This window comes from Panthera tigris, chromosome D4 (assembly GCF_018350195.1).
Source record: "Panthera tigris isolate Pti1 chromosome D4, P.tigris_Pti1_mat1.1, whole genome shotgun sequence".
Classification (NCBI taxonomy): Eukaryota; Metazoa; Chordata; class Mammalia; order Carnivora; family Felidae; genus Panthera; species Panthera tigris.
The window spans coordinates 16,291,237-16,559,279 of NC_056672.1; the positions used below are offsets into that span (position 1 = coordinate 16,291,237).

The 268,043-nt window shown below is 39.6% G+C and overlaps 1 protein-coding gene and 1 pseudogene across 1 annotated transcript; one reads left to right on the forward strand and one right to left on the reverse strand.

Annotated features, from left to right (window-relative positions):
- Positions 1–51,245: 51,245 nt before the first annotated feature.
- RORB (RAR related orphan receptor B) lies at positions 51,246–243,354 on the forward strand. Its single transcript, XM_042963461.1, has 10 exons — positions 51,246–51,488; positions 186,240–186,325; positions 191,610–191,751; positions 200,135–200,536; positions 219,888–220,009; positions 221,408–221,540; positions 225,104–225,211; positions 226,720–226,830; positions 229,733–229,845; positions 242,126–243,354. The coding sequence occupies exons 1-10, from the start codon at positions 51,482–51,484 to the stop codon at positions 242,279–242,281; spliced, it is 1,380 nt and encodes a 459-aa protein (XP_042819395.1). The 5' UTR covers positions 51,246–51,481; the 3' UTR covers positions 242,282–243,354.
- On the reverse strand, positions 173,779–174,603 carry LOC122232943 (annotated as a pseudogene).
- Positions 243,355–268,043: the final 24,689 nt, after the last annotated feature.

Consider the following 268,043-nt stretch of genomic DNA (forward strand, 5'->3'; position numbering starts at 1 on the left):
GAGAGTGTGGGTGAGCACAGGGGCAGGGCAGAGAGAGTCGGAGAGAGAGAATCCCAAGCAGGCTGTCCGTGCAGAGCCTGACATGGGGCTTGAGCCAAGATCAAGAGTCAAGACACTTTAACCAACTGAGCCACCAGGTGCTTTAGACTGAAGAAACAATATTTAGCTTAAAGATCTACTTTCTTATTTTTTCCAAGGCTTCAGTGCCTTTGTTTTATTGATTAAGCCTGGAATGTTTGTAGAACTTTCCATCTTCAGTACAAAAACTCACCAGAATGTTAAATCATAATGATAGCACTGTTATAAACCTCTGAGAATAAGTTGTGCTCATATAGCCTATTTAGAGTATTCTTGGACCTTTATTTGTTTTCTTTTTGGGAGGCTTGTCTTAGAATGACTTGAGGGAATTACTAAATCATGGAGAATAACTTACCAGTTTAGTTTCCTTCCATATTTTCTGATGGCGTTATATATTTCAGTGTTGATGCATTCCCAAAAATGAAATCAATTGCTCTGACAACATGGACTCAAGACACATTTCATAAAGCATGATGGAATGTTTAATATAATAGAAAGATAGTACACTTAAGTTTTTCATAAAAGTCACATCATCTTTATAAAAGATTATTTTAAGCAAAACTCTTTCAAAGGAATTTGAAGGAGCAAACTTTATTATTATTATTAGTATTATTATTACAGTAAGGTTTCTTCATATAGGCATTTTTTTCTGTATAGTGAGCTGTCACCACAAAAGGGAGTATCAGTGGAGGGGAATCCAGCTCCCCCATCTACACAATTTAAGATAACCTTACAAATAATAAGGCATGTTGACAAGGTCCTGTATATACACTATTTCTTCTTAAGTTGCTAGTAGATGTTGCCTGGTATGATAGACCTTAACATGTCTTTTTGACTTTGTTTTTCTTCACAAAACCATATGACTCTGACAAAATGAATCCTCCTAAGAACAGGTTTTGAAAATTTAAATAATATGCCAAGAAAGGTACATCACCTAAGAGAAAAATAATATTTTATTTCTAAAAATTCTCCTTAGAGAATACAGAGAGAAAAATCTGGTGCTGAAAGCGAGCTCTGCAAAAATCCATGTTCAAAGAGCTTTGATTTATAAAGGGGTAAGAACAAGATTGCTTCAGAGCCATTCAGACCTGTAGTAAATGAAAGTGTGTGTGTGTGTGTGTGTGTGTGTGTGTGTGTATATATTTCTATTTAACAATTCTATTTCACTTCTTTTTATCACCTTTATGGAAATATTTTTACAGACAGTTAATAGAGAACTTCAAAGAAGAAAAAGTGGTCAGTTTCAGAAGTTATGATTAACTAGAACTAAGTGTAATGAAACAAAATAATATAATATTATACTGTCATCTATAACCTGTAGTTCTTTGTGGCTAAAATAGAATGGAAGTAATACGAAGTTCTGTTCATTTAATTTCAGTTTCGTTTTATAGGTATGCAGACCTAGAAGTCTCATGTAAATATTATAAAAGTTATTAGATTAATTCTCCCTGGACACTTGACATGAATATTATAGATGATAAGAGACAAAATGAATGAATTTGGACATTTGTTTGTGAAGAATTAAAATAAATGTTCATCTTTACATAGATACGAATATTAAGATCTTGTCATGCATAGACACTTTCTGAAAGAATCAATAAAGGATGTTCATCAGCAGAAAGAAAACTGAACAGAAAGGAGTTAAATAAAACACAATGTATAACCACAAAACCCGTTAAAAATGTGTTGGTAAATGTAATCAAACATTTGCTGTAGGGAACAAACATGTTTATACCTAAAAAATGTGGAAAAGGTCTAAAGAATATGAACTGGGGTGTTGTTTAGTGGGTAGTTGAAACATGAGACATATATTAGTTAGAAGGATGCAAATACTGAATAATTTTGGACTTTGTTAGAAAACTTAGTAGCTGTGGGCACCTGGGTGGCCCTAGTCACTTAAGCGTCCAACTCTTTCTTGATTTTGGCTCAGGTCATGATCTCACAGTTTGTGAGATCGAGCCCTGCATCAGGCTCTGTGCTGACAACATGGAGTCTGCTTGGGATCCTTCCTCTCTCTCTCTCTTTCTCTCTCTCTCTCTCTGTCTCTCCCCACCTCAAAATAAATAAATAAACTTTAAAAACCCAAAAATTTAATAACTAATAGTATATGTTAAAAAATTAGAGTAAACATTAAAATATAAATTAAATATCTTATTTCCAAAGTAGGAAAAGATTGAAAAGGAAAAAAATTATCAAGCCAATTTAACTGTGAAAAAAGAAAAGAATTATCATAAACATAATATATGTTATTATATATTATATTATAATAGTAATATTTTATATTATTATTGTATTATTAATTGATATAGTTATATTTTATAATAATATTATTCTTTAAAATATTAAATTATAGAAATAAATTCAAATATGCATCAGTATTCTCAATGTACTTAAAATAGAATAAACTCACTAACTTAAAAAAAATGGGATAAAGATTGTGAGATTCATTTTTTTAATCTGGTTAAATTTTTTATAAGAATTTTTCATAAAATAACAATACTAAAGTTAATAAAAAGATGGGATAAGTTATAGAAGATAAATATCAACCAAAAGGAAATTTATGTAATGGTAAGAACTTCAGACAAAGTAGAATTTAAGAAAAAAAGCCGTAAGGATAAAATATGACAGTACCTAATTTAAAGAGAATAGTCTACCAGAAAGATGTAACTGTTGTGAGTTTGTGTAAACCTAACGAATTGGTTTGAAATGTAATTTCATAACGTTAAGGAAAAATAGATAAATTTGCAGTAATATGCCTCTTCCAAAAATTGATAGACAAAGCAAAAAAACAAATAAGGTATAGTTCACAACAACCCAATTAATATATTTCATCTAATGGATGTGTATGGCACATTGTAGCCTACAAATAAAAAATATATTTGTTGTTTTCAAACACATACAAACAATTGAAAAACAGGAAGATAAAGCAAGTCTTATGTCCGCAGAATCACTATCATATAGATCACATCCTCTTAATTTCAGGATCAAAACAATGGAAATAGTGGGGTTGCCACATAAAATACGTGACCCTCAGCGCAACCTGACTTTAGCAAGAACTAACTTTTAGTATCAGCAAATTCCATACAATATTTAAGATATGCTTATTTAAAGAATGTTTTGCTGTATGTGTGAAATTCAGATTTCACTGAGCATCCTGTATTTTTATTTTCTAAGTCTGGCAATCCTGATTTCTGTATTTAAAAAATACAGAAAATCAAAGCAAAGTGAAAAGGAGATTAATTTTGTCAATAAGAAGATTACTCCAAATTAGTACATAGGGCCAAACGAAGATTACAAGGAAAAGCATTAAATATCTGGAGGAAAAGGACATAGGAAAAAAGAAAGAAGGGAAGATTCACCCTACGAGACATGCGCACCATTGTAAGGCTATGTTTTTGTTTGTTTGGGTTTGTTTGTTTTAAACATGGTGGTGTTGTTTTAGAAACAGACACATAGGGAAGTGGAACAGAGTTGACAGAGTTGTACTGTTTTGTGGAAGTTTGACATTTGACAAACGTGGTGTCACAAGTCAGAAGGCAACAGATGAGTTAGTCAGTAAAACTTATTATAACATTGTACTCTCCAAATGGAAAATAAAGTTAGATTATTTCCCAAGGCTACATGAATTTTCTTTTTAGAAGTATCGAAAACAAAAAAAAAATAAAATTTTGGAAGAATGTATAGAATGTCTGTTTGAACTCAGGTTGGAGAACAATTGTCTTGTACAAAGCACAAAAAGTATTTTAAAAAGAAATATTGATAACATCGTCTACATCTACATGAAAAAAAGTCTAGAAAAACAGATCAGTCACAGAGAAAATGATCAGCAAGGGAATGATCTAGAGAGATAAAGAACTACAAATAAGCAAGAGAAAAAACAAAAAATTCAATGAAAAACTGGGCATATCAAAAAACGATTTAGAGGAAGGGAACTTCAATTGTCAGTAACTATAAAAATATTTTTCGTGGCATCTGGATTGCTCAATCAGTTAAGTGTCCGACTTCGGCTCAGGTCATGATCTGACAGTTTGTGAGTTCAAGGCCTGCGTTGAGCTCTGTGCTAACAGCTTGGGGCCTGGAGCCTGCTTCAGATTCTGTGTCTCCCTGTCTCTCTTACCGTCCCCTGCTTGTGCTGTGTCTCTCTCTCTCAAAAAATAAACATTGAAAAGATCTTTTTCAATCTTGCTAATAATTAAGCAAATGCAAGATAACAACTATGAGATAGGGAAAAAAAATTAATAAAATTTTACAAGTAACACATCTTGTCTCATTTCAGATCAATCCTAACTCTACCACTTAGTAGTTGTCTGATTATAGCAAATCACTTAACCTTTCTATTTTTGTTTTCTCGTCAAATGGGAACATTGCCTGTGTCAGAGAATTGTTATGATAATTAAATAAATGAGTTAATACTTTCAAGGCTCTTAGAACGGAGCCTGCCTACTACTAGCATTATATAACTTTTTATTAAAATAACTTTTTTAATGCTTATTATTTATTTTTGAGAGAGACAGAGCATGAGCGGGGGAGGAGCAGAGAGAGGGAGACACAGGATCCCAAGCAGGCTCCAGGCTCTGAGCTGTCAGCACAGAGCCTGACGCTGGGCTTGAACTCACAAACCGGGAGATCATGACCTGAGTTGAAGTTGGACGCTTAACCAACTGAGCCACCCAAGTGCCCCAGCTTCTTATTAAATTAGAGAAATATTGGCAAGGATATGGAAAAACAGGAATTCTTCTTGTTTTGTTGGTTTTTTGTTTTGTTTTGTTTTGTTTTGTTTTTTCAAGTTCTTATTTTAATTCCAGTTAGTTTACATACAGTGTTATATTCATTTCAGTAATTTAATACTTCTGGATGTCACCCTATGCTCATAATGACAAGCACTCTCCTTAATCCCCATCACCTATTTAATCCATCCTCCTCCCTCTGCTCCCTTCTGGTAACCTGCAGATTCTTCTCTATAATTGAGTCTCTTTGTTCGATTTGTTTCTTAAATTCCACATAGGAGTGAAATCATATGGCATTTGTTTTTCTCGCTTATTTTTGACTTATTTCTCTTAGAATTAATACTCTCCAGCTCCATGCATATCATTGCAAATGCAAGATTTCATTATTTTTTATGGCTGAATAATGTTCTGAGTGTGTGTGTGTGTGTGTGTGTGTGTGTGTCACATCTTCTTTAACCATTCATCAGTAGATGGACACTTGAGCTGCTTCTGTATCTTGACTATCGTAAATAATGCTGCTATAAACATCAGGGCACATGTAGTCCTTTGAATTAGAGTTCTTGTATTCTTTGGGTAAATACCCATTAGTGTGATGTAGGATCTTAAGGTAGTTCTAATTTTAACTCTTTGAGGAAACTCCGTACTGTTTTCCAGAGTGGCTACACCAGTTTGCATTCCAACCAACAGTACATGAGTGTTCCTTTCTCTCCACATCCTTGCCAACCCCTGTTGTTTCTGTTGTTGATTTTAGCCCTGCTGACAGGTGTGAGGTAGTATCTCATTGTAGTTTTGATTTGCGTTTCCCTGATGATAAGTGATGATGAGCATCTCTTCATGTGTCTGTTGGCCATCTAGATGTCTGCTTTAGAGAAATGGCTCTTTGTGTCTTCTGCCCATTTTTAACAGGATTATTTGTTTTTTAGGTGTTTAGTTATATAAGTTCTTTATATATCTTGGATACTAGCCCTTTATCAGGTACGTCATTTGAAAACATCTTCTCCCATTCGGTAGGTTGGCTTTTAGTTTTGTTGGTTGGGAAAGCAGGAATTCTTGATTCCTGTGTAAGCAGAAGGGTATATTGGAGCCCCTACATCGGAAAACAACTTGGCAATGTTTAGTAAAGGTTGAAATGTATATAATTCAAACTTTAAACAAGCAGAATGCAATCGTAAAATAACTATGTTTTTCTTCTTGTGACAAGTTCCATTACTCAGCCACACATTCCTGGTGAATCTCAAGTCCTCTACTTACTTTAAGACACAACTGCGTTTCAGTATTCAATACTTGAATACTGCATACTTTCTACAAATTGTAGTTAAAAGTTGTTTCTCTCTGTTCCCCAGCGCCAGCCTATGGGAGGGGAGGAGTCAGCAATGGAAAAGGAAGAACATGATCCTTAGCTTTTTTTTTTTTCTTTGTTATACCTCCACCCCCAACATTCTAATGGCAGTGTTTGATTTCTGGGAAATAGTTTTGTGGTGTTGAGGCTGGGAGGAAGAAGGTGTGTCAGTTTGGGTCCTATGGGAAACAGACCCCAAGTGTAGAAGATTTATTAGGGATAACACCTGTGAAAGATAAAGAGAGAAAGAAGGGGTAGGCAGAGAGAGAGTTCAGACTTTGCTCAGAATTATAAAAGGAGATGGGGCAGAAAAGAAGATCGCAAAGGAAGAGACTCAGACTGTGGTGTAAATCTGAAAACATCTTGGCACGCCCAGTGGAATGTTCTGGCAAAAACACTGGCCATTGATGAGTTCCTCATTGGGCAGAAATGGCCAGGCCAAAGCAACTCTCTGGCTCAAATGCCGTGGGAAATCCTGAGGATGGAGCCGCTCAAGGCTGCCCTCTCACTGCACTTCTCACGGCAAGTCCTCTCTGCAAAAGAGATTCGAGCACAGTTCCACTGGGGCCCCGCACAAGGGTCGGACTGGTCTTACTTGGCTAGTACTATCACGAGTTTCCATCAGTGCTGTCTAGTCGGGACAGGCAAGGAAAGCCAATTCTGCCTTTCACGGGTGCTATCGTGAGCTCATCCAAGCCTCTCATGACAGTATTGCTCATCAGCAAATCTGTCGTCTTGGGACTTCTGCCTACAGTGAGATAGTAAAAGTTCCATTTTAGCATCCTGTTACATCTGTTTCTTACACCTGGCGACTCAACTTCTAGAGAAAATGTATGCCCAAGAGTGTTCATTCATGCATTGCTTGTAATATCGAAAAAACGGAAATAATCGAAGTATCTATGAATATAAGAGTGAATAAATAAATGTATACGATAGAACAGTATGTAGCAGTGGTTCTCAAACTTTAGCATCAGAACCACCGGGAGGGCTTATCAGAACATGAATGGCTGGGACCTGCCCCCTAGAGTGCCTGATTCAATGGGAATGGAATGGGGCCTGAGAATCTGCATTTCTAACAAGTTCCCAGTGACACCCGCTGGTTCGGCGTCCACATTTTGAGAGCCACTGTTACATGGCAGTAGAAATGACAAAATTAAATCTGTCTATAACATTCTGAATAAATATTCAAACAACGTAGCAAAGTTGCAGAATCATGCACATGATCTCATACCAGTTATATAAAGTTTAAAAACAAAATAGTACAGAACAGTCCTATGTGCACACAAATTGCAGTAAAATATAAAACACAATCAGGAAGGACACGTGCCAACTTCATGGGACTGGTTATCTGAAGGAAAAAGGGGTATTGGATTGGAGACAAGTTGAAAAATATCTGAAGCTGATATGGGAAAGGTGAACATTTGCTAATACTGGGTTGTTATAGTCCTTCTCTGTGGTTTTCTCCACATTTGAAATGTATCATTAAAAATAACTGAAAATACCTTTCTGAAAGAGAACAGATTTTATCATAATTTATTATTTATTAATGTTCAAAAGGAATTTAAGGGAGCTGATACATAACAGAAATTTACATTTGATCTGTAAACAGCAAAGACTATTATATTTTGTAAAATAAATCATTATAGATGATATGGAATCTTGTCCAAATTGAAGGTAAAATGAATAAAATCGCCCTAATTGACAGTTTCTTTCTTCTAAAATATATTTACCACCATATTTAAGAAATTGAAAGTAATGATGGTATGACCATTATCGTTAATAGTTATGGCTAGTTATGACTAGTTATTCTTTGGGGGCAGTTCCATGGAGATAGTGGAGGAAGGCAGCAAGTATCACAGGTAGATTGAAGATTTCATTATTCATAGAGAGATAAGCTTAAAGAGTCTTTTAAAATATGGAATTGTTTGTGGGTGCCTTACATCTTTTATCTTAATGGCCCAATTGACTGAATGAAAACTCTAGACAGCAAATAAGTCAAACTTGAAATCCCGTGTTCTGTTCAGCTGCATGCTGTCCATACTAGGTGTGTAGAGAGCAGATAGGGTTTCTTGTTTTAAAACTTCATTAGATCCTTTCCTTAATGTTGTAAATGGAAAAAAAAGTGTTTTAAGGGGATCAAACCTCTGAAGCAATGAGTGAATCTGCCAGTTTTACTAATGATACTGAAGATTTTAATATTTCTTTAAAAGGGGTTGGACATGCAAACTCAGACCACGTACACTGTATCTTAGGAAACTAATCTAAATCAATACAGTAATTATTGGCTGACACTCGTAACACTACATGCATATTCCATTATTCATAGTCATTTTAAAAGATAAGTAAGAACTTATTAATTTTCTCAGTTACAACTGTATCTATTGCATTGTGCCAATCTAGTTTGAGAATACGGTTTAGTGAACTTGTTCTAAGCTGGTAGCATCAGTGGTTTACCACAATGTGCTTAGTCATTTCTATCAAACAATTTTTGTTTACTGGCATCCTCGAGTCCTGGTTGATCAGAGATTTTGCAGTGTTAGGGATCTACTCTTCCCACAGAAAAGAGAAAAAAAATCTCATTAGACATGGCATTTTAATTAAAAGCTATTAAGCACCAATTCCTTCTAACTGAAGTAATAATTTTCAGAAAAAAAAATCTTTATTAAAGGATGGGTTCTTAGCTTGAAATGGAGCCAAGTTCAGCTACTCGTGATAAAAATCACGATTAACCTCATTAAAGACCGCTTACCTCCATGTTGTATTCTAAATCAATGCTACACGTTGATTTTATTTTGTTTTAAACATCTGTGATACTGCTGGCAACATTCAGCAACCGAATTTTTTCAGGGTTTTTTCCTATTAATCATCATCCCCTCTTTTTTTTTTTTCCATCCAGAAACTAGTGGGATATTTCTATTGCTTTTCTTGTCATCCCAGCGTTCAAACTCAGCAGAAAGCAAGGCATGTCCACCATGGAGTATTTAACTCAAACTGGGAATGAAGTGTGGGGCGGGGGAGAGGAGTTTGGGTTGAAAGTAAAAACGTGGAACTCCTTCAGTTGTTTGCATGTTCAACATCTCCATTAATTAAAATCATCCTGTTTCTGATGAATTCATTTCTTTGTTGCAAGTGGCAGAGATATTACCAGACAGAAACTGGTGTAAATCCCATGCAAATGATTTTTATTGAACATGTCCTGCGCACATTTTAGGGACTGTATTCTACCTAAATAATGCAGGAGCATGTGATGGCTGCCAAACCCCACACAATGTTGAAACCCCAGTCAGTGTTTTATCTTTAAAGAGAGAATTCTTCGTCCTTCTGGCAGCTGATGAGTTCAGATAGAAAACATGCCAGCAGTGTGGACGGATGCATTATCACACGCACACCCCTGCCTCATCATATGCCATAACATTGGCACGCAGAGCCCAGAGCTCTTTAAGAACAAGAAGAGGCTCATAAATAATGGTTGAATCACACAAGGGATAATTAAATGAGACAACTGAATGCCAATAGACTCCCCAGCAGAAAATACTCTTCAGTGAAGATCATTCCTGCCTCGTCTTTCTTTCTATCTTTCTATCTTTCTTTCTTTCTAATCTTTCTCAGTTTTAGTTCTGACTAACAATTCATTACCATAGATACTTCTCAAATGGGAGGGTTTTAAAAAATTGTCAAACTCTGCAAAACATTTTGAGACACTTTCCTATTTGAGAACGTTTCTTCAATGTATATAAACATATAGATATATTCTTAGTTTTAAATATTTTAGCTTTAATCTCACCATTATAATGGCATATACCCGTTTGACAAACCAACCACAGAAAACACTCCTGAAAAGCAAAAGGAGAAAATTCCATACTGTGCAAAATCTCACCTCGCCGAGTTGTGCATCCCACAATGTGAGTGGAATTCATTCATTCTTTTCATTTAGGATAAATACACATCAATGTTATAGCTGCCTACTCATTCTTAAAAAATGAGATTCACAATGAATTTCAATGTTTCTCCACCAACCTCCTCCGAATTCTTTTTCAGAAATGCTTAATGTTTCTGGCTTGACAGCTTTGTGCTCAAGGTTGACAGGATATTTTTAGTATCCCAAGTATTTTAAAGGCTCGAAAAAATCTAGTTCTGGTTTGCTTGTTTATGAAATACATTTAGCAGACAATTACAGTTGGTTTAATATGCATTCATTGCTGTCTGAGGGGAGGGGGGGAAATGCCTTCAGCTTTTTTAGAAAAGTGAAGAGAAGTATGTATTGTCTCACACTGAAGCCACTTTGAATGGGGCACGTTCACTCATCACTGAGGATGGTGCATTCTGGCAACAGTAAAAGACAGAAGCTCTAGAAGGAGGCAAAAGTAGCCTAGCTTTACTTCGTGGTCAATACAGGGACCTTGGGGTTTCCATCCTGACCTATTTTAATTGCGTAGTCACAAGGCAACCCCACACAATGGTGCAAAGTTCCTCACTTCCAGGCAGGGCTCTGAAAAGTTAGGTGAAAATCTACTTTCTGATGCCAGTCGATACTTACTTAGTACCTGTAATGTGCCAGGCCCTGTGGTTGGTTCTGGAGCTAAAATAGTAAATAAAATGAAGTTGGTCCCTTCCCTCTTGGTGATTACTCTCCAGCAAAGAGAACAGACGTAAGGAAATAATTAAAAGATCAATGAGATCCCTGACATGACACAGCGTCACTGAGGCTTCACTCTAGCCTGAAATACAGAACATAAATCTAACTACGAGGAAACATCAGACAAAAACCAAAAGGGCATCAGTTCTGTTCAAAAGAGAAGACATGACTCTATTCTTTAAAAATGTATCGATTTATTAATAGACAAAAGACGAGTTGTGGAAGTTTTCTGAATTAAAGAAGACTAAAGAAGTGAGGAGACGAATCTGAGCTACATCCTGTCCCCGTGGGTGGATTAACAAAAATGGCACATAGACAGTAATTAGATAAAAGGAATGCATCAATGATAAGATTGCTGAAGCTCACAATTCTGTCTATTGTGCTTATGAAAGAGAATATCCCCATTCTTAGGAAATATATTCTAAAGTATTTAGGGATAAAAAGCTATGATGTATGTAACTTACACTCAGATGGTTCAGAAAAATAATATTATGTGTGAGTGTGAGGGACCTGCAAATGACAAAGATAATGGAACAAAATATTGACAGTAGGTGAATCTGGGTAAAGAATGTTCTACTTACTCTTCTCGCAACTTCTCTGAGTTTAAAATTATATACTTTTACTGCAAAAGTGTCTTTTAAAGATGTTTGCTGCAAAGGAGTTGTACAGGATGCTATGGGGCCTGTGCAGGGGAATATAGCCTTGTCTCTAAGGGGGCTTGCATCAGAAAGTAGCATTTAGGATGATTCCTGAAAAGCACTAAGATGATTCCTGAGAGAAAAAAAGGAGCTCAGGTGAAATACAGAGTGTGAGGTGTTAGGAAATCCTTCAGGACGCAAACACTTACGAAGGCCTTGAGGTAGTTAAGTGGTCAAAACCTGTGAAATCCGACATAGCTAGAGTACAGAGGAGGCAGGGAGGTGGCTGAGAGGAGAATGGAAGAGGTGAGGTGGTAGGGACCTGGTTATATAGGGTTTCATAAACCAAGTCATAAGAACTGGTAAGTCCAGAAATGGCACGATATATAGTGTAATGTAGGGGTGCCTGGGTGGCTCAGTCCAATAAGTGTTGGACTCTTGATTTCAGCTCAAGTCATGATCTCACGGTTCATGAGTTCGAGCCCCACATCAGGCTCCCCACTATCAGTCCTGGGCCTGCTTGGGATTCTGTCTCTCCCTCTCTCTGTCCCTCCCATGCTCACGAGCATGTGCGCATTCTCTCTCTCTCTCTCTCTCTCTCTCTCTCTCAAAATAAAGAAATAAAACTTAAAAAAATAACGTAATGTATTTCAAGGCTAAGGAGAGAAACCAAACAATCCTTCTAGCATAATAAAGAATAGGAAAGGTAATGATCTTCATAGGGTAAAGATTTGTTTTAGTGGCCCACTATGAGACCCCAAATGGTGAGAGCCCATGCACACTCCCTTTCTTTCTCAAGAGCCAAAGGACTTAACTCTATTCCCACCCATCTTTCAGTGAAATCTACAGTAAGAAGAGTCCCCACGCCCAAGGATGGTTGGAAGGGTCATGGGAAGAAGGGATGCTAACCAGTGGTTGTTGAAAGCAACTGACAAAGGAGAAAGAGAGGGGGACAGGAAGAAGCGATCGGAAAGATGTTCTCAGCAAACCTCCACAGGATGTCCTCAGAGAAAAAAGAGGTTTAAGGTCACAAGCCTAGGCATCTGTCTTAGAGAAAAGTCACAGAGAATAATGAAACCCTCTCTTAAATTTCTGTGACTCTATTTAAATTTGACGGTATCACTTGAATTTCAAGTGAGGGGCTGGCTGAAGCCTTCTGTAGTGTTCCTGTTTGTTTCACCACCTAGAAGACCTCTTTAGGTATCACCTCTTCATCCTTGATAACAGGCTACATGTATTTTGCAAAGATATCTTGATCGTAGTGAGGAAAATGATTGTGGTGTGGACTAGGGGGATAAAGAGGAAGAATGGCTTTAGAAGGTTGCTGAATTATCCAGATAACAATTATCCACGAATACCAAAGTTACACCCATGGAGGTGATGTCATTCCACTGTGAGTATTTGGTAAGCCTTACACATTGAAAAACTTTGGTGAAAAAATTGTTTTCACATTTTGAACTTGCACAAAATCAGGTATGCTTGTTGATTAACAATCTAGCCTTTTGGAATTTAAGCTGCTAAGTTTACCTAGGTACAATGTTATACAGGTAAACTAGATCCCAAGAGCATTCTGCTAACTAAGATTCCACTTCTATCTAAAGCAAATTGGACAGCCTGAACTATCCAAGCAACTTTCCTATCAATCACAGAGCCTCCTAGAACCTATGTTGTACACATGTTCCTTGTCCTTAAGCATACAGAAGGGACCTCAAGACGGAGAAGCTGACACAAAACATCTAAGAGCTGAGATGACCCTGACATCTTTTAAATTTGCTTTGTATTCCTCCAGGTACTGGCTCTCAATGAAGCTCATGAAACTCAAAATGTATGCTAGATTTGCAGTCCCTTTCTTTGATTTTTAGTAGACTTAATAAGGTGTCATGTTTACTTATTTGTCAGCAATAAAAATAAATTCTTTTTAAAATGGTAAGTTTTGGTTTATAAAACCAAAGAAACTATACCTCTTTGTGAAGTCAAAATAATGCTTAAGTCATAAGTAAATGCACGTTCTCTGTATTCTCAGAAGCTGAATCTAGGAATTTTATTAGTGTTTGTACAGTTATTCTCATTAAAAGTATGCAATATTAGCATAATTGGGAGAAAATTCATTTCATATGTGATTCCCTAAGACTCATTCGCTTATTTTTAATTAGCATGGGGAGCTTAAACAAACACATAAATTATCAGTGAATCTTTACATTATGTCTGAAATTCATCCAGTTGCTTTTCCTAAAAAAACACCACAGATGCATTAAATAAGAAAAAGGCAGGTCAGAACCTAGAGGTCAAGGATTTCCTCTAAAATAATTGAAACGCCTACAAATTGTTCGTTTCATCCTCCCATGTTGCCATTGAGATAGAGATAAGTGTGATAACTTTGATTGTAACGATAGAAGCCACAATGTGATAGAGAAATGGGGAGCAGGATAACAGAACCATCACTGAAGAAAGGGCAAAGCCCAATTCTACACATTTTCTTCTGCAATTTCTATCCACTGAACTCTGATAACACTCATCAGTCTTATAACTGATTTCTGCTTTGTCTCCAAGGAAGACAACACCCATTACATGAGGGTTAATCAACTCCCCACACCCCACCCCCAGTGGTCACCAGACTAGTTCTTCCTTTCCCTTGGGAACTCAAGCTATGCCATCTGACTCCTCCTGAGAGCCTGCCTCTACCTTGTGTGACCTAGATAATCTGAAGCTGGTCAGCAACTCTAGGTTAGGCAGGAAGGGGCTAGACTGCTGAGGCTATACTACCTGTAGCTGTGGGAATCTGCATTTTGAGAAAAAACAAAATAGCTTAAGTTGGTTTTAGCAATTAAGACAATTTACTGCTTCACTTAGCTCAATGTTTTTTGCAGGGAGTTTGGCTTCTGTTAATGTAGATTTGAGAACTGCTTGTCTGTATCTTCTGCTCTGCGTTCTGTGACTATGAGTCCACTCTCAGATTCCATAGAGTATTTCCATAGCTCAGGGATCTTGCCATATTTCACATAAAGATGGCTGTATTAATGTGCTGGGGCTGCCATAACATAGTACCAAAGACTGGGTGAGTTAAACAACAGAAATGTATTTCCTCACAGTTCTGGACACTGGAAGTCTGAGATCAAAGGGTCAGCTGGGGGTTGGTTTCTCCTGAGGCCTCTCTCCTTTGCTTATAGATGGCCATCTTTTCCTTTTGTCTTCGCATGGCCTTTTCTCTGTGTGTCTGTGTCTTAATCGTCTCCTTTATAGGATACCAGCCCCAATGGATCAGCGCCTACATATATGACCTCATTTCACCTTAATCACCTCTTTAAAGGTGTTATCTCCAAATACAGCCACATTCTGAGTTATCACTACTAGGGGTTAAGACTTAAATGTATAAATTGGAGGGAAGAAGGGAGGGACACAATTCAACTCATAACAACAGTACTTGCTGGGTAGTCAGCTGGTGAACTTACCAGGCACATAGTATGAAGTTCCTGAGAGACAGTCATGGTTTTCTGTGATACTTCCTGTGAAAGAGAAAGTTTTACTTTTGCAAAAGCCTCAGTACAAATACAGTCACTGATCTCTTTGATGGCTTGGGATGACAGGCCTTCTCGAAGCACTCATCCCGGTCAGAGGTGAGATTAGGCTGGCACCCAGGCACACCCTCAGAGCTGAGGAGGCGCTCCACATCTCATGGAGGAGAATAGGAAAGTGGAAATCTGAATTCAAATTTGAATTTGAGAAGGGAAATTGGGGATATGGTTAGGAAGGAGCAAAGATATTAGAAAACTCTAAACAAAACACATGCACCACATTAATTCAATATAAAAAAGTGGCAAAATCCCTCAAGCAATAGAAACAGAAAATCACTGTATTGCATCCACCAAGATAATCATTGAGCCAGTCAAGAAAACCAATGGGTGTAGAAATGTTAGGAACAAGATATTCACCATGTCAAAGTATCACTTACAGAGTACATTTTAATTACAGTGGAAGAGTCTGGTAGATCCCACCTTAACCAAAATAATCAAATACAGCAATCTGAGCCACAGAAATCACAATGTCATTTATATAGTATTTCTGTCAAAAAATATTTAACTTGTATTTAATCATGAGGAAAGAATCCAAAACAAGGGCATTTTTCAACACAATTATAGCTGGATGTTTTCAAAAATGCCAATATCATGAAAGACGCAAGAAGGCTGGGAAACCACACCAGATTAAGGAGACTAAAGAGACATAACAAATGAAATATTAACACACGATTCTTGGTTGGATCTTGAATCAAATAAAACAACAAAAAGTTATAAAAGATACCATTGGGACAATTGGAGGAATTTGCATACGAACTCTGTGGAAGATAATAGAATTGTCAATGCTAAATTTACACAGTGTAATAACTATATTTTGTTTATGGAGGAGACTGTCCTTGTTCCTAGACAATACGTGCTGAAATATATTGGTGTGTATTTAAATGCTAAAAATCTCTCGTGTCCTAGTATTGGCTTACTCTTAGGAAGTGAGATAGATGCTATTCCATCAAAAATAATAAAGGCTTTGATGTTTATTTTCTTGAAAGTTTCAGTCTTTTAAGATGTCAAATAACTATTGATATTCCTTTGGTTCCTTGAATTTTTCTCCTTCTTTAAAATGAAGACTGTATAAAGTATGAAAGGTCTGTCACTGTTAAAAAGTGCACTGCTTTCACACCATAGAGAAAATGAATATTGGAAGAATCTGTTTGTAGCCTCCTCAACAAAAATCATATTTCTTTATGCAAAAGGCAGTCTGGCAGTGAAGAAAAATGAGGCATACCATAAAAATGTATTTTTTAAATGCTGAGTACCTAGCTTTTTCCCCCCTGGCTGCATCCTTTTTTAATATTTTGATTCTTTCCCTTTCCCTAAAAATTAAAAATTCTGTTTTTTTTTAAATCACTTGCTTCTTTAAGCAATAATTACTGAGCATCTTCCTTGTGATTTATAAGATATGTTTTCTATTTCCATGAGAAAATAAGCAAGAGGAAAAGGACTAAAATAGATGGAGAGGTTTAGACCATGTTGAAAGAACTAGCTGTCAGATTCACTGCAAAATTTAAGAAATCTCACTTACTCCTTGAAGATAAATATAATGACCATCTCCTAGAGATAGTCTGGGCATGTACTTATGAAATGTAGAGCACAGCATTTTAACCAAGCAGTTTCTTGCTTTGCTTTGTAAATCTATAAATATAGTACAATTGATAGGTATTAAGATACTGACATGTTTCTTAAAGATCTAGACGTGTTTTGTTTTTGAGAAATTTAATAAACATAAGGACTCAAATCTATAGCTTAACTTCATAAAACACAATGTCCACTCATGCTAGCTTTTAATTTTATATTACGTTGCAAATACAAAACCTAATTCACTATTAATACTTACCTTCTAATAGGAAATAACAAGGTGTTTGTTACAAGTCCATATTTATATTATGACCCCATATCCAGAGAAATGCATAATTGCATTAAAGAGCTCAAGATGTTTTCAAGGATTTCCAGGGTTTTTTTTTTTTTCTTTGCCACAATCCAGCTAATTTCCATCCACTGTTTCTTTAATTAATTTATATTTGACTTTTTTCTTCTTCATGTAATGAAAAATTGACAGAAATTTATCCAGATAATCACCATTACATCTCATCACTATTAAAAAAAATTTATAAGGGAAGGTTGTATATTTATTAATTCACTCAATTCCCTTTTTAAAATTTTTTTTCAATTTCTTTTTTTTTTTAACTGAAGCATGGTTGGCATGCAATGCTACATTCATTGCAGGTATACAACATAGTGATTCAGAAAGTCTATATATTATTTTATGCTCACCATAAGTGTGGCTACAATCAGTCACCATACAACATTATTACAATACTATTGACTATATTCCCTCTGCTGTACCTTTCATCCCCATGACTTGTTCATTCCAGAACTGGAAGCCTGTACCCCCACAACCCTTACTTTGCTCATCCTCCCTTTTCCTCTGACAACCATCAGTTTATTCTCTATATTTATGAGTCTGTTTCTGCTTTATGTTTGTTCATTTGTTTTCTTTTTTAGATTCCACATATAAGTGAAATCATGTGGTATTTGTCTTCCCCTGTCTGACTTATTTCACTTAGCACAATACCTTCTAGGTCCATCCATGTTGTCATAAATGGCAAGATCTCATTCTTTTACGGCTGAGTAATATATATGTGTGTGTGTGTATATATATATATATATATATATATATATATATATATATCACATCCTTTTTATTCATTCATCTATTGATGGACACCAGTTGCTTCCATATTTTAGCTATTGTAAATAATGCTTCAATAGACATAGGAATGCACGTATCTTTTCAAAATAGTGTTTTTGTTTTCCTTGGGCCCTTCCCAGTAGTGGAATTACTGGGTCATATGGTATTTCTGTTTTTTTTTTTTTATTTTTTAAGGAACCTCCATACTGTTTTCCACGGTGGCTGCACCAATTACAATCCCACCAACAGTGCACAAATTTGCTCAATTCTTTCATGTTGGTTTGTTTTGAGTTTTGTTTTTTAAGTTTTAATGTAAATTCCAGTAGGTCAACATACAGTGTGATAGGAACAATGTCAACCTCCTCACTGACCTTTGTTACTCTTTTAGGACAACAGCACTTAATACTCACACTTTCAAGGTTAGGCTCTGGTAGCCAGTCCACAGGAAATACTGTCATTTCCTCACCGTGGTGTGATAAGGCTCAGTTGGCCATCACTCACTTCTTGATGCCAGCTGCCGGTTGGTAAACCTTTATGGCTTAAATCAAAAGCAACCTTTTATTATCTCTCCCAATTCTGCAATGTGAGCTGAGCTAAGTTGGATGGTTCTTCTGTCCTACATGGTGTCCGCTGGGGATGTAGTCGTTATGCTCAACTGGGCCATGCTGACGATGGCCCATTCGCACAACTGACAAAGAAGTGCTGGTGATAGGCTGGAAGATCACATGCAGCTTCTGACTGAAGTGCACGTGTTCTTCTCACTTAGCCTCTCTATGCAGCTTGGACTCAAGCGGAAATGAGCAAGTTTCTTAAATCTAGCCTTGGATGTTATACATGTCATACTACTGCATTCTGTTAGTCAAATCAAGTCATAGGGTTAGCCCAGATTAAAGGGAATTATAGGAACAAAAAGCATAGTATTTATGTATTATAAATATATATATAATATATGTATATTAATACTAAATATATATGTACTGTTGTGTATTATACTCTATGTATATATACACACACCCATATAATACACAACAATAGCATATAAAGTCAGGAAGGAGATAAATATATAGAGATATAGATATATATTAGTAAATTCGGTGCTTTTTGTTTCTGTAATTCCTCTATGAATATATATATACGCATCTCACATATATGTGATAAATATACATGCACAACAATATATTTACATATTATACACAACAATAGCATATATAAAATCAGGAGGGAGGTAAATGTAGTTAAAATGCCTTAATGATCCTTTCATTGTGCCCTAGCTTAAGAAGAAAGGCTTAAAATCAATGACTTAAGCATCCATCTCAAGAAGTTTTTAAAAATCAGTAAATATATCCAAAGTAAGTAGAAGGAAAGGAAAAATGAAGAGCAGATAGTAAAGAAAAATAAAGAAAACATAAGATAAAGATGATCAACAAAATTAAAGTTGGCTCATTGAAAAGAATATAAATTTCTGAAGAGACATATTGAGAAAAAAGAGAGGAGGCACAAATAACCAAGATGAAAAATGAATAAAGTTCAAAGCTATAGCTCTTAAAGGCATTACAAAGATGATAGGATGATATTGTAATATCCCTGTCAATATATTTGAAAATTTAAATAGTAAAGTCAAATTTCTAGAAAAACACAACATACTAAAACTGATCCTCCCAAAACAGAAACTCTGAATAATCCTATGTCTGTTAAAGTTCTATTTATTTTATTTAATCCCCAAGTTGATGAACTGGTTCCTATTCTCACCATTTTTTAGGTGAAGACACTGAAGTTTGAGGAATACAAGCCACTTATCCAAAGTTACACAGTGAGTTACAAAGCTGAGCCTTGTCCCCAAGCTTCTCTGACTGCAGATCTCCTGTATTCTTACTACATTTCAATACTATTCTAGAAAATCAGACTTTACACTCTAGGCAACATATTGAAGTGTGGGTTGAACAGTGGGCATCCACTGGCATTGAAACAGGAAACCTAAAATTAGGTTATCTTCATGGCTTAGAAAATTAGATCAATGATTTGAGTTTTAATTTTCTTATGTATAGAAAGTTTGATGATATATACATCCTAAAGCTGAAGGATTGAATGAGAAAATGGATAAATGTCTAGCACACAATTTTCCATAATATGTGATTTCTTCTCAAAACCTAACTTAAAAAAATACTAACAAAAACATTAGCATACTGATTAACATATATACTGCACATGATTCAATGTGTTAATACTGAACATAGGTGTGGAGTGTGTGTGTGTGTGTGTGTGTGTGTGTGTGTGTCATAATTCAGAGAAAGCAAGTTTAGTTTATTCCAGGAATGCAAAAATCTAAGGTTGGCTTGATATTAGAAAACTAATCAGTGTATTTCACTACATTAACAGAAAAAAGGGAAAAAACATATTTTCACCATATTAACAGAATAAACAGAAAAGTATGCTCAAAGATTTTATAAATATTAATAAAACTTCATGGTAAAATTTTTAAAAAACTTAGAAAACTAGGAAAGGAAAGAGATTTGCTTAATCTGGTAGAGTCTTAAAAAAAAAAGTGCAGCAAACACTTAATGGTGAAATGGTAAAAGCTTTCTCTCCAAGACTGGGCATAATACAGAGATGACCACCATCACCGCTTGTATTTAACATAGTTCTGAGCATCCTGCCAGTGACATAAGGCAAATACGTACATACATACATACAAGGTAAAGAGATGGGAAATGAAGATTTGTGATATTTGCAAATGGTTTGAGGTCTTATGTAGAATATTATAAGAAATACAATATTTCTTATAATATAGAATATATTATAGATATATATAACAGATATAGACATAGATATAGATATGGATATAGAATATTACAGAAAAAAAATATTAGAATTACTGCAAGAGTTTCTCAAGGCTCCAGGATGCAAGGTTGATACTAAAAATCAGTTGCGTTCCTATATTTCAACCAAAACATTTGAAAATTAAATGTTATGATTATAGTATTTACAAAAGCACCAAAAACATTCAGAATAAATCTAGCAAACATGTTAACATCTCTAGCAAAACTATAAAACCTTGTTTAAAAAGATTAAAAAAGAACAGAACAAATGGAAAAAATATGTTCACGGATTGCACAACAACATTGTAAAGGTGTCAGTTCTCACCAAATTGATCTATAAGTTCAAATCAGTCACAATCAAAATCCCAGCAGGGATGGTGTGTGTGTGTGTGTGTGTGTGTGTGTGTAGAAATTCACAAGTGAATCCTAAAATTTGTATGTAAATGCAAAAGGCCAAGAATAGAGAAGTCAAATTGAAAAAGAAAAAGGAGGTAAGCGTTGCTTCACCAGACATTAAGACTTACTTTTTAAAGCTACATTAAGACTGTGGGATTTGTGCAAGGATAGCTACATCAGTAAAGGAATAGAAAATGGAATTCAGAAACTGACCACACCTACCGGGACACTTGAATTATGACAAGATGGCACTGGAGAACAATAGAGAAGGACAACTGTCTTCACAATTCTGGGTCAATAAGATCTACATATGGGGGAAATAACTTCACACCATACATAAAATAAATTTCAGACAAATTACAGAGTTAAAAGTAAAAGGTAAGCAATAAAGCATATAAAGTATATTAAGATAGCTTAATGATCTTGGGGTAAGCAATGATTCTTCTAAAGTGACACAAAAATTACTATATCTAAAATAATGTTGAAAATTGGACCATGTTAAGATTTTGAACTGATTACCATAAGTCACAAAATAGTAACTAGGCAAGCCACAGAATGGGAGAAGTTATTTCCAGCACATATAATCAAGAAAATGCTGGTATCTACAATACATAAAGAAGTACAAATCCTTCAGTAAAAGACAATGAGAAAGAAAAAAATAAGCAAAAGACTTGAAGAGGCACTTCATAAAAGAAGATATAAACATGTCCTATAAACATTTGCAAGAGTGCTTAACTTTTGTAGTCATTATGGAAATACAAATTAAAGTCACAAAAAGATGATAGTACACACCCACCAGAATATTCGCTACAAATAAGAAGCCTGACAATGCCAACTGTTGTTGAGAAAGAGAAGCTCTAGGAACTGTCATAAAAGGCTGGTAGAGAGTAAATTGGCAAAACCACTTGGAAAATTGTTTGGCATTGTATGCTAAGGTTAGACGTAACCATATCTAATGACCCAGCCATTCCATGCCTAAATATATGTCCATATAAATGTATGTATATTTCAGCAGCATATATGTACAAGAGTTTCACAGCTGCATAATTTGTGATAGTCCCAAATGGGAAGCAAACCTAATGCCCATCAGCAATAGAAATTCCATATAAATTGCAGAATATTCACTCACTGTACAAGTAAATCTTGGTTACATTTCTTTACACCTTTAGTGAAATGTCCCTCTTTGATGCTCAGTCCTGTGTCATTACTTTGCATCTATCTGATGCCTCTTCTAATCTACAGACCTTAAACAGAGGTGGTCTCAGAACAGGACAAGGAACCCTGTGAACACTGACTATGGGGCAGCTGTGAAGTAGAACCTATAGTCCAAGGCCACTCAAAGGGCATTTTCCTGGGAACTACAGACTTATGAGTAAAAGAATGATTGATCCCGTTGACAGCCAAAAGGGTACAGGGCAGGGGTCCAGAGAGAAGGTTGAGTGTGGCACATATCATGTCCATATGACATGTTTTCTATCCCAGAGTATTAGAAGAAGCACAGAAAAACTTTTGGAAATATACAGACAGCTGAGAAAGGAGACACACACACACACAAAAGGTTCATACATAGGGTTGTTTCAACAGCTATCTTTCAATGTGACTCAGACTGCAAATGACAACTCTAAATGTTTTTTAATCCGCATCTGGGGAAGTAAGATTTGGCACAAATAACTCAAATACTGCTCAACTTGAAAAAAATTAAAGGGGCGCTTGGGTGGCTCAGTTGGTTGAGCATCCAACTTTGGCTCAGGTCACGATCTCCAGGTTCTTGAGTTCAAGCCCCGCCTCAGGCTCTGTGCTGACAGCTCAGAGACTGGAACCTGCTTCAGATTCTGTGTCTCCCTCTCTCTCTGCCCCTCCCCCACTCATGCTCTGTCTCTGTGTCTGTCTCTCTCTCTCTCTCAAAAATGAATAAACATTTTAAAAAATTAGTAAAAAATAAAAATAATTAATAATTGAGCATTTACTAGTTAAGGCTAATATGCCTTGGAGTCAGTTACATATGTTCCAATTTCACCATTTTGTCAGTGGAGCATTTTTCAAGCTGTGATGTAGTTAGGTTAACTAATCTTTTTTAGGTCAAGTCTTGACAAAACTCTAAAACTGTTATAATAATACCTACCAAAAAGGACTATTATAAAAATTAAAAGGGATAATACATGTAAAGTATGTATCATAGTGTTTGATAAAAATAATAATTACTGAATAATGGCAGTTATTATCCAAAAGAGAAACATATTCATACACACCTACAAACACACCTAGCCCAAAGTCTCAGGAAAGACGGTAGCACTTAGTCATAAGAGAAATATAAGGAGAGGTTTAGATTTGTCATCTAACCACGGCTACAAGCTGGTCATCAAAAAAATATTTTTGGGATGCCTGGCAGCTCTTGATTTTGGCTCAGGTCATGATCAAGCCCCACATTGGGCTCCATGCTGAGCATGGAGTCTACTTAACATTCTCTCTCTCTCTCTCTCTCTCTCTCTCTCTCTGTTTCTCTCTCTCTCAGCACCTGGCTGGCTCAAATGGTTAAGTTTCTAATATCAGCTCAGGTCGTGGTCTCACGGTTCATGAGTCCGAGCCCCACATGGGGCTCTGTGCTGACAGCCCAGAGCCTGGAGCCTGCTTCAGATTCTGTGTCTCCCTTTCTCTCTCTGCCCCTCCCCTGCTCTCTCTCTCTTTCTCTCTCTCTCTCTCTCTCTCTCTCTCTCTCTCTCTCTCTCAGCACCTGGCTGGCTCAAATGGTTACGTTTCTAACATCAACTCAGGTCATGATCTCACAGTTCATGAGTTCAAGCCCCACACGGGGCTCTGTGCTGACAGCTCAGAGTCTGGAGCCTGCTTCAGATTCTGTGTCTCCCTTTCTCTCTCTGCCCCTTCCCTTCTCTCTCTCTCTCTCTCTCTCTCTCTCTCAAAAATAAATAAACATTAAAAAAAAGAAACAAAAAAACTATTTCCCTCTTCCTCTGCCCCTCTGCCACTCACTCACATGCACTCTCTCTCTCTCTCTCTCTAAATTAAAAAAAAAAATTAATTAAAAAAAAAGAAATTGTTGCATTGAAAAGAATGGGTAGGCTGTCATTATGCCGTATGCTAGATGGCAGTGCATGCTGTATGATATCACAGTGCTTTCCAAATGGGTCATGCCGATCCACAATGCCACCAGCAATGCATAAGTTATACATATTTCACAAAAAACACACTTACATAAATTATTAACCTTTTTTGTTTTGTCTTGGCTAATTGTTGGTCTTTTAGGAGATATTTGATTAATTGTCATAATTTTTAGGAGATACTAACAATAGCCATTATAGAGCTGTTGGTCTGAACCAATTGGTTCCATCATTGTCATAAATTGATGAGGCTCATTAAACAGAGGGCATGCGATAGCATAAGAAAGATATTTTTGTTTTCTAAAATAGTATATACTTAATCCAGAAGCTCATGCGGTTCTGAAGTTCTTTCACAAAGCACATGCAATTATCCACAAAATGTGCTTCCCAAGAGATTTTGAAAACTCAAAATTGGGGGTTATTGTCACACTTCCCAGTGTCTTCAGGCTTTCACTGGTTTTTAAATTAATGGAAAAAGTGTGACAAAACAAACAGAATTTTTCCTTATGAGAACCTGTTTGAAAGTCTATTGTGCTTTTTGACAGTAAACACCAGGTAGGAAATTCAAGGGCTTTTTTGAAGTCGGCACACAATTTCTTATTTACTCTTAAAGAGTAATTTGTTAAGAAGTTTCTTTACTTGTACTAATGAAATATGTCTAATCATCTCAAAAACAGAATAATCACTACGAGTGACAATTATCTGACAAAAAGGATTAAGCCTTGAGAGAGAAAAAAGCTGAGTTTAAATAGCTGGTCGTAGACTATTTTGTCAAATAACAGCAAATATATATTGAAATAGACGTGTGTGTGCGTCCGTGCACATGTGTGTGAGCACACGCATGTGCGTGTACTACCGCTGTCTGCCATCATTGCTAACCACAATATCCGTGATTATGGTTTTGGTATCATAGACATGTATAATCATACTGTGGAAGTATTTGTCATTGCTTCCCTTGCATAGAAGGGCTATAACAGGGACCCCCTATGTAGCTGATAACTTCAGGTATCTTAAAAAAACCCATCACAACACTGAATTGCTCTCTTCTTTTCTGTTTAAAAAGAGAGGAGAAGGAGGAAAGAGTCCATGAAGTATATCCTCATGCCCTCTACAATTCACTGAAACAGCTCAGTACAGTTGTCACCTGAATAATGTATGACCCGGTCTACCACTCTTGAAATAAGTCCATTTCATGTATGGTTATTTCTGTTTTGTGGTAACTTACCTATCATTCTTGAGAAAGTAACACTGAGGATAAATTTGGTTTTTAAGGAAACTCACATCCCTTGGACGTTAAGTATGGTGTTGAGGATGTAATTTACTACAGCAAACATAATCCTCCTGAGAGTTAAGCTTCTCCTTCTTGGTAACTTACTTCTTTTCCATCTCTTGAAATTGGTTATACTCTAAATAAATGATCTTTTTGTCTTGGCTAACTACCAAATGTGTGGTTCACCTCTGACAATCTATACTAAACCATACTTCACATTAATGTGAACCAATCTTACATATGAACTCACTTCATTTTTCCTTTCTTTACTTCCCTTAAAAATTTTTTTTTGATTAAAAAGAATTTAAGCTCTCTTAAATCCTTCTTGACAATGCAGGATCTGAATAAATGTGGTAGAACTACTGAAACATTAATGTATTTCATTTGTGCATTCATACTGATTGAGCATCTGCCCTTCCCAAAAGAACTTTGAGAAATGCCCAAATGAATTAAATATAACTTATGCCACAGTTCTGCGAAAGGCATATTTACAGCAATGTATAACAAAAATTAGTGTATAATAAGAATATAAGAACAGTAATATCTTGTTATGAAAGTAAACAAGATAATGTACTTAGCATAGAATATAGCATAAATGCTTAGTATATTTTAACTGAATTTAATAGAGATTATATTAGAAATAGAATTTTATGGATCATAATAATAATATGGATATTTTGACATGGAAAGAAAAAATACCCAGCACTACAATAAATACAGGGGAAAAAAAAGAACCAGGGCAGGAAGGAAATCAGTGTACACACCCAGGGAAGGATGTGTAGTAGCAGAGTTTGACTAAATCTTTTTGGCACCCAAAGAAGTTCAATTGGAAATAGGCTTGGAATGGTATGTCTCAATGAAGAGGTTTAAATGACCGATAATATGTTTGGGTTTTACTCAAAAACAGTGGGAAACACTTTGAGGTTTAAAAAAAGGAGATCAAGGTCGAGATCTAGATCGAGATCGAGGTCGAGATCTCAATCTAGATATATACATATGTATGTAGTAATCAAATTAATGGGAGGATAAAATTGAGGTAAGGGGGCCTGACTGGCTCAGTCGTTAAGTGTCCAACTTCAGCTGAGGTTATGATTTCACAGTTCATGGGTCGAGCCCTGCATAGGGCTCTCTGCTGATAGCTCAGACTCTGGAGCCTCCTTTGGATTCTGTGTCTCCCTCTGTCTCTTCCCCTCCCCTGCTCACTCTCTCTCTCTCTCTCTCAAAAATACAAAAAATTAATAAACATTTAAAAAAATGAGCCAAGTAAAAATGGTGACAAGTGAGATGGCTAATACAATGGTCTAGGTAAGATGTAATGATACCTAAACTAGGGTAGTTGTGGAAGGAATAGAAGGGAAGGAACAGCTGCAAGTAGTCATAGACCATAGATATTTCAGAACTTGGAAACCTTTCGGTTTGGGTATACAAAAAAAAGGAAGAAGTCCAAGTCTGTGGCTTTGAAGGTAGTTGATAATCAGTATTCAATGTCATCAAAAGATAAGTTAAAGAAAAAGGATGGATGGTGTGCCTGGGTGACTCAAATGGTTAAGTGTCAGACTTCAGCTCAGATCATGATCTCAGGATTTGTGAGTTTGAGCCCCACATCGGGCTGTGTTCTGACAGCTCGGAGCCTGGATCCTGCTTCGGATTCTGTGTCTCCCTCTCCTCTGCCCCTCCCCTGCTCTCTCTCTCTCTCTCTCTCTCTCTCTCTCTCTCCTTCTCTCAAGAACAAATAAACAAGAAAGAAAGAAAGAAAAAGAAAGAAAGAAAGAAAGAAAGAAAGAAAGAAAGAAAGAAAGAAAGAAAGAAAAAGAAAGAAAGAGGAAAAAGATGAGTTAAGTAATTCAGATTGGATAGTGTTTGAGACACTGTAGGATAGAGAACCGAACTGAGGTGTCAATGAAATTGGAAATGGAAGCACACAGAGAAGGGATAAAAGTGAAGGTAAAGAATAAGATTTCACTTATGTGTGGAATCTTAAAAACAAAACAAATGAACAAACAAAAAACAGAGTATTAAATACAGAAAACAAAGTGGTGGTTGCTAGAGTAGAGGTGGGTGGAAGGAGGGTGAAATAGATAAAGACGATTAAGAGATACAAACTTGTAATTATAAAATAAATAAGGTACAGAAATGAAAACTACAGCACAGGGAATATAGTCAATAGTATTATAATAATGTTGCATGGTGACAGATGGTGATTACATTTATCATGGTGAGCAACGAGTGATGTATAGAACTGTTGAATCAATATGTCGTACACCTGGAGCTAACATAACATTGTATGTTAATTGTACTTCAATAAAAAGAAAGGAAGGAAGGAAGGAAGGAAGGAAGGAAGGAAGGAAGGAAGGAAGGAGTCATTTGCATTGTTACACCATTAGAAGGAATAGAAAAAGTATATCATGGAGAAAATAATGAGAGAAAAGAAGAGAGGTAAGGATCGACCCTTGAAGAGCATTTATATTTATGACTGACGGGCAGTAAAGCACCAAAAAGTAGTAGTTAATTGAAGTAGGAGGAAAACCAAAAGAATTTGGTGCCATCCAAAAAATGAGAAAGCTCCATTCGAATGATGTAGTTTTCCTTCCTCTTTGGCTATTTTTATTTTAATTAGAACTTGATGTAATTGGGGTAAACTTTTTTCAGATCGAATGTCTTTGGAATTTTTCCTAAATATAATAATTATTATGTTCTTTTTAAAAAAATGCTTATTTATTTTGAGAGAGCACAAGTAGGAAGGGGCAGAGAGAAAAGGAGAATCTCAAGCAGGCTCCACTCTCATCACAGAGCCAAAGCGGGGCTTGATCTCACAATTGATGGCGAGATCATGACCTCGGCCGCAATCAAAAGTCAGACGCATAACCAACTGAACCACCCAGGCACCCAAATAATGATTATGTTCTGAAATAGTTTGTTTTTCAGCATTGAAAATTCAACAGAAAATGTTTGACTCCATAAGGTATATTGAGTTTCAGTAGTCATAAATAGTACTGCAATGATGAACTAAAAATTTTCAAGAGAAACTAAATTAAATCATGACATACGTAGTGTAAGTTTTGAAAAACAACACAACACTCGCAGATAATATATTACTCTCCCTTCACTAATCCGTTCTCTATATCATTTATGACAAATAAGTACACTTTTTACTTTTTCTCTATTTTTACTTCTGTCTGTACATTTTGACTTCAGATTTTCTTCACTATTAAAAGTCTATTGTTACCATTTGGCATTAGGCAATTCACTCTTTATTAACATCTTTCCTCTAACAGCTTATTTTTTTTTTAACTTCCAACATGCAGTCAAAAGAAAATTAGGGGCACCGGGTGGCTCAGTTGGCTAAGCATCCGATTGTTGGTTTCGGCTCAGGTCATGATCTCATGGTTTGTGAGTTCGAGCCCCACATCAAAGAGCGTGCTTCAGATCCTCTGCCTTCCTCTCTCTCTGCCCCTCCCCTGCTCACATGCTCGCTCTCTCTCTCTCAAAAATAAATAAGCATTAAAAAAAAGAAAATTAAAAGGAGCATTGGTAGTAAATTATTGGTTATTACAGTGACCTAAAACCTTCAGAAGACACCAGCCAATGGAAAGCAATGAATTCATATAAATATTAAATCTCTGGTTCCACTATTTATCCACCTCTCCCTGCCTAGTCCCCTACAGTTATTTTTGTCACTCTTTGTGGTACATCTGGCTCACAGAGTCCTCTCAAGTTTCCCCCCAACTCTCCTCCATCACCTGTAACTCCACTTTAAGATCCCACCTTTCTGTTGCCACTCTGTGGATGCCCTCCATTAAGTCAGAGCCTCCCAGCACATGAACCTCAAGTTGTCAAAACAGGCATATTCCTTTCCAGCATCAATGCACCAAATCAAAATGACATTCCACAGAAATGAGGAGAATGCCCATAGGGCTCATATATGGCCCATGATCTGGGCTTGAAAAGAAACAATTTTTTTTTGTCTCTCTTTTGCTCCTTCCAAAATGCCCTCGTTAGAGCCTCTCTTCCTTCTAATGCAAATTAAGCCATCCAAAAGTATCTTTATGATAAGCTCCAGCTGAGCTGCTTACTAGATTTATTAGACTGAATTCTAATTTAGACTGAGCTTGCCCTCCTGATGTAGATGGAGATACAAATATATTTAGATTCAGATGATATATGTACATATTATAAACATAGATATAGATGATATAGATATAGATACCTATTCAATGAAGATAGAAATAAGTGAAACAAAATGCCCATACTTACTTTGCAATCTATTTCCTATATCCTAACAGAGGTCCTATTAGGAGTGAATAGAATGAAATTATAAATTTCACTTCAATATTGTATCAGTAATCTTTTTCCACTTAAAAAAAAATCCCAGAACTTAATGGCCTAAAGCAACCATTTATTTAGCTCACAATTCGGCAAGTTGGCAAGTTGGGCTGAGCTCAGTTTGGTGGTTCAGCTGGTCTCAGCTGAAATGGCTCATCTCTACTCTAGCAGGCCAGTCCAGACTGGCTCCCACAGTGATCACAGGGATCTAAGGAAGAAAGCTGAAGCCTGCCAGACCCCGAATGACCTAAGCTCAATACCAGCACATCGTCACTTTGCCACGTGTTTTAGCCGAAGCAAGTGAAAAGGCCAGTCTAGATGCGAAGGGTGGGGAAAGAGACCCCACATTCTGATGGGAGGAACTGCAAAGTCACATTGTAAAGGTTTGGGGTGTGGGATTAGTGAGGACTCTGGCCATGTTTTTAAAACGTTATAAAACATTCTTTAAGATGATAAATGAAAACTGTATTAAGTCAAACAATAGAACAGACAAGCCCACATGACAGTCCTCTCCCCAGGATGTCTGTGCTACCTAATGAGAGGTGAGGATTTCTAGAAGACATTGAAGGATTGAATGCAGTAACTGGCAAAAGGAAGGGATTAAAAACTATTTGCTGAATGAATAAATGATTCGGAAGAATGAACTTTCATGGTAACTAAGCAATGGTCAATAAATAGCATAGTCTAAAAAAATTGTTATATATCTTCCAGATGCCTAGCATTGATTTGAACAAAGAGAAATAAATTATATGAGGTTACAAGAGTTCAGGAATATATAAAATTTTTCAAAAGGCAAGTAATACACTAAAACAGGTAATGCATCTTGCATTTGCTAGCGAGGAATGGACTTACAGTAGCCTCAGATCCTCTTGAATATATTCCTATCAAAAGATAAATCAGAGGTAATTCTTGGAAGATGGTGGTCTGAATGCAATCCCTTTGCTTCCTTTCTCAGCGAGCTTATAGATAAAATAACTCAATCAGTGATAGATGTGTAGGGAAGTGGGAAGGAGGTGGGAGAACCGTGGCCTTCTTCTAAAGCCTAAAGGAGACCCTACAAACATCTGAGGATCTGGTTTCAACCGCACCCAGAAAAGACTTGTAGGAGGTTCTTGCATTCCAGAAGACATGAAGAACCAGACTAAGAGGAAGTCAGCCTCCATAGTAAAGCATGGGGCAGAGAACTTTAATGCTGAAACTTTTTAAAAGTTACAACAGATTGGTAAAAGAGCCCACTCAGTTCATTAAAAAAAGTATCCTCAGTCCTAGAAAAAGACTATTGAAAATATGTAGTACTACCTTTGTCTCCCCTGCTGGCCAATACAGCACTGCCCAAGAGGTTCTCACCCCCAACTTGCATAATTGACAAAGAAAAACAAAACACAAATTATTTAATGGGTTTTAGTTATTTCAAGGAGGAAGACCAAGCTAGCAACCAGAACAGAAGATCCTATTCAGGAAGATTGAGTGGAATCTAAAGAAACTATCTTAATAGGAAAGGGAAGGGAAGGGAAGGGAAGGGAAGGGAAGGGAAGGGAAGGGAAGGGAAGGGAAGAGGAGGGGAAGGAGAGGGGAGGAGAGGAGAGTCAATAAAACAAACAAAATTTTGGAAATAAAATAGACATGATTTCCATTTTTAAACCCTCTGTAGAGGAATCAAATAATAAAACAAACCACCAATTAAATGATACCAAACACCAGATGAAGGAGCTGTTGTACATGTAAACACACATATGCCTACACATGCATTCCATTACATATTTGATTATGTATTTGATTACTTATATATATGTGTATATATACATATATATACATATATACATACATATATATATACAGTGAAAATCATGAATGAAAATAAAAATTAATGGAAGATAAATCTAGATATAAAACATATAATAGAAGTTCCAGAAAGAGGAGGGAAAAAAGCAAGAATCACAGAGCTATTGGAAGAAACTAAGCTAAATACTTAAGATTCATGTATCAAAAGTCATATTAAACCTAGCCCTCTTGATGAAAACTTTAACTCCAAGGATAAAGGAAAATATTACATGCTTCTTTTAGAGAGAGAGAAAGAATTCGTTATGTAGAAAGTAAAGAAAAGCAGGCAGTCTTCAATTTCTCATTTACTGTGGAAAAATAAGACAATGGAGTGACATTTTAAACATTTTATAATTCACATAAACAAGATAAAAAGAGACACTTTTAGACACCCAGGGACTCAGAAAGCACAAGATCTAGAAGTCCCTCCTGACAAAGATACTTATGAACCTAGTAAAAAAAAAAAAATTTTTTTTTAAATCAGACCAAATATCAATATGCGTCCAAATTGGAATAATTGACATCACATACATTCTACTCTCTTGGGTAATTTTCCTGTCACCCAGGAGTTCCCAGTGGGGGACATGAACTAAGCTTAAGCCAGTTGTGTATCACATTTGTCTTGTTACAATGATTGGTTCAGAGATGGGAACTTGTCCAAGTCAAAATTATTGAGACACGGTGAGACTCCCACATTGTCCCTCTGGGCTTGACTCTTAACAGTAACAACACGTGGAGTACCGCAGCCAATTAATAATCAGAAAGGCAAGATATGAAGAAAATGATAACATTTACTGAGGCACAGAAAAGAAGACTTACATTTTTGGAGCAATATACCATATTCCCATCTTCCCAGGAAAACTCAGTATCATAAAGATATCAATTCTCACTAAAGTAATTTACAAATGTAATGCAATCTTAAACCAAATTTGTCTGGAACTTAAGATCTTCGATTGAACTCAACAAGACGTTTCTTATGGAACTTGATAATTTCCATAAGAAAACTCATCTGTACAAAAAACACGTTCAAGACTGTCATTTAAAAAAAAAAAAGAACAATAATGAGAGGTATATGCTCTCCAGATAGGAAATATGTCTTAAAATTATAGTAATTAAAACAGAGGGAATTGACAGAAAGTTCAATTAAACAGAATAGAGTCAAGAAACAGGGATGCCTGGGTGGCTCAGTTGTTAAGCATCTAACTCTTGATTTCAGCTCAGGTCATGATCTCATCATTCATGAGAACAAGCCCCACATTCTCTCTCCCTCTCTCTCTCTGTCCCTCTCCCACTCATGCTCTCTCTCTCTCTCTTTCAAATAAATGTTAAAAAAAGAAAATTTAAATTTAAAAATTAAAAAAAAAGACCCATTTATGTAATAGAAATTATAGTAAATATTGTGTATCAGTCCACTAGAGAAAGGACTGGATTTGTTTTGTTGCTATTTCTGTTTCAGGTTTTGGGTTTTTTGGGAGGATGGAGCAGGGCTAATATATATGAAGAAGGGCTAATACTATTCCGAGAAGTATTTTAAGTATTTTTCATCTGAAGAATTCATTTCATCCATCCTATAATCCTATGAGGTAGGTAAAAGTGTTATCCACATTGTGTGATGCTAAAAGTGAGGCCCAAAGAGTCAAGTAATACAGAAGTACAAGCAAATAGCAGAGCTGGAAAATGGACTCAAGCATTCTGACTCTATTACACCAAGTAGGTAAAGATAAGTTAGGTTCCTACCTACAGCATACCAAAAAATAGAGTTCCTGTTTTGCAATCAACCTACAGCCAAACTATAAAATATTTAAATAAAACGGGAGAATATTCTTATAATCGTTTGGGAGAGGGTAAGGAAAAACTTTATTAAAAAACACAAAACCCAGAAGCTGAAAGGAAAATATTTTTTAAGTCATTACATAAAAATAAAATCTCTTAGAAGAAAAAAGACACCATAAAACATCAGAAGAGAAGCTCCAGACAGAAGTGTTCGTAACTTAACACGTTTACAACAAAGGACTGATATCCATGCCGTATAAAACGGCCTCTGTAGATCAGCAAGAAAATGATAAAAATAATACACAGAACAATTCCTAAGGGCCCATCAACATGTGGAAAGGTCTTCAACATCAGCATTGATCAGAAAATTAAAACAACAGTGGGTACAAAGTGCTAAATGGGAAAATGGGCTCTCAGTTGGTGAGGATAAGGGAAAATGAATGTTCAGTACACCATTGTACAATCAAAATTGGAAAGGGACATTTTGGAGTTTGACCATACCCACCAAAATGTCAAAATTTTAAATCTTATACCTAGCAATTCTTTTGACATGGGAATAAAGAGCAATTTGTAGAATATTTTACATGTATATATACATATATAATATGTGTGTATACATAATATGTGTGCATATACCTGTGTATGTATATATGTATATGTGCATATACACACAGAGGGACACATGTATGTATATGTATATGCAAAAGAAAAACTAAAAACGTGGGTATGAACATAAGGTGAGGTGTTTTCTAATAAATGCACTCGTATTCTAGCAGCAGCCCCCGCTAGTGAAAAGAGAGGATTGTGGAGGAGGGGAGAAGGGATTGTCATTTTTACACCATACACTTTGTATTATTTGAATTTTTCATAATGCATATGTGTTTATGTATCACTTTGTGTTATTTCATGTTTTAAAGAATCAATCTTGGTTATTTAAGAAAATGTCAAAACTAGGTTCTCCTATTTGCAAATATAACTGTATTTCACAGTTTTGCCACTTGCTCTCTCAGTTTGTTTTCTCTGAAACTATTTACATAATCCAGACAGAGAGGGAATGTAATGTTTTGGCCATATTTGCAGTGGTCCACTCGGGCAGAATACTGTGGAGTAAGGTCACATCGAGCCCAAGTTGTGAATAGTCAGAGGTTTTTTTCACATCTTTTCTCTGCAACCCTTTGTATTATTCTGGTATCTCTAGTGCTGTCCCTCCAGTTTCCAAGGCGTAGCTGTGGGTGCCAAGCCAGCTCCTAGCAACACCAAGTCCGGGTAGATAGTGCCAGGCCAGTTCTTGCTGCCAAGGGCCACTTCCCTCTCTCCCAGGGAAGACCATTAGCTGGCGTGCTGCACCTTTTACCCTCTGCCTCCCCCTTGTTCTTGACGTAACGCTGGTGGGGGAGAAAATATCTGGAGGTCTTCAGGGAAAAAGCAAGAGGACAAGGCCTTATTCTGTAAGTGTCTGAGGAACCAATAGGAGACAGCTGTGTCCCTGATGGAATCATGAAGGCATCGTACCAGCCTACTTACATATGGCTTCTTATAGTGTAAAACAGAAACAGCAGCAAAACTCTCCATTTAATTCATCTAAATTAAACTGGTCTTTCTGTGATTCCCAGACTCCATCCTTACTTATATAAAGCTCCAAGTGGAAATTCAGGGAGATGTCCTTCAAGAAAGGGAAAGGATAAATAAACTGTGGTACATCTAGACAATGAAATATTATTCACTGCCTAAAAAAAAGGTACCAAGCCATGAAAAGAAATGGAGGAAACTTAAATGCATATCACTAAAGGAAAGAAGCCAATCAGAAAAAGGCTACGTACTGTTAGGATTTCAATTCTATGACATGCTGGAAAAGACAAAACTATGGAGACAGTAAAAGGATCAGTGGTTTCCAGGGTTAGGGGTGGGAAGAGGGAGGGAAAGATGGATAGGTGGCTTGCAGGGGACTTTGAGAGTAGTGAAATCACAACTCTGTATGCCACATGTATATACGTGTCAGTATACACGTGTCAGAACCCCCAGAGTATACATCACAAAGAGTGAACCCCAATGTAAAGTACGGATTTTATTTAATAATAATGTATTAATATTGCTTCGTTAGTTGTAAAACAAAACAAAACTACCACCCTAATGCAAGATGCTATTAAAAGGAAAAACTCTTCTGGCAGTGGAGTGTAGGGGCATATGGACACCCTTCTTTCTGCTCAATTTTCCTGTAAGCCTCAAACTGCTATAAAAAAATAAAGCATTAAAAATGAAATTTGGAGGCATCTGGGTGGCGCATTCAGTTGACTATCCTACTCTTGATTTCAGCTCTGGTCGTGATCCCAGGGTCATGGGATTGAGCCTGAGTCGGGCTCCACTCTTAACGTGGAGTCTGCTTGAGATTCTCTCTCTCTCTCTCTCTCTCTCTCTCTCTCTCTTTCTCTCTCTCTGCTCCTCTCCCCTCCTCGAACTCTCTGTCAAATAAAAAATAAAATAAAATAATAATAAAATTTTGACATGATTCACAAAATGTGATTCACAAAAAATTTATTGATAAATTCTAGCTTTGTTTTTTATTGCGTTTGCTAAACTTTTTGGTTATAGAGTATTACAAATTTTCCACGTAAATTTTAAAGCAAAATTTCCAGGCTTATGTCTATCTTAGAATATTTTATAGAAGCATTCCTATTTAAGTAAATATTGGATTTTTAACCATTTCTATTGTCTTTGTAACACAATGTACTCAAGGTTTGAGCTCTGTTGAAATGTACTGGTGACTGAAATGTCAGATTTTACTTAATCTGTATTCAATGAATTTTTAAATGAATGAAAAACCTACCTGTAAACATAGTAGTAGCTTCACAATGTCTGCTTTTTATTTTTTTCAATTTTTTGAATGTTTATTTTTGGGAGAGAGAGAGTGTGGGGGAGGGGCAGAGAGAGAGGGAGACACAGAATCTGAAGCAGGCTCCAGGCTCCAAGCTGTCAGCACAGATCCCAACGTGGGGCTCGAAGCCATGAACCGTGAGATCATGACCTGAGCCGAAGTCAGACACAACCAACAGAGCCACCCAGGCGCCCCCACAACGTCTGCTTTTTTAAAAATAATTCCTTTTTTCCTTGAGTTTCATCTCAGTCATTTATAACTATATCATCCAGATTTTCCTACCACATCCCTGTCCTTGCAGGCACTGTGCTTGCTTACCCATCACTGTCCACAGGATCAAAACCTGCTTGCCTTTTCCTTAGACTTTCTGATGCTTCCATAGAGCTGATGTAAGGACCTACTATTGCCCAGAAGAGGTGGTCTCACAAGATGAAGAGGTTGATGAGGTTGATGGAGATGATGAGGTTGGTCTCACACGTGCGGCCAACTTGCTAAAGACCTAGTATCTCAACATTTAAATGGAATAAACCTAGAATAAGCCAGAAAAAAAACACACACACACACACAATAATTGACTCAACAGACAGGTATATAAGACATACTCTTGTTGATTGAAGGCAACTATGAAAAATTAATAGCTTAGAGCTTCTCATTGATACTTAAAAAAAAATCACAAGTATTAAGGCAGGTGAATATGGTTGGTTTTGTATACTTAATTTTGAGCTCAGGGGGCTTGAAGGTCAAATATTGATTTGACTTCCTAACTATGGGAAGATGCTGGGCCTTTTTATTATCACCACTTCTGGGTCTTCGAGTTCTCCTGTTCCTTTCAGCCAGTAGGTGGTTGTTGAACCATTCCTGACTCCAGCACTGCGACCTCTGCTGGACACTAATATTCTCCCTTCTCCAAATCTGTTAGGACAGGAAAGGAATGCGGTTTGCCCCATGGAGTGGGGCAGAAACCACAGGCTTGTCTGTTGCTTTGAATGCCTCCACTTACCTATTTCATTTAAATTCCACCACTGTCTCCAGAAGCAAGAATAGCAAATACGGGATCTAAGCAACACTCTACAATCATTTATCAGCTTAACTTGAGTTTAAATACATGACATACACCAGCCTTCTCTGGGGACATGCTTACACATGTATTTCAAATATGACATGACTAATTATTTTCATACTTTTCTGCTTTGATTACATAACTCTTTGAGACTTTTGACCAGCAAAAATTCATTTTTTTCAAAGCCCTGTTCCCCTTTTTCCTGTACTGTAAGTGTAACAATCCTATACAGTGGGGAAAAAATGATTCACTTGGATGTATTATACCTTTTTTCAACTTCCTGGCATTTGGAAGGAACTTTTTCTCCCTCTTTAAAGATAATAGCTGTCTCATAGCACTAATTTCATTAAACTTAAGTAATTTCCAAATTAACAATATTAACTTTACCAATTTTTTTTTTATCATAAAACATCTTAGTTAATGGCTATGGATGTACTTTGCAGGAAAGAGAAACAAAGTCCCTTCTGAAACGTTTATCTGGAGAGTGTAAATTTTGCCCTGTATTACTGGTTTCATATTTGGATGTTGTAGATTAGCCTGAGCCGAAATGTGCATCACTCTTTTTTCCCCCATAGAGCATAGTGGTTAAAGATAGGGACAGATAGTTTAGGGGTACCATGGTGACAACACCCTTGGGACTGAATTGCCAAAAAATACAAACAAATAAACAAACCCTCAGGCACTATTCAGGAAACAAGACAACCAATTCCAGTCCTAAGTAATCAACTGCCCTTACCAGAAGCCAGTAAGTGGGTCCAAACGAAGAAAGCTTCCACTGTCTACACCTCTTTTTTCCTTACCCCTTCTTCCTTTTCTGCTCTCCATCATATGTCCCAGCCCAGTGTTTGTCTTCATTCATCACAGAATGACTAATCTGAAACATGTGCCACTAAATATATAATACACTTGAGTTATCACTGTATTCAAGACATGATGTGCCTTCCCCATTCCTCTCAAGGCTTTTGAAACCCCTGAATTCACATCCTTCTCTCATATTTTATTCCCTTCTCCCACCTTTATTCCCATGTTTCTCTCTCTCTGTCTTCTATGTCCTGGCTGTTAGGTTGAGGAGAATTTACATTCAAATAAAACATAAAATTTCTTTCTCCAGATTTTCATACCAGCTGACTGGGATTGTAAGTGCCCCACTGGAGAGGCCTGATATACTTACTTAGAGTTTTTAAAAAGCATGCTGATTTCATACCTTTCCTCCCAGTGTCCTCCAGAGAGGAGGACGGACTATTCGGAATTGGTTTGGATTGATAAAGTACTTTGCCCTTATTTAAAGAGCTCATCTTGCATCAACCTCTCTTTTCATTCACTAAACATATTCTGCAGCCCTCCTCATCTGAGAGAATTGGGCCTCCCTTGTCTGCTTTGATCCAGAAAATCATGCTTTCATTAACACAAACATCTCCCGATCTCTGCCAGTGCATTTTAGATTTTCAAATTATGTATGTGCATCATTTATCAAAATGCCGTCAGTCTCCAGGTCTGCCAGGCATTCAAACTGGGCAATCCCATGGCATGTATGTATGTGAATTCATTCTAAGGGAAGTTGCATGGTGATTATAATCTCGGTCCCTAAAGTAGCTGCAGTTAGCTGTATATTCTTCATTTTAAGGAAAGAAATGTGGTGTTAAGTACCAAGGATGAAATCTCAGAACATCTTAAGCAAAATGCAGATTCCCATCTATTTTCTGTTTTCCCAATAGAAAAGATGAAAGCATTCTGTATTGAGAAACGGTCTGACTTCGGTGAATGAGTTGAAAAGAGAGTAGTGTTTTTAGTGATATTATAGACATGCAGCAGTCTGCCAGTAACAGTTTTGATATTTGAGAACTGGAAACATACAGGAAGTTCTTTAATCTTAATGGAGAATCCCTGGGTCATTTGGTCCACATGCCTGCCTGTCAACGTTTTTTGGGTTTTGTTTTGTTTTGTTTTAATTCAAATCTTCAAAATTGCCTTCACTTCTGTTTTCTTTATCCATTTCAACCTTCACTGAAACACAGAAAGATACAGACCACCATAAAAATTAGCATTTAGACCACCATTTAGACATTAGCCTATGTAACTATAGACTGTGTCTATAACTTCAATAAAAAATTCTGGTAAATACATAAAAACTAACAGATGACCATGATATTGAAATTGTCCCTATGGATTAAAATACTAATGTATTCATATGTTCAAGGAAATAAGTGAACTAGGTGAAGGGGATTAAGAGCACACTTATCATGAGCACTGAGTAATGTATAGAACTCTTGAGTCACTGTATCATACACCTGAAACCAGCGTAACACTGTGTGTTAACTATACTGGAATTAAAATCTAAAACAATAGATGACAAGATGGAGGATTTTACCAGATAATAGGAACCTATAAAAAATAATCAAATAGAAATTCTAGGACTGAAAAATGGAATAATTGAAACAAAGACCGAATAGACTTAACAACAAACTGAAAGATACAGCTAAGGAAAGCATCGGTGAGCTACAAGTTAGGTGAATATAAAATAACCTGATGGAAGCCTGGAGAACAAAAGGATAGAAACGACACAGTGAGGGGGAAAGTGATATATGGGGCAAAATGAAAGCATACATATACATACACGCATACACGCCATACATAATGCACACATATAATGCCATCTCCCTCCAGAAGAAGACAGAGGAAATGGGGCCAGGGCAACATTGAAGAGAAAATGTCAAGAACTTTCCAATTGATAAAAGATACCAAGCCGTAAGTTCAAAAAGTGTTTTCAACTCCAGACAGGGCAACTGAAAAGAAAACCACATCTACGCACATCACAGTAAAACAACTAACGACCAAAGAGAAAGAGAAAATCCCAAAATTGAGACCAAAAAGGAAGATACATCATTTTCAAAGGAGCAACCATAATGCTGAGAAGTGACTCTTCAACAGAAAAGATGTAAGACGGGAGACAATGGAATGATATGAGCAGAGTGGGGAAAAAAGAAAGAAATCCAGCAACCAGTAAAAAACCCATCTTTCAGAAGTGAAGCAGCATAAACATTTCCAGATAACCAAAAACCAAGTATGTTCAGCAGCAGCAGCAGCGGACATGAAAGGGAATGCTAAAAGTAGTTCTTCAAGCAGAAGGAAAATGATCCACAAGAGAAACACAAAAATGCAGAAAAAAAATTACATGACTCAATTTGGGGCCAATCCGAAGGAATACTGATGATGCAAAATAATAATCACAATATTAATAATATTTTATGGGGTTTAAAATATATGTAGAACTAAGATACATGACAACAATAACACTAACGGCACTAATGGGATACGGAAGGTTAGCAGAGTTCAACGTGTTAAAGTCTTAGCATTGACCGCAGTGTGGTAAAAGTACTCATTTATATTTGTTCTAATAATCCAAGGACACATGTTTAATCTCTAGGAGGATTACCAAAAGAATAGTAACGATGTGGAACCAGCAAACCAATGGGAGAAAAATAAATGGAATACTCCAAAATTGATCAATTCAGACTAAGAAAGGAGAAAAAAAAAAAGCAGGGTCACAAAGCATTTGGGGAAAAGGAAATGGAAAACAACTGATAAAATTATAAACTAGTTTATATTTGTGCTTTTGTTGATTGTTTACAAGTAACTGGGAACTGTGATAGACAGGCAACGTCTAATTGACCTGAATTGAAAACTTTGCTGTCGCTAACTCATTAAACAGATTTTCCACAAGCAAGTCATAAAATTATAAATAGTTGATGATTTTTGCATGATCATGATGTGCTAAGCACTATGTTAGCATATCTCCTTTTATCCTTTTGAGTTCATTAGTCCTGTTTAAATATTTTTAAGCGCATTTTAAGCATGTTAACTACCAGCTCACATTGAAAATAGCAGATCTGGAATGGAAAACAATTTATGTTTTTTTTTTTTTTTTGAGGGGGGGGTTGTTGTTTTGTTTCATTTTACTCCAGAACTGATATACTTAATCATCACGATATATATCGTCTTAAAAAGAAAAACTTAATATCGCATGTATTTTTAAATGTGCCCATAATGAGACATGAAGACATCTTAGCAAATGTATAGACCAAGTTTTCAAAAAGAAAACAAAAAGCATTACTTACATCACTTAAGTTTTATTTTTTTAATGTTTATTTGTCTTGAGAAAGAGAGAGAGAGGGCGCATGAGCTGTCTCTATATTCCTGCCTCATCAATTCAAGCTATGTCCATTGCCTACCTACATGAAGATCAGGTTCTCAGAATTTGTCTTTCTACCTCCATTTTTGTCCCTTAACCTATATATTTTCCAATTGGCAGCTAGAGAGAACTTTAATCAACAGAAAACTTTAAAAAACACAGAGCCCAACGTGGGGTTGGACTCACCAACCATGAGATCATGATCTGAACCCAAATCAAGAGTCCGACACTAAACTGACTGAGCCACCCAGGTGCCCCTACATTGCTTAAATTTTGACAATCAGTCCAAATTATTGATTATTGAACAAACTTCTATTAAGCATGGGCTAGGTGTTAGCCATCATACTAGGTCTTGATGATACAATACAAAATAACAGAGATGCGGTCCTTGCCTCGTAGGGCAAATAATAATATTAATTATAAATTAATTCATTCCCTTCATTAGATAATAACAAGACAAAAGTAAATAATCATAAATTATGATCTGATCACAAAAAAGATGCTCTGAAAAAGCATTATGAATGAGTGCTCTCTTAGATAGTATGATGAGGGACGATTTTCTCTGAAAACATAACCTTTAAGCCAGCAGACGCTTACAATTAGGGCAACTATATTACGTATTGCTCAGACTGGAATACTTTTGAGAATGAAACGGGGCACTGCTAATAATTATTCAGGGCGTCAGTGCAAACCAGAATGTCTTCACCCTCTTTGTAAGCCCTGATAAGGTTATTTTTAAAAAGTGCAATAGAAAGAGACTCTAATGTTTTTTGCAAGGGGTTATCTACTATATGACTTACATTTTTTAATGTTCTGTCTAGCTGCCAGTTGGAAAATATATAGATTAAGGGGCAAAAATGGAGGTAGAGAGACAAATTCTGAGAACCTGGTACCCATCTAGGTAGGTGAGGGACAGTAGCTTGAATTGATGGGGCAGGAATATAGAGAAAAATAGCCAATTCAAGATAAATTTTGCAGTGTATCAGCAGCTAAGATGAAGCCATTCGAAACCTTCCATTTGCATCTAGTTCATAACAAACAAGAAAGTATCTTAAAGTTTGTCAGATGATCTTGGAAAGGGACTTTTCAGTAGCATTAACAAATACAAACACAAAGGAGAAATGTTCATCTATAGCAAAAACAATCAGGAAAAAAATCTAAATTAAGCAGCTCCCCTTTCTTCTCTACCAACCCCCGTTATGAGATTTTTTTATCCAATTCTTATAATGTATAAGTGTGTATGCATTTTTATAAAAACAACTACTTGTTTCTACAGCAGTATTTTTCCAGTCTGCTGTGTGTATTTTCACTTTCTTTGGGGGGCCTTTTGCCATTCAAAATATTCACCTTTTTACTTTGTACATAGGGACATACACCTAACTTTTTATTTTCATAGGGACTGGGTTTACTACTTTGGAAAAGTTTGCCCCTATCCACATTATATAAATATACACAAAAATATAATTTTATTATTTTGGGCTTTTACTTATATATTTCATTAAATTCTCTAATCATCTGAAATGTACTCTTGTATGTGATATGATATAGAAATCTGGCATTGCCCATGATATTAAAATGCATATTTTCTAACCTGAACCTAAAAACCATTTTGATTTTTATATAAAGTTCTCACAGTCTTAAATCATTTATGTATGCTCTGATACTTACCTACTTTTGTGATAATATATATATTTTTTAATTTTTTTAATGTTTATTCACTTTTGAGAGACAGAGAGAGACAGAGTGAAAGTGGGGGAAGGGCAGAGAGAGAGGGAGACACAGAATCTGAAACAGGCTCCAGGCTCTGAGCTGTCAGCAGAGAGCCCCACGTGGGGCTTAAACTCATGAACTGCGAGATCATGACCTGAGCCGGACGCTTAACCGCCTGAGCCACCTCGGTGCCCCAACAATATATTTTATTTTTATTGGAATGATTTTCAAGTAAGTTTTGGTAAGGGAAGTCCCCTGTACTAATCTCCTTTTTTTTCTACTTTGGTTGTCTTGAAAAAATCTTTTTTTATCACACACACACACACACGCACACGCACGCACACACATTTACCTCTTGTAAATAAACAGTACAAAATATATGGCACAAAAAATGTTATAGTCTTCACTCTCCCTCTAATTCTTCAGGTTACTCTCTATTAAAATGTTAGTGTAGGGGCTCCTGGGTGGCTCAGTTGGTTAAGCATCCGACTTAGACTCAGGTCATGATCTCACGGTTTGTCAGTTCGAGCCCAACATCGGGCTCTGTGCTGACAGCTCAGAGCCTGGAGCCTGCTTTGGATTCTGTGTCTCCCTCTGTCTCTGCCCTTCCCTTGCTCATTCTCTAGCTCTCAAAAATAAACAAATGTTAAAAAAAATTTTTTTAATGTTAGTGTATTTTCTGGTTTTTTGGCTAAGCATTATTATACATTTAAATTCATTCTGAACCAGCCTTATTTTTTGAAGTAATTTCATTAGCTATTCACAGGCATTTATTCTTCTAAAGAAACATTAAAATATTTTAATCTAATTTTATAAAATAAAGCATAACTCATCTTTTGCTATGTAGTGTCTGGAACATACTGGCAGCCAGTAGTTAGTTTGTGCCTTTGATGTTTTTTCAATCAGCCTGTTTGGGTAGAGCTTGTATGTTTGCAACAAAAGGAGATCCACTCAATCTAGCTTATGTAAATGGAGATTTGTTATATTTAAGTCTTCAAGGGTCATGATAAAAAATTGGGAGTTTACCAAAATATAACAGGACAAGCACTAAACTGAGACAAAAGTTTCACTAATGATCCAACTGTCAAGTTGAACTAAATCATTTAACAAGCAGTTTCTAGAACACCAGGTGCTGGATACCAAAATGAAAATGACAGAGTTACTGTCCTTAAGATGCTCACTGCACTTGTTGTGATGAGCACTGGGTGATGTATGGAACTGTTGAATCACTGTATTGTATACGTGAAACTAATATTACACTGTATATTAACTAACTGGAATTTAATAAAAACTTTAGTTTTTTAAATTTTTTTTAAATTTTTTTTTAACATTTATTTATTTTTGAGACAGAGACAGAGCATGAACGGGGGAGGGTCAGAGAGAGAGGGAGACACAGAATCTGAAACAGGCTCCAGGCTCCGAGCGGTCAGCACAGAGCCCGACGCGGGGCTTGAACTCACGGACCGCGAGATCATGACCTGGGCCGAAGTCAGCCGCTCAACCGACTGAACCACCCAGGCGCCCCTAAATTTTTTAATGTTTATTTATTTTTGAGAGAGAGAGAGAGGGAGAGACAGAGTGAGAGCGGTAGAGGGGCAGAGAGAGAGACGCACAGAATCAAATGCAGGCTCTAAGCTCTAAGCTGTCAGTACAGAGCCCAACGCGGGGCTCAAACTCATGAACCCGAGATCATGACCTGAGCCAAAGTTGGAGGCTTAACCAAATGAGCCACCTTGGTACTCCTTAAATAAAAACTTTAAAAAAAAGATACTCACTGTATAATGGGGAAACTGGGATGCAGAAATAATGTGACTTGCATGGGATTGCACAGGTAAATTAATTGCTGGCACCTAGACTTTAATATTTTCCCTCTACCCATGCTTTCAAATCCCATTAACTCTACAATGTTGCTTGGTCTTTATCTATCCATTCTGTTTCTTGACTTTGGTCTCAGAAGAAAAGGTGCTGTTACCAAAGCTAACCTATGACCACTGATCTCATTTGTTCAGACTCTCTTTTTATATTTAAAATTACCATTTTGTTCAGTCCCAGATTTATATAGAAGGAAAGGTGTGTGTGTGTGTGTGTGTGTGTGTGTGTGTGTGTGTGTGTGTGTGTGGAGAGAGAGAGAGAGAGAGAGAGAGAGAGAGAGAGAAAACTTGATCTACCCTCTTTTCAGCTAATGGTCCACCCTTCTCCCATCCCCCAAACAACTAGAAAGGATAATCCAAACTTTTCCCTGCATTCATCCATGACTTAATAGCTCTTTAGTCCTCTGTCCTGAAGGTTTCCTGGGAATCACTAATAACTTCCTAATCAGAAAACCCAATGGCCCTTGAGTTCTCTGCATATTTGACATTGTTGATCATTCCTTCTTTCTTGAAACTCTTCCCTACTTTGGCTTCTCTGATACAATACCAACATACTCCACCGTCACCCATCCATCCTCTTATTCATTGGCTTATCCTCCACCTACTACCCCTTAAAAAGAGACATTTTGTTTCTTCTCATGTTATTTTGCTTCTGCTTAATGGTTTTGAGGATCTTAAAAATATTTTCACCTCTTAACAATTTCCAAAACTTCAGTTCTACCTACCCAACCATCTGTTAGATATTGTCATCAATATACACAAAAACTGAAAATTAATCTCAACATTTTCCTCTATTCAGTCAAGAACCTACTCTTCCTTCCTTCCTTATTTCTATTGATGGCATATTCATTCTACCAGCTTCCTAATTATGAAGCTGTGGTTTGACTTCTTTCTCATCTTAACCAACGCACTGCCCACAAGCACCACCATATCATCATGAACTAGACTTTATAGCTTTTGCCTTTCAAAACATGTCCAACCTTTCCCCTCATCCTTTTTTTTCATTTTTACTGGTGCCATTTTAATTTTTGTTATGTCTTTGTTTATTTTTAAGAGAGGGGGACAGAGGGCAAGTGGAGGAGGGGCAGAGCGAGAGGGAGACACAGACTCCAAAGCAGGCTCCAGGCTCTGAGCTATAAGCACAGAGCCCCACATGGGCTGTAAGATCATGACCTGAACCGAAGTCGGACACTTAACCAACTGAGCCACCCAGGAGCCCCTTACTGCTACCATTTTAATTCAGCCCCATACTATGTATGACCTGAAATATTTACTACAAAAGTATTTCCTAGACTCCGTGATGGACCTGAATCAGGCATAATAATTTTTTCACAGTATTCTTTGATCTCTAAAGTCACTGTTGTTTATTTAATGGCATTTAGCAAATAACTAGCTTCAGTCATGGAGTGTGTAGATAGCTGTACTGTGCAATGGACAAGAGTCCAAATGTCCACAAGTGCATTTGGAGCATGTACTATTTGCCAGGAAAAATGCTAGATTCTGGGAATTTAACACTGAAAACAATAAAATGGAACTTACATTTTAGAGACTGTATCTGGGTTTGAATCGTGGATCCAACATTTTTAGATTTGTGATCTTAGACAAGTTACTTGACTTTTCTAAGCCTTTCTTAAAAAAAAAAAAGGCAGGGGTTAGGGGAGTGAGATATAATACACACCATGTAGATTCTTTAAGGAAATAAAAATTAGAGAGGCTGATAGACTCTGTGGTTCATCCAATAAATGTTAGCTCTTTTTTTTCCCTAATCTAATTTGCCATTTTCCTAAAGCTTACCGTACCTCCTATCCCACCTATTGGGGTTCATTTTGTTTTGGCCCATGCACTCTTTCCAATGTATTACATAAAGCACAAGATACACATTTTAAACATATTTTCTCTTATTGCATTCTGAAAAGTTATTGAATTTGCATTCATACTTAAAAACAAAGCAGAACTTGGAGTGCCTGGGCGGTTCAGTCGGTGAAGCATCTGACTCTTGACTTCAGCTCAGATCATGAGTTCAAGCCCCTCATCAGGCTCTGTGCCAACAGCGAGGAGCCTGCTTGGGATTCTCTCTCTCCTTCTCTCTGCCTCCCACCCCTGCTCACACACGTGCTCACACTCTCTCTCTCTCAAAAGTAAATAAACATTTTTTTAAATGAAGCAGAACTTTAAAAGTTATGAAAACCCTCCATCTGAGAATAAAACAGAATGGAAACAAATATGAAAATAACTAGATTTTGCTTTCTTTCATAATTACGTAACCAAACCCAAACATCAGTGTTTCTTTTTTTTTTCTTCCACAAATTAGGAGAGTTTAAAATGAAAAAAGAAAACTCTCATTTCTCTCTCTCTCTTTCCTCCCCTTCTCCTCCCCACTAGAAACTAAGAAAGAAGAGCTCTTATTTAGGTGTTTGCTATATTTCTGGTTCACATCCAGGGGACAAAAGAGTAGAAAGCCTTCATTCAGCCAATAATTATCAAGCACCTATAAAGTACCCAGAACTCTTCCAAAGTCTTGGGAAATCCTGGCTCCTGTTCTCATGTTAGGAAGCACAGGTCTGCTGCAGCTGCTGGGGCAGTAGTAAGTGTCTCCACGTGAATACATTTAGAGTTGTGGAAGATATTAGAGCTAATCTAGACAGTTCTCAGCCCACTACAGAAATCTGTAAACCAGAGCATCTTTACCAAAGTTTTTCATTCAATCTTTGTTGGTTGCCTCCAGCAACAGTAAGCTCAGTACTTCACCTTTTCTATTTTTAATAGAAACATATAACATATAAAGTTATCTTTTTTTCCTCGTTTTCCCAGTATTTAAGGTAGCTTTGTATATCTGTCGTGACTTTCATAGCCACATAGCCCCCTAAACACCCAGTCTTTTAGTCATTCTAAATGTAATGCCATTATCAATATTGCCAATGTTCCTCCAAGATGCAGAGATATTTTAAGTAGAATCTATAGACTGGCCAGCTCAGAATGTGGTGAAGCATTACTTCCTATTTTGGTTGAAGCATTTGAGGATCGAAATAATCCTACATGCCGTGTTCACCCTAACTGGTTGGCTCATGACAAACCTTTGCCTCTGTCAGGATATTTCTTGTCGTTATTACTCTGTGGCCTTAGAGCTGAACCTGAGGGATGGTTGGTATGTTCAGAACACAGTTAGCAGGAACGTAAGTAAAATTGTATCTGTTCTTGAGATTAAGCACAGCGCTACATGACCTACTGATTTTCATTTAAAATTATCACAATTTAGATAGCAGCTTCGAACATCTTTCAGGCCCAGAGCCAAAAGCAGAGCTTCAAGACTATAGGAAACCAAACAGTTCTACAATCATTCAAGTAATGACCGACGTTGCACTTCATCTGAGCAAGGACATTATATTAATGTATTATTATGCCAATCAAAATATGGATAGTTGCTGGCAGATAGGTTACAAAAACATCAGATTATATGTAACTATTTTATGACTTCTTGGAAAATGCTGATTTAAGTCCTGAATATTTATTTTACACAACTAGGTTCCATTCAGTTGACATAATTTGCAATTTATTAGAAATGCTCAAGAACTCAGTTTTTGAATTTTTAGGAAGATCCAAAATATCCCAGATCACCACAGTATAGCCAGTGATCAACATTTATTCCACTTTAAAAGAGAAATACTTTTGTAGCACCATATATAATATAATATAATATAATATAATATAATATAATATAATATAATATGTATAAATACATACACATGTATACATATATACATATATAATATGTATATATATACAGTTTTGAAAATGATATAACTTAAGTATTTCTAATTGACAATTTTTTTCAGAAGTATTCAGAAGGGATTAAAAACTATGTGATAGAGTTGTAAGCAAAATTATGCGTTGTTGTACCGACAAGACAAAAGTCACATAAAAATGTGTAGGAGGGGGACAGGCACTTGTCATATATGTGTTGACTTTTTTTTAAGAATTACAGATATTGCAGCAGCAAAAGAAATTTAAGAATTCAATAAATGTTCAGAAATTTGAGACGAAGAAAGAGTTAAAATTCTTGAATTCTGAAATTTCTCTTTAATCAGAAATAGAAATCTAAAATAATGACAACAATAATAACTATAGTGTTTACAAAGACTTGGGAACTTTCACCATTCCTGTGTCTCTGCTAGAAGCACATAAAATTAAAATGATATAGTCACAATTTGTTTCTTGACTATTTTACATTCAGTAATTTTTAATGAAGCAACTAAATTAGGCATAACTTAGTGCAGCTTTAATGTAGTTATGATGAATATATTTTACTTGATTAAAAATGATAAAAACCAGGGAGCCTTAAATATTATCTTAAAAGATTAACTACTGTGTCAATTACAAATCTAGGGGAAAGGTATTTATAAGGGAATAACTATTCTGAACAGTCACTTCCTTTTGTTCATTTCATTTAATTAAAGACTCAATCAACTTTCAGTCTTAATACTAAAAATTTTCTAGATTACACATTGGCTTGCAAATTGAAGGGCATATAGCAGGGCTAAGTCAGTTCAGCGCTAGGGAAGATTCAGCAAGTAATCTATTTTTTATATAAATGGGGGGGGGCGAGTACAAACTACTTCGCAGTATAGGGTGGAGTAATTAACTACATAATTGCCAATTGTGCACCGCACTTTGTGTTACATGACGAAATCTGAATAAATACCAGTAAAGATCAAATTATTTGGGCACATGAATGATGATGAGGCCCGCTCTGCCAACAGGTGGACTAATGAATTGGAGCCTCAATGCCTAAGACCAAGTGGAAGAAGCCAATTTTTTCACCTCTGCCTTTGAGGGGACCAGTTAACCTACTGCAGCGGGAGGGAGTAGATGTGATCACCATATGTTTACTTTGTCCACTCAGGGGAAACTTGCAAAGGAACAGTTTTGAAATACGCACTGGATTTTTATCAAAATACAAATAAATGGCAGTTTTCACCTAAAGAATACAAAATACTTACGTTTAATTGCCAGTCTCCAATAAATAGATAAGTGTCTTCTGGTAGCAAGTGGACTTAAAAGTCTTCCCTCCTAAATAGCCCTGCACCTCAATCAAATAAACAGCACCAGACAATCATACCTCTGGCCTCAGCCATTTCCCTTGCATCACTGAGGTGGCCACACTGTCCACTGAGGCTGTTATCCTTGAATAGGGTAGCCCAATGCCAGGAGGTCCTCCAAGTGCTAATAAAAATGTCCTTGACAGAAAGAAGATATTAAAATGTTTTTGAAACAATTTTTTTTAACAGACGAAATCTTAGTGTCTCGTGGGTTTTGCTTTTAGGATTCGGGACGGGAAGCATCTGAAAGACGATTTCAAAGGAAGCAGATGACACTTGCACGGGACTGCATTTTGGTCTATGCTCAAAGTGATGAAGTTGATTTGCATCATTCTGCCACTAACGCTGAAGCGTCCTGCTCCTGGAAACCCCCGCCAGAGATGCGGAGTTTACCGAGAGAGGACTCCGCGGAGCGCTGCCATAAATTCAAAACTAACTATCGGGGCAGACAATCGCTTCGAGAGAGGGACGGAACGTGGGACCCGGGGAGCCCCGCGCCCCTCGCCTGGAAAGGACTGGTCAAGCGCCTTCTTCCTCCTCCCCGAGTCGGAAGTGAATGTCACCTGCAGGTCTGCCCCACTCTCTGGGCGCTTCCCCCTCCTCTGCCCAGTTCGGACAGTCTCTAGTGACCGGTTTCAGCTCCGGCCGTCTTCGGGCTCCAGGCTGCAACCCCCCCGCCCCGCTCCGGGAATCGCGTCCCCTCCCCCGTGGTCCCCGCCCCCTCCAAGCTCTGCCGGGCGCTGATTGGCGGCGGCGCTGACAGGAGGCGGGGCCTGGAAGTCCCGGCCAAGCCCGCCCTCGCGTATAAGCGCCTTCTCGGCTCTCTCTCTCTCCATCTCTCTCCTCTCTTTCTCTCTCGCTCCCTTCCTCCCTGTAACTGAACAGTGAAAATTCACTGGATCCGCTAACAGGCACAGATGTCATGTGAAAACGCACATGCTCTGCCATCCACACCGCCTTTCTTCCTTTTCTGTTTCCTTTTCTTCCCCCCCTTGCTCCTTCTCCTTCTTTGTAACTAACAAAACCACCACCAACTCCTCCTCCTGCCGCTGCTGCCCTTCCTCCTCCTCCTCAGTCCAAGTGATCACAAAAGAAATCTTCTGAGCCGGAGGCGGTGGCATTTTTAAAAAGCAAGCACATTAGAGAGAAAGGAAAAAAAAAAAAGGAAAAAAAAAAAAAAAAACAAAAGCAAAACAAAACCCAGGCACCAGCCAGACAGCCCTTTTTTTTTTTCCACCCTTCCTGAAAACAAACAACCAAACAACCATCAAAACAGTCATCACCACCATCATCAAAACTGTTAACATAGCAGCGGCGGCGGCGGCAAACGTCACCCTCTGGCCACGGCGTCCGCCTAAAGGGATGGTTTTCTCGGCGGAGCAGCTCTTTGCCGACCACCTTCTTCACTCGTGCTGAGCAGGATTTTTGGGCTCTCCGGGGTTCGGGCTGGGAGCAGCTTCATGACTACGCGGAGCGGGAGAGCGGCCACACCATGCGAGGTAAGCGAGCCCGCGGACCCCGAGGCTCCCCGGGTCCGGCCAACTCCAGCCAGACGGGGAGATGGGGGAGGGGAGCGCACGCTGCCCAGGGGGAGGCGGGGGGAGAGGTTCGCGGAGCGCAGTGCTCGAGTTCGCGTTCGCAGGTGGGCTACGAGCGGCCTGGGCGTAGAAAGTTGTGGGAAGGTGTTGATGCCTCTCGGGAGTTCTGGAGGGACGCAGGAGGGCGCTTTTTGGAGAGGGGAGCGACGCTAGTTGCGGTCTCCCCGTCCGCGAGTTGCACCGAGCCGTGTTTGCTTGTCACTCCCGGGTACGGAAGCGGACCCTGGGTGGAAGGAGAGCGGGAGCGGGCTGCCTCCCGGCAGAAGCGGCTAGAAGCGCCGGGCGCGCAGCGGTGGCCTGCCGGGGTGGGGCGCGCCGGGCGCACGGGCAGGCGGCGAGCCGGGAGCGCGCGGGCACGCAGACTCCGGCTTGCTAGGCCCACCGGCGTCCCGGCCCGCGAACGCGTCCCTTCGTGGGAGTGGTGGGCAGAGGGGCGGTGTCCCGGGACTGGACGCGGATTCCGGGATCGTCCCCTGTGCGGGTTCTCTTGCGCCGGCGCTACGCCCAGGCCAGGTCCTCGCGCGGAGCCCGTGCGGTCCAGGGACGAGCGCCACCCCGAAAAAAGTTGTGCGGAGAAAGTTCCAGAGGATAGGAGAGCCCGCGCTCCCCGCGTCAGAGAAGGTTCTTTTGTCGAAGGGCCGCTGCGGGAGGCGGTGCCGGGTGAGCCCTCGAGCCAAGACCCCCAGCGGCGACGGCGGTGGCAGGTCTCTGAGGGTGAGCTGGCAGCTGTGGGGCAGCGCGCGGGGGACAGGGGAGAGCCGCTTCCTCTGGCCACCCTTTGGGCTGCCCCAGCAGATGGCCTGGCCGGCTCTAGGGAGTCACTCTGTCCGTCTCTCCCCGCGCAGTGCTGGGACCCTCAGGTTTCTTGCGCGCACTCCCTCACTTTCTGCTCGGCCACAACTTCACTCTTTTCTTGGACAGCGGGCCCGGTGCCAGAGTGCCATGGGGATACGTGCAAGCCTCTGGGCACCTGCCTCACCTCCCTCCCCCCCCCCCCACCCCCGTTTTTCTTCCTGGCCACTCTTCGGTTTTGTGGGGCACTCCTCTACCCTCCGCGTGCCTTCCGGGTCCTGGTAACAGAAAGTTGGAAACGGCCAGCCCCTGGCCTCCCTACATCCCTGACCCGGCGACAGGTGGACCGACAGGAAGAACTGCAAACACTCGTCACCTTCCACCGGGCAGTGCACATCTCCCACTCACTCCCCCAGCACCTCTCTAGGAGGGCCCCTAGGGAGCAGGCGGCATGCTCCCCATGCTGGGCATAGTGAGTCCCCATAGCTTGACACTAGGGGCAGGGACTGGGTTAGCTGGCTGGGCACTGGGGACGTGGCAGGAAAAGGGAAGGAGGAGAAGGAACAGAGAGGTTGTCCAAGGAAGTGGGTGTGAGGGAAGTAGCTGAAGATCAGGGACAGGGACGGTCTGGTGGGATGGTTGATTGACCCGTGCACTGGGAGTGGGGGCATCTGCGCTGGCGAGCTGGTTCCAGTTGAGGGGCCCAGTTGGGGATTTGGTCACATGCTCCACTGTCTAAATTCTTTCAGAAAACTATACTGGGCAATTGGCGAGTATAGAACCTTTAAGTGAAAGATGCCCCGGGTCTTTGTTTTCCTTTTTCTGTCCCATCTCACCACCATCCGCTCTCCTTTCAATTTCCTCTCCTCTGGTCTGGGGCTGCCAGGTCGCCCGGAATTCCCTTGTTTCGACCCTTCCAACATTCCTCCCGTGGCGGTGTTCTTATGTTCTGAAGGTCCGAAACCACGAGTCACCTACGCTGCGACCCGGCACTAGCACCTGCGGCGTAAAAGCCGCTCACTCGCCCCTTAAATTGAAGAAAACCCGAGGAGTATGAGGCAGGAGTGGGTTGTAGCTTGATCGCGCTGCTCCTGAAGGAGCTGTATGTCCAGGCAGCCCGGGTTCGCCACCGCGCTCGCTTCAGGGACTCCAGCAGCTTGAAGGGTTGAAAGCCAGGCGCCTCGCCTAGGGCTCACCTTTAGAAACCAGTCGAAGCCCACACCCACTTTCCAGAAGGCGTCACGCCAGCCAGGCCGCCCAGAAGAGCTTACAAGTTCTAACTCACAAGGGCGACCCGGGGATTCGCACTGGAGAAAAAGCAAGCTTACAAGGTGGCAGATTCCTTTCCTCTACCTCCCAGCCTCTCCTCTGTTGACCCTTCACTGTCTCTCCTCAGCCTTCCCTGTGCATTTCCTACAGACTGCCCTTTCCCGCGAAGGCAGGAGTTGTTCTTTAAGGATAGGTTGAGAAGAGATCCAGGCTACTCAGAGGTCTTGTGGAAGTCGGGGTTGAACTTGAGTGTGAACTTGAGAAGTGAGAGCCGAATCGAATCAGCTTTCTCTTGTGCCTGGGATACTAATCAGCCTACCACAAGGGGAGGGGACGGTTTTTGAACTCGGCTTTACTGTGTACCCACTCCGTTTCTGGGCCCCTGTACTGTGCACGCCCCTCCCCCAACACTCTCACTCTCTCTCTCTCTCTCTCTCTCTCTCTCTCTCTCTCTCCCCATCTCCAAGGGGTCCCTGTCAGTGCCTTGGCCTCGGCTTCAGTGTTTGCAGTTGGTAACTATCCTGAGTCAGGATGCTTTGTGCGACATAAACTTGGTCCAGGATTAAGTGGTCTCCCTCGGGACCAATCCAGCAAACCCACCCACCCTCCACCTCCTTCGGACCTCGGGCAGATCTGTGGTAGTTAAAAGAGACTTTATCTCAACGGAAGCTCGAGGGGTAAGAAAGGGGTTAAAAGGCTCTGATCCTGGAGGTCATTATCGTGCCCACTGCTGAACTGATTTGTCCCTAGCTCGGTGGCTTACTCTGGGCTGGCCTGGGGCGAAGGAGGTTGTATTTGTTGGCACACAAAGCACGTCACCCTTTGTCTGCTAGAGGGTACCACTTAAGTTCTAGAGATGCTACTTTGCAGATTGCATTCGAAAAGAATAGCTTCTAATAGCTTCTAAAGGCGAAAGAGAAGACTTTTAATTGGACCCTGTCCATAGGTGAGAAACGGGTGAGCACAGGTGTGGGTTTCAAGACTCCTTCCTGAGAAACCTGTCAGCTGTTTAGTACACAGGCACACAGAAATGGTCAGATTTTTCAGCCCTGCCTCCGCAGAAAGCCCTACCTCCCAAAACAGAGGCACAGATGTCCTCGCAATCAATAGGTGATTGTGGCCTCTATGGATTAGAAATCTGGTTTTATGCTTGCTGTAAACAAGGATGGGGCTTGGCTTTTTGAAAGCCCAGTTTTCATCTATTATTTTCAGGTAGTTAATTTTTATTAACTGCTAACTTGAGAAAAACAGTAGCTTGCTCTGAGAGGCATGGTAGCCCTTTGGAAGTCTGGAGCTCTGAACGTCCTGCTGGCCAGGCCTTTCGATTTTCTAAACGAGTTCTCTATCTTAATTTCTTCCACAAATGCCGATTAAATATTTCTAACCGAGATTCCTATCTTAATTTCTTCCACAAATTCCAATTAAATATTTCTAACCAAGATTCCACCTTTCCCAATTAAAAAAAAAAAAAACATTGCTGGAAGGACATGTCTGTGACTAGTCCATTAATGTTCATTAAATAATCATCAGTAAGCTGTCCTTATTCCTAGAAAAGTGAACACTTAAACAGTTTAAAGAAAAATTCTGAAGCTGTATTTCAAGTATTGTTGGGAAAAAAAATATGTAGCCAGAAACTTAAAATATGTTCCTAGGTGGTTACCACTTGGGACTCTCTCCTCCCCCCATCTCCAACACCCTGAGTGAATTTACAGCAAGTTTTATGACACAGAAGTGCCGGACATCCTCAGCTTTTGGGATATGTCTTAGAAACAGCAAGGGTTGTCTTTACTTGTCTAGATGTTCAGATAATCAGGAACTGGGAAACCAGGATGGAAATATAAAGGGGGAACTTTTGAACAGCAGGCCTCATAAACATGAGGGATACAAGATTAAAACGCCTTTGTTAGAATTCATTTAAAACTTAGAAGTCCTGGATTTTACATCAAGAATCGTATAGCTTTTGCTATACTGTTTAGAAAACCCTTACAAGATGATTTCTTGTATCATTATTAAAGTAGTTTATGTGAAGCTTTACTTTAACATAAACAGCATGTTTATTTTAGACTCTTAAATATGAATGCTAGCCTTTACTTATTTTGGTGACAATTTGTTAAATACTAAACTATTAATAGCCTTAAAAACAATTATTCTGGTGTGAACGTGATGAGGATACACTGTATTTCAAATTTAAATGTTACAGAATCATGAAACCTAATTTTACAGCAACAAGGATTTTATAGCACCAAGGATTTTACAGCACCAAGAAAATGTTAAGTTTTAGGGCTGGTCTTCATGAAAATGCCACTCGAACTATGTAATAATACCTACTTTTTCCCTAAAAGTAGCATATATAGAATTGGCACTAGGATTTTAACATGACTCAAGTTTTTGTAGATAAAAAGAGAAAGACAAGCAAAACTTTTTTTTTCAGCCATTATATCACATTTTATAAACTTGTGTCCACCTTTCAGAAACCTAATGTGGCCATTGTAGTTTTTATACTTTTTACTACAATAGTTCTAAAAAATAAAAGTGTGAATCACAACACTTACAGATTTTTTCATTGCAATGAATGTATATACCTCTAATTTAAAGTGCATATTATAGCATTCAATTAATACAGAGTTTAAAAGTATTCTAGTAAATTATCAAGTTAAAAACACTCTACATAGGTAGATATGCTGGTGTTTGGCAAATTTGTAAATCAAGTAAGGTTTTAAATTGTGAACAATAACATCATTGTTACTGTACATTCTTGAAATCTAAGCCTTACAGATAATTATATGAGGAAGCAGGAGAAGTAATTTCCAGGTTAAAACCATCAAATTCTGGCCAGATTAAAACAAATCAAAAGTTATGAGCACTTTATGTTATTAGTGCAAAAGTTATTAGTGATTGAGGTGGCTTAGTATATACGTATATTTTTCTTATTCTGTCGTTAAGAAAAGAATTTCTTTTCTTTGTGTTTGTTGTATAAAGGCAACAAAACATAAAGGCTTTAAATTATAGTGCTGTTCATTTAATGTAAAGGACATTAATGAAACATTTTATTGTGATGTTAAAATATACAGAAAAGTAAACATTAGGAGTGGACGTTGTGCTTACTAATTAATATGTATTCCCGGTGTGGTTTTACCATTCCACCCATTCTTACCTAAAGGATAGAAATTAAGTAGACAAATGAAATAAGTCTTTTGCAATGTAATGAATAATGACCTTTGATAAAATGAGCGCTCTACACATAAAGTATTATTCCTGTAATTTTGTAATCATCTTCCAATTACAGCTTCTTGCAAATATTTATCTTACTTTGAATAGAATTTCTGACTTAACAGAATCCCTAGCAGATAATAGCAGTCTTTGGAGGCGTCTGTTGATACACACTGATACACAATATGTATATGTATGTGCCTATAACCGCCCACTCAGACAAGAAGAATGAATATTTGAGAGAGAAAATCATTCTTATCTTTGCTTTCACAATCCAGACTTCCAAATTCAAACATATTTAGAGAAACAGAAGCAACTTTCCAGAGCATTCAAAAGAAAGAAATGAATACATGTGGTACTTGAGTCGCATAAAAAGAAACTGTTAATGGCATCTATTTATAAATAATCTACACAAAACTCCATTATACTACCTAATGATAATTAGAGAGAAAAGGAATCAAAGAACTCAGGACTGCCAGATAAATAAAATATTCCCTCTCAAATTAAGCTACAAATTCATAGATAACAAGGCTGATGCCATGAATTGAAGGATGTCTCCTTTGTAGCACAAGACAAAGGGAGCATAGAGGAATAAATATTGATTGAACTAATCATCTGATGAATAGAAATGAGATTTACCAGTGCACCAATATAATAGGCTATGTTAACTAGTTCTTTCATAGTGCATATGCTGCCCTTTCAACCCCTGACCCCATCCATTCAGTTCTTAATGAGGGAAACCACAGGTGTTATAACGGCATTTATAGTGAATCAAGCTAACTATAATAACCATGTGGTTAACTAATGGCATTGAGGGGGGTTGGTTCTTATGAAAAAACAGTGTGATCTTAGTGTCACAAAATTATTATGCATTGCAAGCCACTTGGAATTTCGGTCTGCTCTGTTCCCCTCTAAGATATATCATTGTTGCACTATATGCTAAGTAATTTGGATGTAAATTTAAAAACCTAAAAAATAAAATAAAATAAAAAGATATATCATGTGCCCATCAATATTTCAAGCCCCAGATTTGTTTTCTCCTCAATAAGTGCAATTTTAGTTGTGCGTATCCGAGGAGTTCAAAACGTTATTCAATATATATGTTTTTACCTACGTTGTTTAATACCTTGCATAGTAAGCATTTAAAACATTTAAAAATAACACTTAGAAGGTATACTGTTTTATTCTTAATATAACACGTATTTTTCTTGGTTAGTGCTTATTTTATGAATATTTGGAATGGAATATAACTTTGTAATAATTATTGTACTTTTATGATAAATTTCACCTTAGAATTAAATTAGGATGTTCTTGGCTCAGGCAAGGTCTTACAAAAGACACAATGAACATATCACCTTTTTCCAAAACACGAAGCTAAAAACTGGTTGGAAAACATGCTCTTATAAAAGAGCAAAAGTAATTTGTTCTGACTTAGGCATGCTCACCTCTGCCTCATGAATATTTTATTAACTGGCTGGGTAGGCTGACTTTGTAACTCACTTTGCCAAAGTATTTTGCTTCAAGTATCTCTTGATGTCATTTTTGTGTGTGATTATTCATCATATCATGTGGTCCTGGGTTCTGTTTCTCTAATTCAGAGGAATTACAGAAAGCAAAGAATGGGAAAATTAATCTGATTGTGTACTGAATTATTTTTCTGTTACCAGCTCTCACTTTGTACTCACGTGAGCCCAGTATCCTGGTACCGTGGGGCATATGAAAGATTTGGGTTGCTTAAGGAAAACTGTTGCATAGATTTTTATCTCATAGGAAAGCTTTTTTAACAATGAATATTACAAGTTAATCTGAATTACATTCTTAAACTTTTTCATATGACTATTCAGTAAAGCATCCTTCTTCAAAGACTGTTACATTCTTTACATTAGAATTATGTTGTGAACATGTGACAACAGCAGATATATAATATTTTAAATTAAATCTGAAGTACAAAAGGTATTCTATGAATTTGGACAGAAAATCATCCTTAAAAAGGAAACTGCAAAAGCTTATTTTTAAAAGGCCTTGGCATTTACGGTCATTTCTTGGCATGGAATAAATGAGTATTACCGGCCACACACAAAAAAAATATAAAATATTTTATTTTAATCTTCTGACTTTTTTTAATACCACTTCCAAATACATCTTTCTTTCCTTATTTGGAACCAGCCAATTTTGATTCTCCTCTGTTCTGAAAACTTTGTCCAACTCATTGAGCCACTCATTTCTCAGAGTCCAAAGTAAGATGGACTCTCAAATACAAGAATAAGATCATCTTCCCAAATGTTTCCATTTCCAGTTTCCATTTTCAAAAGTAGAGGCCTAAGATTTCATCTTTCGCAGACATACCTATACACAAGTAGGAATGTGTGCGACTCACATTTATTTATTCAGGATTTATTGAGCATCTACTCAAAGCAAGGCACAGAACTGAGCCTTAAGAATGCCCACGTTGGTAAAGAATACACAACTCGTGAGTTAAAGCCACGGTCAAAGCAAGAGCAGAAGAGAATGCTGTGGAGACACAATCAGAACCGCTCTTGCAGGGCAAGTGATATTTGCGATGTGCCTGTAAGGATGGATAGAAGTCCAGGTTTAGTTCGTTAATTGGCTCATCATGAATGAAATGTATTAAGATTTTCTTTGTTGTATTCCCCAGTTGTCCTTTCAGTTGGTACTATGTGAAATTTAGTTTCTCAGAACTATTCCAAAAAGAGCATTCCTGATGTATAACAAGTAGTAGTATTGTTCTCATACAAAACTTTTACTAGGAAAATGATTTTCAAGTGACAATTAAAAGAAGCCTCTAAGGTAATCTTAAATGACAAAAAGAAAATGTACTGAAGGAGAGAAATAATTTTGTAAGACTAGAGCGCGTAAGAAACAAATAGCACCAGGGAGGGAAAAAAGGAGGGACACCTTACGGTGTCCTTATATACTTGTTTTTATCAGAGAAATTCTTAATTTTGCAAAATAAGGAAATGGCTGATACACATTGAGAGTCATTTTCTTTAACATTTAAGGTAATGCCTGAAAGTAATGATATCTGCTCTAGAAGGTATCTTAGATTACTGGACACCGGAGAGAATAAAATCTACTGAAGTGATAGGGTATGTCAGCAGTGTCTAAGGGCCATAGGGATATTCTTCAAATTCTTCCATTCTAAGAAATTGGATATAAGATTGAGCTCTGGAAATTAAACTATAAAGTCAACACATAATGGTCTTGGCGACTTTTGAGTTATTCTTTCTTTTAAGCATATTTAAAGAAGGAAGATTCCTGGCCTGCTAGATCCTGATAAAAATGTGAGTGTATAAAGGAACTATTGGCCGTGCCCTTCCCAACACTATCTGTAGGTAAATCACTGATCAGACTGAAAAAAGTATCCACTGCAGTTCATAATTAGGTTCTTCATTTTGAAGTGATAATTTGGCATTCTGGTCTCATACAATCGCTCTTGTGAGCTTTGTTACCTTGAATTCTCATACAGAGATCTCATCCCCTCTGAATCACTGGTGAGATCAAGTTTCTGAGCCTACAAAGCTCACAACCAGACCCGGGGCTGGAGAGAATTCACCAAAGTCAGTTTCACCATTTGAGACTTCCAGGCAGCCAAATTGCCTCTCTCGGTCATAACCGTCTGCATTAGCATGAACTGCATCTTCAAACTTCTACATGGCTAGCAAGGCAGAGTCGTAAGTTTTCAGTCTTGAAAAACAGATATGTTTATTAAAATGCTGATTATTAATTGGACTTTATTAGACTGAGGAAGGGTGCTCTTCTCTTGTAACACACCCTGATGATGTAACAGCTATTGTACTTGATCTGTTTATTTCTTGGCCCTCGAAGAATTCCAGAGGCGGCTTAATGACCCCATTTCTTCTTGGAGCTTTTCTTAAAAGGGGAGAGGTTGGAAGAGAGGGGACACGGAGACCCCTGTAGCTTCTAGAAGCTTTGATTGAAGAGTTATTTAAGAAGGCAACTGTTTTTCTAGACACCTCCTCCGTCGTCTCTTTTTGCCCTGGTGCTGGTGTGTTACACAACAGTGAACACATAGATCCACGATATTCCTGTGCCAGTGTGCTTTTCTAGGTGGCAAATGTAGACTGAATCTTTGTGGAGAACAGTGGTTTTACTTGGAAGTGATGTATGTAATATGAGTCTAGATTTTCACTCTGGCTCTCATGGAAATATGCCTAGTAGTTAGTAAACATTAACCCCCATTTTGATCCTTCTATTAAAAAGACTATTTGAAGACAGTCCCGTTAAATGGGATCAGAATGTGTTGTTGCCTGTAATTAATTCTGAGAATAGGAAATTCAGACAGTGGTACTATTTTTATTTGCCTAAATAGTGTAATGAAAATCATTGTAACTAGTTCTTTTTCGAGCTACATTTAAAATATGTTTCATCTCACTTGCCCAAGGCGTGGGTCACAAAAGTACTTCAGATGTGTTTCATAACACCGCATTAGCATGAATTAGACCCCTATCCTAAATTCCCAAGTAAAAATTGCAGTGTATCGCTTGAGCTGGAATGAACGTGCAAGTCATATTTTACCATCCAGCAGCTGTTAGCTTCTAGATCCCAGAATCAAACAATTAACACACAAGTTGAAACGACTTCGACATCTTGAGTTTCTAATGAATAGTTGGCCACCAGTATTATTGTCAGGTCAAATAATAAAATTATTACACAGAAAATTTCCTATTAACTTGTACATAAGTTGTTCCTGGCACATAGCAAAGGAATTAAACACTTTTTCATAAAAAAAAAAAAAGAAGAAACCTTGTTCCAAATTTCCACAGTTATTGAATATGAGCAAATGCCACACAGTCTGCTTAAATAGAGGAACATTTGTTCAGGAAAAACACATCGTATCATTAAGGTGCAGTGCTTCTTGGCAATAATATGTTTTTTTTTTTTTTTACAAACAGATAAATTCATTTTGAAATTTTTAGGATCTTAATCTACTCATCAGTTTGCTCAAAACTTAAGTTTAAAACAGTCTAATATTCTTCTTTTTTTTTTTAATGCTGACTATCTTTCAAAAGGTTTAATTCTAGGCACTTCCACCCTTGTACATATATTTTCATTCTTGTGATTAAAATAAAAAAGTGAAGTACCAAAGGAACAAAGGAAAGGATTATCTTTCCAAAGACAGCTCAGAAATACCAATAATAAGAATGCCAGGAAGGTAGCATTAGCACCCTTCCAGTTATGTTTTTGTTTTATTTTGTTTTGTTTACTAATATTTCTAACGGGCAGTTCTGGCTGCCATCCATGTCAGAGTTAGTTAGAATTTATTTTATTTGTTGTGGAAAGTGTTCTTTTTTAATGAAATAAATTGATACTGAATTCCTCTCCACCGCAATTTCGTTAATGATTTTTGAAAGGTTATCTAACACAGTTGGCGATGAGTGTTGATTTAGAGTCAAACAAAGACTTTTTTTTTTTAATCATACTACAGTGACCAAAAGAAGTAAAAGAAAACACATGACAGATAGGGAGCTGACCTCCCAGCAGTGGATGGTGCTTCAATATGATTCCATAAATCTTGATTACTGAGTACTTACAGTATGTAATAGGTGCCCTCTAAGTCTCAAGAAAAGTGGTTTTCCTATAAAATTCCTTCAGAATTCCTTAGATACTTTTTGTTTCATTTGAATTTCTCAGATCTCCAGTGTTGACTACATCCTTTTCTCGTAAAGGAGAAAAATAGATGACGTGTCCGTAATTATTTGTTAAAAAGGGTTGAGATCAGAATTTGACTTCAATCGAGGGCTTCTGACTCTGACTCCAGTTCTATTTTCGTTACTCTGTGTTTTCTTTCTCAGGCTGTATGACTTTTTTTTGCCACCGCTGCACCCACAGCGGACATCAGTTACATAGCAGCCTAATAAATTACGGCGTTCAGACTTGCTAAGTGCAGATGCACCTTCCACCACCGTGTGACCAGCATTGGCCCTGGAGATAAAACTTTTTACCAAAGCTCTCATGAGTGTTTCGGCCATATAAAGAATACCTAATCGTGAAGTAAAATTGTTTTCTACTCAATCACAAGATCCCCTTGGGCAAACAATACCTCTCCACCGTTTTTACTCCTAAAATAATGGGAATGACATTTACTGATCCCAAGAAGCATTAAAATAAGTATCATGGACATACCTACAGATTCTCGATAGAAACTACCCACTAAAAATAATGACAAATTCCAAATATAGACAGAGTAAAATTTTCTCAAAGATTCTAAAATTGGTTTTATAAACTAAATGCCATCTTTTACAGAGATGTCAAATTCTGAGTCAAACTGTATTTACAGATTTTTCCTCCACTAAGATCCCAACGTTATCTGCATCTACTTTAAGGAAGGAAACAACTTTACGGGAAGGTAGCCATAAAGACTGTTGATGTTTAAATATGAAGTTCCTCTTCATTCAGTAACCGACATGCACTTGCCTCATAATTTATAATGTTAACCTGCTCATTTGTCCCTCAGCTTGTCAATTTTCTCTTACGAGTTTTATGTTTGTCTAGAGGAGGGATATCTATCTTTGGCCATAAGCACTTCAAGCAAAGCAAGGGGTTGAATAGCCAAGTATACCACCGATGACCCACCTGAGTTTAATCAATTTTGTGATTGACTGGGATTGAAAGTCCCGTCAGCACATCATTTGCATCAAAAGCGTCATCCTGTCCAATAATTTGTTTTGTACAAGCATAAAATATTTTCTTAAGGAAAAATCTCAACAACCTAAGGGGGAGCCATGTCTAATTGTGCCCTGCCACATAAAGAAAAAAAAAATTAAATTTGACATGAATTCTAAATAAATACAGAGTTCTGCTCTGCCTTAACAATACTGCAGTGTAATGTGTTTTGCATTTTGGCTGAAACCATAGTGTTCCTTACAGCAAGCTGCCACTTATATGGTTAATTTTTATGCTTTCAAGTGAAGTCCATTCATATTTCTTTAAAAGCACAATCATTAGTGCACTATTATTGATTTTTCAGGCCCCTTCGGTAAGCTGTACCATACACAGAGCTCGAAACACTGTCCCTACCCTGTTGTTCGTTCTCCAGGTCTCGAATTGATCCTATTTTATAATGGTCCCGACTCCCACACTAGACTAAATTTGACTACAGCTACTATTAGAAAGAAAATGGACTGCACCAGAATCTGCATTTGCGTTGTCTTCATCTTATATTTAGTACCTGGTGTGTTTAATAATATCATAGTGGGGGAAATTGTAGGCTTATCTCAGGTGATTCTGTGTTTTACCTCATGTAAAATACCTGCTTTGCTTACTCTGTCTTTCGGAAATGGGGATATGGTGTTTTTCGTGCTCATTAATTCTGTCAGTCTTTGTACCGTGGCTGCTCTTAAGGAAAATTCTGAAAACATTTTAAAAAGGGACTGTGTAGACCTGAGAGGAGCTGACACACGCGGCGTCACATCTTTACAAATGTAACAGCAGGGAGAAGGAAAATAATCTCCTACCTGTGTGGGGTGCTCTGTAGTTTCCAGCCAGCTTCTGTGGATGCCACCTAGACGATCCCCGCAGCAATCGTGGGAGACACGCAGGACGGGCGAGATAGGAGCGTGCCTGGGGCAGCTGGGCCAAAGCAAACCCCCAAATATAAACAAAGTGCTTTTTAGCGGTTTAAGAGTATGGTTTCAGTGCCTTAAAAAAATAGTCCTCGGCCAAAAAACATAAACAACTGTTTTCCAAAAGGAGGAAATGTGATTGGCTGATAAACATTTGGTGAGGAAGAGCTCAGCCTCACTTACTAAAGAATTAGAACAATATGAATGGCATCTTCACCTGTCAAACTATAGCAAGGTGTGATGAAATGGACACGCTCATATTCTATAGCAGGTGTTTATATTGGTACAGTCATTGTGCCTAAAGGCTTAATAATGATCATACTTGGGGTGCCTGGGGGGCTCAGTCGGTTAAGTGTCCAACTTCATTCAGCTCAGGTCGTGATCTCACAGTTCGTGGGTTGGAGACCTACGTCGGGGTCTGTGCTGAAAGCTCAGAGCCTGGAATCTGCTTCAGATTCTGTGTCTCCATCTCTCTCTCTGCCCCTCCCCCACTCGCACTCTGTCTCTCTCTCTCTCTCCTCTCTCTCTCTTTCAAAAATAAACATTAAAAAAAATAATGATCATACTCTTTGGCCTAGTAATTCACTTTCTGGGAATCTTTCCAAAGGAAATAAAGTATCAACAAGGCCTATATACCTAAAGACTTGTGCCTGAAGACTTACTGTACTGTCATCATGATATTTTCAATAATATAGGGAAACTTTTTTTATGGCACACTTTCATTCAGTATATAGTCGCTGTTACACTAATATGTATTTACCGCGTGTTCAGTATACTTCCCTAGTATTAGGTGATGATTATACATACCTGACAATGTGTTTTAGGTTCTAGGGATAAAATGATGCGCAAGAACAATATCATTCCTCACCTCACTAAACCTAAAGTGTCATAATAAAAAAAGCTGGAATGAAATATGGTATATATTATGTGATCTAAGTTATATAAAATGCATACAAAACATATGGTATCTGTCTTTCTCTGTGTGACTTATTTCACTTAGCCTAACACTCTCCAGTCCCATCCACGTTGCTACAAAAGGCCATATTTCATTCTTGCTCATTGCCACGTAGTATTCCATTGTGTATATAAACCACAATTTCTTTATCCATTCCTCAGTTGATGGACATTTAGGCTCTTTCCATAATTTGGCTATTGTTGAAAGTGCTGCTATAAACATTGGGGTACAAGTGCCCCTATGCATCAGTGCTCCTGTATTCCTTGGGTAAATTCCTAGCAGTGCTACAGAGAAAGACAGATACCATATGTTTTCACTCTTATGTGGATCCTGAGAAACTTAACAGAAGAACGTGGGGGAGGGGAAGGGAGAAAAAAAAAGTTAGAGAGGGAGGGAGCCAAACCGTAAGAGACTCTTAAAAACTGAGAACAAACTGAGGATCCATGGGGGGAGGGGGAGGAGGGAGGAGAAAGAGGGTGATGGGCATTGAGGAGGGCACCTGTTGGGAGGAGGACTGCGTGTTCTATGGAAACCAATTTGACAATAAATTTCATATTAAAAAAATTAAAAATAAAATGCATACAAAAGAAATTGACAAAAACATACAAAAAATGTTAAAAGTCACTTCTAGATATTAAGATACCAGATAATTATTTTCTTTGTCATTGTCTTTTTTTTGTGCATTCTAAATTTCCCATATATTCTTTGTAGATTAGTCCTTAGTATCAAAGTGAATGCTCAATTTCTTTGGCATAGTAAGGCTGTACTTTATTTATGACTCATTGTATTTTAGCTCATCCATTTGCCTGAGTTCAGCTAGGATGATGATAGGGGTAAGGTGAAAGTTTAATGACACATTAAGACAATTAACTTATTTGATATTTGCACAACTATTCACTTGTTCATAACCAAATATTTATCAGGCACTATCCTAAGTGTTGAAGATACAGGGGTGATAGGATTCATTCTCATTCTCTGAAGATCTTAGACTCTAGTCTTGAAAGCCATAAGCTATAATTCATAAAAAGTACTGCAAATAGCAATAATGTAAATAATAATAATATGCAGTTAAGAAAAAGCTTTCTCCATCACTGAGAAATGAAGGGTTCTCCCTAAGATCTTATTAAGAATGGATTAATACTGCCTTTTTTGTCTCTAAAGGCTCATATTCATTTGAGAAATATATTATTTCAAATATTGGAGCAAAGATCAGGATACTCATATAGAAAAATTAATCAACTTGCGTTTTTTTACCTCCACTAAACTAGCCCGTATGTATTTCCTGGCAATGCTGTGGAGTTTTACAATCCCTGGAGACATTAAAAGAACCCAATCACAGACATACTGAAGTCTCAAAATGTAAGCAGCTAGAGTATTAATTGATTCCTATTGGTAAGGCTGTGGGAAATTTATAAATATTCCTATGCTCTGAGGTAGATAAGAAATCCCAGTTTGCCCTTGAGTCTGCTGAAAACGCATTGGTACCCTGCAGGGCAGAATTCAAGTGTGATGTTCACTGCTAAGGTAGTCTTCCTTCATGGGTACTCATACTCCTAGGGCCACGGTTCAAAACAGGCGGTGGTTTTGCCTCCCAAGAGATATTCGGCAATGTCTAGGAGCAGTTTTGGTTGCCACGGTTGGGGGGATGCTACTGGCATCCGATTGGTAAAGGTCGGGAACACCTTATTCTGGTCCCAGAAAGAATTATTCTGTCACAAATACCCGCAGCGCTGAGATGGAGAAGCATGAAGCCTTTCTAGGCAGCATCACTTTACAGGTCCTCGGTTTTTACGGGTGTTCTCTGAAAAAGCTGGCTCCTTTTCCCCACCTCCCCTCACACAACAACCCCACTTCCACTCCACAAAAGGCCAAACTCCCATTCATTGCAAATCTTATTATGGGCTATACACGGTTCCCAAGATGGAAAAGTTGCCATTGCCCTAAAACAGAGACAACTTGAAATACTGATTTGATGCTGAGAAAGTGAATGATTCTAATGAAGGAGCAAAACATCCTTTTGCAAGTCAGGTAGTTTCCGTTTTTTTAATTTCAACAAAATTGGAGGAAGATCTAACCAAATTATCAGTTACTTTAGATCATTAAAAATAGTTTTTGATGATAGAGCGCTATGTGATTTGAGGTGTATGCTTCAGAAGGAGTTTAAAGAGTGAGTTAACTTGCCATGGCAAAATTAGTTTCGCTTCTGTCTATATGTTTATGTGAATACATCTTTCAGCGCTTAACATTGCTAAACACAAAAATAGGAAGGAAAGTGAGGCTAAGTTGTAGCATATTCTAGGAGTAAATAATAGACAAGTATAGGTACCAGAATTAAGCGAAAGAAAAAAAGAGCCCCATCTGGCTCATTAAGAGACTAATTTCCTTTAAATTTATTTTTATGTCTAATAAGCATAAAATTTGTTATATATTTGCGCGATTTGTATCAGTTGTGTGGTAGTGATAACAATAGCAATAAATCAATCCAGAAGAAATGTTACCGTAACTCAGAACCCATGTCTAGGGTGGGAGGGGAATGCTAAATTTGAATATATAAACATACTTTTCTTGGTGAGAAGTAAACCCGGTGATTTAAAAAGTCTTTTAAACATGAAAATGTTGGCATCCAAATAAAATTCTGGAAGGAGCAGGGGGAGTGAAATGGAAGTATGAATTTAAAGAGGAAAGTGTATGTTATAAAATTCCTGTTACAGAAGACCTTATTTATGCATTTTCTTTTCAAATGTATGATATGGATATCAAAAGATTTTGAGATTTAGATTTCATTAGCATATTTAAGGAGAAATTCGTAACTTTTATTTAAAAATATGAACTCTAAAAGGTCTCAGAAATTGCACCCTTTGCAATTTCTTTGCAAGTTTTTTCAGGTCCATATTAACCTGATATCCTAATAGCTTAGGAACTACATTAGATTGAGTACCTAGGCAATAACTGTTTCAAACTCTAAGAACCAAGAATGATATCCTGTTCTCTTTTGACTTTTCATAGATAACCAGGCACATTTCTGAGATACTTTGGACAATAACCAACTGTTCATTTCACTCAGGTTTCTAAATTCTTATTTTTTAAATATTTATTTACTTTGCGGAGAGTGCAAACAGGGGAGGGACAGAGAGGGGGACAGAGAAAGGGGGACAGAGGATCTGAGGCAGGCTCCGCGCTGACAGACTGACACCAGCAAGCCCAACGTGGGGCTCGAACTCACGATCCACGAGATCATGACCTTGAGCCAAAATCAGACACTCACCCGACTGAGCCCCCACTGAGCTCATGTTTCTAAATGCCAGTTCTTTGTAGAAGTTCTGGATGACCACCAACCTCAGAACCAGCAATGCTGAGATAGAAATAATATCCTTCTCAAAAAAGAGGCATTTCAGTACATTCCAGACCAGGGGCCAGCAAAATTTTTCTATAAAGCCCCAGTAGTTAATATTTTGGACTTTATGGCCCATGTGTTCTGTGTGCAACCACTCAACTCTGACACTGTAGCAGAAAAGCAACCATGGTCCATATGTAAATGAATGATCATGGTTGTGTTCCAATAAAACTGTATTCATAAAAGCAAGTGTTAGGCTAGATTTGGGTGGGCAATAGTTTGCTGGCCCCAGTGCTGGACTTTCCAGTGCCTGAAGAAAGGATCCACATCTTTTATCGAACTTTGTATTCCCATCACAAAACCAGGCACCCAATAAATGGTGAGTAAATGGACGTATTTAAGCATTAAAAGAGAGATAATGTATTAAAAGCATGCTGTACAATGCACTATGGAAGAGAATAGGAAAAGAATTGTAAACCTCATTGAGTTTAGATGTTAGACAAGGAGACCTATTTCTAAGAAACGCCAGGCAGCTTGGCCGCAACGAATAAAACGAGTCTGCAATCCATTATTTATACACATTCCCATATTGAGTGATTAATTAATATTCAAGCATAACTTCTTACATGTTTATCCTCTCTACATTTTGAATCCCTGGAGGTCAGACAACTTGGAACTTCCAACTCCGAATTCTATACCTTACCCATGCATAATAGGTATTTGAAACTTCAAATTAATGAAGCATGAGAAAAAGTAACTCAAAAATGGCCACTGAGCTAGCTGATGAACAAATATTTGGTGTATCTGGTATGTTCTAAGCATTATGTAATCGTCAGAAAATATCCAATGAACAAAATTTATTTGTTAAAAAAAAATAAGTAACTTTTAGCTCGTATAATTGGCATGTTCAGGTCTAATTCCTAACAAATACTAACTCTGTTAATCCTCACCACAACCTTATGATAAAACAGTGCTTATTATCAGGTCCATTTGAGAGGTAAAAGAACAGAGATACCGAAAGGTTAAGTAACTTGTCCAATGTCACACATCTAGTAAATGGCAATACTGGGATTCAGGCCCGGGCAGGCTACTGCTTTCTGTGTCCTTGACCAATGCAAAATGCTGTCACTTTTCTTGAGAAGTGAACCCCTGGGGTCTCAAAGGGACATTTGTGAATTGTTAACTAAGAGCAGCACACGTTGCCAAAGGATTCCTGTAACAGGTAAAGGCTAGGTGAGTTCGGAAGTGAGAAGGTCAAGGTTACAGTGATTAGGATGAATTTTGTGGGCAGCCACTTGAACTAATAAACCTTCCAATTGTGTAGAATTTTATTAGCAAGGAATTGCAGAGGAACTTTTCCGTGGGAGGGGGGAGGACAGAATGGGCAAAAGTTTGGGGACAGAAGTATAAGGCAGAAATTATATGTGTGTACCACCTCAAATGAATCAAAATGTAGGAAAGGAAACTAACATTTATGCAACCCTTACCGTGTGTCAGCTATTCTATTAGGTTCTTGACCTCTTAGGGAGCTCGTTACAATCTCAGGCATTAAAAGTGAGACACTCAAGTTCCAGTCCAGCCTGCAGTGTGTACTGTGTGGCCTAGGGCAAATTACTTAACCTCTCTGGGCCTCACTTTCTTTTCTAAAATGAAGATAAACAACACTTGCCCCATGGGGTCATTGCCAGGGTTAAATTACATGAGATAGCATTATAAAGTACTTAGCATAGTGCGTTGGCATTTAGTCCTCATTGAATTTTTGTCACAAAAAAATGTGAAGTGCTGTTATCTCTATATAGCAAATGAGAAAGCTGAGGCTCAGAGAGCCTCAGACCAACGCCTATACATATGCATAATTTTCCCAAAGAGTTCTCTGAGAAGTAGAAATTTGGTTAGACCAAGGAAGGAACTGAGAGATGCTGAACTTCCAAATGAAGAGTTTTGTTGTCGCAAGATGAATTGAGGTTGGGGACCTAGTGTTTGAACTTTTGAAAAACTGAAATATATGACTGCTTCTGCATTGAAAATTCACCTCCTAACAATTTAGGGGTCACTAGATAAAAAGAGGAGATCTGGAGGCTTGGTGGGGCCTACCCCGGTGTCACCAGGCTTAGCTGACATCTCAGCTCCCCAAACTTCTCTTAGTAAGTGTCCTCACTGTCACCTACCAGGTCCTACCATACCTAGTGAATTTGATTTCAAAACACTGACTGAGCATAGTATTGCATCCAATTACAGAGAAGAAATTCAAGATTGTTATGATAGTTTGGTGCTTTTTTTCCTTATATTTATGTACATTCGTTTAGCGCGATCAGCTGAAAAAGCTTATAGACACAACATTTACCAGATATAAATTGCAATGTTTTCCCACATACCGTCTCGCTAAATATTATTATACCCATCTTGTTTTGTTTTGTTTTTTCCCCCCGTAGCTACGGAGCGTTGATCTGTTCTTTTGGAGGGCTGAAGGAACTTACCACTTTTTATGTAGGAGCTACTCACTATTTTGTTTTACCATACCTTACCACACAAACCTAGAAAGATCCCACAAAGGATCGAAAATAGTCGACTTTTTCCTCTTTTTTCCCACTAAAAAATATGCTTTCTATTAGGAAAAACTCAAAAATTTCATATGAATCTACTTTCAAATACACACCTGCAAGATGCATGTGCAATTTAAAAAAAAAAAACCAAAAAACTCAAACGAGTTTTTTAAAAAACAAATGAACGCTTGTGTTCATCATTTCATTTTTAAGATTCCCATCAGGAGGGTGATAATTTCAGCGGAGTTTTCTGCTGTAACGGAAGGTACTGACATTGGGAGATCTAAATGGTGAGACTTATATAACATGCACTATACTCAGCCTGGCATCTTACGGTCTAATTAGATACAAACCGACTCAGTTGGCAGAAAAGAACAGTGTTGTGGTGCAGATGTTAGCACCTTGTTAGCAGTCCAAAACCTGCTTTCTCAGGCAGAACCTATTTCTGAATGCAAAGTTTTATATAGACAAAAGCCGTAATGTTTGAAAGGCATTTGATGAACTCTATTCGAATCCAGAAAAAAAAGTGTATATTTTCTTACCAGACATTACTAATTAAAACAAAGCAAAACAAAACAAAAACAAAAACCAGTATTCTTACAAGCAGTGGACATTTTTGAAAACAATTATTTCACTACTTAGGGCTGAATTTCCAGAAAAGGTAAAAGTACTTATTTTTAAAATGCCACTACAATTAATTGATCATGTGAAATAATATGTTCTATACATATAAATGTGTTATAAGGCCCATGTTCCCCTGGCATGAGTCTATACTTCTGCATCATCATAGCTAATTCTAACTGATCACTTACTATATTCTAGGCACTGTTGTGAGCACTTTATATTAATTACTTCAGTTAATCATCAGAATAGGTCCTTGAAATTAGTAGAAAAAAAATTTTTTTTTATCCAAGTTACACAGATGAGGAAAATGGAGCACAGATAGGTTAAGTAACTTGTCCAAGGTTACCCAGAGAGCACCGGGAGGAGTTGGAATTTGAATCTAGGGTTTTAGGAGCTGTGTTTTCCCCTCTCCCCATTGCTCACTTATGGCCACCGGATGCCGCGAGCTGATGTCCTACTGTTTGTCTCCTCTGTCCCAATGGCTTTTGCTGAAGTGCCTGACCTTCAGATGCCTCCTGGGTGCTGGCCAGGGCAAAGCTAGGTGAGTGGCCTGGGGAGAAAAGTTCTAGTTCACCTTTCTGTTTATGTCACACACAATATATTAAAATGACCCTTTTTGGCGCCATCAACTGAGCATCTGGGATGAGAAGATGATCATTCGAAGTTACTTGAACGCCGGTCTTCCTATTATAAACATTCATCTTTAAAAATTGCCGCCAGTGACCATACACTGCACCTGTCTCACACACAGCCCGTCTTAATTCGAGAATGCGTGGCTCGCACCCAAATGCAAGCGGTATCCAACAAGGTGATGATTTGCCGTCTTACAAAATCCAGACTGTCTTCTGGGGATTTAGTGGGAAGAGTTCTAAAATGTAAACCAAGAAGAATTTTGTTACCCGTAACTGTGTGTCCCAGACAAGTCAGCTCTTGGGTTGGCCTCCTTGTCTCTAAATAAGATTGTCCCCGGGGTGCCTCCAGCTTTCAAAGTCCATGGATTCATGCCTTGAAGGATAATAATACTATGTTACCCGTATTGGTTCTCTGTTGTTCTGGTTATTGAGGGATCAGAGATTTTTATAGATTAGGTGGTCTGTTCGGAACTAAACGGGTATAAGGTACGCGCACTGGGATTCTGCATCAGGACCAGGAGATTCCAAAATCCTGACCTGGAATGTCCTTGGTGATTCTAAAATTGAATAGGTCTGTCCTGCACAATGTGCCTGGTCTCCAACTTTATTAGAATTAGAGTGTATTTCTACATAGCCCCACATCTTACATCTTACAATGCACCAGTAACACAATAATTCATTAGAACTATAGTAAGGGTCACAGATCTCAAAATAAGAGTCTGATTGCTCCTGAATTCCATTATAAGGTACATACCACTGAGAAATTTAGTCTCAATATCATTTATACTGTGGTAAATGAGTTTACCAAATCCTTTCCCAAGAACGCGCTTTCATAGGGGATACAAAGAGACCTCAAGGGCCTGTAAACTTGAAAGCTCCTTCCAGCCTCTCTAGACAGAGTTGAGATGGGGAGAGCACAGAAAGGTTGTGCTGATTTAAGATAAATATCCTGCCTATTGCACTGTTTTGCTGAGGGCCAGTTGGAGTGCGTGTGCGCGTGCGCACTCGCGGGAAGTATTTAGAGAAGTCAGGGTGGGTAGCTTGTGTGGGAGATAAGGGAATTCAATGAAGGGAGATACTTTAGCCTTTCCTTCAAGTACATCTCCCTCCTGAGTACATTTACTTCCATCACAATGGACTAGAAGAGATCCTTGCTTAGTGGTGCAGAACCCTTGAGACCTAATTTAGCTTTTATAGGAAATTCAAAAAGAGAGAGACGGCACAAGAGCAAGAGAACAGAACAAAGATATGAGTTTGTACAGGGAATATTGATACTTCTGGACTGCCTCTGTAACTCTTTTAAAAGAAATTTTCTAAGTAAATGCTGACTTAGACTTTTTTGTTAGCGGAAGGCCTGAGCTCCTCCCGCCGGAACAATGCACTGCCGGAGTCATCTTTACAATTCCCGACAGTCTGTCGTCTTGGAATCTCAGGTTCATTGCTTTTTGTGCTGTGAAGGTCAGCAAACATTTTGGAAAAATAAATTTCCCCTTTTAATTTCTTAAATGTGTCCTCACACGGATGCCCAGAAATAGGAAAGTTACATAAATGCAAATTAAAAACATGCCTGACAAGCTGTGCCTGTCGGTCCCGTTGATCATTTTTTATTCACATTTCACAGCAATTTCCAGGAGCATCACCACATCTTTTGTTAACTACGTATCAATTAAAATACCTCTGAGAGGCAGGTACAATAGTGTGCTATTTGTTAACCTTCTTCAACGGTGAAAGGCCCACTTTTTTACTAACTGCTACAGGTAGGTAACACATAAAGAATTAAAAAGAGAGAGAGGAAAGAAAGAAAGAAAAAGAAGAGCCTGCCCTTAAGGATTTCATAGAAGATGAAGAAAGACGTTTTTTCCAATGCTGCAAGAAAAAAAAGTCAGCAGCTTAACCAAGCAATCAGGGGGACGATAAGACTAGAGCCTAGACATTCTTATTCCTTCTCATCTATTGCAGCCACAAAGTCTAATAGATTGTCATTCACAAGCAATTTTTGCCACACAAATAAAAAGTTGTTAGTGCAAACAGCCCAAATTACTTCTGTGGATGGCTATAGGAGGATAGTAGTGGAAGGCAGACTGATGTAAAAAAGAAAAGGAAAAAAAAAATTGAAAACGGTGAGCTTCGAAATTAAGAGTCGTTCTGCCTGCCCTGCTTACTTTCTGAGTCCCTCCCCTCTGAGTCTCTGTTTCCTCCCCTAATGAGAGGCTGAGACCTCCTTCGTTGGAGAGGTACGAGAATTAAATGAGGCAGTAAACACCAAATATAGCAGGAACTTCACTCGCAGTAAGATTATTATCTGATAGATAGCAATCAAGTATAATGTGTGCGCTTTAAAAAGTTAGCCTCATGTACCTGCAGTGCATTTCATATGTTGCTCATATTTCTGGGGCTGGCTTGCTCCGCCGCGTACTGGGAACCTGCCTGTGGTGTGTTGATGTTGCATTTCGTCTGAGAACAGCTAAAGCCTTACCACCAACCTTAGAGTCTTTCACCTCCTTTAGTTTTTTTTGCTCTCTGTAGCGCCACACCACTTGGGCCTGTTGGGTATGAATACAAAGTAAATGGTCAGCTTCTGTGGTTTAGCAGATGGATTAATCAGGTCAAAATGCACTGAGGCAACGATCTTCATGTGACTGACCTGTATGCAGTTTATTGGTTAGCCGGATGCTAGCTGGCATTCTCTAGCAGCTAGAAAAATACATCTGCAAAACAACTTCCCAGCTTCTAAATCCTGCCGTGAACTAAAACTTGATTGTACCACCGCATTCATCACCAAGCTTAAGCCGAAACTCTTGTTTTTATTCTGGGAAGATGATTTATTCAAAATAATGTTTCACTTAGGGGTCTAATCATAAGCCCAAGATGATTCAGATGGTGAAGTCCAGCTGTAACAACAACAGTATCCTCCAGAAAAATAACCACATGTATATTGAATCCCTTGAAAGTTTTCCATCACAGATCTAGGGATGATAAATCATGCAAACTCATTCTATAATTAACTAAAGTGTTCCTTTTCTTTCACCATAATCCAAAAGGATTAGCCCAGGGCCTTTCATTGGATAAAACGGGGGGCCATCATTTACTCTGCAGTGCAAAACTAAACTCAGATTTTAAAATCTGATCAAAATAAATTCTAAACTCTTGCACAAGTGAGCCTTTTCAGAAACTTTACAAGAAATCTTCACAGCAAATAAAAGTCTCACAGTGGATGATGTCTCTATACTAAATAGCAGAGCTCTCAATAATCTATTGTAGAACACTTCCATAGGAATCTCCTGAAACTTCATGGTGATGTCATTCAGTTACTGAGTAACACGGGTAAGCCAAAAGAATCAGGTTTCTACAGTTTATCCCTAATCTTGGATTGTCACAAGACTGATTTTTCACCATTTTATCCCCATTGAAAAATACCGTACCCGACACAGATGTTGAATGAATGCATCCAGGAAATGGAACCACACCTCATTTTTCTGTCTGTGATGGTACGGAAGTACATTTACCCACCTTTGGATGGTTTACTATGATAACACAAGGACTGGTAAAGGAACATTGCTGGAATATTCCAATCTTTCATAAATATGCTGTTCTGTATTACCTCCTCTGTCTCCTGCTGCTGCTGCCAACAGGCCTTGGTTCTGCTCCTGTCTGGCTTTTGTTTTCTGTTGTCACACCACAGATACGTTCAGTAAAAATTTATTCAGCAGTCACTTAAGACCCCTTTTGCAACCAAGCGGAGATGGATGGATAGATGGATGGATGGATGGAGGGATGGATGGAGGGATGGATGGAGGGATGGATGGAGGGATAGACAGATGGACTAATAGCTTTCTTTTCAAAGAACATTTGTAGTTGCTGAATATAGCTGCACACCTTCAATTTCAATTTTACATTTTCAGCTCTCTGAGAAATTGATCATCTTTGGAGAACTGCACTGTGCTGAACTTATTGATTTCCACCGAGCGTGTTGAAAATGGCCATTACTTGATACATCATTAATATAATAATTGAGATCAAGCATTTTTAGATCCAAAGTGCCTGACATCAAAATTTCACAAGCATTAGAAAAATAGATGATAGATATCACCTTCTCTTCAGGAAATAGTGACCAAAATTATTCTCTCCAGGTTATGGATTCTTGTGGGGGGGGGGGGGTTGGAATTATTTTCTAAGTTATCTGTATTTAGGTCAAATAAAGGCCCAGAAATTGAGTTCACATTATTAACCTGAGCACCGATCACAAATTGGTTGTTTTCCTCAGTAAGGAGAGAGCCTAATTCTTTGATTTTGCTAAGATAGATCATTTAATGCAGCGTATTGTGTGTGACTTGTTTCCCTGGAGGATGGTGTTGATATTCAGTTCTTTATACTGGTTACCAAAAAGAGAAACAGCATAAATCAGAATCTGTACAGGTTATTCTTCACAGGGAACAACCTATAAGCTGAAGTCATTGTTTGGTTTTCTACTGTACCCGGATAATAAACTAAAGAATGGAAGGAAATGTTTTGATGAATAGGGGCGTCACTGCAAATCACTATTAACCTAAAAAAAAAAAAGAAGGAAGGAAAATGTAAAATGCCTGTGAATACCTTTTTTCTGGCTTCCAGCTCTGTCTCTAATCCTTATTAACCTAGCTCATCACACTGATTTATAGCTCAGGGATGGTGCTGTTTGAGTTTAGGTACTTAACAAGCAGGAAGCATTTGGTAGTATTTCTTGATGTTTGACTCAGGTTGTTAGCTTTGATTTTCCCAAATTTTCTTCTCTATAGTAGGATTAATTTATATATAAATTAATTTATATATAAACTATAGAGTCTATAAAGCCTATTTAAGCTATAGTCTAATGTTTTGAACTTATATTCTCCTACATGAGAATATATCCTTTTTTCTCCCTGTCATTTTTTAAAATTTATATGTAAATTTATTATAAACTTATATGATGTATAATAAAATATAGTCTATAAATCCTATCTAAGCTATAGTCTTATGTTTTCAATTTATATTCTCCTACATGAGAATATATCCTTTTTGCCTGTAATTTTTTTTTTTTATCATCTCTCCCCCTTGGGATTGATTCCTTTTCCCTCTTCTTTTGTTGTTTTTTCCATCTTTTCTTCTTTTTTCTGTATTCCATTCACTTTATCTCAGTTCTTGTAACTTTTCCCCTTATTTCGTGTGAAAGAGTTTGCTTGACCCAGATCTTCCTCTGCATTTCCTTAATCTGCCCATTTTCATCCTTTTCTTTAAACACCTCTACCTTTGGCAGAAGTTTATTAGAATTGCCATGGGATTAAAGAAGAGATCTCTAGATCTCCACCTTGTACTTTTGAACACTGGATTGGATACAAAACACAAATCCATATTTACCGGCCACGGATCTGATTTAAAAGTATATTTGTCCCTGCATCTTTGTTGTTTTACATCTATGAACATTTCACAGCTAGAACACTCCAGCCAAGCACTTTCAAAATAAAATCTTTGACCTTATTGTTAGTGCCCATTAATCAAATGTTGAAAGAAAAAAAAAAAAAGCCACTTGTTACGTTTTCTAGCTTTCCAGCTGGACTCTTTTTCTAGGAAACTATTAAAGTGTTAAGTGTTTGCACTTCTTAAATTTAATTCTTTTAATAACAATAAACAATCTTTTGTTTCCTGTTAAATCTTTTTTCTACCATCAGTAATAAGTGTGGCCAGACAATTTTGATGAATTGATTATGTAGCTGAATGTTTATACTCCGTCTTTAATTCCTGAATTATGAAAAACTCTTGAGAAGAACTCATGGTACTACACACCAGAATTTTAAATTTGAACCATGGAAATTATTGCCAAGGCGTCATTCACTGGGTTAGCCACAGTTTTTTAAGCAAATATTATGTGCCAAGGCCTGTGCTCCATTCTGAGAGAAGAAAGAGAAATAAGTAAAGATCATATCATATATAGAGAGCCAGAGATAAGACCAACTAGTAGTTATAACACATAATGGTTTGCCAGGGTGGAATTTTACCTATAGGGCTATAAGGTCATAGGAGGGGGGACTTAATCTGCCTTGCACGTGAAAAGGCCCGAAGAAAGGTGAGATGCCTTCAGCGAAAGGAACGGTGAAGATCAACCCAAGCAAGAGCAATGCCCAAAAAGAAATTTAATTTTACTAGATGTGATGGAGAATGAAATTGGGGGGAAACTTGCTATAAATAATTGATACCACAACTATATCATTATCATCTCTTAGATACAGAGTCTTAGGAGATCTTGAAAGAAATCCAAAGGTCTTGACTTCTGCTGAGAAGCTAATTAACTTTATTTTCTGCTGACCTTTTCATTTCCTTCCCATAAGATGAGCTGGTGATTTAAATACATGCATGGAAAGGTTTAACTAATTTATAGAAGATGATGTTTAAATATTTATTCTATTGTTCACTCAAGCTACTCCTGTGGTCTCTTCTCTATTTGCATAATGTAAATACTTTTTTTTTCAACCACTATTGATTCTTCCCTTGTCTGGTAATCAAAGCCTAGATCAACCATCATAGCGCAAATACGAAAAGCCAAATTCAAAAAATTATATTATTTGTCTTCATTTTATATTCAAACAATGAAAAGGGAAAAAATAGAATTATATAACTGCAAAGATAACATCTGGAAACCTACTGATCTTTCCTATTTTTTTATTTTTATTTCTTGGAAAATATATCTTAGATCCTAATTATACATAGTAAGACTTTTAGAAAGGGAAATTACTACTTTTCACCTTGGATTTGCTTTAGCACAAAGCTCAGGGCATTACATAGTATTTAAAAATTACTCACTAAGTTATATTTAATTTAATTTAAAGCTGAGTCCGCGCAGTGATCTGCGTCCCCAGTGCTGGTAAATAAACATAAATGATTAACCCAAACTATATCATCTTTAGATCAAGAATGATGGTGTTAACTCCAATTTTCAGAAAACAAGCAATACCTCATTTTGTCAACTGAATGGAGAAAGAAAAGAGTACTACGTGCCATAATTCCTACTGTGACTGATTAAATCCTTTGTAAGTAAAATATAGAAGTTATAAAGAATTGGAGCTTATATTGATTTTTCATCACTGGCTAAAGGCTTGCATGCCATGTAAAAAGGATTTCTAACATCAAGGCAGGGAGAAGTCATTTCTGAGATCCTTTTTTAGAACTCAGCTGGAGCCCAAACCATTGTAGAGACTAGTTAATCGTCAGGTAGTAGAGCGATGGAACTTTATTTTTATTCTTTCTTAGAGAAAGCTAGAGATTTATCTTTGTAACTGGTCAAATAATCTTCCGTTTCCAATCTTGCATTTCACAAATTATTAAACCAGCCAGATGTTGATTCCTAAGTCCCTCTTAAAAAAGAAGATACCACACCACATGTTAGAACGTTACCTCTATCAATACAGCAAGCGAACAGGTATGTGGGAAACCTGCTTTTTAGTTCAGATGTACTTAGAGGAAGCGGAGTAGATTAAAGAAGACCTGTTTTCAATTTTTAGAATCAATGTAGAACTCTACTGTTTTTGTTTTCCATGCCCATTCTAGCAGCAACCTGATGAGTGTTTACTTTTGCTTACTGAAATCTGCAACTAAATTAGAATCTCTTACCAGAAGTATCTCAGGTGACTCCAGCACAGAAGCTGAGACTGAGAGACATTGAGAAAATAGAAAAGAAGGAGAAGGAGAAGGAGAAGGAGAAGGAGAAGGAGAAGGAGAAGGAGAAGAAGAAGAAGAAGAAGCAGAAGCTAATCAGCTTCTCAGCAAAAGTCAAGACCTTTGGATTTCTAGTTAGAAAATACAAGATGTGATGCAGTAATTTTAAGAAAAAGTAACGTCTGCTCCTATCTAATTTGCAGCTTTTTCACACGTACTTATTTTCACAGTCAGAAAACCAAAATGGACTCTCAGACTTGCCTAATTTGGAACCACTCAAGATGTGGTCAGCTCCTGGCTTGCTGAGAACTACTGGGGAATTTATTTAAAATGCACACATTACTGGATCAGAATCTCTCACTAAGGGGCCCAGTAAGTTAACAAACATCCCCTTTAGCAAAGACTTCCAAATGATTCTCCATTGCAGCTTGAAATTCATTACTCTAGTTTACCAACACACTTTTCCGTGAGAAAAAGCCTGAAGATTTACTGAGACTCAGCTGGGTAGTCCGTCACGGTCCTCCAGTTTCTTCTTCCTTGTGCACTCACTGTCCTTTCTCACTTCTGTAGACCAAGGCTGCCACAGTTCTGCGGGTACATTTTCTTCAAACGCTTGTTTCTCACAATTCCAGACTACTGGGGATGCTTGTGTGAGACATCCAATAGAAGCTTCCTGTCAACTTCCAAAAATTAAAGATTGTGCCAGAAATTTGGGAAAGGTATATTTTCTTAGATGCACAGTACCGTGTCTGTCACCCATGACTTCTGGTCTTGCTGCCATGATTTCTGGCTTTTTTAATTATGTGATTATAATTAATTTCAAAATATACTTCTATAACAATATAAGAAGAAATACCTAAGGCAGAGATGGGTGCTCATGGCTGATCAGAAGAAAAAGCAGGTGATTATCCTCTCCAGCAATGAATGCTTTAAAACCCTAAAAACAGGGTTTTTAGCCTGGGTGGCTCAGTCAGTTAAGCGTCTGACTTCAGCTCAGGTCATGATCTCAGGATTCATGAGCTCAAGCCCCACGTTGGGCTCTGTGCTGACAGCTTAGAGCCTGGAGCCTGCTTCGAAATCTGTGTCTCCGTCTCTCTTGGCCCTTCCCCGGCTCACACTCTGTCTCTTAAAAATAAATGAATGTTAAAAAAAAAAATTTTAAACCCTAAAAACAGGGGTGCCTCGGTGGGTCAGCTGGTTGAGCATCGGACTCCTGATTTCGGCTCAGGTCATGATCTCACAGTTCGTGGGATCGAGCCCTGCACTGGGCTCCGTGCTGACAGCGTGGAGCCTGCTTGGAATTCTCTCTCTGCCCCTCCCCTTCTCACACTCACATGCTCTCTCTCTCTTGCAGAATAAATAAACTTAAAAAAATAAATAAAACACGGAAAACAAACAAGACAACGAACAACAATAATAAATATCAACCTACCAATTCCCACCCCCAAATAAAAAAACAAAGACAATAAAGATTAAATGTTAGAGAGGGAAACATTCTATGACACTGGTAGAGCCAAGCCTTATGAGTTGAAGCTACTAGAAAGCAGATTTCCATCCATAATGAGGAATAATTGCCTAAGAAAGCTGTGTTGGGCTCAATCTTTGACATGTTCAGCACAGCTTGGTATGGTTGACTTTCAGGGCTGTTTATAAACATAAACCTCACTGAGTGGAATATTGGGCTTAAAGATCTAAATTCTATTCCATAATATTCTGTGTTGATATATTTACAGCTATTCACAAAACACAGTTTGGGAAAAACATCCTAATTAATTAAAGCTAGCCATAACACCCATGAGAATTTGGACCTAGAAACTATTAGCCTGAGCAGTCGACCATTATCTGTTATTAGTAATACAACTTTCAGCGTGAAAGGACTTTGATTATTATTCAAATTTTAAATCGGAAATTTATTCTCAAGGAGTTTTAGATAGAATGCAAGGGGATGCTTTAATTACAGTACTCTACTACAGAAAACAGGATGCTAAATTATGAATAGTTATAGGACTCATTCATTCTGTAAGGATTTACTAAGCACCTATCATGTGCCAGTCACTGTTCCAAGATCTGGGAATACAGCAGCAAACAGAAAAGACCAGAAATCCCTACCCTAATGAAACCTACACTCCAGGAGGGAGAGACAGACAACAATAATAATGATTTTGATAAAGTAAAATCTATAGTGTTGTGATGGTAATCATATCTACAAAGAAAAATAAAGCAAGAGGGATAGAGGTGATAACATGATAAGAAGTTTCAGGGAATTACTATTTTCATCTGTCTACACAATAAAAGGATAGCCATGCTTATTATTGCCAAGAATGATTTTAGAATTCATAAACTCAGTGTCATTTGGTTCAACCCCTGGTTTTACAGAACAGAGAACCGAGCCCACAGTAGTTCATGTTTTGTCTAAGATTCCCAGGGCCTGAGTTCGAGCTCTACTCACACAAATGCACAACGTACCATGTGCATTTCTTAAGAGTTTAGAGAATTTCCTTCAAATCCATTTGTCACTGCAAATGAGGCCAGACTTTGACTAAGAATATTTTCATTCTTCCAAAATATTTCTCTGTGTGTATATCTCTCCAGCAGCATGTTTATAGGTTAGCCAGTCGACTTCATGCACTTGAAGATAGATGGCTGTTAACACCATGTTGTGAGTGATGACGTAATTGCACACGATTTCCAAATGGAGTTTCAGAGCAAATCTTCCAAGACTGAGATCTATGTAGACTATCAACAGATGACCATAAATATAGTTTGCCACAATTTATTTTTAAACTATCTGCTTTTAAAAGACACTCCAAATCTGTCACTTCCTTTTCCCTAAACTTCAGTGACACAAAACAAGAGATCATTTTTCAGTGGGGGCAAGGAGCAGAGAAACCTTGAGGGAAGAGGTGGGCAGGAAATGACCCTACTTCAGTAAAACTGTAAGCTACGTAAAAGGAGTGGCGGATTCTTGTAGTCCAAGTGTTGAAAACACTTTTAAAGTGCAGTTATTACTAGAAGTAACTGTGAAAATACTATTCTAGTACAGCTGCTCCCTTCGTATTTGCTTTACTGAAAAAAAGAAAACTGTTTATTATGGTTAGTAATGCAAGCCTCAGGCATCAATGTCTCAAGTGTCTCCTAATCTCTCCTCGCACAGACGTGTGTCTGGCAGTGGGAAAGGCAGCAGCCCTAGATGTTTCAATCCAGGATTTAGTGTTCCAGGCCAATGTCTTCTTACCCTTTCCACCTGTAACGTGCAATCAAATGAAAGAAAGATAGAGACCGATAAAGCAGCCTGTGCACTATTAGCTGTGACTACAATTGGGTTTTCAATTCAATTCAGTTCAATTCAATTCAATTCAGGGCCAAACTGAAAATTATTTCTTATGAATGTAATGTGTCCTTTTTTGTAGCATTACTGATATGATTTTCCTCTTTGCTGGCCATGTTGCAATTAGCATTTACTGAAGAGGTAGGAGGCGCCAGTTCTGTGGGCTTGGTTTTAGGTCTTATTGCACTGGTAAGAAGAGGAACTGACATTTCTTGTGTGCCTACTGTGTTCCAGGCACTGTGCCAAGGGATTGGCATGCGTGACTTTATCCCATCTTCACAACAAACCCATGAAGTGGATACTGTGATTACTGTCATGTTTTAAACGAGGATATGAAGTTACGAGAGATTAAATTACATCCCCAGAGTCATCTACCTAGTGAATGTTGGAGCTAGGATTTCAGACCAGCAGGATTCAAACTCATGAAGCTTCTTTCATCAAAATGTTGACTGAATTCTCTTTGTTTTACCATTTTTTCAAAGGGGAGTCCCATATGTTCTATCCATGAAGATGGTTAAGGAATGAAGAGAGTATTTTTGCAAGTAGCAAAAGTTTAATAATTTTAAAAATAATTCCTCATGCCATCAGAGAATTTGGAAGCACAAACTTTTAGACAATAATGTGGTGTTTGTTTTTTTTTTTCATAAAAGGAAGAGGTATTGAAACCCCAGGCCTTCTGAAGATTGATTTGTTACTGGAAAAAAGAAGGAAGGGAAGAAGGGTAGTTTGTAGTGGCAAGAAGATCGAACAGAAGAACAAAGGTGATACATAAGGACCCCATAAGCTGAGAATGGTTAATGGAATGCTAGGAAAAATATAACATTAAGATCAGATTTAATGATTTAGTTGTTAATCATTAAAAAAAACCTCTCCACAGCCTCCGCTCCCTGTAGAATTTTCTTTGATATTTATGTCTTTGAAAGTTGAGGCTTTCTTTGCCTCCATGTCTTATCATCAGAATGGGCATAGTAATAGTACCTGGCTGAGTGCCCTGTTCTGACAATCAAAATAATAAATTCATTTAAAAGAGCTAATACAAAGTGTTTTAAAAGTGTTTTTAATAGTGCCTAATAACACAGTAAACAATAAATGTTGGAGACTGAGTTTTATTATTACATGTCTGTGTGTAAAAGACCATGATACCTAGGAGAAGAAAAACTAGTGTCTATCCTAAATATGAGGATTTGTCATTAAATGGGTATATTAACTAATTTAGAACACTCCAGAGCAGTATCACATGGCAGTATATCAGACTGATGTCATGCCTTGGCAAAAGGTGCAGTGCAAATATTCTCTCACCCCAAACATGGAAGCATTCATGTTTTCCTCCGAAGACTCATCTTCCTTTTCTGTTTCTACAGATCTCAGATAAATCCCAAGCCCAGCCCAAGTATTATGAAAGAGCATTTACACATATCCAAAATACTTTCCAAAGAGAAGTAAAATTTTACTCCCTATTAGATTTCAGTGGTTAAGGAAGGAAACATGGCTGTATGCACTCCTTTCGAGAGTCAACTGCAAATTCTCTTTTCTTTGGGCTTAGCAAAATCAAAACTATCATACTTGACATACCCTGAATTTGAAACCAAATAAAGTCCCAACAGCTAAAGTGATGCCCATATCTTTAAAGAGGACACCGGCCAAGTTGTGGATGCTGCTGTGAAATCTTTGCAAAGCTTTCTGCAAGTGAAATTGGCCAGATGGCCGCCTGGAGAGGAAATTTGGTCTTTCTCGTCAGCTGGATCCGGGGACGTTGGACGAAGTAGAGGAGAAATTGTCAAGTCTTGCCATTTTTGCTGGTAATCAAAAGGCACTCGTCTACCAATCAGGCAGAAACACGGATGGCTTATGGCCTGAAATTACTCATTTTTCTTTATTTCATTTTTTAGGTGCAAATTAAAGACAGCAGCTCTTCTATCTTTCATTCCTAATGTGGGCTAATTGTTTATTTCCCAATGAGCACTTGAGATATTTTTTAAATGACATCTTCTTTCTTAATCATTTCCATTTTTTTTTTAACGTTTATTCATTGTTGAGAGACAGAGACAGAGCGTGAGCGGGGGAGGGGCAGAGAGAGAGGGAGACACAGAATCTGAAGCAGGCTCCAGGCTCTGAGCTGTCAGCACAGAGCCCGACGTGGGGCTTGAACTCATGGTCCAAGAGATCGTGACCTGAGCTGAAGTCAGACGCCCAACTGACTGAGCCACCCAGGCACCCCAATCATTTCCATGTATTAAGTGAGATTTTTATCCCAGAAATCTATTGATTTATAACCTTCATTTCTCTTTTGTTGTTTCATGAGGCACTAGACTATCAAGTCCTTCGTCTCAACGTTTCTTCTGCAACATACCCCCCCCCCCCGCAAAGACACTATCTCATAAAGAGACTCTGGGTACATGGGAACACTTTGCTGGGGAGGCAGTTTGCTTTGAGAGTTGTCAGTCAGCATGAGTGGGCTCACATCTGGTTGAAGATGTAAACTGACAACCTAAGCACTGGGATTTCACTGATTATTGTATCAAAGTGACAATGACTGATCAAGGTAAAATGTAGTTTCAAGCTTTCTGCTTTTTAAGACGCAGCCATAACCCCAAAGCTGTCCAGTTCCAACGTGTGCAGCACTCTGCCAAATCAAAAGTGTCTCCAAAGCTCCCGTCATCTACATATTATGTCCAGGCATAGAGTGAAGATCTCGAAGTAATGAGGAAGCTGAATTTCCCTCCCTGATTAAATGACATTCCCTTTTCACAAATATCAAACTCATGGTTTTATGCCACTTTATCCTCCTATAAAATGCAATTCTATTACGAGATCAGTTTGTAAGGTTCAGACATATTAGGTTCAGACATCTGAGCCTCAGATATGTATAGCCACTGTGTAATTGCCTTCTTTAAATAGGATGACAATCAAATTTTAATATTATTTGGCTTCTTTAATATACAAAAAAAAGTAAGCTCTACATTTTTATGATATCTTCTTTTGAAAGAAAAATAAATATAATGGGGAGCTTGGCTCAGTCGGTTAAGCGTCTGACTGTTGATCTCGGCTCAGGTCATGATCTCGCGGTTTGTGGGTTCAAGCCCCACGCTGGGCTCCGCACTGTTAGCAGGATTTTGTCTCTCCTCTCTCTGCTCCTCCCCTGTGCTCTCACTCAAAGTAAATAAATAAACGTTTAAAAAAGAAGAAGAAAAATAAATATAAGTCAACTCAGAATGGCTTTTCTCTCTCCATGCTTCCCCAGTAAAATTTGAGTCTAACCATGCTAAATCTTGGATGATAATCTGTTATAAAGACTAAGTCTTCTTGCAGATGGGGTGCCGTTTACATGGAGGGGGTGATGAATTCCTAGCCTTGAAATTCACAGTGTCAAAATTATTGCTATTTAATGTCACATCTGGAAATTTTTCATCGGAATTAATGCTATGTGATGTTTGAAGCCCATGAAAAACTTTCAGTGTTTCTTTTCATCTAAGCTGACACACTGTCACTGTGCATAAAAATAAAAGAACATATAATGCCGTGGAATTGTTTGCAATCAGAAATTTTCTTTCAAGCTTACCTATCCTTGATCAGCTATCCATGACCTCTGCAGTCAATATTGAGTTTCTAAGAATCAAAACCTGAATATTTCTATAACTCTTTCCTCTGCTGTGCTACACATCATGGAAATGACCAACTGTGATTGCAGTCTTATTTCCACAGCAGTCACACTGCCTAGAAATGTATGTCTGTGAAGACCATTCAAAATGTAAACAGATCCTCTGCCCTACCCAGCTTCTTCCCTTTTTCTCAGTAACTGGGTCTGGTATTTACCCTCAACTACCGCTCCCAGATTAGAATTTATTTTCTCTCTCCAGTTTCATTCACTCCTTCTGGTCTTTATCTCTCAAAAAAATCTGATCTGTTCTTACTATTAAGAATAAGTAAAAGGAAGTAAATACTTACCAGGTAAATACTAAGTAAAAGGAAGAATGCAATGCTGTAGCACACTGCACTTTTGCAATACTGTTGGAGAATTGCTTTCTTTACTTGGGTCAGTTCTCCAAATATACATAATAATACTCTTTGAGATGACAATCCTTGTCTTCAGCGTATACAGTCTTCTTCATATATTCAGAAGACTCAATAATCGCGGATAATGTGATAACATGCTCCGTAAATTGCAAATGGCAGCTGGTATGATGAATCCCAATGGCGTTTTTTGTTTTGTTTTGTCTGGCTGCTTTTTGGTTGGTTAGTTTAAGGGTTGGGCTCGTTTTGAAATAAGTTGCCCTCATTTTAAAAGCAGGAAACTTCGCCAAAATCCAAATTTCCAGTTTCTCTTTGTAAAACATCAGGAGCTTTGGGTCTCCATTCTTACAGGGCAACAACTGCCACCAAGAAGCAGCTTCCCTCTTTAGCTGGGCACACGCTGTCTGTCCCCTGAGCCCACTGGACTTGTTTCACTCATTACACTACCTGCCTAGCCCTTTGAATTTGCTACCTCTGCTCTGCACAAACATCGTTCAAAGACTTTCTAATCCATTTTATGGAATTATCTCACAAATGCAATTTCCCCTTGAAGCAAAATGATAGATACTGTCTTCTGATAGGATCCAGTCAGTGTCAAAATGTTGTTCCTGTGGCTTTTCTCATATTTATGCAAAATTTTGCAAGACTTTTCTTTATACTTCTACAGGAGCCCTTATTCGGCTGCTCCCACCCTGGGAATATGATGAGATCTGCATTTGTGAAGCATTCTGTAAAGTGTCCTGAAAAATTACTAACAGTGGCAGAACCAGCAATATTCTTACCCAAAATAATGCTATTGACAGTAAGACGGAAGCAGGATCTCTTCCACATCTTTTTTTTTTTTTTTCAGGTTCATTTATTTTGAGAAAGAAAGTGAGAGACAGAGAGAGAAACAAAACACAAGTGGGGGAGGGGCAGAGAGAGAGAGGGAGAGAAAGAGAATCTCAAGCAGGCTCCACGGAGCCTGATGCAGGGCTCGAACCACAAGATCATGACCTGAGCCCAAGTCAGACGCTTAACCCAGTGAGCCACCCAGGCACCCCCACATCTTTGTTTTTAATCACAATGCAGTTCTCCAAGGGTTAACAAGCTCTGCCGCTTATTATTTTTTTTTAATCTACCCCCTAACTTTAAAAATTCATTTAATGTGGATGGGCCTGTCAAGCTTATTTAAATTGACTGCATGACTGAATGTCAGTCCAAGGAGATAATGGCGCCAGTTCTTACACAAGTTTGGCTTTGTTATTATATCCATGAGCTACAGTAGTTATGATTCCTTAATTAGAAGGGACCTAGAGAAATGTTTTTAATTCTTTTTTAATGTATGCACTGCTGCTGAAATTGCAGACATTGAAGAATATTGATTTTGTTCTCTTACTAAGAATTATGAGTTGGTGACGTTCTTGAAAAAAAAAATTGCAGGATGGATTTGGTAGAGGGCCCTTTAAAGGTGGACATTTTACCATTGACTCATTAATTTAGCCATGTCGTGATGGGGAAAACAATCCATCCGAATAGCGGATGGCCACTGCGGCATCCGGATAACTGATCTGTTGACAAAAGTATTCATTTCTCCAGAGAATTCTCCAACAGACTTGAGTCCAAATGTGACTTTTTTGATGAAGTTTCTCCTGCTAGTTCATATGTATCTCTTCCCCGTGTTCCCTGTTTTCCTGCTATTATTAAAATGGCCAGGTTCATTAAGGGATGAAGGATAAACAGAATGCCTTTCAGCATGCCCTTTGGGAGCAAAGAGCATTCTGAGGAAGAAGTTCCTCTCAGATAGGGAATGCTGAATGGAGGTTGATTGTCAAAGGGCACCAGTTAAATATGATTGATAATGTCTTGATATTATTTCTTTGATCTTATTTCTTTTTTTCTCTCTTTAATCCACATGAATAGTAATGAACACAGCTGAGTGAATGAGCACAAAAGCAGATAAGCTACTGTGCACATTTTATACCCTCCAATCTAATGAGCACATTGTCTTCAGCATCATTAATGAGTTTTGCAAAATCTGTAATATTTTTATAGAACACTACTGCAGCTTGTTTAAGGGTCATTTGGCCATATTTTGCCCCTGGCACCAGAGTGATGGCTTAATTTTTAATTACAAATGCTAATTCTAATTAGCACGCCTAGAAAAGTCAGACGGAGTTCTGTGTGACCCTGTCTGCCCCCCTGCACCCCAGATGCCAACTTGAACCCCAAAGCCAAACATATGAACTCTCTGCATTTGCCTGAGAAAGGATGCTGAAGCAGCTGTTATATCCACCATGGTAGATGTGGAATCAGGGAGTATCCTGATACAATTATCACAATAATATTTTCACTCTGCAGCTACTGCACCCCAAAGTGGCTATGTCAGGACATCATTTCTTCTTTTCCTGTTTTCTCCACCACAAGCCCAGACTAACAATTGGATTTGGCAGCTGCCGAGCTACCCTAATATAGCAGCAGACGAATCCAGGCAAAGAACAGATCTATCACTGTATCTGACTGATCTTTCTGCTTATGCACAGTGACAAATTCTCACCTCTCCATATAGATCAGCGGGCACTGTAACCAGTCAGTCACGCATAAGTTGTGACAGCGCATCACAAGATTGGCATTTTGGAGCCCCAGAGAACAAGGTGAAACACGCAGTTATTTTACATGAAAACTGCAGTCTTTCCCAAAGCAACATAGAAGTGTGTGAGTGTGTGTGTGTGTGTGTGTGTGTGTGCGCGCGCCTTTTACAAAAAGAGACATACTGTTCAGTTCACTTTAGTAAAATACGTAGAGAAAGGAGATAAAAAATAAATCATTGTGCCACAGGAGAGGGATTGACACTGTTCGTTGGATAAAGGCTACCCAGTTTTCTTTTCCCAATTGCTTCTAAGTTACTCAGAGTGGCTAAATCAAGGGAGCCTCTGCCTAATGGGAATATGCGTCCATGTCTCTGGGATTCCAGAAGTATGCTTAGGATGACAGATGAAAAAAATCTTGGGATAAATTTTCCCATGTTTCTCCTCCTACTTCCAGTGAAATACACTCTCAGAAGGCTTCTCTTTACCCTCATGAAATCAAAAACTCCCACTTTTATCTCTCAACTTAAGAATGTTGAGGGGTGCCTGGGTGGCTCAGTCGGTTGAGCATCTGACTTCAGCTCGGGTCATGATCTCGCAGTTTATGGGATCGAGTCCCGCATCTGGCTTTGTGCTGACAGCTCAGAGCCTGGAGCCTGCTTCAGATTCTGTGTCTTCCTCTCTCTTTGCCCCTCCCCTGCTCACATTCTGTCTCTCTCTGTCTCAAAAATAAATAAACATTAAAAAAAAAAAAGAATGTTGAGGGTACCTGGATGGCCCAGTGGGTTAAGCGTTTGACTTCAGCTCAGGTCATGATCTCATGGGTTCATGATTTCGAGTCCCACATCGGGCTCTGTGCTGACAGCTCAGAGCCTAGAGCCTGCTTTGGATTCTGTGTCTCCCTCTCTCTCTCTACCCCTCCCCTGCTCTCTCTCTCTCTCTCTCTCAAAAATAAATAAACATTAAAAAAATTTTTAAAAAGAATGTTGAGAAATGATTTCAGTATTTGTACAGATTTTAGACTCCCTTTGTTGTTTCATGGTAAACATATTCACACACACACACACACACACACACACACACAACGCCTGGCTGCTTCAGAAGTGTTTCAAGGTATATCATGAAAATCATACCCAAAAGCTATCCATATTTGGAGGAAGGCAGTAACTTGCTAATAAAAGAGACCTATTAATAATGTGTGTTGGAATGTATAGTTTAGAGGTGTACAAATTAAGCGTATTTAATATTTTTCAAATATAAGGAACTTAATCTAAAAACCAATGACTCAATAATAAAGTATGGTAGAGTTTTAGGATTGTTGTTGTTGATTATCTGTAAGTTACAGATGTAAGAAATAATAAATTGTGTCTGAAGACAATCTCAGGTCATTGGCTCAAAAGATAACCCCCAAATGGAAACAACATAATCATATATAAAAATAAATCTATTGCAAAGTCTCATCACATATAAAAAATTGCCCTGCTTGTATAAAGTATTAAATTTTTCCATTAAATTTGCTTCTAACTAAGAAAAGACAAGACTTTATTCAGTCAATGGTTTAGATATTTAAATGCAGGCTTAGTTCAAATTTAGGTTTAAATAGTTAATATAACATCTATTTTTAGGTTTGGTTTGAAAAAAGGGAGGAATCAGCTGTTATACTTTCTGCGCTTAAAAGGAGCTAAGGCACTGCATTAAAATTGAGTAGGAATTCAGTGTTTAATGATGATGATGATGATGATGACGATAAGGAGGAGGAGAAATGTAAGAGGTGGTAGAAAAGGAAGAGGAGATTAAAGAAATTATATTAACTCTGACATAATCTTGTAGGATGATGTAAAGAAAGGACACTGTGTTAGCAAACTAGTTTTTTGAGTTTATGTAAGTCTTTGGAAATACACATTAACTGAAACTCTTCACCTCTTTTGGGAACATTAAAGCACCATTAAGTAATTAAAGATTATAAACAATTCACAATCCCCCTTTCTCTTACTTTCTTTAGCAAACCCACTGGCTATATTATTTCAAATCAGTTGCCCACTCTGACTGTCTTGCAGTAATAAGACCAAGTCAGTAACTTCAAGGTTCCAAAAATGGATTGTGTAGCTGGAGTCATTTATTAAATTGTTCCCATTGCAGAAAAAGGGTGGGGCGGCGGGGGGGGGGGGACCTGACATCCTGAAGATGTAAAAACTACAAAGAGGAAATGTCAGCTGACTAGCCCAAGGTCACCTGGTGAGACAGTGATAAAGACAGAAGTTTAATATTTGCCATTCAAAACCCTTTTAACTTGCATAGAAAAGGAAGCATTTTTAAGCTTTCCTCAAATGTGTGAACATGCTCATGACCCACATAAGGAAGAATTCTCTCTCTTCTATTGATATTGAACTTTTCTTCTTTGCACGTGCAGTTCACTTATTTGAACTGATTCCCACAATATTTGAGGAGATATATTAGGCAGATATAAAACCCATTTTACAAATAAGGAAACTGAGCCCCAGGAGCTTAAATGACTCACTTCAGGTTATAGAACCAGCTAGGAACAGAATTGGAAGTGGAACGGAAACCTTTATTCTCCTAATCTAATATTTTTAAGAACATCACAATGCTTCCTTCATCATTACCTCCTCCACATGCTCTCTGGCACAAAAATCTGGCTTCTGCTTAGGGGATTTGAAGAATAAAGACTGTACATTTTCTTACTTATGTAGTAAACAGAGGTGAGTGGGACATGAATATTTTAAGCATCTGAAAGCAAAGGCACTGTTGTACGCACGGCTTTCTAGTTCTTAAAGGGTTTATTTTTTTCCTCTTACTTTTGTCTACTCAAAAGCAAGTCCCCTCCTGAAACTTGAAAAGCCTAATTTGTTTCCTCCACATGAAACCCTCAACCCTGGTTAAATGTAAGAAATCTTCAAGCAGGTGTTTGTTTTCCTAAAAATAAGAATGACATTTTAACTTTCTTCATTCTGCTACAAAAGTAAGCATTTTATTCATTAGTTTAAAATGAAACATTTTCAAAGAGCTTCATTGCTGACTAGATTCATGCCATTTGAAGTTTTAAATGTCATTTGATGAGTTTCAGCAGTACATAGAAATAATAAAAAGATTTTTCGTTAACTGATAAAACACACAGTATTCTTATTCTCAAGAACACTTGGGTAATTTTAAAAGTGGAATGAAATGTTATCACTGGAGAAATTTATCTGCATTTGCCCACTATTCACAATAAAAAAAAACCTAAAGATAAATAAAAGAAAACAAAACTAGGATTTGAAAAGCAGGGAAAACATTTCCAAGAGGCCACCTCTTTAGCACAATTTACTGTGAAAGTACTTTCTCTTGTAGTGTTTTGCTTCAGCAATAGCAATATAAATACTGTGTACTTCAATTATTACTTCAATTATGTATTAGTAATTATATAAAAAATGTTTTTTCAATGTTTATTTTTGAGAGGCAGAGAGAGACACGGGGCGAGATGGGGGGGGCGGGCAGAGAGAGAGAGACACACACACACACACACAGAATCCGAAACAGGGTCCAGGCTCTGAGCTGTCAGCACAGAGACCCATGCGGGGCTTGAACCCACGAACCAAGAGATCATGTCCTGAGCCAAAGTCTGACACTTAACCGAGTGAGCCACCCGGCGCCCCTTGTATTAGTAATTATTAATTTCAGTTCATATACAAAGAAAATGAGAACTGTGGGAGGCATTTGTATACATATGTATTTATTATGCATGATCTACTTCATAAAATAATTTTGAGTTGCTTGCAATAAAAGACAAAGATGCAAACAATAAATAAATAAACAGGGTTAAAAAGAAAAGCTAAATAGTAAAAGGGAAGTAGTCCAGTTGTGATGAAGAGCATGGACCTTGGAGTCAGATAAAATTGGGTTTGAATCCAAGCTGGGCTGTGTGACCTTGGACAATTTCCCCAACCTCCCTAATCTTCAGCTCCGTAATCTAAAAAACGGAGATAATAATGACCCCCTCCATGAAGAAAACAGTGGCTGTTTTCGTCTTTATTCCTGAAATGTCTTTACTGATGGACTCTTGCAATTAGACACAAAAACAAAATTCTGAGTGTCTTCCTTTGCCACTACTCATGAGAACATCGATAGAAAAACAAATGCTGAAAAAGTTCATTTTTTTATGAGGTTAGAGAGATCAAATTAAATTGTAAAACAAATTCTGTAGAAGGGCATTCATGAATGTGTTTCATATGTTGAGCAATGCCTGTGAAAATAAGTAATCAGTGAAGAACCACAGCGGAAATCCATAGCAAACATCAGAGAGAAGCACGTACCTTTATTCTTAAAGCTCGAGGTATGTTTTGCATTAGATTTCATCGAGAAGTTGCTGGTTGCTCTTTGTAACACCCCTTGAAATGCAATGTCTTAGAGAAACTAATTCCAGAAGACCATGAAAATGAATGCATGGCATTCCAAGATTGGTCACTGTTCGGATGAGAACAAATGAAAGAAGCAGAAAATTATGTACAAAACCACTCACTTCGAATGTATATACTTATGTAGAGAGATTAAGCTGGCACGTTCTATTAGTAACTTCAATAAATATTTATTGAAAGGGGACCATTATTTCTTAGTGTCTGGGCTATAGTATCAATAGACTAGATAAGGTTCTGGCCCTCAGAAAACATTTTATTCATTATTTCAGTAAGAGAGACGAATCATGAACAAAGAAACATGACAACAAAAATCATACAAATGACCGTTATTGGTAAATATCATGAGCTAATATAAAGCAGGTAAAGTAATAAAGGGGGATAGGAAACCAGAGGCCACCTTTTATTATGATTGTCATGTGTGGGTAAAAGTACACATGATTTTCAAGCACAATTCCAGAAAAACCTGAAGTTTGATAATTACATAGACCAGATCAACCTACCCACCCAGCCCCTCAGCACCAAAAGCAACTAAAAATTATATAAAACATAAAATATATATAAACAGGGTATACATGGGGCTCTCTTGTTCCAACCCCACTCGCCCCATCTACTCCACTGTAGTTCATCATTTTTATTAGTTTCTTGTGTATCCTTCTATTCCCAGCTATGTGACCTGGGAGATATTACGTAACCTGTGTTTCAGTTTCTTCACCTGCAAAAGCAGAGATAATATCATCTACCTAAAGGGTCTTAAATGAGGATGGATTGGGTTGACAGTCATAAAAAAATACATAGAAGAGTTCCTGAAGTGTTAGTACATACTTAAGTAAATCAATACGTTAAGCAAATATACTAGTAACTTCCTCCTTTATTGTCCAAAGGAAGAATGTAACGTATTCTGTTTTATACTTTATGCTTTTTCTATTTAATATATTTTTTAAAACATGCCATTATTAGTACATGGAACTTTCTCCTTTTTCCTAGATGCAAACTATTCCATTGGTCAGATGTCCTATATTTGGGTTAACCATCTCTCCATTGCTGATCATTTGGAATGTTTTCTTTCACAAACAGTGCTTCAGTGAACAACTTCACAAGTACACCATTTTATAGGCATGCAGGTAAATCTGTAGGACAGATTTCCAGAAGCGATATCGCTGGGTCAAGAAGTAAGTGCAATTGTTATTTTACTAAATATTCCCAACCATCTCTCTGTAGTGGTTGTACCATGTTGTACCCCCACCAGCAATCAATGAGAATGAGAAATAAGAGTACATTGCCAGAGTCAAAAAAGCAGACTTCTGAGAGGCATAAAAAAAAGGGGGGGGGGAACAAAACTGAGAAGAAGTGGAGGCTATTATTATACTATTATATTTAAAAGATAGTTTAAGAACTAAAAGTGGTGTCCACAGTAAAGGACAATCCCCTCTGTAAACAACCATCTTATCCTCTAAATCACCTTCCATTTTCTTTTCTTTTCTTTTATTTATTTGAGAGAGAGAGAGAGAGAGAGAGAGAGAGAGCATGAGCAGGAAGCAGACAGAGAGAGGGAGAGAGAGAATCCAAAGCAGGCTCCGTGCTCTCAGCACAAAGCTGGATTCAAGGTTTGAACCCATGAACCATGAGGTCACGACCTGAGCTGAAACCAAGAGTCTGATGGTTAACCGACTGAGCCACCCCAGTGCCCCTCACCTTCCATTTTCTTAAACGGAATCTATTCAACTTGTGATTTATTGTTTTCCTAAGCTACATTTTTGTGTTTTGGCAATGATGCCGTTCAAAAAAAAACAAAAACAAAAAAGGAGTGTTTATCATTTTGACATGTGTTTAAAGTGTAAATGATTTTCAGAGTTTAAATATAAAGTTCTGCATAGAAAAAAAATGCTTTGCCTTCAATAAACTTATAAACATACCTAATCCAGAATGAGAGAGAGAAGAACAGGTGCATTTAAGCCATTTTTCAGCCCAAGGAATCTGCCAGCCCCTAAGACCTTCCATTTTGATGACCACGGGGGGTGGGGGAGAGAGTTGAAGAGACAGAATAATGATCTTAGGACCTTCCCCAAATGGAGATTCTAGTGAGAGACCCCCCACATAAAACTGGGAAAGGCCATTAATCCCTTGGCATTAGAGGAAAAAAGTCTTTCTTTTGGAAATTCATAACCACAAAATAGTTCTTTTGTGGATTTGCATCCCACGTTTATAGGACCTATGTGTGTGGGGGGAGAACACTATCCAATTTAAAAATTTACTATTTTATTTTATTTTATTTTATTTTATTTTATTTTATTAAGAGAGGGAGAGAGAACGTGAACGGGGCGGGGGGGGGGGGGGGGGGGCAGAGGGAGAGAGAAAGAGATAGAATCCCAAGCAGGCTCCATGCTCAGTGCCGAGGCAGGGCTGGATCGCGCAACCCTGAGATCATGACCTGAGCCGAAATCAAGAGTCGGAAGCTTAACCAGCTGAGCCACCCAGGCACCCCTCAAAAATGTATTTTAAATAATTGCCGGTACCCTCAGATCCCTAACAGAAGCAAATGCAATCTGCTCTAGAAAATTGAAACTTCAATCCAAATCTCAAAGAATTCAGAAAAAAGTTCTAAGAAACATAAGTTAGCAATCAAAAATGACCCAAATGCTAAAGGAAACAAGGCATTCCGACAGAAACACTAGACAGCAAAGCTAGATTCAGAAAGACTTCAGGTATTGGGATTATAAAATTCAAAACAGGGATATGTTAACTATGTTTCAGAAAACAAAAAGTGATACATAATATGTGACTAATAAATAAGAGACGACAAGACTGAGCATATTTGGGGAAAAAAGCAAAACCTTATATAAAGAAAAACAGATTATTTTAGAAGCCCAAGGAAGTTGGAGTGAAAAAGAAAGACCTTAGCTTTGATGGAAGACTTTGAACTGTCGAAATGATGCATATGTGTTCCAATAAAAACAAATTGAGTCAGTAGATACTGTCTCCCTAATCGCTGGTATCGAAAGCTAATATAATCCTTTATCAATGATCTTTAAAAGAGAGTTGGGAAATGTTTTCCTTTGTGGTAATGCGAAGGAAATTAATATCACTTCATCTGAGCACGAAAAGAAATTACTGGGAGACACAGTCTCAGCTAAATGCATATAATAGGAAGCCTAGTTTCGTCTCTCTGTGTAAACGAGGATGTGATGTGGGCTTGCAATTAAATAGAACACCTTGAAGCTAGACTCAAGTGCTAGAGGATTTTGTTTCCAATCCCTTGACCTAGGGCTTAAATTGGATGGAATCTTTCAGAATAGTGTGCCAGTGACTCGCTTTGGTGGGGAAGAGCCGGTGAAATGTACTGTCAGCAGGCACAATGCCTTTTCGCTTTCTTATTCTGTCTTCATTACTCGCCCTCAGCCCCCACCTCCTCCACACACTCCCTTTGCCTCGGTGCCCCTGTTTGCTCCATTCTCTATCATTATCCTTCTGATTTGAGGACACAGCTATTGATGTTGATTGCTATCTGGTCACGTGAGGGAGGCTGAAAAGGCCCACACCGGTACAGCAAGCCCTCTTTTCTTCACTCGCACACGCGTAAAGACCGTTCCTTAGTTTCCAGCAACCGCAGGATGTCTGTGCACAATTGCACAGTTCTGTACTGGAAATTGTTAAAAGCAAAGATGGGGGAAGGGAAGGGATGTGCTCCGCTGATTGCTTCGTAATTTTCTAATTTGCACACAGTGGGTCAAAATAAATAAATACACACGTTCACTGAGGGGAGTGCTCCCGGCTTAGAGGGCTAGTTCTGTGCTATCGGCTGCCTTCAGAGCCTGAATCTCTTCTCCCTCCTCCCTCCATGTTTACCCTGCCCTGCCTCATCAGACTCATCCTATCCCTGCCTCATCAGGCTCATGTGCAATACTGTACATGTACATGTACAAAGCCTGGAGGCTTTGATTCTGGGTCCCCATCACCACAAGCTCTCCTCTGGATTTTTTACCGTGCACATCCTGCAGAAACGCTACAGACAGTCCTCTCCCCTCGATGTGCACCCCGATCCTCTGGGAGGAAGACTTCCCCACCCCTAGCCAGCTCCATCAGCTGAGTCAACTCCAGCCTGCAGAAGGATGACAAAGGTCATAGCCAGATCCTCATCATCTACAGGGATAAACAGATCTCTGAAAGCAGATCTTTAGAATTGGCGTTCAGGGACACCTGGGTCGCTCAGTCAGTTAAGCGTCCGACTTTGGCTCAGGTCATGATCTCACAGTTTGTGAGTTCGAGCCCCGCGTCAGGCTCTGTGCTGACAGCTCAGAGCCCGGAGCCTGCTTCAGATTCTGTGACTCCCTCTCTCTCTGCCCCTCCCCTGCTCGTGCTTACTCTCTCTCTCTCTCTCTCAAAAAAAAAAAAAAAATGAACATTAAAAAATGGAAAGAATTTGCATTCAGCATGGCCACTAACTGGTTGTGTACCATGGGGAAGGTGGGGACATTGAACTCTTCAGAAGCTTGTTTACCTCATCTTAAAATTGGGATTCGTTACACAGGATATTGTGGCACTTTAACGTGGAAAGGTTTTGGAACTGATTTTGGAAATCCTAATGTACTTATGCCAGAAATGTGAATTCTTCTTCTTCTCTTCTACTTCCATTGCCACAAGGATTTCTTGCAGCATTCATTTCAGGGATCCTTCCTTTTGCTTTTCAAAGGGATAGCTAGCTCGTGTTAGGTTGGCTGGAGCCCATGGTTTAATTAAAGCTAATCCCTACCAATTTTGTGCTTCAAATGGGGCCTTTTGGATGCCCTGTTATAACCCAAAACGTTGTTTAAATAATGGTGATTTCCGTCACACTGGTCGATCTACTAGAGGTAATATTGTAGTGACTCTTTTTATCTATCAAATCTCTCCATTATCTTATGCAAAAAAAAAAAAAAAAAAGAAACAAGAAAGAAAACTAGCCCAGTGGACTCTTTGACATGACCCAAGTCTATGTTTATAGTAACTATATCTTACATTATCATGGCTACGTCATTCTCTGTTCCAGCAGGTGGATGAATCCGATTCTCCAATTAGGAGAAGTTTCTTAACATAGGTAATGTCTGAGAAAGGCCTTTGAGAATCACAGAAAGAGGTACTCCCCTCAAGAAGAGGAACAAACCAGGGTAAAGGCAGAGAGGTGAGGTTGGAGAGAAGTTGTAGAGAAATCATCTGGTTAAGTTAGGACAGTTCCTCTGAAAGGAAAAAAATTCCGGGGTCAATTAAGTTTGGAAACAGTTCATGAATCCTTGTTGGAGATTTATAATGAGCATGAGAATAATAATCTGTAATATGGAAATTAGTTTAGTGACTCTTATTTTACCTGAAAATCATTTTTTTCCCCAGGGGGCATGATGTGTCTGTTATCATCAGTGAGAACCAATTATAAATAAATCATCTCGTGGTCCATGAGGGCTGTGACTTCGAGCCCCGCGTCGGGCTCTGTGCTGGCAGCTCAGAGCCTGGAGCCTGTTTCAGATTCTGTGTCTCCCTCTCTCTGACCCTCCCCTGTTCATGCTCTGTCTCTCTCTGTCTCAAAAATAAATAAATGTTAAAAAAAAAAATTAAAAAAAAATTAAATAAATAAATAAATAAATCAGTGGTAGAGCTTTTAAATCAGAGTCAAAGTCGACATTTTGTTTCAGGCATATTCATCTAATAATATGCAAACACATACAAATAAAAAGATAAAAATTATCAATGGAAAGATATTTACAGGCTGTTTATTAATCCAGGAGAGTGGTAGTAGTGAGAATTTTCTGTTATGCAAAAAAAAAGGACAGACACAAAGACTTGGCAGAAAGGGAAAATGTGGGCTTTTGCTTCTGTTTGATTATTGGGGATAATCTAGAGAAAATAATCTAAAAAGGACTTGGGGGTTTCAAACTGGGGTTACAGGAAACAATAATGGGTTTGATTTTAGCTATCCACGGCAGACTCAAGGTGACGGTGGGACAGTGGTAGAAATGTGAATTTACACCTAGAAAGGATAGATATGCCAGAGTTTGAGGAATCATCTCAGAAAGGTCACTGTAAAATTGCTAAAGCAGCTTCTATTTCAAGACTTTAGTGAGATAAGAGATGAGGGCTGAGGGAAGAACCTTGGGGGATTGTCTGCACTCGGGAGGCAGGAGAAAGAGGTACTAACAAAGATACATCAAGAAAGCGAAGAACCGGGGCGCCCGGGTGGCTCAGTCGGTAGAGCGTCCGACTTCGGCTCAGGTCATGATCTCACGGTTTGTGGGTTCGAGCCCCGCATCGGGCTCCGTGCTGACAGCTCAGAGCCTGGAGCCTGGTTCAGATTCTGTGTCTCCCTCTCTCTCTCTGCCCCTCCCCCAGCCCCTCCCCCACTCTCTCTCTCTCTCTCTCTCTCTCTGTCTCAAAAATAAACAAACATTAAAAAGAAAGGAAGAAAGCGAAGAACCACTGTAGGTCACCATCACAGAAGCAAGCGGGGGAAAAAGATGGGGTCGAGAAGGAAGACCTAATCAATGGCTTCATAAACTGATGAGAGTTTCAGGAGGCAGAGAGCTAAGAAAAAGCCACTGACTCTGATGATTAGAAGGTTAACCACTGACAAGCTTCGATGGAAAAATTTGGGGAGGTAGCAAACAGACTGGCAGGAGCTGAGGCAGTTCTCGGTGGTTCTCAGCCCAGCACAGTGCATCTGCATCACCTGTGGATTCGGCTTCGGCACTGGTGTGACTCTGTTCTTTTTGTGTAATGCATATAATCAGAACCCACACCTGGGGGTTCAGATTCAGCTATCTTAAATCACTTGCGAATGAATTAGTGGTGATAAAAATGGAGCAAAGAGCTGTGTTCTAAGAATTTTGGCAATGAGAAGGAGGAAAGAAGAGTGTCAAGATCAAAATCTGTTGGGTTGTGTTGGTTGTATTTTGTTTTTAAGAGGAGAGATCGGAGGTTATAGGTTGGTAGGATGGAAAACCATAGGAAAAATGTATGTGAGGTGATCCCTGATGAAGCACAGCCCAGAGGCAGGGAGGAAGGAATGGGATCTGAGCATGAGTGCAGATCATGGCTTCAAATAAGTTTTGATCTTCCTTGGAGGGAAGAAAGATAGAGGAAGAAGAGGCGAGGTTCGTTAAGGTGTAGAGGTAGGGAGATGTGGGAAGGCAGTTTTGATGATTGTAAATGTTGAACTAGATTTCTAGGCCCAAGATAGAGCCACTCCTGTCCAAAACAGACCTGCTCCTACCGCACCAGCAAATCGAAACTTAGATAACTTTTGTGTCCCTATAAACGCTCCCTTTGACCAGAAACACAGTATACATTCACTCAGCCATTCCCCAAGCATTGAGCCAACTCTGGGCTCTCTACTTGGCTCCTTGTTCCTTCTCACCCTAAACAAGGTTAACTGTGTGGCCGCAGCTAGCCAGATTTTTTGTTTTCATTTTCTCTTCCTTGTTGTTTATTCTTTATTTTGTATCCCGTAAAAGTATCCTGCCTGCTGCCCCATTTTGCAGTTCTCCAAGCAGAGACTGTCCATTTCGTGAAGTGTTAAATAGTGTTTATTTGTATCACCTAAATTGTTTTCTTGAATCATTTTTTTTAACACAAATTTCTGTCAGTTAACAAAGGACAAAAGAGCAGCTGAGAGTGAAGGGGACTGGATTAAGATAAGGGAAGCAAGATTGGGGAAGGTTTGTTATAGCTGATCTGGGAATTTCTAATAGTAGATTCAAGAGGCACGATTCTAAATAGGGTGGTTAGAGAGACCTCACTGAAATGGTGACATTTGTGCCTAGATCTCAAGTTGGTGAGGGAGTAAAAGATGTGGATATCTGCTCAAGAGCAGCATCCCAAGCAGAGAGAACAGCACGTGCAAAGGCCCTGAGGTGGGAGAACACCTGATGTGTTAAGTGAACAGCAAAGTGCCAGAAGATAAAGTCAGAGAATTCAAAGGGGAAAGAGTGCTCATGATTACCGTAATCCATGATTACATAGGACCTTGTGCACGATTGCAAGGAATGTAAGTTTATCTTGTGTAAAAATGGGAATCCCCTCAAGGATGGAGTGGGGAGTTGACATGGTTAATCCAGGCTATAAAGTAGTGTCTTGGACCAAAACCGTAGCCCTGAAAGTGTTTTGGGTTTTTTTTTTTTTTTGATACTGAGTTATTAAAATTTAGTATTTAATGTATTAAAAGTATATTTAAATAGTTTCTAAAGAAAGAACCAAGAGTTGCTGATGGATTGAATATAGCGTATGAGAAATCAGGCAGGGATGAGTCCCTGTTTTTCTTAGCATGAGCATCTCGGGCAATAGCATTACCAATAATGGGATGATCATGGTGGACAGGGCCAGGGAAAGAAGGGAGATCGGCTCCTGTGTGTGAGGTAGCTGTTGCTATTGTCACTTTGCTTATGGTCACCTTCTCTACTCAGCAGACCTTACCTTTTGCATTGAAATGGTATTACCTTTGTGGAGATAAGAGGTTAGTTTTGTTGTTTGTATTTAGAAAGTGTCTTCACAACTCCAGCTTCTCCGAAACAGCAGTGCCTATTGGCTGAGAAGTATCAACAATATATGATTCCAAGATAACACAGGGCCAAATCACCTACTAGAAATGAGCTTTCTGGTTAGAAAAGATTTCCTTCATCCCGTGGAATTCAGTATTTTTTTTCCAGATGAATTCTTTATAGTGTTTCTTATTTTGCTTTTTTTTTTTTTTTTTTTTTTTTTTTTTTTTAGAATAAGTGGATTTACAACATAATCTCAGCTGCCGCCCACAGTTACACAAGCAGTGCACTGCACAAGCTCAGGAACCACCATTTACATGGTGGCCTCCGCTTCCTGCACAAGACAGCTACCCAGAAAGCAGTATCTGTTTCAAAAGTAGTAACTAGTCATTGCAGAAATACATAAAAAGCAAACAAACAAACAAACAAACAAAAAACATTAACAAAGGTTAGTGAGCCCTTTGACATCTAGTGGTGAATTTGCTTCCAGCCTTTTCTATGCATATGTATAAATATATGCTTTTGTTTTGCAAATTTGAGATAATGCTACAAACAAATTTAGCAGCCTACTCACTGTGCAGCTTTCATTTAGAATATTCTACTTAAAACATCCTATGTGTTTAATAATTGTACCATTATTGGATATTTATGTTCTTTCAAATAAAATCTATTAAGAATGATGCGATTCCCATCCATTATTCAAATTTCAAACTCTTTGTCTTTAACCACATCAAAGTGGGAATACTGGACCAAATGCTGAGTATTTAGAGACTTTCAACCTACTGTCAAATAATTTTCTGTGCAAGTTGGACATGTTCACATTCTCATTGACATTCTCTGAGATGCTTGCGTCATTCTACCCCTTTAAGGGCCGAGTGCTATTTCTAATTCCCTTTCTTGGGACCACACTAAGTGCTCTCATCAATTTATTATAGAAATTCAAATTCCAAAAAAACACAGCTATCAATATTTTCTCAATTATTTTGAACTGTTTTATATATTCCCACCATTAATTCAGTTGATGTTTTAAGGGTGGAATTTGTTTTAATCTCGGGTGTTTTTTCAATTAAAGTAGAAAAGAACCAATCTATGCTTTTAAAATACGATGAAAGAAAAGTCACTTCCAAATACCATGCAGATGACAGTAAGGAAGAGAACTCACTCTTTTGAGAACTGTACCCTTTTCCAGCCCTAACTGACTTAATAAGCACTGATTAACTGAACCACTGATAAGTGGTTCTTAACTTTGACTGCAAATTAGACCTGAACTCCATCTCCAGAAATTTTCATTTAGCAGAGCAAGGAGGGGGCTTGGGTAACTATAAGTTTGGAAAAACGCCACAAGTGGTCTTTTAGCCTAGCCAGGTTGAGAACTGCTTTTCTGTTAGTTTCCAGCAAAAGAAAAATAGCTTTTATTTCTAGTTCTCCTCAACTTCCTCTTAATTGGACAATGCTAACTTGGGTCCCTTCTACCTTTCAATTACCACTTGACAGTCCATTTGGCAGAAAAGGATGTCACTTCGAACAGTTTTCTCTTCCCCTTTTATATAACTACTCTGGAAGAAAGCAGTTCTTGGGTCAGTCTTATATGCTGGTCATAAACAGCAAAATCTAAAGGAGCAACACACAAAAAAAATATATGAACATTTAGAGCTGCACTGTTCAATATGGCAGCCATTAGCCACATGGGGCTGTTGAGCAGTTAAATATGGCTAATTGAAACTGACAAGTTCTACAAGCATAAAATGCACAATGGACTTTGAGGACTCCAAAAAAAAAAAAAATTAAAATATCCTACTGATGATGTTCATATTGCTTACATTGTTAAAATGATGATATTTTGGATATACTGGGTTAACTAAAAAGGGTTATTAAAATTTCACCTGTTTCTTTTTATGCTTTTTAAAATGCGGCTTCTAGAAAATTTTAAATTACATATGAAGCTTGCATTATACTCTATTGGACAGCACTGATCTAGAGATAAAGCATGCCCACTGAAGCAAATTAAATTTATTCTCACATTATTGGAAATTTAGGCATCTAAAATTACACAATATAATTGGAGACTTAGATAATTTCGTTTTGTTTAATCTTAAGCATATTCATAATATATTCATAATATATATAAAAATCTCTCAGAGTAATTGCAGCTCAAGAAGTTTGTCCTGGAAAAAAAAATGATAGTGGTTACCATTGTTTGATTTTCAAAACTTTATTGTGGATTGTTTTACAACATGAATATTTTTAATTGATTTGACAGAACTGCTGAAGATTTTTCGAGCATAGAACTAGTTGTTAATTCAAATACATTAAACTAAGACTCTCTCTCTCTCTCTCTCTCTCTCTCTCTCTCTCTCTCTCTTGTCAGGCAGAGTGGCCAAGGGGCAGCCCAGTTGTAGCCCAGGAGGATAGATTACTGTTAAGGGCATAATAAAGTACTGTTTCCAAAACGGAATCTCTGGGAATCCAGAGAAAATAACCAGCCTGGATGCGGCAAACCAGACACGGTTGTTACAACACAAACTCTGGACGAAGCCAGATAGGGTTAGCAGCAAATTCTGCAAACAGCTACAGCATGGCAGTGTGGACAGGCAGGCTATCTGGCCGGACGCTTCAGGGCACACAGCAGCAATCACTGTCAGACGGATGTCTCCAAACTCTGATTACTGTCTCAATCCACAGGATAATCCGGGGTGCAACTCTGGAAGGAAGCAGTTGTCTCTTTGAGGTATAAATCTCACCACCAACTTCAGGGCTATGCTTTGGATTTTCTTCACAGATACCTTTCTCTAGTCAAATGAAACCATGCCTTTCTCATATAAGAACATTAACTCTTCGGTATCATCTAATGTTAGACCACAGAATCGCAGTATGTAGAACATTAGAACTGGAAGGGGCTTTCCTGAGATCATCCAGGGATGTTGATTAATGTTATGAAAGAAGAAAGTTCTGGGGGGAGGGGGGAAGGTTTAACTATTAAAAAGAATTCTGTTCTTTCTGAGTCTTCTTGAATGCTATTAATGGACATCATGATTCTTCAAGTTGGTGATATGGTATGTGGCATTTTCCAAACCTTTATGCTACACCCAGTGGACCCACTGTTCAGAGCATCACAGTTTGGAAAACTTGAGCTAGTTCTTCCCACTTGTTTCCCAAATGAAGTCCTAGGGATGCATATAGTAATCTGTCCATAGTAACAAAGGGAGTGAATGGATGAGTCTAGAACTCATTTTGTTAACTCTTCACCGGAAGAAAGGAAATTATGTTTCAGAACTATGCTCAGGTAAAATTCAGTATGTTGGTAAATAATGTTGCTGTACATCCAGAGCTGGCTTTTTAAACTTTTTGCCTGGGACCCACTGTTGAAAGATTTTTCCTTATGACCCAGTGCACATACACACGTGCTGACACACACACACATTGTGCACATAAATTTACGTATCATAAAATAGCGCCTGCCCTTACTCCATGTGCTGTGCTCTTTATCTTCAAGTTTTTCAATGTTGGTTGTACAATTTGTTTATAAGAACATGGGAAATTTGAATAATGACTAAGTATGTGATGACATTGAGGCATTTGTTTTTAGATGTGATAATAATTTGGTAGTTATCAAAATAAAAAGTGCTTATATGTTCTTGTTTTTAGGTAAAATGATATGATGCATGGAATTTGTTTCACAATAATTCAGGAGGAGAGAGGGTAGGTGAGGTTGAGATGAGATTGGCCATAAGATGATAATCATTGAGACTGGGTGACATACACCTGTTAGTTGATTGTGTTCTTTTGCCCGCTTTTCTGTGTGTTTGACGTTCTCCATAATTATTTTTACTTTAAGGAAATTAAAGATTTAGCGATCCACTACAGAGTTTTTATAACCCACTGATAAACAGTGGTCCACAGTTTGAGGGAACACTATTTTAGAAAAAGAAATCTTGTCATAGGTGTTATTGTTTCAACTGATTAACTTGCTTAAGATATTGATTTTATTTAAAAAATAAAGTATAATTTTAACACAAAGCTATACAATTAAAGAAAATAGGGGGCACCTGGGTGGCTCAGTCGGTTAAGCATCTGACTTCAACTCACCTCATGATCTCACAGTTTGTGAGTTCGAGCCCCACACTGGGCTCTCTGCTCTCAGCGCAGAGCCTGCTTTGGATCTTCTGTCACCCTCGCTCTCTGCCCCTCCTCCCCTCAAAAATAAACATTAAAAAAAAAGAGAATTTTGCTACATCACAAATGAAATAAAATTTTCAAATAAAAGTTGGAATCAGTAGGTGATTTGGCTATCCATAAAGTCATTATTTTTTCTGTTAATACCCATTGATAAATTCTGTTAATAACATTCATTAATATAATTGTATTATCAATAATGATGGAGAAAATTTATCCATTTTTTTGTGTTGATCAGACCGTAAGAAAAATACTGTATTTAATTCTGGCACCGAATTTTTAGAGGATTTAGACTAAAGAAGCAACCAGTATAGTAGGAGAGCTAAAGTATTGCCAAGCAAGAAGCCATCGAAAGAATAAAGGTATGTTCAGATTAGAGGAAAGAAGATTTGGGTAGGCAGTGCTAAATAGCTTCTAAAATTTGAAGGGTTGTCATGTGGAAGACAGATTATATTTGTTCTGTAGGCCTTAAGGAAAAGTAGGACCAACGGGTAGAGGAAACATTGGGAGAAATTTGGGGTCACAGGATATGGCAGAACTTCTTACCAGAGCATTCAATATACGAAATGGGCTGATTCCGAAGAGGTGAGAATTCCATCAGTAGAAATGATTAAACATAAATGGGATAGTCATTTGGTAAGGATTTATTTATTTTTTTTTTTTTTGGAGGGGGGTAATTCTCTTAAGAGCCTCATCTTACCACCCATTACATAATGGGTAAGAGCACATATGCTGAAAACAGACAACCTGGATTTGAATCTTGACCAGGTACCTACTGGCTTTCTGACTTTTATCAAGTCCATTAACTTCTCTGGTCTTCAATCTCCTCATTTGTAAAACATGAAGTATGATGATGGTACTACAGCTTAAGTTTGATATGCAAAGTAAGTGTTTATATACTTTGGAAAAGTGCCTAACATACAGTATGCACACACAATATAAATGTTTAACTAGTTTAATATAGGCTTATGTTTCTACGCAGAGCAAAACGATTTCTCCCATATCATGTTTGGAGCATCATTCACTCACTCATTCATTCATTCATTCATTCATTCAACAAATGAATGTATTGACCATATATAATTCACCATGTACTCTACTAGGATCTAAGAACAGGGTGATCAGTATAGAGAGGATTCCTGCCATCACGGAACTTACATTTTCACAGGAAGTATGCGCAGACACAGATGATGAAGATGTAAATATCCAACAAGAACAATAGCCAGTAACAAATGCTATGCAGTTAACATAAGACTAAGTGACAGAAAGTGGTTGGACAGTCATGGAGGATCTCTTTGGAGATCTGAATTGAAGGGAGGATTCAGCCTAGAGAACGTTTCAGACACAAGGTCCTGTTGGTGTAAAGGCCCTGAGAAGGAAACCAACTTGCCTTGTTCAGGGAAGGTCACTATCAAGTTTGGGAAACTAGGAGAAGGCTATCTGGAAAAAGTGGGGTTGGGGAAGGGTAAGAGCCTTAGTACAGAATTTGGATTTTATTCTGAAAGCAGTGAGAAACCATTGGGAGATCTTACCCAGAGAGGTAGGGAGCGGAAACAGAAGCAGGAAGACCAATTTGGGGTCGTCCTGGTAAGAGGAAATTGTTGAAACAATTATCTAACCTTAAATCTAGAACTACCAGATGGGACTTCTATAGTCTGTCTCTTTTTTCATTTATATTTTGGTTCTAAAACAGATACACATTTCATGTACTTACATATTTGGAAATCCAGAACCATAAACAAATACTGTTAACTCAAGGCAAGAATGCTCTCATTTTGTAGATAAGATCTTTGAGACCCAGAGTGGTAAAATGACTTAATTACGGTTGTATTTTGTTAACAACAGAACTAGAATCAGAATTAACGTCATGTGATTCACCAGTGACTGCAGAGACCAGCATTTATTTACCAAGAACTAGAGTCACCTTAACAATGAGATGTATTTATATTACAAACAGGATTTTTATTTTTTCCAGCTTTATTGAGATATGATTGACACAGAATATTGTGCAAGTTTAAGGACTACAATGTGTTGATTTGCTACACTTAGATATCACAAAATTAGCTAACACCTGCATCACATCACCTAATTACTATTCCTTTTTTATAGTGAGAACATTTAAGATCTACTCTCTTAGTGACTTTCAAGTATGTAATGACTATGCTGAAATATATATAACAAACATGATTTTAAATGCAGGAAATGAAGATACAAAGAGAGAGCACAGTCTATTAACATGAAGCTGTCAACAAATGAATTTCCATCTATATCTTTGCAGGTCAATTTGTCTACACAAATTGATTGCCAATTTAAAAAAAAAAGCATTTTACACTTTCAGGTAGACAGTTGTCATCACTTTCTGTTTTAACTGTCAAGTGAATGACTTCGAAGAAAACCGGAATCTTGCGATTTTCTACTCAAACCATAGAAGGCTGAGTTATGGCCACTCTCCAGTTCTCCTGACCCAGGCATAAACACGTATCACACTAGACTTCACATGAAATGCCGTGCAGTACTTTAGAACCTGCAGATCCATTGGAAACCATCTAAGGTCACTAGTTCCCAGTGAGTGTTCCCTGACTCACAACATCAACATCACCTGGGAAATTGTTAGAAATGCACGTTCCACCCCAGCCCTGCTGAATCAAACACCCTGATGATGAGGCCCAGCAATTTGTGCTTTAACAAGATCTGTCAGTCGTCATTCTTGACCTATGCTAGAGTATGAGAACTGCTGACCTAGATCAAACTTCGGGTTTTTCATTTTTTTTAACATTTATTTATTTTTGAGAGACAGAGCATGAGCAGGGGAGGGGCAGAGAGAGAGGGACACACAGAATCGGAAGCAGGCTCCAGGCTCTGAGCTGTCCGCACAGAGCCCGACGTGGGGCTCGAACCCATGAACCGTGAGATCATGAGCTGAGCTGAGGCTGGACGCTCAACTGACCGAGCCACCCAGGAGCCCCTAGATCAACCTTTATTGCACAAGAGAGGCAGCTGAGAAGCAGAGGAATAATGTGATTTGCTTGAGATGACCCTGGTTAGCATCACAACCAGGACTAGAACCTGGGCCTCCTGACGCCTGGTGTGGTCTGTTTGCATCTTGAACTGGACTTCCTTCCTTTCTCTGCAGTTGCAACCCGAGAAGCCCAGTTTGGGCCCAATCGTCATTGCTTTTTGTCTGCGCTCTCCTATCCTACATCAGGGAAAGGTATGCTTCACCCAAGCCCTGGGCTCTTTCGTTTCTTTTTTGGACAGTTGCAGGAGTTTGTTGTTTGGAAGCTGCATGAATAATGAGCAGGCACAGCCAGTCCTGTTTAGCCACAGCTAAACCTTAGAAGAGAGTGTAGAACTACCCAAAGTCCAGCCTCTTCCAGATGCAATTTGAATAACTTAAAAAAAAAAAAAAAAAGAATAGAGGTCCACTATCTATTTACACAAGCATTTATCTGATCATAGCGTGAATACAAGCTTTCTGTTTGTTTGTTTGTTGAGGAATGAATTAATACAAAGGTCCCAGTAGAAGTGGAAAGATAGTTGAAATACTAGCCTGAAAATTCAGATGACCAGTGACTATTTGGTAGCACCAGGCCATAGCAGTGTACCCCCTCCTTTCTTTGCCGGTCAGATGGTATTACGAATTCAGTCCCCGCTAAAAAGAGATCTTGTTATCCTAGAACTTCACCTGGCATCTCCTTTCTATGGTTGTTAATATAGCCAAATACGATACAGTTACCCCAATGGTTGGGTGTTATTTCTGGCAGGTGTGATTGCAAGTGAGTCTATGTGCATAAGAGGTAAGCAGAGGAGGAGTCAGAGAGGGGGGAAAAATGGGCGAAGAAGCAAATCAACATTGAGAATCAGCTATCTGAGGAAATTGGTCACTAAAACGAGGCACATGCTAATTGCACAGCCTGGCCCCCTCCCCCCCGCTTATCTTCCCTCATGCCTCCTTCCCACTCCAGTTTATTCTCCTGAGCACTGAGGCCACAGCCCCACTGCCTCTTATGTAAGACTGAAATCAGAGCTGGCGTGTGGTTTGTTTTAGCCTGTCACAGACGCAGGGCACTGTGTTGCCCTGACAAGGCTGTTCAGCATAGCATATGACTGTAAATCTTCTTTTTCACGCACCACAGTGGGGACCTTTGTCCTAGCTGATTTAGCAGCTTTTCTTAGCCTGAGAAGCAGCCAGTAATCAGGAAACATTTAAAGTGGGAGCTTGCTCATTGCGATGGAGAAGAATCCAGAAGAAACCAACAGCCTTTTAAAAATTACTTTTCATCAAAGAAAAATAGGACCTTAGTAAATATACATGTATGGTATGTTTCCATTTTAAATCTATTACTGCTTAAACCGATCCACACGAAACTTTGCAAAGATTTGAACTCACAACTGCTAAAGTATGCTTAAAACGGTGCATTTGTCAAGTCACAAAGCATGGGGGTTTATTTAACTTTTGAGTTTTCAGAAGTATGCATTTTGAAAGAATGTAGGTCTTGGATGGCGGCTCTGTGTATGTTATTCAGGTCCTGGAGTGTCCATTGCTTTTAAATGCACTGTAATTCCAATTAGAGCTTGGGCTCAGGGGCTGGCAGCAGCTGCAAATAAGAAGTAATAATGTTTCATTCCACTGCTTATGTATTCTGCAAATGCGTTCTTGACATGGTAGTTTGCATATGATGTCAGCGTGGGAAAATAGGAAGGTATTAGCATCTGTAAGCCCAGCAGAAATTTCTCAGAGAAGTCCCCTCTCAAGCGCTTACAGCCGATTCCACAGTTTAGCCAGTGTTTGCATTTTAAAAAATGTATTTGGTGATTTCTTTTTATTAGTTGAGTCCTAAACTATCAATGGCTCTTTTATTTGCATGTATCTGCAAGTTTTTAATTCACTTTCATGGAGATCAAGTTTCCCATTACCAATCGGTGGCCTTTTTTTCTGCTTTGTAATTTTTATACGGATAAAATAATTATTCTCAGAAATTTCAACATATGTATGGCCGTCCATGAGGCGGCTTTTGTTGAAATGATATCTGTAAGTTCCTGAAACTATTTGTGGGAAGACAGAAGCATAATATGAATTCAGCTCATTTATATCTTAAACTTATTATTGATATATGCTATTGTAGAAACACAAGCACCTCTGCTGTAGGTCTTAGGACCCTCTCTGGGATAGCGAAAGAGTGTCATATGATACTAAAAGAGGAAAATGAGCTTTTCAAAAGGAACCCTTGCTTTTAAAATGTGGCATAAATGATCTTATCTCTACAGCAAGGAGTTTGATCCTGATTCACAAAGAGCCGGAGTTATGCAGCCAAAGAAAAGTGGAGGGCTGTCCATTTATCTGAGGATTTGGGGACCATCCACAGTGACCAGGCAGGTTGTTCAGGAAACAAAGCCCACCCTTCCCTGCATTATCTGATGGCATAGATGGTCTTATATTTCCCAGATAATTGCACCACACACTGTTTTGCTTTGCTGGGTCATAGCAATTGGCTGATCAGCCATGAGATAAATGGGGGGTCGGGGTGGGGGGGGGGGTGGAGAAAGAAAGAAAATGAAAAAGAAAAAAAAAATTCACCAGGAAGTCATTCCTTTAAAAGTATTTACCTATATGCTGTAGTGGGTGCTTTGTGTTCTGGGGAGCAGGCAGCCAGGATAGGGGGAGGAAGGGAATGAGTAACAATCTGATAATGGAGCTGAATGGGGCCATAGAATTATTTTTACACCAGCTTGCTACTGTTGCAATAGCTGAAACCCAGCAATTCTGTGAGTTTCCTCACAAATGATTTGTTAATGCCAACCCCCCCTCCCCCCCCCCCCCCCCGCCGCGATAGAGTCTGGGTGTCTGATTTATATCTTGATGATTTTTTCTCACTATAACTGTACTACCATGTAGTAGATACTATTCCTTGCCTACCCGGTATTTATTGACCCCTTTTCTTGTATTCACTAGAACCCCACAGCACTCAACCCTCTGCCCTTTTTTTTCTTTTTCTTTTTCTCTATTTTCTTTTTCTTTCTTTCTTTCTTCCTTTCTTTCTTTCTTTCTTTCTTTTTTTATGTAACCCCAGGGACAAACTTTTCCCAGTTAGTACATAAGACTCAGGCAATGTGGATCCTATTCCTATCTGCGGTCTAAATCAGTTAAGAGAACCACCCTCCCTTGCCTGGGATTAGTCTTGGAAAGATGTATAAGCCAATCATCACAGGCCATTCTCTAATGTCATTATTTGCCCGAATAAACTGATAGGAAGGACTTTCATGCCATACTTGGGGGGGGAGAGGGTCTGTTGCTCTTCCGGAGACATGAATAAGGAAGCAAGTGGCCGCAGGTGCAGCCGGCAGCCATCTTGAAACCATGGGAAAAGCCAACTGGAAAAGCAAGCCTTTCAGACAGAGGAGGGCAGTGCCAGGAGGACAGCCAGAATGCTAATGGTGTTGTTCTTTGAACTTGTACTGCCTCCAGGTGCTTTAAGTAACCTACTAAGTTTTTTAATCACGTCAGCCAACGTAAGTCACAGTTTCTGTGAGTTGCCGCCGGAACATCTCATGCAACACACAGTAAGGTATTCAGATATGTGAATACACCCAAATGTGTGATTTGGGCTAAGGGAAGGTTTGCGCGTGGACAGAAGATCCCACTGTCATTGTTAAGACAGCCTTCCAGAACTTTGTCTTTAACTGTGGTAATGGCAAAGAACTCTTTGACATCCCTCACGACTCAAGCAACCTCATTTACAAATCGTAGCAATCAGAAGCATAGACACAGGAATTCTGTCTTGCCCCTTCATTTCCATTTTGGTTTTGATATTTTAACAAGGAGAAAACACCATATTTGATTTCCTTCCCATTGCTCATATGACAGTCATTAACATTTATTGGTTCGTGTTGTATTTTCCTATTAACTTTTAAGCTTCTAGAACTTCAGATGTGATAACCAATTATTACATAAAATTCTTAAAATATTAAAACAAGAAGAAAATGGAAATGACCTATTCTAGTCCCGTTCTCAATAGCAAATCATTGCCAGCAGATGGTCACATAGGTTTGTGCTCTCTTGTCAAGGAGTATGTATTTTCCTTATTATTTGTAAAAATGCTATTTTTATATATTTTATTTTTCATATCATGTGGACATCTTGATCACGTTCTATTCCATTTGAATTATAACACCCCACAAAGCTACCTTTCTTTTGTGACCTCAGGTAACTCCATCCAGTCTGTGTGCCTACAGATTGAAAGGATATTCAATTGAGCCTAAGAAGGGGGGGAGAGGTCACCGTCAGAGCTGGGGAGTGCTATTACGCAGCACTGAAAATCTATCCACTGCCCTGGGATTGGCTCCTCTTGGAGATATGCCCAATCACTTCTGTCAGTTTTTCCTCTTTCTCTCCCTTCTTACCTTAGCTGTCGTTTCCACCCTCAGGTTGTATTTAACCAGATCCACGTGGTGACATCAGAACGCTAACGACCAGAAGATTCACTTTTTAAGATACACTGCATTCATTCATTCACTCAGCACACCCTAGCATGGAAACAAGCGGATCAGAGTACCGACCTTCAGGGCTCCTCGTCTCCTGGGGGAGACAGACTAAAACTATCATGGCAATACAATGGGAGAAAGGTAGAACACAATTATGGGAAGAAATAGGAGGAGAAACAACTAGAATCCGCAAACCCCACTTCTCTTCACAAGCCATTCAAATTTATGTTGTCATGTAGTTTTATATAGGGCTTGAGACAAGTTACCTGCCAGTTATCCTGGGACCTTAGCTCTAGAAAGGATGTGAGCACTTGTCTGCTAAATGTCCTCCTTAGAGAGGGTTGATTAAAAGCAGACATATGTCAGTGGTCATTGTTAGGTTGCTAATGTCATTGTTAGGTTTCTTACGAAAAGAACATTCTAGGGAGAGACCCATTTAACAAAGACTTCAGTCTCTTGAACTGGAGTGTGGTTAGCAATTTTAAAATGCCGTATTTACCCATTTTTCCAAACTTGGGGTATAGGATTTCATAACCACCATGGGCTAGTGGGGTAGAATATATGGAATTTACTATTATATTGAAAAATCCAAGGCATAGGATCTCAGTAAACCCTATTTCCTTGCATATTTGCATCTTTGGAGCAAGTTGTTTTATTTACCTTCTTTACCAGAATGCCAAGTAGTGGCTTCCAAAATATAATGAGTCTTTAGGCACATTGCCTCCCTAGATCCAAGGTGCAGTCATTAATGGAAGGCAGAAATTTCAGAGCTGCTTTGGCCAGAATGTGAAAGTAAGGCTGCTGTCCTGGGGAGTTCTTGGGGGCCATCCCTCCTGCCTCTGGCCCCTGAAACCCATTTCCCAATATCCTCGGCTACCACCTTTCCTTGACTATTCTTCTCTCTGTGAGTTATTTTTGTTTTGTTTTGTTTTTAATATAGCCAGAGTTTCACCTTTGACTTCGCACATTATTGATAGAGCTAGAAAGTTGATGAAATTTAAAAGCAAATTTAGATCTTTCAGACTGGAGTTTTATACACAAAGACAGGACCTTTGGGCTTACTTTTCATTCGAGCTAGATGTGATTATAATAGTAATATTCTGGTTTTCTACAACATCTTCCCACCAAGGAGATGAATATACCTTGATAGCAATATTGAAATATTTATAGCATTTCCATAAAGTAGATATAATACTATTATCCTATCTCGTTTATAAAGGGAAAAAAAAGGTCTTCTTCTTTTAAAGACATTGTTCAAGGTCATACAGAAAGTGGTTGAGTTGGTGTTCTCACAGTCTTCGGAGCAGGGACACTAAGGAAAAATTCAAGAATTCCATGTAAATGTCATACACCCATTAGACAACCCATTGTAAGTTAGACTACAAACCATTTACGAAATCTCATTTGAATGTATTATGGAGTGAATCCTTCTTGAAATTCATATTTCTCAAAAAACTATGGCCAAGGTGTTGAAAAATATTAAGACAATTGGAGCATTTGTTTCCTCTACAATTTACCCATTTCTATTCATGGTTCTTCAGTGACATGTAAAAACCTCATGGTTCTCCTACAACGTGTCATTTAAGAGGACGGATCTATCTCTGGAAGCGTCCTTTGGCTATTTCCCTTACTGGCTAGTTTAAAAAGTTCAGATTGCAGGTCACAACGTAAAGTGCAGGATATTTTTAATCTATCATATGCTTGTGAGTGCATAATGAAAGCACTCAGAATCCAAGGTAGGGCATAAGGCACATTGTAGCACAATGTCTTAAATTCTCCAGCAACACAAGATTGTTATCTTACACAAAGCAAGCCAAAGAGCACTGTATCTCCATATATTACCAATTGCTGTGCTCTGATCACCTCAAACTCTAAAGCAGATTATTGAAGTGAATATACAGGGGGAACATTATGATTAGAGTTACTTATTCATAGATTCAAGAAAATACATATAATGAAATCTTGCCATTTGCAGCAACATGGATGGACCTAGAGGACATTACACTAAGTGCAATAAGTTAGACAGAGAAAGACAAATCCAAAACAAACAAACAAAATAGAAATAGATTTACAGATACAGGTTGGTTACCAGAAGAGGGCACAGTTGAGGAGCAGGCCAAATACGTAGGATTACTTACTATTCTTCTACCTAATGGAAGAAGATTCAGAGGTACAAACTTCCATTCAGAGGATAAATAAGTCATGGGATGTAATGCACAGCGTAAAGGATATACTCACTAATATTGCAATAACATCATACAGTGACAGATGGTAACTAGACTTACCACGGGAATCATTTAGTGTATAAAAATATTAAATCACCATGATCTACACGTGAAACCAATAGAATGCTGTATGTTAATTATACATACATGTATGTCTATCCGTAAAAACATGTATATTCTCATAACCTTTAGCTTTGGTAAAAACATTTGAGATTTTACCAAAGAGAGGCTGAAGGTTGTTGGGTAAATCTTAGCAGATTCAAAAGGCCTTGGTCATCCTTTTGAAATCTATCTATTAATATGTGGATTTAACTTAAATATAATCAGGATCGATGATTACTACTTACCTATAATTTCAAAAGCATTTGCCCCAGTAAAAGTGAAAGTAAGACAAATAAATAGTTCTTTTTACTACAACCAGGAGGCTACAGTTTCCTTTACATGATCCTCGTAGAACTATTGAAATGTATGACATTTCCATGATGCTATCTGAAAATACATCTGTCATGAAGATTAGGCCTGAAATGTAGCATCAGGCAGTGGTCTTGGCTTTCAGTCTATGGAGTAGATATGAAGCTGTTACTCCTCCCAGCCCTTAACAAATTAAAGATCATGTTGCCTCCAGTAGGTGCAATTTTTCTTTCATTTTTGTGTGAAAGAATAAGCCATGCTTTTTCTACATAATCCCAGTGGATGGAACCAGAAGAAGAAATATTTGCACCAAATTGCAGCAGTAGAAATCTTCTCCCTTGAGTCCTTTCCAGAGATGAGAGGAATTTGAGCTGATCAAGTAACCCCTCCCAGCAATGTATGTTTCGCTAGTTCTTGTCCTAAGTGTCAATCAAAAATAGACTTGAATATCAGGGGAAATAGTGAATAAAGTACCACATTCTCCTGAAAGATACTCAAAGTAAATATCTTGCCTTTGCATAAATACTCTGAGCCTTTAGAATCATTCTTCAACGTCTCTCTGTAAGCACCAACTAAGTGAATATGAATTTAAAATTTCAAACCTTTTATGTTTCATATAAAATAACATTTTAGGACTTAATGTGCCATGTTTATGCATAAAACTTAAAACATTCAAGATAGAATTGCAATAGTTTTATTAAAAAGAATGAATCCCTGTCAGTCTTTTATTTTTTATTTTTAAATAATTTTAGAGACCTACAGAACAGTGCAAATCTATACAGAGAGCTCACATAGACCCTGCAGTCAACTTCCCCTAATGTTAACAATTTCTCCAGTGTTTCCTCTATTGTTCTTCTCTTCCAATATCTAATCCAGAAGTCCGTGTTTTATTTCATTGATGTGCCTCTCTAACCTGTGAGAATCTCTTAGTCTTTCTTGTGTTTTTGTGGACTCAACACTTATGATGACTACTTGGTCAGGTATTATGTAGAATCTCACTCAGCTCAGTTTGGGCTTATCTGATGTTTTCTCATGAATAGACTGAATTTCCATTTTCAGCTAACATATCATATAAGTGATACTGTGTCCTTTTCAATACCTTGTATCAGGGACCAGTATGTTGCATCACTGATGGCGTTTATCTGGATCATTTGCCCAAGATGGTATCTTCCAAATCACTAGGAATCCTGACTCTGCTGCCCTTAAACCAGTGAATCTTCTACATCCAAATATGCTGCATATTTGAATCTGTTATCCTGCTGATCCAATTATGTTAGGTGTGACTCCGTATCTTACCTACAAGGGTGTGCTGAAATATTTCTCTTGACAAATCAGAGTTAGGTCAAAAGAAGCAGGAATTCAAGTTGAAGTCTTTATCATGTACTTTGACCTCCTCTGCAATGTTCTGTGTGTGTGTGTGTGTGTGTGTGTGTGTGTGTGTGTGTGATGGGAATAAATTTTTGTATATATAATACATGACATTAAGTGATACACTTTATGTCGAGAATATCAAGAAACATAAATTTGCATTTATTTGTGAAGCCCAACTGGGAGCAAAGCTAGGGCTCTGAATGCCTTGGGAGGCACCTCAATTACTCTCCTGCTGCTTTACCCCTTCTTAGACCTGGTGAGCTAGGTGGCCATCTTTTCTCCTCCCCAGGCCTTCACCATGGTGGCTCATGTGGCTGTGAAGCAATGAAAGGGTTGAAAGGTGGGGTTATCATTTTTTAGTAGACAGCAGTTAACATGGAGATTAGAATCCTTATCAGTGAGGGTCTTGGTATGAGATAGCACTCTCAGTAGAATTCTTAAAAACCTTTTTTTTTAATTTTTAAAAGATTTTATTTTGAAATATTTCTGATTTACAGAAAAGTTAAAAAGATAGTACAAAATACTCCTATGTGCACTTGACCCAGATTCCCAAATTGTTAACACTTTATCAGTATTTCTTTCTCATTCTCTCTTCCTTTCTCCTTCTCTTTCTCTCTCCATATATATATAATTTATATATATTATATTATATATAATTTGTATAATTTTATATATAATATAGAAAGAGACATTTATAAAGGCTATAGAGAGAGATTATATATATCACCATGTATATATTATATACATAAACATTGTTCTTTTTTTTCTTTTTTTTAATGTTTATTTATTTTTGAGAGAGAGAAAGAGAGAGAGAGAGATAGCAGGGGAGGAGCAGAGAGAAAGGGAGACACAGAACGTGAAGCAGGCGCCAGACTCTGAGCTGTCAGCACAGAGCCCGACACAGGGCTAGAACTCTTGAACCTCAAGATCATGACCTGAGCTGAAGTCCGATGTTTAACCCACTGAACTACCCAGGGGCCCCACATTATTAGTTTTTTCTGTTCCACTTGAAAGTCAGGTGAAGACATGATGTTTCTTTACTTCCTTAAGTATTTTAATGTGCATTTCCTAACAACAAAGACAGTATCTCATATATTCACACTACAGTCATCAAAATCAAGAAATTAACAATGATACATTACCAATACCTAATGCACAGACCTTATTTATATTTCACTTGTTTTCCCAATAATGTTCTTTATAGCAAAACTTTTAAATCTTGTCTGGAGTCCAGTCGGGTCACACGTTGCATTTAGTTGTCATGTCTTTCTAGTATCCTTTAATCTGTAATATGTCTTGAGCATGTTTTTGTTTTTCTGTTTTTTTGTTTTTTCATGGCGATGACATTTTGAAGTGTAAAGGCCCATTATTTCATAGAAAGTCCCTCACTGGGTTTGTCTGATGTTTCCTCACCATTAGATTGAAGTTGTGCATTTTTGACAGTGATGTGTCTTGAAGAGACTCATAATGAAGGGACAGGGTTCACACATATGGGTGGGGCTAGGGAAACCCACAAGGGATGCAGAGGCACTTAAAACCGGCAAAAGAGGAAGTCGTGCCCTTGGGGTAGTCTGTTAAGAGCTAGAGCTAGAACCTTGTGGGAGATAGGGCCTAGAGGACGCATTTGAGAAAAATGATAGTCTTGAGGGAGGTAATCACTGCCAGCATTGTGCCAGAAAACAGGGGGAGTGAAAGTAGGTACCTCTCAATGGCTGAATACAGTAAGAGGCCCCAAGGCAGAGAAGACCAGTGTTGATGTTCATAAACAAAGGAAAAGAGAATAGATCCGTAGTCGAAAAGAGAATTGCCACTGCAGAATTTAAGCTTCCCGCTTCACATTCCTCCTCTTCTAAACAACACTTACCATCAAGCTCCAATACGTAATGTTCTATACCGTAAAATATCAAGGATTCTAAACTATGTATCAGAAAACCTAAGTTCATTTGCTAGCATCACCTCCTTCCGACCATGTTACCTTAGACCAGACACTAACCCCTCTAAGTCTCTGTAAGGTCAGCATCCTAAACGTATGTCCTTCTCCTTCATGGTGGAGTTGCATAGATGGTTTTTGAGCTATGTAATAGGTGTGGGGCTATGAAAGCCACAATTTGTTAACTTAGAACAAGAATAAATGAAGCATAATCTGTGTTTATGCCTCACGTTTGAGGTGAGGACAGCTATGCCTCTTTATTAGAATGGTTTTCCAAGAAAACCATTTTCTCATGTAGTGTGCCTTTCTTGCATCTACTATATCACTACGTCCCTGTGAGTTACATAAATCATAAATAGCTTTAACTTGCAAACCCACCATTTTCTCCCATTTTTGGGATAGCTCTGAAAAGAACTGAACTATTTTGACTGTTCCATCTCTTGTTTTCTCTGGGGTTTTTTCCCCTTTTGAATTTCTGTAGTCATACTTTGTATAAGTGACCGTGATTCTTTCAATAGTCTGTAAATATCCAGTTGGTGAAAGGTAAATAGAGTGAATATAAACATGGTTTTCATGGTTTTTTTTTAAATAGCATCCTCCACGATTCAAAAGTACTTAGAAATGAAAAGAAGATTTTAAAAAATAGAATGAGACAAAGCACTGATAGGTGGAGATTTAAAGGATCTGAATCTCAGTCCTAGTGCCTTTTTTTTTAAGGATGTAAAGATGCCAGGAGCTTAGGCTTAGACCGGTGACATAGAGGGAAATGTAGCTTTTTGATTGGCAGAAAATATCCAAATATCTTTCTACTTACATCTTCTCAGTGTGGATTGGGTAAATATTGATTCACTGGCATCTTCAAGCAGTGGTGACTCTTACAAAGAATTTATTTTTAATGCAATAGGCACTTGTCAGATACATGAAAAGAAAAGAAGGCATCTCTTTAAAATTTCCTATTTCATTGTTAAATTTCTTTCAGTGGTGGTTCCAATTTGTATTACTTGAAACTGGTACACAGGACCTAATGACATGAATACCAGATAACAGGATAATTCTTAGCACTCACCCTTTGCAAACACACACCACAATATATGCACTCAGAAGAGAGCTTCCCAGGCAAAATCCACTTATTCACAAAGTTGCACAAATAAATTTTCTGTTTGAGAATTGCTAGAGAGAACCATGGGGTTGCTGTTGACGGTTCCTTCTTTGGCTTAACACTTAACGACCTTGGCTAGAGGAGTGAATTGTTGAGACAGCCACATTAAAATCAGAACTTTGATTAAAATCACACCAATGAGGGGTGCCTGAGTGGCTCAGTTGGTTAAGTGTCCAACTTCTGCTAAGGTCATGATCTCACAGTTGGTAAGTTGGAGCCCTGCGTCAGGCTCTGCACTGACAGCTCAGAGCCTGGAGCCTGCTTTGGATTCTGTGTCTCCCTCTCTCTCTAGCTCCTCCCCTGCTTGCACTCTGTCTTTCTCTCTCTCAAAAATAAATAAATAAACTTTTAAAAACTCACACATGTGATGAATTTGGTTATCGTTTATTATTCAGTTTTTGTTGGCATTAGCATCAGACTTTATCATAAGCACTCTATCTTACAGATCAATGTGATTGTCTTTATTTTTAAAGACACTCCATTTTGTGGGCCCTTACATGACTTATAAGCAGTTCAATTTAAAGACTGTGAAGTCAAGTTAAGATAAAGATTATTTATCTTTACATTTCTTTCAAAACGTACGATATAAAGACCTGTCTTAATATCTTATGTTTTTTCTTAAAAAGCATCTTTTTCATACATTTTTGTTTAAGCTTTTCTGTTTGTGTGTTGGCAAACTGTGTCTCTTTCGTGTTATATGTGATTGACCCGTGGCCGTTCTGTCAGTGAGATCTCCTAGTTTTATTCTTCATACTTAGGCATAAATCATATCCCCTTCAAGACTTCCTCTTACATGCATATCAGAATTGTCTAATTCAGATGAAACTGCCCTGATTAGTGGCAAGGGCTCTTCGAATAAGATGTTCTGATGATCTCCGGTCCTAAAATGCCCTGTTAAAAAGGTTCTGTAGAAATACATCATGCGTCATAATCTCGCTTTCAAGCACTGACAAAGTATTAGTGAAAAATACCGTAATCACCTATGTATTTGTTATCTATTGAGGGAGGTCAGATAGTCCCCTACCCAGGGGTAAATCTGTTCCCTTTCTCTTCTGGCCTTTACCAACGTTTATCACCTCAACTGTTGAAAGGAAAGCAAAGAAATGATAAAAATTCAAGACCAGAAATGCATTCGTCAAAACTCTCTCCATTAATGCTTTTACAGCTCTCCAACTTTTCCCAGCTTTATGAAATCTAAACATTTAAGTTAGAACCTCAAAAATAATCCTGCTTCATGCAGATGTTGGAAGGTTATGGTATACTGCATACACATTTCTTGTCATTTTTGAAGGACATGTTATTTCTGCTATTTTCCATTATTTTATCAGTAATGTTCATTTTATTATCTCGCCTATACTATTATCAACAGTTTTATATTTCTACAGGGGTTCCTTATGCCACCTAAATCTTCATCTTTTATAAGTCTCTAAGGCTTCTGATAATCCCTCTCTAAGTTAGCTGTGGGAAGTGAGGTAAGATGTAAGGCTAATAGCCCCAATTACAAGACCAGTGCTCTAACCCCTGAGCTACGGAGCCACTAATAGCCCCAATTAAATCAGAGAAGTCATTAGTATTTCAGCAATGGAACCATATCGATGTCATCACTAGATATGAATTATCTGCCTTTGGGGGAACCTAAAATAGCCCAGAAACTTCTGCTTAAAGGAATTTGGTCTGTGGGTTTGGCTTTCCAAAAGCTGTTGCTTACCTGCCTCATTTGGGGCAGGGATGCCCTCTATTTGACAGGACTTTCTAGTCCTGGGAGAGCTGGGTGAGTTCCAAAGGAGATGAAGCAAGATTCATCTTAGACACAGTTCAATTGGGCCTTCACATTTTCTTCTTAGTAATTAAGCTCACGTAACCAAACTAGGAAAAAGGCGAAGAACAGGAGGTCATGGCAAGGAATGAAGAGTAGACTTCCCCAATGTTACGGCTCTCAGGAACAGGAACCGTGTGGGTTCTATGACAATGAGAGGTATGTCAATGTGGGGGAGGTATGACAATGAGGGTCTACAAAGAAACCATAATTTTGAAGGGTACCATCTTTTTCAAAGCAATGGCACATATCAAATTTAATTCAGCACCATCATCTCCTCTCTTTCTGAAACTTTGCTGCCAGTCTTAAGGAAAATGATTCCTCTTATGAAATGTAAAGACCCAGCAGTCTGATTTTCAGTACTCTGAAACAGCCTATCTCTTTTCTTGGGTGAGCGGGTGCTTTTATTCAAATATATTGCAAATATCTATACTTCCTTTCGACTGGAGGGCCATGAAAGAAAACACATTTTTACCAATTACAGAGCAAACATCAGGAGCGGTCAGATGATTTGTCATAGAGCTTTTAAATCTAATGTCATTTTATTTTTACAACCCAGAGTTTTAACAACTCAGAGCCTTTCTATATGTTCACTAATCATAAATCTGTAATTTAAACACGTAAATTCTGTTTAATCATCGAGCGTATCATTTCCATTCATATTTTCCATTCCTTCCTGCTCTCAGTACTCCCAATAGACCCAAATATTTCAAACTTTTATAACATCTTTCACATGTTAGAAATGCAGTTTTGCTGAACAAAAAAAAATAAATAAAATTCAGCACTGGACAGCACTCCCCAAAGCTGCTTGGTTCAGGTGGAAAGTATTCTGTTTCCATATTGGCCTGCAGCAACTATTTATGTAAATTTTCTGAAAATGGAAATCCAGCAAAATTCTTGTGGTTTTTTTAGGTCATTACATTGGGGATAAAGAAAGGTCACCTAATGATTAGAATTAGCCAAAAAAATATGACTATGAGAGTAGTAAACATTTTTTCTCCATCCCCAAAAATCTAGAAACTTGTCTTAAAATTTGAATTAGCATTTTCATCTAGATTGGATGAACAGTTCAAATCTAAATCTAAGATTATATCTCTAAATATAAATATCTATTGAAATATTTATAGTTTCCTCGGGATATTTACAGTGTCACAATTCTACAGCTATGAAAATCCCTCATCATAATTATACCAAATATTAAAAATCATAAACTTCACAAAAGTTCCAATTATAAGAAATACTCTTCTAGGCACATGTAAGAGATATCCCCCCGCTAAAGAAATTATAGTGAATGTACCAATAGTAATGTTTTTGTTAAAGAGTTTGTTCCTCAAATGAATATAAACTCTTGAGATGTTATCATATGAATAAAGCATATATCAACCTATTTCAATCGCAAAACACAAATGGGAAAAATTTTAATGGACTACAAAAAAACAAATTTGTGGAAAATCAATTTTCCTTGATTTTATTAATGAATACAATACCTATTTGCCATTACTTTAAGCTTTAGCTTACAAAGTTCAGATTTATTTTTCTTAGTTTTTATAACAATGTGAGATCCATTTTTTAAATTTTGTTGTTGTTAAAAGGACTGCATTCAAAGGAATTAGGAATATACATATATACTTATAGGAATGTATGTTATTAAATATGTAAATATTAAATTATATAGTGTGGCCATAGTCAAGGTTTATTAGAAATGTCAATGCTAATTTTTGCTGAAGTTCATTATGATGACAGCATAAAAAGTGAGGCCAATTCTAGAGTGCTTGTTACATACAAAAAAAGGTAATAACTATTTACATTGTACTTTATGGTGTCTGGGGGTAAGATTATTTAATAAATTTGATGTATTGCATTGAAATGTCATGTAAAGACCAGTCACAGATACTTTGCTTCAAAGATAAAATGTGTGTTGCTTTTTGAGGCCCAACTCATTCTTTGAAATGATCTTTAAATTTTGATATTCTTGTTTATAAATAAGTCAAAAACACCTCAGGGAACTTATAAAGAGAAAACCATGCACTGCATTTTTCACAAACGTGACTCTTTGACAACTATAATACAAATGCAAATTTCTCTTTCTTTGGCTGTATACAGATAAGGTCAAACATCAGGCATAACCACAAAAAATTCAGTTATATGTTTTCCCTGCCAAATATTTGGAAGCATTTAAAATTTTTATTCCATTTTTTCAGATCTTATTAAAGTGTTTGGTTGAGATCACGTGTTTTATTCTCCCTCCCTCTCTTATGTACCTTAGAAAGGAACATCTTATACATTCCAATAATTGAAAACTTCAGTGGATATTCTTTATGGCTAATGAAACTATCTTATAACACTAAAGTTCCTTCTTCCTCTGAAACTTTTTTGGGAATGACATAGAGAGTAATCAACAACAAAAAAATATGAATCCCTAGAACTTAGAGTTATTTTTAGTAAAAGGGATTTTTACATAAGTTTGTCAAATAGTTTTTTCCATACTTTCTCGCTTTTTAATGTATCATTACATGTCATTATTTGTTAAATTAATAGAATCTCACATACAGGCGTATATGTGTTGAATGTGTAAATGAATATGTATTTGTCATCTTTAATGTATTTGAATTTGGCTGATGTACCCATAAAAAATCCTCTAGCATATTTGCATAATTAAGCATAATATTATGATAAACCATTTTAAAGAAAAAAATGGATTTTACCATCACGTTATGTTTACTTTTTTTAACCTTGTATATTCAGAATGCATCTGTGAAAACAATTGGAAGTAGAAAAGATTGGCTTTGCTTCATGAAGAGAAGTGAAATATTATTTTAATTAATCTTGTGTTATGCCAAAAAGCATAATTATGTAATAAATATTAAACATGATTGATATAATTTTGAGGGGCAAGATTATCCTATTTCCAACTTTCACATAAGAAAAGAATACCAGAAGGTAGTATTGACTTGGACTACAGTGTAATACAGCTGTGTGTGTGTGTGCGTGTGTGTGTGTGTGTGTGTGTGTGTCACGTGTTATAAATGTGTCTGTTTCTGCAACACAGCCGAGTCAGTGTTCAATACATAATCTTTGATGAATTCTTCTCACTCCTGAATTATATCATCATAACATATGTGAAAGTTAATAAACAAATGGATATTTTGAAAAGATTTTTAAATTCCATTATTAATATTTTAAAAAATAAATTTAGAAATGTATAAATTCTGAGAATTGCACTATAGTTATAAATTGATAGTAAATAATAAAAATGTAGTAATAGATTGATATTAAGTGTTTGTAGTTTGATGAATAGAAAGAAATTCATGAACAAAATACAAAATGATTTAACCTATGGGGAAATGCATGCATTAAAGTTCTTCCCCAGAGCTCTAAGTCGGGACTGTAGTTATTGGTGACATCGTGTGGTTGATGTTGGTATCTACAGTGGTCAGAGAGTTTCCTAAAAACAGTTTAATTACTCTTATTATCAAATTTGAACTCTGCAATATAGTGTTGTCATGTTACACATTAGGTAATTAGATCTTATTTATCTTAATAACTGAAGGTTTGTATCTTTTTACCAACTTCGTATTTTCCCCACCCATCAGCCCCTGGCAACCACTTCTCTACTCTCTGTTTCTGTGATTTAACTTAGTGTTCTCAAACACACACACACACACACACACACACACACACACAAAGAGAAAATATGTGAGGTGACAGATGTGTGAACTCAATGAGTGGAATCCCTTCACAATGTCTATGTGTATCACAATGTGTTATGTATATCAAATCATCGCCTGTTCACTATAAACATCTTAAAATTTTATTCATCAGGGGCGCCTGGATGGCTCAGTCGGTTTAGCGTCTGACTTCAGCTCAGGAGGCTGCTTTGGATTCTGTATCTCCCTCTCTCTCTGCTCCTCCCCCACTCATGCTGTGTGTCTCTCTCTGTCTCTCAGAAATAAATACCTAAAAAAATAAAATTTTATTCATCAACTATATACCTCAGTAAATCTGGAACAAAATTACTGTTCAGAAAAAATAGAATTTAAATATATATTGTCTAAATTACATTTGAAACAAAGTACTTCACCTATACCATGACTAATAATGTGTCCCTTAAATTATACACTTCTTTTAGAGTAGTGTGCAGCCGCTTGTGAAAATTGGTGAGTTATATTGGGGCACCTAGATGGCTCAGTGGGTTAAACATCAAACTTCAACTCTGGTTATGATCTCACGGTTCATGGGTTGGAGTCCCGCATCGGGCTCTGTGCTGACAGCTCAGAGCCTGGAGCCTGCTTTGGATTCTGTGTCTCTGCCCCTCCCCTGCTCGTGCTCTGTCTCTCTCTGTCTCTGTCTCAAGAATAAGTAAACATTACCAAAAAAAAGAATTGATGAGTTATAGAACTACGTGCAGAGTACACAGGGCAGTATTTTTTACTAGAGCATTTGCTCCTGTACATTAAAAAAAAAAAAAAGCTACTATTTTTAATTATTAGAGTTGGACAGTCATTGTTTTCCTCAAAAGAGGGTAGAATTCTCTATTCACCATCTCACCTCTTTACTTAAAAAACATTACCAGTATTAAAAGCACTTTAAAAACTAAATCTTATCCTGTTTTTTTTTTCACTTAAACTATCTATGATGTTTTAATCAAATGTTACCATTTCTGGGGAGCACCTAACATCACCAAAAGTTTAGAAGTGTTGTATCATAATTCCCTTTTCAATTCATAATAGAAAAAGAAGTAAGTCTCTTTTAAACTTTGAACTTACAAGTTCCATAAAGGAGAGTGCTGGTATCTAATGTAACTCTCATCTCTACTATGCCCTGCTCCTGTCGTTAGATGAAATCAGAGGTTGTAGATGTTAATGTAGCCATCTGCTCTCCTGGAGTAGAGGCAAGGCTGAAATGCAGGGTCGCATAAATGTCTCTGAGCCATCTCCTGCAGCAGAGCTAAGAAGGGACGTTCCTTCAGTGAACGCTGAGGTCTTTCCTGTGTCTGCACTTCCCCCTCTCACCTGTGGCTCCTACCTGGTCCCACCTTACATTATGTTGCACAATACAGAGCCCTCTGGGAACCTTCTGTCCCTACCTGGGGAAGGACTTCTAAATTCTACCGTATCTCCACCCGAGATATCAATTTGCGACTTTTGCCAGAGCTGAGTGAAAGCAGGTTCCCCAGAGGAAATCTTATTGTGCCATGGCAGACGAAATAAAAGCCTCTCTCTCTCTCTCTCTCTCTCTCTCTCTCTCTCTCTCTTTCTCTTTCTCTCCCTGTCTTTTAAAATTCAAGCCACTAAATTCAACAGGAAGGGGGAGTACAGATCACATTTATTTATATAACGATTGTCGCTGGTTTTAAAGAAAAATGGAAGTCATGGGTACTGGCGTTAGAGAATATACCATGGTCGGTTGTGTCTCAAGACCGAAGTCACAGGAAATGCAGTCTTTAGTTGACTATGAAAGCATCTCAAAGAAAGTGCAGGGATGAAAAGTCTTCTTTCCTGAGCTTGGATGACTGAGGAAACCTGGGATGCTCTTGGCATAGTCACGCAGGCTATTTTTGGAGAAAGCCAAGATCTCTAGTTGCCGCTCATCAAGAGAGATGCCCCACAGTGATATCCGGTTATTGAACTGGTGGCATTGGCAATTGATGAGGCAATGCTATCACCCTTTAAGTTCAGGTCACAGGAGGAAGACAGGGTGATCTTGAGGGCAACGAGATACAAAACCAGCAGAACCACACTGCCATTGCCCAGAGCTAAATTGAACCCGGTAAGGAAACCCCTTGGAATATTTTTCCTTCTCACTCGAGGCCAGTCTTGGGACTAGCTAGCTAAAATCAGCTGAAATCTCCTTTTTTCCTCAGCAGGATTCACTTCATTCCTTCATATATTTCCTCATCCAGGTGTAACAGGACAGTCAAACAGGTCCCAATGCCACTAAAATATCTTCCCCATTGTGTTGTCATGTATGTGGCCCAAAGGATGAGAATTTCTAGAATGTGAGGAAATTGCTTATCGAATGACTATTTAAAAATTAGCGAACTATAGCTGAATTTGAACAGATGATTTCCACCATTCAGAATCTTTTGACTGTAGAGTACTAAGATCTCACCTTTTTTTTTTTTTTTTTTTGGCATTCAATTATTTTGGTAATTCAGTCAGGAGGCCCACTTTCCCAACCTATAAAATATATAACTTGAGGTTATAGGTTTCACATGTATTTTGATCACTGAAACCATTGGCAAGTTTTCAAATGCGCTTTTTCCACATCTTAACTCTATCAGGCTTAGTTTTTGAACAAAATACAGGGTGCCATTTTGGCCATTTGATCAACTGGTGCATCCTGTAAAAAATTCAAGTGTGATCTATAACTGTTTTGACACAGACACTGACGACGGGCCAATCAGCCACTTGTGACATTTGTACAAGTGGATGTTTCCCATTCGGTTTTGGGTCCACTCTAAATGATGACTTCAGCGCTTGAATTTATTCCATGGAAGACCAGGAAAGCACTGTGTTCTCTAAGCTTGATGGGACAACCTTCAACCAAAGCCTGGGCTTTTGTTGTGAAAAAACCGGGCCTAATGATTGCCGCAAACAGGGTTGGGATTTTATTGGTGTCCTCTATGTGACTGTGACAGTGTTGACATTAAATCAAATTCAATTAGCATGGGCTTGCTAATGACTTACACTGCTTCAGAAAGTGGCAAGGACAAAGCACTTGGCAAAAATTCTCCCGGTTACAGTCTGGTTTCCAACTTCTCTTGGTTGCTTTTCAATGCGATAACGAACTGCCAGCTTGTCTCCATAGATGAATGTTAAAGAACTTCACTAATGAAACTCTTGACAATATCTGTGTGCCATGAGAGGGAGAGGGGAGGGCGGGCAGGGGTACCTCTGTCCTCAGGTGCTCTTGAAGCAATTTCGAAAACCACTGTGGAGCACGTCGAAGGACACAGCAACTGTGTCCCCAGAGGGTAACTTGGCTGGACAGGGTATCAAAGCTGCAAGGGGAAATAAGGTCTGTGGTCAGGATTGGGTTTCCGTAAAGCTAGAGGCACCCTCTCCGAGTGCGTGGGAGGCCGGGCCATTATCTGAGCAGCATTTTAAAGGAACAGAGGAGCCATTATGATACCCGCACCACCCCAGCAAGACGAAGATGATGTCCATGCTAGATAGCCGCAGCTTTGACTGACTGCCTCCCCATTGTTGCTTCCCTGATCGGCTGGCACTGTCCTTATCATACCCACCCCTCCCCCAAAAGGGGGCAAGGACAGCTTGCATTCACACACATGCCTCCCACTGTATTGTCAGCAAACAGTCCCAGCACGGAGTCACTGTCAAGAGGTCCTCTGTAGACACAATATTGAGTAAATCAAGTACTATCTGAATTTAGAGAACGAGTTTATGAGAGGAAAAGCCCCCATCCTGCCATGTTGTTAAGTCATCTTAATATGTCAAGCTGGTTTCCTCAAATGTTTATCTTCAAATTATCTTCTGGCACCTCATGGACATTTTCCCTTCATATCTTGTTCTCTGTTCATTAAAATACACTGTTAATAACAATTGCATAAGGAAGTAGCCTTAAAGAGCTCTGAAATTAAGCACGGTATCTGCTGAGAACACAATTCGTTTAGCCTTTGGGCGTATATCACCGCCCATGTTACAGTGTAACCAGATTATTGTAAAGGAACAAAGTCTCACAAAGTCAGAATTGCGTAAAAACTTCAGCCTTCCTGGATCCTCTGTAACTGATAGGTAAATTTATCATGTAAATCTGGAACTTGGAAAGACCATGAAAAAGCCCCAAACTAGCGATACAGTTGAGAACCCAAGCCCACAGTGAGACGATTTTGACATTAGCAAGAAGGCGAGAGATCTTTTCATTCTAGTGACCTCTGAGATGATAAATGAAGAGAAAAAGAGAGGGTGCTGTGCTCCAAAAAGGAAGTATTCCGTTAGGGAGAACCAGTGCCGAATGCTGCTCGGTTCAAAGCTTGTCTGGGACTGAAGCCTGGCACGGGTTGGGGGCAAAGGAGTATTTGTTCAAGAAGAATACAGAAGCAAAGAATCATAAGAAATTCAAATTACTCTAAGTACGTCCCGATTCTTTTCAAAAGTCAATTGCGCCACGTGTGAAATGAGCGTGGACGTCCCAAATACCTGGATTGGTACAGAAAGGGCAGAAAGTACGCCTCACTCTTACTGACAGCAACTGCAAAGTTACCTTTTCTATGCCTCTGTGATAAAAGAATCACCTTGTTTAGTCTTTAAAATTACCCCGAAAAATAGGTATTATTCCTCTTACTTTACAAATGAGGAAGCTGAGACTCAGCCTCAATGGCAGCTCTAGAATTTCTCAATGGCCACATCCACTTGGAAGAGCCAGTTCAGGGAGGAAGGGAGAGAGCTGCGTTTGTGTGGCTGTGACTCTTCTCTCACTTAAACTGAATGTCTGTTCACATGGCTTAGCACTGCTACTCCCTTAACCAGAAAAGGTGAGAAACTTTTTCACGTCTACCCAATAGTGGCAGAGCCAGGATGATTTGAATCTATGTGCCTGACATCAAAGCCTGTGCTCTTATAGATTGCTTGCAAAATGTTCCATCGGCGGTGACTTTATGCGCTGTTACAGGCTTCCAAAATCATTGTACGTGCCTGGACATTGACCCAGGAATAAGCTAACTATTCCAAAAGGCCCATTTTTTTAAAATTTTTGTTTATATTTATTTATTTTTTGAGACAGAGAGTGAACACGAGTGGGAGAGGGGAAGGTGGGGGGGACAGAGGATCTGAAGCATGCTCTGTGCTGACAGCAGAGAGCCTGATGTGGGGCTCGAACTCACGAGCCGCAAGATCATTACCCGAAGTCGGATGCTTAACCGGCTGAGCCACCCAGGTGCCCCCCCAAAAGGCTCAATTTTTAAAGGTCTGACTGGCACCCACTTTCCTGTCTACAAGTTAGGGATTTGCCTCCTGAAATTTTGCACACAGTGAAAGTCAGAAGGGGAAGGGATAAAGAGCAGTCTCCTTAATGGATGATACAGGGAATATTATATTGCACAGAGTAGGAGGACAAATCGGACACAGAAATTTGTGAAAATCAAATTAGATGAGACATGTGGAAGCACTTTGTAAATGAAAAGTCGTTGTGAAATGTAAGCTTGTGTCATTAATGATATTATCACACAGGATTTCTCTGCCTCCCTTCTTAATGAAATAATGGTCTTCCTCAAGGTCCCTAGAAGCCAGACCAAAGGAGTGTTTCCAGAGAAACAAAATGTAGAGGTAATTGTGGATGTTCAATAAATATTAAACAGCCTTGCTATTTGTGGGAAGCTTCAAGTACATGATTAAGTTGCAGGTGATGGTAAAGGAAACCAGCATGATCTTTAATTATAAAATACTTGTTAGGTTTGATTCCAGCGAAATGCAATTACCCTTGAGACTTCCGGTTATATCTCACAAGAGGTTATGTTCTCGAGATGAAAGCTTTTGCGGATGAATGTTACACTCTATTGTTTGGGACCATCTACCCTGATCCTGGCTCCTGTCTGTAGCAGCTAATCACCGTTAACTTGGCGAGCCTTGCAGGAATTCCCAGTTGTATGCCAGCCATTCTGTGGCCCGCCTTGAAGTATGGAAACATCACAGAAGTGGGGATAAGGGCAACAGTGGCAGACCAGAGCATTAGCTAGGCTCAGGGAGAAAGGAACTTAAAGGGAATTCAAGATTTCATAGTGGACAAAAGAGAGCTCAGTAGGAGGGAGAAAATGGAATTGTCCTGGTACATGTGGCCATGATTATAATGCAAACATATATCTTTTTTAAAAAGACTAGCATGAAAACCTCTGGATTTCATTTTGGAAAACTATCCCATCAGCTTGTATTGCCTCATTTTTAAGCTGAAAATTTTAATCAGTTTCTATTTTTTGAAACTGCCCATGGAAGCAACTGAGAGACTAAGAAAATGCTATTTTGAAAGGCTTTTTTTTTTTTTTTAGTTTCATACCAGTAGGGTTCCAAAAGCCTTTGATTAAGAACGTTCTGATATAATAATAACAGCTAACAGTTACCTAGGACTTACAACATGCCATTACTGGCAAGTTCTTTATATATGTTAACTCGATACTCATAATGAACCCGTAGGGAAACTGAGGCACACTAATGCTAATTAATTCATCTCCAGTCGCACAGCCTAGAAATGGGAGGAATCAGGTCGTGTGTCCAAGTGGACTGGTCGCAGAATCCATGCTCTCAGCCACCACGCCTTCCTGCCTCCCAGGCGAGTGCCACAGAGGCTCCGGGCGTGTGCGTATCTGCATGATCTGTGGATCTTATGCGTGGAAACAGTTGGATTTTGCTGTTTGCTTTCTCTTTATGTTCTTCGGTTTCTTTCTGAAATTGATTCTATCAATCGGGTTTAGTTTCTTCACTATGTCCAAATGGTTCTATAGAGGAGTCCCACCTCCCTTTTGTGGATGGACTTTGTGTTTTTCCCTTTGCTTTCTAAGTTATCACTTCCCTAAATGAGAGTCAGGAGCTTAAACGCAAGGCGGCCATAGGTCTACTTTTAGGAATCTACCTGGTTTCATTCGCCTCATCCTACATTTGCTCTAGAGAGCAATCGCAGGCATCACTGGACATGAGTCTTCACGTGGAACAGGCTAGTTAATGGGCAAAGTAGTTTGTATATTTCCATTTGCGAGAGACTGAGTGCTACAGACCATGAGGCGAGTGGTAGATCACCTCCAAAATCAAGAGCAAACATGGGGCAACCGGGTGGCTTAGTCGGTTAAGGTCAGCTCTTGGTGTCAGCTCAGGTCATGATCTCGCAGTTCGCGGGATGGAGCCCCACACTGGGCTCTGTGCCAACAGCATGGAGCTTGCTTGAAATTCTCTCTCCCTCTCCCCCTCCCACGTTCTCCCCCTCTCTCTCTCTCTCTCGATAAATAAATAAAAATTGAAAAAACTCAAGAGCAAACACTTCCTCAGAGACAGTTAAGAGTGATACCCCCAAAGTGAAATTGAACTGAACAGGCTCAGAAACAAGACGAACCTGAGTTTAAGTCACTGCTCTCCTACTTTCCTGTTATTTGGCTTCTCTGATCCTCAGTTTCCAACCCTGTGAAATGAGGGCAGTAACACTGAACAAAAATTGGAACTAAGCATTCTGTCTTCTGGGCATTTCTCGTTTCTCTTGCTGCTCTTTTTCTGTATTGAAAGTCTTGGGCCAGTAGGGGTCAGCCAAGAGCAATCTTATTTCTACATTTTAAGCCTCGTTTCCAATGACCACCGAGATCAGAAGATAAAAATAGGTGTTCTAGGAAAATCAGGGAAAATATAGATTATATCAGGCCTTCGAATGCTCATGTGAGAAAGAATAGTAACAGTTTACAGAGAGCACGATTAAGATGCAAACTGAACATATTCTTTGGGGATGGTCCTTTTTATATTTAATTTGGTTTAGTGAATGTGTCCAGGTCCAGGGCATGGAAGGACTCTGGGAAGTCGGTTATGACAGCCAGGGGACACAGTTGTCTTTCAAATGGATTCTTAAAAATTGTACCATAAAAACGCAGTGAAAAAGATTTTATTTTGAATATTAGAAGTTGATTTGAAGTGGTAGATTCTTTTTTTTTTTTTAATGTTTATTTTTGAGAGAGAGAGAAAGAATGCAATGTGACCAGGAGAAGGGCAGAGAGAGAGAGAGAGAGAGAGAAAATCACACTCAGCACGGAGCCTGATACAAGGCTCAATCCCACAACCCTGGGATCGTGACATGAGCCAAAACTAAGAGCCCAACACTGAACCATCTATGTCACCCAGGCACTCCTGACCTTGATTTTATATAGATAGATAGACGGTAGATACATAGATAGATAATAGATAGATGAGCAGATGAGTACCTCTTCCCAGCAAGCCAGTTTATATACTGTATTCATTTCATATATAAATATATATATTATATAAATGAATCTTTTATCTGATCATTAAGTTCTTTTTGTGATTTTCTAATGCTTATTCCATTATTCCCTCATCTGAAATAATAATTTATACACTTAGTACATAATATTTTAGTTCTTTAAGGCGTTTCCAGTTTTGACTTTGAGCAAGTCAAGCATGTGGACCTGGAACTTAAAACTAGTAGACACTAAGTGTTAGGTAATAGCAAAACTACTATTTATTTATATATTAACAATAAGTTACATATGGCAGAGTGTACTTTCACTTTTTTTCTTTTTCAGTTTCTTTCTTTGCTTTGTTTGTTTGGAGTTCTGGGGGCCTCTTTTAAGCATCATTAGAGGGCTGAATTCCCAAAGGCTTTCCTCCTTGAGTCACATCAGGGCTAACTGGACTCTGAGGGGTGGGCCATTCTTTTTCTTACCAAAAGCTACCGTGTTGTTATGCACAAGAGTTGCGTAGACACACAAGATTAAAATGTTGATGGTAAATAAATGGGGGGTGGAAAAGAAGTCTTATTTGCCTAAGCATGTAAATTGCAATCCTGAACTTGAGAAGCACTTTCCCCATCATGTCACATCACCACGATGGGAGTATCTTATAAAGCATCAACTGTAAGAATTTGAAAGTACTCAATTTTGATTTCAATTTGTGTCAGTCAGCCTTGGCTCCCTTCTGCCAGGGGACAGTTTGTGTTCCCTTTGGATAGACATATTTGTCCAGAGAACATTGGAAGGCATTTCAGAATAGCTTTAAAAGGCCTTTATTTAAGAGGAGGTAAAATTTAGAAGTGACACACATGTAGCAAGCCTCAACAAGAAATGAGGCAATCATCAGACAGTTTAACATAAACTTCCCTGTGACAGTCTCCAAAATATGCATGAAATACACTTGAATGTTCTATGTTCTATGTTAATTTGCTAAGCCAATGTTACATCTTGCCAAGATTTGCATGAATATTCAAAAAAGTGAAAGTATTCTGGTGGTTTTGCCCCCTTTCTTCCCCAATTTTATTGAGATATAAGTGACACATAACACTGGGCAAGTTTAGGGTGTAAAATGTGATTACTTCATACACATGTATATTGGAAAATGATTAGCACAATAAGGTTAGTTAACACATACTTTATCTCAGGTAATTGCCATCACCATTGTTTTTGTTGTAAATCGCCATTTTGTTGTTTTTGTGATAAAGAGGACATTTAAGGTCTTTCTTAGCAATTCTCAAATGTACAACATGGCATTGTGAACTGTAGTCCCCATGGTGTCCATTAGATCCCCCAAACTTACTCATCTTATAAATGGAAGTTTGTACCGTTTGACCAACATCTCCCAATTTCCCATTCTCCCTGCCCCCCGGCAACCACTATTCTATTCTCTGCTTCTATGAGTGCCGTTTTTTAGATTCAGCATATAAGTGAGACCACACAGTATTTATCTTTGTCTGACTTATTTCACTGACTTGCCCCTTAACTGGGGTTCAGAATCATCTTTCTGAGAATTACTGCCTGCAAGACAGTGTGAGACAGTGAAGTCTTTTTGGTGTACTAATTAATGGCGGCTATGGAATGATTTGAGAGAAAATGTCACTTCTCTTACCTATTACTGCAGCTCCTCAAAAAGAATTCTATAATGATTTAGGGAATATACTGTTTTTCCAAGGAAGGAAATTAAAGCCACTAAACTTTATTTGTGAGGGATGGTAGGTCAAATAACTAGCTGTAGCTTTCTCCGGAGACCCAAGGAAGCTGCTGTAATCCCCAAGGAGTTCACAGAAATCAGCCCAGTTGAGTGGCAAGAACACTCTACATACCAATGATATCACCTTACGTTGGGGAGATCACTGAAATAAACCATGCCTCAGTCACTCTAACTATATAATGGGAATTTCTATAACAGAAAAAGTAGTAGTGAGGAAAACTTCTCTAGTAAGTCCAAAATTAAGCAATGGGAAGTTAGAATCAAATACCCTTTGAGAATCAAATACTCCATTGAATCTCCAGATGAGAATGGAGTTTTGTCCCATCACGCTGTGGAGAAGAGCCAGAAGTTCGGATGGGAAAACAGCCTGACTCCTTCACTCTACTTTGGAGGCTCAAGTCCCTGCCACTGGTAGCAGAAAACCCAAGAAACCCTACATATCTCCGTTGGGTCCCAAAGTGGAAGTAAGGATATGTTTCCCAGTTTCTTTCTTCCCTCATAAAATTTCACCGGCATTTTGAGAACTTAGCCCATACCTTCTAAAAGATCCAGAGCCCTAGAAAACAGGCTTATGCAACATCAGGCACCAAAAATGTTACCATTCTATAGAAAACTGATCATGGTCAAAGGTGGGGGATCCAGAAGGTCTCCTTTTTCTTAAACTGTAAACAGACGTTTTCTATGTGCTCCATTCCTTCATCAGCTGATGAATAAAAATCAGACTAGCAAATGAAGAGATCACTTACTAAGGAGACCAGATTTGTTCGTTTGTTTGTTTTTATCTCTTATCCCAGGAACTTAAGACCAAAGGAAGGCTTCTATTAGCAAGCAAGATTTGCCAGCAGTGCATTGATTGACTTTGCAATTTCACCAAAATGATAGGAAATACCTCTATCTACCTGAGAGGGAAAATGTGTAGCCTTCAAACCAGAAGGCAAAGGCACAAGAGGCATTAATGATAAAATGTGAGCCTACATCCATCTCTTCAAATATCCCACTCTTCCTACAGATGCACCTGCATCAATCCAAAGGCCCCAGTCTGTGTAACCTGCAATGAAATTGTCTCTTCATGAAGTGATCCTCCCAAGAGCCAACATTTGGTTTTGAATCCGTGACCGCCAGTATGCATTAAAGCATGGGGCGTTCCCCTGGTGGATCACTTGATTATATTTTTTATGCCGCTATTTCTCTAGAGCTTTAGAAACTCAGATGCCTGCTATAGTTGTTATTTTACATTTAAAAATAGCATTATTATTTTAGTTCTTACTTAAAGTCTGTACTCATGAAGTAAAATAAAGAATTCTCACCCATATCAATCAGTTCAAAGAAAAATCAGATTCCTTGGGTTTATGGTGACAACATAAACATTCTATCATCTATCCAGTGTCTATGTATATCTCTTCTTGAAATTCCCAGCGTGGATGAAATATTGCATTCTGTCAGAAGAAATAACACCCAAAATAGCATTATATTTTAAGTGAAATGGAAAAGTTCATGACTGGTTTGCTAAGTTTGTTGGGCCATGATATTAATAAGACCAAGGTCTAAGGTGGAAATTATGAGCTTTTTAGCTCTTCTGTGGTAATTTACTTCCTCCTTGTCTCTGATATCAATTTCCAATTGGCTTTTACTATGTGTACAAAAAAGAGCTTAGCCGAGAGGCTAAGTAGACGAGTGGAAGTTGTCACCAATATTAGAAAAATGGCCTAAGAATGGCGGGTGAGGAATGCCAGTGTCACTTAAAAATGTGACCAAACTATTAAGTTAAAAAGAACCTAACAAAGGTTAGAAATTGGAAGCCTGTTGGCAAAATACCTGCAACAGTATTATTTTGTTTGACTCCTACAGGATTTAAAAATACCCGAATCATTTACCGATGTTAAAAAATGGGAAGGGGCACCGGGGTGGCTGTCGGTTAAGCGTCCAACTCTTGACATTGACTCAGGTCGTGATCTCAGAGTTGTGGAATTGAGCCTGGTTTGGGGTTCCACGCTGAGCTGGCAGGCTGCTTGAGATTTTCTCTCTCTCTCTTCCTCTGTCTCTCCTCCACTTGTGTGCGTGTGCTCGCTCTGTCTCTCTCTCTCTCTCAAATAAATACACATTTTTAAAAAATTGGAAGATGTCACACAAAATTTGGGGCACCCCTTATGTCTAGAGCCGTGCTTAGCAACAGGCAGCAGGATCTGAGCAAAGCTGCTCCTTTGGACAGAGCACACGCTTTCCAGCTCGCCACAGTCTCCACCATCCCCTGTTGTCTTGTGCTCAACTCCTGTTAGCCACATATGCTGCCTACCCAAACCTGAGAAGGCACTTGAGCTTGCAACCTCCTAAAGTTCTTATATGCACAAGTTACACAGTTGTAGGATCTCAGCAGTTGATCCTTGGGGGAAAAAAAATAGATCCAGTCTTCGGTAGATGTCAAAATTTACCTCCAAAGGTTAGGAAAGTGAAAGTTGCTATGTCTTCAAGAGAAGACTTAGGCAGTTCTACCACTTGCTCCCATCTTTGCATGGGATTGCGTGTCCTCGGGGCTCTGTTGATATACAAGGCAGCTGTGTGGCACGTGGACTACACCCTGGTGTGGGAAAATGGAAGGGTAGGGAATGCATACCCAGGTTCCCATACCCATCCTCTTTCCCCCAAAGTCTGCAAGGCTTACCACTGCTAGAACTGACACAAACCTACTTTCTAATTCTAGGGCTCATGTGTTTCTCTTTAGAAACTTACTATTGCCTACTTACATGGTTTATAAAGCAATCTTTGGACTAAAGAACTGGCATTGACACACGCAGGCAATTCCCAAAGATTCACATGCCCTAAGCATCTTCCCTGAACATCCAGACAGTCCCTATGGATCCACTGATCCATTTCCTGTACGGAGTCCTGGTAATTCTGCAAAACCAATGCCCCTTTTTCTCCCTTTGCAAGATTGTTCCTATTTCTGAGTATTTATTATCTGTTTTATTTGGTTTGCTAATTCTACACGTAATTATTTGCCAAAAATAATCGTCTTGTCTAGTCAAATAGGCTTGTCTAGCCAAAAGTTGTCCCCAGGCCGATGATCTGCTAGTTACAGAAGACAAACCCTTCAGACTATAACCCAGCTTCATCTTTCCTGGATGTGAGGGCATTGGCTTACAGTCAAGATGTAGCATCTAAGGAGTAAATACAACTTAGCTCTAAACCTCTCAAATGTTTCAGACTCTGATGGCTGATTCCAAATATGCTCCGTGTTAGTTCTGATGGGTAGTCTACAAGTTAAAGATGCCTTTTCCCTCCACAAGGCAGAATTCAGCATTTGCCCAGCCAGAAAATAAATTCGCTAGGAAACATGCTCAGAATTTCCTTGGCTTTTCTCAAGTTTATGCAAATGCTATCTTTGTGTAGAGCTGGTACAAACTGAAACTTTTCCACGAGGGCTTCCATGATGGTAACAAGACATTTCAGAGGATTAAAGCCTGTGCTGTCCCTCTCTATGCTAGTCCTGATGATAAACATTCTCTCCAGATTGAGACTCTGACTGCACAGACTGACAATTAAAGACCACTGATATCCACTGATATCATTAAATGGGCTATTCCTGGTAGGCTCTGTGTTGCAGATCATACAGAATTTTATTCCCATCCCTATGCAATCTTACCCATGAGTTTTGTCCTTTTTTAATTTTTTTAATACAACTCTGTCATTTCAACAGCACTGTAGACAGCATAATGGAGTGGCAGACGTTCTCTGGAGCCAGTCAGTCTGGAGTTGTACTGGCTAGACGACCTTAGGCAAAACATTTATCTTCTCTATGCCTCAGTTGCCTGGTACAAAATGAGTATTACGATCCTATAACCACCTATGGGGTTGTTGTGAGGATTCAGTGAGATACTATATGAAACAAGACTTCCTATAATGATTGGCATGTAGCAAGCACTGATTTCAATGTTGATTTCTTCTTCTTTCTCCGGGAAGTGTAGTGCGCTAGGTTTTTGGAGCAGTCTGGGATTTCACAAGGCCGTTCGTTGCATTGGAAAGGTTATCTGTTTATTCAAGAGTCTACGGTTCTTCACGTCAGGTCAGTGTCGCAGAGGACAGAAACCATTAAGGACACATTTAGCTAGACATTAGTTCATTCTATATAAACTCATTGTTTACCGGTAATGGAGACCCATGCTTTGCCAATAGTTACGCATCTTTCTTCAGCAACTATTGTGGCAGACCCTTAGACTAAGGGAGCTGTAAGCAAAAGGAAAGCAAAAATGGAATGAATCTGGAGCCTGCCTTCAAAGGGAGATCACCAGTTAAATGCTGGAAGGCTTCTGACACTTGGACTGACTGTCAGTGGATGTAAAGTTGTGTTGTCACATACAAAACAACCGCACTAATGTAATGCTATGGGATAATACGCCCGGGGCTCTGGTGGACAAGGCCTCCATTCTCCCTTTTAATCTCAGCGTTAATGCAGTGGTCCAGCCAGAGACCCTCAGGGTAATGGCGGAGTCACCCAACCTGTAGGCCCACAAAGTCCTGCCTGAGGCTAAAAAATGTTATCTTGTACAGATAGATGTGACCTTTTTCAAATGTAGACGCTTCACTGAGAGCATTGGAAGCATTTTATAACTGTGACTCTTCCCCATCAACAGATTCTTACAAGTTAGGATATATCTCACATCTGCCTATCCTAAGTAAGTCTTTTTATTCCAAATTTTGTAAACCACTCTCCCTAGCCTAATTTCAAAATATATCAGGGACCCAAAGAGTAATGTATGAAAATACAAAAGTTAACGGAGTTCTCCAAAAGTTAAATAACCATATTCTATATGGAGCTTTTGTAAAGAATATAAGCAAGGGTCTGCTATCAGATTTTTCAACCAGATCATGAATTACTCAAGGTTTGTCAAACTGAAGATCTGTTGCTTTTCAGCGATCGTGGTAAGTCTTCCTGTCTCTCTGAATTTTAAATGTTACAGGGAATGCAGGGACAGCAATAGTCTACCTTTTGTTTGTCCTAACCATTAGGTTATGAAGAAGAATAACTTCATTGGTACATCAGCCCATCTTATCCACGGTTTCAGTCTCCCCACTTTCAGGGACCCGTGGTCAACCGCCATCTGGAGGCAGACCGTCCTCCTTCTGATGTATTGCCAGAAGGTCAACAGTGGTCTAACGTTACGTCACAATGCTTACACCGTTCACTTCATTTGGTGTCATCATGTAGGCATTTTATCATCCCACGCCACCACAAGAAGGGTGAATATAGGACAATAAGATATTTTGAGAGAGGCCTCATTTACATAACTTTCATTACATCGTATTATGACAATCTTATTTTATTGTTAGTTGTTCATCTCTTACTGTGCCTAATTTATAAATAAAACTTTATTATAGGTATGTATGCATTTGAAAAAGACATAGTATATGTAAGGCTCAGACTATCTGCAGTTTTCACTGGGGGTCTTGGGACATATCCCCCGTGGATAAGGCGGGACTACTGTGTACTCTCAATCAGTCCCTTCTTTTTCCCCCGTAAGAAGCTATTGACATTTAGCTTTCAACTAATACTTTTAGGCGTATGCATATTATCACTTCGTTCTCACCCAATGTAAGTTTATGAGCATTTAGATATACTTTTAAAAATCTACACAGCCAATTTTAAGACATTATTTTTAGACTTTATTTAGAGCGGTCTTAGTTTCACTGAAAAAGTGAGAGGAAGGTACGGAGACTTCGCATATACTCCCCGCCCCCACACATACATAGTTTTACCCATTCTCAGCCTCGCTCACCAGAATGGTACATTATTTAACAAGGATGAACCTATACCAACACATCATAATCACCCACAGTCCACAGTTTACCTTAGGGTTCACTCCTGGTGTTCTACGTTCTATAGGTTTGGATAAATGTATAAGGGCGTGTACCCATTATCATAATAGTAATACAGAGTATTTTCACTGCCCTAAAAATCCTCTGTGCTCCACCTGTTCATCCCTCCTCACCACTCCCACCCACACCACTGTTTTTCATAGAGGGTATTTAGCGCTGGACATGTCCGTAATTTACCACAGTGCTAATGATCGATAGATGCCAATGCCATATGAAATTCTAGAACTAACAGATAGCTTATATTATGAAGAAATATATTTCACTTATTTTTATTGGTACTTATTGATTCAAGAAAAATAAAATTGTGTATGTACGAGTGTGTGTGTGTGTGTGTGTGTGTGTGTGTTATGTGTGTTTTCAGAGAATTTTATTTTTGGAATTCTTATTTTTGCTTCTGTGTTATGCCACTCCACATGGACAAAGTTGGATCTTCTCTCTGAGCCTGGCAAATGTCTTTATTTGTGCTTTGCCATGTACTTGAATTTCGAGCAGAGAAGAGATAGCGAGAGAAATTCTAGTAATGTGTGCTGGCATCACTCAGGAGACTGGTCAGACTGAACAGTTTTTAGCTTCAGTGTAATCATAAAATTAACAGCATTGCCCTTTCCTGTCTGTGTCAATGAGAATGCATTGTTTCTTTATCTAATGCTCCATATTAAAAGTCATGCCTGGTATCCAGTGGGCTCCTAACCAAGGTGTGCATTTTCTTAGCACCAATATTAGCTGGTATTTCCTTGCAGAACAGACTGTTTAACTTTGAGCTTCACTTTCTCCATAAATAAAACTAACAACTTCATGTAAATGGACAGTGGTGTGATAAATTATGGGAAAACCTATGGAAGACTAAAAAATAATTAAAAGAATGCCGACCATGTGGACCCACAGTGCTCTGTATTTATGTTTTGATGGTTTGGGGATTTGGGACTTGCATCGGTTAGAGCGTCCTTTCGGTGAGAATCAATCTGTTCACCTAAAGAAAGGCATTTAGGCTAAGGACTCTGAAAGTCTACACCACAGGGTGTCCAGAATATGTATAACAGTATAAAACCTGATTCTGCGCCTCAGTAAACATACGGATATATTGCTCTGTGAGGAAAATATTGACCTTGGCAAACTCAAGTCAATAAATTTGGATGTTTGCCTTTAAAAAAAATCAATACCTGCTTTTTTACCTCCACATAAAATAATGCTTTCAAGAGCCAAAGCTAGCGATGGAAATGAGTTTACCTCTCATCCTAATAAATGCATTGTATACGACCTAATGTTATTATAGCTCATCATTTATTATGGCTGAGTATTCTTTGATTTAGAACAAGGGTATTATATTCTTAATTCATCATTCAGTTAACTTTTCTTCTGAAGAAAAGATTTTAAAAAAAAAGCATTTCTCATTCTTTTTGAGGCATTAGTACATGAAATAGTTCATTACATAAGAACACTCGGAGCTTTTAAGCTATCAATGGAATCTTGTTTAGTCAGCTGAACAACATGTATTACCTTGTTGCATGGGTACAAAGTGATTCAGAGCGAGATATCTTTTAATCCTCTGAGGAAAACAGTTGTATATTTCTCTGGCCTGCTGTCCCTGTTAACGTTTCTTATTTCTTCTTGTTTTTCCTTTGGGTTTGGCTCTGACCATTAGAGGGGATTTTTTTAAAAACAAGAGACCCGGAAAGAGATAAAGGCTTTTCCATGCGTGTTTGGCAAAAGAGTGATTCTAACCATAATTTCCCTCTAAAATGAAACACTGTGTTAACAATCAGAGAGCAGGATGGCCTGGACATGGTATTATAGGACATTTTTAAAACATTCCTTTCAAAAACTTATCCATGTTTGAGGTCATAACATTTTTTTGGAATCATTTTTCCCTCAGTTAGATTCAATCTAAGAATGTAGTAATTTTGCACATAGAATGGGCAGGAAGGGGAATTAAGGAAGGGGGGAGGGGTTCTTCAGTGATTGAATGAAAAAATGTGTGACCCTAAAAGAATTGTAATGGGGTTTCTGGGTCTCACTGCTATTTCTTCCATTTCTGGAACCTGACTATACAGGTCCTGACCCCATTCCATGACTTAGAGTTTTCTCTTCAAACAGGGTCCCTGGCACCTCGGTGTCACAGTCAGTCAAGTGTCCATCTTTGACTCGGGTCATGATCTCACAGTTTGTGAGTTTAAGCCCCACATTGGGCTCGCTGCTGTCCGCACAAAGCCCACCTACGATCCTCTGTCCCTCTCTCTCTCTGCCCCTCCCCCACTTGCACTCTCTCGCTCAAACATTTATTTATTTTTGAGACAGAGAGAGACAGAGCATGAACGGGGGAGGGTCAGAGAGAGGGAGACACAGAATCCAAAACAGGCTCCAGGCTCCGAGCTGTCAGCATAGAGCCCGACACGGGGCTTGAACTCACAGACCGTGAGATCATGACCTGAGCCGAAGTCGGCCACTCAACCGACTGAGCCACCCAGGCGCCCCATCGCTCAAACATTTAAAAAAAAAAAAAAAAAGAGTCCCCATGGGTCAGTGACAAGAGCCCAGGACTGGACTGGATTCAAAACCTGACTGTGTCACCGACGTGCTGTGGGACTCTGGGCAAGTCACTTTGGAAGCCTCAGTTTTCTCATTCTTTAAATGGTGTCAAGACGTAGCTCACAGGACATGTGTGAGAATTAAAAGTCATTTATTGTCTGGAATGCATCTGGCGAAGGACCCTAACTCAATAAATATCCATTATCCTTTCCGCACTTTCCTTCCTTATCCCCACATCCATGACACTAAATTTAAAAGGAAAAGAAAAAAACATAGGATGAGAGCATCATAGGGGCTCCTCGCACACCTTCCTGCCCCTCCCATTCTGTCCTCTCTCAAGGACCTATTAAGCTGGCCCTGTCTGCACTCCATCCCAAACTGCAAGCCTCCGGTCTTCCTCAGAGAAGCATTTTCAAACCCAGACGCTAGGTTGGGTCTCTAGTTACGCACATCTTCTTCTTTTTTAAGTTTATTTGTTTATTTATCCATTTACTTGGGGAGAGAGAAAGAGGGAGAGCGTGCATGGGAGAGAGGCAGAGAGAGAGGGAGAGAGTGAATCCCAAGCAGGCTGTCCCAATTGCCGTCTGTCAGCCCAGAACCTGACTCGGGGCTTGATCTCATGAACCGTGAGATCATCACCTGAGCCAAAATCAAGTCGGATGCTTAACTGACTGAGCTACCCAGGTGCCCCACACCTTATTCTTTTTGTTGCAGTTTGCACACTTGCTATTAATTCATTCTATAGCATTAAATATGAACCAGGATCAACTTCAGTCATGATGATTGGCTCTCTGTGGCAGCTAAGAACATGGACTTTGGTGTCAGGCTGCCTAGATTCTACTTCCACCTCCTCCACTTGCTACCTGTATGACCTTGGGCAAGTCGCTTAATATCTGTGCCTCAGTTTCCTTACCTGTAACACAAAGATAACAACAGTACCTGTTTCAAGGAGATAATAGAGAGAGCATTTAAAATCCTGCCTGGCCCATAGCAAGGTCCAAGTCGTAGTAGCAATGATAATGGTAGAAGTAGTAGCACTCGTTACTGATTCTAGGACTAAGCACACTAAGCACACTGAGTAGCAGCACCCCTTGCTGGAGAGAAAGGCACATCTCTTTTGGTTACCACTATCCTCAGTGCCTAGGTTTGCGTCTGGCTCATAGTAGGCATTCAGATATGCTTGCTGACAGACTGATTGCTTTTGCATCAATTGTGAGTCCTTGTAAAATGTAGCATAAATTTTTTATCAGTCCTATAGTAACAGTATTTGCTAATAGACTGGGTTATAGCCTAAGAGTTGTAGTGCTGTGGTCTATACTCTGATCTCAGCCAGACCTTAGTTCAAGTTATGATTCTACACTTACGTATTGTGTCACTTTGGGAAATTTACTTACCCTCCACAATCTTCTATTTCCTCGCCAGTAAATGGGGATTTTCATTAGGATTAAATAAGATAATACTTATGAGATGTTATGCATGGTGCCTGGGGGGCTCGATCCGTTGAGCATCCAACTCTTGATTTCGTCCCAGGTCACAATCCCAGGGTCAGGGGATTGAGCCCCAAGTCAGGCTCTGCCCTGAGCATGGAGCCTGCTTGATTTTCTCTCTCTCTCTCTCTCTCTCTCTCTCTCTCTCTCTCTCTGCTTCTGCCCCTCTCCTCTGCTTATGCTCTCTCTCTCTCTTTCTAAAATAAAATAAAATAAAATAAAATAAAATAAAAAGAAATAAAATGTTATGCATACTGACCTACACACTGTAAGGCTCTTTCCATGATTGGCTGTCAATCTAAGACCTCTGACCCGTCCAGCTTTGTATCCTGTCCTTCACAAGGAATGCCAAAGGGTACATTGTTGCATGTTAGGAGTTATTTGTATTTTCACTTTGGAAAGCTTCCTAATCTGAGCAATTTGGTGACTTTAAAGGAAATTTCAGAGGCCACTGCATGGCAGTGGAAAGGGGAATGGTGAAGACATCTTCCACCAAATACTAGAAAGCCCTAAAATTTCTAACCAAACTGAGATCTTATAAGATGAACTTTAATGTAGACTGAGCTTCTAAAATTCAGCTAACCTTCTATTGCCCTTAAAAAAAGTCACCCCAATGTTGAATTGGGACCATGATAGTCTGCATGTAAATGAATGGCCTTCCATGACGGGAGTCGATGTCTATTCAGCAGGTAAAACATCCCATCTTCTCATTAATTCTCTTTTTAAGATGAAATCCCTTAGCTTTAAAAATGTTTTAGGAGAACACAAAAGTTAAACACACCCTAGTAACAAAAAGAAAAAAAAAACTTAAGATTTATAGCAAACAAACATAGACGAAACAAAGCCATAAACATTCTAATTGAAGGTGGAAAGCTGATACTAAGTGGACATAGATCATAAAGTCCTGGTGACTGGTCTGATTATTCATTTAACTGCTCTAGAGTGATATGGTTGAGATAATAAATAGGTGCTTTCAGGGAATTTGAAATTGTTTTTCACATAAAGCATGTTTTTCTCAAGGCTGGATTTACCTAAATTCACTGACAGCTGGAAGCCAAATGTATTCCCATTAAATTGTTTATATCACAGGGATTCCAGTAGATAAACTACATTTCATTTATTAATGTACAACAAATAGAAGGGACCCTAACTCCTACGTTTAACCAGATATGTTTCTCATCATTTCTAATGCCTAGAATGTTATTGAAAAGTTTGTGTGTGTGTGTCTGTGTGTGTGTGTGTGTGTGTGTTTGTGATGTGAGATGACGGTTGATTTTGTGTGTGTGCTGGCAATGTATCATTATTTAGGGTTGGTTTCTGTTTGGTTTAGCAAAATGGGGAGTGGACTTCTATGTACAGTGGCTCAGATATTGATAGTCAGGAAACTGACCATCGCCACCCATATTCACTTTGCCAGGAGCCCCCAATCTCCTGCTTCCTGCTTTTTTTTCTGGAAAATAACAGGTGGGAGTGCAGAACATCAGGAATAACAAGACAGGAGTTGGCTTTTTGGTAGAGAAAATGCAATACTCGGAGTAGAAGGATTTATTAGAAATGCAGACTTTCAAGTCCATCCTGGGACCTACTGAACCAAGATCTGCATTTTTAGAGTATTTCTGTGTTCCTTAAGGCTGAGGAAACATTGCCCTGGGAGGTCCCTTAGACTGCTGACCAGCTCCAACCCCCAGGTTTTTTGGAATATCCCCATGACATTGCTGTATAGTTTGTAGAAGTAAGGAGAGTGAGATACAGCCAAGGGTGTCAAGAAAATGATATTCTTGTATCACTCACTGCTGGGCAAATTTTCTAGGAATAGGTGATTTAGGGGCCAGTGGAAGTGTAGATGTGAAGGACGTCAAGGGGGAAAGCAGATACTGCCTGTGTGTAATCTGAGAAGCCAGACTCAGGCTGGGTAGAGATGATCAGTAACGTGTCTCAAAACCTACAATGGATGCCAGGAGACACTGTGAGCCTATCAAGGATGTTCCAAAAGCCACGATTCAGGGGTGAAGGGAGTTAGGGAACTGGAGAATCTCATTGGTGACAGGCCCGTGAAGACCTTGCTGAACCTTAGGAAGGTCTTGCTTCTGTACTACTGCTTGTAGAGCAGGTGGTCTACACTGTTTCTTGAGCCGGTGACAGTCACAGCAGCTTTCTACCTGCGGTGGTTTTTAAGGGTCCGCCCAGATCCTGATAGTGTCCAAGTGTCACCCTTCATCCATCGATAGCTCAACCCGCAGATACACATCAGAAATTTAGTTTCATTCAATTTGACATATTTATTGACTGTTTGTGTCAGGCACCGTACTCATGACTCAACTTTTTTTTAATTAAAAAAAAATTCGAATAACCAAAATAGGCAACAAAGCTAATTACTGAAGCTCATGTAGCTGATTCTTCCATGTAGAATCAGGACGGGCCTAATTCTGAGTCTATTTTTATTCATCTGTTTTATTCTACTTTATACACAATTCCAGCAAGCTCGGTTATCTGGTTTCCAAGGCCTCCCTAGAAGGAGCGAATTGGAATGGATGGAAAGAAAGGGACAGGACAGTTAATGCTGTTGCCCCAGGAAAACGGACTGATTCAGTCAGAAGGGCAATAGATTGTCCATAAATAAAGAGACAGAGATCTGCAAACAGAAGACAGAAGAGCTCAGACAGCACAGCCATCTGAAACCATTTTGGTGTCGATACCAACATTTCTATACCTCACAAGATCCAGGTCACAATGTGTTACATCAGTGAAATGGATCCTTAAAAGGGAGCCGAACCTTCCCAAAACGTTAAATCACGTTCAGAATACTAGTTTAAAGAAAGATAAAACTTATGCATCCTATTTTAGAAAGCTCTCCACGAGAAGAGGCTCCAGGAGAAAAATCTCGATGCTTGAAAGAGCAACCACAGCACTTGAGGGGAATTTGCAAAGGCTCAAAGCTATATCGCTCGGGATATATGAGGCTTTAGTATGTTTTTAAAGGGATAAAGGTTACTTGGCATAACATCAACACACTGAAATTAGGAACATCCTCTCTATTGGACCCTAATTTATTCTGTATACTATAGTATACCTTTGGAATGAATGAAGCTTTTGTGCCAGATGTACATTTATGAACATCGCATAGCATTTGCCCGTGATATATCTGAGGACTCAGAGATGTCAACATGCCCTTCCCATATTTCAACACCCGCTTCCAGGTTCTTAAGGAACATTTCAATTAAACTTCAAACAAAAGAACCCTGACTCTTACTTGCCTGCTTCTTAGGGGATATGCAGAAATAAGGCTGAGTATAAAGTATCACGGAAATTGTGTGTACAGTTTGTACATAACATGTATGTTGATATAGTATATTTAATTCAAATATATATTTTATATTACATTATCACACACACATATATGTGTGAGAGAGAGAAATGGGAATATGCCAGGAAAAAGTTCATAACAAATACACTCTAAACTCTTTAACAGTGGTTTTTCTCTGGGAAATAGGATTACTTGCATCTACTTTCTTCTTTAGATCTCTGCATTCTATGAAGTTTTTGCAAAGAACACACACACACACACACACACACCAACATATATATATATATGTATATAATACTAGAATACTAGTATAATACTATGTATTTTATATATACTATATAAATATATATATTTATATATACTATATATACTATATAAATATATATACTTATATGTAAAATAGTATACTATTTTACATATATATGTAAATATATATGTATTTACATATATATATATGTAAATAGTATAAAATAGTATACTATTTTACATATAAGTATATATAGTATACTACTTTATATATACTATATAAAATACTATATATATATAAATACTATATATTTATATATATATATAAATACTATATATTTATATATATAAAATACTACATATTTATATATATATAAAATACTACATATTTACATATATATAAAATACTAGTGTTTCCATTTGGAAGGAAAGGAAGAAAGAAACAGAGTGAAAGAAGGAGAAAGGAAGAAAGTAAAGCAAGAAAAAAGGAATGAAGAAAAGCAGGAAGGGAGAAAGGGAAAGGATTGGAAGAGTGAGCAGGTGGGCTCTCTGATCCAAATGCCACTGAGCCTGTCAGCTTCCCTTCATCCTTCTCCATTCTGGGATTTCCTGCCCTTTTTATCGTATGCGGCTTCCCTGTCACCGCCACGGATCATTCTACAAATCCAGTCCCCGAGAATATTCCTTTTTGGTGGAGGGTAAAAACCAGCCTGAAGTCGCGTAGCCAGATTTCAGTTGGGTCTCTCTCAGCCACTTAAGGCTCTCTGTGACTCTTTTCTTTTTGACCCATGTGCAGCCCGGTCATCTTCCTATTCAGGAACACATCTATGAACCAAAAAAAAAAAAATCCTTGGCTCAAAATGATGTTCACCCTGTCATGGGTTGGTACAAATTAGGACAGGCTGGAGAAAGAGAAGACTTTGGGTACAGGTAGCCTCTTGCTGGGACAATCATTGCTCCGCCGGCTAAGCAGGGCATAACTCAGCTGAAGAGGTACTTTATTTTTTCTCTCCTAAACATGCCCGTTCTTCGTGTGCTGTTTAAGACTAAACAGTATAAAACGGGATTGACATTATGTAATTACATGCCTTTTACACGGTGCTAACTTAATTTGCTTTTCATTCTCAGGTATTTAAGAGGTCATTATTTTCCCATCAGACTTCCCCGTCTGCCAATTATGGTGTGTCAGAGGGATGAGGTAGACCATTGTTCGGGAAGGTTTCAGGTAGACGTATCGAGAACAACAGCTTTGTGTCACTTTCCTTTGGTCAACGACAGAATTATTTTGCCAGTTTATTTGTTTATGTGGTACCTTCTGTGCATTATATGTTGTTGTTGTTTTTGGTTCTACTTACAAATAAAAATGGCACAGCCGTCATAAAAGTTCTAGTATTTACAACTAGGTACAGGCTGAGTCTCCAGTCTCTGGGAAGAGTAGGCAGATGGGAGATTCAGGAACTGGAGTTGTTTTGAGGGCACCTTACCCTCATGGCTGCACCTGCGTTACAAAGCATGCCGTGACGGGGCCCAGTGGTGCCGCCAGCTACGCTGTCCCTCTGTTTTGCCGGGTACAGTTCATCAGAAACCACATCCTAGTTCCATACAGCCTACGTCAGTCACATGATCAAATATGGCTCACATCCAGAGAAACATGGGAGTTAAGTTGGTTGAAGGAAGATGTGATGATCCGAACAAAAAATCCAAGCCACTTGTCTTCCTGTCCACTGTCATTTTTAGTAATAAGAGTCCTGGCACTGAGGTTTTTCCATCTAGTACCTGGAGACACAGCCATTTTCTTTTTCTCTCTGTCACTGTGGAAAATGCTTATACTTTGGAAGCCCAAGGAAACCACAGTAATTGCTCCAGAACTGTGGAAGGGGAAAGGGTCCAGGAGAAAGGTAGGGACATTTGTCAGCTCCAGAAAGCATTTTCTAGAAAAGAGAATGAACAAATAATAAAAAAAAGGTCACCATAAGCACAGCCAGATTGCCTGTACCATTAAAAAATTAATAGACTGTCCACTGTGATAACTCAAGAGCCAAAGAAAGAGAACAGCTTGTGCAATCATTAATTACAAAATATCATTATTGTGTCATAGCCTCCTTGTCAGAACTTGTAGTTCTACTTCTGACCTGGAAAAATAAGTCCCTAAGTCTTGAGCAAGCAGTGGGCTACAGGTTGTTTTGATTCCAGTAATCCTGGGTTTAGAACACACACCGGTTCAGTGAATCCACTTCATCTCTGTTCTAAAAGAGTAACCCTGGAGAAGGCAGGGCTGTTGCCTATCAGATTCCACCTCTGAGTTAACCCTTAACTCACTGCAGGTTTGGACCAATGACCCTGCACAGTCACTAAACCCCACGCCTGTCAGAGAGGCTCATTCGATAACCGCTAGCCAAACTCAGCTACCTAAATTTAGATTTAAGGTCATCAAAATTAAATAGAATTTAAAACCTAGTTCCTTACTGCACTAGCCCTGTTTCACGTGGCCAGTGGCCATGCGGCTGGTGCGTGTGATATCGGGCAGCGCAGAAAGTTCTATTGGACAGCACTGCAAATTGGAGGCTCTTGTTCTCTTGGCATCCCTCACCCCAAGAAAAGCCTTTAGACCTATCGTGGTAGTTTTCAAACTGGAGCATGAATCAGAATCACCTGGTGGGCAGGCTAAACTATAGATTGCTGGGTCCCACCCCCAGAATTTCTGTCACAGGAGGTCTAGGAGAGGTCCCTCAGATTTGCATTTCTGACAAGTTCTCAGGTGATGCAGATGCTGCTGTTCACTAGACCACACTTTGAGAACCACGCTCTCTATGAAGTAGGAGTGATACCAGCATAAGTACCGGGCTACGAATATCAGGCCTCGATTCTGTAACTGAAAGGAAGTATTATCTAAAGCTGCACTGTTCAAGACAGCGGCCGCTGGCCACACGTATCTAGTGAGCACTAGAAACGTGCCCCTAAAAGTTAAAACTATTTAACTTTTATTTAATATAATTATAATTATATATAATCATAATTTAAATATTAAAGCAGCGTAAAATATTTTTTCACTTATTTCAGCTATATTCTTTTGGCAGAACTATATTTAACTTAAACCGTGGAAAAATTTAACATCCACGTTGAGATGGGTGTGTAAAATGCATATCAAATTTTGAAGATCTTGTGTGGAAAAAGAAGGTAAAATATCTCATTAATAATGTGTGTATTGATTACATGCTGAAATGATAATATTCGGTACGTATTAGGTTAAATAAAACGTATTGGAATTAGTTTTAACTGTTTCTTGTTACTTTTTAATGTGGCTGCTAGAAAAGTTCTAAATTATGTATGTTGTTTGCGTTACATTTCTATTGGACTGTGCTGATCTAGAATTTAACTTCACTCTCTTGGACTGTCAATTTACCAGCAATTATTTGGGGCCCTAGGTTGGAGGAGAGGAGTGGTATAATGATCTCCAAAAGGCCCTGTAACACTCTAAAAGTCTGTAATTCCTACAAGATGAACTGCCAGGAGATAATCTCTTTCCACTGCTTTTCTTCCAAACATTGTGCAAACCTGCCAAAGATTTCCCTTTCAAAGCCTTGACAGCTCACTGTCTATCTGCACTTCAGAGAAAGATGATTGAATCTCCTTAAGCCACAGAGGCCTACATGACAGGCCCACATTACCAATAACACACGCTTTTCTAACTGGGCTGCAATTCCTAAACACGTATCTTCGTAGCTAACTTAGAATGGGTTTGTTTCTACTGTGTATAGCAAAACACTGGGCTCCCAACTCCAAAAAGTCTTTCCATCAGACACAAAAATCCCAGGAATTGAAAGGCTAGCTATTATTCAATGACCACCAAGGTCAAAATTATGGAATTTGCTTCTACCACACACACATGAAATGTTTTTTAATGAAATCAATATGCCATGTTCATAGCAGCATTATTCACAATAATCAAAAGGCGGAAGTAACCCAAACAGCCACCTATAGATAAATGGATAAACAAAGTGTGTTATATGCATATAATAGAATATTATTCAGGCTTTAACAGGAAGGAAATTCTGACCATACACAGATCTTGAAGACATCATGTTAAGTGAACTATGTTGGTCATAAAAGAACAAAGGGTGTTTGATTCCACTTAGATAAGGAACCTAGAAGTAATCAGATTTATAGACAGAAAGAGTGGTGGTTTCCAGAGACTAGATGGAGGGAGGCATGGGGAGTTAGTGTACAGAGTTTCAGTCTGGGAAAACGAAAGAGTTCTGGAGATGAATGCAGACGATGGATCCATAACAGGGTGAATGTACTTAAAACATGTCTGTTATGTAATTTCTTCCACAATTAAAGGAAAAAACTAAAGCAACCTACTAAACTTATGAATGTTGTCACCTCTTTTCCTCCCCTGCCCCCAAAGATTGCAAAATCCTAGAGAATTGTTAATAATAATGGCAAAACTGACAACAATATTCATTCTGTAATTTCAGAGAACTTTAGCGTTTATAGAACTTTTATTCTTTCACTTGAAATAATAAATCATCACCAGTGTGTTGTAAGTACTATAGCTACATTGAGAATTAAGGTTCAATGACATGTCCAGGGTCATAAGGGTGAGTTGTGGCAGGGCCGGGACTCTGTCTTCTAGCTACACCATATCTAACTTTCTTCTGGGGTCCTAATGGCTGCCCCGTGATCATCTCTGAGCCAGACCATGCCAAGCATACGTCAAACATCCCAGAAATCCAAGCTATTTCAGAAACTACTGGTATGAAACTTCCCCAGACCAATTGAAGACAAGGACCAGCCGTAGACAAATTGTGAAGGGGTTGAATTTTTTCTTTCACAGATTTCTAATTTCCCCTCTTATCCTGCCATCTCCTGGCTGGCCTCATGTCATCTCCCAAGATAGCCAAACTTTGCCACTGCTTCATAAAGACTACTTTTCAATGATGACACTTGGGGAAGCTCTAGGCATATCCCTTGCCCCTTCTCCATTAAAGCTTATCCATCCCATGTATCCTTCACTTAGAGCTTTGCTGAGCTCCTGAGCCCCAATTAGTCCACATTCAGAAGAGCAGGGGCCCTTAGAGGTGGTTTCATTCTTAAAAGTAATTTCTTAGAGGGACGCCTGGGTGGCTCAGTCGGTTCAGCATCTGACTCTTGATTTTGGCTCAGGTAGTAATCTCACAGTTCATGGGCTCGAGCCCAGGATCAGGCTCTGCACTGGCAGCATCAAGCCTGCTTGGGATTCTCTCTCTGTCCCTCTCTCTCTGTCCTTCCCCCACTTGCTCGTGCTCCCTCTCAAAATAAATAAATTTTTAAAAAAGGAATTCCTTAGAGAGAGGAATATCTTCAACAAAGGAGTAACTGATCAAATGGGAAATTTCAGACACAGAGCAGGCCAGAAATGAGATATTTTCAGATTTGGGTGGTGTCCTTAATCAGATTATGGAAACTATCTGTAGGTGAAGGTTGTATTCATAATTAAGCTAAACCTCTCTATTCACCACTGAGATGCTTTGGCCATCTTCCCTAGGATGCAGAAACCTTCACAAAGTCCCTCATGAGGGCACTTCGTGTCCCTGAGATCACTAATGGGCCACCCAGACTGTCACTCATAGTCACCATTTCATCTGAACAACAGATGGTCCCAAACCTGTCATTTGGTGCAACATGAACTGAACCAACTCAAAGGTCTCCTGTTGGCTTTGGTATACTTTTCTGACTGAGATAGACTCAGATAAGAGATTCCGAAGATGAATTCCAGGACTAGAAACAGCAATAAATTAAAATCTTTGTTGAAGTACAATCCTATTTTATCAATCCTAATGTTTATCTTCTGCATTGTCCATCCAACAAAGAACTAAAATAGTGCAGATCTTACCAAAACCAAAAGAAACCTAAAGACTATTTCTACCTAGGGTTGACTTGACCAAATTTCTTTTTAAAATTATAATTTTCTTAGACTAATAGCTTTTGGTAATTTGCATTCCTCAGATACAAACTATACAAGAACCACAATTTTATGTTAAATGGTAGATAGAAGTGAATCTGGGGTAAATATGCTATTATAACCTTGAGATATCAAGAGGCCATTTTTCACCTATTCCATTAGCAGTTTTGAAATAATTAATAATAATAATAATAATGTCAGAAAGAGTATATTTAGACAGGCATGCTCATAACATGCTCAGTGTTCAAAGAAACTTTAAAATAATTATGCCCTTTTTCTTAGCTGTTCCTTTTATGGGAATCTAAGAAAATAAAACAGAAATGTGCATTTTACTGTAGGGAAAAAAGTCTTAGAAACAACTTAGATACCACTTATGACAAAATTGAATGAATTAAGGCAAACCATTTAAAGAAGTACTACATAGCTCCTAAAATTAATGTTTATTTGAAACTATTTTCACAATTGTTTGGTTTTTAAGTTTTAATTGAATTTAATTCTGCATAGGGAATATTCAAATAATATATACACAGTATTTTAATGGTTCAAAAGATAGTCCATAAATGCCCCCCTCACCTCTAACCATCTCCCCAGAGACAAACAGTCTCTTATTTATCATATCAGAGTTATTTTATGCACATACAAGTTCTAACACATGTGAATAAAATATTTATTTTCCCTTGAGGACACTCATATTAAATTTGTGAAAAGAAATTATTACTCTAAGTATCTCGATTCTTACTATAAAGCTTCCTATGAGATTTCCAAAATGTTCATTGCAGAAAGACTTAATACTGTGTGGCATTGCTAGAAATCCTATTTGCCCACCTGTCTATAGGGACCTGTAATCAAGAGCAAAATAAGGAGTTGGGAGTCATGTAGGCAGGGCACTTTCACTCCAAACTCTCAGCAACCTGTTATGGCTCGGTGGGTGAATGGGAGTGGATGAGTTTTCCTTTCTGTAAGCCTAGACTATAGCTACTAGAAGACTATACTTCTAGTATAAATGTGCAGAATAAGCAATGTAAACCCCCCCCCCCCAATCTTGGCACAAGCTATAGTGATAAGGAAGAACCACATTCTCCCCTTCGAAGCAAGACTGGACCTTGAACTTAGCTTAGCTCATGGCATAAGCTAGCCACCCAGCACCAACTCTTCCTGCTCTACATCACGCTGACCAGGGGTCCAGCTACATCAGTACAGTGCATCTAACTCCTGGCTGGCCTTTCGTCACAGCCACCACCCTCACTGTACTTGCAGGAAACTGGAAACCTTAGAGAGCAACCCTACCCACTGTTCCTCCGGGCAGAATAAAATGTCTTCCACTGTGGCTTTTTTGCTGAAACTTTGTGCTTTTTCCTCAGATTAAAATCTTAAAATGTGAGGCACCTGGGTGGCTCAGTTAGTGAAGTGTCCAACTCTTGATTTCGGCTCAGGTCATGATCTCATAGTTCATGGGTTTGAGCCCCGCATCTGGCTCCGTGCTGATAGTGCAGAGCCTGCTTGGGATTCTCTCTCTCTCTGCCCCTCCCCTTCTCTCTCTCTCTCTCTCTCTCTCTCTCTCTCAAAATAAATGAAACATTAAAAGAATTAATAAAATAAAATCTTAAGATGTGGGGCATCTGGGTGGCTCAGTTGGTTGAGCAATCAACTCTTGATCTTGGCTCAGGTCATGATCCCAGGGTCATGGAATCAAGCCCTGTGTCGGGCTCCACACTGAGCATGGAGCCTCCTTAGGATTCTCAGTCTCTCTCTCTCTCTCTCTCTCTCTCTCTCTCTGCCCCTCCCCAACAAGCACACCAGCACACAGGCACGTGTACACACTATCTAAAACAAAAGTAAAATCAAATAAAATCTTAAGATGTAAATGAAATTTGTTATATAAACTGTTGGTTAAATTCCTGAACCCGGCACCAATAAGCACTCAAGAATTTTCAAATGGATGAATTTTGTATTGTTTCAAAGAATATTTTTTAAAGATGTGTGCATGATGTCTTTTGGCACTGTGTATTATGTTATATAAAAACAGTGCAGGCGGAAGTTCTGGGGGCAAGGAAAGAAGTTGTGCTTGAGGAAGACGTGTTGCAGCATTTGGCTCTAACGATGACAGGATGTACAATGTGACCACAAGTGTGGGTCCGCCCTTCGCAGCTGACCTTGTTAACGGGCTCTTGTGTCCCTGAACTGTTTCGTCTCTAGCCATCTTTGCACAGGGGTTAAAAATGGATGACCCCAGAATGACATAGCTCCATTTTTGTCTGAAGAACTCCAGTGTCTGGGCAACAATTCTTCTCCCCATATCTGTTATTTAATACCTTTCCTTCTGCTTTGCCAAGAAATTATTCACTATGTAAATTGGTTTCATTTATAAATGGTGAACATTTTCAAATTCTAAAATGCACATAGAAATGTACATAAAAATGTGCCATATAAAGTATTGTTATTTATGATAACTATTATTGCCGTTATAATTAGTGTAAGAATGATAGTGTTTATAATGTTCTCCCAAAATAACAAGCAACGTGGTAGCTGCATAACTAGAGAGTGTAAATGAGCACTGGCCTAGGCAATTAGTATGCATTTGATAAGAATTTATTGCTGAATTAATCATTAGGTGTAATTTTTCCTGTCATGGAATTAAAGGGAGTAAGAACTAGCTTGGGAGGTGAGGTCCCATCTGGGGGAGGAATGCGTGGTCAGTGGGACAGCTCTTCTTGATATACGATATGCCAAGTCATAGGAGTTTCGAGTAGTCAACCCCCAAACATATACGTCCCCCATGGGATAGGCATTTTTCATGCTTAGTAATGACCACCATATGCTGACCTCTTTCTGTGTGCCACGTATGGACCAGTTACCCTGCACCAGGATATCATTTTATTCTTCCAATAACCCTTTGAGGTAGGAGTTATCACACCAATTTGTTAGATGGGAACACCAAGAGACAGCGAGGTTGATCATCTTGACTAAGTATGCATCTCTTGAGTGGACTAGAACATGAGCACAGGTCCGGAGCCCATGCTGCAAACTAGTGTCTCTCAAAGTGTGATCCTCGAGTCACTGGGAGGGCCATGAATTCCTCAAGGCCAATCTCTAATTAAATATTACAAGCCCTTTTTATTTCCAGTTCTTAAAATAGGCAAATGACAGTTCCTCCGGTTCATTTTTACATTAGACTAGTAACTTACTTGGTGGATTACAAGTTTTTATCATGTTGATTAACTGAAATTAACGTGTAATTGAGTAGCTTGTAGATGGCTCCAATTCATTATTCTGTGAGAAACTCAGCTTAACATATGACATTGTAAAGTTGCTACTTTACATATGTAAACCCACAGACAATTGGAAATCCTCTAGAAAGTGGGAGAGGGTGGCATAGGAGAACCGAGGTGTTGGCCTGGTCTAAGTGTGCTCCAACTTTACCATTATGCGAACATGGAAAGGGAGAGGGGAGAGTCAGTCCATTTGGGCTGCTATAACAAAGTATCATGACTTACTGGCTTAGAAACAACAGAAATTTGTTTCTCCCAGTGCTGGAAGCTGAAAATCTGGGACCAAGGTCAGATTCTGGTGAGGGCCCTCTTCGGGGTTGTAGACTTCTCATATCCTCACATGCTGGTTTGCTCTCTGCCCTCTTCTTATAAGGACACTAATCCTATTCACGAAGTTTCCACCCTCACAACCTCATTACCTCCTAAAGGCTGCACCTCCTAATACTATCATATTTGAGGTTAAGGTTTCAATATATGAATTTGGGGGAGACACAAATGTTCAGTCCATTGCAAAGAGTTTATTCCATTACATGTGGACAGAACAGAGTATGCTGGCATTATTTTCCTATACATGGAATGTGAGCTTAAGCTTAAAATGTTATTTTGTTGTTCACATATCCATATAATTTATATAGGATAAGATCCTTCAAAAAAAAATCCCCATTGTTATTTTCAGAATAAATGATCTAGAATCTCAAATAAGGCAGGACGATGCATCCGGTACTGATTAGCTCTGTCTTAAGTCTCACATTGATTTGTTTTTTGAGTAAATGTTTGAATTCTTTCCTGTTTTAAGGTATCCTAACGATTTTATCTTTCCATACCCTAAGCTACATAAACTCTTCAGTGAGGCCATTTAGTCTTTTTTCAGAAAATCAGAATAAGCACTTTTCTGAAACATACCTAAGGCAGTTCCTTCTCCAACACATCACCCATCAACTGCCTTTAGCAAACAAAAGATAATTTTCAGATTCCAAGCATTCACTATTCTTGGACCCATTAGCTGTAAGGGCAGGGGCAAATTGGGTTATTCACTCTATGAGGGTTTCTGTCACAGAGTCAAAGATATGTATTGTCCTTTATTTATTGAAATGTTCCTGCAGCATTCATGCCCTACTCATCTGAAAGATTCTTTAGCCGATGGGATACAGTTTTTAATTTTCAGCCATAAAACAATAATTCAGTGTTTCTTCCTGCAGATCAGCCAGTTATTTTTTGTTACTAAATGTAATGGTGTTAACTAGCAATTATTTCTACTTGGTGATTTTATCTCAGCCGCCCCCCCCAAAAAATTGCCTAAATAGGGTAAGAAAAGAAGTCTTTAAGTCTTTGATATGACATTTATCACTAAAAATTCCCCAGGCTTTGTTGACCTCCAAAACAGCAATATTTTGATAATGCTTTTCAAGCAGTTTGAAAAGAACTTTAATTTACCACTTAATAGTGCTTAAGACAGCGACTTGAACACCTAATAAGTATTAAGGACAACAAACAAAATATAAAAAAAGTGTCAGGGCAGTGTTACTACATTGGCTAAATTGTATCCCCCCCCCCCCCACACACACACATTATTTTACCCTTTGTTGTGGCAAAATAGAGTAAGCCTCCCAATTGTATGCAGTAACCCTTTAATCCTAGGAAGCAAAGGGAGAGATGAACTTAAGCATGCATTGTTCTTTGTTCCCCTTTCTTTCTTCAGGGGGACTAGAGTTTAAATCTTTCTTTGAGTTCTGAAGTAACATCCCCCATGAAGTGTAGTAAAGATACTTAATGATACTAAGTAAAAATAGTAGTGACAAAAATGCCACCCCCGCTTCACATCATGATTAAAATGTAGAAAGAGAAGATAAGTCACAATTCGTTTCTCATCCAGACACACAGATTTATAATAGCTAATCATATTTCATGAGGGCTAGGAGGATCCCAGGTCAACTTTAGAACGAAAAACTTACAGCACTATGGGTTAGTAAAACTTTCTATGGGCCAGCAGTGTCTGCAAGAGAAACATTTTGTGGAATTTTAACCTCAGCAGTGGTGACGTGTTCCATTTTTCACAGTGTGGGCACGCTATCCACCATGGCAAGCACTAATCTGCACCCAGCAAGGAGATAACCCAGTGTCAGTCTGCTCCTTAAAAATAAAGAGGGAAAGGCTTGCGTAATATGCAACTTGTGCTTCTTTGCTGGAATCATCTAGGCCTGCTGAAACCCCCAGAGCTGGTAACAGGCCTTCAGGACTCACTCAAATAGAAGGAACAAGCGATGCTTCATACTTAACAGTAAAAAAAAAAAATCTGTCTTCATTGTGGTGCTTCTAAATATCACTCACCTTTGAGAACAAGTCTGTATACCTTGCGTATATGATTTAGAGCATGGGCAACACAGAAATGGACTCACCATTATTAAATGTGGACTACAAGCCACTGTCCTCAGATTTTAGCAGTCATAAAATCAGTCAGCGGGCTTCTTAAAACACAGAGTGGTATAATGTTCACTCCTGGAGTTTCTGGACCACACCTCAGTAGATCCTGGGTGGTCCAAAGAATGTGCACTCTAACAAGTACAGAGGAATGGGAGGCAATACTGGGGCTACTCCTCTGTGGATCGCATTTTGAGACCACCACTATAAGGTTCTGTTTCTTAGCCCCACTGCGACCCGGTCTCTTTCCCAGCCACTTGAGGGTACTCACGGTACTTCCTAGAGTTGTGACAATGCATAAGATAATGCAGCTGAAGCTCTTTAACACAGTGCCTACAACACACTAAGTTCTCAGTCTCTGCTAGCTGAGACCCTTTAGTTCTATAGGCCCTGGAGGGGGATTCTGCACATGAAAACAGTGAATGGCTTCATATATTTGCCTTTAAAACAAACAAAAATATTTTAAGTAATCTCTGCACCCAATGTGGTGCTCGAACTCACAACACTGAGATCAAGAGTTGCATACTCCACCAGCTGAGCCAGCCAGGCGCCCCATATACTTACTTGCCTTTGATCAGGCCTCTGGATTTCCTGCTTTGAACTTCAGATCAGAGTGAATTCCTGCTTTCACTTTTGAGTTACAGAGGAAAGATTTTGTTCTTCAAGGATGCTAAATCTACATTTAGTTTACCGACATGTGATTTGTTTGTGTTTTACATACTCCATTTGTTTCTTATTCTGTTCAGTAAAAATATTCACGATGTTGGTTGGCCATGACATGTGTAAGAGGTCCCAGGAGGAGTGAAGGAAAACAACCGTACACAGTTCTATCTTGCAAGGTACTTTAGGGACAGATTCCTTTCTCCTAATGCAAACGTGGACTGCACACAGAGATAATGCCACCATTCTTGGACTCTGCATTTTTAAGTGAATTTGCTGTATCTGGTTGAAAAGTTGTCTCTTGGCTAATATGTTCCTTAGAAGATACAAGATGAGAAACTCAACTCCTTTGCTGATTTTGGAGCAAAACTGAGTTGGCTTAGCCCTAATGAACGTACCTGAATTCTGGATTCAAGATTGCCTGGTTCTCATGTAAATGTAAATTAGGGTATGTTGTTGGTGCCTTTATACAGAAAGAAAAAAAAGTAGAATCTAAGCCATAGCAATAAGTGACAGAGCCTAGATACGTAGGGTGAAAAATCACTGATGTTTATAATGTTATTTTTCCTGATTACTGCAATGAAAGAAGACCAGGCTCTTAAGAAGTAAGAATGGTTTTGCTAGAAAATTCGGGGCTGATATGGATGAAGCCCACGCAAGAATATCCAATAATGCAGGTCCGAGGTACAGCAGTTTGTAGCCCTGTGTCCTGGGTTAAGCCCTCAAAGCTCATCTGGTATGGAACCTGGTCTGGATCACCCAGCTGAAGAACCAAGCGGCACTCGGAGATCTTGGAAGGCAGGAGGTTTATTTTACACAGGTGGGCTCAGAGATCACTCTCCAGAGGTCTGAGCACTGAGCATAAGCAGAGGGAACAATTTATAGTCTGTTACTTCCACATCCCGCATTAGCAGTAAGCACAGCAAGAAGGGTGGAAAGAAGAACGCACAAGGGGAGCCTTTGGTTGGGGACTGGAATTTCCCTATCAGTCCTGTCAGCCATCTTATAACAGATTTTTCTCTATCACATCCACTGATGCAAGTCCAGCAACATGCAAAATTACTACTGTCTCTCATGGCACCAGGTAATGTTAGTCTCCATCATATACAGGCTTGCGGAGGAGCTTATCTGAAGTCAACTTCCAAGTTAAGATACCTTGGAAGACCTTCTAATGGTATCAGTCTTTTTGCGTCTTTTTAAGAATGGTGTCTCCTCCACTCGGGAGAATGACTTTCAGACTGGAAGGAGGCACAAGAGTCGTTAAGGCAGAGTTGAAGTTTACCAGTGAATAGAGGGTTGTGAGGGCGAAGTTTGCTACTTTAAGTAAGGACAAGTCTCCAGATGAATGCTATATTGGAGATTGCAGATTGTTTCTTCTTTCGTGGTAATCTTTGAGATTCCTGGCAAACTAAAATCTTCCCGAAGATTAGAAATAACTAAAATGCCCCACATTCAGAAACAGGCAGAGAAAGATGAATTACATATAGGCAAGTATTTATACCATATGTGTATACAGATATGGATATGTGTTATGTCTATACATATATATGCATATATACACACATGCACTAAAGACCCTCAATAGCAAAACCTTAGAACAAATTACTAACTAGAACCATAGGACCAGGGAGGTAAAGTTGTATCACCAGCACTCATCTTGAGACACCAGAAATTAAGTTATGGCAAACTAACCCCAAACACTTTTTTTCTTTTAATGTATATTTTTGAGAGAGAGAGCGAGAGAGACAGAGCGTGAGTCGGGGAGGGGCAGAGAGAGAGGGAGACACAGAATCTAAAGCAGGCTCCAGGCTCTGAGCTGTCAGCACAGAGCCCTGTGCGGGGCTCGAACTTGTGAACAGTGAGATCGTGACCTGAGCCGAAGTCTGACACTCAACAGACTGAGCCACCCAGGCACCCCCTGCCAAGCACTTTTTGATAGAGCTTTTATAACTTTATAATACGATAAGACCAACAGAACAACAGAGGCATCGTATTTTCATTTCAGCAAGGCTTGTGGGCATACTACATGTGGGCTTTAGGAAATCATCATTGATTGATCAGCAGGAGAATGCAATAGTGAAACCGGATGTCTTGCAAAGTGCTGAACCTCCCATCATTGACCGTAACCAAACAGATGCTACATGAGAACCAGGGAAATCTCTTGGCCCTCCTGCAAAGTATAGTTACATACTTGGAATGCATAAGGGAAGCTATTTAACTCAGTTATCAAATATCGGATGCATTCAACAATCATGGATTTGCTAAATGAACAAATACCAAATTTAAGAAGTTAGGTCTCTGCCATTTCCAATGTTCAGGTCTCAACTCCTAAGTGGCTTGGATTTAAGCCATTTATCAAAAATATCAATATCAAAAATATTAAAAGCAAAACAATGGAAATAATAAAAAGATCAGTGGTTGCTTGGGGAAGCGACAGGGGAAGGTGAATAGGCAGAACACACAAGATTTTTGGACAGTGAAATTATATGCTATTAGGACAGTATGCTATTATAGATATAAGTCATTGTACATTTGTCCAAACCTATAGAATGTACAACACCAAGAGTGAACCCTAATGTAAATTATGGACTTTGGGTGATTATGATGTGTCATTGTAAGCTCATCCTTGTTAAAAAAAAAAAATGTACCTTTCTGGTGAGGGATGTTGATAATGGGGGAGGTTATGCGCATTGGTGAGCAGTAGGTGTGTGGAAAATCTTTCTTTAAAATTTATTGTAAGCCTAATACTGATCTAAAAAATAAAATCTTTTATAAAATATTCAGCATTTTTTATGCAAATAAAAAATTACTTGGGGCGCCTCGGTGGCTCAGTTGGTTAAGCGTCCGACTTTGGCTCAGGTCATGATCTCATCGTTTGTGAATTCGAGCCCCACATCTGTGCTGACAGCTCAGAGCCTGGAGCCTGCTTTCTCAAGGCAGTGTCTCCCTCTCTCTCTACCCCTGCCCCACTCATGCTCTATCTTTCTCTCTCTCTCTCTCTCTCAAAAGTAAATAAACATTAAAAAAAATTTTTTTAATGAGTAGTTCCAAAAGGATAGAAACCACCCCGCTCGGATTCTGATATGCTTTCACTCTTCTCTCTGTCTTCTACACCAGCTGCAGACCCCAGGACGTATATGAGTATTTAGTCATTCTGATTCATTACACAGGGAATAAATTGATGAATGGATACACAACTTGCATGTAAAGACTTTAGGAAAAGAGTTCTCCCGGTATTTTGGAATCAAAATAAGACTATCGAGATATATATATATATATATATATATGCTATATATACATATATAACACATACATATGCTATATATACATATATAACATAACATCTACACACACATATGCATAAATGATAGCTGACATTTACTAAATATGTACTATCTTAGTCTATTCAAGCTATGATAGCAAAATACTATAGACTGGGTGGCTCATAAACAGCGAATTTCTCCCAGCTCTAGAGGCTGGAAGTCTGAGATCAGGATGCTGGCGTGGTTGGGTCTGGTGAGAGCTCTCATTCAGGCTGCAGACTGCTGACTTCTCATTGTCTCCTCACAATGTGAAAAGAGAGCAAGAGAGCTCTCCAGAGACCTTTTAGAAAGGCACTAATCCCGTTCATGCGGGTTCTACCTCATGACCTCATGAGTGGGGACCTTCCCAAAGTCCCCACTTCTTAATACCATCACATTGGGAGTTAGGATCTCAGCATCAGAGTTTGAAGGGACATAAACATTCAGTCTGTAACGTCTACCATGCTCTAGATGCTGTTCTCAGGGCTTTAGATGCATTTCTCTTTTATCTTTCGAACGCACAACACAACTCTATGAGGGGAGTATTATTACCTCCATTTCAGAAGAAGGGAAACTGAGGCACAAAGGAGTTGTAGCTTGCTCTAATCATACAGCTGTTACATAGTAAAGCCTGGATTTGTATCCAGACACGGAAACTCTGGAACCAGAGTTGTCACTATTTCATCCCCCCAGGGGATGCTTGGCAATACTTGGATGTCGCTTTGGTTGTCACAACCGAGGAATGATACTGGCATCTAGAGGACAGACAGATAGAGGCCAGAGATAAATACAATTCACAGAAAAGCTGCCCAGAAAAAAAGAATTGTCCTGCCTAAAAATGTCAGTAACGGCAAGGTGGGGAACCCTGGTCTAGAACCTACATTTTAGCATTTCCCTGTACTTCTCTACCATAGAATTAGGGTGAAATCATGGAAATAATGAATATGACATCTGACTTTCCTCATGATTCATTCTTACCTGCATTTAATCTCACACCTCTTTTAATATTGATTTTAATATATAACAACAGTATATTACATTGTATATCAGAATCATCTTGTCATCCTCTGTGAAATTAAAATAAAAATACCTGGCCTCACTTTCAGAAATTCTTACTGAATTAATCTGCAGTGAGTCTCTTGGGAATCAGATATATTTTCTTAAGGTCTCCAAGTGATTTTAACGTGCAGCTAAGTTTTGAGACATTTGTAAAAGCAGAGAGCGGAGGTTTTTAAAGTACAAACGACTTTCTATTCTCCACTGAGGTAATATCAGAGTAACGGCCCAGAGGAACTGAGTGCTTATTTTGTGCTTAGGACTGTGCTGAGTACTTCACAGGAATTAGCTCACTTTAAATTCTTCAACACTTCCATCAGGTAGGTGTTCTAATGGCCATTTTACAAATGATAGAACTGAGGTGTCAGGAGATTAAAGAACTTGTCCAAACCACACGACCAGAATGTGACAGAGCTGTGAATTAACTCCAGCTCTTCCTGATTGAAAAACCCATGCTGTAAACCAGTGGCTCTGTGCTTCAGAACCACCTGGAGGGTTGTGAAAGTACCTGGACACCCCTGTCGCGCCCCCCAAGAGTTTCTGATTCCGTAGGTCTGGACTGGGTCCAAGAATTCGCATTTCTAACAAATTCCCAGGTGCTGCTACTGACCCTGCTGGTCTGGGGACCTGTACTTTGAGAACCCCAACGCCAAAGAGGAAGTGTTTCCTATGAAATCAAGCTATTTCATTCTCTTTTTGTAATGTTTATTTGTTTACTTCTGGGAGAGAGAGAGAGAAAGTGCATGCATGCACGTGGGGGAGGGGCAGAGAGAGAGGGAGACAAAGAATCCCAATCCAACAGCACAGAACCGGACACGGGGCTCAATACTACAAACCATGAGATTATGACCTGAGCCAAAACCAAGAGTCAGAAGCTCAACCGACTGAGCCACCCAGGCGCCCCAAGCCATTTCTCTGTTATGACATTTCTTTTGTTTAAGAAGCTTCTTCTCTCATGTTCCTCCCTGAATTTGGGGAATTGTTGTTTGTTTGTCTGTCTGTCTGTTTGTTTTTTAAGAGCTTTTCTGTCCCTCTAGCTTAATGACTTGTGATACCAGAGACAGTCTAAGTACCACGCTGGTGTGAGAAGTATATAAGAGCCTCTGCCTCCAGCAGAGTGGGGTCGAGGGAGAGTCATCCAGGAGGAGAGGTCAACTAATGATAATACTTCTAACCAGAGAAAAAGCAATCCACCAACAGGACAGAGGAAAGACCTAAGCCAGTGGGACAACAGTTCAAAGAGGCAATTAGATGATTCACAAAGGGGAGGAAGGAGAGTCATAGATGAAGGGAAAAGAGGAAATCAAGAGAGGTTATTTTTTCCAACCTTGTTCCTACACTAAGAACCAATTACAAATTAAGATTAAATAAAGAACACAAAGAGGCAAAATTTTTTTTTCTTAACCTTCTCTTATTTCCACTAAGGAGCAGCAAGCCAGTAAGCCCCAAAGATCCAATAGCCAGAAAAGTGAAACTTGAGGTAAAGGAAATGGTGGGAGCAGAGAGGCAGTGAGACTTGTGTATGATCCCCCAGTGATGCAGTCAATCAGTAGGCATATACTCACCCACTGATGGGCTCCATACATTTATTGAATCCCTACGCTAGACACTGGGAAACACAGAGAGTGCTTATCCCTAAGGAGCTTATAGTCAAGGTTAAACGTAAGCATCTGAGAAGGATTAATGAAGAATACCAGGACCAATGAGTGGTAGATACATAGGGTCCCGGGGTAATCATGGTGGTTGGAGTGGTCAGTGATCTTGTAGGTAGGTGTTGTGATCTTATTTTAGAGATATGCAAACGGAAGCACAGAAAACGTTAAGTAACCTACCCAAGAATTTAAGACCAGATGTCCTAATTCAAAGTCCAAGGTTTTCCCAAAACTTATCTAATCATTGCCAATACATGAGCGCTTACTACAATAGCTCCCCAGGCTCCTCAGAAGATTCTGACTCAGTGGCTGGTGGGCGTCAGGAATCTGTACATGTGACATGCGTCTGTGGTGATTCTGAGAATCATTCCAGGGGTCTTTAGACCTGGCTGCCCATTAGAATCACTTTGGAATTGTTCAAAAACTCCAGATGGCCACACGAAACAAATCAATGGAAGAAGGTAAGAGAGAAATCCCTGGACATCGATATTTTTAAATTCTCCAGATTATTCCAATGGGCATCCGAAGCTGAGAACCACTTGGCTCAGCTCCACCATGCTGACAATAATACCGAGTGGGTTTGCACAGCCTCCTCTGTCTGACCACCTCACCATTCCTTGCCTTACTTCCCTTTGAAAAGCAGTTTCGGGGCACCTGGGTGGCTCAGTTGGCTAAGCGTCTGACTCTTGATTTTGGCTCAGGTTATGATCTTATGGTTTGTGAGACAGCGCCCCACATCGGGGTCTACACGGACAGTGTAGAACCTGCTTGGGATTCTCTCTCTCCCCCTCTCTCCCTCTGCCCCTCCCTGGCTCTCTCTCACGCTCTCTCTCTCAAATAAATAAACTTTAAAAAAAAAAAGGAAAGCAGTTTCTACTGCAGGCCAGGAAAAAACAGAGATGTTTAAGAGAAGAGAGGAATAGTAGGGAAGATCAAGAAACCATTTGTGACAAATGATTAGTGAAAAGAAAATAAGAACTGTCCCAGGTGGTAGGAAAGAAAAAGGTGAAGAGAAAGGTTTGAGATTCATCACTGAATCAATCTGGTAACTCTAAGCAAAGGTTAAATAACGCTACTGCTCAGGAGCATTTTGCTCTCACATAAAGATCATGCTCTTTTCTATGGAAGTTAATGCAATTTTTACATAGTAATGTATTTATCCTTCCTGGTGACAAGGGTTGAGGATCAAGAAATTTCTGTCTAGGTGACTTTGTCATTCTTATTTTACAAGTGGGAGCACTGGGGCATGCTGGGAGAATGAAGTCACTTTAGACCTCAGGGTTGAGGTTGGTGACCCACCTAGTGTTAAGTCCTCAGACCGGGTTCCCAGGCTCTGTTGCCACAGACATGCGGTAAGGCATGCGTGTTTTCTTTCTAACATGCTCTTCTAAAATCTCGTGCTGTATTCATTGCTCCATAGACAACTATGATCCGGCATTTAGAAGAACAGGACCACGGTAATACCTTCACACCATCCTTCATCCCTGGACCTCAACAGAGGGTCTAGAATCATTGGAGCAAAGTAATTCTGAAGGAAAATTGCATTATACTTTTATAGTCACAGAGACGACCCTTGTTTACATGGCACATGCCTATTGGATCTGTTTCCAAAGGGATGAGAACAAAGAAGAATTTAAGTGCAGAATAAATATATATAAATAATATATTTCCATACAATTCCGGGGGGCAGCTGGATAATGTTTTTAAACCGCTGACTGTGATTTAGCAAATGCTGCATTCTTTTGTGAATAAGTGCTATCAAAAGAAAAAGCCAATATCCTCCCTCCTGCCTTCCTTGCCTGGGCAGCCCTTCACCCTTACTTAATGAAATGGAACAGTTGATGCCTTTAACTCCCTCTTTCATTTAATCTCATTAATGCAGTCTGTTGGGATTCTAGTTGTGGAGTAACACTGGGGCAGCCGTCAGACCTCCAGGGAAAAGTGCAATATTTCTCAGTTAGACTTTTAATTGCTAACGTCAAAATGTGTGAGAACGAGCTCAAAACTAAAGCTGACGCCACTGGTGAGTTTTCCGTTTTCTTCTCTCTTCTGACGCTTAGCTGTATGAACTATCCTTCAGGTAAAACAGTAAGCGTTTGTAAGCTCTCAGCAAAATAAATTGAGGTCTAGGTGTGGGAACAATAAAATATTTTCTGACTTGCAAATGTATATAATAAATAAGCCACTCAGGCTTTATTTTACACTGGAGAACATATTTATAAGTATCATCATACCCTGTAGTGAATTACCAAATGCATGAGTTTTGAGAATGAATTCAGGTAGTCACCAGCCACATTACACGAGCTTGAGGTTAACTCTATGAACATCCTTGTCACAATTTTGTAGCTCTGATTTTAGTCATTGGCATTATCATTATTATGATCATTTCACTTTTCTGACTTGTTAAATATTCAGTTCATAAATATATTATACCACACAGTTCCTCCTATGTAAAAGATCTAGTTTCAAAAAAGAAAGAAACAAAGAAACAAAGAAAGGAAGGAAGGAAGGAAGAAAGAAAAAAGAAAAGAAAAAAGAAAAGAAAAGAGAAAAGAAAAGAAAAGAAAAGAAAAGAAAAGAAAAGAAAAGAAAAGAAAAGAAAAAATCTATTTGGTTGAATGATTATTAACAATCAGGTGAATCCTAGTTGAGTTTTTCTGCTAAATTTTTTACAAATTAGTACCTAGTTCCCTAAACGCACATTATCTCATAACATAGAAAGGTTTTGAGCCTTTGTTCTAAAAATATTTCAGGGCAATATGACGTATGATTTTTTGCCATTTTTTGGCTAGTACTAAATAGCAATGAACAACAGTTGAAAATATTAAAATGTAAATTAACATAATTGTTAGGTTCAAATAATACAAAACTAACGATTATTCAAAAAAAGTTACTAATCAAACTAAAACTCCCCCAAATGTTTATAAACTCGGAATTACATCTTTGCACAATGCTTCGAGCCTCCCGTTGCTTGTAATTTTAGACAAGAATGGATATTATTTCCATGCAATTATTCGCTGATTTCACAATGTATGTATTTGACGACTGTATCAGTGAAATAAGCCATTAACAGCAGATTGCAGTTGTGACATCAATGGAGTCTTTAAACAACTATTTATCCTCACTACTGACAGATTTACTCAGGTTATTGTTGCTATTGTTGTTTAGAAATTAATAACACTGGACGTATTAACGTCTATGCACTTAATCCTCTTTGGGTCTGAATTACAATTAGCAGAGGCTGACAGGTAAACATAAATGTTCCTTTCTCTCCTGATTTGGTGGGGTGGAAGGAAAAACAGGAATTTTCCCTCTGTTATAAAATTACAGAAAACAGGTTTTGATTTTAAGAGCATGTGCACACACACACAACTCATTTTTTTTAAACGACTTATATGAGTCAATGTGTGTTTACGTATTGCAAAGAGAAACAAATATTTTACTTTCCTTTTAAATTTTAGTGCAATCAAAAGGAATACCCTAAATTGAAACCGCAGCTCTTGTAAAGTCACTGTCGTAGAATACTTAGTACTGTGCTTAGCAGTTTCTGATTTTCACTAGTCTTTTTCCTCCGTTATTTCCCCCCAAAATAAGTATCTCCGAAGTAACTCAAACCTCTAAAGAAATGACAAAAAAAAAAACAAAAAACACTTTACTTTTTCCTACCAATTCAGTCCACGGGTAGCCTCAAAGGGCCTTTGGTAGAAACTAATGTATAGGAAACACAGCCACAAACATCTCCATGCAAATGTTACCATACACTGTCAAACAATGATTATGCATTTTCGGCTTGTAGCAAAAAAAAGAAACTTGGTAAAGTGTGTTTTGAAAATGACGATATTTGTTCTTAGTACTTGGTTACCGTTGGTCCTACAATTCTTTCCCCAGCTTACATAAACACTGAGTAAAGCTGGGACGGATTACGTGCAGCATGCTGGATCTGATGAGCTCAAAAATAAGATAGCTTGGGTCCTATAATGTTTAGGATTATGCTGGTAATCTCTTTAGGGAAAGTGTGCAATATCAGCAGAACAGACACTTTGGTCTTCGAGGGAGCTGTGCACTCATAATTCTCCATTTGTTGAGTGGCTGAGCCTTTGCCTACATTGATACGGGACCTTTGTGATATTTCGCATAGGGTGAGATTACAAGACAGAGCTTTGAGGGTGACATCCTGAGTTATCATTTGACCCCTGAAATAATTTCTGGTGCTGCGTGAAGGTGAGAACACCTTCCTTTAAAATCTACGTGCCTCATTTTTCGAAAAAGGCCATTTATGTAAGGATGAACTAAACCTATACATGCCTTTGCTAGAACATGAAATGATATAATAATGTAATTCTCAATGCAGAAACCTGCCATATGTTTTGCTCCTGTAGCATTATCTGCTTTAAAAATAAAATCAGGGGCGCCTGGGTAGCTCAGTGGGTTAAGCATCTGACTCTCGGTTTGGGCTCAGGTCATGATCTCACAGTTCATGGGTTCGAGCCCTGCATTGGACTCTGCACTGACAGTGTGGAACCTGCTCAGGATTCTCTCTCTCTCCCTTTCTCTCCCTCTCTCTCTCTCTCCCACTCTCTGCCCCTCCCCCACTTGCATGTGCACTTTCTCTCTCTCTTTCTCAAAATAAATAAATAAACTTTAAAAATAAAATGGAAGCTCTTGCAGATGATCCAAAACATGAGTGCCTAAAATCTGAGGTGTTTTTTTTATGTATACAAATACTTTTATTTTGTTTTTAGATGTATATATAGCAGTATACATTTGAGTAAGAGGCTGCTCAAGTCTAGTAGGAGAAAGGTTACAAAAGATACATAAAAAATAGTCATATCAAAAGCATGAGGATCCTTACATCCTTCTTAAAGAACAAGCACATTCTATACAAATGGAAGGGTCGTGACAAAGAATTTTAAAGTTCAAGAGCCTGTCATGGTAATGAGGTGCCAATAATGGACAAGAGGAGTCTTGCAGGCTTCTCTCTGACCAGTGCTCACTGAAGCCTCATTCGTTTTTCCGGGGGGCCTTTCGTGCTCGCTGTCTGTTGGACGTTCTTCGCGGTCTCCTTTTCCTCAGATTTAATAGTCTCTGGTATAGGTTCTGCCTCTTTCTTTGTCTGACCCACTGGGACAGGCTTTTCTCCAGACTTTTGCTACCCAAATTTGGGTGGAAATTTCTGCCTGAGGTCCAGGAGCAAAGCATCCACACGTTGTGTCTGAAAAATAGAGCTTGGTTCTTCTTTCCTTTTGGCTTTAGGTTTGACTTTATCTTGCTCTTCACGATCTTTGAAGTGCCACCAATAACCTGGGAAGGATAGTATCGACAGTGTGACATGGATAAATGTCACATGATTATGTGTCACATGATAAATGTCAGTGATAAAAAAGAATGGGCTCTTGAGCGTGCAGAAGGATGTATTCCACTCCAACCATTTGATTTAATGTAAGCCTCTGCATTTTGACCACTTCTTTGTTACATGTCCTGTCGTAGAAAGGATTACTTCTTTCTGAAATGTAATCCGGGACATATCCACAGTTCAAAATGGGGATCCAGGAACAGTCAACCCAAGAGATTCCCAGCAGCTTATCTTGGATATCCACGGCTGCCATAATTCCAAAAGCGCTCGCCTAAAATCTGAGTTCTTATAGTACAGTCACCGATGCCATTATACGTCGTCCAAAGTGTCCTCCCATAAGTGAAAACTCCCTAATGTCCTTTTGGAGTGTCTCTTCATACAAATTTTTCCCTAAACCACCCCTCTGATGGCAAAGAAAGTCTTTGAAGTAACTGTTCCTTTTCCATTTCATTCTGTCTCTCTCTCCTCTGTCTCTCTGACACGTAAAACAGATGTAAATATCTCATCTACGTTCTAAAGCTTGCTTATATAATCATTTTCTGCATCAGTGGCTGAGAGAATATGAAAAAAACAGATATGCTTATAAATATGAAAGGGTGGCAAATAATACCACTGTTTAGTTTTTGGTCATCCAAGCAAATTATAGGACATTATGAGCCAGTTAAATAACACTATTACATTAGGGGAAAAAATGTTAGTGTGGTGCTAACATTCTGATAATATGTGGACATTGTCTTCATATGGGACAGTAATCCACCCAAATATCTTATGAGAGGATGGCATGCCATTTTTATTTTACAAGGTTTCCCTTTTCCAGAGCAAAGGCATTGATACTGGATTCTGATCACTGCATTTTAGAATATAACTTAGTTCTTCTCCCCGTGGTCCTGCCTTGTCTCTTTTTTTTAAACATATTTCAAGAGATTTAGTCTTTCTTTTCCACCAAGCAGAGAGAGACAGATTTTTCTTGGTTTTGAACTCTCTGAACAGGTGCTGAGAACTTCAGGAATGGTCTCTACTGCTTCTACCAATGAAGAAAATGAGAAGTAGTATTATGTGCTTTCCATCCCGAACTTGAGTCACTTGGGATTTTCTTGGGGTGTGTGTGTGTGTGTGTGTGTGTGTGTGTGTGTGTGTTTAGTGTTCCTGTTCCAACCTTTGAATTTTCAGATATATAATTTAATGTCTTTATTTTCATATTTATCACCTATGTCCCAGCTAACTGGCCTTTCCAAGTATTCTTGAAAAGAAAGTATACATGGGGCACCTGAGTGGCTCAGTCGGTTAAGCGTCCAACTTCACCTCAGGTCATGATCTCGCGGTTCGTGGGTTCGAGGCCCACGTCAGGCTCTGTGCTGACAGCTCAGAGCCTGGACCCTGTTTCACATTCTGTGTCTCCCTCTCTCTGCCCCTCCCCTGCTCATGCTCTGTCTCTCTGTTTCAAAAATAAATAAAACATTAAGAAAGTAGTATATAAACCACCTCTTAGAGCACAGTGAACAGTAATACTCCATTCAGCCATATAAAATTGCCAATGCTGAGTGTTTCCTTGCATAAAAAAGTGACAATTTCCTGTAGTTCAGCCTGTTGTCTGTGACTACGAATGGAAAGCATAGTCGTATGATAATTCTGAAAGCATTCTGCCACTGTTTACTGTCATTTAACCCCAGTAACGAGGCCCCCCCAAATAAGTTTACATCCCTCATCTGGAATTTTATTCTCATCATTGAATTTTCCTCTTTCAATCTTTAGTCACCAATTTTAGGGGTGCCGTTTTCCTCCATAATTACCACTTGAAGTCCTGCTCGCTGTCTAAGAGGTGGCTCAAAAACCACCTCATCCACAAACCTTCCAGGCTTCCCCCCAGTTAAAATCAACATCTTGAAGATGGAAGTTTGAATGTGCATGTGTTTGTGGCCTGAAACAAATAAATATTTGCTGGAACAATTGTTTTAAAGTATCCCTTACTTGTGTTGGTTGGGCTGTCTCACATGATCCTCACTACCTCGAAAAAAGAAGTGCTTTTGTGGAATTATTTTAAATAACTAACAGAATGTTGAATGTATTTCTAGATTTACAGAATAATTGAGTACAGTTCCATATATCTACTCACCCCCCCACACACACACACATACAATTGTCCTCTATTATTAATACCTTGCATGAGTGTGATATATTTGTTACAAATGAGGAGCCAATCCTGATACATTATTAACTATAGTCCGTACTTTAAGGTTCACTCTTTGTGTTGTGTCTTTCTATGGGTCTCAGCAAATAGATAGACATGTGTCCATCTTCATATCATACAGAACAATTTCACACCCCCAACAATTCTCTCTGCCTCACCTACTTATGGTCCTCTCCATCCCCCAAATGACTTTTGTTTTACTGTCTCTATTTTGTCTTCTCCAAAATGTCATAGACTTGGAATTATATAGTGCATAACCTGTCCAGACTGCCTTCTTCACTTACCAGTATGCCTATGTGGTTCTGCCATGATTTTTCATGGTTTGATAGGTCACCTTTTTTTTTTTTTTTAATCACTGAATAATACTCCTTGTCTGCATGCCCCCAGTTGGTTTATCCACTCACATGTGAAAGGACATCTTGTTTGGGGGGCGCCTGGGTGGCTCAGGCGTTTAAGTGTCTGACTCTTGATTTCGGCTTGGGCCATGATCTGATGGTTCGTGGGATCGAGCCCCACGTCGGGCTCTATGCTGACAGCGCTGGTGCCTGCTGGGGATTCTCTCTCTCTCCCCCTCTCTCTGCCCCTCCCCTACTTGCACTCTCTCTCTCTCTCTCTCTCTCCCTCTCTAAATAAATAAATAAACACTTAAAAAATGTTTAAAAAGGATATCTTGTTTGTGGGGCAAGTATGAATAAAGTTGCCACCAACATTAATGCGCAGGTTTTTGTGTGGATAGTTTTCAATTCAGTTGCTGGGTCTTAGGGTAAGACGATGTAGTTTTATAAGAAACTGCCAAACTGCCTTCCAAAGTGGCTGTCCCATTTTGCCTTCCCACCAGCAACAAATAAGCTCTCCTTTTGCTCTGCATCCTTGCCAGCATTTGGTGGTGTCAGTTTTTTAGATTTCGTCTTTCTGATAAGCATGTGGTTGCATCACATTGTTGTTTTATTTTCTAATTCCCTAAAGACATAAGATGTTGAGCATCTCATCATACACTTATTTGCCATCCATATACCTTCTTTGCTGAGGTGTATGGTTCTGGTCTTTGGCCCATTTTTTTGAATTTGGAGAACTCTTTGAATATTTTGAATAAAAGCCCTCCATCAGATACATGTGCTACAATATTTTCTGTCTGTCTGTGATTTGTCTGTTCATACTCTTCATGCAATTTGATTTTTAACATAGAAAAGCTGTCTTTTTTTCATCTTCCAGAAACTGGGGTTTTTGCTCTTTTTGAGTTTTTATCAAGGGAATGAAGCCTGCCCGAGCCACTCTGAGTCACCTGTGCGATCCTGTGTGTCGAGTTCGCCGTTCTTGTTCTCCTTCAGTGAAGGTGGTGTTTCACAAACATGAGCTTCCTGTTGAAGATTTCAGCTGTAAGGGAGACTAGAGAAAGGGGCTCAGAAACACACGAAGGAACTACGGAGAGACAGGGTTTTCCATGAAGCAAAATAATGGCGGTTCTCTTCTTTCTGTGACTGAAAACATTAACTAGCAAGAATACACGTCTTCTTTTTTCAATACGAAGTTCTCCTCACATGGAGTTGTGGTTTGGGGACAGACAACCCTGAGACTTAAATTGTAGATTATCTTCCCTTTCTTTCTCCCAGAACTTCTCAGACTTCGCTGTGCATACGAATCACAGAGATAATGTTATAATGCAGATTCTGATTATACTGGCCTAAGGTATAAGCAAATGCCTGAATTTCTAGCAAGCGCCCAGGTGATGCTGTGCTGCTGTTCAGGGACCACGTTTGAGTACTATGGCTCAGGACAGCGTGATGATAGATGGGAGGAATATGATGAGTGGCCATCATGACCCCTGAGCTCCGTGTTACCTAATCTGCGTCCACGAGATGGGGCAGCTTTCCAAATGTATCATTTCCAGAATTACCACGGAGAGCTGAAATTAGTTCATTTCTGTTTCAAATATTGTTTCACCTCCTTACCGCCACCAAAAGAAGTAAAAAAAAAAAAATTTGTGCAATTAAAATTTTTAAGTAGAGAAACTACCTTTGAAAGTCTTCTCAGGGGAGATTTTTTTCTGCCAGAGTGTCTAGAGAGTCAGCTAATGGGCCAGACCCCAAGAGCAAGTCCACAGAAGAGGGAAGACGTACTACCACACAGTGTTACAGTATGAAGATGATGTAGACGCCATTCACAATCGTGAAATCTGTAAAGGAAACTGGGTACACTGGGTGTTCATGACAATAATGCAAGATGTTTCTGGCTTTTCTTTCTTCTGCCTTGTCAGTTAATGACCAGAGCTTTTTGTAACTAACCCTTCAAGTGTCCTCCTGCGTTTTGAACAAAAGAGAAATACCTAACAGACAATAGCAGGAACTGCTTTTCCGGAATCCTGTATAGTTTCTAATTTTCCTTAATGCCGGAGAAATTAAAAATGCCATTAGTTCTCAGAATAGCTACAACCATAATTACCTGGACATCACAGAACAGTTCTTCTCAAACTTCAATGCTGTCTGTCCTAGGAAGCTTGTTAAAAAAGCAAATTGTGATTCAAATCGGTCTTAGGTAAATCTTGATTCTTTGCATTTCTAACATGTCCCCAGATCATGCCAATGCCATACCGTGAGTGGTCACAGAAGACATTACTGCTTTCACCCTGAATGGTGTCAGGTTCTACACACACATTATCTTGTTATAATTAAAACTTTGATAGGACAAGATGTATTTAATGGGAATTAATTCATAATTTACGAGTTTAAAACCACTACGACTTTCAAGGGGGATATTTCCCTTATTATCAGTAATTGCTATTAATGATAATACTAATTGCTGCTACTGTCCTATGTTGGTCTCAGTCTCTGTTATTTCAGTCTTCTGAAGAGTTAGCATAGGCGAACAATTCTTCGGGGCTGAAGGCTCCTATGTAAGATAAGTCAACTCCCTTCATAATATTCCTATAAATCATGCCTTTGAAAAAAATCATTTTTTGCCATTCTCATCTGAGAGTAATTTTTTTCTTACCCCAGTTTCCAATGACATGTAGTACAGGGATATAATAATAGAAAAATAAATGTTATCTATAGGTCGCTCAGAAGCTGTCTATCAACTGACGGGAAGTGAAGACTCACACAGACCACCACCCAGAATATTACAGAGGAGAGAGAGGAGAGGTTAAGATGAAAGGGAGATCCCAAATGCTGATAGAGGAATTGGAGGATTCTAGTAAGAATTCGAGTGCACTGAATCGCAACCACTCTATGTGGCATTTAAGCAGGAAGCTGGGACTGAGATGCCACGCGCCCGGAAGAGACGTATGTGAACACATACCTGATCCAATGTCAGGAATCTCTTAGATTCACCACCTAGCATGACATCGAAGCTCAAAGACGCTTACTTCTTTTCCTAAGGGTCTCCTTTTCCCACACTTCCATTCGCCTCAGTCTCGGGGCTCTTTTCTGATCAGTCAAAACTTAGAGTGGAGCCAGATCTTAGACACACTTGCTTCATCCTATAGGTTTGCTCTTAGGTGACAGCAGAAGATCGTATGCCTCATAAAGGCAGAAAGTTATCCATCTGCTTGTGAAGGGAGGGAGAAACTGCAATCAGGGGTTTTAACGTGGACTTCCCACAAATGGTAGACAGTACAACTTGGGCTGCTGATACCAGGTGCAGAGGCAATTTTCACCAAAAGAGTCATCCTTATTGGAAGTTTTGTATGTGCAAATTGTGTTTCTTTCAGACACTGAGAGTTTTTCCTGCACTGCCCACTTTTAGCAGAACTGTAAAATTCTGGGAAACAGGAACTGAGGAGCAAACCCAGTATCCAGGAATGGAAGTTATTGTGCACGGAATAGATGCTTCTTATTTCCCTTAAGGAAAAAAAAAAAAAAAAATAGGCAGAAAACAAGATGCTACAAGTATAGCCCAAACCAAAGGTCGGGACACAGAGAGAGAATTATTGGTCATTTCCTCGTATTTTCTTTTTAATGCTTATTTATTTTTGAGAGAGAGAGAGACAGAGCGTGAGTGGGAGAGGGGCAGCGAGAGACAGAGACATGGAATCCGAAGCAGGCTTCAGGCTCTGAGCTGTCAGCACAGAGCCCAGTGTGGGGCTCAAACTCACAAACCGCGAGATCATGCCTTGTGCTGAAGTCGGACACTTAACTGACTGAGCCACCCAGTAGCCCCATCCTTTGTGTTTTCATATTACCACCTTGTCCCTGGGTCTTATTTCCTTGGCAGGTGATTTTCCTGCTGCAGAGAATTCCTAGTTCATGACTTGATTCGTTGAATCCTCAATGGGAGACTTACCATATCAGAATCACTTGGGGACCTATTCCAAAATATATACCCACCCTGATCTCAAGATTCTGATTACTACTCCTCAGCCCAAATATGGGAGATCAGTATTGTTTAAAGCCTTTTTTTATATATATAAAAAGGAGTATGTCAAATCTCTTGGCTGTACTGAAAGAAAGAAAATCAGGATTACTGCTTTAAGGAGCTATACAACTTCTCTTTTGGTCTCTATAGAAAAAAAAAATTTTTTTAAATATTATCTGGACCTGGAACCTTTCCTCAATGGACTTAAAATGCCCAGACTATGGAAAGGGCCAGGTTGAGTTCTAGGAGATGAAATGGGGAAATGAGAGCCACAAGAACACATGCAATAAAAATGTTTACTTCGACCAGAAAGTGCCTGAACAGTCCACTGTGACTACCATTCCTGATGGATTCTTTTAAGAATCAAGGTATCTTGGGAACACCTGCGTCCCTTAGTTGGTCCTGTGACCAGCTCTTGATTTTGTCTCAGGTCATGATCTCACAGTTCGTGGGTTCGAGCCCTGCATTGGGCTCTGGGTGGACAGCACCAGATCCTGCTTGGAATTCTCTCTCTCCCTGTCTCTCTCTGCCCCTCCCCTGTTCATTCTCTCTCTCTCTCCCTCTCTCTCTCAAAATATATAAGCTTAAAAAAAAAGAATTAAGGTATTTTGGTGCATCAAAGTGATGCATTTTCTGGTGAATGCATTAGCCTGGATTAGTTCATCTCACTTAACACCTGCATTCACCAGCAGGGGGTTCTGAGGGAGCAGAACAAAAAGATATGCACGTTTTGATAATCAGGAAGAACTGAACACACAGTGGCTTTGTGCAATGTTGTAAGGGTGCTAAGCCAGGAAGGGCCTTCAGGAGGTGGTGGGGGGAGAGGAGAGACCCGCCATCTTCAAAGAAGACACAAACTGTGACTAGTTTATAGTTCTTGAATAGGACCTTCCTGATAAATCATAGGGTATTAAATTAATTGTACTTCATCAAGTGTTCTAATACAAGGTACAACATCAAATTAGTTTCAATATTTCATGATATTCTTTAAGAATATCATTTCCCCCAAAAACTTACATATGCTTTTGTATACAAAGAGATTTCATTGGTAAATGCAATGTTAAGTACAGTCTCCACAGAGGATTACCAATAGAAATGATTCAAGGGAGCGGAAGATATAAGCAATGTAGAAAGTGAGAAAGGAGCGCACCTCGAGCCATCTCTCAGGGCATGGGGGCTCCCCTACGTTTGTCGCTCAGAGAACGCTACCGTTGAATTGATCCATGAGTCATGCAGAAGGAGGAAAGTTGAACTTCCCCCGCAGTTTCCTTAGAGCACCTTCATTGTCACAGCTGGTGGGGTCCAAGCCACCAAATTCTCCCTAGATGTTCAGCCTGAAGCCATGACAAAGAGCATGCCACCGTGTCTGCATTCACTGCAACATCACTGCCCCGGAGACAGTGGCTGGAGTAATGGCTAGACATTTGGAAGGGGCAAACATCGGAGCAATTACGTCATGCATTGTCCTCATCTTTGTCTGGAATACTCCGCCTTGAAGTATTATAAAATACATAGTATGAACTATGATGTTGTAGCTCAGAAGCAGTGTATTTTAAATGAGCGCAAAGGAAAAGGATTAGTGCTTTCCATTATTTACGTTTATCTTCACCTAGAGCGCCCGGGTGGCTCAGTCATTAAGCATCTGTCTTTGGCTCAGGCCACGATCTCACGGTTTGTGAGTTCGAGCCCCATATCAGGTGAGCTCAAACCCTGCTTCAAGTAAGGATGATCCCTACCTCGGGTAAAACACGAGCCCTGTTTGGGGTGAGCCCCATTTCTCTCTCTCTCTCTCTCTCTCTGCCCCTCGTGGGATTCTCTCTCTCTGCCCTTTGCTCACTTGCGCTCTCTCTCTCTCTTTTTCTCTCTCAAAAAAAAAAAAAAAAAAAGTATCTTCACCTGTAACAAACCTCATATAACCCATTCTGTCCTAATAGGTAAAATGGCCATGGGTTTTCTGAACTGATAATGCCTCCCCACACATATCAACACACGTATGTCCTTTTAAGTGATTTCTTTCTCTTTAAAAATACTGTTAAAATGTTTATGGTTCTTCAGGATTACATGTTGAGCTAAGATAATAAATATGTATAAATATGCAGATACTCTACCGAATCATTCCTGATCCCATTTGTATTTTCCAAGTTGTATAAGATAACCTTTGTGGCTTTCAAAAACATCTTCTCACACCCTAGGGGGCAAATTACCTCTATTTTCATTTCCTTTAGAGTTAGATCATTTTATAATTAAGAACTTATTGAAGCAGATTCTCCCCACGTGTAAGTTACTCCCTGGGGAGTAATTTATGCAAAGAGCACCTCTGACTTAATATCATATAAGCTTAACAACTGTACAATGGATACCTGGTATTTTTAGTCAATTTTGTAATCATTGTAAAGAATCCACTGTGTGAAAGGTTATCGTTAAAAAAAAAAAAAAAAAAAAAAAAAAAAGTACAAATTATGTATAGTGTCATTCATTTGTATTTTTTAAATAAGATTTTTAGTAAAGGAATAATAATGTGGCTTGTCATAATTCTCATCCAATAGCATTAGAAATACCAGTTAGCAATGATTCTGACGCTGCTAAAAACTGACATTTTGTAGCTCTTCACTACTTGCAAGGCAGTTCTACATAAAATATCTCATTAAACCTCACAAATCTATGAAGTTTGTCAGCTAACTTTATAAACCAGGAAACAAAATAAGACTTTTGTCTTACCTATGGACCCAATCATTATCAGGTTCGGGACAGGAATCCAGGAAAACAGAATAGAAATTACATCAGATCTCACATGTTTTCCCCATATCACAAAATCTTGAAAACAAATACTAGTTCATATAATCTGAAAGCTGAAAAAACAGAAGCAATAGAAATACTTAGTCTAATAAGTATTTTAGTTGACCTTGTCTCATCTCTTGATATTTTTATCATTGTCTCTTTAGCTGGCACTATTAGAATAATACAGAAATCTAAAATTGTATTCATGTTGTGTCTCTGTGGTAAGCAGGGAAAGGGTCACAGAACAAAATATCAGGAAAATTGGCTAATTTCTGGTTGCCATCTCCCAAATCAACTCAAAGGCATCATTAACCACGTGGATTCTGAGTTTTCTCATATGAAAAATAGGCCATAATGCTGAATTTTTTGCTTATAAAGATGATTTGAACATACCGTGAAATATTGAATTTCAAAAAAAATTTAAGATGCTCTCCTCAAGCTAAGTATTATCTTTTTTAAAATGTAAAATAATAAGACAATGAGGGTTATGTCTTGCATTTATCTGTTTTGTATATTCAAGGGTGAGAAACTGTAGAAAAGCATCCACATGGCAGATTGATGTACAAAGCATTTTGAGGCATATTTTGCATAATTATTTTAAATTGGGAACGGGAATAGCAGATCTTCCTGGTGTGTATAATTTTAACAACACTTAGAATACTACCAGAGACATAGGAATTACTACATTCTAAATAAAGTGTATCTCGTGGATTCATCCATAACCTCGATGCTGATGCCTTAAAATCATCTTTCCAGAGGGTTCTGTACACAGGTGCTTGCACATGCACACATGCAAACTGGAAATCCTGTCCCTCACCCCCACCATGTTCCATAAAGTGGTTGCCTTACCAACAATTCCATTTGTGTCAAACCAACTGTTGAACCTCATCCTAAGGATGAAGCTAGAAGTCATCTTTGGAGTCTTCATCAGTTTCTACCTCTGTGTCCTTTCTTTCATTTATCTTCATAGAACTGTCCTTCTATTTGCTTCTCCCTCTCCCCTTATCCTGCCACTGACGTCTTCCACACTTCCATCTCCCGACACCCGGTTCGGAATAGCCTTTTAGTCTCCTGCCTGTTTCCAGTTAGCAAAGGTACCCAAACCACCACTTTGATCCTGTCGTCACCTCGTTCCTTCCCTTGAACCCTTGTGGCCAGTGGTATCAGGTAGAAATTCCTCTGCCTAACTCCCAGGAGCTCCATAATCTCTTATCCCTCCGTCTACCCAACCATATGGCCCACGTCTCCAGTGGAGCCGAGGTGTTTGTCTCAACAATCACGAGCCACAGTCATTCCAGAAGTCCTTCATTCCATTCTGCTTGCTGAAGCAGCCTTTTCCTTTCACTTCAGCCCAACAGTCTTCGGAATCAACCCTAATGTCTTTGTCTCCACGAAATTATTTTCTTCGTATTGAAGTCATAGGAGCCACATGTTCTATCATTTTCTCCTGGTTTTTCCATGCATTAATTTTGTTTTATGAATGAAATAATCTGTGTCACTAATATATCTTGTGTCAACAACTTCTATTATTTTAGCGGACGTATGGAGTGTGCTCAATAAATATTGTCACCACTGACATACTCGAAGTAAACATCCAGCCACGTTATTTATAAAATCACGCCCTTCCATTTCAGCTTTGCTTTGTTTACTTATTTAAAATACTGTTGAAATAAGGCAGCATGATAACACTCAGTGACTTGATGTTTGAAGTGCAAAATAAGAAAACCGAAGCCACTGGTTCAAGGGATTTTTTTAGTCTAATTAATAACCAGGTCAGGTTTATTTTTTGAATGTGTTTTTTTTTTTAATTTTTAAGTTTACTTGTCTATTTTGAGAGAGAGAGAGAGCAAGAGCATGTGCAAGTAGAGTAGGGGCAGAGAGAGAGAGAGAGAAGGAGAGAGGATTCCAAGCAGGCTCCAGGCTCTGAGCTGTCAGTGCAGAGTCCGATGCGGGGCTCAAACTCACGAACCGTGAGATCATGACTTGAGCTTAAATCAAAAGTCGGACACTTAACTGACTGAGCCACCCAGGCGCCCCAATAACCAGGTCAGGTTTAAAAAGGAGAAAGCAGGGGCGCCTGGGTGGCTCAGTCGGCTGAGCGTGCGACTCTTGGTTTCGGCTCAGGTCATGATCTCATGGTTTGTGAGTTCGAGCCCCACATCAGGCTCTGCATGGACAGCGCAGAGCCTGCTTGGGATTCTCTTTCTCCCTCTCTCTATCTCTTCTACTCCCCCTCAGCCTCTCACTCTCTCTCTTTCTCTTTCTCTCTCTCTCAACAATAAATAAAACAAACATTTTAAAAAAATAAATAAATAAAAAGGAGAAAGCAGTGAAGTAAGAGTTTAGAAGACTTCCGGTCCCTGGTTATATTTTGTAGTTTTCGAAAAACAAAGCAAACCTTGGTAGAGGGATAGATACCTTTTCACTTAGAAGAAGATTCAGGAAGCCGGGCCAATAGTGGTGGGTGAGCCCACGCCAGGGTCTTCCAACACTCAGGTCGTGCCAGGGGGAGGTGGGGAGGGAGCCAGGCAAGCAAAAGGAAGAAGCTCAAAATGTCTGTTTTCCCCTTGCAGCACAAATTGAAGTGATACCATGCAAAATTTGTGGCGATAAGTCCTCCGGGATCCACTACGGAGTCATCACGTGCGAAGGCTGCAAGGTAGGGGGACTTTGACAGGACACTGCCAACAGCGTCTGTGTTTGCCCCAGGCATCCGTGTATGTCACCGTGCGCGTGGCGACATCTTTTTAAAGAGGGCCTGCTAAAGGATTCTTGTGCTTGCTGCCGACACTCGGGAATTTCTGCTTGGTGTGTGGGTGGGTGGGCTTCCCGTTCTTGGCCTTTCAGCTTTTTGTGATCGTCTAACTGGTCAACCGCAACTGGAAAATGGATTGTTATTTAAGAGCTTGAATTATTCACATTTACAGAGATATAAATCCTGCCTCCTGCTCTCTTTTAACTGTACTGCCTTCAGTAAACTCAAGGGCATTTATTACTGTATGAAACAACCAAAGGTTAAAGATGGCAAGCCAACGGCCTATGCTTCCTTATCTGCTTACAAATGAAGTTCAAGGTAACAGTTGCAATATGCATATGTTCATCCTTTATTCTCACATTCCAGAAAAGAAGAAGTAGAGTCGTGGAATGTTAGAAGGATACCAGATAATCTCTGAAGTAATTAAAAATGATCTGCCCCAACCTCCTCATTTTCAATGAGATAATGAAGTATAAACAAGATTATGTCATTTGGCCAACATCACTGATCTAGTTAGTGAAAAAGTATGGCCAAAAACACAGGATTTTTCATTCTTGGTCCAGCGTTCCCCTCCAAGGACATTGAACCAATCCTTCCAAAAACAAACTAATTCCTATGAGCAAGATGCTCTTAAAATACAAAGTTGAAAATAGCAGTTAACAGAGACTTAATCCGAAATAAGGGAAACTTGAAACTTCACAGTAAGTGTTTAAAATTCTTCCTTAGAAGGAAAAACAAGAGAGACTAAGTGTCAAGGGGGAAATAAGAAACAATTCCACACCTAATTTCAAAGGGCAACGTGTCACCGGAACAAAATGCAGTGTAATCTGGGAGTGAAAAGTGATATGTTGGCGAAGTTATTGATGAAAACAATCATATTTTTGACCAAAGATGCAAGCAGGGCGGGCGCCTGAGTGGCTCAGTCGGTTAAGCGTCTGACTTCAGCTCAGGTCATGATTACAGTTTGTGAGTTCGAGCCTCGCGTCGGGCTCTGTGCTGACAGCTCAGAGCCTGGAGCCTGCTTCCGATTCTGTGTCTCCCTCTCTCTCTGCCCCTGCCCCACTTGTGTTCTCTCTGTAGCTCTAATAAATAATTAAAACTTTTAAAATTTTTTTAAAAAGATGCAGGCAGAAAGAATTTATATCAGTAGACTGTGGGCACTGGCTGACTCAGTCCATAGAGCGTGTGTTGTGAGTTCAAGTCCCACATTGGTTGTAGAGATTACTTAAAACATTTTTTTAATTAAAAAAAACAAATAAGTAGCCTGAAAGAGATGTAAGACGATCACCGATTCTAAGGACTAATCTTAATCCTCACAGAGTCAAACATACATGAGACAAAACATACCATAACTCTCCAGTAGTCATGCTATGAGAACACTTGACAAGGTCTTCATAATGGTCTCAAAAAGTATGAATTCTGAAATTGAAACTGAAGCAAAGAAAAGGAAAAGAAAAAAATGAAACTAAAGTGGGAAGAGGACACAGAGAAGGGAGAATAGCGTGAATGTAACTCGCCCATCAACATCCTGACCTCAAAGGTGATTAGTGATAATCCATATTTGAACATCCTGAGATATTCCTTGTATTCCTCTGTTTGCTCTGCAGACCTATGATTAAAAACTGCATGTTATCCACCTTGATGCAAAGTTTTCAACTCATCAGAAGACACAATAAAGCAAAATTACTAATCAGCAATTTTTTACCCTCCTTAGAGTAAGCTATTACTACCTCGGGGAGGTAGGCAAATAGTTTTCTTCATAAATGCTAATAATTTCGGAATCCAAACCCTCCAGAGAAAGCATTTCCACTACTATATTGGTTTAGTAGGTATTTTTAAGGCCTCTGGTCTAGTTTATTAAGTACCCACCAAGTATATATATTTTTAGATCAGTGTCACAGTGGAGATCTGTGTCACTGTGAAAGCTCTATTTGGAAAATGCCCGATTTCAAAATATGAAGGTATGTTCCTGTTAAAAAGCAAAACGTTTTACACAGAAGGTTTAACTAACCTTACAAATATATTCCATAGACCAACAGCTAAAACAAGTGTGTAGGGTACGGCCATCTTTTCTATTTAAAGCAGGAAACACAATCAAAGAAATTATGCTGCTATTCTGAAGCATACTCTGAAGTTTTAGTCAAAATGACATTTTACGCGGCACTACTTTTTTTTTTTTTTATTTCATGGAAAAACCCACATTTGTAAATATGCTGTGTTTTTCTCCAACTGGAAAACTCAAGAAATTCCGTTTAGAATAAGATGTCAGTGTCAGCGCATTCGGTATCAACCTCTGAATTTTCATAATACCGTTCTGAGTCAACATGAACAACCCATTTTAAATAACATCAGTTCAGCTTGCGCACTTAATTCAAATTCCTATTCATTCAATAACATTTGAAACAGAATCTCTTTTTCGTGCCAAAAACCTCATTTGCAATAATGAGCAACAGATAAGCAAGAAATGCCTCGTAATTAATGTCAAATTGGCCTTAAATTAGACCTGTAGCTGTGACTTTAGAAGTCTTCTCTGTCAGCTCTTTTGCTAAGTGGCACTGGAGTATCCGAAGATAAAAAACCACCAATTCTTTCTTAAAATGTAAATTCCCAAGTCATCTTTTACCAAGACTGATGGGCCAAAGTTTCTCTTTCTGACACCTTTGCTGGCACAGATCTTCCTTGACTTACATGAGGTTATGTCCCTATAAACTCACTGTGAGCTGAACATATCTTAAGTCAAAAATGCATTTGATACACTCAACCCAGTGAACATCATAGCTTCGCCTAGCCCACCTTAAATGTGCTCAGAACACTTGCTTTAGCCTACAATTGGGCAAAATCGCCTAACACAAAGCCCCTCGTATAATAAAGCATGGAATGTCTTATGTAATTTATTGAATACTGTACTGAACATGAAAACCAGAATGGCTGTGAGCGCTATAGGTCGTTGACCCCCACAATCGCTGGGCTGACTGGAAGCTGTGGCCGCAACCCTGCCCAGCGTCACAAAAGAGCATCGTGCTGTCTCTCACTAGCCTGGGAAAAGATCCAGATTCAAAATTCGAAGTATGATTTCTACTGAATGTGTATTGCTTTCAGACCATCTGTAATGTCGAAAAATCGTAAATTGAACCATTGAAGTCAGGGACCGTTTGTATATGGAGTACGTCCTTTCAATCCCTGGCAGCTTGGATGGGATCTCTGTTTGAAAGGGCTCTGTGAATTCATTCACACTGGACAGTTGGATATCTCATCCTGCCACCACTGGTCCGTGGGGACCAAACTAGTCCTTGTTTTGAATGGCTTGGGGCTTACAACACAAAACCAGTTGGCATTTTTTTCTCTCTTGTCCCATTTCCGAGTTACCCATTTCCGAAGTTCTTCATAAGAGTGGCAAGCTCACAGGGCACCTGGGTGGCTCAGTCGGTTAAGCGTCGACTTTTGGTTTTGGCTCAGGTCATGATCTCGCAGTTTCTTGAGTTCAAGCCCTGAATCAGGCTCCGTGCTGGCAGTGCAGAGCCTGCTTGGGATTCTCTCTCTTCCTCTCTCTGCCCCTCATCCACTCACACCATCTCTGTCTTTCTCAAAATAAACAAACTTAAAAAAAAGAAAAGAGTGACAAGCTCTCTTTATAGTGACAGGCCATGTCATAGGAGAGCCCAAAACTAAAGGAAAATCGATGATCTTGATCCTCTTTAAACTTTTTGGGGTGTTTTGCATTAATGTTGATTTTTAATATATTGTGTTAAAATATTACTTATCCTGATTGACAGGTTTTTTGGCAATCCTTAAATTTTGTGGCCAAGATGGGTACCTGACTAGCCACACCCTAGTCCCAGCCCTGCTCTGTCCTCCTGCTGATAATCGAGGAAACCCAGATTTTCCTCTTTAGGGTTTTCTTTTCTTTTCTTTCTTTTCTTTTCTTTTCTTTTTTTTAATGTTTTCTTTAATTTTTTTAATGTTTATTTATTTTTCAGAAAGAGAGAGAGAGACAGAGCATGAGAGGGGGAGGGCAGAGAGGGAGGGAGACACAGAATCTGAAGCAGGCTCCAGGCTCCGAACTGTCAACACAGAGCATGACGTGGGGCTCGAACCCACAAACCGTGAGATCATGCCTTGAGCTAAAGTTGGATGCTTAACTGACTGAGCCACCCAGGAGCCCCACCTTTAGGGTTTTCTGTAAGATAGCTAAGGCGCATAGTATCCAAAGAATTTTTTAATTAAAAAAATTTTTTTTTATTTATTTTGAGAGAGAGAGAGAAAGCAGGAGTGGGGGAGGAGCAGAGAGTGAGGAGAGAGAGAGAGAATCCCAAGCAGGCCCTTCACTGTCAGTGCAGAGCCTGATGTGGGGCTCGAACTCACAAATCACGAGATCATGACCTGAGCCGAAGTCAGACACTCAACCAACTGAGCCACCTAGCCACCCCAAAGAAAGTTTTTTAATAATTAACTCAGTTATGGATTTATTTAGAATGGTAACGTATGGTTCATGGCAGTTAACTGTGTACCAGAAAGAAACCTAACTTGCACGAAAACCTCCTACATCTCTATAGTCTATTTATTGCTTATTCTTATTGAACAGTTTATATACTATATTTGCTTTATTTAAAAATATGGTTAATTATAAGGCACATCACTGGTTTAAAAAAAACAACCTTGCAGATGCCTTCTGGGCATATTTAAAGTTTTTCAAATGGGTAAAATGCTTCTTAGAAACCAGGAAGATACTGGCACATGCTGAACCCACCCTCCTCAGTACGGCTCTTGTGACCAATGTCCCCCACAGCACTTGACATAAGCCTGTGTTATTTTCCCCCTCAAGTTTTGTCATATTTGGCTTAGCAGTGACACTGTCCTCTGCCATTCCTTTGATGCCAGGAACTCTGTCCTGTTTTTCTTTGCAAAGAACACAGCGCACAAATGTCTTTAGTAAACACTGATTAAATGAATGAATGAAAGATGCCTTCCTATCTCTGTAGATGGTACATATTTTCCCCCAGGCAAATCATCTGTAAGGTATCCAAGGAGAAGTATCAAAAAAAAAGTTGTTTTTTTTTTATTAAACTCCATTACATTCACGGTAGAAAACATAGCAAACGTGTATGTTAATTGTCTCAAACGTGTATGTTAATTATCTCCGTTTTCCTTCTTATAAATAATATCTCCCTCCCATTCTCTTTTCTTCTAGGGATTCTTCAGGAGGAGCCAGCAAAACAATGCCTCTTACTCCTGCCCAAGGCAGAGAAACTGTTTAATCGACAGAACCAACAGAAACCGTTGCCAACACTGCCGACTGCAGAAGTGTCTTGCCCTCGGGATGTCGAGAGATGGTAAGACATGCCTTCCAGGTTCTTAAAGGTTTTCACGTGGGGCGCTTGGGTGGCTCCGTTGGTTAAGCATCTGACCTCAGCTCAGGTTTTGGTCTTGTGGTTCATGAATTCAAGCTGTGCTGACAGCTCAGAGCCTGGAGCCTGCTTCAGATTCTGTGTCTCCCTCTCTCTTTGCCCCTCCCTTTCTGACATATTCTTCCCCCACCGCACCCCCCCTCTCTCAAAAATAAACATTGGTAAAAAAATTAAAGGCTTTCACATGGATGCTTTGCTGGAGTCTATTTAAGCCATTGGAAGGATTTTAGACAAAGGGAATTGGGGATAAAAAGAAAAGAAAACGATGTGCTGGCAGAACTTCTAAAAACTGCGCATTGCCCCATAAAATAGGAATACAGGAAAGACTTTGCTGGAGCTCGTGGAGCAAGCTGTACTAATAAGGTTAGGTGAAAGCCACATTGGCCAAGGTTCAAAAGTTTGCATGTGCATGAGTGGTTCCTAGGATGTGAGATTTTTCAGAGCTAAAACCAGGGAACATGCGAGGCAAACCAGGACCATTTTGTCACTGGGTGAGTCTGACTAGTACATGAGTTGCTTGGTGTGTGGAGATATTAAGCAGCAGAACCTACTTCCATAGGAAGCCCAGAAGCCCTACTATTATTGGCCATGGACTTTCTAAAGCATCATGAAAATTTCAAAAGCTATAGCATAAGTCCAAGCCTTAAAAGGGCTGTGTAACTGGTGTCCTTCTCAGAATATGACCCAAATGGGTGAGCTGGGCCCCCCACTGATTTTCTTAGATTAATTGAAGAGACAAACACACACAAAGAATTTTATCTAGTGTTGCTTCCATTTTTAAGCACTCATCTAAACTCATTATCTCCCACCTTACCCCCACCCTCCCACCCCCAACACTGGCTACAGCACTCCTGTATCAGATTGTGAGCCACCCTGAGTCCTGAGGGCACTTCTGTCTTGTTCTCACTGTATCCTCAGGATCTGGTTAAAGGCAAGCACCTAAATGTTTGTTGAATGAACCATGGAATTCTCTTTTACCTAGAGCCTGAGACAGACAGTTCCCCTGGTACTTATTCTCTTTATGTGAATCATTGTAGATTCTCTACTCCTGGTCACATTCTTCTAATGAAGTTCAAGGTAGTGTGGAAGGAAGGAAGGAAGGAAGGAAGGAAGGAAGGAAGGACAGAGAGATGGACGGAGACAGGGAGACTTCCAGATCTTAAAGAAATAGGGATAATTGGCATACACCATCTCTTGGTATATAGGGAGTTTTATGAGTTATTAAATTAAATGTGAGCCTTTTACTCATTTGGATAGAATCTGTTCTGCGTAAGTCTTGATATCTAAACCTAAAAACTGCTTACTTCTTAGCTTGCATTCTCCAAATACTTATATCATAAAAGTTTACCTTTTTTCTACTTCCCATCTCACCTAAACTTGTATTGCATCAAAGTATACCTATGAGGCAAATTGGATCCAGAAAATAAAAAGAATTTGACCTTGAGCCCTTCAGTGTAGAGGTAGCTTCTAAAACTACAGAGACATGTTTCCAAGCTTTTCTATTAACTACCTGACTTTGTGTTTATTTGCTTTTCTAGACTTGCTAGCCATGTAAATATACTCCTAGGATGTGTACTTTCACATAACTAAAGTGAAGAAAGTGGAAGGTGGGGATTTAGTGGTTTTAAGCACTTATTTAGTGCAATTCTACGGGAACTTTAGTTGATGATTTTGTACTTTGTTTCTGCTATATGGAGGCAGCATATTAATTGACAGTATATGAAAAACTCCACTAATTGTGCAAAGAGATTGAGCCATTGGTTATTTTTCTTTGTTACTTCTTCCTACAATAAAAGGAAGTGTCTCTTTTGGAAGGGCGGATCTTTGGTCTGTGCTGGTGAACAGAATCATAGACAAGAGATGGGCTTATGGTCCAATGTCTACAAAATCTAGGAGATTGTTTGAATACCATGGCAAAAAAAAAAAAAAAGTGTGTTGGGAGGGAGGGTCATTTAATGGACAGAGCCACGATCTTTTCTCAAGGGGGAAGAAATGTAGTGTAGCATATAAACTTGCGAGTAAAAGCAATACAGTGTCTGAAGATACTGGAGATTCAGGATAATGATCCATCTTGGTTTTAGATCCAGAGACCATTCTGAGGATGCCAGGGACATCCTCCAAAATACCTCCTAACTGTGTCTTATGTAAAACTAATGACAAGGAGAAATGCTCCAGGGTAGGAGCGGTGGTTGGAAATGAGGATAAGAGGTTCCAGCAGAAGGAAAAAAAAAAGGATTCTTCCTAAGAGAGAACATTCTTCCTGTTACGCAAGAGGAAGTTTCGTCTGAACCTTGATTACCAAGAGTATTTCCTTTATACCAAATAAATTCTACTAATACCAGGGTAGCTGAACAGGTTTTATCTCCTGTTGATATGTAATGTCTGGCCTGTGGTATTGATGGCTTAAAAATCCCTGAACTTATTGGTGATTACCTATTTGTAGCAAGGACCCAGCAATGAGAGCTGGTACTTCCCCTGCCATTAATTTATTATATTTACCTTCTACTGGTTGAGCAGGTATTTTCAAAGTGCTTTCACAGTAGTGCTAGTAGCCAAGTTCAGATGCCCTCATACCTGGCTTCTTTCCACATACACCTTGCCCACGTTCCTTCAGACACAAAGTGGCATCTTCATTTTGATAATCGCATTTGTTTTCTGTCAGGGATGCATGGCACCAAGATTGTTTATTTCACCTACGTGGCCACTGAAAAACCATGGATGGCTACTTGTAGATAGCTTGATATGACTTTTAAAATCACTGGACTTTCATTCTGTCCTGAATTTCCACTTTGATCATGCTTTATTAGCCATGGCACATAGATGAGTAGACAAAAAAACTCAGCAGTAACAGATTTGTTCAAATTTAGTTTGGGCAGAGAATCAAAAATCAAATCCACTTGGAATATATATGCGTGTGTTTATGTGTATGAAAAGGTGAAACCGGGACGCCTGAGTAGCTCAGTTGGTTAAGCGTCCGATTCTTGATTTCAGCTCAGGTCATGATCTCAGGGTCATGAGTTCAAGCCCCGCGTTGGGCTCCTCACTGGGCGTGAAGACTACTTAAAAACATTTTTAAAGGTGAAGACATGCATGTATTTATGTGTGAGAGCTGATAGCATGTATATGCCCATCACATATTCTCCACCATCATATTTACTTTTCTTTTTAACTGGAAGCTTCGTAAATGTTAGTTGCAGGAATCTTTAGGATAAACTGTTTCCAATCGTACTACTACAAACAAACAAATAAAAACCAGAAAAATGTTTGGTGTCCGTAGGAAGATACTGAGCCCCAAAGAGAAAACATGATACTCACATTGCAATAATTGAATAGGCATCCTCCTAATGACATGTAAGTAGCTACCTTACGAGGACAGATTTCACAAATTCGGTTTCTATTTATCCAGAACAGCATTGTCCGATATCCAGAATGGTAGCCACATGTCACTATTTAAATTTAAATTAATTAGAATTAAATACAACTTAAAATTCACTTCTTCAGTCACACTAGCTGTATTTCAAGGGCTCAATAGCCCCATGTGCCTGTGGCTACCATTTTGGAAAGCATAGATGACATTCGATCATCACAGGAAGTTCTATTGGAAAAGGAGAGGGATGTGAGAGAATATTTTGAAATTAGGAATAAGGTTGGGTAGATTGAATCTGATCTTTTCTACAAAGCTTGGAGCACTATAAAAAAAAAGGCACATCCTTGAAACTGAAAAAAGTTAAATTAAGACCAGTTTGCTTGGTAAGCAACAAGATATGAGCATGGTGAACTTTATAGCCAGAAGATTGTGAGATAAAATAATTTCCAAAATGACTACAGAAAGTCACAGATGATAGTTCTACAATTGGGCTCTCTTGAAACCAACAGCATATATCTAGTTGTCGTGTGTTGGTAAGCAGAAATCTTCAAAGAAGCAATGACTTTGTTTTACAGTTACTCCAAAAACTTCCATTCCACTTAGAATGCCACAATCCAAATAAAAATGAAAAGATCCCCGATACTTTGCATAAAATTGTTCTTTGCTAGTATGAGATCAGAGTGAGTGATAAGAGCATATCATGAGTAAATACCACCATCACTGAATATTTATAAGGCACTTGCAATGTATACAGAATCGTGCAAGTTTCTTTGAGAGCTAGCAGTTTAACAAGAGGCTGCCTCTATACTCAAGTGAAAATCATTAACAGAATGATTCAAGTCTGAGAGGGGCAGACACTTAAAACATGTGCCATTCTGATTAATGGGTAGTGGTAAGAAGAATGCTAATCCTTGAAAATAGAACAGTAATACAGCCTTTGTTAAAAATACCCCTATGAATACAACAAATGTTTTCACAGATAGTGACAAAGGGATTCTATACGTGTCAGGAAAGTTGGGTAGATTTATTTGTTCCATGTACCGTAACTGTTTTCCCCAAATATGTCATTACTTTTATGATAGGAAAGGGGCACAAAACCACTAGGACATCACTGTTTCTGACATGAATGGAAAAATCTATTCTAAAATAATATTAGAGTAATTGCCAGCAAAGTTCTTTATTTAGAATGAAGTCTGTTAGTTCCAAAATGTAGTGGAGCTTTAGGTCGTCTCTGAAAATATTTCAGTTTGCTCAGTGACCTGATAAGTCAATACCTTGGAAAAGGCATCACTATTCACCATTGGGTTTTCAGATGTTTACCAGGACAGAGGTCTTGACAGCCTACTGATTTGACATTGTTTGCCTGGATTATGAGATCTATGGTCAACAGCAGATTTCTGGACCTAAAATTATTAAATGTAGAGTCTTAACTGGGTTCGCTCATTCATCAGCTGCCAGCTAGAGGTCAGTCTGTGCCTCTGCTGAGGGTAGATGGCCTTCTCTGCAAAGACCTTATCGTCTAGCAAGCTAGTGCAGGCACATCCTTTTTGTGGTGAAAGATTCAGTCACCTAAGAACTTTTGTAGCTTCTGTTTGTATCACATATGTCAGTATCTCACTGGCCCAAAGCAGGTCACATTGATGAGGTTTTTGGGGGGTGACAGTGGGGCTCATGGGGTCCAGAGCCGACAACCAAGAAAGAATTCTTGAAGATGTCTGTTGGTGCAAAAAAAGTGATTTTATTGAAGCATGGGGACAGGACCCGTGGGCAGGAAGAGCTGCCAAGGAACCAGGAGAGACTGGTTATATACTGTGGGGTTGGGGGAGGTAAAGTCCAGGGGAAGTTTCCAGAGAGATTTTCGTATGCTAAAGACTCACAGGGTACTGGAGGCCGAGCTGTTGTCAAGCTAAAGTTGTTTTCCCTCTAGCAAAGCATTAACATGAAGACAGTAAGGAGTTAGTTCCTGGAGAAACATTTTACTCTGCCTGCCTCAAGTATTTATCAATGCGCTGCAGGCCATAAAGAAATAGAGTTCTATCTGCCATTTCCTTCAGCCTTTATTTCCCACAATCACTCTGGAGGGGTGATGGAGACTTTTAGGTCCTTCAGGACTATGATCTCTATCATTTTCCCCCCTTTCTTTTGTTCTTGGGCAGCCAGGAGTGCCTGAGGAACATCACACATATCCCACCTGGGGGTGGGGGTGGGGGGGGGGGTTGTCGCCTGTCAGCTTGCCTTAAGCTCCCTCATCAACGTGCCCCTGAGGCAAGTGGTGAGGCAGGGCGCCTGCCTGGAATGAAAGGGCATTGCATATTTACACCAGGAAGGGCATAGAAATAGGTAAGAGGAATCAGGGTCATTAATGAAATCAATCTACCACAAGTATATTTCACCTAACTATAGAGTGCATGGAAATCTAAAGCAAGGTTTAAATGGAAAGGGTTTTAAAAGGAGGCACTGCATTTATGTCTCCATGATAGAAGAGCCTCCTCTTCTCAGTCTTTGCTCTCTAATAGATTTTAAACAAACAAATGCAAAAGCTCTTCTACTAAAGTAACTCAGAAAGTAATCTACTTCCACCAAAATCTTAATCTACCAATAGATAGAAATTTTGTATCATCCTCAGGAGTTCTGTAACAAATTGCTGTTCTGAACCTACCTGAATGCAAAAGACAGGTTAGCAAATAAAGAAGAATGTCGCATTCATATCTTGCTGGGGGTGGGGTGGGGGGGTCCTTCCTGAATCAAAAGTTATCATGATTTATTTTTTTCTGATATAAAAAGTTTTTTCCCCAGAGAATTTATATTTATTTATTTATAAATATATTTATTTAAAAATTATTGTATTACATAATATATATAATATTTGTAAAGTTATAATATAAAGGTACAAAGGAATGCTTTCCCTAAAATTTACTTTAGGATTTGCCCCATGGACAAACTGGAAATATCACCGCAATTAATAAGCAAATCCATGTGTCTCTGAGAAACAGAACCTAATAAAGATAGTATCTCTACCAACAAAGTTAAACACAATGATCTAAATGATTCGAGATGCTATTAAAATGACAGTAGAGGTAGAAAGGGGAGTTTGGTCTGAATTAAACAGATGAATTGTCTTCATTCAGAAAACTTACTGGATAAATCACCCCTTTGTTTTTCTATTTAGGCAGCATCAGCATGCCTGAACATTTTTTTTTTTTTTTTTTTTTTTTTTTTACTGAGGATTAAGGAAAAACAGGAAGTTTGGGCTGCTACAAATCCAGTCCTCACATCCACAATCCAGCAGGCAGGAAAGAAGAAAACAGTGAGCCCCAACACTGAGAAGTATACACAGCATTTCTATTTACCTCCTCTTATCCAGAACTTAATCTCATAGCTGCACCTGGCGGTGAGGGAGGCTGGGAAACGTGGTCTCCATTCTGAACAGCCGATGCTCAGATAAAATTTGATAACTCTGTAGCCAACAGAAGGAGAAGACGAGCACTGATGGAACATGGCCAGCGGGGAGGGGGCGTGGCTCTTCCACAGTAGGAATCTCTTCTGTGGGCCCTCTGTGCCGGAGAGTCCTTAAGCACTTCACCATGTAGTTATTTTCAGAAATCATTCTCACGAAGCCGACTAACTGAATCCAGGAACTGGACCTGTTCCTACCCTCCACTTCTTTCTACATTCCCTGGGCTTCCAAATACCAACAGGTGATGAGAACACTGTCACGAAAGAAAAGAAAATAGAAACTCCGAGAGGAGCCTCCAAGTTTGCCGTAGTCCCCACCGTTAACATGAACTGCAGGACATAGTGTTTGATGCTGCAGACAAGGTGGCCTCTCACTTAAAATATTCACAGCCTAAACTGGGAGTTGACAGTTTGTGAGGGAAAATGTCAATATCCGTAACAAATCAGGAGGTCAAACTCTACCAGTTAAGAAACCATGAATTCAGATCAAAGCATCCTCAGATTACTCTGTGACCTCTTAACAGACTTTTCCTCCTTTTTCCTCACGATGGTTAAGGATTTTGCCAGAAGAGAAGGGCAATATAAAACTTGGGGCTGGTAGAACAAGAAAGGAGGGGTAGCTGTGGGCTTCCTTGCTGAGTATTGGACTTAACAAGATTGCTGTTTTCCAAATATTCTTTGAATTGGATCCCAAAAGCCAGCTGAAGACAAATACTTACTTAAAATTGCATTTATCACCCTCCCCCACAGCGTTGGTCTTACCCAACATGCTGTGTAGAAAATAGTGAGGGGGTGCCTGGGTGGCTCAGTCGGTTAAGCGTCCAACTTCGGCTCAGGTCACGATCTCTCAGTTTGTGAGTTCGAGCCCCACATCGGGCTCTGTGCCGACAGCTCGGAGCCTGGAGCCTGCTTCGGATTCTGTGTCTGCCTCTCTCTCTGTTCCTCCCCCGCTTGTGTTTCCCTCTCTCTCTTTCTCTCACGCAAAAATAAATAAATAAACATTTATAATAAAAAGGTGAGGCATGTCCAGAGATTTAAAAAAATGAAAATCGTGAAATAATAGGGCCCTACCCAACAATCTAGGAACCCTAATGCTTAGTAGGGGAAGCTAATATTGAGTGTTGGTTGACATTTTAACAGCAGGTACCATTTGTAGTTTTTGGTTTGTGGATTCCCCCCCCCCCCCCACACACATGTAAGAAAGAACCAGGAAATATGCCTTCTAACTTCATGGCCATCAGAAATAAACTTAAGTCCTGGCATTCCTTCCTAGCTCATGGTTAGCTCTCTCTCTGCTCATACACCAGCACAACACCCCTGAACATAGCCTTTCACCAAATGTGGGGTGCGAACGCATGGGGCCTTCCGCTATGGTGCTGGGATTTTGTGCGCTGGATGCTGAGGGGACAACCGTCCGTGACCCCCCTCGGATGGATCGGGAATGATAACCCCAAGTGCCCTCTTCTGCTTGTCTCTCCAACGCAGCTGTGAAGTTCGGGAGGATGTCCAAGAAGCAGAGGGACAGCCTGTACGCCGAGGTGCAGAAGCACCAGCAGCGGCTACAGGAGCAGCGGCAGCAGCAGAGCGGGGAGGCGGAAGCCCTCGCCAGGGTCTACAGCGGCAGCATCAGCAACGGCCTGGGCAACCTGAGCAACGAGGCCGGCGGCGCCTACGCCAACGGACACGTCATCGACCTGCCCAAGTCCGAGGGCTATTACAGCGTGGATTCCGGCCAGCCGTCCCCTGATCAGTCGGGACTTGACATGACTGGAATCAAACAGATAAAGCAAGAACCTATCTATGACCTCACCTCCGTACCCAACTTGTTTACCTATAGCTCTTTCAACAACGGGCAGCTAGCACCCGGGATAACGATGACTGAAATCGGTAAGTGGCGGTCTCCTCCCCCACCTCGCTGTTGGCAATCGCGCTTTGAAGCCGCCATGGTCTTGTTTAGGCCGGGCATTTTCTCAGGTCTAGAGTCAATGACTTGCATTCGTGGCTTCTAAGGAAAAAAAAAAAAAATGATAATAATAAGACTGTCTGATTTAAAAAGTGTGTTGTAATAAATGGCATTGTTCTCCAGCCCCATAAAAGTTTATGTCAAGCAAAGGAGGAGAGAAGGAATTGAAAACGGAAAGACGCTATCCGTAAAGAACAGAACCTATCTGTTGAATTTGGGCTCAATTTGGCATAAACACGGGAATTTCAGCAAGAATTCTGAGTGATGATACTATTTAAAATAAAATAGGGAAGGGATGTAGAACCGGTATGTGATAACCGAATGAGCAGGTCTCTGGTTCTTGCTCTAAGATAACTTGGGACAAACCGTAAGCAAATGGGACCTCAGTTGGCTTCTTTTCAAAGGCAGAGGGGTAGACCAGAAAGATGGCTAAGCCTCTTGTAAATCTGAATTCATGAATTCTACATGGGAATAGAGTCTGAATCCCTGGCTGTGAAAAGAGGGTAGTCTGGAACGTCACGGAACATACGAGCAACAAATGAGTTACAGCGAACAGGGCCAGTCACAGGCACGATGGCATGATTGCTTCAGCAACCTGACCCTCCTTTGGCTGCAGTGAGCTTTGATCCCTTAAGGCGTGGTCCTCAAGAGTGCCCTGTCCCTAGGAATGCCCTCTCCCGACCTGTTACGACTTTGTTTTACCCTGTTAAGCTCAGGAGTCTATTAAATGTTTAACCAGTTGAGCTCATCAACTAACTGCCATAAAAATATTGATGGTTTAACACATGAGCCTCCTGGGTACCGAGGCTGCAGGTCTCTATCAGGCTTCATTGTGGTATTTGGGGGCTGGGGGTTGGGGAGCAAGCTCGGTCTCAGGAACCTTGGAGCAACCTCCCCCTCTCATCCTGACCTCATCCTGGCCGAGCAGAGTCCTTAAGACCCAGGCCACCTGAGTTCAAATGCTGACTCTGGCTTCTTTCAGCTGGGATGAGTTGCTGGATCCCGGCTTCCTCCTCTTTAAAAAGAGAAAAGTGTTAGTTCCTAGATCACACGGTTGTAAGTAAGAATTAAATGAGTTCATACTCGCAAAGCAGAGGGATGTTGGACACTCGGCAAGTGTTCAATTGCTCTTAGCTGTTATTATTTGGATGCCAGTCACCTTCTCTGTCTAAACTGTGAGTAGGAGCCCGGAGCCTACGAGTGTTTTAAATAAAGTTGACGTGAACACATAATGAAGCACATGCCATATGTATCCTTGGCTACTTCTGCCATCTGGGTGAGGAAGAAGTGATGTTACACAGTTATACAACCTGAAACGTTATTTCTCTCGTTCAGCAATTTAGCACGTGACCGTGACTGAAGAGGTGATTGACAAAGCCCCTGTAAAGACATTCACAACTGAGAGACACAGAAAACGGAACATCCGCTATCGCAACAAAAATTCATTATTCATTATTATTGCTCCCTTTAACCTTGTTTTTTAATGACGTCACAGGCACTTCGCACACATTTAATTTTTACAAACACCTTATAAGTAAAAGCAGGATTCCCATTTTACAGATGTGGACACAGAGGCTTAGAGATGTCTCATGACCTGCCCAGGGTCCTTCGGGTCCACCAGGACAGTCTGATTCCAGAGTCCTTTTGCTTATCTATTACCCTGTTACCCGCTCTGGGTTTAATACCCACGAACTGCACTGTCAACCAATAGGGACAGTCTTTTAAGGTGGGCTCACTCAATTTCCAAGAGACATGTTAAAAAGAAAAAGAAATAGGTTCCATTTTTTCCTTAATATCTAAGTGTGTGAGTCTGCTACTGATTTTGAACATCTGTATAAAACATAATGAGGCAAAAACTCGTCATCTTTGGGCAGCCTTCTGCCCCGTACGGAGACTTAGAAAGTCTTCCAAGAATTCAGAAAGCAGTTTCTCTGTGATTTAGAATCAGTTGGAAGTATTAGGGAAAGAGAACTACAGCCAAAGCCATCAAGTCTGGGTACCCTTCTCCAAGTAACACTTCCTCTCTGGCCCTCAGTCTATTTATTTATGAACTGATGCATTTGGACTACATGGTTTCAAAACGCCTCCAGATTTTCTACAAACTTCGATGCTCAGAAAAAAGCTAGCATATATTTTTCCTAAGTAGTTCTCGATGCCACTAGTCTTTAGAGTTCTCTGGATATGCTGTAAAGTTTGGAGGTTTCTTCCATCAGACTTTGAGGCATGGAATTAGATTGTCGTGGCTGGTCTCAAATTTAGCAGGCTCCTAAGCCAAAGCGTTCACTTGGTTCTCGTTTCGTTAACACAACAACGCCATCTAGTGGACACAAACTCCTGCCATGGGTATCAAAAGTAGGTACCTTTGACAAGCGGCAGTAATGGGATATACTGTTCTTTCCTGCACCATCCAGAAAACTGCCACTCATTTCACGAAAACATCCGCAACAGGATCGCTGGGCAGAAAGGCATCAGTAGTGTGGGGTGGTGGTATGATTCTAGGGCTGAATTTTGCCTGAGTTCAAAACCGGGTGTGCCCTTTCCCGTGAGCAAGTTACCTAATGGCCTCTTTGAGTCTCAGTTGTAAACCTGGAACAATAGTAGTCCCACCAGTGTGTGTTGATGAAGTGAGTTAATATTCCTAAGTTCTTAGGACAGTACCAATCAAGCATTCGCCTTATTATAATAGAAATGGTATTGCAATTTTATTCATCTCACGATAATTAATAACATTACCAGCTGTTACAGACAATATAATTACCTTTTATTGAGCACCTACATTGTGCTGAGCAACGTCCTATATTTAATTTTCATAACAATTGTATTATGCCTATTATGGAAGTATGTTTATGTCCATTTTACAGATGAAAAAAAGGCTCAGAAGTTACAAAACTTTAAAAAAAAAAGCATAATAAACATACGAGCTCAGGTCTGAGTAACATCAAATGCGATTCTTTGGACCATCATATTATATGTCCTCCCACCAGACAAAAAGGGAGCCCCTCGCAAGTTAGTTGGCATTCCCATAGCAAAACATGCTTGGTGTTTGTTGCCTGCCTGTTGCTCTTCTAGGTGCTGCAAAGGAGCTCTCAGAGTGGGAAAGCTGACCTTCTGACCTGACTTGATTTTTTTTATGTTGATTTTCATTTTGAGAGAGACACAGAGAGACTCTCAAGTGGGGGAGGGGCAAAGAGAGAGACACACGGAATCTAAAGCAGGCTCCAGGCTCTGAGCTGTCAGCACAGAGCCTAATGAGAGGCTCGAACCCGTGACCTGTAAGATCATGACCCGAGCTGAAGTCAGACGCTTAACCGACTGAGCCACTCAGATTCCCCTGACCTGACTTGATTAATGAGCATCTATACTAATCTAGCTGGTGACAAGCTATCACAGAACAAACCCTATGCAGACAAAAGAGACAGTCTGATTTTAGCCACATTTTTGACTGGGTGAATTGAAGGCTGTAAGGGCACTATGGGATTTCTGAACATCGTGCCTGGCTGTTAGAAGCCCTGGTCTGCTTCCTCTGGTTTCTGAAGGAACAGTGAACTGTGTACAAGCAGGACACTATTCTGATACTGAATTATCATAAAAACAGCTGTAAAACCGGACTAGTTCATGTAGAATATGGCCTTACAGCTTGGAATTGTTTAATAAAAATACATGTTTATGAACCATCAAACAGGGGTGCCTGGGTGGCTCAGTTGGTTAAGCATCGGACTCTTGATTTTGGCTCAGGTCGAGATCTCACATTTGGTGAGATTGAGCCCCACGTCGGGATCTAGACTGATGGTGTAGAGCCTGCTTGGGATTCTCTCTCTCCCTCTCTCTCTTTCCCTCCCCCACTCTCTCTCTCTCAAAATAAATAAATAAATATTTTATAAAAAGCATCAAACAAGTGTATAAGCAAAAGCACGCAGATCCCAAAAAGTAAGCTTAAGGAATATCATCAGAGTCAGGAATATCCCCCAGAAAATCCAAACTTGTCTTTCTAAAAATGTACCAAAGAAACTACAGACTTCTTAGGTTAAGGACCTAAGACTCAATGTAAGGAGAGAAGTGTAGAAAATGCACGTTAGCCATTTTGAACCTCATAGCAATGCCTTCAAGTGGGTAGTGACGAAATCATTCCATTGTGCAGATGAAGAAATTAGGGGATTTTCCTCGAACAGAGTGAGTTAAGTGGTAAAGCTTAAATTCCAACGTAGGTTACTACCTCAGACTGCCAGGCGTTCTTTCAAAAACATATTTTTGAAATGTGCCAGGCACTCACAACCAGCAGACCGTGGCTCCTGCCCTCACCAGCTACGACGTGGACATGAAGAAAAATCACTGCAATTCAGTGTGTCCTTTACTGTAAGTCCTGGGCATGATGTTACCACAAACCCTCCTGGAGGTGAGGAAGAGGGGGGTATGGCTTGCCCCGAGCCATATCTCTTATCAGAGATGGCTTCTTCCATGGTCTTGGTAAGACAAAACAAAATGTGGATAAACAAACAAAAATATGAAACATGTCAAGAATCATATCCTTGGGTTTCTCAAAATCCCATCGGAGGAAAAGCGATGAAATAAGGCAGGGACAAAAGTAAGCTGCAAATGAATATTTAGGCAGGAGTATTAACTGGGTTTAGCTGGAATTTCACTGCAAGCTGGCATGAGGATGTGTTCTATCTTTTGGGGTAAAATTTTGCAGTGGTTGGTGGTAGGGAGGGGATGCTGGGGAAGGGGTACCCAGCAAGCAAGCAAAGAAGAAAGGGGAGACTCTTGTATGCCCTCCCCGCCGTTGCTCTCAGATGGGCTGGGGGATTCCGAAGGACTAATACTCTTAACAAAAGCCCATTTAAGTTCAAAGATGATTGATAAGGGGAGCCTGGGTGGCTCAGTCGGTTAAGTGTCCGACTTCAGCTCAGGTCATGATCTTGCGGTCTGCGATTTGGAGCCCCGCGTCGGGCTCTGGGCTGATGGCTCAGAGCCTGGAGCCTGCTTCCGATTCTGTGTCTCCCTCTCTCTCTGCCCCTCCCCCATTCATGCTGTGTCTCTCTCTGTCTCAAAAATAAATAAACGTTAAAAAAATTAAAAAAAAAAAAGATGATTGATAATGTATCTGTGAGGTGCTAGACAACAAGATAGTCCAAATAACCAAACAAATGCTTTCATTTCTTTTTAATTTTTTTAAGGTTGTTGATTTGTTTGTTTGTTTTAATTTACATCCAAATTAGTTAGTATATGGTGCAACAATGATTTCAGAAGTAGGTTCCTCAGTGCCCCTTACCCATTTAGCCCATCCCCCCTCCCACAACCCCTCCACTAACCCTCTGTTTGTTCTCCGTATCTCTTTTGTTCTCCATATCTCTTATGTTCTCCATATCTCTTATGTTTTGTCCCCCTCCCTGTTTTTGTATTATTTTTGCTTCCCTTCCCTTATGTTCATCTGTTTTGTATCTTAAAGTCCTCATATGAGGGAAGTCATATGATATTTGTCTTTCTCTGACTAAATGCACTCAGCATAATACCCTCCAGTTCCATCCACGTAGTTGCAAATGGCAAAATTTCATTCTTTTTGATTATCGAGTAATACTCCATTGTATATATATATACCACACCTTCTAATCCATTCATCCATCGATGGACGTGTGGGCTCTTTCCCTACTTTGGCTATTGTTGATAGTGCTGCTATGAACATTGGGGTGCATGTGCCCCTTCAAAACAGCATACCCGTATCCCTTGGATAAATACCTAGTATTGCAATTGCTGGGTCATAGGGTAGTTCTATGTCTGATTTTTTGAGGAACCTCCTTACTGTTTTCCAGAGTGGCTGCTGCATTGGTGTGCATTCCCACCAGTGCAAAAGTGTTCCTCTTTCTCCTCATCCTCACCAACATCTGCTGTTGCCTGAGTTGTTCATGTTAGCCATTCTGACAGGTGTGAGGTGGTATCTCATTGTGGCTTTGTGTTGTATTTCCCTGATGATGAGTGGTGTTCAGTATTTTTTCATGTGTCAGTTGGCCATCTGGATGTCTTCTTTGGAGAAGTGTCTATTCGTGCCTTTTGCCCGTTTCTTCACTGGATTATTTGTTTTTTGGGTGTTGAGTTTGATAAGTTCTTTATAGATTTTGGATACGAACCCTTTATCTGACATGTCGTTTGCAAATATCTTCTCCCATTCCATTGGTTGCCTTTTAGTTTTGCTGATTGTTTCCTTCGCTGTGCAGAAGCTTTTTATTTTGATGAGGTCCCAATAGTTCATTTTTGCTTTTGTTTCCCTTGCCTCTGGAGACGTGTTGAGTAAGAAGTTGCTGCGGCCAAGATCAAAGAGGTTTTTGCCTGCTTTCTCCTCGAGGATTTTGATGGCTTCCTGTCTTACATTTAGGTCTTTCATCCATTTTGAGTTTATTTTTGTGTATGGTATAAGAAAGTGATCCCGGTTCATTCTTCTGCATGTCACTGTCCAGTTTTCCCAGCACCACTTGCTGAAGAGACTCTCTTTACCCCATTGAATATTCTTTCCTGCTTTGTCAAAGATTAGGTGGCCATACTTTTGTGGGTAAGTTTATTTATTTATTTTGAGAGAGAAAGAGAGCAAGTGAGTAAGGGAGGGACAGAGAGAGAGGGAAAGGGAGAGAGAGGGGCAGGGAGAGAGAGAATTCCAAGCAGGCTCTGTGCTGACAGGCCCATGTGGGGCTCAAACTCACAAACCTTGAGATCATGACCTGAGCTGAAACTAAGAGTTGGATGTTTAACAGACCAAGCCACCCAGGTGCCCTGCAAATATGCTTTTAAAAACAGTAGGGGAAATCCATCAAGGTAGCTGTGAGGCTAAGGGGATAAACTGCCTTTTACACACATTACCTGAGTTGGCTGTCGTATTTAGTAATTTTCTCTCCAGATAAAGGCAAAGAAATATGAACTCCTTGGTCTCGCCTATATAATCTTAAATGTAGATTTAGTTTCATCTTTCTTGTGTGTTCTATTTATGGAGCCTGAAATTTTAAGCATCAAAACTAGACGTAAACCTCTTTTTTGAAAAAAGTTACCTGTTCCAGATGCCGAGTATTAATAGAGGAGAGTACAAAAAGAGAGGAGAATGAAAGTGATCCAGTCCCTTCCACTACCACTTTATTCTATGAAGTCTACACAGAGACAGAGTGGATATCGCTAGTGTGTTTTATTTGGGGGATTCTATCAAGATTGCTGTTTTAATTGTTACTTATTAACACGAAGCAGGTGCTATGGTCTTAAGGCAGCACCTTTAATGACACACGCTTCTACAGATCAATCTTCTATAACTGCTTAAATCTATCTATGCATATTCACATGTATATTTAATAAATATACATTTCTCTATGCATATTTAACTACTCGTTCAGATATGGTACAGGGAATAGAATTTAACTCTAGCTACATATTTCCCTCGTCCCTCTCATGGCACTGGTAGCAAAGACAGGTAGGCACGCGGTTCCAGAACAACTGTCTGCTTAGTCATTGAAATGGATAAAAATAGACTAAATGAGAAAAATGATTCGAGCAATAGGGGAAAAGGAAAATGCAGTGTTGTTTGTTTTTCCTGTCTTGCTTTTGGAGAAGACACCTTGTGAGCTTCCACTGTTCTCTAATACCTCTTGCTCCCTTCCCCAACCACAGGCCCTTTGCAGGTAGTTTAGGGACCACATTGAAATTGAGAGTCCTTACTCTACATGCTCGCCATGTGACTTTGTTCAAACTTGGTTCAGCTTTCTGAGGCTCCGTCTCTTCATCTGAAAAATCAGGTGGATTGCATATAATGACTTTGAAAAACTATGACTCTCCCCCCTTGTGGTGGGAGCTTTGATCCTATGTATAGACATTCCCTTTGTTACAGCCACTTCCCAAAGATAAGGGTAGGGTGGTGGAGAGGGGGGCTTGCTGGCAACTAGACTGTCCTGAGAGAAGCTCAAACTCTAGCCTGAGACCATGGCCAGCCCTGCCTCCTTCACAGGGAGGAAGACCTTAGGGGGTGGGATGACCCTGTCCGTGACGCAGTTAATAACCACAGTCAAACCAGAACTATGTACCAGCGTCTTCTCTCCATCCCTGCTCCTGAAAAAACAAAACAAAACAAAAACAAGAAACCAGATTAAAATGAGCATTAAGGATAACCAGAGGCAGCTGAAAAAGAAGGTGGCAACCAATCTCCAAATGCCCCAAGTTTAGGTACATTCAACATAAAGGATGAAATGCTGTACAGACATAGCTTCAAGGTAAATCCACCTGTCCTCACCTCCCAGACCTACCCAGATCACCTTGGTCAGGTCTTACTCGATTCCTCTGAAATTTTAACACCCCTTTGTTCTTTGCCACCTGCAGGAGAGGCTGCTATTTCTGGAATCTTGCTTTCTATCTTAAAAGAAATTTCCTGAGTATGGGGACTGGGCTAATCAACTCCATTTGTCACATTTCTGGGATCTCTACCGTGGTCACACTATTGTATTGACCAGTCCGTAGCCATGCATTATTCTAGAGTGTCCTAGGATCAGGGAACTATAGTTCTTTTCTAGGGTCATTCAAATCCATATCCTTCTAGATTTTCTTCAATAGCCTCACAAAGATGATCTAAAATCACCCACTGATACGTTGCACCCACTTTAGTATCATGCTGAGTGCAGGAATTCTCCACAACTGGAGTAAATGGCATAATGGATACAAAAGTACTTTGTGACCAGCAAGGCTCTATAAACAAATATAAATATGGCTGACATTATAAGCAATACAAAGACATACATGCAATTCAAGTATTTGTACATGAATGCATATTAGTCCCTACATGCTTGTACCCCCACTAATACAGCTTTCCTAATGTGCTAGCATTCACTATGTGAGGAAATTATTCCAACTCACCTTTTCGAATTTCAGTTGAAAATGTGCAAAATTGAGGCGCCCGGGTGGCTCGCTCGGTCAAGCGTCCGACTTCAGCTCAGGTCATGATCTCACAGTTGGTGGGTTCGAGCCCCACGTCAGGCTCTGTGCTGACAGCTCAGAGCCTGGAGCCTGCTTCAGATTCTGTGTCTCCCTCTCTCTCCGCCCCTCCCCTGCTCACACTCTGTGTCTCTCTGTCTCTCAAAAATAAACAAACGTTAAATTTTTTTTTTTACAAAAATGCGCAAAATTGATCTTCCTCAGTGGACTTTTCCTAGAGATACGAGTTTGGGATTAATTTTTGATTCAGAATTCAGAACATCGTAAGAAAACTCTAAAATCCACCAGCCAATCAATCAATCAATCAATAAATATTGAGAAGCTGCCAGAAAACCAGTTCTACTTTATATACTCAATTTCAAAAGCCATAGTAGATATGAAACATTCCACAGTAAGGAAGAGGAAAGGAGAGAGAGATTCTGCCTATGGCTTGTGGAGGGAGGAAATGTCTATGCTTATAAGGCAGCCTCTGAAATAGCCCCCACGTCAGAAGAGCGTCTCAGGTCATTGAGAGCTTTGACACTGGCTCTTGGTGAGAGCCCTGAGTTGCTTTTCCACTGACTGGAGTGGATATGTACCACTTTCACCATAGTCTCAAGCACCTATTGGGGAAGAACTGGTTAAGGTTAACCACGTGTTCCACATGGGCCATGGAACACAGACATGGCATTTGATGGCCAGGTGACTGGAGGTGAATACACTTGGGTTTTGTTGGCAGAAGATACAACCAACTTCAGAGGCTCTCCTGCTCAACAGGTACAGGATTTACCTCTGTGATGTTCACAAATGTGGGGAGATCTGTTGGAAGTGTTCCAAGCTGGAAAGACTTTTTGTTTGTTTGTTTTACTTTATTATTGCTTTGCTTTTATTTTAGGATATAAACTTTCTCCTGTGACAAAATGCCTTCAACGCTGAGGAGAAAAAATTTTGCTCTTTAAATTTGAGTCACATTTGTAAGACTCATTGTGGAACTGCTCTGTGGTTTTCAGACAGGTTTGTCGTAGGACGATTTGGTGCTAGATGACTTAGACAAAACTTATTTTAAAACACTAGTCAATTAAAGGCCTTATTTAAGTAATCAAGTTACTTTTAAAATTTTAGATTAAATGTTTGAAAATGTAAAAGTTACCTCCAAAGATTTCCTCTGAATTCGTTTTTCCTTAAGGTCAGAAGTACATTGACTAAAGGGGAGGAGGAGGAAATTGACGGTCAATCCAGGGCACCTGGGTGACTCAGTCAGTTAAGCGTCCAACTCTTTTTTTTTTTTCTAATATTTATTTATTTATTTATTTTGAGAGAGAGAGAGAGAGATAGAGTGCGAGGAGGGGAGGGGCAGAGAGAGAGGGAGACACAGAATCCAAAGCAGGCTCCAGGCTCTGAGCTGTCAGCACAGAGCCCAAACGCGGGGCTCAAACTCACAAACCTGAGTTTGATCATGACCTGAGCCAAAGTTGGATGCTTAACCGACTGAGCCACCCACACGCCCCAAGCATCCAACTCTTAGATTTTTTATTTTTTAACATTTATTCATTTTTTTGATAGAGAGAGACAGATTGTGAGTGGGGGCCGAAGCAAGCTCCAGGCTCTGAACTGACAGCACAGAGCCCAACGCGGGGCTCGAACTCACGGACCGTGAGATCATGACCTGAGCTGAAGTCAGACGCTTAACCGACTGAGCCACCCAGGTGCCCCCCCGCCAAGCATCCAATTCTTGATTTGATTTTGGCTCAGGTCATGATCTCACAGTTAGCGAGTTGGGGGCTTGCGTTGGGCTCCGTGCTGACAGTGTGGAGCCTGCTTGGGATTCTCTCTCTCTCAAAAATAAATAAATAAACTTTAAAATTAATTACCTAACGGTCAATCCGTATGCCAACAAAATCCAAATAGAAGAAGTCAATCCTAATGATGGCCCTGAGCAGTTTTCATAATTAGGTTTTCATCATTTGTGACCCACTAATTGTCCTTTGGGTAGGGTATGGAGGTGCAGTTTTTTTCAAGAGAGCAGGGAAGGATTTTAATGGGCTCTGACTTACCTTGTTCTTGTTTGTTCTGAGACTCTTCAAATGCTTTTCAGACTGTGAGCTGTACCCTCACTGTCTGTAAGTCTGAAAGACTTCCCCTTATGAATCAAAACAAAGAGAAATTCCTACGTAGCCCCTCAGACTCAAGTCGCCATGCTTCACACAGCCCTTAGAAGATGTCTCTGCTGCTAAATCCTTCTGTAGATAGAAAATCAAACCCAAAGACACTAAGACTCTAAGATATTAAGTGACGTCCCAAAGGGCACAAAGGAGAAGTCTAAAGGGGTCCATATTGGCTTCTGCTGTTTTACAAGATAGCTCCCTTAGAACTCATCAACTCTAGGACATTGAAGTAAGTTGATGTTTTCTGATGGTTCTTTGAAGGAGATCTTTCACTGTGAAAGTTAACTTTGAAATGTAATGTTTTCATAATAGACTCCTTCTCAATTTTATTAGCTAGTTTGAAGAAAAGAAACTATAATTTCTCCCCAAGTTAGACATATACCATCGCAATAAAACAAAACACGTGGCGATTCCAAACAGCTTTCCGTTATTAAATTATTAAGAAAGCCGCCCCTTGATGGTTCATTTCTTTTGCTGCTCGTGACGCTTTTTTCGTTTGGCTTTAACACAAATGCTGGATAGATTCTTTCAGTTTTTCTTTATGCTTTACATTGTGCTTCCTTTCCTTCTATTAAAATGCTCTTACCCGAGCCTCCCGAAATTTGAGAAAATATTAGCCATTTTATTAACCACCCATTCATTCAGTCTTTGCTCAGATATTACTGTTACTTATCTGATTTTTTCATTGGTTTTCTCTGTGTTCCTATTTTGTTGAACTGTGTGGATCACCTTTTCATCATTTTTTATAGTTAAGGACATCGTCTCTTATTTTGTTAGTGTATTTTTTTCTGAAGAACTCTACGCACATTTTGGTTTCAGTCCACATGAAGTACAAATCTGTTATGCCAGTTTTTGATAACATAATTGGCAATAGAATTTGTATGAAAAGGAGACCAGAAGCTGTCTTAATTCACTGGTGAGGGAGTAATGGTGGTTAGACGGTGAAAGTGAGCCAACAAAGGGACTGTGGGTTATTTATGCCCCAGCTCCTTCTTAAAAGAATTCGAGAAACTTAAATGCTAAAAATATACTACTTTCCTGTCGAGGCTATGCGTCACTGATAGGTGGCTGTTTTAATTAAGCTTAAAGGTTGTTGATGTTTTTATGCTGACAGCACAATTCTATTTATGCTAGAAAAACAATAATCACTAAGTAGAGATGAGAAAAACCAGAAAGGTCTTAAAATTGACATTGTCCTCTCTGACACTGTCTCCTAGTGCATCCTAACCAGTACACTTGTTCTATTTAATGACAGAAAATGTACAAAACTAGCGGTCTATGGTCAAAAAGCAAAATGCACACTGGGTTAAATGTTTCACTTTTCAACCATATATATATATATATATATATATATACTGCCTCGGAGCGTGGATTCTGAGGAATCGTGATATCCCAAAAACCTAACACAGGCACTTAAAACTCGCCTTGAGCAAGTCCGTAGAGATATCCTGGCATTCATTCAAAGTAAATCCCCTAAGAATTCCACTTTCACACTAGTAGTACAAACGAAACAGAGAATTGAGTGGTTCTCTAGATCCTTAAGGCAAGTGATAAATTAAAAATTCATTAATCATTTTGATGGAGGCTGAGATACAGTATTTTAGGGAGGATACTTCCAAGTTTAAAAGAAATCTCTTGTGGAGGAAAATGAATAGAGGGTATAGTTCACCAAGAAGAAGCCGTACTGTCTCATGAAAAAAAAAAAAAAAAGGAGGGGGAGGAGAAAGAATTAGGAAGTTCAGATGCAACCCCCTCTAGTCCTATATATAGCGTGGAGTCTCAGCTTTCTCGCCTTGGTACAGTTGGGCCACGGCGCTCTTGGTAATAACACTGAAAGCAGCAGTTTTTAAAGATATACTCAACTTTCCCCGCTCCCAGGATGTGGGATTCTAATGAAACCACCTGTGTAATCCGTGTCAGAGATGCTGCAGCCTTTGGAGAGCACCGTTTGCTGAAATGTCTAGTGAGGGCTAAAATAAGCCCCTTTGGTGGAAAAAAACCCGCTGAGTGGTTGAAATCAGAGTTGCAGAAGGTCACTTGCTATTTTAAAAGCTGCAAGCTGGTCCTCATTTTATAGCATCAGAGTTATAAACAAGAAATTGTCACCTTGCTTGTCAGTTTATGTATTTCTCACTGAAGTAGACACACGTAGCCTTTTTTTCTGCAGAGAATTAATTAATTTGGACGACTTGTTTCCAAACTGCTTTGCTGTGCGGAGCAGTACATATGAAAAACTATTTTTCGTGTATTTCTTTAAGGGTTACTTCCAAATATTATTTTTGGCATTGTGTTATGATTGAGCTTTTTAAAAATTTTTAATGTTTATTTTATTTTTGAGAGAGAGAGAGCGAGCACACATGCAAGTGGGAGAGGGGCAGACAGAGAGAGGGAGACACAGAATCTGAAGCAGGCTCTGAGCGATCCGCACAGAGCCCGACATAGAGCTCAAACTTGTGAACTGTGAGATCATGACCCGAGCCGAAGTCAGACGCTTAACCGACTGAGGCACCCAGGCACCCCTTTCTTTTTTTTTTTTAATGTTTTAATTTTGTTTACCTGAAGCAGGCTCCAGGCTCTGAGCTGTCATCACAGAGCCCGACTTGGGGCTCAAACTCACGGACTCGAGATCATGACCTGAGCCGAAGTCAGACGCTTAACGGACTGAGCCACCCAAGAGCTCCAATGTTATGATTGATCTTTAAAACTCCCTTTACCTTTGTGAACTTTATCATATGCATCTCAACCATCTCTAAATGCTTTAAGGAAAGACTTCCTTCCTACTTTTTTGATGTATTCAACAGATCATGATGAAGATTGATGTGGATGGGGGAGAGGTGTGCACAGAGACTAGGGAGCCAACTCACTTCTGGAATTATTTAGATACAGTCCATTTGGAAATGGAAGAAAGAGGTTAGCTCCAGCCCCAGGGTTCTGTAATTTTTGCACACACCACTGAGAATTACCGTCAATTTTATTCCAGCTTTCTCTGCAAAATTTTAATTTTTCTCTTCATATCGCCCACATCGTAAGTGGATTTAAGATTACCCCTAAGAGTTCCAGAGAAGTGTGACAATTTTAAAAATATATTTTTTAGAATTTTTTCATCAACGATGGTAATTTGCTTATATCAGTTACTTTCTTTTTTATTTTATTTTTTTATATCAGTTACTTTCTCTTTATTGGGGGACAATTGGCATACAAAAATCTGTTCCTATTATTAAACATACAACTCAGTGAGTTTGGAGATACGTGTACCAAAATCTGTGCCATAAACATTTCCCTATAACAGTTATTTTAAAGATTTCTAGGATGACTCCTACACTTGACTCAGATGTTGTTATTTCTATCTCATAAAGAAAATTACTTAATATGTGAAGTTACCAACTCTATTAGTCGCTTATAAGTCTTGTGTGCCAACAAGCCTTCCTTCAAGAAAAGTAGCAGGGTCAAAGTCTAAAAACAAACAGCCATTTTATTGGGGGGGGGGCGGTGGCAGGGGTAGAGAGAAAGTGAGAGCAAGCCATTTTTTCATACAATTTATAAACAGAAAATAAGGATCATAGACTTGATATTAACCTGTAATTACACACCCAGTTTTCCCTTGCCAGCATCTATGTTTGCATTTCACCTCACCAGGATCGAAAAGAAGTGACTGAGCATATAAAATTGTTTTTTTCTCATTCCTTGACATCATCTTATAAACTAGCAAAGCAGCTTGCATACTCTTAGTGAGCGAGACAAACCACTATCTCACTGAACATGTACAGAACACATATACAATCTTAACTCCTGAGAAAATGTAGCTGCGTGTTCCTATCCACTTTAGAAATATCTAGCCTCATCCCCGATATCAGGAAGAGCAGAGGGTAGAGTTCATGGACATTGCTTCTCAGGGCGGGAAACTTTCCCCTTTGCCAGTCACCTGGGCCATACTGCTGTCGAACCCCTCATCCCAGCACCGTGCAGGCGGGCTCTGTCTTTAACATGTGCCATCCAGGGCCCAAGCTGGTTAAAGAATCCGACGAGAACTGGGCCCTAACAAGCAACTGCAATCCAAGTCCGGGAAACGGATGAAGGGTGTGCGATTGCCCAGAAAGATTCTCTGTCCTCTACTCTTTTACCTCAGTCTCTTTGTCTGGGCTTCTCATGTGGTCGGTCCCTGGAGAGGACTGCGTTTACTATTACCTTTTCTGTTTTTCCAGGCAAGGACTCTTGAAAGTTCCTTTGGCTTCTAGCAGGAACTTTGTATACTGTGTTCTTTGTCTCTCCCTTTGTCCCCTTCCTCTTAAATCCTTCTCCCCTTTTCACAACCGCAGACTCTCAGTCCAGGCAGACCATCTCCTCTAATGGCCATGCATCTTTCTCATCGACAGAACGTGCCCTCGGGCCCTGCTCCCGTGGGACCAAGTCTAGCTTTACCCTGTGTTTTATTGACCTGAGCCTTGAGAGGGCCGTCGGGTTTTGCATGTGGCTTGCCTCTGCATGGCAGACCCGTGGAACAAAGTGGGGAAGGGCTGTCCTGCAGCTGCCACTACTGTGTCTTTCCTGTCGCTGATAGTTATAAATCTTATGTCAAACAGAGATTTGCCTTCTATTTCTCGCCACAAGGGCATGGGAAATAATAGCGCACGTTCGATGTTTGACCTCAAAGCCATCGTGCGTGCTTAGGCTTTAAGATGTCACGGTTCGAGGGGCACCTGGGTGGCTCAGTCGATAAGCGTCCGACTTCAACTCAGGTCATGATCTCACGGTTCGTGATTTTGAGCCCCGCATCGGACTCTGTGCTGACAGCCCAGAGCCTAGAGCCTGCTTCGGATTCTGTGTCTCCCTCTCTCTCTCTGCTCCTCCCCCACTCACACTCTGTCTCTCTCTCAAAAATAAATAAACATTAAAAAAATTAAAAAAAAAAAAAGATCCCACGGTGACGGTACAGAGCAAGTTACGTAATACAGTACAGAGCCTGCTTGGGATTCTCTTTCTCCCTCTCTCTCTCTGTCCCACCCCTGCTTGCATGCACACTCTCTCTCTCTCAAAATAAATTAAAAAATAAAAAAAGATTTTTGAACAAAGGATCAGTATAAGCTTTCTAAAATCCTTGTGAAATAAAGCAGAAAATGGAAGAGTGGGTGGGCGGGAGGGTGGGTGGGTGGATGGGTGGGTGGATGGATAGATGGACATTTTCAATATTACCTTTATTAACTCAACATTGGTTGAGCACCTTCTGTATTTAATGTTCTCTCCACCCCCTCTCAGCCACATCTTCTGGTCCTGTACATAATATTTCAGAACTGTCTTGAATCCAGAAACTCCTCGTATCTTGCTTGAATGGTCACCAACCCTGATTGATCTCACGTACTCCCTAATGCCACCTCATCTTTCTGCCATGGCCAAGGTCACCTTTGTAAGACAAAAAACTGACCGTGTCGTTCTCCTGCTTCACAGCTTCTGCTAGCTCCCCGTTGCCTAAAGTTAAAATCCAGATTCCTCGGCGTGCCTTACTCAGCTGTCGGATCTCTAGTGACAATTTCCTTGCCTGGTCTCGTTTCTCCCCACCTCTCCACGCACTCTGTGCCGCAAGCACGATAGTGTTCTTGCCGGAAAAGACAACCGGATTTCAAAACACCACTTGCTAGCTCTATAAAAATGGATCTAAAGTCACTCCCTCATTCCCTCAGTAAGAGGGAAATTGGTTGTAAAAGGTGAGGACTGTAAGGACATGAAATGTAATGTGAGAAATTATCTAGCTCCTAACTAGCTTTCTATCTGTACCTTTGTAATGTCGCTCCCTCTACCTGAGGTATACCTATCTCTTCTCCATGTGACAAACCCCTCCTCAGACCCAGATCAACAGGCATCTTCTCTGTGGTTCTATTCCAGCCTCCTCCAGACTGAGTTAGATACATTCTTATTTGAGCTCCCACAATAACTCAAGGGCATTTATTATATCATGATATGATATGATACGATATGATGATACAATATGATATGATATGATATGATGATATGATATGATACATGATATTGTAAGATCCTTTTAAAAAAAAGAGACAACATCCTTTTTTAAAAAAAATCTATACTTTATAACCTGGTTCATAATAGCCTTTCAAAAAATATTTGTTGAACGAGTAAATGAAGACACTTGTGCTGGGCTCTACAGTCCAGCTCTTGAAGAATTCACACAACCTCGAAGGGTAAGAAACAAACAGACCCAAACAAATAACCACAATGCAAGTCTGAGCGGAATAAGAGCTCTGGAGGTAGAATCAAGTGTAACAGCCGCCAACCCCTCTACCAAAGGGCCAGGGGAGGAGGGAAACGTTCACCAGTAATGGACACCTGAGCTGAGTCCTAAAGCCTGTGTGTGGATTCAACTTCCAATTTTGCCTTAACCTGTCCATGTATTTATTATGCCCACTCCTTCCTCCTTATGCCCTACCCCCCCAAGCTTTCGTGGCAGAAGGCTAGAGAATTTTTAAACCTTGGCCAGTAGTTCCCAGGAGATGCCATAAAGGAATAAAGAGTTTTTCATAATGCAATTCTGAGTGGCAGCTGTAGTTTTGCTTATAAACCCCGAAGCCTGTAAATTACTGACAAATCAGCATATCTTTGAAGATGAAAACAGACTACACCAAGAAGATAAAGGTTTGAAAACTAGAAAGCCATAGAAATCTTATGTTTTCATTACATACTGACTGAGAAATAGATATGTTTTTTTTAGTTTCTAAGTAATTAGACTGCCCAAGTGAAATTGAAAAATGATGAACCATGACATCTATTTTAATATGATGTATAAAGTAATTCCTGCCCTTTCTTTTTAACAACATAGGAGGATGTTCAATAAAATTTGCATATAGGATTTTTTAAAGAAAGGATTTTAGAATATGATAAGCAATGAAAGTCTAGAAATGCTAAATGAGGAACCCAATAGAGCATGACTATAATCCTCAGTTAGCATTTTGTAGCATCTCCTACATCTAGCACTTGACGGTTCTGATTGAGAAACTCTAGTAAACGTTGAAATGGCTTCCTTCAGTAGCACTGACTCCAAAATTAAATACCTCTGTTTTGTGCCAATTGGAGTCATCGCATTGCTTCCCTGATGACAAATTCTACAGAATGTCCTAATAATGATAATCATGGGTACCATTTATTCAGTGTTTGTAATATGCCAGGCAGTGCGCTCTACAAGATTTTTTTTTTTTTTGGAAAGTTCACTAGAGGTGCAAGCTTCCATTTTTTTATTCTCTAGATCACCAAAGCTCAATATATTTCATACCACATATACCAGAAGCTTAGCGAGGTAAAAGGAAGGTACTTACAAGCACTGCTTTGAGAGTTATCCTGGAGAAGTGAAATATGGCTATTTAGAAAGAACAGAAATTGCATTTGAAATGGCATGACCTATAACACTAGAAAAAATCTATTTCTCTATTAGCCAAGAACAGTTATCAGGCGGACAATGTGGTCATCTTCCTTTCTGCTCAGGCCCCCCCAGACAGAATCCTTGTGTCCTTTGGTTTCCCAAGATGTCGCCTTCTTCAAAGAGCTGGGGGGATTTTGAGGGAACCTCCTCACAGCTGTATCTAACTTCAGGGAACTCGCTGCAGATTTTTGAGAAATCTGCCGTGTCTGGTTCTGTTGCTCAATTTCCATACCTCCAAATCCAGAATGTTCAGTATTGAAAGTTTAATACCAAATACAACTCATTTGAGGTAAACAGCCCCCACAGACTCGACTGTGTTTGTTCCTGCTTTTTCGTGAATGTAATCATTTTCTCTTCTTAACCTTTTTAAAGAAAAGTTCTAGTGATTCTAAAGATATTTTAAAGTCTTTGGACCATACATGTGAAGACTGTTAGTGGAATTTTAGGCCACAGAGTAGGAAACATGGTCGTTTGTATTTATTTTTAAAATAATTATTTGAACACTCTACAACTCATGAGCCCTCAGATTTGTGACCAAAAGGGGGAAGTAAAGGCAGTAAATTTTGATTAAAAGACTGAAAATTGGGAGAAAAAAAAAGGACAACAGTTTGGAGATTGTTAGAGAGTAAGTAGTGTTAAAGACAGTCGAGTACAACTGACGTGTCTCCAAAGGTATTCCGGTGGTAAACGTGAAGCGCTTGTTCCTTCGCAGAGCGAGAATGTACTCACGAGCCCTCAAACTGACATTCTTTCCCACAGATCGAATTGCACAGAACATCATTAAGTCCCACCTGGAGACGTGTCAGTACACCACAGAGGAGCTGCACCAGCTGGCGTGGCAGACCCACACCTACGAGGAAATTAAAGCCTATCAGAGCAAGGTACTCTGGGAAACTATGACAATGTTTCTCCCTGTGATGTCTCTATTTCCGGCTTTCTCACTCAGCGTTATCGACGTTTGGGGCTGGATAAGCCTTTGTGTTGGGACTTGTCCCGCACGCTGTAGGATGGTCAGCATCATCCCTCGTCTCTACCCGCTAGATGCCAGTAGCAACCCCCTCACACACACAGTTGTCACAATCAGGTGTCTCCAAATGTTCCCTGGAAGGCAAAACCGCCCCAATTAAAAAAAAAAAAAAAAAAACCACTGCCCTATTTAAGTGACCAGGGAGACTGTGCCCACATCAGATGACTTTAGAACCTTTTCACGGTGGCTTCCTGGGGCCAGGCAAGGAAGAGAAACGATTGAGAAACTATAGCAGTAATAATAGTTGTAAATCTATACTACAAAGATATGCAATAAAGCACCTTTAATGTTTCTCTTGCCCTACATGTTTAAAAAGGCCAAAGGGGAAAAAAAAAGACAACTCACCTCATTATTATTACCATTATTCTTTTGATTGCTACTTTGTCCATTAGAGGAGTTTTTAAGGGAAGGAATTTGCTGCTGTTATATATTCACGTTACTTTCCTGTGGGGTTGATAGCCACAATTACAAGATCTATTAGTAAATGACTGGTATTATCATTTTATTTTAAATAAAATATATAAATGTGTCTATATCTGAACATATGATTACAAAATACTGATTTTTCTCCACGGGAACAATCATATCTTACCCCTTTTACGTAAATAAGGAAACAAAAGCATAGGTATTGTTATGCTCAATAAAAAGCAGAATTAATACACTTGGATTTATGTTTCCATTTCCAAAGAAAATAACCCCAGGATCAAAATACATTTCTGAGATTCTATATTACTTAAGAGAGTGATTTGATTTGAGGTCTTTTCCCGTGAAATTCTTTTTATACCAAAAAAGCAACCTCCGTAAGTTCTGGGAAAAGAACACAACGTAAAAATCTTACAGATTTAGTGTCTGCCAGGCACACATAAAAGTGACCGTACAGAAGCCTGGGAACGAAATCACTAGTCCTCAGTGCAAAAGTTTGTTTTCACAAAACGGACTAAGAGCCTGAGTTTGTTTAGGTGAGCAGAAGGAGGAGAAAGACAGTAAAGAAACTGTACATATCTATCTTTACATATTATTGCAGTGTTTCCATTATTTCGGTCTCAGTACATTGACATTTGTGCCGTAGCAAGGCTCAAACAGGGCAAAACAGTCTGTTCGAAAATACTGTCTTCCTCTTTGGAAGGAATGGGGTAGAGTCCCACCTTGGGCCCCAAGTGACGGGTGAGCTCCAGGAGGGAAACCCTGAATGTTTCATTGACTCTCCACGTTGCTTTTGTTCCATGTACGTTGTGTGTCTCGTCTCTTGAAGTCCAGGGAAGCACTATGGCAGCAATGCGCCATCCAGATCACTCACGCCATCCAGTATGTGGTAGAGTTTGCAAAGCGGATAACGGGCTTCATGGAGCTCTGTCAAAATGACCAGATTCTACTTCTGAAGTCAGGTAAGCGAGGAGAAGATTCATGGGTGGGGCACCTGTTGTAGCCCGGGATGTGGTCAACCCTTTGCTCAGTGTTGGCTGTAGAAAAATCTTCCTTCCAGTATGTAGTTCATTTTTACCACCCACACTGTCAGCCAACTCCCAAAGGAAACTCTCAGTAATAAAAATGCCCTGATACTCATTCAGTTCCCCTTTGAAGTCAAACACAATTTTGCTTATTGAAAGTGGAGCTATTAATTGCGGAGGTTGAGATACCCAGCTTGACAGGCAGTGCAAGTAATTAGCGTGTCAAGGTGGCTGAATTGCTGAGCTGGCTCTAAAATGCACTACTTGCCTTCTGTTGGGGTGGGGGGGGGGCGCGGAATCCAGGCTAGCAGAGCTCTGCCTCTGTGGTCATCTCCAATCATTTTAATGAGGCTAGCCTGCAGCCAGTATAGACCCGGAGAAACTCCCTGAGCTCTAATCCTTCCCTCCCCTTCTTCCAACACATGCTCTGTGACACACGCACACTTAGGAAGGAGCTCAAGAAATTCCGCACGTGACTGACCTCGCAGATGGTATTACCCAGACAGGAAACAAATTTTCTTTCCCTGACCCCCACCTTTGAAAGTAGAAAATAAGAGCCACCATGGTGTTTGTTAACCCTCATGGACCTGGGCCAGAGTACTAAGCATAATGTGTATACGTGTGTCTGTGATAATGCACCTGCGTATGTTAATGTTTGCCCATGACAGCTCATTTAGTCTCGTGACACCAGTATTATTTCCATCTTACAGAAGGAGGGGGAGATTCAGAGACGTGAAGGGCTGTGTTCAATATCACAAAGCCAACGTATGGCAGAGCTGGCATTTGAACTTGGGCCAAATAGAATAGGTATAAGTCGCTGCTGCTTCCTCACCACGTGATTAAAGTTGATGCAGACCTTGACCCAAACATGAACTTGATCTATCAGTTATCTATTGCTGGCTAAAAACAACCCCAAAACTTAGTTAAGATGGCAGTAATCATTTCTTTTGCTCCCAAAGCTACACTGTGAGCAGGGCTCAGCAAGGAAGTTCACTGAGGGACTTGACAGAAAGCAGGAGGATCCGCTTTTAAATTGTCTCCCTCACATGGCTGCCACTGTGTTCTGGTTGACGATCCCGAGTTCGGCCAAGGCTCTGGGCCACAGGCCCCAGTTCCTCTCCATGTCAGTCTCTCCATGGGCCGCTTGGACTTTCTCATAGCATGGTTGTGAGGTTTCAAAAGCTAGCACGCCAAGAGAACAAGGCCTCAGTGCATCGCATTTTTCTGGCTTACCTTTAAAAGTCATGCAGTGCTATTTCCACCCCACTCTATTGGTCAAGGCAGCCATGACGGCTCACCTGGGCTCAAGGGTAGATGAACTGGATCTACCCCTTTTTTTTTTAAGTTTATTTATTTATTTTGAGAGAGAGAGAGAGAGAGAGAGAGAGAACAAGCAGGGGAGAGGCAGTGAGAGAAGGAGGGAGAGAGAATCCCAAGCAGGCTCTGCACCATCAGCACCGAGCCCGATGCAGGGCTCAAACTCACAAGCCGTGAGATCATGACCTGGGCCGAAACCAAGAGTCGGACGCTTAACCGACTGAGCCACCCAGGCGCCCTGAGCATGGATCCTTCTTGATGGGGGAGTGGTAAGGCTCTTAAAAAGCATGTGGGTTGGAACATATTTTTGCAGCTCTCCTTGGGAAAAAAAAAAAATCTGCCACATTTGATACGTGACCTTGAGCTAACCTCTGTAGATGGCAGCTTCCTCATTTGCAAAATGAAGAGATGGACCAGGAATAATGAATTCCAAACTTACAATTGCATCAGCAGCATCAGAAGAGAATATTGACTGCTCTGAGTCAGAGGCATCATCTGAGGCCCATGGGTCTGAATCTCCTAGAAGAGAACCCAGAACCCACTTCACTGTCTTTCCAGCCAAGTCTCAGATATAACCAGTCCGTAGATTGACATTGGAGAACCACTGCACCATATAATCGTTTAACATCCCTGCTGCTGTAAAAACGTTGACTCTAGTAGAAAAGGCAGAGTACGTAACCTCCTTAAGCCTCCTGTAACTCGCCTATAAGAAAGGGCTAATAAAAGTCACCCAGGAGGCACCTGGGTGGCTCAGTCGGTTAGACATCTGACTTCAGCTCAGAGCATGATTTCACGGTTCATGAGTTCGAGCCCCACGTCGGGCTCGCTGCTGTCAGTGTGGAGCTTGCTTCAGATCCTCTCTCTCTCTCTCTCTCTCTCTCTCTCAAGACAAATAAATAAACATTTAAAAATTCACCTGAAATGGTATTGTAAGGAACAAATAAAATAATGTAAGGGGCCAAGGAAAGTGACTTCCACCCTATAAATACTCAATAAACGGTACCTGTTATTGTTTTTGTCAGAAAAACACTGTTTTAATTAATACTGACAAGTCCCCTTCTATGTGTAAGCCCCTGTGCTAGGTGGCATATAAGGGAAAGCAAGGAGAAATCAGCAGATCAAGAAAATGAAGACAGAGACATAAATATTAAGTGGCAGCATAAGAAAGGCACCACGGGTCCCTTGGGAACACCATGGGTGTAACCAAAGCACCCGTATCATGCTCTCCTGCAAATTTGTGGTTTCTGAGTCTGGCCGTCACCTTCCAACACACTTTGGGGCAAAAGCCCATTTGTCCGTAATGTGGAGGAACTGCACAGCGCTGGTTCCTCAGAGCATCAATAAATGTTCAGAGGGAAAAACAAAGGTGACAAACTAATTCATTCACTAAATATTTATTTATTTACGTGCCAGGCACTTTTCGAGGTCCTGGAGCTATACTAGTGAATGAAAAAAGCACCACTACCTGTGGCTGCGGACAAAGGTCCCGCCCTCCCCGGGCTAACAGTGAACTCAGAGAAATGCTGGGTCCATTGAGGTTGAACAAGTTCCTTCATGTTGGGACTTTCCCAAGCCTTTGATCTGTGAATGTGGATTATAACTCTCTGAAGTGAGATAATATTCAGTATTTTGCCAAAACTCCTTTGACCAAGAAAACTTCATTTCCAAGACATCAGACGTAAATGGTGCCCTCAAGAAACACCCTCAAGGGGTTCCTGTGTAAAGTCATCCTGTGCTGAAATATACATGGAGGATGTTCAAAACTGAAACAGAGAGCAAGTTTTCCCAACAGCAAAACTTCTACAAAAGTTAACAAACTGGACTTGCCTGCTGCAAAGCTCCTTGTGAATTCATGAGTGGAAAATACCTTTAATACTAGTCCAGAAAACAAAAAACAAAAGCTATGTGTGCTTCCCCAACACGTGTTGTTGCTGCCCTGCATTTTAGCCACCTTTAAGGTATATTTTATCTTTAATTCCTCACGTAAGCATGTCGAGGGATTTCTTTCTAATATAGTTATCTTTTACTTGGGAAGAAATCTTGATGCGTTTCTGAATGTGTGTGTCTGTGCATCTGCATGGGTGTGTTTTAAAGTTTTTTAAGTCTGTCGACCTAAATACAGTAAGAATTGCTTTACTATTGCACGTGTATACCTATTTTCTTTCTTTTTTTTTTATACATAGGATGCCTGGAAGTGGTTTTAGTGCGAATGTGCCGTGCCTTCAACCCATTAAACAACACTGTTCTGTTTGAAGGAAAATATGGAGGAATGCAGATGTTCAAGGCCTTAGGTAAGTTTACCTTTAGTGGTGACATAATTTTCTTAGCTGCCTTCAGTTTCTCCACTCAGATCGAAGTGGGTAAATGAGATGCCTTGATTCTTTAATGTGAACTGGTATCTCATTTGAAAAGGTCTGGACCAGGCGAGCCTCCAATATTTTATCTAACCTGTGAGATGCACAATCGTGCATCCTAATATGAAAGGCAGGAGAGAACCACAGACCCCGTTGAGATCGACCACACCTCATTCGGAAATCAATGAAGAGCTGAGATGTGTTCTAGATCATTCTTTGAAGGATCAATTTTTATTTTCCTTGTAGCTTACTGCCCCACAGAGTATATTAGGTAGACCTCTGGTGGTCCATGGGTGATCTCTTAAGTTTCTTATGTAAATCCATAATCATTAGTTAAGATATTTAATTAAAAGAAGAGCTTCTTCACTGGCTTCTCGCTAAGAGCACTGACGTTCTTCCTGTTAAGTCATGCAGCTCTGGAAGCACAGAGTGGGTGCCAACCTGCCCCAAATGATCCCCAGACCTTTCCTGTGGGTGGGCACGGGCAGAGTCAGTCTTCGGGAGTGTTGTGCACCATTCACATCCAGTCATCAGTACACGGTGCAGATAAGAAGAACGTTAGCAAAGATGGGCCGATGCCAGGAAAGGTTTTCACGATGACGGTGCCACTTGTTCCATACCCGGCCCACGGGCATCACGGAAGGCCAGTGCCCTTTCACCTTTTGTGCTGTTAGCTGATATGATAGCTAACAGCAAGTCCATCCGACAGGCAGCGTTTCCCTTCTGCAGTTGATACACATCCATGTCATCTACAAGGCTAGACTTTCAAGAAAGGAGGAAAAGTCTTGGCAGGCAACTTGGCTGTATTTCCAGCTTCATAAAATAAACATGTACCAAGGATCAGTGTAGGGATGAAGCATTATTATGCCAAAATTCACAATTGCTAAGCGACTGACCTGAAGCATCCATCAGAAAGCAGAAAGCAATGAATGCCTGCCCCCTCCGTAAGATTTCCAGGGAAGTTACCAAATTGAAAGGTACCTCATATTCCATCTATAAGACGTTTTTAACATCTCAGTTTGAGGCCTCTCGGCGTTCTAAATTGCCAGGTTCAAGTGCCACTAAGACTGACAGCCCTTGGCCCCTCATACATCATGTTTTAGGTTTTCTGTGAATGCTGTCTCTATACCAAAGGATCCCCAAATCACGTATTAAATTTTTTCTAGTTGGAGCTCATCTCAACATTACAAGATTAGATTTAGTTTATATCTTCCCAGGGGAATATGGCAATGAGCATACACCATTTCTGTCAGCCCCTCATTGGTGACGTCAACACTCCGTACTTGATCAAGACGTTTCCCAACTTCCTCATTCTATAATTATTAGGAACTTGGAAATATTGTTGCCTCGTGTGCAAGTCCTTGAGTAACTTTTCGACTATGGGAATTTCTTACTATTGCCCCATTCCATTCAAGTGTTCTCGCTTAATCCGCCTTCTCTTACAGGTTCTGATGACCTAGTGAATGAAGCATTTGACTTTGCAAAGAATTTGTGTTCCTTGCAGCTGACTGAGGAGGAGATTGCTTTGTTCTCATCTGCTGTTCTGATATCTCCAGGTGAGGAAGTCTGAGGCTCTGTCTTAAAAAAAAAAAAAAAAAAAAGTCCTATCTTTAACGCGGATTATCCCCACTAAACCTAGGTAGTCAGCAGAAATTTAAAAGAACTGTGTTTACTTTGACAAGCTTGTGATATTTATGGACCACTCAAAGGAAAGTAGCCTTAAATTAATTAAAATGACCGATTTTGCCCCACAAGCAAGAGTAGGATGTGTGCTAAGGGTCACTCCAGATTCAGACAAGCGAAAGCATTTCTTAACAGATAAATGAGGACACACGGCGGCCTGAGTTACAGCTAAGTCCTATTTTGATTTTGAGAATAAAAGACATCGCAAAAAAAAAAAAAAAAAAAAAATGTCCAGGAAGAAAAGTGAGACTTAGTAGAAATGTATTTAAATGAGAGATCCAGCATGAGGACAAAAGTAAATAAAACGTACACCTTCTCCTCTTTAAATACCTCTTGTGTTGGCTTGCCCACCTAAATTAGTGATATTCGGGGCTTTAAAAGGAGGTACGGACAACGGAGGGGAAAATGACTCCCTCTAAAGACTGGAAAAGGAAGAGTCTCTGATGTGCCAGTGGACATTCCAGAACGGGGATCTGTCATCATTTATCTGTGAGACCCTAAATGCTCGACCTCCCAGACCCTCAGTTTCCTCGCCTGTAAATAGGGTTTGACTTCATTATAATGAAGATCATTTCTACCTAGCTCTAAAATGCAATAAAATACCAAAATTTTCAGAGAAGGTAAGGGGTGACGGTTATAGGCCACACAGAATCGTAGCAATTGAAATGCTGCTTAAAATTATATGCCAGCTCGAAAATGTATAGATTGCTAATGAATACGTGGCTCCTTCAGCCAGAAGAACTCAGTCTCTCAGCTGTCTGCTCGGTTAGAATTCGGCGAGGAGATGGCAGTGCCATTTACAGTTCTCTGTTGGAACCCATTCCTAATAATTTTTATGGCCAAAAGCCTCATTCTTTCTATAAAATCCACCTTAGAGACGAGATTCCTTCTGATACGTTAGCATAGTTTTCAGTGGGGCTGGAAGAAATTAATCTCACCGGTGACGGTACATTGACGTGTCATTCTAGTGATATCTACCAATAACCCCAGCCTCTACCCTTCCTCTCAGTGAGGCTTTATCTATTTATTTTTAAGTCTTATGAAGGTTTTTTTTTTTTTAATGTGCTTCTGTTTTTTATTTAACCACATTATCAAAAATGGAAATTATCACTTGGCATGTTATCACTAACAGTTTCTTTTGTGGCTCTGTCTACAATCAAGCTGTTCCTCTAGGCCTCTTTTGGTTTTACTTTTTTTCTTTTTTTTTTTTTTTTTTTTGAACCTGACCAAGTTTCCCAGGCCTAGAAGCACAAAGATAAATGGGAGAAGTGACAAGAAAGATTTATATCTGATAGCAACCACATGCCAAATAATTTTCCTTGCTACCACTTTCTTATTGCATTTGACTGCTTTTATGGAATATAGTTCAGCGTTAGATTCATTCTAAGCCTGTGGTTCTAAGATGAGGGAGGAGGCTTCATTCGGGTTCCTGCTGGCTCAAAGAACGTGTTGCCAAAGTTCACTGTCCTTGTTAGGTACGTTTGTAATAAGCCAGTAAATTCCTAGCAGCAAATACTTAAGACACGGTATATCAAACCTAAATAATCCATGAAGATAATTACCCAAGATGTAAGGCAAGCCTGTTGTTTATAGGTCAGAACTCAGTTGAATTATAAGCCTTTTTCCAAACAGAACATACTATAGCCATCAAATTCTGCTGGGTTTGGAAACAGGACATTTCTTACTCTACCTAGTGGAAAATCTTCCAGTCCTTGTAGCAGACCCACACTCAGAGGCTTCTGAAACTCTCAAATACCTCGTCTGCCACCCTGGCCTAGTGTCACATTCAAAAAGAGAGGAAAGACAGATAGACGTCCTGCTCTATCTCATGCCAGACCCCACCCTTCCCCCAGTTCTTACCCTAATAGCCACGCTCTGTTCAGCTCCAGAGAGTTTAGGGAAGGGAGAGGGAAGGAAAGTTAATTTATTCTGATTGACAATTGTCACTGAAGGCTTTTGTGCTCACTTACGTAAGGGTTTGCTTAACTGTTGGCTAGACTTGTCCTTACCCTGTCTAGGATTACAGAATTGAGTTTCTTGCCTGACCTGAACTGTGTTCAGATGGATCACTTCCAAGTTCTTTTCCATGAGTATTTGTTCATCATTTGGAGACTCTAGATGTCTCTTCATTGAAGCGCCAACCTGAGGCATTGATGTTGGGCTGAATTTTGTCACCATGGCATATAAAGCTCCTTGGAAGAAAGGAAGGGAGGAGGGAGGGGGTGGGAGGGAATGAAGAGAGGGATGTTGGAAGGAAAAAAGAAAAGAAGGTAGGATGGGAGGAAGGAAAGGAGGGATTATCTTATCCACCATTTTAAAATTCCATGTAGAAAAACAGCTTAGTTAAATTTGGGGCATTAAATTTTTGAAATTGATACATGCAGATTCTATGAATTATAGCATAGTTTAAAAAGGGAAGGGGAATCCTGAATACAAAAAACAGTCCTGTGCAGATTTTCTTACTTCTATAATTCATTTTCTTCATAAGTCACTGACTTCTACTTTGAAAGAATCTAAGGATATGTATGTCCCCCAAAAAGAGTGAGAGATGTAAATGGTCACAGGCAATAAAAAAAAAAAATACTGGTGTTTATTGGAACCATTGGGTTCTAACTACTTCCATCCTCATTTCCTGTGTCAGTGTATCTGGCATTACTGTCATCAGGGTATTTTTTATGAAATATGTGCGGTTATGTAAACGGAAACTAAGCACTTATATATGTAGGTAAAAGGTTACATCCCCTCCCTTCTTACCTAATTCTTTTCCTTTGTCAGACCGAGCCTGGCTGATAGAACCAAGGAAGGTCCAGAAGCTTCAGGAAAAAATTTATTTTGCACTTCAACATGTGATTCAGAAGAATCACCTGGATGACGAGACCTTGGCAAAGGTACGTCCTCAGATCGCAGAGCTGTGGCCACTCAAAGCACAGTGGCCAAAAAGGGCTAGCTATAAAGCAAAGGCATTTATCAGCAGCACAATTTCTGGAAGTTACCAAAGGTGCATAAATGTTGAGGTGGCCATTTTAAAAGGGAGACTAGTAAATTATAATAGATTGAGAGGAGAATGACTTTCTTAGGAAAGGATGATATTGATGGATCTGAACCCCAGGCATAGGAAGACAAGCAAAGAAACCTAGAGCGTTTTATCTGAAGAACAAAAGCATGAAGCAGGGAATCAAGCCTTCAAAATTGACATGTGATGAAGGAGGGGACTTTGTGTCACTTCAGAAGTCAGATGTGGGCCAAAGTTAAGAGCAAGTAGATTTTTATTCAAAATAAGAGAACTATAAAATGATAAGAGGGGCGCCTGGGTGGCTCCATCGGTTAAGCGGCCAACTTTGGCTCAGATCACGATCTCGCAGTTCGTGAGTTCGAGCCCCACGTCGGGCTCTGTGCTGACAGCTCAGAGCCTGGAGCCCGCTTCGGATTCTGCGTCTCCCTGTCTCTCTGCCCCTCCCCCTCTCACGCTCTGTCTCTCTCTCAAAAATAAATAAACATTAAAAAAAATTTTTTTTAATGATTAAAATTGCTGACCAGAGGGGTACACCATGGTGAGGTTGTGAGCTCCCTGGCATTGGTCATAGTCTAATAGATACCGCTTGGCTTCCTCTCAGGTGTCTTGTAAGTCAGAGTCCTTCCCAGAGTAGAACACTAGACTGATTACTTGTACATTTTCCTTCAGTTCTAATCTTTTCACACAAGATATGCCCTGGGGTCCCTTCAAAATGGTGAAGAATCCCAGGGGCAAAATGCCATCAATTTCTCGGTTCAGCTTAATTAACAATAGTGATCTTTAAGAAGAGATGTTTACCGGAGTAGAATCCTCATAAGAGGAAGTATATTCTCATGATTGATACTCAGCATTATTTTAGATCATAAAGTATCTTTGATTTCTTAAGAACTGGACTTTTTTAGCCAGTAAGCAACTAGGAAATGGGGCATATTCTGGGTTAAAGATGATAAGAATCCTAGTCTATATTTATAAACATTAAAACCCTCCCACTTTGCTCTTAAAGTTTTATTTTTAAAAAAGGGGGAAGACTCTCTCTGAGATATTATCAGATATGACTTCACACATACAGAGGCTCCTATAAAAAAAAAAAAACCTCTATGAATCAAAGATGCTGTTTCATTATGGTGACATTTTTATTAAAATGAACACCTCATTTTACAGTGAAGAGTGATAGTTATCTTTGGTAGAACTTTCTACTTTTTATGTGAGCAAGGACAAATCACCTGGTCTCTGCACCTCAGTTTTCTTTGGGTCTAAGGCAAACCTTCCACATGCTTGCAGATCTCCTGGGCAGAAAAGATGGTTATAGAAATATATGCATCTGTTTCTATAATCGCTCTGCAGAATATACCATAAATACATCTGGCCACTTAATGGAAGGGGATGTTTCCTGCATTTTGGATGTCCCAAAGACCTCCCCATATTTGCCATCTTAAAATTAAGGCCTTGGGGCACCTGGGTGGCTCAGTCGGTTGAGCGTGCGACTTCGGCTCAGGTCACGATCTCACGATCTCGCGGTCCGTGAGTTCGAGCCCCGCGTCGGGCTCTGGGCTGATGGTTCGGAGCCTGGAGCCTGCTTCCGATTCTGTGTCTCCCTCTCTCTCTGCTCCTCCCCCGTTCATGCTCTGTCTCTCTATCTCAAAAATAAATAAAAACGTTAAAAAAAATTACAAAAAAAAAAATTAAGGCCTTGATGTGAGGATAATGAGGATTATCATTTTTTGCTTTTGTACAGATGTTTTGAGGTTTAAGATATTACAGTGCATAAATTCTCACGCTTACACCATCTTCTACCTCCTGGTGTTCTAAGGGTGGCAGTCGGAGGCATTTGCTATAGAAAGGAGACAGAAATTGAAGCATGAAAGATATTTAATGGCAACAAAAAATAAAAATAAAACACTGACTGTGGGTCACCTCCCCTCTCCACTCGCCATCTTTCAGGGGAGAAGTACACAGTTCAGTCCTATTCTTATAAAGTGTTGTCAAACTGGGGAGCAGAGAAAGAGGTTAGGAGAGGATTATTTCTTGTATAAAGTTCACTGGAGCCAGATGACAAAGCATTGCTTCCACAGGTCATGTGTAGATATAGGGGTTTGTGTGGCCCCTCCTTGTAAGTCAGCATTTTAATAGGATGCTCTGTGGAGGGACCATGAAACTAAGGAGGGACCACCAGCTAAGGTGGAGGGACCATGAAACAGAATGAGCGCTGGATTGTAGTTTATCCCAGTCCTGAACTTTGTGGCTTTGGCTGAGTCAATCTATTTGTCTAAGTCTCAGGTTCCTCAGCTGTCAAGGGCTGGGGGTGGCAGGAGGGATGGGTAAGTGTCTCAGGTTCCTGACTGCTTTAACCCTGTGAGGACCCTGTGCTATCGATGTATACGCACGCCCTCTCATCGTGCCCGCTAAAAGAAATCATTTTATTTGTCTATCCTACCACAAATTCTCATCTTTGCAGAAATTCTCCTTCTGCCTTCATAGCCATGGAACTCTTCGGCCTCTACAGTGCTTCTATAACAGTGCCAACCGTTCTTAATATTTGTTATTTATAGACCCCTTGGGGAGCCTGGCAAACATCATGAAACCCATTTCTAGAAAAATGTGCACATACCCGACTGTGGTATTCAAGTCTGCGGTAGTTGGGGTACATCTGCCTTCTGGGTGATGTGCAAAGACTTTTTATAGTGCCGACCAGTTTGCCCCTGAAGGAACGTAACGGACATCAGGTGAGAGAGGCAGGGCTCGGATACAGTCACTGGGCTTCATCCTGAAAGAACAGTCTCCACCACACTTCAGCCGTGCTCACTTCCTGAAATGAAAGTTCAAGTAGCCGTGCCTTATCCTTTTGACCAAACTTGGACCTAGGGATGGTATGAGAATTCAGGAATTCTGTATCCACTCACTAGACGATTTCAATCCCAATATAGTAATCATTTTGTTGATTTAGTTATTTATATTAAAAAAAAAAACCCTTTTGGAGAATTTATTTTCCTTTCTTTATCAGCATCGTGATGGTATGTAGCATATTTATAATAAACCATCAGAACCATTTCCTAGCTGAGTGACCCTGCAAAAGTGGCTTAACTTCTCTGTGCCTCAGCTTCCTCATTTGTAAAATGTGACTAAGGATAGTGTCAAGGTCATGTGGTTATTGTGAGGACTGAGTGGTATTACGTGCAAGCAAGCTGCACGTCCATAATAGGTACGGTATGTAAGTGCTATTGTTGTAGCTGTGGACGGAAGAAATTCTGTTTCGGCAGGGAAATTTTTATTGGAAGTGGTATTTTGGAGTTAATCACGAATGGATGAAAACGCAAAAAATGGAAGCTGGGGGAGCCTGGGTGGCTCAGTTGGTTAAGCACCCAGCTCTTGATTTCGGCTCAGGTCATGATCTCACAGTTTGTGGGATGGAGCCCCACGTTGGGCTCTGGGCCGACAGCACAGAGCCTACTTGGGATGCTCTCATTCTCCCTCTCTCTGCCCCTCCCCTGCTCATGCTTCCTCTCTCTGTGTGTCTCTCACAATAAATAAATAAGCATTTTTTAAAAATGCAAGTTGGAGGGCTGAGGAGATGGGGTTTGGCATTCTAAGTGATGGGGAAATGATAAGAGGTAAGAAAGTACAAGGTATATTTGAACTATGAGTAATGGTTAGATCTGTCTGCATCCTGGATTTGAAAAGCCAGGAAACAAGAGGACACTGGTCACTTTCGCTAAGCTCATAAAAATAAAAAATGAAAAAAAAAAACCCACAACATATATATTTTTAAGCTCCCATCTGTTCTCTGAGTTTCACTTTCCCTGTCTAGGAAATGAGTAGGTTGGATTGGCTGGTCATTAAGGTCCCTTCTGTAGAATGTTCTTTGACTCCAAGAGAGAAAAACAAAGCTTGCTCCTGACATCTTCATTCATCCTCTAATACTCAGTGCAACGGACTCATTTTAAGGACTTTTTAGTAATTCTACCATTACAGCTAATAAGGAAATAGACTGCTCTCACCAGGTCTTAAAGCTTCAAAGTCTTGAAGCTCCAGTGATCTAGCTTAGGATGATATTCTGGCCCCAAAGCTGCAAAGAGCACAGTGTTTTCGAAGCCCCCGGCCGGAGCTCAGCATTCCTGTCAGGCCTTCAGCCGGGGCTCCATCACCTTGTGCGTTGGGTGCTGTGGTGGCCCAGTCTGAGGTGTTTACTTCCTGGGAGAGGAGCGTGCTGGGGGAGTTCCTGTTCCTGTGGTTCTCCTTCTCCGCTCAGCTGAGACCAGCATGACCACTGCCAGGGTGCAGTGACTATTTCAGCTGCAGACTGGTGACAATTCCATTCTCTGGCCTCTGGGCTTCCTTTATGACAAGTCACTAAATCTGCCATTTTTGTTGCTCAGACCAGAGGACAGAGGGTGAAGGAAACAAAGGAGCCAAGTTAGTTCGGGCCAGGTTGTGGCAGCACACTCATGGCCAAAGGCAGGGCTTTGATCCGGACGACTTGCTCACATCCCAGCCCTACCCTAAGTGCAGCCTCTGGGTCAGGCCATAGCTGGAGGCTTGTTTGGTAAAGTCTTCAGCCCCTACTGTTGAGTCTCCTGGATAATCAGAGTCGTGAGATATTAGGCAGTATATTTACTTTTCCTAGCACTCCTGTAAAGACACGCAGCCCTCCTGAAGGTATGTTCTTGCCCCAGGCTGTACTGAGAAGTTTACAAGTAGCAAACTCCTTAACAACACATATCCAATGGAAAGGCGTGGAGAGCTCGTAGGGCAAGTCGGACCCCCAAGCTCACCCATCTCGCCATATGCAGGGACTGAAGGGAGTGCCATTTTATTTTACCACAACTTCAGCGACGACCATGCCTTCAATGCACTTCTCCAAACAGTGTTCAATTGCTCGTGCCTTGTCATGCCCTATAGATGGGCCACGCCACCCTTCTGGGTGTTTTTAAACATACAGCTCCGTGCTAACGGAACTTCTAATTCTTCTAGAATATGGAGGAGTCTAGTTATTATGCTAAAGCTCAGAATGTCTCTCACTCCTCTCTTTCCTCCTATTCCTGGATGGGAAAAGTTCTTACCTGCCCCTGTGGCTTTCTCTCTTCTACTCTTTTTAAGCCTTTGCTGCCAGGGAAGGTGTTCCACCACAACCCTTCAATCCATAAGGTAGTCGTCTAAGTTTGCACCATGTTAATGAAAACACAGGAGAGAGCTCAGGTAAACTGTGGAAAGAGATTGTCCTGAACAAGAACAATGTTTGCACCATGTGGTGACAAATCTGTTTCTTTGAGGTTCATTTTCTCAGATCTGGAAGGCTCTAGCCTTCCCAGAGAGAACTGTGAGGGGTTGAGCTGGGAGAGGTACAAGCCAACAGATACACTAACGTCTTAAATCCTGAGGCCCTTTCTAGCATAACAGCAGCAAAACTGTACTGTCAACATAGAGAGGGAAGCCTCTCTTTCTGCTGTAACAGAACCAAGATAGTAAATAAAACCTTACAAGATGGAAGGCTTAGACAGCCCTATTTCACATGTTAACAAATTGAAATTTTACCTGAAAGGAGTCATTCCTGGTCACTCTCACATTAATGGTGTACTTCTGATTTAGATTTAGAAAAAAAAAACAAAACAAAAAAACATGTTGATTCACAGATTGAGTCTATGGAGCAAATCCTGACTGAGAGATGGATGAGAACTGCACAGCATCATTTACATTGACCTTCGTTGTTTTCTCAATGAGGTCAAAACAGACTATGTCCTGACTAATAATGGAATGTTGCTATCTAAAGTCTGCTTTCTTCTTGGAAGACACTAGGTGTTATACTAGAATTCTTAATAGGTGGCTTTAGGGATTTGGGGTCACTTTAATCTTAAAGAGCAGTCTGTCCAGCAAGTACTTGGGAGCCCCTACCCAAATGATGAGCCTCCTCATTCCTCTTTCTATTTGGCTAGGGCTTTGTTTCACACTTGAAAATTCCTGTGCTTTCTGGGGTGCCTGCGTGGCTCACTCGATTAAGCATCCAACTCTTGATTTCAGCTCAGGTCGTGATCTCATGGTTCGTGGGATTGAGCCCCATGTGGGGCTCTGCACTGACAGCGCGGAGCCTGCTTGGGATTCTCTCTCCCCCTCTGTCTCTGCCCCTCCCCTGCTTGTGCACTTGCTCTGTGCATGCTCTTTCTTTCTCTCTCTCTCAGAAATAAATAGACGTTAAAAAAATTCCCATGGGGGCGCCTGGGTGGCTCAGTCGGTTGAGCGTCCGACTTCGGCTCAGGTCATGATCTCACGGTCCGTGAGTTCGAGCCCCGCGTCAGGCTCTGGGCTGATGGCTCAGAGCCTGGAGCCTGCTTCCGATTCTGTGTCTCCCTCTCTCTCTGCCACTCCCCCGTTCATGCTCTGTCTCTCTCTGTCTCAAAAATAAATAAAAACATTAAGAAAAAAAATTTTTTTTAAAATTCCCATGCTTTTTAAAGTATAACACATGCTGAAAAGCTCTTAAATGATAAGTAGATAGCGCAGTGAACGATCACAAAGGTAACATACCCACATAACCACTTCCCCGGGTGAAACCGGGCACCCCAGAAGGCCTACTTCGGCTTCTCCGGCTTCCTCACAATGGTATTTATGCTTTAAAAGAACCCAAGCATAGGCAAAACTATAGAAAGCAATTCAGCACGTCGCTCAAGATTTTAAATTCTGAATCCATACTCAAGAAATACAGCTTTCTTCTGGGGTAGTTTTCCACCTCAGCGTATGTTTATTAGGAGCATGTGCTCTGTGCCAGATGCAAGGGAGAAAGTGGTGATGACACATGGTGGTGTTCCTGAGCGGTTCCCCTGCAGAATTCCTGTGAAGGATCAGATTATTTTGGTCCATTTTAGCCGTCCGGAGTTTGCTGGCGTGCGCCACATGGCTAACACCCAGACATCCCAGAGGTTCTCCATTAGACTAACGGTCCGTAAATGAAAAGAGAGGTCTTGATGCAACTTCCCACACAAGTTGGAAGTTGGTGCATTCATTAGAAGTCTGTGATAACAAGTAATAGGAACCAACTCACCCTAGCTTAAGCAAAAAGAAAAAAAATAAAGGAGAGATATCTCGTGGAACCTAAGGATGAAAACTCGGCCACCATTCAGGTTGGCCCTGGAACGAGGAATCGGAAAGCCTTCCTTCTTCTCCCCCGCCCTGAATACCAGCTGAGTCTGCTTCCCTGGTCCGCGTGGTGAAATACAGCTAGCTCTCAGCTTCTTCACTTACTGGAAGTTCCTGCTACATTTCGAAAGTAAGCTGCTGGCTCTCGGTCCAATTCCAGATTCCGACCGCAGATGAATCGATGTCCACTGCCACTTTAGGTGGCCAGCTCCACATGGATGCCAAGGATGGGGTGAGGAGGGGCAGGGAAGGCTTATGACCTGATAAATATTTCAAATCCGATATTCCAATTCTAATCCATGTGTCTAGGTCTAGCTAAACATAAAGAAATAAGGAAATAGCAAAATAAAAAATATAGAAAAGCGAGTGAGCAAGTGAAATGGATATAGTTAGCCTCACTTGATGTGCCCTGTGTTTATCAGTGATTTTGAAGTTTCTTCCACTTTGGTCAAACCATCGTTGGCTTCCTGCTTCACGTTGGAGGGCATCGCAATGGCCGGGAAGCCCGAATGAACAAAATCACTAGTTTTACCCTCTGCATGTTCCATTTTCCATATCGAATGTACTAGTTATAAAATTGTGGGTTTTCTCATAAAACCAGTCCCTAGAAAGAAGCATAGGATTATTAGCCCTTCTCCAACAGCCGCTTTTTCTTCTGGTCAACCCCTGTAGGTATAAGCTAAAGCTTCCTTATCTTATAGGAAATGTTTGGTCATAAGAGAAAGAGGAGGGTGAAAATGCCTTTTTCTAGACCCTCTGTCTACTCCTGCTATGGGGATTATTTAAACATGAAGACATTTCATGATGATTTGAAATCGACTACCCCCTCCATCTCCAAATGCTTCTGGATCACCTCCCCAGCTGTTTAAAAAGTTGTTGAGCCATTAACTGCTGCTGAGGCTGCTCTAAACTCCCTTTGAAATGGGGGTCCCCCAGCTGCGGTACATAATATTAATGAGCAAGTAAGTGACTGCCTGCTGCTTCCTCCACCAGGCCCTTCTGGGCTCTGACAAGTGCTGCTGCTGTGTCCACATGGCCTCCTGGCCCTTCCCGCCTCCGGAGTGATGGATGCCCCTGTCTGTCAGAACTTCTATTTCCACAGCTGACCGGAGGCTTCTAAAACAGCCTCTTCCAAGAGCACGCAGGTTAGGGTGCTCTTTGCTCAAGCAGCCCCACTGCCCTTAAGAAAAAGTTATCCTCACCATTTCGGCCCATTATACAGATGAGCAGCAGGGATAAGATCCAAATCCCATAAAAGAGGGAAGAACTAGGACCCGAACCAGACGTTTCTTAAACCCCAGTTTGGAGCAGGAAGGAAGCAAGAGTCCATATTCATTTTCCAAAGCCGAACTCATGGCTAAATATTACCAGTGCAAATGAGCAACTACAGAAGGGTCATCCTCTTATGCATCTAATTTCTCATATCTCCCCTTCACTAAAGGAAAAAAAAAAAGTTTTAAGAATTATATAGGATGCTACAGAGGGTTACTGGAGGGATTGTGGGAGGGGGGATGGGCTAAATGGGTAAGGGGCATTAAGGAATCTACTCCTGAAATCATTGTTGCACTATGTGCTAACTAACTTGGATGTAAATTTTAAAAAATTAATTAAATTAAAAAAAAAGTATTATATAGGCTTCTACTTTATACATCACAGTTTATTAGATCAGCAAGTTACTTTAATTGCTCCAAAAAAATGATCATCCATATGATGTTGCTTTTTCATTTCACCAAAAGTAAATGGCTGATTTCCCCATACATTAACACGTGACTCCATTTTCGGTGCTCAGTTAAGGCTTACGTTGGGTTCTTGCCCCCTGATTGAGCATAGCCTTGACTGTTCCTCTCTTTGAAGGAAACATTATGTGGAAACGGAAGCATAACACCTAACACGTATATGGCCACCATGTGCCAGGCACCGCTATAGACAGTTTGGATTGACCCAGGTAACCCTGACAACAATCCTCTGAGGTAGGGATCGTCTGACGGATAAGGAAGCTGAGAAGTTAACTGACTTGCCCAAGATCACACAGCTGTAAATAGCAGGTCCGCGATTCAAAGCCAACAGTTGGGCTTTCTAACCCATAGCTCTTGTTTTTGTTTGTGTTTTTTTTTATCACTAGGCTAATCTTCTCTATGTTGTATTTGTGTGTCATAGGGAACTCAGAGAATCCCATTACCGGTCCCCCCAGCAAACTAATAGAGCTAAGCAAATGGAACCTCCCTTCTCTGGGAATGATGATTCTGTCTGTGCCTCCTGAAAAGGAGCTGACTTTCCATTTGGCTCCCAGGACTGTTTCAAATTTAATACAGAATTTACTTTTCAATTTTGAAAATTGGTTGTAAATTTATACGATTTGAACCTCTGTAATAGTTTTTTTTTTTTTAAGTTTATTTGAGAGAGACAGAGACAGTGCAAGTGGGGGAGGGGCAAAGAGGGAGGGAGAGAGAGAATCCCAAGCAGGTCCCGTGCTGCCAGCAGAGCCCCACACAGGGCTCGAACTCACGAAACTGTGAGATCATGACCTGAGCCAAAACCAAGAGTCAGATGCTTAACCGACTGAGTCCCCCAGAAGCCCCTATAATAGTGTCTTTTAATGTCCATTCCATGGACCCAGTCCATCAGTATCCCAGGAGATGTTTGTTTCAAACGTGGAGTCTCAGCTCCACCCAGACTTACTGAAATCGAGTCCCTAGGGGTAGATCCCAGGAATCTGCATTTTTAGGAAGCACCCCAGTGATTCTTATGCAGAGTAAAGGTTGGCAGTCATTACAGAATCACATCTGGAAGTTTCAGGAGCTCTGCATAGCATCAGTTCAACTGCAGATGATTATAGAAAGCTTTCAAAACCTCCCCGCATTCAATAGCTATTTCAGGGAGACCGTCATGTATAAGAAGTGTTCCAAATTGTAGTCTCCGTCTGTGTGAACCAGTTGGTTGAGAGAGCTTGGATGATTTCCCAAGGGACTTTAGCTATGTGGACACTGGGATAACCTTTACCTGTGAAAATACGGAAAAGACACCATTTTCCACCCTGGAACCAAAGTGACTCTTTGATCGTGTGATTCTTATCATCTTTCCTGCTTGCCCGAAACCCTTCCGAAGCGTCTTAGCATACACTTGCGTATTCGGGTCCCGTCCATCTCTCCAGCTTTTCCCTCAGACCTGCTCACCCACACTGCTCAATTCTTCCAGCGCGCTAAGCACGACGCCATCTTTATGCCTGGCCCTGCGGCATATCACGGACCCCAACGTCTGTTTGGCTCTTGCTTTTACTTCAGAGCTCAGCTTAAATGGCACTTTCTCGGGGAGGCCTTCCCTGGCCTGACAGAAGAAGGCAGAACGTCCTATTACCTACCGCTTCTAGATCATTCCTGCATGGCACCCACCGCAGGTTTTCAGTCTGCTTTCGACTGTGTGGTAACGTTACTCACATCTGTCTTCACAAGGTGGCTGTAAGCAGAGAACCGTACTGTCTTGAACATTTTGGCAGCTAGCAGAGTGCCTGCTACGAGTTTAAGTAACTCATAATGTTGGAAAGAAAGTCTGGCTTCTCAGTCTAAAACTTAACATCCATTCCTTAAACAAAGATTTCACATTTCTTCTTGCTACCCCTGTCGTTAAATAGCCCTGGAAATGGAAGGTCTGCACCCCAGATTTCTTTATGTGTTCTAGACCCCTTTAAGAATATGTCAACAGCTCTAATCCTTATGGTATTTTGAATGGCTCATAGTGTGGTCACATGGTCATGAGTTGTTAAAAGGAAAGTTAATGAATGTGGAAATTTCTGATTTTGAAGAGCCACAAAGTAACTAATTATCTATTTGCTCTTTTACTCCAAAGGCTGAAAATTGCTTCTTATTACCGAATAGGGGAGGGGGCACAATGAGCCTAACTGATGACTAGATGGGGTTTATTTCATTTTATTTTTATCGTCACTTTCAAGTGTTCCTATGGTCAGCTATATAAACTATCAGGCTTATCTTTTCTGAGAGTGTTCTCTATATGAGAACACATCTGATTCCAACAGTAATTTGATCACAGTGATACTTAGTTTTACGCTAATTTTGACATGAAATGATGAATTCTACATGTTCCTAAATTATAAATATGTGAAAAGCTAGAGCTGTTCATCTTCTAAGAACGTTATAGCATTTTGCAAACCGTGGACATTTTAAAATGTCTTCTGGGTATTTGAACTCAAAAAAAAAAAATAAAATAAAATCACGTCCTGCATGATACATATACAATAAAACCTACCAATGGTAAGTGGATATTCCCCCACGAGTTTTTTAAATGCCTCAAGGAAGCAAGTGCCAGTGACCTCTGAAATTCTCTCTTGATTAAATATAGGTTTCATTCTATGCATTACAGTGGGAAAGAAGCCTGACAGTTATGGATCGCGCCTCGTACAGTTTAGGTCCTACCTTTCCTAACAACGTCACCTTCCAAAACCGAGAACCTCGTGTTCATATCATAAAAATCTGTGGGAAATAATAGATAATATTAGCTCCCAATTGCGTTTCACACCTATAGTGTTCTTACCGCTTTTATATGAATTACCTCAGTACACACAACAATATGAGTAGGCCCATTTTACAAATAAGAAAGCTGAGACCGAGTATTTCACAGCCAAACAGCCATTTAGCTATTTTGGAACCAAGATTCTGACTCAGTCAGCCTGGCTGCAAAGCACCCACTCGTATCGATTAAACTCGACTACCTCCCATACACATTTTATTTAAGAGCAGTGACTCAGGAAGCTTGGCCCCGCTGGCTTGCCTTCTCTATTTTCCCGAGGGGGGTAGGAGGTGCGTTTTGTTTTGTTTTGTTGGGAAGGAGAAGCTGAAAGTGAGCCTCCTTTCTTTGTGAACGTCTTTTCCCAAAACCATTTTCCTTCATCCGAGGCCAGGAAGGACCCTGATTGAGAAGCCAGAGCACTAATGAGCTTCCCCTTTTGTTTCTCCCCACCCCCCTACTCCCCGTCCCCCCCCTGCCCAACACCCGACCCTGGTCTCCCAACTCCGCAGTTAATAGCCAAGATACCAACCATCACGGCGGTCTGCAACTTGCACGGGGAGAAGCTGCAGGTATTTAAACAATCACATCCAGACATAGTGAATACACTCTTTCCTCCATTGTACAAGGAGCTCTTTAATCCTGACTGTGCCACCGTCTGCAAATGAAGGCAACGAGAGAACTGTCTCCTAGTCGTGGAATGCGTCACCATTAAGACAAAAGCAATGTGTTCATGAAGACTTAAGAAAAATGTCACTACTGCAACATTAGGAATGTCCTGCACTTAATAGAATTATTTTTCACCGCTACAGTTTGAAGAATGTAAATACGCACCTGAGTGGGGCTCTTTTATTTGTTTGTTTTTGAAATGACCATAAATATACAAATATAGGACACTGGGTGTTATCTTTTTTTTTTTTAATTTTATTTTATTCGGGTATGTTTTGGGAGACAACTGTTTATAGAATTTTATTGTAGATACGTACAAGAACAGAGCGGTACTTTACATGATTACTTTTCCTGTTAATTGTTCAAATATAATTTAAGAAAATTCCACTTAATAGGCTTACCTATTTCTATGTTTTTAGATAGCTGATGCATGTGTAAATTTGTAGCTGTCTTGGAAAGCACTGTGCATGTATGTAATAAGCATATAATATCTGAGAATATTATATATGACTATTACTTATACATGCACATGCACTGTGACCTAAAATCCCATACATACTAACAAAGGAGGTTCAGTCAGGCTCTCTTATATTATTTACCTTCTGTGTTATGTGTTACCTTTATGTTAGACAATCAGGATTTTGTTTTCCCAGCCAGAATCTTCAACTGTCGTCAATGGCAGGGTGGTACCAATTCAGAGATAACGTCTACAAAGGAATAAACATAATGCGCGGCCTCTGTATAAGAACTCTGTTTCTATCAATGACATCAAAGCCTTGTCAGGATGGTAAATATCGGCGTGGGGGGGGGGGGAATATCTGGAGCCATTTTCCTGTTTTAAGAATTCGGCCACAGATAACGTTGTGGAGTCCAGGACTTTTTTGACCAATCACTATTTCCTATTTTTCACCAGGACACATAAAACACTTTTTTTTTTTTTTCCCTTTGGATTTCAGGTGGGTAAAGAAACTGATTTTGGTGCTCACTGTGTTGTCACCAGAGAAATGCAGTCTGTAGGTTTGACCACCAGCAATTTTTTTCTAATAAAATTAGAGTCACAGAGGAAACCAGAGCCCAGGGCCCCGATGCCATTTCATGTAGACATTTTTTCTCTAACCTGTTGTGTGTGGGTTTGATGTTTTTTGTTTTTTGAGGGTTTTTTTTTTGTTTTGGGGGGCTTTTTTTGGCAACGAAGAGGTAGAAAGAGCTTGGTTCTTTATATTCATTCTCTTTGCTACATTTGTTAGAAAAAGCAGCAATAAAAGGGGAGGCAGGATTTGATATGTCCTTCTAGCGGGGGTGGGGAGGGGTCCTCTAATTTCTCTCAACTCCAAAGTGCTGTACTATAAACACAGAGCAAGAACTTGACAGATAACGAAAACACATCGGAGTTATTCTGTAGAACTAATACACCCCAAAGCCCAAACTGTTTCCTATGCAGTTTGCAATTAGATCATCCGTCTGGCCTGGGATTCTTTCTTTTAGCAACTTGTCAAAAACACAGAATACAAGAGGGGATATGAGGCTTGGAGTATTAAGACTTCCTAGTATAAGTCTCACCTCTCCACCTGCTCCCCAAGCAAACTGAATACCAGAAAAGCATAAATCCCAAGCAGCTTGTTCTGCCTGTGCTCCAGAGGCCCTATGCCTTTGGTCTTAGCCGATCCAAAATTAAGAGTTTTTTAAAAAGGAAGCCAGAGCAGAGCCTCATGTAACTCAGTGACATTCACGCTCTCCTGTGAGTAAAGCCCAGCAGCCAGCTCCCGAGGACCCGCCCTTTTCTCCTCGTCAAACACACACACGCACACCTGCTCGGTAAAGTTTCCATCGGTGGAAACCTTGATTTCCTTTTAATCTCTGACGCTCTTCTGGAGTTACGTGGTCTTGAGAGCTGTCTCCGCAAGGCCACAAAACCCCTCGTTGACCAGACAGTAGTGCTAGTCTTTTCTCTAGAAAACAGAGCCTTTTCCCACCTCATGATTGATGAGTGCTAAACCAATGGGGAAAAACAAAAAGGCTTTAAAATAATGACTCTCTTTCTCAACTACTGTTATATTCAATTAATTTAACTACATTGAACCAAATTACCTTCGGTGTCTAAGAAGACAGCTGCAGACTGCTTATTATGTGGCTGTAGAGACTCAGTTCTTTTTGGTGTAAATGTCACTCCTGCTAGCTCTTTGTATAAAGAATTAATTCCAAGAGTCATATTTCCTTCTAATGGAAAGATTACTTTACTGATTGCTAGGAAAACAGGGTAATGGAAGGCGCTCAATTAAACCAAGCCGTTTCCAAATGCAATGTATGTTTTATGATTGGCTTGTGATAGGCAATGCTCAACGTGTCTGCTTGGTGTTTCCCTTTGAGCTTTGAACTTATGTCAAACTTTGTTTTCATTGTTCTGTTGGCCTAGTGTTTTCCATCGTCCGCCTGTAATTCCCGCTCAGTTGCAAAGGGAATCGTTTGTTTCCTCCAATTTACCTTAGAGGGTTTAAATTGGTTCTGTTGATGAAGTGGCTGAGAATTTTTTCCTCCCTGCCCCATGGGTGATGTAGGAAAAGGATTGCTCCCCACATTTGCCTCAGGAGGTACTCGATTTGAATGTGTTTGTCGTTTCTACTAGTGCAAGCATTTCACTGGGACCGCATGAACCTTTTGAAGCTAGGGGACAGGAAACAGCTAGCGACTGAACCAGAACAAAACAGTGGAAACGAGTACACGCTCAGCCCACTTCGGCTGAGAAAAGAGATTTCCATCTTTCGCCACAGTTGCCAAATCTGTCCGTTAAAAGACCACCAATCACATTTTCAGTGGTAACGACAAACGCCTTGAAAAGCTGCCTTTTTGAACATCTCCTGTGACTACATCTCGAGGTGTTTTGAAATTTTGCTAAGATCGCCTTTCCTTACCACATGCAATCTCTGTCCCTTCCCTACGAAGACTCACAAATGTTCACCACACCTTCATGGTAAAACGGGCACTGGAAGAAAGAACCCATGATCTGTACGTTTCACTTCTTGCTTCGTAAATGACAATCACTGCTTGGCACAGATATTGCACTGTAACCACTCAGGGATGTTTCATTAAAAAAAAAGAAAAAGAAAAAAAAAAGAAGGAGGGGGAAAAAAACAGGAAAATGACAACAAAACGTAAATGGCACAAATTAAATACACCAGGGAGAGAACCTCTCTGACAAGGCTTTCAGAACAGTAGGCAGTAACTTTGTGTTGTTAACTGTTTGGACTTGTTGAAAAGTTGCACATGAATAAGGACAACTTAGCCTCATTTTCTGAAATCTGCTAAGAGCCAAATAATCCAGCTACCCTATTAATAGGAATATGTCTCTCCCAAGCAGCCCCAAGCTTCCTGTACAAGTCCTGAGCAAGGAAAATAAGAAATCTGAGTGGCATTATCTGAATCTGACAAGGGAGGTAAAGCTGTGTGAATTCAAATTCCACTGTGATTCTGGAGGGAATGTAGGAGAAGAAGGGATTCCAAATTTGGTTTAATATGCCACACAGACTCCTACTGCCCGTGACTTGGGTCATCTTTGTGTCCCTTATTCTGTGGCTCTTTTTTCCCCAGAGACTGAAAGCTGAGAGTAGAGGTGTACCTTACAAACATACCCTTTCGGGATTTCCCTTGTTGAAATACTGGTCTTCAGGACTCTGGAATAAAGGACCACAGTGTAGGTATAAACAGAGAATGTGGTGGTCTCTTGGGTAATTCAACTTCTTGGACACAATCTGTGACACCCTAAATCACAGTCAACTCTGGACATGAATAAGAGATTCCGGGGAGACACCCGTACATTTCCTATCGTAGCTGCCTTGTTCGACACATAACTTCACAGCAGTCAAGCTAAATTGTAGAAAACCATGCACATGGCTAGTCAACTCACGCTCACTCTCTACAGTCCCAAGCGTACCAGGCTTGAATGCAAAAGCGATTCTTCCGTCCCAAGGACAACCTAAAACTTAACCAGCTTTTTTCAAAAACATCAGTCAGATGCAAATGATATCAGTTCTGTTCCGTGTTCTTTGTTTCCATTTATTATAGAAGCAAGGAAAAATTCCACTGCTATTGGAAATTAGAAGAAATAACTTTTCCCTGACTCTCTTTTCTCCATACACTTTCGCTTCCAATGAAGTTACTACAATTGGCAGTGAATTCAGGCAAGGATGCCTGTGCCCTGACAGAGCCACCGTTCAATAGAACAGCAATAACTTGAAAGTATGCATCTGTAGTGAAACTTTGCACAAAGCCCCCTGTATAAAGAAGACAAAAAAGCCCACCATCTGCTTTAGACGAAGTAGTATTTAATTTTCTGTTTCCAGCTGTTAATAAAAGCAGCAACCTGGTATGGGAAACCACACGGGCCTTTAGACAAGAGTTGACCACCTATTTTTGGAGGGGCAGGCAGGGGCCAGGTCTCAGGACCAGAGGCACGTGTTCCCTTAAAGCAAGGGTTAAAAATCCAAGAGCCTAAAAGGGCCAGGGAGCCGATGCAAATGAGCGCAAGCAGTCCAATGGCCAGCTGGCAAGGAAATGCCCCATCTGAAAAGGGACATCCGATAGTCAGCTAAAGCACAAGTGTGGCTAAAGCTTCTGAATCTTATAACATCTGTCTAGTTGTAAGTGATGTCAGTTGATTCAGAGCTTAATGCAGACCAGACAAATACATCTCTGTGCAGAAAAAGGTTCACAGTTTGCAACCTCTGGTTTAGCACAAAATTGAATCCAAGGGCCTGTTTCCTGGCAGCAAGTCTGGCCAGACAGGACTCAGAATGAATAAGAGAGGGGGGGGTGGGGGGAGGTGGGGGGGCAGAACTCTTGCCCACTGATACTCAGTTTGGTTTCCATATTTGACTATCACTACCGGAGGACATAGTAAGAGTCCCGTTGAAAACACAGCAGTCTAAAAATGAAGACAATTCATTTAACGATGGCATATAAAGGACATTTCTATTCGCCTTGCCCAAACTCTTAGCTTCACAGAGCCAGGTGGTTAGATTTCTTGCCACTTTTTTCTGAACGTCAAATGCACGACTTTTACATTTTTGAGTCTCGGTGTGTCTCTTTAAATGTGTGGCTTCACTATCTGTGACAAGTTTTCATTTTTCCCTTAGTCGTATCTGCAGAATTTATCCTATAGTCGTGATAACGTAGTCCCCTCCGTGTTCTGAAGTGCGGGACCTCAGATTCCTATGCAACAGATGGAGGTCATCTGTCTGTGCACTTTTTGCCTAAGCTGCTGAGATCCCTTCGAAGTGAATTGGCCATAGTAATCTTTGCCTCCTGCATGACTGTAAGCACGACCTCCAGTGGGTCAGAAGAAGCAGCTCAGCGATTGTTCTCATGGCCAAAACTAAAGCACAAGGTTACCAGAATTGAAAAAGCCCCCAGTTGAGGGAGGCACGGGGTGTCTACACCCCAGCTGGGCAGCGCGATCCCTGTATGAAACCGTACTCTTCTGGCGGTAGCTGACGGAGGACATCTGCGTGCCTCTATCGTGACACACGTCAGGTATGTCTGAAAAGCTACAGACCCCACACCCAAGCACAGTCCTGTCTCCTCCACCCGAGGAACCACACACACAAGAATGAAAACCACACCCACAGAAAACTGAGTATGTATTGTAGAAATGTAGAGGAAAAATAAAAATATTTTTTCAAATGTAATTACTTTTAATATATGCTTGTGGAAGGTCTAATACAATGTATGCTGTCTCTGTAATTTTTGCTGTAAATAACTGGAGACAGTGAATACACTGATTTTTCTATGTCTCTGTTTAAGCTTAAGACTTTGTAACAATTTTTTTAGAGGGGGAAAACCAACAAAGAGCAAATATGTACTTGCTTCCTTTCTGCGTGTTATGTACTTCTCAGAAACTGGTTGTAAACAGGTTAAGCATCTTGACGGGCCACTGGTGTCATGTGTACACTTCTTTTTGTAATACAGCTGAGAAAGGGACAGGGCTGTCGATTAGATGTGCTCCAAAGAATTTGTACTGAAGATTGGCCTCTAAGACCTGCAAACGCTATCTGAACTAGATGATGTGAAAAAGGAAGGTTAAAAAGAAAACAAAAACAAAAGCAAAACAAAACAAAACAAAACAAAAAAACACATTGCCTGAATAAGTCATCTTTCCTTGTAGCAAATGGCTTTGTCCAAATCCTTTCTGCATGGACTAGCTTAAGGAACACAAACTCTGCTTTCTGATGAACAAAATATTTTTATACACGTTTATTTCGTATTAGTAGCCTGAGGTCAGATCACTCATTCGCTGAAGCCATAACTGACCTTCACCAAATAAATGTTGTAAAGAACCTGGGGGAGGGTTGGGGGAGAGCCCAAGAGGGAGGAAGATCGAAGGTGATATGAGCTCTAACAACACAGGCAGGAGCAAGTCCGATGAACCTGATGCTTTTCCTGCATCCCAAATAGGACTTTAAAAGGCTAGTATTTTATGATGATCGATTTATAATAAAAAAAAAAAAAGATATTTAGATTTAAATGAGACTTTCCAGTATTTTTTAAATCCCTGACAATGCTTCCCTGCTTTTAGGATTGAGAGAAATGATTTTCATATGCTTCCAACATTCAGAAATTTAATTTTCATGTTAGCTCCAACCTGCACGTCTAAAGTGAAGAACGACTCCAAGTCCCCCAGCGGTTGGGGAACCGGGGACTGTCGGGGGCTCGGCTGTACCTACCGACCAGGATCGCACCTTGAGGGGCGGCCGTGAGGTGCACCTGACATCTCTTGTTAGCATGCACACCGTTGCTGGCAATGCACAAGAGTTGCATTGCCAAACGTACATAAAAATAAAAGCATTCACTCTAAAAAGCATATTAATTGTACTTTTTTAAAAGAATAATGCCTCCCATAGTCACCATTGATTTTTCTGGAGCTTAATTACACTATTACCGTATATTACTATTATTATTGGCCTATAGAGGCAAAAGGCAAACCACAAATAAACCCAGTGACATATAGTTTTAAAATCTACAATTTTCTGATCTCTCTCTCCTTGTTTAATATATAAGCCCTAATTTCTGTGTACGTGAGTAAAACTGCAGCCTGAGTCATTTAGGAAGTAAGCATTGAGTTGTTGTTTTGGGTTTTTTTTTTTATTATAAATATACTAGAATAAAACAGCATTCCCTAACAATTAAAAAAAAAGAGTTTTATATTACTTTAGAATGTAATAGGTTTTTGTCCTTATTTTATGTCCTGTAAATTATTAGTTGAATACTGTTAGCATTCCCTGATAATGCACACATGATTTCTGAATGTTTTCTGTAAATGACAATCAATGTTTATGAAGTTCCCTCCTTTAATGCTGAACAAAATTAAAAGAAGAAAAAGATGAAAATCTTGCCTAGTCGTTTTCTTTCCCCTGACAGGGAACAAGGAGGGAATGAAAAAGACAAATTTGGCTTTCAAAACATTATCCCATGGGCCCTCACCTACAGAGTTGCCCCTTTTCCAAGAAATCATGGGTAATTTTTTTCTGGCAATTCTTCTGCCCTCATGGACCTGGCCTGAGTTAGAAGTGCTCATTGAGAAAAGACCCACACTTCACTGTAAGTTACAATTAAAATAAAAGCAGCAGCGGGGCACCTGGGTGGCCCAGTCGGTTGAGCGTCCAACTCTTGATTTTGGTTTGGGTCATGATCCCAAGGTCATGGAACTGAGCCCATGCTGAGCATGGAGACTGCTTAAGGTTCTCTCTCTCCCCCCCCCACCTCTGTCCCTGCCCCCTGCTCATTCTCTCCCCCCCCCCCCGCTCAAAAATAAAAATAAATAAATAAATAATGAAATTTAAAGAAATAAGAACAGCAGCTCTCAAAGATGGTGGCCCTCCTTTTCTAGAATTTTCATGAAAGAAAGCCCCAACTAGCAAAGCCATAGCAACGCCTCTGCAAACACTTTGTTGTAACCTCTTGCCGCAGGTTTACAATAAATGTGACAATCCCTACGTCTGACGAAAGCTTTCAGATAATAACTAATGATGAAGTCTCTCGGTCTGATTTTTTCTAACAAAGCAAGACCACGCTGCTCCATCACCAAATTCAATGCTCCGACATATGAACACCCTGAGTTTTATGCCGAGATGTGGTAGAAAGTAATTGAGGATAATCACAGACTCTCAGAGATGCTGAAAAAGGCAATTCTGAGAGAGGCTGGTGATTGTTCAGGTGCTTGGAGTTTGTTGCATGTTGGCGTCGCTAGAGCTGAAATGCTCCAAGAATAATAGCTTAAAGCAAGATTTAACAGATTTTAAAACTGAAGGCACTGACCCACCCAACAAGATGAGCCTTAGAGAGCCTTCGGTAACGTTCCTCCCAACTTCAGTCTTTGGAAACAGTGGAAATCCTTGCAGAATGTTTCAAGCAACGTCTCTTTTTCAGACCTCCAGATTCCATGGCGCCCTGATCGGAGGACACAAAAACAGAACCTCCCCGATCCTTCTGTTAGAGCACCGTGTCTGTCCCATGGTTTCTAGTCAGGTCTTCAAATGACCAGTCGGGGACACCACATATATTATCTCCACCTATCCCAGGCTCATGCCAATTGGCACCAACAATTGATCAAAAAACTCTTTACTGTAAAATCAGCTTTTTTCTTTTTTTCCAAAAACCTAGATCGAGGGAGCAGTGAAACACAAAATGAAACTTCACCCTTTTCGACTCCGGTTGGACCACGCAGGATGACAGTTACTAACCTTTGACAGCATTATCAAAAATTATGAAGTAGGCCACTTTTTGTGCGCACAGCTTTGTTCCATCCGTAGATTCTCTTCTCTATTTAAGAGTAAGAACTGGCGACATGTCCCCAGCGTCACACCACACTAGTGTGCATGAGACATGTGGGAGAGCAAAGCAGTGGCCAGGGTTTGTCACGATACTCTACATGGCAGCAGATGCCTGACCCAATCAGAGAAGCAGAAGTGAAGTGGACCCCTAATGCCAACTTGGTGGGAGGCAGGGGGTGTCTCACATGACCAAGCCACCGGGCTACACAAGTTTTCTCTCACTGTTTTCAGAACTTGACCTTGGTAAGCATAACTGGTTGAATAACTATTACTATCAAATAAGATACTGTAAAAATTTTTTACAGCTATGTCTCACAGATCTTTAAATCTCCCGAGTTCATGAGGCAGGGCATGGCATTGTGTAAGCACTGAATACATGTGTCCACTACATGTATTGAAGTCCATTTTCCTTTTGTAATTTTAGCTTCCCAGCTACTTGCTGTCATGTCACTGGTTTTACCCTTGAGCAAATCACCTTCTTGCAGAGGCACCCCATTTAGACATGTTTTTTACCATGAGCAGGGAAAGTGTAAATGGCAGTCCCTCGGCAAAGGGCACCAGAAGAATGTTCTTTCCCCTCTTTTCTCGAAAGATTTAACCAAAAGCAATAAGAAAAGGAGCCTGAGTGGCTATTAGAGGTTAGACATACGACTCAGCTGTGCAAGAAACAAAAACAAAAACAAAAAAACAAAAACAGAAAAACCAGGGAGCCCAATTTGTAAAACAAATTGGACCTAATAGCCCGGGCTTGGTATACCCCTCTCAAATCCCCCAGTCTGGTCTGATCAAATCACAAAGTCTCAGTCAAAAAGAAGAGAATCTGGGGCACCTGGGTGGCTCAGTCAGTTAAGCGTCTGACTTCAGTTCGGGTCATGGTCTCGCGGTTCGTGGGTTCAAGCCCCATGTCAGGCTCCGTGCTGACAGCTCGGAGCCTGGAATCTGCTTCGGATTCTGTGTCTCCCTTTATCTCTCTGCCCCTCCCCTGCTTGTGCTCTCTCTCTCTCTCTCTCTCTCTCTCTCAAAAATAAATAAACATTATAAAACATTATTTAAAAAAAGAGAGAATCTGGAGAACAGATCACTTATTTAGCTATTTCACTGTACAAGTAAGAAATTTTAGCAGAGTTACTGCTTTTTAAGAGATGGAAATTATTACAGTTGTAATCATGCATTCCCGTTGCAGCAAAGTGGTAAGCCAAATCTCATCTTACACGTCTTCTTAGTCACTGGCCACTTTGCGTGTGGCCAGGAGATGTGGAAAGCAAGAGAGAGCATTCGCGATTACCCAGTAAGTTTGGATGGACCTGGTCTACCCACATTCCACCAATCAGATTTAGGCCCCTGGCTTAACAACAATAAAGGTTGTGGGGAATGTTGTCTACTTGTATGGCCACAGGGTAAAGGAAACCAGGGTTTAGAAACACTTAGCAGTCCCGACACCAATGTGAAAGGCATCCAAGAAAGTCTCTCATTTCATTTCCTACCAGGTACTGCAACAAACATTTATTCAACAGATATTTATTTCCGCTACTATATGCCGGGCACTGTTCACCAGAAATAACAAATCATGTAATATGACAGATATAGATTAGACTCTGCTCTTAGGGTCCAAGAGAGGTGGATAGACAAGAGGACGCAGACATAATAAAATAACTATAAATGATCAATTTTATTACGACCAATCTACTAACTACAAAAACAACTACAGGATACTCCTACAGATGGTCATTTATCCTCTATTTAACTCTACTCTTGAAGTCATTATCACTCGTCATTCATTCATCATTGCCATTCTGGTTTTTTTATTTTGTTTTTTTTTAAAAACACTGTTAATTATTAATAAATTTCTTAATAGTGAGACAAAAGCAGGGGCACCTGGGTGGCTCAGTTAGTCAAGCGTCCGACTTCACCTCCGGTCACGGTCTCATGGTCGGTGAGTTCGAGCCCCATGTCGGGCTCCTCACTGACAGCTCAGAGCCTGGAGCCTGCTTCAGATTCTGTGTGTGTGTGTGTGTGTGTGTGTGTGTGTGTGAGTCTGCCCCTTTCCCACTCACCCTTTCTCTCTGACTCTCAAAAATGAATAAACGTTAAAAAAATAATAATAATAATTTTAAAAAATAGACAAAATCTTCTTTGTCCTATCTTTTACCCCCAGTAAAAAAGCTGGTTTGGCTTATTGAGACTAAGCCGAGCACTGTGTGACCAAACCTCTTTACCATATCAACGCCTTAAATAAAATACATCTCTCACTTCCGACCCCCAGTCTTCCTTTGCACACACTAAAAATTCACAGTTATCCCAGACACCTCTCACAACATAACCTGCTCATAACGACAAGTATTGTTCATTTGAAGAACCTCTTCAGAACAACCAGTAACACTTATCAGTGACATGAGGGGCAACTGGGGATTCTGTCCATATCAATGGTATCAGTCATATGTGCATTTTGAACACGGCCTTTATAGACACCTGTGTTTTAAAACCTAGGTTTTATTATTATTCAGGTACAGTGAGGCCAACTGATCAGGAGATAGTGACCATTGAAGAGTTTGTTGCCAACAGTCCCCAAGAGAAGAGGGCACCCATGCCATGCCATGCCATGTGGGGAAGCACCAGGTTGGTCAGAAGGCAGAAGGAATAGGGGAGAAACCAGGAAAGAGCTTTTCTTGTGGTTTCTGTGGCAAGGAACTGATGAGGCAAGATGAGCAGGTTTAGGATTGACTAATTTAGAACATTGGATCTGGATAATCTCAGCAGGCTCTGGGGTATAGGAACCGTCTCTAGTCCTCCTCCATACCTGGCCCCTGGATAATTAGGGTGGGGGGGACAGTAAGCAGATTGTGAGAACCCAGTAAAAGAAGTGGTTGGGGCAGGGGCTCCGACTGGCCACTAGACATTTGGAAGCGATCACTTCCGGGCATCATTTACTATCCTAGGAATTGGTTAGCCCTGGGAGGGGGGGAGTCTTTAGTCTTTGCAGGGGCAGCAAGGCCCCAAATGTCAAAGCATCACAATAAAAAGACATACTTAATACACATTGATTTGTGCTATTGACCCACAGGAGAGAATACCTGATCCCAAACATTTTATGTGAAGAATTGAACAATTTCTGGCTATTGTGGAAAGACTGTTCTTGAGAAATTCATCTGTGTTTTTCCATTTTCCCTCCTCGGGTTCAAACTCATACCTTAGGCTCTCAATTCCTTACTTCAAGGATTTTTACAAAGTAGAAAGCTGAGTCCCAGGCTCCTGCGTCCCTGTCCCAGCAAGGATGATTCTGTCTCACACAGAGCACCAAAGAAGAGAATGTTCATCTTCGAGGTTTGGATCATGAAGATATACGCAGTGATTATGTTGACTAGAACACAGGCACTTAGTCCCAATTTCTAGGCCTGGCAGAGACCTCCCCTGTGAGGGGGACACCAGTTATTAATTCATTCAGCTCTTATTTATTAAGCACCTACCATGGCCAGCCAGTGTGTCAATCGTTACAATAATAGTTCACTAGGGCTGCTGTAATAAAGAGCCACAGACTGGGTGGTTTAATGACAGAGATGTATTGTCTCACAGTTCTGGAGGCTATAAATCCAAGATCAACATGGCGGCAGGGTTGGTTTCCTCTGAGGGCTGTGAGAAAGAATCTGTTCCATGCCTCTCATTTAACCTCTCAGGTTTTCTGGAAATCTTTGGCATATAGAAGCATCATCCCAATCTCTGCTTTCACCTTCACCTGGCATCCACCCTGTGCATGTATCTGTGTCCAAATTTCCCCTTTTTATATGTCATATGGGATTGGGACCCACCCTAATGAGCTCAATTTAACTCAATAACCACTGTAAAGCCCCTATATCTAAGGATCACATTCTGAGGTACCGGAGATTAAGAAGCCAAAATGTTCTGTGGTTTGTTTTTTAAGAGACACGATTCAGCTGATAAAAACTAGGGAAGAAGTAATGAACAAACAGACAAGTTACTTCCTCTCATAGAGTGTTCATTCCAATGATATTTTGTAGTTTCCCACCCATTCAATGAGATGACACTCAAAATTGATCTCAAGAAAATAAAGGTTTTTCTTGAACACCTGTGTGAACCAATAATCCACACATCACACAAGTTGTTCATAATGCAAAGGAAAGAGGGTGAAGCAGCATGAGAAAATAACAGGGTAGAGGGAAGAAATAAAGTTGTTCAAAGAATGCTATAGGAGGCATTTAAGAGGTAAGTGAATTAAGTGTGAATTCCGAGATTCAAATATGGCTGGCCAATCCCAAACCCTCCGTCATCCTTATTCCACACATCACACAAGTTGTTCCACACATAATCCACACATCACACAAGTTGTTCATAATGCAAAGGAAAGAGGGTGAAGCAGCATGAGAAAATAACAGGGTAGAGGGAAGAAATAAAGTTGTTCAAAGAATGCTATAGGAGGCATTTAAGAGGTAAGTGAATTAAGTGTGAATTCCGAGATTCAAATATGGCTGGCCAATCCCAAACCCTCCGTCATCCTTCCATGTACTTTTCCCAGATATGAAATGTCCCACTTCTCTATCCAAACATGAACCGAGAATTTATACTTCCTCACAGCCAGCTAAAAATATTTAACCAGCAGGATGGAGAAGGGAATTAACAATCCTTTCCATCTGCCAAGTGGCAGGAAAGTTTTACCTGAGCTGTGATCCATATTGATACTATTTAGTATCATCTAGAATGTGTTAACAACTTCCTCCTTGGTACTTTCCATCCTCACCACACTTTACAAACCTGAAGCCCTGCAGCTCTCTGACATCTTGGGGGGTTGGGGAATGCCATTTTAAGGCATTAAGGTGGGATGGAGCTGACTGAGGGTTGGGGGGTAGATAAGTGGGGGAAGCAAAGTCAGGAAAGACTCTCCCCAAATAAATAGTAACTCTCATGACCCTCAGTCTGCAGAAATTCTCCCTCCACAAGCCCCACATCCACATCATTAGGGAATTCTTGCTCAGTACACAGTGAAATTCCCTATGCACATACTAGACAAGATAAAAACACGATACATGCATGGAAACCGTTGCTTTTGTTTTGTCCTTAAAGCAACTGAGCCCTAAGATGTTTTGAGTCTTGGAGGAACCAGTCATAAAAATATTAATTATTAAAATAATATTCCCCTGTAAAAAATCCCCTGGTGTATAACTTAATTCTACATCATCCAACTACAATAAAATTTCACCCTTATTGATTTTTTTAAATTAAAATTGATTATTCCAGGTTAGTGAGGAGATGGGGGTTTTAAGTTTTCTCTCTCCAAATTCTCCTTTCCAAAATACTGTTCCCCCCCACCCTGAAATTAAGAATTACATTCCTACAAGTAATGTTATATGAACTCGTGGAGACTCAACCCTCAGATAGTTAAATGGCATCGCTCTATGGGAAATACTTCTCTATTTCTTAGATTTTAAATCTCTTATCCAGACAGATTCAAGGTAGCAGTCAGATTACTCTTTCTAATTCACATTTTGGAGAGGAGTCCCGGGTGCTATCTAGACTGTTCTGTCCAATATCCAGCTTTTACCTCACTCACACATTCCCCTTCACCCTGGCAAGAACAAACGTTTGCCCAATTGCCCTCAATGGACTGTGCAGTAAAATACTCTTTAAAGATAAACTCTTCAACGAAAGAGCCCAGACATTTGCTCAAAACAACTAGTAAATTGTTTTTCCACACTAGTTTTTCACATAGATTGTATTAGCTATTTTTATGCTTTTCCCTAGAGGTCAGGGATAACAACTGCCAAAAGGCAAGGCATTGTGATCAACTGTAAAAACAAAACAAAACAAACTAAAATAACGTATAAAAGTTAAGCAGGAAAAAAGCTGAGCTCAGGCCTCACATCCCAAAGTCATGTCTATTTCCCTCATCCATTCAAAAAAACATTGAGTGCTTACTATGCACTAAGCATTATACCAGATCCAGAGGATAAAAAGGCGGTTAGCATGGCCCCTGTCCTTGAGATTTTCATGGCATAGCAAAGTGGGGTGGATAGACCAGCTAACAAAAGCAGTGACACATTTCAAACAAAGTGTTTGAACAGAGGGTTCGGATAACCGGAAAGAAGGAGTAATTATATCTATTTGGGAATCGCTGTAGGAGAAAATGGGGCGATCCAGAGAAAGAGGGCCATTTGAACTGAGCCCTGAGCTGTGTGACATGACGTTTGTCAGAAGAAGGAATATTTCCGGTTGGGGGAAAAGAACGTGCAAAAACAGAGCGAGAAGTCTATAACACGGAGCACTGGTAGCGGCGATCTGAATATGACCCTCAGACACATTTTGTTTGGGCTTTACTTAAATAGTAAATTTCATATGAAATCAGAATCTCCAGATTCTTTTATACACAACAGAAGATCTAGCAACAATGTTGCCATATTCTCATCTGGAAAAACTGTCCCTTTAGACAAGACGGGTTTTCTCTAGTTTTGCTCTCTACTCATTTCCTAACCTGCCTGGCTCCTTAGACAATTGAACTGATGGTGAGCAATGGTGGAAGATTAGTAGAAAAAAAGTCAAAAGTAGGCTGGTTACAAAAGATCTGGAATGCCTAATAGAAAGCTTATTTTTATTTTTGTGGTTTGATTCAAGTTGTGATTTAAATTCTAGTTCGTTTACATATTGGGTAATCTTGGTTTCAGGAGAATTTAGTGATTCATCATTTACATATAACACCCAGTGCTCATCATAACAAGTGCCCTCCTTAACACTCAGTACCCATCTAGCCCATCCCCCAGCCACCTCCCTCCATCAATAGTCAGTTTGTTCTCTATAGTTAAGAGCCTCTTGTGGTTTGCTTCTCTTTCTCTCTCTCTTTTTTCATTCCTCTGTGTTCATCTGTTTTGTTCTTAAGTTCCTTGTATGAGTGAAATCATATGTATTTGCCTTTTTCTGACTGACTTTATTTCACCTACAATAATACATTCTAGCTCCGTCCAGGTCATTGCAAATGGCAAGATTTTATTCTTTTTTGATGGCTAATATTCCATTTTATATATATATACCACATCTTCTTTATCCATTCATCAATCGATGCACATTTGGGATCCTTCATAGTTTGGCTATTGTTGATAGTGCTGCTGTAAACATCAGGGTGCATGTATCCCTTCAAATTGGTGTTTTTGTATCATTTGGGTAAATACCTAGCGGTGCTCTTTCTGGGTTGTGAGGTAGTTCTATTTTTAACTTTCTGAGGAAACTCCATACTGTTTTCCAGAGTGGCTGCACCAGTTTGCATTCCCACCTACAGTGCAAAATAGTTCCTCTTTCTCCTCATCCTCACCAACATCTGTTGTTCCCTGTGTTGTTAACTTTAGCCATTCTGACAAGTGTGAAGTGCTATCTTCCCACGGTTTTGATTTGCGTTTCCCTGTGATGAGTGATGTCGAACAACTTTTCATGTGTCTGTTAGCCATCCAGATGTCTTCTTTAGAAAAGTGTCTATTTATGTCTTCTGCCCGTTTCTTAACTGGATTATTTGTTTTTTGCGTGTTGAGTTTGGTAAGTTCTTTATAGATTTTGGACAGTAACCCTTTATCAGATATGTCATTTGCAACTATCTTCTTGCATTCCATAGGCCACTCTTACTTTTGTTGATTGTTTCCTTTGCTTTACAGAAGCTTTTTTGGGACCTTGATGAGGTCCCAATAGTTCATTTGTTTTTATTTTCCCTGCCTTTGGAGACATGTCTAGTAAGAAGTTGCTGGGGCCAAGGTCAAAGAGGTTGCTGATTCTATTCTCCTCCTCTAGGATTTTGATGGTTTCCTATCTTACATTTAGGTCTTTCATCCATTTTGAATTTATTTTTGTGTATGGTATAAGAAAGTGGTCCAGTTTCATTCTTCTGCATATTGCTGTCCAGTTTTCCCATTGCCATTTGTTGAAGAGACTGTATTTTTTCCATTGGATATTCTTTCCGCTTTGTCAAAGATTAGTTGGCCATATGGTTGTGGGTCTGTTTCTGGGTTTTCTATTCTGTTCCATTGATCTATGTGTCTGTTTTAGTGCCAGTACCATACTGTCTTGATTGCTGCAACTAATATAGCTTGAAGTCCAGAAATGTGATGCCTCCAGCTTTGCTTTGCTTTTTCTATTTCTATTTCTTTTTGCTATTCAGGGACTTTTGTGATTCCATACAAATTATAGGATTGTTTGCTCTAGCTTTGTGAAAAATGCTGGTGATATTTTGATAAGGATTGTGTTAAATGTGTAGATTGCTTTGTGCAGTATAGACATTTTTAATAATATTTGTTCCCCCAATCCATGAGCATGGAATATTTTTCCTTTTCTTTGTGTCATCTTCAATTTCTTTCATAAGTTTTCAGAGTACAGATCTTTTACCTCTTTGATTAGGTTTATTCTTAGGTATCTTACGGTTGTTGGTGCAATTGTAAATGGGATCCATTCCTTGATTTATCTTGCTGCTGCTTCATTATTGGTGTACAGAAATTCAACAGATTTCTGTACATTTCCTATGACTTTGCTGAATTCACATATCAGTTCTAGAGATTTCTTGGTGGAGACTTTTGGGTTTTCTACATAGAGTATCATGTCATCTGCAAAGAATGGAAGTTTGACTTCTTCCTTGCTGGTTTGGATGTATTTCTTTTTGTCGTCTGATTGCTGAGGCTGACTTCTAGTACTATGTTGAACAACAATGGTGAGAGTGGCCATCCTGTCATCTTCCTGACCATAGAAGAAAAGCTCTCCGTTTTTCCCCATTGAGGATGATATTAGCTGTGGGTCTTTTGTATATAGTCTATGTGATATTGAGGTATGTTCCCTCTATGCCTACTTTGCTGAGGATTCTTAGCAAGAATGGATGCTGTATTTTGTCAAATGCTTTGTCTGCATGTATTGACATGATCTTATGGTTCTTATCTTTCCTTGATTAATGTAGTATATCACGTTGATTGATTTGTGAATATTGAACCATCTGTGTAGCCCAGGAATAAACGCCACTTGATCGTGGTGAATAATTCTCTTAATGTACTGTTGGATTCAATTTGCTAGTATCCCGTTGAGAATTTTCGCATTCACCTTCATCAAGGACACTGGCTTGTAATTTTCCTTTATAGTGGGGTCTTTGTCTAGTTTTGGAATCAAGATAATGCTGGCCTCATAGAATGAGTTTGGAAGTTTTCCTTCCTTTTTTTTTTGGAACAGTTTGAGAAGAATAGTTATTAACTCTTCTTTAAATGTTTGGTAAAATCCCCCTGGGAAGTCATCTGGCCCTGGACTTTTGTTTGTTGGAAGATTTTTGATTACTGATTCAATTTCTTTGCTGATTATGGGTCTGTTAAAATTTTCTATTTCTCCCTGTTTCAATTTTGGTAGTTTGTATGTTTCTAGAAATTTGTCCATTTCTTCCAGATTGTTCAATTTGGTGGTGTATGATTTTTCATAATATTATAGTTGTTTGTATTTCTGTTGTATTAGCTGTGATCTCTCCTCTTTCATTCATGATTTTATTTATTTGGGTCCTTACTCTTTTCCTTTTGGTAAGTCTGGCTAGGGGTTTATCAATTTTACTAATTCTTTCAAAGAACCAGCTCTTAGTTTGGTTGATGTGTTCTACTGTGGTGTTTGTTTGTTTGTTTCTATATCCATTTATTTCTGCTGTAATCTTTATTATGTTCCTTCTGCTGGCTTTAGGCTTTATTTTCTGTTCCTCTTCTAGCTCCTTTAGGTGTAAGATTAGGTTGTATATTTGATATTTTTCTTGCTTCTTAATGTAAACCTGTAGTGCTATATACTTCCCTCTTATGACTGATTTCACTGCACCCCAAAGGTTCTGGATCATGTTTTCATTTTCATTTGCTTCCATGTATTTTTTTTCTTTACTTTCCTGTCTAACCGATTCATTCTTTAGCAGGATGCTCTTTAACTTTCATGTTTTTGTGGTCTTTCTAAATTTTTTCTTGCCGCTGAGTTCCAGTTTCATAATGTTGTATTCTGAAAATATTCATGGTATGATCTCATTCTTTTTGAATTTGTTGAGGCCTGATTTGTGACCCAGTATGTGATCTATTCTGGAGAATGTTCCATGTGCACTTGAAAAGAATGTGTATTTTGCTGTTTTAGGATGAAATGTTCTGAATATATCTGTTAAGTCCACCGGATCCAGTGTGTCATTCAAAGCTGTTTCCTTGTTGATTTTCTGCTTAGACGATCTGTCCATTGCTATAAGTGGGGTGTTAAAGTCCCCTGCTCTTCTTGTATCATTATCGAGTCTCTTTGTTATTAATTGATTTATATATTTGGGTTCTCTCAAGTTGGGGGCATAAATATTTACAATTGTTAGATCTTCTTATTGGAAAGCCTGCTTTATTATGATATAGTGCCCTTCATCTTTTGTGACAGTCTTTGGTTTAAAATCTAGTTTGTGTGACATGAGTATGGCTACTCTGGCTTTGACATCCATTGGCCGACAAATAGTTGTCCATCCCCACTTTCAATCTGCAGGTGTCTTTAGTTCTACAATGAGTTTCTTGTTTGTTTGTTTTTTTATCCAATCTGATACCCTATGTCTTTTGATTGGAGCATTTACTCCATTTACATTCAGAGTGATTATTGATAGATATTAATTTAGTGTCATTGTATTACCTATAAAGTCAGTGTTTCTGGAGATGTTCTCTATTCCTATCTAGCTTTATTGCTTTTGGTATTTCTTTCCCACTCAAAGAGCACCCCTTAATATTTCTTGCAGGGCTGGTTTAGTGGTCACAAACTCCTTTAGTTTTTCTTTGTCTGGGAAACTCTTTCTCTCTCCTTCTATTCTGAATGACAACCTTGCTGGATAAAGTATTCTTGGCTGCATATTTTTCCCATTCAGCACATTGAATATATCATGCCATTCCCTTCTAGCTTGCCAAGTTTATGTGGTGAGATCTGCTGCAAGCCTGATTTGTCTTCCCTTGTAAGTTAGGGACTTCTTTTCCCTTGCTGCTTTCAGGATTTTTTCCTTATCTCTGTATTTTTGCAAATTTTACTACAATATGTTTTGGTGTTAGCCTGCTTTTATTGATTTTGATAGGAGTTATTTTGCCTCCTGGATTTGGATGTCTGTTCCTTTTCCCACATTAGGGAAGTTTTCAGCTATAATTTGCTCAAATAAACCTTTTGCCCCCTTTTCCATCTTTTCCTCTTCTGGGACTCCTATGATACAAATGTTATTATGCTTTATGGAGTCACTGAGTTCCCTAAGTCTACCTTCATGATCCAATTTTTTTTCCCTCTTCTTTTCAGCTTCATTATTTTCCACAATTGTATCTTCTGTATCACTTATTCATTCTTTTCTTTCTTCCATTCTTATTGTCATTACATCCAGTCAATTTGTATCTTGGTTATAGCATTCTTTATTTCAGCCTAACTAGTTTTTAGATCTTTCATCACTATGGTAAGGGATTCTGTGGTGTCTTCTATGCTTTTCTGAAGCCTGGCTAGTATCCTTATAATTGTTGTTTTAAATTCTGATTTAGGCACATTGCTTATATTTGTTTTTATTAGATCCCTGGCCACGACCTCTTTTGTTCTTTCTTTGGAAGATTCCTTCATCTCGGCATTTTGTCTAGGTCTCTGTCTTCTGTGTGTTAGGATAATACCAGATTATGTTTCCTCCTCCAATAGGTTTTGTGAATATTTTTCTTATGCAATCCTTTGCATATTGCTTTCTTTCCTCTCTCTCTCTCTCTCTCTCTCTCTCTCTCTCTCCCCTCACCGTGATCAGGACTACTTCCCCTCTACAGCACCTGTGATTCTTTTTTTCCCTAAATCACGTCTCTGTACCTCCTACCTTCCACAATGTGTCATCTTTTCTTCCTCTAGTTGTTCAGTTTGTTCTCTCAGTCCTCAGATAGATTTCTTGGGTGTTCAGAATAATTTGATATGTATATCTGTGCTCAAGGGATGAGGGAAACATGATTATTATTTCATGAATAATCTTAATATTTGATAATAATATATTATTTTTGTGTAAGGAGCAACACGAGTCACAGCAGCTTTGACACCTGAACACATCTGATGAGCACAAAGCAGAAGAAGACTCTCAGAGGCTCTCCAGTTCTCTAGTTAGGAAATAGTTCATGGAACTCAACCCAGGAGAAGCCAGGGGATATTTTCTCCAAGTTTCCACTTGTCTCGTGGGAATCTAGTGCTCTTCTAGGCCAACACCCTAGCCCTTGTAGGCAAGGTCTGTGTCAGCTTGCCTAATTGCCCTTTGTAATGAACACAATTCTACCTGCATTGGAATTCAATCACAAAGTCTCACCAGCTGGTGAAACCCCTTTGGTCTATTATTCACCTCTTGGCTCCTGGTCCTTGTGCCCGATGGATGCAAATCCCCAAGTTTTCCATTCCAAATGGTGCCTATAGTAAAGCTTGGGTCTCACAGTAAATCATCAGATCATAGTCCTGCCTTCAGCTGGAATGAAATGTGTCCTTGGATTTCCTAGTCTAGAGACTCTTGCTGAGACAACAAACTCCTGCCAGGTGGTTGGGGCTCAAGCAAGCATTTGCTCAGGTTTGTATTTGACCAAATGACCACAGGGATGCATGTGTTACACAGATGTGTTGTCAGAATCAACAGAAAAACAAAACAAAACGAAAAACCAAAAAACCTAATGTCTGCCTCTAAAAGGAAGCTTTATGTTGTAATTCATTTCTGAGTAAGTAATTCCCACAGAACCTACTAAGTCTCTGGGCACAGGATCCCATATGCCTTTTGGAAAGGTCACAGATAATTGAAAAAGGAAACATGTGGAAACAGGTATCAGACTGAATCAGCACATACTGACTGAGGGCCCGCTCTGATAATAGTGACCAACCATGGCAGACTTCTTTACACATCACAATGCTTTTCACATATATCCCTCATCTGAGCATCACAACAGCCCATTAGGGGAAAAACGGGTGCTAAGAAGATCATCAATATTTGTAATCAGCACTTGAAAAATCCAGCTGTGGAATGCAAAATCATCCTTAGAGTCTAAACAATATCTAGAAAATCCAAAAGACCACTTTTCAAAAATCTATTCAAAGTAAAAAGATAATTTCATTAGCTTCATGGATGATAAATATGCAGAAACCTAAATTTTAAATTATATCACTAAGAAATGAAATGGAAAAAAATCTCATTCACTACATTAATAATACTATAAAGTTCAGTGACAAATTAACAATAAAAGTACAGAGCCCATATGAACAAACTTTCTCATAAAGCAGAAAAAGACTCAACACAATGACTTCCTAGAGGAAAAATGAGAAAAACAACAACAATACCAAAAACAACAACAGAAAGCATAATATGTAGAAAATGTAATGAAATGACTCAAAAAGAAGTTTATGCATAGTAATAATTTAAAACAGATGTGTTAATTCTCCCTTTTAAAGGTAGAGGCACAAATCAGGTTTTTGTAAAAATTTAAATGTCTTGTTTTAAGAGAGCCTCAAAACAAATTGACACACGAACATTGCAAATAAAGAAATTTAAAAAATATGCCCTAGATAATTGCTAACAAAAATACCATTTAAGTATATACAAAGATAGACAAAACAGAATTTAAGAACATTATAATATGGACTATTTCACATTTTTTTAAGTTTCAAATCCACCTAGAAGATTGAGCAGTCATCTTTTTTTTTTTTTTTGAGAGACAGAGAGAGAGAGAGAGAGAGAGAGAGAGAGAGAGAGAATCCCAAGCAGGTTCCACACTCAGCACAGAGCCCAATGAAGGGCTTAGTCTCACAACACTGGGATCATGAACTGAGCTGAAATCAAGAGTATGACACTCAGCTGACTGAGCCACCCAGGCAAACCAACAGTCATCTACTTTTTAATGTACTTATCAATGTAGTTTTAAAACATATAAATCAAAATCCATCAGAGTTCCCAGGAGAAATTGAAAAAGCTACAATAGATCACACAGATCACAGATCCTAGAAGATAAAATTAATTGTTTCAAGAAAATTTAGACAGTTAACAACTTTGATCTAAGAGATAAATATTTAGCTCTGTACCCAATAAACAAAGAATGCACATTATTTTCAAACACACGGAACATTTGTAAACATGGACTGTGTATTGAGTCACAAAGAAACTCTCAATGAATTCCGAAAAGAAGAAATTACTCACCACAATGGAAAAAAATTAGAAGTTAAAGGACAAAATAAAAACACCACTACCACAAAAAAAAAAAAAAAAGCACCCAGAAATTTAAAAATAAACTTCTAAGTAATTTCTGGATAAAGAGGAAATCAAAACTTCTTAAATTAAAAATTGTTTAGAAATAAAAGTAATCTGAGGTGCCTCGGTGGCTCGGTCAGTTAAGCACCCAACTCCTGGTTTTCAGCTCAGGTCATGACGTCATGATTCATGGGTTCAAGCCCTGCTTTGGGCTCTGTGCTGTCAGCGCAAAGCCTGCTTGAGAGTCTCTCTCTCCCTCTCTGCCCATCTCCGACTTGCATTCTCTCTCTCTCTTTCAAGATAAATAAACTTAAAAAAAAAAAAAAGAAATGAAAGTAATCTAAGCTCTAAATACCAATACTTAATGGGATGCACTATGTACATGTGTGAACCAATAAATATATATGTGAATATATATTCTTATGTTTTAAAAAACAAAACTAAGCTTTCAGCTCAAGAATAAAATAAACACAAAGTAGACAGATATAATGTAGACAAAAGCAGAAATTAATCAAAATTAAGTAGATTTATCAAGAAGACAAAAAGTTAACTATGAAAAAAGCGATGTAACAGACAACTTCAAGAGAGACTTCACTTGCCACCCCATCTACAAGAAAAAGCACCTCCACTGCCCTCTCTACCCCCCTTACTATGCTTTGTTACTCTTCACTGCATTTGTTGTATACATACTGGTGTGCAGTGAAGAATTAACCTCACCAAAAGGAGGTCTGGGTTTTGCCCTTGGCTCCTCGAGATGAACTACAGCTCCCTGGAATGTCCTAATAGGAGTGTCTTAATCTAGATGTTTTGGTCACTGGATCCAACAAAATCTAACAATGTGAGTTATGATGGGGGCTTTGGGCCATGCCACATCAGTTCCAACTTCCAGAGAGATAGGAGACTAAAGGTAGGAGCCCAACCTCCAGGAGGGGCTAGAGACTAAAATACAGCAAGGCAGGCTACATATGCAATTGAGCCCGGTAAAAAATAGATGAGCCTCCTGGCTCGGCAATTGTTACACATCATGATCAAGAGAAGGTAATGCCACCATGACTCCATGGAGAGAGGCCAACCAGAAGCTTTGTACTCCTCTAAGTATCTACCCTATGTATCTCTTTCTTTGGCTGCTTCTAATTTGTATCTTTTCCCTGTAATAACCCATATCCATGAGCATAAAAGCCTGTAGCAAGTTCTGTGAGACCTTCTAGTGAATCATCAAATCTGAAGGTGGTTTTGTGAATACCCCAAGCTTGTAATTGGTGTCAGAAGTGAGAGCAGTCTTGTGGGAACTCTTCCCTCAGACCCTGGAGTTTAGCTAATTAATTATTACCCAATTACCCAGAGTTAGCTAATTCTTCCTCCCACCCTATACCTCAATGAGGTGGTCAGCTTCACAAGGTTTGGTTTGCTGTTATATACCTAAAGCATATAACTACATCTCATACACAGAAACAGCATAATAAATATTTATCGAATTGATTAATTAATCCAAGAAGATAAAACAATTCACCTTCAAGGGACAAAAATTGCATTGACTTTTGCAACAGTAAATGCTAAAAGACAATAAAACACTATTTACTAGCTTTCAGAGAAAAAGAATTATTATCCAAGATTCCTACTCCACCAATTTCTTGTTCCTGTGTGAAGAAGCAAAAATAAATAAATAAATAAATAAATAAATAAATAAATAAATAAAAATAAATCGTATTCAAATATGCAAGATTGCAGAATAATAGTAACCATATACTTTTTCTGGATAAAGTAGAAGACACGTCCCCAAAACACTTACCAAAACACTGAAGGATGAGCCAAACACAAAGAAAAGAGAAAATAATACTAGTTAATAGCGCTTGCTATATGCTAGGCACTCTCCTGGGTGCTTATAGTCATTCATTCCAATCTTTTTGTGCAAATCAATGAGGTAGCTACTACTATTATTCTCCATTTCCAGTGAGGAGCCTGAGACATAGAGAGGTTCGCTTTTCTGCTCAAAATCATACAGTCAACGAGAAGGGGCACCAGGATTTGAACTGCAGCACTATGGATTCAAATTTGAAACTTGCTGACCTTACACTATACTGCCTTTAATAAAGCTTTAAAGAATCACAAGAGTTGACTGATGAATCTAAATCCTTACTTCAGTTATTACAAACTTGAACACTAAAAAAAGAGTTTTTGTCTCAAATGATACAATGCAGAGCTCCAGACAAAAATAATGAAGATTAAAAAGTGGAGAATACATCTTTAAAGCAAAGACAGTAAACCCATTGCCTATAAAGAAGCATTGAAATTAAGTGTTATGATTTGGTATTGATAAATATAGGCTCAAGAATGTTCTTTTGAAAAATAATTTTTTTTGCATTTGTTTTTGAGAGACAGAGAGAGACAGCGCACAAGTGGGGGAGGGGCAGAGAGAGAGGGAGACCCAGAATCCGAAGCAGGCTCCAGGCTCCGAGCAGTCAGCGCAGAGCCTGACACGGGGCTCGAACTCACAAACCGTGACATCATGACCTGAGCCGAAAGTCGGACACTCAACTGACTGAGCCACCCAGGCGCCCCAAGAGTGTTCTTTAAAAAAAAAAAAAAAAAAAAAAAAAAAAGCTTTAATGTAATCACTGATAACTATGATAGCTATGGTTCAAATCAAGCTTCCATGGAAGGCATCTAAAACTGCTAAACAGCGGTAGGTCAGGAGATTCAGGGCAGCAGACGGACCCTTGGCCCAGGATT

Coding starts and splice junctions, on each gene's coding strand:
- RORB (XM_042963461.1), top strand. Junction 220,010..221,407: donor TTAAAGCCTATCAGAGCAAG/GTACTCTGGGAA, acceptor CGTCTCTTGAAG/TCCAGGGAAGCACTATGGCA. Junction 221,541..225,103: donor GATTCTACTTCTGAAGTCAG/GTAAGCGAGGAG, acceptor TTTTATACATAG/GATGCCTGGAAGTGGTTTTA.